The 263901-nt window shown below is 34.8% G+C and overlaps 1 protein-coding gene, 1 non-coding gene and 3 pseudogenes across 6 annotated transcripts; 1 reads left to right on the forward strand and 4 right to left on the reverse strand.

Annotated features, from left to right (window-relative positions):
- Positions 1 to 21312: 21312 nt before the first annotated feature.
- On the reverse strand, positions 21313 to 181517 carry Dmxl1 (Dmx like 1). 5 transcript variants are annotated; one of them, XM_047554852.1, is made up of 45 exons: positions 181001 to 181517; positions 159756 to 159881; positions 157999 to 158070; positions 153735 to 153813; positions 149542 to 149674; positions 144249 to 144315; positions 142864 to 143042; positions 139993 to 140182; positions 138696 to 138864; positions 134514 to 134726; positions 131555 to 131808; positions 130779 to 131460; positions 130568 to 130689; positions 122857 to 122946; positions 122675 to 122777; positions 119358 to 119477; positions 118838 to 119059; positions 116431 to 118113; positions 115408 to 115515; positions 104352 to 104521; positions 103762 to 103859; positions 102587 to 102752; positions 101508 to 101769; positions 98565 to 99646; positions 97891 to 98082; positions 94960 to 95036; positions 82233 to 82360; positions 81446 to 81694; positions 80991 to 81104; positions 72056 to 72234; positions 67431 to 67573; positions 65035 to 65120; positions 63782 to 63983; positions 62219 to 62336; positions 58925 to 58987; positions 52638 to 52724; positions 49917 to 50038; positions 49420 to 49561; positions 45349 to 45409; positions 35265 to 35392; positions 30514 to 30606; positions 28879 to 28970; positions 27910 to 27962; positions 25149 to 25366; positions 21313 to 23474 (listed from the first exon to the last, which is right to left on the reverse strand). In XM_047554852.1, the coding sequence occupies exons 1-45, from the start codon at positions 181085 to 181087 to the stop codon at positions 23250 to 23252; spliced, it is 9249 nt and encodes a 3082-aa protein (XP_047410808.1). In that variant the 5' UTR covers positions 181088 to 181517; the 3' UTR covers positions 21313 to 23249. The 5 variants fall into 5 exon arrangements, with proteins under 5 accessions (XP_047410808.1, XP_047410810.1, XP_047410809.1 ...); XM_047554854.1 differs by lacking the exon at positions 80991 to 81104; XM_047554853.1 differs by lacking the exon at positions 58925 to 58987.
- Positions 88496 to 89402, reverse strand: LOC124986489 (fibronectin type 3 and ankyrin repeat domains 1 protein-like; annotated as a pseudogene).
- LOC124986915 (denticleless protein homolog) lies at positions 146948 to 148414 on the reverse strand (annotated as a pseudogene).
- LOC124986917 (protein zyg-11 homolog A-like) lies at positions 167486 to 180930 on the reverse strand (annotated as a pseudogene).
- A 59372-nt stretch (positions 181518 to 240889) lies between the features above and the next one.
- Trnav-cac (transfer RNA valine (anticodon CAC)) lies at positions 240890 to 240963 on the forward strand. Its single transcript has one exon. It is a non-coding gene; the product is annotated as a tRNA-Val (tRNA).
- Positions 240964 to 263901: the final 22938 nt, after the last annotated feature.

Here is a 263901-nt window from a genome sequence, read left to right on the forward strand (position 1 = left end):
ATATATTAGAATCTAGAGGCTTCTAATAATGAATCCATTATTTGGTGGCAAAATATATTTTAAAATAATTGTAGTTACATCTGGATTGATGAATCCTTTGACCCGGGGTAGAAATAGAGGTCCCATAAATCACATGAAGGAGAAATAGTTGTTACTATGAAAGCATTTCAAAAATAACTCTGGTTGTGCATTCTGTTGTTGTTTCTGCCCAGTTGAGTGTAAAAGAACTCACTCTAGACAAACTCATGAAGTTTTACAAAATCTCTAGTATTACAGTGATGCAGCCACATCAATGTTCATAGCAGCTCAATTCACAATAGCTAGATTGTGGAACCAACCCAGAAGCCCTTCAATTGATGAATGGATCAAGAAACTGTGGTGTATATACACAATGGAATATTGCTCAGCCATAAAGAAGAATAAAATTATGACATTTGTTGGTAAATGGATGAAGTTGAAAAATATCATGCTAAGTGAAATAAGCCAATCCCAAAAAACCAAAGGCCGAATGTTTTCTCTGATAAGTGCATGACATTATATAATGTTGGGGGGGTTGGGGGGAAGAGAAAAATGAAGGAACTCTGGATGATGTAGAGGAAAAAGGGGTGGGAGGGGGTGGGGATGGAAAAACAGTAGAATGAAGCAGACAATATTGCCATATATATATATGTATGATTACATGAATGGCATAAATATACATTGTGTACAACCATAGAAATAAAAAGTTGTACCCCATTTATGTACAATGAATCAAAATGTGTCTGTAAAAATAAAAAATATTTTAATAAAAAAAATCTCTAGTATTCTTTCTTTTCCCACATTTTTATTGGTGTATTACAGTTGAACGTATTGATGGGATTTGGTGTTATATATTCATACATGCACACAATATAACAATATAATTTGACCAATATCACTCCCCAGAAACTTTCCCCCTCCCTCTGCACCTCCCACCACTTGGTCACTTATCTCTCAGTAAGGATCTCCCTTTGATTTTTAGGAGATCTACCCCCACCTTGGTTATCCTTTTTTGTCTCTACCTTCCACATGAGAGAAAACATATGACCCCTTAAACTTATGAATTGGTCTTATTTTACTTAACATGATGGTCTCTAGTTCCATCCATTTTCCTGAAAATGACATGATTTCAATTTTTTATGACTGAATAAAACTCCATTGCATATATACATACATATATATATATATTTATCACTGTTCCTTCATCCATTCATCCACTGATAGACACCTAGGCTGGGTCCATAGTTTAACTATTGTGAACTGTGCTGCTATAAACATGGGTATGTATGTATCATTGCAATATGTGCCTTTAATTCTTCATGATAAATACTGAGGTGAGGTATAACTGGGTCGGATGGTGGTTCCATGCCTAGTCTTTTGAGGCTTATTTGCATAGCAGTTGCACTATATTATAGTCAAATCAACACTGTAAAAGTGTTCCTTTTTCTCCACCTTCTTTCCAGCATTTATTATTATTTGTATTCTTGATGACTGCAATTCTCACTGGTGTGAGATGAACTCACATTTTGAATTAATTTTTGTGCAGGGTGAGAGATAAGAATCTAGTTTCATTCTTCTACATTGTTGTCCCAGCACCACTTGTTTAAAAGGCTGTCTTTTTTCAATGAATGTTTTTGACCCCTTTGTCAAGAATCAGATGGCTCTATCTCTATGGGTTTGTCTAGTGTCTTCTATTCTCTACCACTGCTCTAGGTGTCTGCTTTTATGTCAGCACTATGCAGTTTTTGTTACTATTACTTTATAGTATAATTTGAAGTTAGGTTTTGTGATGCTTCCAACAATGATTTTTTGGCTTAGAATTGCTTTGGCACTTCTGGGTCTTTTATTCTTCCAAATTAATTTTAGGAATGTCTTTTTCTAGTTCAGTTAAGAATATCATTGGTGTTTTGATGGGAATTGTATTGAATTTGTATATTGCTTTTCGTATTAAAGCCATTTTAACAATATTAATTCTGCCTTTCCATGAACACGGGAGGTCTTTCCATCTTCTGAGGCCTTCTTTGATTTCTCTCTTCAATGTTTTATATTTCTAATTGTGGAGGTCTTTTCCTCCTTGGTTAGATTTATTCCTAGAATTATTTCCTGAAAATGGAATGCTGAATGGATTTCTTTCTCAGCTGTTTCATTGTTGGCATACAGAAAAACTAGATTTTTGTATATTGATTTTGTAATCTGCTACTTCGCAAATTTGATTATTAGCTCTAGAAGTCTAGAAGTCTTTTATATCTTCTTAATATAGGATCATATCATCTGCAAACAGTGATGATTTGACTTCCTCTTTTTTTGTTTCCTTCTCTTGCCCAATTGATCTGGCTAGAATTTCTAGCACTATATTAAATAGTGGTGAGAGTGGAAATCCTTGTCTTATTCCAGATTTCAAAGGAAATGCTTCAAGTTTTTCCTCATTTATTATGAGGTTGGCTTTGAGTTTTTCAAGATATATCTTTTATGATGTTGAGGTAAGTTTCTTCTATCCCTAGTTTCTTCAGTGTTTTTAATCATGAATGGGTGCTGAATTTTGTCAAAGACCTTTTGTGCATCTATTGAGATTACTAAGTGATTTTTGTCCTTAGTTCTTTAATGTGATAAATTACATTTATTGATTTGCATATACTAAACCATCCTGCATCTCTGAAATAAAAACAACTTGGTCATGGTGTACAATCTTTGCAATATGCTGTTGAACATGATTTGATAGTATTTTGCAAAGTATTGTCCTATCTAAGTTCATCAGTGATTTTTTTTTTTTTTTTTTTTGTCATTTTCTTTCCTTGAGGTGTCCTTATCTGGTTTTGGTATGAGTGTGATACTGGCTTCATAGAATGAATTTGGAAATGTCCCATCCCTTTCTATTTCATGGAATAATTTGGGGAGTATTGACATTAGTTCTTCTTTAAAGGTTTGGTAGAATTCAGCTAAGAATCCATCTGGTCCTGGGCTTTTCTTTGTTAGAAGGATTTTTATTGAGCTGGGGTTGTGACTCAGTGGCAGAGCACTTGCCTAGCATGTGTGAGGCACTGAGTTCAATTCTCAGCACAAATATAAATAAATAAATAAATATAATAAAGGTCCATCAACGGCTAAAAATTTTTTTTAAAAGAAGGCTTTTATTCTTTTTGTATCTCATCACAAGTTATTGGTCTAGTTAGATATTCTATGTCCTTTTAATTCAGTTTTGGTAGATCATATTTGTCTAGAAATGTATCCATTTCTTCCAGGTTTTCCAATTGATTGGAATATTTGGGTTTTCAAAATAGTTTCTAATTTCTTATTGAAATGTTCCTTTTACCAATATGAAGTGATCTTCTTTGTCTCTTCTGATTAACTTTGGTGTAAAATCTGCTTTATTTTCAGGCTCCATTCACATAGTATATTAATTCCACATAGTATTTTAATTTCCATTCTTTCACGTTCAGTCTGTGGCTCTATTTGCCTGTAAGGTCCATCTCTTGCAAACAACTTTAGTTGGGTCTTGTTTTTTAATTCATTCTGTCAGCCTGTCTTTTAATTGGCCAGTTGAGACCATTTACATTCAATGTTATTATAGACAGATATTTATTAATTCCTGTCATTTTGATATATTTATTGTGTTTAATTTGGTCCTGTTTTTTTATTTGCTTAGCTACTCTTCATATGAGATTTGTTCTTTTGTGAGCTTTGAGATCCGTTTTTTATTTCTTGTCTGTGCAGTTATTTCTTTAAGTTCTATAGTTCCAGTTTAGTAATCATGAATTCTTTTAGTTTCTGCTTATCTTGGAAGGTTTTTATTTCATCTTCAATTTTTGAATGATAACTTTGCTGGATACAACAGTCTTGGTTGATAGTTATTTTCTTCCAGGACTTGGAACACATTGGTCCAAGCCCTCCTGGTTTGTAGAGTTTGTGCCGAGAAATCATAAGTGATTCTGATTGACTTGCCTCTGTGACCTGACCTTTTTCTCTTGAGGCTTTTAAAATTCTATCCTTATTTTGTATGTTAGGCATCTTAATTACAATGTGTCATGGAGCCGTCCCTTTTTGATCTTGTCTACTTGGGGTTCTGAATGCTTACTGCATCTGGATGTCTATCTCATTCTGAAGCTTTGGAAAATTTTCTGTTATTATTTCCCTAAAGAGTTTATCCATTCCATTAGCTCTACTCAATTATAGTGATTCTTATATTTGGCTCTTCATGGTGTCCCTGAGTTCTTGTATATTCTGATCATGGTTATTTTTAAAATTTTTCTTTAATACTGTTGGAATGTTCAAGGCTAACCACTTTATCTTCCAGTTCTGAGATTCGATTTTTAGCATGTTCTACTCTATTAGAGAGACTTTCAACTGGACATTTTATTTGATATGTTGTGTCTTTCATTTCCAAGATTTTTGTTTGGTTCATTTTCAGTATTTCTACCTCCTGATTGAATTTTTCATTCATATTCTGTACTGACTTCCTTAATTCATTCAGTTGTCTTTTCTGTGTTCTCTTGGAATTCATTGATCATTTTTATAAAAATTCTTTGGAATTCCTTATCTGATATTCAATCCACTTCAATATTTTTGGGGTCACTTGATGGTGAATTATGACCTTTAGAAGGTACTACATTTGCTCACTTTTTCATATTTCTTATATTCACTTGTTGGGTTTTATGCATTTGTTGAAAGGAATTTCTCTTCTACTCTTTTGTGTGGACCTTTTTAGAGCACAGTCTTCACTTTGCCAAAGTGTCCTTGAGTAATCTGGATTGGTACTTCCTCATAGGTGTGATATCCACAGGCTCTGTGTTATTTCTCTCTGTTTTTGCTATAGCAATGATTTATGTAGGTGGGACCTGGGGATCCAATCCTAGTTGTTTCCTCTTGGGAGCCTTGTCATTAGTTTGGAGTTTTTTCTCTTTTATTCTTTTAAAGTATAGTTGAAGATTATGTCATTAATTGGTATGTGGTGCAAGATGCACTATCTTTAGTTGAATTTAGTTCAGCAAGAGAGACTGTACCCTGTGAACTTGTAGTGTCCCTGTTGGCACCCAGCACCTCTCTTCTCTAGTTTTCTAGTGTATTTTTTTCTCTTGTTCCAAGCCTATACTTTGCTTCCTCAATGACAGTCTTTTTGAGTGTAAGAAATAATTGCATGGCACTATGATATGAGAGATAAAAATGTATGTACACATTCTCTGAAAAGAGAAAGGAAGTGAATCATGTTCCCTGTGGGAACAGGAAAGATTTCACACAGGAAGTTCCATCCAACTTAATTGAAAAGGATAAACTACAGTTTGCCAGGCAGAGAGAACAGCACTCCAGGTGAATGGAGAAGAGACAAAGATATGGTTTGGCATTTTCTGGCAGGGTGCAAAGTACTGAAACAAGCATATGCAGTATGTGCAGCCCACAGAAATATCTATGTGGCATTTATGCTTTCAACTTTATTTTTGTGGGAGTGTGCTGATGAACACATCTGCTTTAAAACGTGGCTATAACTTTATCTTCTAAAATATTGATCTGATTGTCCAAAGCTCCACTCTTCCTTTCTAGCCTTACTTAGGTTTGAAGCATCATCATAATATAATCTTGCCCCTAAAGTAACCATATGAATTGAGGTAAAGTACAGATATATTTCCTAAGAGAAGTCAAGGTACTAATCAGGTAGGATAGAATTGTTCAATGTCCTGCAAACTAAAAACTCTGTGATAGAGTAAGAGTCAAGGTTTTATGGTCAATGATATTTTCCTATTTAATTGACAGCAACATCTGGGCATGGCTATTGCACATCACTAAGTGACTCTACCTCCATCTTAAGAGTATTTTTCACTTATTATGCAGAGTTACTACTTCCTGTGGTAACATAGTTATTAATACACACCTCTTTCTAAGACAACTTGCTAGAACTATTGTCTGCATCAAAGGGTGACCATAGGCACATTGACCTCAGTTGAGTCAACCACCTTGCCCATGAAACCAAGTTCTCTGTATGGTTCCAGATGGCCAGCCTTTAAGTGATTCTTATGCAGAAACAGAGTTGCCCCAGGTAGAACCCTTGTTTTGTTACTGCACCACTAGATTCTCTATCTACATGGTTCTTCCCTCCCTGAACTAGTTTGTCCTTTTTGACTATCTCAAGCCTCACATAAATCTATTTCAAATACTATAAAGTTCAGATTGGTGTTATCTTTGAATACACAATTTCATCTTCCATCTCCTAGGATTTTTCTGTAAATATGGCCTCAATTCCTGACTCTGTTGATAGACCTCTCTTTTGTATTTTGATGCACAAAAATTCTAGTCCAAATTGGAAATGCTTTACTTGATTTTAAGCCAGCCAGGTTCCCATCTTCATCCTGTGTTGCTCTAAGCTCACCTGGTACGTTCTCTCGGGTTGTTCTCCTTTAACAGACTCACTTCTTTCACTCTGATTGCCAGTCTTCAGAATGAAGTGTTGCTGTACTAGTTACATTCATGTCTGGGGTCTCTCCATAGCAATGGCCTTTGGACTTTTTAAAAAAAATTATTCAATATTTTCATGAACTAAAACTCATTTTGGAATAAAGATACAGTCAATATGGTGGTTATTTAATTCTGTCTCCCTTTTTTAAAGATCTCCAAAAGATTTAAAGTTGTGTCAGGTATATCCTCTTAGTGAGACACTAAAACTTTTCAAGAATATATGTTACATATATTTTTGAGATAGGGGTCTTACTATGTTGACACGGCTGGCCTCAAACTCCTGGACTCAAGTGCTCTTCCTGTCTACACTTCCCAAGTTTCTGGGCCCACACTCAAGTTTAGGATTTCAAAGAATCTTAAGATTGTATACCATAGCCGGTGTACACCATGGAAGGCAGGTCAAAGTAGAGAACAGCTTATCTCAGGGAAAAAATATTGGGTGTGGATTTTATCTACGGAAGTGGATTATAATTTAATATCTAAGAAACCTACCAAGTTTTAGAAGTAATTTTACTAGATTGAACTTTAAGTGATGGGAGTAGCATAAGATGTAAAGAACCTTCAAACTTTAACCAGGAAATAGGTGGAAAAGATTATTCACTTGGGAACGTGGACCACTTTCATGGAGAAGGAGGGATATTTCAGAGGGTGAAGCCAAGAGTTGAGAAGAATTACTTTTAGGGAATAGGATTATTCAAGGAATAGATGACATGTGCCTAAATTATGGAATCTCTATGCACCAGGACTGCTATGTGACTTATTTTCCCTCTTTATCAATGAAAGATAGCTATCCTATCTCTCTCTCACCACTGCATGTTTGGCACATAACTTGTCTCCTTAATATGCAGGTCTTGAGATTGAGAGGTGTCATACTTGAGGAAAAAAAAAAAAAAAGGAGCCTATTTTCTACCTGGACCTGATTTAAATGATGGGATCTTGGTGTTCTGATGCAATAACAGTCTCGAGTTCTGGGGAGGCATTGATCTTGCATGTGGGATAAACAATTGATGAATATAGGTTGGACTATTGTAGATTTTAAGTCTACAAAAGGTCTTTGACATGTTTCCCCTTGATAGGTAGAGTCTATGGTTCCCCTTCATTGAATTTGGATGGACTCTGAATTATATGACCAATAAAATACATGGCACGGTCTACACAAACATTTACATTGGGGTTGGGATTTCAACATAGAAATGTGATGTGGAGGAAGCAAAATTCAGTTCATTACAGTGATCTTTGTGAAGAGTATTAGAAACAATACCCTTTTTATGATTATCATATGCCTTATTTCAATTAACTATCATCTGCCCAAATCAGTTTTTTTTTGCTTTAAACAATTGTCTTTAGGTTTGGGGTTGTGGCTCAGTGGTAGAGTGCTTGCCTAGACTGCCTGAGGCACTGGGTTTGATTCTCAGCACTGCATATAAATAAATAAATAAATAAATAAATAAATAAATAAATCATAAATAATCCATCACCAACTAAAAAATATTTTTAAAAAATCCTATTGTCGCTTTTGGTTCCTGTGATCAAGAAGAGCGTAAGCGTTGTGATTGTCCCCGCGGGCGATGGGCGATCATAAGTGGTGCCGAAACCCGGGAACTCGAGTTACAAAGAAGGAACTGATCAGGTAAATACAGGGAAAGTAAAGTACAGTCTGGCCAGGTTAAAGTTCGCGGGATAAGCAACGAGTTAAAGTTCGCGGGATAAGCGACGGAGATTGTTTGTAAGTGCTTTCACTTTTGTTTTGCTAGTTAAAGTGCTTTGCATTCTGTTAGTTTAATAGAGAAATATGGACACTGAAATGTCACGAATGTGCATGGAAGGTCCCTTAAAGGATTTGCTCCGGGCCAATGGAATTCCTCTTGAAACTAAAACAACCTGAAACTTTTTACGCACAGTGGAAGATATTGTGCCATGGTTCTTGGACGAGAGATTACTGAATATCCCTCAATGGGAGCTTCTAGGGGAGGATTTGAGAGCGACAGACAGAGTAAAACCATTACCCCTGGGAACCATGGCCATATGGATGTTAGTTAGAGGGTGTTTAGATACTCCTAATACCAAATGCAGAGAGGCCATAAAACAAGGGGAAGAGGTTTTGGAGGAAATAAAAGAGGAAAGGTCTAAAGCAGCAGAAAGGGCGTCAATAAGATCAGAGACAGACAAGGAAAATGAAACTGGGTGTGAGGATAGTTCAGATGAAGAGGAGGATTTACTATGTAAAACAAAAAATCTTGCTATTACAGGATCTACTACAGAAAAGATGGGGCAAACACACACCACACATGGTGACCCTGCGCTCTCAGCTCTTAGACTCATGCTGAAGAGTAGCGGCCTTGAGTGGTCTGATACACAGGCGGAAAAAGCCTGGGACACCTTTACTCGGGTGGCTCCTTGGCTTCCTGCCGCTAATCTTTTTGACTGGTCCACATGGGATCGTGTAGAACAACTTGTTAGGAAGAGGGAAATCGGTTTAGGGGAGGGTCCCCCATTGGGAGTCTACCCTACATTATCCGCCCTTAAGACCTGCTTCTCTCCAGGACCTCCCAAAGCGGGCTCCCAGCCAGCTCCTCCTGTTGCATCTCCTTCCAGAAACTTGCCACATAGTAAACAACGTTGGGAGACCTTTAATGAGGAGCCCAATCCATCTCCATCCGCTCCTCCCAAGGTTGAGGAACCACTAGGGCAGCCAGCCTCTACACATAGGGAAGGCCCACTACCGCCCCGGGGAGGCTCATTGCTGCCATCTTGTATTCTGGGACCACATCAGACTCCAATGAAAGCCCTCACCCTCCTCCTTCCGGATGGCGGGAAATCTTCCCGGTGGCCATTTTGTGATACTGGGCAAGAACTCACAGACTCTAACCTCCCCCCTCCCTTTATGGTCCTCCCGGTAAATGTTAAAATGTTAGTTTGGGAAGGAATGACTACTGATAACAAATTGGCCTGTGCAGGGATGAAAGATTGCTCCATGGGAAGGTGGATTGTGGCTACCAAAGATATTGGCACACAGCTTCCACAAGTGAGCGGGCAGATGGAAAGGGATTCCTTATCTTCAAGTCTCTTCTTTCTTGTGCTTCTCTGCTCTTCCTGCAAACTCGAATGCCTCCTTCTTCTCCCCCTCTTAATTCCTTCTCCTCCTCCAACTTCACCCCACCCAGCCCACCTAGTCCTCTTGCCATGAGGTCCCACATATGCCGGTGTGGAGGGAGTAACCAGCCCAACCATCAGTGGCATGTCCTAGTAAGGAGTATGATATAGTAGCCCCAGTCCCCACAAATATTGGGAGATAATTGTTTCACAATTTTCTGCGTCCAAACCTGAATTGATTACTAACCAGGATTAAGGGTTAAAATGCCCTAGGCATCAAGTTTCTGCTGGAACATTTTATCCCCTTTCAGATCCAAATCTCAGTCAAGGCTTACATTGAAATGTAAATAGAGAAAGCCTGAAGGCTCAGTAGGAGACCGGTCTCAAACCCAAGAAAAAGAAAAAAAAAAAAAAAAAAAAGAGCAAAAGTCTTACCTGAACTCCAGCAAAAGTGAATTTTATGGTGCTTTACTAAAGTACTTAATGGCTGCTTCATTTTTCCAGGACTCTTGTTTTTTTTTTGAATTCTACATATTTTTTGAGCTCATGACTTTTTTGATCAGTTCTATTTTTTTTTATTCAACTAGTTTTTGAACATCTGTTACATTGCAATGGAGATTCACCTATAAAGTTTCAAGGCCTTTGATTTTGTGTTATGTGTATGTCGTGCTGTCTGATGTCATGTTTTGTCTGTATCAAAACTGAGCGCTCCTAAAATTAAAATTTTAAAATGGATCCAAATATTTTTAATTCACGTGATTTAAAAAGGTTTGATTTAAATTGGGTAAACTAATAGAAGTAAAATGTCTTGAAAATAACTTGCAAGTCTCTAGGTGGTCAAACTAATATAATGTTGATGTTTATAAAATGTCTAACATCAATTTTTCTAGGACTTTCCTCCAACAAGAAAAAGCTGGCAAATACTGTTCAGGACACTTGTCTAATATCTTGGTTTTTTTTAAGAAATAAGTGAATTAGAATTGACATGCATGGGATTACTCAAATGTGTTTGTACAGAAAATTGTTTTGTGTCATCACTAAACTAAAAACAAGGTTACTAAGAGTTATGTCCTAACAGGTACAATTCTATACACAAAGGGTTCTAAAATTTCAACTGTGTTTCAATTAGAGTACTATAAATAACAAAATATTTAATCTTGTTAAAATAGAGTAATTTATCTAAATTCAGAAATTTCATAAGAGTTGTTTCAGAATGTGAACAAAGAGGTCAACAGATAGGAAAGAAAAAAAATAAAAGGTTCTAGATATGGAAATATATCTAGTGAAAAACAAAATGTTTCTTGGTAAGAAAGTGCTTATGTGATAAAATACATGAGGGTCTAAATAAGTGCTAAGAAAGTCTGTAAATAAACAAAAAGGGGGAATAGGGGAGACCTTCAGGTCCCCTAAAGATAAACTTTCTCTTTACCTCTTTATTTTGAATTTTTTAACTCTGGATAATGAGGGTCGCTCTGCCACTGAGAGACGTGGCAATCATAAACAACATGATAGAGAGACGGTAAAATGGAAGGATGTTCTTACTGAACAATGGAATGGCCCGGACCCGGTGCTTTACTGGAGCCATGGCTCAGTTTGTGTGTTTCCACAGGATAAAACGTCACCTATCTGGGTTCCTGAACGACTAACTCGACCAGTGTTAACGCTACCAACAAGTAACTCAGACCAACAAAATGAAGATGCTGAACATACTCCTGATGACCATGATTCTCATAGCCTTTCCCCCCTTGAACTAACTTACAACCTCTTTTTAGTCTCTTAGGAGGAACAGTTCAATTATGTACCTTTCCACCTATCCCAGTTTGTGTGTTTCCCCTTTTTATGTTTCTGCTAACTAAAGAAACAACTGCTTCTCTCAATTGTACTTCAGATTTTTGCTATCTCTCTCAATGTTGGAATGCTTCTAGGTTCCCGCTGGCAATCTTAATGTGTGTTCCTACCTTCCTACCAGTCCCAGTCTCTGTTACAGATACGGAATTGCCAGTGTTACTATCAAGAAACAGGAGAGATTTTGGCATCACAGCAGCCGTGGTCGCCATGGTAGCAGTCTCTGCAGCGGCAGCTGCAACCACAGCAGCAGCATTGACACAACCATACAGACAGCAACAACAATCACTTGGCCGAAAATACAGCTGCAGCCTTACAGACTAAAGAGACCCTAAACCAACATCTAACAGCAGGCATACTCCTTGTAAATCAAAGAGTGGACTTACTACGAGAATAAGTGGATATCTTGTAAGAACTTTTGGGACTGGGATGTGTTTATCCTTTAAGAGCAGTGTGTGTCACCCCTATTGCTTATAATAACCTTAGCTCTGTGGTTATGTTATCTAAAAATCTCTCTGTCTACCTTACTGATAATTGGTCATCTACGTTTGATAATTTAACCAGTCAGCTATGAGCTGAAATACTCAGAGTCAATGCCACCAGGGTTCAAGTTGCATCGGTATCCGAGATGTTCTCTTTGTTATCTAAAGCCCTGAGATTGACAAAACAGTGGGCTGGAACAATAAAAAAAAAAAAAAAAAAAAAAAAAAAAAAAAAATTCCTATTGTCTTTGGAAGAAATTAAAACATGAAAATATTTTTTATATTTACCCACTTATTTGCTATATTTAGGGTTCACAATTTTTTAGTGCACAACCAAGTTTGCATTGGGTGTTTTTTGCTCTTGTCTGAGGAACTTCATTTAATATTGCTTCTAGTTCAGATCTTCTGGCAACAGAATGTTTAGCTCCTTTTGTCAGAAAAAAAAAGCTCTATTTTGCCCCTTTTTCAAAGACTATTTTTGCAGAATATAGATTTGTTTGTCAGTTTTCCCTTTAGCTGTTTAAGGATATCTTTCCATTGTTTCCTGACTTTTATAGTTTCAGAGAAAACGTTTGGTAGTTTTGTTTTGTTTTGTTTGTTTGTTGCAGGGTGGGCCCCCTCTGGCTGCATTTAGTATTTCTCATTTTTTATCACTGATTTTTCAGCAGTTGATTATGATATGCCTTGGAAGTGGTGTATTAGAGGTTTTGTGCTTCTTGTATTTCCAGGTTTTTAGTTTTTATCAAATTTAAAAAATTTTAAGTTTCACGTGTTTTTTCTTCCCCTTCTTACTCTTCTGCTATTCTAAGTATATGAATCATACCACTAGATGTTATAGCACCATTAACTGATCAATGTTACTTTGTGTTGTATTTTTTTTCTCTAATTTTTGTCTCTTTGCTTATCTTGGATAGCTTCAGTAGCTTGTCTTTACATTCTTTGATCTTTTCTTCCAGAGTGCCTAATTTAGTATTAACCCTATACAGCAAACTTTCATTTCATATATTTTCAGCTTTACAAGTTCAATATACAGTTGCACCTCAACTTGATAAGTTTACATCCCACTATTCCCATCTTAAGCTGAAAATACTGTAAGTCAAAAACACATTAAATACATATACCCTACTGAACATCATAGCTTAACTCAGCCTTCCTGAAACATGCACAGGACACTTTGATTAGCTTACGACTGAGCATCTTGAGGGAGTAATGTGCCACATACCATTAGGCTGGGAAAATATCAAGTCCAAATTTCAAAGCATGGTTTCTACTGAATACATATTATAAAGAAATATTGGAAGTTGAATCATTGTAAGTCTGGGAGTTTCCATAATTTTTTTTTTAGCATCTCCTTTTACTATGTTTTCCCCCTTTAGTTTCTCTACATAATTATTGTTTTAAGCATGACACCCTTTAAAATTAATCTAATTATGCTGGTCATTATTGAGTCTGTTTCTTTTGACAGATAGTCCTCTGAGTATGAGTGACATTTTCTGTGTTCTCATGTCCAGTTATTTTATTGGTGCCAGATATTGCCAAAAGCAATTTCAAAAAATCAGCAGGGCAAATTCCATTCAGTTTCAAGGCCTGAGAATAATCCTGACTCAAAGTTCTGCTCCCTCACTTGCAGCTCCTGGGTTTGCATCTAAGACCTGCCCTTCAATAAACACTTTTCTCTTTTTTCAATACCTGTCACTTTCTTTACAATTTTTTTTCTTCTTTTCTTATTCTCTGTGCGCTTCCAGTATATCTATTCTCCCTTGGGCCTTTTATTATTGTCTTAATTTATGAGGTTTACCTGTTTCAGTGTCATTTCTGAATTCATGCAGGTCTTGTTACCCATCTTCCTACTGTTCATTCCTGTAAGTCTTTAAATTCCAATTCCTGTTTTTATTAATTCATTTTTATTGTAAACAAATGGGATACATCTTGGTTCTCTGTACATTAAGTAGAGGCATACCATTTGTGTAATCATACATTTACCCAGGGTAATAGTTTTTGATTCATTCTGTTATTTTTTTTCCTCCCCGCCACCCCTCCCACCCCTTTTATCCCTCTATTGCTTTTATCCCTCTGTTGCTTTGTAGTATAGTTGAAGGTTTGGTATTGCAATACCCCCTGCTTCACTCTTCTGGTTAAAGATTGCTTTAGCTATTCTGAACTTCTTATTCTTCCAGATGAATTTCATGATTGCTCGCTCTATTTCTGTAAGGTAGGTCATTGGGATTTTAATTGGAATTGCATTGAATCTGTATAGCACTTTTGGTAGTATGGCCATTTTGACAATATTAGTTCTGCCTATCTAAGAACATGGGAGATCTTTCCATCTTCCAAGGTTTTCTTTAATTTCTTTCTTTACTATTCTGTAGTTCTCATTGTAGAGGTCTTTCACCTCTTTTGTTAAATCGATTCCCAAGTATTTTATTTTTTTTGAAGCTATTGTGAATGGGGTAGTTTTCCTAACCTTTCTGAAGATTCATCACTTATGCATAAAAATGCATTGGATTTATGAGCATTAATCTTATATCCTGCTACTTTACTGAATTCACTTATGAGTTCTACAAGTTTTCTGGTGGAATTTTCTGGTTCCTCTAAATATATAATCATAATCATATCAGCAAATAGGGATAGTTTGAGTTCTTCTTTTCCTATTCATATCCCTTTAATTTCCTTGGTCTGTCTAATTGCTCTGGCTAGAGTTTCGAGGACAATGTTGAATAGAAGTGGTAAAAGAGGGCATCCCTGCCTTGTTCCAGTTTTTAGGGGGAATGTTTTCAGTTTTCCACCATTTAGAATGATATTGGCCATGGGCTTAGCATAGATGGCCTTTACAATGTTAAGGAATTTTCCCACTATCCCTATTTTTTCCAGTGTTTTGAGCATGAAGGGATGCTGTATTTTATCAAATGCTTTTTCTGCATCTATCAAAATAATCATGTGATTCTTGACTTTAAGTCTATTGATATGGTGAATTACATTTATTGTTTTCCAGATGTTGAACCAACCTTGCAGCCCTGGGATAACCAATTCCTGTTTTTTATAAATGCATTGCTAGTTTCATTAATATTTAATACAAGTTGAAATGCTTTGAGTTACCATTTTCCTGTTTTATGACTTTATTTGTGGAGTCGTTCTATATGTTTAAAAAAATCATAGTAAACTTGTATAGAGATGCATTTTCCCCTCTGCACAGTGCAAACCCTGCAAATGTAGTCACAGTAGCAAATATTCCTATGGACAAGAAGGTGAGGTGGGGAGATGTTAATGATTTTTAGTTCAGGAGCACAGTGTTTTATTTGTAAAGAGCAATTAATTTTTAAAAAAGTAGCGCTTAGGGAAGCTGAGGCAGGAGGATTGCGAGTTCAAAGCATGTTTCAGCAAAAATGAGGCACTAAGCAACTCAATAAAACACAAAAAGGGCTGGAGATGTGGCTCTGTGGTCCAGTGCCCCTGAATTCTTTTGGATTTGACTTGATATTAGGGTCCTTACTTACATTAACTTTTTCCCCCTTTATCAATAAGCCTCCAAGGGACACTATCTCCTCCCTTGATGCCTCCCTCTCTCCCAGAGTTAATTTCTCAACTTTCATTATCTGGTGATGTACAATTCCTAAGTTCTTATTTTCTATTCCTTAGTAGCCAGAGTTATATCCTCTTCTATTTCACCATTCAAAATGAGACCTTCTGCGGAATTTAAGTTCATATTGTACCACGACCAGTAGAATCCGTCAGCACTCCTGTGTATCCCACTTCCAAAAATCTTTTTCTTTTGTAGTGTGAGGTTGGGGTTATATTTATTTATTTCCTAATATGTACAATTTAAGGTTTATTGCATTCTCTGTCACCTAAGATGCTTAGCAATGGTCTTTGAATAGTTCTTTCTGGGGGGAGTGATGTGTAAAATATCTGAAATTTAGGTGGCTATCTTTATTCTGCAAGAATCTTAAGACTTGATTGTAAGGTTCAGGGCAATGGTAAATGATTGTGCAATTTATGTACAGCACATGGTAAAAGCATGTACCTTGCTAAGCGGGGCTCTGTGGTGGAAATTCATTCTCAAAAGAAGTACCTAATTTGTAGAGCTCTACTGCCTGCACATGAAGTTTTCTTTAGTGTGAATATTGGGGCATTTATTCCCATTAAGGTCTCATTAAGAGGGTCCTTATGGGGTCCTAAAATACATCATAAGTATTGTAATTTTCTAAGTTATCTTCATGTCTGAATGGCCATAGTGACTTGGTGCATTTTCTGGAAAACACAGACTAAAACAAAAATACACAAAACTAGATGCTACTTTAAGAGTTATCTTTCCTAGTTGGGCTTAGTGGTACATGCCTTAATCTCAGAAATTTGGGAAGTTGAGGCAGGAGGATCAAAAGTTTGAGGTCAACCTGGACAACCTAGCAAGATACCTCAAAATATAAAAAGGACTGGAGATGGAGTTCTGTAGTAGAGCATCCATGGGTTCAGTTCCCAGTTCTGAAAAAAAAAAAAAAAAAAAAAACTTTCCTCATGTACAGAATAAATTGAAAATGAGGTATGGCTTCAAAAAGAAAATATCTTTAGAAATAATACTGAGTAGATTCCCAAGAATTAAAAAGAAACAAATTCAGCACACGTCCAGGGACAATATACCACACTGGTTGAGTTCTGTTACGTAGGTCATAGCTAGACAATGAGTAGACAATCATTTCTTCTTTTTTGTACCAGGGATTGAACCCAAGGTGCTTGGCCACTGAGCCACGTCCCCAGCCCATTTTATTTTTTATTTTGAGACAGGGTCTCATTAAGTTGCTAAAGGCCTTGCTAAGTTGCTGAAGTTGGCTTGAACTCCTGATACTCCTGCTTCTGTATCTGGAATCACTGGGATTACAAGCATGTGCCACCACACCCAGCTGACAATCATTTCTATGACTCATTTGTATTTGCAGTGGGAGAACTTAAGAAAGTGTTTTTGTCTGAGTCTTATAAAACCCATGCGATGCTCTAACTCAGCATCCAGCTCCCTGAATTACACATCGTAAACACAGTAGAGAAAATCAAGTAGAAAATAATGTCTCAAAAAGTTCAAAGATAGATTTTGCTTTGAAAATTGTATTGAAATCTATAAGCATTTCTAAAAGACTAAGCAACACATTTACATAATTTATGATCACCTTTTCACATTACTCAAAAGAGCAATATTTTAATCTTTCAACTTAAATTCAAGCATTGAAAACAATTCAAAGAATTGTTTCTGACCCAAGACCATTTTAGTCAACTGAACAACTCCCAAAGTCATTAAATTCTATTTGATATAAAAATTAAGCCCCCTCCGCAACGTATACTGACAAAACTATCTTTGGTGTTACTTTACTGAGAGAGGCTAAAAGGAATTTAGAAATACGTTCCTTCTATCACTTTTTAAACAAAAGTGTATTATTTTTCCAGACATATTTCTCTGTTCAACATAATTATAACACTAAAAATCCCCCAACAATATGGGATATTAATGCTTCTACTTTGTGCTCTATTTTTCTCATCAACCTCTTCTCAGGTTAAAAGATACATATCTAACATTTAGTGTTGAGACAATATTCCATTATGTGGATGTACCACAATTTATTCAATCATTTGCCTACTGATAATCATTTAGATTATCTCTAGCTTTCCTTCAGATGTTTCAATAAATATCTGTGTACATAATTTTATTAATGAGTGCTTTCTTATAGTATAATTTCTCCAAATTAGCTGTTCACTGACAATGTGTATTCAATTTTAATACACACCCAGGTAATTTTGTAGCACTTTGTAGTTCTGCCAGCAGAACTATTTGAGTGTGTGCGTTTCCTTGCATCTTCACCAAAATGGATGCTTTCAGTGTTATGACCTTATATCAATGTTATGAAAAATGATATTATATTATGATATTATGATTATATAAATGATTATGATATTATGGCATATCTTAGAAATACTGTAGATTTGTCTCCAGACCACAATAAAGCCAGTCACATGAATGTTTTGGTTTCTCAGTGCATATATGTTATGTTTATACTATACTGTGGCCTATTAATTGTGCAATAATAGCATTATCTAAAAATGCATACATCTTAAAACATTTTCGTGCTAAACGTGCTAATGATTACCTGTTTCTTCAGTGAGTTTTAATTTTTTCACTGATGAAGAGTCTTGCCTTGAAGTCAGTGGCTGCTTACTGATCACAGTAGTGGGTGTTGAAGGCTAAGGTATCTGTAGGAATTTTGGTCTTGTTGAGTTGCTTAGGGCCTTGCTAGGTTGCTGAGGCTGATTTTGAACTTGCAATACTCCTGCTTCAGCCTCCCAAGTCACTGTAATACTTGCGGGTGAGTACCACTACGCCTGGCAGGAATTTCTTAAGATTAAAATAAAGTTTTCTACGTCAACTAACTCTTCCTATCATGAAAGATTTCTGTTACATGTGATGCTGTTTGATGTTTACCCACAGAACTTGGGAGTCAAAATCAGAGTCAATCCTCTGAGATCCTGCCACTGGCTTCATCAATTAAATTTATGTAATATTCAAAATCCATTGTATTTTCATTGTTCACAGCATTTTCACCAGGAGTGGATTTCACCTCAGGAAACCACTTCGCTCTTCTACAAGAAGCAACTTTTCATGTGTTAAGTTTTACCATAAGATTGCAGCAATTCAGTCACTTTTTTTGGTTCCACTTCTAATTCTCTATTTTTTGCTATACCTGCAGTTATTTCCACCACTGGAGTCTTGAACCACTGTCATTCACGAGGGTTGGAATCCACTTCTAAACTCCTACTGATGTTGACATTTGATCTCTTATCACAAATGTTCTTAATGACATCTAGAATGGTGAAGCCTTTCTAGAAGACTCTCAATTTACTTTGCCCAGTCCAAATCTATCAGACAAATCACTACCTACAGAAGCTATAGGCTTTACAAAATGTGTTTCTTAAATAATAAGTCTTGAGAGTCAAAACTACTCCTTGAGGGCTGCGGTTGTAACTCAGTTTTAAGAGTGCTTGCTTAACATGTGTGAGGCACTGGGTTGGATTCTCAGCACCGCATATAAACAAACAAACAAACAAACAAAAAACAAAAAACTATTCCTTGATTCATGGTTAGCAGAATTAATGTAGTGTTAGCAGGCATGAAAATGACATTAATCTTGCTCTTAAGTGATTAGGTGCATTGTCAATAGTAGCAATATTTTGAAGACTGTTTTTTTTCCAGACCAGCAAATCTCAAAAGTGGGATTAAAATATTCAGTATATCATCTTTTAAGCAGATGTGCTGTAGTCAGTCTTCATTGTTCCATTTTATAGCGCATAGGCAGAGTAGATTTGGTATAATTTTATTATTTTTTGTTGATTTGGTATAATTTTTAAGGGTTTCATCAAGGATTTTCAGAAGAGTAAATGAGCACTGGTTTCAATTTAAAGCTGCCAGTTGCATTATCTTCTAACAAGAAAATCAGCCCGGGCTTTGAGGACAAGCATTGATTTCTCCTCTCTTGCTTTCAAAGTCCTAGATGAAATCTTTTTTCCAATATAAGGCTATTTTATCAACACTGCAAATCTGCCTAGTGAAGCCACCTTCATCAGTCTTGGCAAAATCTTCTGGATAACTCACTGCAGTTTCTATTATCAGCATTTGTTGCTGATGGCTTCCTTCCTTAAAGTTCACAGGGCAACCTCTGCTAGTTTCAAACTTTTCTTTTGCAGCTTTCTCATCTCTCTGAGCCTTCAAGAAAATTGAAGTCTGGGCCTTGTTCCAGATTAGGTTTTGGTTTAAGGAAATGTGGCTGGTTTGATCTTCTACTCAGAATAATAACTTTTTCCGTGTCAGCAAGAAGGTTGTTTTACTTTCTTAAAATTCATGTGTTCACTGGAGTAGCACTTTTTGGTTCGGTGAATAGAGAGCCCTTGAGGAGAGGGAGAGAGACAGGGGAATAGCCTTGGTAGAGCAGTCAGAATAAATGCATTTGTTAAGTTTGCAGTCTTATATGGGTGTAGTTTTAAGTATCCCAAAACAATAACAGTAACATCAAAGACACTAATCACAATGATATAAATTATGATTATGAGAATTGCTAAAATGTGAGATGAAGTGAGCATAAATCATTAGAAAGCAAATACACTTACCACAAAACTTCAGTTTATAAAAAGCACACTATTTGCAAAGTGGTAAAGTGGTATCTGCTTTTTTCCCTTAACATTCTATTAACCACTAATAAGGATGAACATACTTTATGACGGTTAATTTTTTCCAATGTCCTGTTTTGGGAAATACCTATTCAGTTTGACCCTTCTCCAAAAAATTCAAGTTACTTTGTATATAGGAACACTGACATATTTCCTATCACCATAAAGTATTTCTTTTGGTCTACTTTTAACTTTGACTATGATTTCCTGTCATATGACATTCTTTTTTTTGTTTAGTGAAATATGTCTGCCTGGGTTTATAAACCTGTTAAAACATAATTCCTGCCCTAAATTTGTATAAGGCATTTCTTTAAATGTGTATCTTTGTATCATTTCTATTGCTGAGACCAACATGAGAAATTTCTGCAAACTTTTAAGAAACTTAAAAAAAAAAAAAAGTGGGGGACCAAAAATGGAGGATGAAGGTGACTGTCTCAGTGCTAGTTAAGAAAAATTCTACATTTCAGAAAATGAGACTTGCAGTAGTACTGTGAAATCTTACAACCAAATTCTCATAAAACAGAATTAAACAATGTATTTTGAGTTCTCATTTCATATACATATGGATAATGAAATTTTACATAAGCATATTCCTTTATACCTATATATACATTTTGGCTATTTTTTAAAAAATATTTTTTAGTTGTTGATGAACATTTATTTATTATGGTGCCAAGAATCAAACCCAGTGGCCTCACACAAGCCAGGAAAGCGCTCTACAACTGAGCCACAACCTCCGCCCCATTTCAACTATTTTTATTCCCGTCTTTTTTTTCCTTCTTTTTCTTCTTCTTCTTCTTTTTTTTCTTTCTAATATTTAACCCAGAACCTTACACATTCAAGGCAAGTGTTCTACCATTAAGCTACATTCCCAGCCCTCTGGTCTTTTTTTTTTTTTTTTTTAATGTATTTTATTTTAGTTGTAGATGGACACAATACTTTTACTTATTTTTTATGTGTTGCTGAGGATCAAACCCAGTGCCTCACACATGCTAGACAAGCACTTGAGTGCTGAGTCACAACCCCAGGCCCCTCCTATTTTTCTAGATAAATGCTTTCCTATTAGGTGGAAACAACTGTAAGAAAAGAAGAAAAGAGTATCTGAGAAGGTTATTCAATCCTCCCTACATTAACCACATGTAAATACAGAAATTCTCCATTTTAAAATGTCACATATTTAAAGTCAACTAAATTGGCAGAAATATTACTTAAAACAATAGCATGCCAAAATAAGTCACTGCATGATTGTTTATTTAAAATATTATGACTCTGGATGTAAATACATATGGGCTTACATAATTTATGGTTATTCATATAAACCCTCAATTAAAATACTATTAATAGCTCATCCCCAATGCCTTTTGTTCTAATAAGCACAATAGTAAATTTTCTATCTCATTGAAAGTGTTTATAGCCTTTTGAATCTTGATTTGTGAAGAAATTACTGAAAAATAACTTATGCTTAACTACACCAAACAATAATATTGGTTTGCGATGCTGTCACAGATTTCTCCATGACAAAATAGTAATATATTGTTATTGCACAATTTATAGGTACAGGTTTATAAACTCTCACTACATAATGACAGTGTTTTCACTGCAACTTGCTCAATACATTTAAAATTATGAAATACAATTTACAAAATCTTTAACAATATACTTTTATGATAAAAGTATCCTGAGGATATTACAAAATTCATTTTACCAGCCCTTCATTTCTTTGCTTTGACAGTTTAATTTCCAAGATAATAGTTGTCCATATCTCATTACATAAAAATGCTCTTAATTTATAGTTCCTATTGAACAAAATAAATTCAAGCTAAATATTTATTATACAGTTTCTCTTAAACACATAGTCCCCTTTGCATCCAGTCTCATTGGTTAAAATCAAGTATTTATCAAGTTCTCTATAATTCTGAATCAGAAAAGGTATCACATGAAACAGAGAAAGCATACTTAAGTTAAAGTATTGTGCATTTTAAATATTTTGGTCATATTTTATAATAAAATAATATATTTTGGCAAAAATAATAAAATATAATGTTTAGTTTATTTTCTATTAATAATAGGTCTGGAGGGTATTTTACATTTGTAAATACTAATTTGACTCTTTTCACATTTATTTCTAAAAACACTGCTATAACGTTTTCAGAATATTGAGACTAAAAAGCACCTAAAAAATAAGAAATAAAGATAAAATTTAAGTAAAACTTCTGTAGATGCTCAAATATCTTCTGACAAATTGATAAATTTTTAAGTATTTTACATGTGCCAACACAGAATCTTTATTGCCTACTAAGACTTACTTGGCTATGTAATCTTTAAAATAATCTTGGAAGTTATCTGGAAATTTATTTGAAAATTAGAATGGAATTTAAAAAAATTTTTTAAATGAAAAGTTGCAAAAAAAAGTTGTTATTCTGGTGGCAGTTGTTGTTATGGCACAAAACACAGGAAAAGACATGTAGTTTTTGCTTATATATATACAAAGGAAGTTCAAATAAGATGTGTAAGATATATATATATATACACATACACATACACACACATATATATGTACACACAAATACATTTACATACACACAATTTGGGCTTTAGAGGGGTAACTGATGAAAACTTCACATAATGAATCATTTGGCTTATTTATCATTTATGTTCCAATGACAGTTTTAAAGGAATAAAATGTTATTTAGTTGTTAACTCAAATACCAATCTATCACTAAGAAGAAAAGAGTTTGAGATGTACATGTCTGATAAAGGAACTAAGAGTGTGGTTCATTAAGTGATGAGTTATTGTGTGCAACTGCCATTACTTAAAGGGTATTTTTACTCTCAAAGAAATTTATGCAGAGATATCTGCAGAAGAGTCAATCAACAATAAGAAAACAAAACTCCTTTAACACTATGACATATTCACTACACCATACTATAAATATGTATTATGACAGCATTACTTACATATTCTATCTACTTTAGGCAATATAATCTAATTCTGAATGATTCTGTTAATTTTTAAGGCATCAGTGCATCAAGGGCAAAGCTCCATAAAATAAACATGAAAACAATAAAGCATTAGCTTATTTGTGGTATAGAGAATGATTACTGTACATGACATCTATTGGCAACTTCCATCAAATAGGTAATAAATTATACACCTTTTTTTGAAAAATATTACAGCATAAATTTCACATCATTTTTTAACACTTCATTTAAAGGGCTAAACTGATCTGGCAATATCCTCATTTTCATTGTTCCATCAGCGCCACAAGAGAAAATGTGATTTGCTGGTCCTGTCTCAATTTGCATCACTCCGGTTCCAATATTTCTAAAAATGGACTGCCGAGCATGTTCATTGATAAAAGTGTGGAGAAGGCTGAAAGTAGAAAGACTCCAAATCTGTAAAACATTAAGAACAAAATGAAAATTGGGTTGATAATTACCTTAAGAATCCTAATGAAAATTTCAGGTCTGTCTTCCTTTCCAGATAAAGAATTTCTAAAATGAAGGTGGAGAAAATCCATGTAGCCATAAAATCATAGCACTTTGAAAAATTTATTTTTAGTTGTAGACAGACAGAATACCTTTATTTTATTTATTTATTGGTTCTGAGACTTGAACCCAGTGCCTCACACATGCTAGGCAAGTGCTCCACCACTGAGCCACATCCCCAGCTCCAAGATAATAGCACTTTGATTTAGTATAAGACATTACTATTTACCAACTGCTTCATGTTATTAAATACTTAAAAACCCATCCAATAAATAAATATTATTAACTTGCTTTAGAGATGAGAAAACCTAGGTATATGAAGGTTAAGTGTACAAAGCCACAGAAACTTTTAATATTCCAGAGATGCAAATCAGTTTTCTATCCCTCAGCAGAGCTTTTGCTCTGCAGATGTATAGTGGAATAGTTCCATTTTTGTACTACTGAGTACCTTGGGATCACAACAGCTGAAAAGAGGAAAACACCAAAAAGCCATGGCAAGCTATGCTTTAACTACAAGACAAAAATCAGTTCTTAAAACTTTAGAATACTTACTGTGATTTTCTTTTTTTAGCCCATATCAAAATAAATATTTATTTCTAAAGCAAATTATAAGTACCTTCACTTATGTGAAGGACTTACATAGTGTTAGAACTTCTATTTTAGATTTAGGGAAACTAATTTATATCCTGATTTTATTTAGAAAAAAAATTAAAGAAATTGGTTAATTCATACTATTCTATACATGAATTTATTAAATTATGGTTTCTAAATACAATTTACATTTTCAATTTTTTACTCTTCTACAGCTCTAGTTTTTTTTTTTTTAGCAGTTTTAACAAAGAAGTCCATCTTATTGCACTAAATATGCTAATTGCTTAATGAATTCTAAAACACCAGACCCCTCAAGTCTAGGGTTGCTGACCACTAAAATAACATGGAGACTAGTCTACACTGATTTATGCATTTCCAAATGAGGCCACAGGACCCTCCAAAAAAAAAACCAGTTTAAGTATGCACATTCCTGAACCTTGAACTTCACAACTATTTCTGCAATTTGCACTTTTAATAAAGTTCCTTAACATTTTTAACAAGACTGTTTAACATTTTAAACAACATAAGTGTAAACACAACAGAGTTAGAAAAGGACAGGTAGGCACAGGGCTTATCCAGGTACATTCAGAATTCTTCATTCAGGATTGAGTGGTTGGATACTGTTATGTTTAAAAAAATGGGACTAATGTGGTATAAAAGAAAATGTCAGTATATTACTCAGTACCTAAAAATTGAATTAAATTATATAACTCAGAATATGGAGGCAAGACTAGTTCTAATGTCTGAGATATGTTTATCTTCATAGAAAAGTTACTTCATAAGCATGGTTAAGCATATTTTAAGGCAATTAAAAAAAAAGAAAAATTTCAAATGTAATTTCATTTATCAAAGGATTTCTTAAAAAGCAATTAGCATTGTTGAAATACTACTACTATTACTTGAGACAGGTACTGTAAAATGATTAAAGACCTAAGCTTTCTCAAAAATTTTTTTTCATTTTGTAGATTCTGTGGTATCAATCATGTTTACCTTTATATTGCCTTCTGCAGATCCTGTAACGAAGTATTCTTCAGTTGGATCAATAGCAATGGCTTTAACAGGGGAATCATGGCTCTGAAAAAGCTGCCTTTGTTGTCGTTGGTGAAGGTCAAATACACATGTGAAACCTTTTCTGCCACCTGATATTAGTAGCTGATGTTTGGGAGCATATGCTAAAACTGTGGCTCCACTATCATGGCAAGTAAAAGCTGAAAGTTAAAAGAAAAAATGTTAAACCCATTTAGTAATATGGCTAAGTACGGCCAAGATGGAATAATAGACCAGGTTTGTTTTCCTGCCTGAAACAATTTAAAAGCCAAATGAAATATAGGGGAAAAATGATTTGAGAGATTGGACATCACTGGGCATTCCCATTCCTGAATGATGGGAAACAAGTCATAAAACTGCCCCAGCTTATTTCCTAGAAAAAGTTTTCTGGCCATGGCATGATGAGGGGGAACCTAAGTTGAGCTGGGTTTCATACCAGTCATAGTGGATGAATAGTACTCTACCATAAACGTATTAACAGTTTCCTCTCGGACAGCTTTGTTATTTCCAATTTTCATCTATTATAAGTAAAGCTGCTAAGAACGTTAATGTACAAGACTTTTAACAGACATGCATTTTCATTTCTCTTGGGTATATATCTAACAATATACACAGCTGGGACATGCTAGGTGTCTTTAACTTTATTATAAACTGCCTACCAGTTTTCCCAAGTGGTTGTTTCCCATTACATACTTCTATCAGTAACATGAAAGGGTTCCAGTTTCTCTACCTCCTCATCAACACTTAACATTAATTAATTAATTTTGGCCATTTTGGTGTATAGAGCAGCATCTTACAGCAAATTTAGCATGCATTTCCTAGATGATTATTCATGCTGATCATCTTTTCATACGCTTATTTGCCATTCAAATATTGAGAAGAAGGTAATTTGTGTATTTAGTGTTGTATCTAAAAACTCATCATCAAAAAATAAGTTAAAAAATAAATAAAAACTCACCATCAAACTCAAAGTGTTTGCATTTTACATGTAAGTCCTATGATCCACTTTGAACTATTTTGTGAAATGTGAGGTCTCTACCTAGGTTCATTTTTTTTTTTTTAAACACATCAACATTCAATTGTTCTAACACTACTTGTTGAAGGTATTATCCTTTTTTTCATTAAGTTGCCTTCGTGCTTTCATCAAAGGTCTGTCTACTATGTACGTATGAGTGTCTATCTGTTCCATGATCTAAGTAACTATTTTTTAAAAAATACGTATTTTTAATTGTCAATGAACTAATGTGGTGCTGAGAATCGAACCCAGAGACTCATATATGCCAGGTAAGCATTCTACCACTGAGCTACAACCCTAGCCCTAAGTAATTATTTTTAAGCCAATACCACAGTGTCTTGATGATTGTAGCTTTACAGTAAATCTTGAAATCAGGTAGTGTGAGTCCTCCAAGTCTGTTTTTCTTCAGTATTTGGGTGTTTTTTTTTTTTTTTTTTTCATATGAACTTCACAACAGTTAGTTGGTATCTGTAAGAGTCTGCTATCAGTTTCTTGGTATTGATAAAGGAGAATTTGAACATGGTTGTATTGAATTTATAAAGTTGGGAAGAAACAACATCTTAATAATACTGAGTCTTCAAATCTGTAAAACTAAAGTCTCTCTCCATTAATGTAGATCTTTTTTGATTTCCTTTTTTAAAAAATTAAAAAAAATTTTTACAGACTGCATTTTGATACATTATACACAAATGGAGTACATCATTTCGTTTCTATGGTTGTACACGTTGTAGATTCATACCATTTGTGTAATCATACATATACATAAGGTAGTGATGTCTGTCTCATTCCATCATTTTTCGTACCTGCGCCTCTCATTTCCCTCTACGTAATCTAAAGTTCCTCCATTCTTCTCTCATCCCCGCACCCCCATTGTATATCATCATCCACGTATCAGGGAAAATGGTTGGCCTCTGGTTTTTTGGGATTGGCTTATTTCACTTAGCATAATATTCTCCAATTCCATCCATTTATCCGTAAATGTCATAATACTATTATTCTTTATGGTTGAATAATATTCCATTGTGTATATAATCTTTGATTTCTTTAATCATTTTTATAGTTTCTTGTGTACAGACCCTGTATATATTATTAGATTTATGTCTCAGTTCCTCCTTATTTTGGGTGTAATTATGAATGGTAATGTTTTTAAAATTTCACACTGCATTTGTTCATTATTGGTACATAGGAAAGCAACTACCTTTAGTATAGTATATTCATCTTGTATTGTGACCTTGTTATATTCCCACATTAGTTCTAGAAGTTTCTTTTGTAGATTGAGATTTTCTACACAATCATGATGTCTATAAAGTGTTACCTTTCCCTTCCAATCCATATACCTTTTATTTCTCTTGTGTTACTGTTAAGACTTTCCATACAATGCTGAATAGGAGTGGAAAGAGGGGACATAATACTAGGTATAACTGATGTTCAGAATAATGACCTGTGGCTATCAGATTCTAAATAAGGACATACACTTTTTATATTATCTATATCCAACTTTCCTTCAACAAGGTATTAGGTAGATTTAATTAATTATGTGTATCTTTTTGTTTCCAAATCCTGCCATCATGGGCAAAATAAACCTTAAAAGTTGAAAAATACATGTGTTATTAAAAATAAATCTATTAAATCATTTTTAGTTTATAAATTTCTTAAATTCAAAAATTTATGAAAGGTTTTAAAACTTACCATGGACTAAACTATTGGCAGGTGCTACGAGAGTATCCCACAAACATATGTTTCTGGAAAAAAAAGATTACTTTTTGAATGACATAGAAAGTTAACAGAATAAAAAATAAGTATGTCTCATGTAATAAAATAACATCTGACTCCCTCAAAAAAGGTCCTTAAATTTATAAAAGTACCAAACACAAGTAACCAACAAATTTACCTGATGTTTTATAAAACCTCTAAAAACTAACATTTTATAAAACTGTGTAACTTTAGCTTAACATGTCCTTACAATAAATACATATAGAATATAGAATATAGAAACTACTTTAACAGCTGAAATGACATAGACAAATGGAAAAAGACACTGAACTTCCTTGAGCACAAAGAAAAACTTCCTTCTGATATAAAGAGGCACCAATATATGCAAGGAATTTCTATGCAAGATGGGCTGAAGATTGCATAGTTCTAAAATCCAGTTTCTAGTGCAAACTGAGGCCTTACAGATAAATATAAAAAGCTCAGTAACTTCAGCCTTGACCTCAGAATTCAGTTGTTCTAAGTAAGAAGGAGGGAATTTAGTTTTTTGCAGGGGCAGGGTGGAGGGAAGTTGGCTGCTATGAATTAGGATACTGGAAAACTAAGTCTTTTAGAATGTCTTGTTTTCTTGCTGTGAAAGTGATATCTATCTACCTAACAGATCATGTGGATTAACTAAGTTAACTAAATGACATGACCAATAAATAATGACTCCATTTTTGTCTCAAGCTTTTTAAATACATAGGAAATAATGCAAAGAAATGTTCATTTTACTAATAACCAAATGCTTTTCTCCCTAACTTTACAAGTAGGACACTAAAAATATTCTAAGTAATATCTTTTTAATAAAAATACCTAAAGGCATAATTATTTTTGAGATGCAAGGATATAGAACAATAAAAAAATCAGCTATATATATACATTTCAGTTTCAGCTATCAACTCTTACCGATTGTCAGTTGAAAGACCAGCTGTAGCTATCAGAGAGGAGGAACTAACGAAGACAAAATCATTGGCTGTTTTGTTATGACACTGCCAAGTCTGGAATGGTTATAAACAATAAATGTTACTGTTGTCACTAAAAATTTCATAACCAGGTAGATGTATTATTCAATAAGTGATCATGTAGTTTACAGCTTTCTTAAATCTTTTGTGCCTTTTTATCCTCTGAACTTCAGAAAAGTTGTAAAAGTAGCACAAAGAACTTTCATATATCCTTCACCCAGATTCAGCAATTTTAAACATTTTATCACATTTGCTTTACCTTTATTTATTTATTTATTTATTTTTCTCTCTCTCTCTTTTTTTTTTTTTGGGTGCTGGGGATCAAACACTAAGGCCTTATACATGCCAAGCAAGTGCACCACTACTGAGTTACACCCTCTAGCCCTTCTACTCTGAGCTACATCATATGTCCAAGTGCTTCACTTTTGTTTCACCAAAACTTCTAAGTTAAACATAAGGAGATTAAACTTCAAATATTTCCTCTGGTATATTTAGTGAAATTTTCTGTCTTAGGAAAAGACAGAAACCAGGATTTTAGATTAGCTTTGACTTACCTTTGTTAAACTGATATGTTTTTCAGAAATATTTAAACTTAGAAGAAACTGTTCAAATCTATGAATAAAAATGACTAAACCACCAAAATTAGAAAATTTATAGTAGTTCTCAACATTCTATCAAATAGTAACAATAAATTATGGAAGTTAATCAATTAAAAAAAAGGCAGACTCTTTAAGAAGCAAAATTTTTATGTTTAAATTTGTTGGCTTAGTAAAAATATAAAGGAAAAAAAAACCCTAATGTTCTTTTAATGTATCCTAACCAACCCTCACTTGCTTGCTTTCACTTAGTATTATATTACAGCATTTAACTTTGGATCAATTACTGGAATCATAACTATATTCTTAACTTCTTTCAGATAGGTATTGCTTACTTCTGTAAAGGGCTTTACTGAAGAATATAGTAAATATAAACACAGTGTTCTTTGAAGCCACAGAAGGTTAAGTCTACATAGCATTGAATAGAGATATTTTAATATTTTGTTTAAAAAGAGATAGACGAATGGGCTGTGGGTATTGTTCAGTAGCAGAGCACTAGTCTAGTATGTATGAGACCTGTGTTTATTTCCCACGCCACCCGGGGGAAAAAAAAAAAAGGGTGGAGGGGAGATAGAAAAACAAGTAAATAATAAAACAAGTTACAAAATAACCTTTCTACTTTGTTCCTAGAGAAGCTAAATGCAGGAAAAAAATCAGATGCACTGATCTGTCAATCATTCTATGTAGTATGAAACTGCCGCTTAATGAGGTTAGAAAAGGGTTCCAATAATCTATACATTGCATGGGTCTCTGGAGGTATCATGTTGGTTGTATACATATTAACTCAAATTAACAGAGACTAAGGATTTTTATGTTTCACAGAATAATTTTCACAAATAAAAGGTCAGGAGCCTACATAAAGTGACTTGAGGACATAACACTGAACAGATTTTATTTATTCACTTGAATATTTCTTGTCTCAAATATATTCTTGTTTTCTTTAAAATTCAAATTTATTATATAGGTAGGAAGTCTTGGCTTACCAGGTATGGCTTAGGCATGCTTCCAGTAACAGGACAACATTTCCAGTTTGTTTGATACAAACTTAAATATCCGTCAGCATCAACTATTCCAAACTTAGAGAAAAAAATATTTAAATTTTTTAAAATGTTTAGTACAAAAGCACAGATTTATACTTATCTTCATTGTGACAGTCATTTTGCTTAAATAGTAAACTGAAATATTGTTCAAACTTTAACTTCACCTATTCATGGACAAAATGACTCAAAAGTATCATTTTAGCTCCTGTTTAAAACATATGCCAGGGTAGACAGAAAGGAAACAAACATCAGATATCCATTTAATTACAGTAATCTAAAGCATCATCTGTATATTTTCTATAAATACTCCAAAAAAGAGAATATTACATTAATACATTAAACTTATATATGGCCACGTTTTATCACATGTAAGATGGAAAACTTTTCTGAACAGGACCAAATAAGGGCTTTCAGAAACATAAAACAAGAAAGACACGTAAGAGTAGAAAGTAAAATAAGGATTGTCACAGTAATAGAATTCTACTATGGGAGCTTGAGAGTAATTTTAATTGGGAAGACATTAACATAATTCAATAAGGGAGTATGTAAAGATCTTCTAGAATGAGTAAGACAGCTAAAATATTTTTTCTTTTGATTCTAAAAATAGTGTATGCTTACGTGAGGTGTATAAATAAAACAAATGTTTATTTTGGACACTTGTCCTCTCTTTTCTTCCATATCCAATGCCTACTTCAACCATTTGATGCTATTTCCTTTAAGATTTCTTTCTATGAATATTCAAACATTTATATACAGCATTTTTTTAAACAAAAATGGGATTGTAATATATAATTCCATTGTTACATTTTCATTTATTACATTTCCATATCAAGACATAAATCTAGCTGTGTACTTTTCCCTTACAGTTTACAATTTAGTCTATTATAAAAAGTGCTGTTTTAAACATTTTATACATATATGCCTTTTCATAATTATGTAGGACAGTTATTTAGAAATGGGAAAGCTTGGTCAAAGACTGTCATTTAAAATTGATAGATGAAGGCAAAATTAAATTCTAAGTGGAAATATGAATTTACACCTTTTTTTAAAAATTAATGCTGGATTAAAATTTGAAACATTTGTGGGCTGGGGATATAGCTCAGTTGATAGAGTGCTTGCCCTGCAAGCACAAGGCCCTGGGTTCAATCCCGAGCACCGCAAAAAAAAAAAAAAGAAACATTTGTTAATTTTATTTGATTTACTGATTTATTTTGGGGGAACTGGGGATTGAACTCAGGGGCACTTGACCACTGAGACACATCCCCAACCCTATATTTGTATTTTGTTTAGAGACAGGGTCTGAGTTGCTTAGTGCCTCACTTTTGCTGAGGCTGGCTTTGGACTCAAGATCCTCTTGCCTTAACCTCCCAAGACACTGGGATTATAGACCTGTACCACCATGCCTGGCTTGTCCATTTTATCAGGAAAAAAACTTTGATTTTAATTTGCAGTTCAATTATTAGTGAAGGTTATTGACTATGCACAGACTCTTCAAAAATTATTCCTATTCTTAGTCTATTACTCTATTAAATTATTGGTCCATTAAAAATTATTAGGGCTAACATTAGTAATATTAACCCACAGTTTCTACTGGTATTTTTCCAAGATTCATATTTCTTGCTTATTCAGTTTTCTGAAGTAGATCTAGGTATGTTCTTCAGAAAGGGGACACGTGTATTATGTCATTGACTTAATAGTTTGGATGGGTATCAATAATGCTCTACTGTCAAATTAATCTTTGAGTGAGCTGATACCATTAGTTTGAAAGGTGGAGGTTGTAAGTAACCATTTATGTCCCCCACTCCTTCTTATGGAGCTTATAGTATTTTTCTTTATCCTTCAAATAAAAAATACCCAGCAACAAAACAACCAGGATGTATGTGAATATATGTTATTTTTCAATACTTCTACATAGTACTTGGCAGGTTCTTTATCTATTCTTTGGAGAATTATTCTTTATTTCTTTGAATATTGCTTCTCTTTCATTATTTTGTTTTTTTTTCTTCTTTTAGAACGTTTTCTGAGATATTTTTATCATAGAATAATTTCTTACTTTGTGCTTCCCAATCATAACATGATTTTTAACTATTTCTGTTCTGCTATTCAGTACTTCCAATGAACTGCTTTTTTCCTTTTATAAACAGTTTTCAATTTATCCCATTTATCAACGTTTATAGCATCTCAGTTCTCAGTGGCTAAGCTATGAAACCAACTTAGGTAAAGATGAATGGAAAAAGAAAATGTGGTATATATACACAATGGAATATTACTTGGTCATAAAGAATAAAATTATGGCATTTGTGCTGGTAATGGATGGAACTGGAGACTATCATAATAAATGAAATTAGCCAATCCCCAAAAAACCAAAGGCCAAATGTTCTCTCTCATATGTGGATGCTAACACACAATAAGTGGGGGAGTTCCTTGGATTAGACAAAGGGACATGCAGAAAAGGGAGAGGGGAGGGGAATAGGAAACACAGTAGAATGAATGAGACGTTACTTTCCTATGTTCATGTATAAATACACAACCAGTGTAACTCCACATCGTGTACGACCCACAAGAATGGGAAGTTATACTCCATGTATGTATAATATGTCAAAATAAACTCTACTGTCATGTATATCTAAAAAAAATAAAAAAGAAAAGAAAAAAAGTACTGCTTTAAATATTCTTATACATAATACCTTATTAGGTTCAGTTCACTCACTGAACACAATTTTTGGGAATCATGTTTTTAACTTCCAAGAACTCTTTCCTGTTCTCCTACTGTCTTTGTTGACTTTGGTTGTCTATTTCTATTTGCAGTTGATAATCAAATGGGAAGAGGATGCTTAGTTATTGTACTATTGGGATCCATCAGGGAAGTGAATGTACAGTAAATTCTCTGACGGTTGAGCCTTAAAATAGCCCGTGTAGAAGCCTATAATGAGTGTTAAAGATGAAAAATAAAATTTTGGAAGATATTGAATATCATGCTAAAAAATTTGACATGAGGTGCCTTGAAGTGTTCTTGAAAAAATATGATCTTACCTATCCCTTTAGTTAGGTAACTATACTGCTTGTTATATAATTTTGTTGACAAGATGATTCATTAAACAGATAAGTGTTGTGATATAGAGACTATTAGGAACAATGTAGTATTTAAAAATTTTTTTTGTTGTTGTTGTAGATGGACAGAATACCTTTATTTGTTTATTTTTATGTGGTGCTAAGGATCGAACCCAGTGCCTCACACATGCTAGGCAAGTGTTCTGCACCTGAGCTACAGACCCAGCACCAGGAACAATGTAGTATTGACAACAAATTGGAAAATTATGAATATATAAAGGATATTAATAAGGAACACAACTGAGAATACAGATTGAGCGTGCCTTATCAAAAATGCTTGGGACCAGAAGTGTTTCAGATTTTGGAATATTTGCATAGACTATACTGTTTGAGCATCCTTAATTTGAAAATCTGACATCCAAAATGCTCCTAAATCCAAAACTTTACGAGCACCCTAAAGTGCTCAAAAGTACTTTCATAGCATTTCAGATTTTGGATTTTCAGATTAGGAATGCTCATTTGATGCTAAATAAGTTTCAGTGTTAGGAACATTTCAGATTTCAGATTAGCAATGCTTAACTGATACAAATTCTACAGGCTTCTACATTACATCTTAACTTCCCATTAAGGAACAAAGAATGTTGCTAACTGGCATTAAAAAATAAGCTCTTAAAATCTGGTTTCATAACTAAATTAAACAATATTGACTTTTATAAAATGGAAATAAAAGCTGTGTGACAAACAATAGACAAAAAAGGTTGCAGCATATAATTAAACAAGCAACATGTGAGGAGGGTTAAAGATTGAGAGATTGAGGGGAAAGACAAGCAGATATACTATCAGCTAGGGTTTACGTGAATAAATTTCAGTGGTTCATGTCCCACAAGACAAAGAACATTACTTTTTAATGATTGTTTAAAGTGCAAGTGAGATGTGAGGAGCAGAGAAGCAATTTGAAGAAAGTGGAGAATATGGAAAATGAAGGTAAGTGATGTTCTAGAGCAGGCAGGGCCAGCAAACTTTCTTAAATGGTTATACAATAAATATTTTAGCTTGCCCACTATAAGGTTTTTGTCCTCCTGAACTCTGCTGTTATAGTGGAAAATAGCCAAAGAAAACAAACAATGGTTGGATTAACTGTGACAAGACTATTTATTAAACAGATGGCTAGATCAGTTTCCGAGTACCTTGGTTCTAGAGCAGTGTTTCTTAAATCTTTAGTAAGTATACAAATCACAAGAGTATCTAGTTAAAATGCAGATGGTGATTCAGCAGATCTAAAAAGGAGTCCATAAAATTACTTCTACCAAATTCCCAAATGTGACTTGCTACTTGGTGCTAAATCATATTTGGAGTAGATTACAGGGGATAAAGAAATCAACATTTAATAATAAAAAAATGTGTAATATAAGATGGGCCTATAATCATTTGATCCTAAAGCAACTTATAATTTTAGTGGACATGTATATAGTATATATCCAGGAGGAACCAAATAAATTTAAATGCACTCTTTGAGAAGAATTTTAAAAAATTCACATAAGATTAAAGCATCATTACTTAGTTATTCACTTCAGAAACTCAAACTAGTGATATTTATAAACCCCTAACACAATCCTCTTTTCCCATTTCCATTTGCATACTACCTTATTTCCCTGATAGTTAAATCTCATTCTTGTAACTCTTGAGTTGCCACCAGATCGAAAGCAGGTTATTTGTTGAGAATGGCCCCATTCAAACATTCTGACACTCCCATCTTGAGCTCCTGTCAGATCTGCATTATAAGATGACAAAAATTTCACATTTACGTTAAGAATCTTTGGGAAAATTTATTTATTAATCCAGTGCAGGAAATCTTTATCAAAGAAAAACCTGGGAAATAAACCACAGTCAATTTATATGAATTTACCTTCATATGAAATTTCATTTCACACAATTAACAGAACTAGATTATGAGAAGTAAATGAGATCATTTATATAAAGCACTCAGAAATATACCTATCAAACCAAATTTATGTTAATTATAATTATCAGTATTAATGTGGTATGGTATGTGAGAAATTTATGTATATAAAGACATCTGGCACTTTGCTAGACACACTATTAGCTCATTTCCCCTAATTCTTTACCAAGTATTTAAAATAAATAAACTTCAACTATTTTGAAATGTTTTACTATCAGGAAAGGGTGATGGGGTAGAGAGAATTTCTTTCTTTTTATAACAATAGAAATACAAAGGATTATTTTTTTTTTTTAGTTTTTAAAAAATTTTTAAGACTTTTTAGATATATACATGACAGTAGAGTGTATTTTGACATATTATACATATATGGAGTAAAACTTCCCATTCTTGTGGTTATACATGATGTGCAATTTTCACTGGTTGTGTATTTATACATGAACACAGGAAAGTAATGTCTGATTCATTCTACTGTCTTTCCTATTCCCCACCCCTCTCCCTTTCCTTCATGTTCCTTTGTTTACTCCAAGGAACTCCCCCCTTATGGTGTTAGCATCCACATAGTAGAGAGAACATTTGGCCTTTTGTTTTGGGGGATTGGCTTATTTCATTTAGTGTTAGTCTCCAGTTCCATCCATATGGCACAAATGCCATAATTTCATTCTTTATGGCTATTATTCCATTGCATATATATATACCACATTTTCTTTTTCTATTCATCTGTTGAAGGTTACTTAGGTTGGTTTCATAGCTTAGTCATTGTGAATTAGATGCTATAAACATTGATGTGGCTACATCGCTATAGTCTCACTGATTTTAAAGTCCTTTGGGTATATGCCAAGGATAACTGGGTCAAATGGTGGTTCCATTCCAAGTTTTTTGAGGACTCTCCATACTGCTTTCCAGAGTGGTTGTACCAATTTGCAGTCCAACCAGCAAAGTATGAATGTACCTTTCCCTCCACATCCTCATCAACATTTATTGTTACCTGTATTTTTGATAATTGCCATTCTGACTAAAGTGATATGAAATCTTGGTTGTAGTTTTAATTTGCACAGACAATTTCTTGAGACTGGGAATGTTAACTCTTCCCTTGATCCCCTAATAGTCTTGATTAACTTAATTTTAAAAACTGGGTTACCTATGTTTAAAAAGCACTTATATTTTTCTAATATTTACAGTGTTGAAAAAATAAACAACATGTACACTGGGAGACATACAGGTTAAAATGGCGGTAGGGCCTTGAGTTCCTGCATGAGCCAACTGAAACCCAATTCAATATAAACAGTAAAAAAATCCTTAAGCTAAACCAAACAAAACTCACAAATAAATCTCTAACTACAGACTTTACAAATCAAAAACTGCCAACTAACCTCTAATTGAGGACTTTGCATTTTAATCAATCAAATATTTATTTTGCTTTGCTTCCTTGAACACTTTATAAAATTTTCCTCTCATGCCACCTCAGTAAAGCCCCAAACCACTTGTGGTTTGGTTCTGCCTGATTCATGAATTTGAGTTGAAAGCTCAAATAAACTTGTTAACATTTTAATGTGCCCAAGTTTATCTTTTAATAGTTCTGGTGTCAGAAGGGAGAAAAGGAAGACTCCCTGATCACGACCCCCCCAGAGGCAATGAATAACCAGACAGAGATACCCTGCTGAGCCTCTTTTGCTCACTGCTTCTTGTTGCACATTTGTAGGCCTGTGTTATGGTTTAGATGTGGTGTCCCCCAAAAGCTCACATGTGAGACAATGCAAGAAGGTTCAGAGGAGAAATGACTAGGTTATAAAAGCCTTAACCCAATCAGTGAATTAATCCCCTGATAGAGATTAACTGAGTAGTAATTGAAGTGATAGGGTGTGGCTGGAGGAGGTGGGAATTGGGGCATATATTTGTAGATGGCAAGTGGATCTCTCTCTTTCCTGATCAACATGTGAGCTGCTTCCCTCTGCCACACTCTGCTGCCATGAGCCCTGAGGAATGGAGTCTGCTGTCTCTAGATTGAGACCTCTGAAATCCTAAGCCCAAATAAACTCTTCCTTTCCTACAGTTGTTCTGGTCAGGTCCTTTAGTGGCAGTGGTGAAAAAGCTGACTAAAACAGCCATTTGGATTTGAGTTCTTCAACTTTCACCATGGGATCCCAAATTTAAACATTTCTGTTCTAGACAAGGTCTGTAAGGATGAATGGAGTGTGACATAAATTGGATTGGGTCCAATAGGAGGCCTCAGGTTGATAGTTTTAAGACAGAGAATTGGGTGTTCATGTGAATTCAGGAGTCTAGAACGCTGGCCCCAATTTTTATTTTATCTGGGTTAATTAGTCAAATAAGTTCATGTTATCTTTGTTACAAAATTTGTTAGCAAGAAAAGTAACTTGGTTAATAGCTGTCCTTGTCTGGTATTACACCTACCCAAAATAGTTTCCCATAATCCTTTGGCAACTTATGCCCTTTAAGTGAAATTAACTGCTGAATATTTATTGAATACCTGGATCATTTACATCCACAGTGAAATACTGAAACATTAATTGCTCTACCTAGGCTTATATAGTTTTTGGATTATTATTACAGAACTAAAGATATTGAGGTTTTTAAGTAAATATGACCTGTGCCATACTGAAAAACTGTACTACTTATGAACTGTACTATGAGAAAGAACATACCTCTATACATTATGAAAGGGTGGTTTACAGATTTGCCAATCTATAGAATGCTTCTCTGATAGTACAAAATTATGTACTTATAATTTTTACCAGAACTTAAAGTTAGAAAAAGTTAAGAATTCTAGTTTATATTTGTAATTAAAACTACCAAGGAAAAGAAACAATTCTGTGTGTGAGAAAAGTATGACATGTTTTTGGTAGGTGAAGCTATGAGTTATGACAGGTATGTTTTTCTTAAAGGAGAGAGTAACTTTTGTCTTAAAGTTGAGGAAACAATGAAAAAAGAAATAGTATAGGATACATATTCAGATATATATAAGAACTATACGAAGGTCTGTGGAAGAGAAATTTGAAAAGGAATTTTATGTATGGTCAAATTGGCTAAGATATAAATGTATTTATATATTATTATCTTATGAAAGGAATGATGAGATCAAAAAGTATATTGATAAAATGCTTTAAAAATTTTTTTTAGTTGTAGATGGATATAATATTTTTATTTATTTATTTTTATGTGATACTGAGGATTGAACCCACTACCTCACATGTACGAGGCAAGCACTCTACCACTGAGCTATAGCCCCAGGCCCACAATGGTTTCTAAATTATTGGTTTATTCTTGATGTGATATCGTGAAAGATTTTTTTAACTTTTAGAAATCTGACTAAATTAAGATTGTGTTTTATCAAAATAATTTCCTGTGCTTTGGCATGTTGTCTTTAAAATTAGGTCTTTGATTAGTAAAACTGCATCTTCTCAATATTAAAAAGCTGAGGTTACTTTTTTTACATCTATGTAACTTTTTGTATTTGCCCTTGAAGTCTTTTAGTTACTACTCTGTCTAAATGAATATTTGTCTCACAGTGACCTGTGATACTTTTTTAATCTTGTGTTTTATATCGATATTCTTAACAATCTTCTCCAAATCAAACTCCAAGTCTTTTTTACCTCAAACTATCTTTGGGAATTTTGAGGGTCCCTGGAACATCTTGAAAGAATCTGTTCCCCTATCCTATAAAGAGGGATATTAAAATAATTAGGCTGATTTGACATGTTAAACTGCATGAGAAACATTGTCAAATAAAGGTGATGTTTAATCTTCTTAGGTTATGTTTGGAAAGACATTATTAAACTTCTAGAAATCTGGAATGTCATGGTATAATGTTTTCATTCACATTTTCAGTTACATTAAAATGTTTTATGGCTGAATAATATTTCATTGTGTATATATACCAGTTTCTTAGTTTCTTTATCCATTCATCTGTTGAAGGGCATGTAGGTTGGTTCCACAATCCAGTTATTGTGAATTGAGCTACTATAAACATTGATGTGGCTGCGTCACTGTAGTAACACTAATTTTTACTGTCGCTAATTTTTAAGGTCTTTGGGTAAAAAAGGAAGAGTGAAGAATAATAATATTATGGCATTTGCAAATAAATGGATGGAATTGGAGAATATAATGCTAAGTGGAATATGCCAATCTCCAAAAAAACCCAAAGGCCAAATGTTTTCCCTGATAAGTGGATGATGATATATAATGGGGGTGGGTGGGTGGGGAGTGAGAGAAGAATGGAGGAACTTTAGATTATGTAGAAGAAAATGGGGGGGTATGAAAAATGGTGGAATGAGACAGACATCATTACCCTATGTATATGATGATTACACGAATGGTATGAATCTACATTGTGTACAACCATAGAAACAAAATGATGCACCCATTTGTGTACAATGAATCAAAATGCAGTCTGCAAAACATAAAAAAAAATTTAAAAATGTTTTATGCTATAGAAATAATCTCCTTGTCAACTGTGTTATTACTATGATAAATGATTATCAAATTTTTAATAATGGTCATTTTTTTTGTCATTGACAGTTAATCATTTTACCCTGATGCTTTCCTGAAAGCTTTTGCAAATAATTATAACCTTTAAGTGCTCCACCTTCAATGAGATTCATGGAAGTCTCTGAAACATATATACTCCTGATAACTTTAAGATCATACCACTAGAGTGGATGAGAATGTCCGGAACTCTAAAGGAAAAAACTTAGATTCAGGAAACTGTTAATGAAGACTGAGCAGAAAAAGAATTAATTACACAGGACTGAATGACCAAATGAAGAATTTTTTTTTTTATTTTGTCTGATACACTGCTTCTTCTTTAATGTTTTGTTTTCAGGAATAAAGGAAACTTTCTTTTCTTTAGGCTACCTAGAGTTCATAGCAATTTTGTGTAGTATACCTTTGTAAATAAAGATGAAAAGTTATTTTTTTTCTCCCTGCATGATCCTGCCAGAATTTGGAAGGTATTTTTGAGTATTCTCATCTTCATGGCAATATAGATATTTGTACAGGTTCAGTATGAATTTTCTCTCTGTGACTAAGACTGGCTTATTGGTAGAGTACTTGCTTAGTAGGGCCCTGAGTTTTTGATCCCCAGCACTGAGTAAAAAAAAAAATCTGTCTCTTTATGATAGGACATAACTGGAAACATTTGTTATATGACCAAGGCTTTGACTACTGACATTGTAAAGAATCAGATGATTAGACAGTTTTAAAGCAATTTGAAACCACACACACACATGCACACATGCACACACAGGCTTAGTACATAGCTCACTGATACAGTTGCCTTACAGATAACTAAGGACTATCATTTCTGGGTAGGAATCCCAGGATATTTGGGACCTTGAGAAGAGAGGGACTCACCAAAATGTATACAACTGAAGGCTAAGAGCTAAGCAAGGGCTCAACCTTTAAGCTATGCCTCTAGCCCTGAGATTCTGTTAGTTTTCCAGCAAAGTAGACTTTAAATAAAAAAAAGCATATGTGATCAGTCTATTCTTGTTGTACTAACATAAATAAACAGGTCAAGTTTAATGACACTAGGCTTATTTTGCAAATAAATTGGTCTTAATTATCTTTGGTAAAAATGGAGATAGCTGTAGAGTGATAAGCTGTGGTCCTTATATGAAGATTAAACTCTATAAAAACTCCTGAACAAGACCTGATGAGCTACTTGGTTGGTGAATATCCAAATGCAGGGAAGGTGGTACCTTCTACCCCCAACTCCAGAGGAATAGAGGTTCTTCAGGACTCTCCTGTACCTTGCTGTATGTATCTGTTCATTAATAAACTTTATAATAATACCCTTTTAATAATCATTATGATTTAGATAAGAGGTGTCCCCCAAATGATCCTGAGTTAATGTAGGAATATTCAGAAGTGAATAACTAGATTATGAGAGGTATAATATAATCAGTCCATTCTAGTTTGAATGGACAAACTAGGTAGTAACTGTTGGTAGGTGGGACATGGCTGGAGGAGGTGGGTTACTAGGGTTATGCCCTGGAAGGGGTCATCTTTCCAGTGTCCCCTTCCTCCTTCTCTGCCTTCTGGTATCCATGAGCTATATAGGTTTCTTCCACTGTGCCCTTGTGCCATGTCGTCATTACTTACCTTGGGCCTAGAGCAGGGGAGTTGGCCCATTATGGACTAGAACCTCTGAACCTGTGAGCCAAAATAAATTTTTCCTCCTCTAAGTTTTTCTTCTGAGGTATTCTGGTCACAGTGACGAAAACCAAACTAATATAGAAATTAGTATCAAGAGGGGATAGTTGCTGTGCCTAATCTAATCACATGGTTCAGAAAACTTTGGAACTGGTTTGCAGGAGGAGTTTGGATATGTTTGAAGATGCAAGTTGGAGAAACCTTAGACTGTTGTTAACAGCATAATGGGTCATTCTGGTGGAAGCTCAGGAAAGAATGTTGATAAGAATGCAGACAATAAAAATTATACTTCTGAGGTTTCAATGAGTATTCTATTGGGAATTGAATTAGAGGCTGTCTGTGTTATATTCTGGCAAAGAACTTGTCCAGATTTTGCCCTTGTCTTGAGACTTTAGGTGAGGTCAAATTTAAAGGTGATAGTCTGATTTAGTAGAAGAAATTTCAAGGCAGCACAGTATTAAGGCAGTAGCATGGATTTTGCTGCAACTTTCAGCTAGGTTTACTTTGAGAATCAGAAGCAGAAAGAAGAGCCCAAGGATTTTAAAAACTTTCAGTTTGTCCAGAAAAGTGCATGAAAACTTAGGTTAAGAAAGGTGTGAGAGTTGAAGAGATTATAGCGACTACAGAGAAGTTAAGGACTTTATACAGACACAAAAAGAAAAATGGTTTGAGGGCAACTTAGGAATTTGCAAGACCACACCCACTGCAGGCTCAAGGGTGTAAAAGGAAAAACTCCTTTGAGAAGAGATTCAGGGGACAACCTGCTCACACTCAGGGTCCTAGGGAATTGTTTGATGTTTAGCTGCCCATGCTCTGCTTTCCAGAGGACCCAGCTACAGCTTCGCAAGCTGGAGACAGACCTTGGCATCATTTACATGGTGTTGGTTCTGCAGGAATGTAGGATACTAAAGTTAAGGGAACATAGAGGCTTCCATTGGATTTCAAAGGCAGTGGGAAGCCAGGCAAAGTATAGCAGAGTGTGTCCCTGCAGCTTCCCCAAAGAGTGTAATACATGAAGCTGTGAAAGTAAAGCAAAGCTGGAATGGAGACCCCTGAACTAAGAGATGCCAGTAATGTGAACTGTCTAATGAGAAAAGCTGCTGGCTGCACAGACAGCCAGTCTAAAAGACAGTCCATGTGCCCTGCAAATGGCAAGGACAAAAGGGAAGGTCTGTCCAAGCCCTGTGCAGAGAATATGTCACTGCCATGTGTCCTACATGCTATATGCAGAATTGCCAGACCTGTTTGCCTGGGTGGGTTTTGGTCTTGCTTTTGTACCATTCCTTCTGTGTATGTTCCCATGCCTCCCTTTTGGAATGGGTATGTTTACTCTGTGACACTGTATACTGCATATATGTAACTTGCTTGTAATTTTTAAAGGGACTCAGAATTTATCTTGAATCTCAGATGAGAATTTAGACTTAGACTTTTGAGGCAATGTTGGAACTACAGGAACTCCTGGAGATGGACTAAATGCATTTTGCATTGTGAGATGAACATGAGATTTTTGGGGCCAGGGGCCAAATGCTATGGTTTGGATTTGAGGTGTCTACCAAAAGCTCCTGTGTTAATGAAGAAAATTCAGAAGTGAAATGACTAGATTAAGGGAACTATAACATAATCAGTCCATCCTACTTTGACTAACTAGACAATAACTGTAGGCAGGTGGGAGATGGCCTGAGGAGGTAGGTCACTGGAGGCAAGCTCCCTGCAGCCTCTTCCTCTTTTTCTTTCTGTTTCCCAGTTACCAAGAGCTGAGTAGCTTTCACTGTGCCTTCTGCCATAATGTCATGCCTCACCTTGGGCCAGAGTAATGGAATTGGCCCGCCATGGACTGAACCTCTGGAACCATGAGCCAAAATAAAATTTTTCTCCGCTAAGTTGTTCTTGTTAGGTATTTTGGTCACAGCAATAAAAACCTAATTAATACAATAATAAATTAGCAAATGTAAATGAAGTGTTTCTTTGAGATCTATGAATTGTTAAGGCAAATTAATCAAACCCAAGGAAGGAGTCATAGGACCTTCGACTTATAGCCAGTATGTGAAAAATATAGGCAAAACTCCAATACTTATGACTGGTATCTGTAATTGAGGGCAGCCTTGTTGGACTAAGTCCTTCACTGGTGGAATCTGACTCTAACTCCAAGTAAATAGTATCATTAATTGAAATGAATTAAAAGACAACTCACTGGTATTAAAAGAGTTGTATTTATTTCAGGAAACTTAAAACACCCTACTGCAGAGAGTACTTTTAAGAAATGGCAAATATTCCTTGTTGTGGAAATATTATTATTTAAACTCTGTACATAAAATACATTTTGACTCCTCACCCTTTAGGCTTCATGACTGATTTTTAGATCACATTAGTAAACTGTGGATAAAAATATATATAAACTAATGTTGAATAAATGCAATGTAGGAACAACAGACTAATCTTTTAAAGTATATTTCTAGTGTATGTATCAGAAATTATTCTCTTCATTTAAAATATATGATCCTCTTAATCCTTTTTTGGGGGAAAATATAGAATTTTGATAACAGATGTTTATAGCACTTATGGTAATTTATCAGAAAATAACATTGATTTTGCCAATTGTATGTTATTGCAATATCTCCTATAAGAAAAGTTGCTACAAATTTTTATAGGTTATTAAATTGAAGGTACAGGAATACATCTTTTTTTAGAAAAATAAGCATGATAGGCTTTTAGTCAATACGGATTTTAACATTTTTAAAATCTTTATTGTATTTATTTATTTTTATGTGGTGTTAAGGATCGAACCCCAGTAACTCACTTGCTAGGCAAGTGCTTTACCACTGAGCAAAACCCCAGCCCCACATGAATACTTCTTAATTGACATATCCTATTCTTGTTACTATATGGTAGGAGAACTTGATTTATGACATAAAAAATCATACTTTAAAAACTTGGAATACTCCCATAACAATATGAGTATTAATTCCAATCCACCAGTTAATACCTCCAAAAAGTTCCCCATAAATTTACGTTCTTGGCTAATGAAAGAGAAACTCTGGAGATATCTAGGAAGAAAAACTGAAAAAAAAAATGTACATAAACACATACATATATGTATATCCTGCCTTACAGTATGAGTTGACGAATAACCATTTTCTATACTTACCTTAAATGTGTCTGATAAAAGACAAACTGACAAAAATTAATAAATTACAAACTGATTATAATCATGCAATAAATGACCAAGGTCTAGTGAAAGTCCGTGTAATGAAAGATGACACTAATCCTATTAAAACAATAATTATCAGCTATAACACTAATGAACCCAAAAATATTTAAAGAGATAAGATGTCCTAATTTAGAAATATGCAGTCAAAATGTTCCAATTTACTGCACTAAGGTAGCCTTCTCTATTTAATTCAGTAAAATACCTTTTTCTGTTTTTATCCAATTTTGAAGGGAAGATTATATTTACTAGCAAACATTCTCCATCGAAGTAGAATAAAAATGTCTTCCAATTGAAACTTACAAGTTTCCCATGAATTTCTTATAATTAAAAATTGCTAAAACTAGATATAAAAATAAGAACAAATCATTGCTAATTATTGTCAACTTACAGTAAGGAAGAGTTGGATGAGAAGTCATTCTTCTGACATTATTAATGGCTTTCTTAATCATCTGGCAAAAAAGAAGAATTATTTTATAGTTTCAATAGAAAGGATTAAACATTTCAATTATAGAGATGGGAATGAGGCTCAGTGATAGAGCTCTTGCCTAGTAAGTGTGCAGCCCTGGTTTCAATCCCCAACACCGTAAAAGTGAGAATAAATAAAATTTTTAAAAAGTAAAATAATTTACATTGTGACTTGAAATTCAAATAACTTTATTTTTATGTGACTTTATAAGTTCCATTATGAATAAGAAGCATACTAAACAATTAACAATATTAATATTAATATCAAGGGGCTGAGGTTGTGGCTCAGTGGTAGAGAGCTTGCCTCGCATGTGTGAGGCACTGGATTCAATTCTCAACATCACATATAAATAAATGAATAAGGGCTGGGGATACAGCTCAGTGGGTAGAGTGCTTGCCTTGCAAGCACAAGGCCCTGGTTCGATCCCCAATACTGGAAAAAAAAAAAAAAAAAAAAGAATAAAATAAAGGTTCATTAACAAATGAAAAAAAAGATTAATATTAAAAAATTTAACAGTGTTGCTGTCCTGCCTATTCTTGTCTGATTGTACTAAATTTATTGGAATAATCATGAATAGCATAAAGTTAAAAAGACAGAGTATGTGAAAACAAAAAGATAAACAAATTCAATAAAACTCTGATAGTTTGAGACAATTAACTCATTTTATTATTTATTTATTTTTGGTACCAGATATTGAACCCAGAGATGCTTAACTACTGAGCCATATCCCCCCATATCCCCAGCCCTGTTTTAATTTTTATTTTGAGACAGGGTCTCAATAAGTTGCTAAGGCCTAGCGAAGTTGCTGAGGTTAACCTCAAACTTGCAATCCTCCTGCCTCAGCCTTCCTAGATGTTGGGATTAAGGCATGTGCAATCACACTAGCTATGAACTCATTTTAAAATCATGCTTTGGATGATTCAACTAGTCTATCAAATAAGAGTAAAAAATACATACACAATTAAAGGGAAAATTTAAATTTATAGACTCCTTCCTACTTATATAGCATCATAACTATGGTAGTTATATGTTAACCTAAGTTTTAGTATCAGTCTCAGATTTTGTTGCTATTGTGCTCTGGGTTATTAAATTGTTCAGTTAGCTTAAAATTCGTATAGAAGGTGAGGAGCAGGTAGGGAGAAGAGAGACTAGGCCAGCAGAACTGGTGAGGGACAGAAAAACCAGAACATATAGAGGGATGCAGTTATACTCTAAAACAGCAGAAGCTGATCATAACAAGTACACTTTTTGTATTAGTATTTGTCAGTCAATCTCAAATTTAAGTCCCATGCCCTTAAATATGCCTAAAAGTTCCTGTTCTTTTTTTCATCTTTTTGTTTTTGACTAAAGACACAAACACAAATTAAAATTTTTTTTTTCCTGAAAGCATACGTTGAAAATTATAAGACAAAAAAAATCATTAACTACTAAGGAAAATTCATATAAAAGAGAACAACCTTAATTCTATTGGCCTTGCTTTCTTGAAAAGTGGATGGGACAATCCCAATATTTATGTTCACAAATTACAATAACCAAAACTAGAAAGCTGTCTTTCTAAGATGTAGACAGGAAGAAAATTCAATCATAAGAGAAATTTCAAAGATAATTTTTATGTTAAAATGAGTATAAACAAATTTTTCTATTCACTGATGGTATTTCCAACACCATTCTTAGGGATCATCAATCTACAAGGCAGGAAGAATCCAAACTCTAAAAGAGCTCCCATACCAGAGGGTATAAAAAGACACCTAAATAATGATGAATTGCTGATTTCAACAATTAATAAGTACCTTTATAAAGATGATAAAATTAGATAATGTGTAAGATGATTGGGGATACAGTGACAAGGGACAGATATCTTTACTAGGAATGTCAGGTAAATCTCCAGGAAAATGAGTTGAGATCTGAATGGCAGAGGAAAAGAGCATGTTAAGCAGAAGACAAGGGAGAAGTTCTGATGTGGCAGTAAGACTGAGTTTGAAACAGAAGCCAATGTAAACAGAACAAGAAAAATCAAGTGGAGAAGGGAGACAAGGCTGCAGAGACAGGCAGGGGTTAAATCTTATAATGCCTTAGAGACCATGTTAATGATTTGTTCTTTTAAAGTTGTTAAGGAAAATCTGAAATTTTTAGAGGGGAGTAACAATCTGAATGATGTTTTAGAAACATCTGTTGCTCTGTATGGAACAGGGCATAAGAGACCAGTAAGAAAGCTGTTAAAGAAACCATATTGTATTCTCTGAGGCTGGAGTTGGGGAAAACAAACAAACAAACAAAAAACCCCTATCATTTCTATATTTCTACGCATATCTTCTGTATATTCTCTTTAAATTTGCCTTTAAAACACTAAGTAAATTTCACAAATTTAAACATATCTGCTAACTGAAAGAATCTAACTATATTAACCAGGTTATTTCATTTGAATAATTAATAAATTGCCTTTCAAATTCAATTTAATCCATAAAACCTTGACTCCTGAAATCACTAAACTAAGAGGAGTAGAGTTTTAAATCAAGCTCTACCACAAATTTAACAGAGTGACAAACTCAAATACTTGAACTTTTTTTAGAACTCAAATTTTATCTAAAGAATGACTAAGGAGCAAAACAGCTGCAAGAAATAACTCAAAGAATTATATGGTTATGTTAGCTATAAACTGCATTAAGTACCAAATATTACAAAGTATTATTAAAATGATAAGTTTTTCCTTCAATAATTACCCATACTAATTATAAAAAACTTTTTTTGAGGGGGGGTTTAGGGAAAATATTTTACAGGACTTATAAAATTTAAAAACAACAACAAAAAACCCTGCCACTTGGAAAGTCACTGAAATAATATGTGGGTTTCCTTGATTCTGTGGATCAATTCCTACACCTTAAGTATGAATAAATGAAAATCTTGAAGGTATAAATATAGACCACCTCTTAGGTGATCAGGGTTCAATAGATTCTCCCTTCTGTGCAGAAAAAATTTGTGTCCATTCATTTTTATATCACATTTTGGTTAATATTTTTTAAAAAAATTATTGTTTTTGTTTGAGAAAAGATATATTTGTCTCTGAATTAAGAAAAGTCAAAACAAAAAAAAAAGTAAAGTCAAACTATGGACCATTTTTACTTGGTACTATTAAACGATATTTTCTAGATCAGCATTGGCAAACCATTCTTTTATAAAGTACTGGACAATAAATGTATTAAGTTTTATGAGAATTTAGTTTCTGGTGCTGACATTTAGTACTGACACTGTACCATGAAAGGCATTCATAGAAAAAATATATATAAAGGATTCTGGCTGTTTTCCTATAAAATTTTATTTATAAATGCACACTAAAATAGAATTTCAAAAAATTTTTACATACCACACAATGCCATGACTTTTTTTTTAGACCCACTGAAAAATTTAGGGTCGGGAATATAGCCTGGGTTAGAGCACTTGTCTAGCATGTATGAGGCCCAAGCACCTCAAAGAAAAAAACAAAACAAACAAAACAAAAACTGCTCTTAGTGCTGTAGTTATTTAAATATAGGCTATGGGCAGGCTTTAATCTATGCTATGGGCCATACCTTGCTTAAGCCTGCTCTGGAATATTAGGTTTCAAAAAAATATATTGAAATTTACTTCTTTGGTTTTTGAAACAAAGCATACTTTTGAAACAATTTTTGATACATTTTCAAGTGAAAACTTTTTTTTCACCATTAAAATTTACAATTCTAGAGGCTGAGGTTATGGCTCAGTGGATCAGTGCTTGCCTGGCATGTGGAAACACTGAGTCTGATTCTCAGCACCACATAAAAACAAACGAACAAAATAAAGGTATTGTTATTGTGCCCATCTACAACTAAAAAAATATTTTAAAAATTTTACAATTCTTAGCATGTAAGACTTAACTAAAAACTTAAGAAGTTTTTTAATAATCTTTTTTTAATCCATTAACCAAAAGGGAAAAATGGTAGAGCTACACGAAACCTAAATATCTTTAACTTTACATACCACAGATGCTCCTCTGCCAGTCTGTGTACTACCAAGCCATGGCATGTTGATTGGAGTGCCAGGATTGCTATGTGTATATGGCGTCGTACCCTGAACAGCTGTTAAATCATCACGTGCATGTATAACCAAGAAATCTTCTGATCTATAAAGGAATGTCAACCAGAATAAACAACCCATAGTTCCTTATTTCTTTTTTATGCACCTAAGAGCTCTAATATTTTGACTATTTCCCTTTAAAATAAATTTTCTATGACTCTTACTCACAATGACTTTCATACCCAAACAACTTCCATTCCCTTCACTTATTCTTTCTCCTAACTCTTCTTTTTCTTTCTGAAGCTTCTGTCACCCATTATTTACTCTTTACCATAACAGGCTCTACTCTGCTTATACTTTAGTAATATTCCTTTAAAAAAATCTTTTAAAGGTTATAGTTCAGTGCATATAGTCGCTCATATTATATAACATTACTGAATAAAAACAAAGTATAAGGGTACCCTTTGGTTTCCAATTCTACATCATCATCTACCCAAGTATAGATCTGTGTAGCCAGAATTCCAGAAACATCCAGTTCTTGAACATCATGGCTGGAAGCAATTGCTATGCAATTTCTATTTGCCTGAAAAATAAATCATATGGTAATTTTTAAATAAGAAAGCACAATGGGTATATTGGCTACTTCTGAAAATAATCTCTAAAAATAATATTTTAAGCTTATTTAACCAATTAAGCTTTTAGTGAAATAATCATAAGCTTGAACTTGGAGATATGTTTATGTTCTAGGAATCCAGTATATCCCACGGAAAGCCAACTATAAGTCGCAGTACATGTATCACTTTATTTGCTCTCCTGGCACTCTCTCTCTAGTCTGCTACAATGCTTATCTCCTTAAGGTTTGTACAACTCAAAAATATGAAGAGACCAGGTTTAGTGGCATACACTGTAGTCCCAGCTATTTGAGAGGCTGAGGCTAATGTGGGACGATCTCTTGAAGAAGACAGAATCCCTGAAAGCTAGAGAAAAATGGAGGAGATAAGAAACTCTACAGACACAATGGTTAATTAGTCAAATAAAATAATAACAAGGTCTCCTAAAACCTTTCAATCTTAGGTAAGAAAAACAGAAGTAGGAAAGATTATTATAGAGAAAGGTACAGAGGTAAGGAAAGTAGAGGAAAAAGTATTCCAGAAGAAATCACAAATAAAAAGTTGGTTAGGTTAAATTATGTAAAATTTTTAAAGATCTATGAATTAAAAATGCACATTTCAGGTTGGGGACATAGTTCAGTTAGTAGAGCAGTTGCCTAGCATGAGCTCAGCTCTAGGTTTGATCAGCTGCACTACAAAATAAACATATCTCAAAGAGAAAACAGAAAGATACTGACAGCAAAGAGAAAACAATTTCTATTAATATTATGTGAAATGCTAATACTTTAATAAGAAAAAATCCTTAGAAAAAGGATAACTAGACTATTGGAGATGACTCTCCTTGAGTGTCTTGTGAATCACTGACTTGCCCCTTTTTTCTGGCAGGATCATTCCCGGGACGTTTATACAGTGATAGTTTTCTCCTTCCAGAAAAAATGTCAGGTATGCTTACTGTCCATTAGAAAAGACCTGGATTCACTAAACCAAATGATCCTCTTCTGTAACATGACCTATTGCATTTGCAGGTACTGTTTCTATATGGTTCTCTGTTTTGTTTCTTTGTGAAAATTGTAGCTCAGAGAACCAGTGTGAAAATGATTATATTCTGACTACTGTTCCTGTTGTTAGAAATAAACAGTCTTTTGTCTGTGATTCAGGAATCCTGTGTCTTCAAACAGTACAGTATCCATTAAACTGTGAAATTAACTTGTTAGCTTGCATATATGGTCAAATCTCAGAACCTTCACAATTCTTGATAGAGGTCCCAACTAAACAAATGGGAAAAAGTTCAATCTCAATCTCATCTTTTTTAAAAGATGAAATATAAAGCAAAATGTATTATTTCTCAGTTAAAATTTAGCAAGGAGTAAAGTATCAAATCTGGAAAATAATTAAACAAGCATACTCATACAAGTGACTGGCAGACTTTAAATAGGTGAATGACTACTATTCATTACTAGTTATTTATATGCATCCCCCAAAGAGAAAAAAAGCTAGTTAGTTGTATAGGATAGACTATTTAAAATAAAATTTTCTTCAGGGGAAGGAAGATGAGTAGAGTATAGACAAAAATTTTGTATTTGACATATGTATACCATGTGATAAAGATACTATACTACAGTGTAAGAACTGCTTGACAAAGGGTCTAATTCCAAATTTGCCTGCTTCAAACAGAGTTAATCATTGTTCAACTTTGTAAAAAAAATGAGCTGAAAGGTACAGGGAAATAAGAGAATGATAAAGGAATTGTCTAGGAGAAATCAAAGAGAGAGAGACTTAGCACGAGAAGATGAGGAAATTACTGGTGTAAGAATTTCTAAAGGAATAAATCCACAGGACACACATCTAAATTACATAAAATCTTTGCAAATTAGGAATATATGAACACACACACACACGCACTTTTACACACACATATGCCTTCTTTAAGTATCCTTTAGGAATACAAGAAAAAAGATAACATCTATCCTTTAAATGAATGAAAAGAAAACAAAAGAAGTAACTCAAAACTACTCAGTAAGGTAAGAAAGAGAGATAGAAGGGGGAAATAATTAAGACAAACTTAAACACTGGACTCATATCTAAGGCTACCTTTACTACTGGAGCTTAAAAACATCTCTAAGGAGGATGTTAAGTCTAAAGAAAACATACTGAATGGGAAACTATTGGTAGTGTAAATCAAAATGAGAGAATTTATGAGTCACAAATAGGCTAAAATTTAATCAAATATTAAGAATTATATTTAACATACTCTTAAGGAATATAGAAAACATTTTCTTTGGGATAGCTGCTATAATCTCACATAAGTTCTAAAGTTACTGCATATATAAATACTTGGTATCTTTGTATAGTAATGAAAACACTGTATCAGTTATATTTCCCAAATTTACATAATAAAATAACATTACCAAATAATATAATCATTTTATAAAATAAAACTTATTGAGATTATAATTTAAGGAGTGTGAAGTAGTTTTGGAAAAGAGAAATACAAACACTAAACTTACAAAACACAATATTCTTCAACTATGAATTTTAAGTTAAAGAAAAGAAAAAAATTTCCATCCTCACTTTATTAACAGCAAAGGCAGTAATGATATCAGATTCCTTATGAATAATTCTTGCTTTACCTCCAGGATATCCCAAATCTGCTTCTATCTAGAGGGAAGAAAATAAAATATGACTTTAAGAATAGACCAAATAGTATACCAATTAGCACTTGGTACTTGCACAAATTGTTTAGATATTTCAATTCGAAAGGTACTATAATATATGTAAATTACCCCTAAAATAAAATTTATTAGACAAGAGGAATTTAAAGTTTTTCAAACTTGTTTTTTCACATACAAAAAGGTAGTTGATACAACACACAACTTCATTAACTGATATCCTCCCAAGCTACAATGAATTAACTTTAAAGGACCAAACATTTTAATCACTGAATTGAGATTTATTTACCAAGTTTATTAGTACTGTAATTGTTTAATAGTATTTTACATGTATTAAATGGTCAGATGGTAATATTATAGGTTGTGTGGACCACAAATGGTTACTGTTGCATATTTTTCTTTTTGTCCCAAACAATGCTTCAAAAACGTAAAGACCATTCTTAGCTCAGGGTTATACAAAACCATGTTGGGTTTGACCAGGTAACTACTATAGTTTACTGATTTCTGGTCTAAATAATTTTCAATTTATACAGGAAAAAACCCTGAAATCCCAAAGGCATGGTAGCTCCTCCAAGCTAAGTAAATCATAATTCAATGTGGTTTATACAAGGGGCAAATATCTAGAGAAAGTGTATATAACATCTTTAAATTCAGAGAAGAAACTATAAAAAATCAACATTTACTAAAATAAATAGAAGTTGGAATGAGGAAGTAATTATTAAGAGTTTGAAACATTGCTTAATGTAGGGTATTACTTCATTTTATTTTATCTTCACTAACCTTCAAACTTTTTAAATGAATTATAAAATGTTTCACAGCTCACTATAAAATGCAGAAAACATTAATTTGTAATTAGCATATAATAAATTTATTTCCTGCATCATTTAGATAAGAATACCACTAATGCCTACCTGTTGATCACAGAACTCATAGGGTTGGAAATATTTTTTTAAATGGCAACTAAGATGATTGTTCAATTGCAGAGCTAAAAGAGATTTAGACAATAACCAAATCAAAATACCACTATGAAAAGAAAATCATAGTCATTAGTTGTTAATATGTCAAATATAGTTTAATCTAAAATGTAATTTGCTTATAAACAAAAATATTTCAATGTTTGCTGAACATTCTGGCTTGAGAGTCAACTTGTCTTCTAAGGAGTCTTACCTCTGGTCCAGCAGGAATGGACAAGTCAAATTCTATAATTTTTAAACAAAAATCCCAATTTACCCATTCATTTGCTTGGTATCTAAAATACACTAAGTTTGTACTATTAGGTTTTGAAGAAACTGGAGGCAGAGAGATATTTCCACAGCACAAAGGGATCTACTATTTGCTGGCAATTATTGGACTGAGGGGAACATATTGGTTTCACCTGGGGAGCTTTTTCTAAGTGCAGAAGGAAAACTCAAGCAGATATAAATGTCAAAAACTTTCTCAATGTAGAAATACATTCTTGTTCTCTATTATCTAAAAACAATGTTTCTCAGTAAAATGGTGTCTAAATGACCTGCAGAAGAATGAAATGAGGTGATCTTTTAAATACAAAGATTCTAAACCCTATGTCAGATGCCTATTTAGAACCACATAACCATGGGGCAAAACAACGGTGCCTAGCATCTCAAGGGTCTTAGGCACACTAAATTTGAGTGTGACTAAGCAGGGTAGGAGATAAGACTGGAGAAAGAAGAAGGGTTCAGCTCATGCAGGGATTTAAAAACTATAATAAAGAGTTCAGATACTAGAGAGGGATGAGAAACCACTGGAAGAGTTTGAAAATTCTGATTGGTGTGAGCTAAAACATAAAGGATGTGAGAATGGCTGCCAGAAAGTCAATGAAGAAGCTGCTAAGTACAGTGGCTTAAGTTAGTGGGAGTGATGGTGGATTGAATTAGAGGACAGTAGGAATGGTGGCTTATCCCAATAGATAAGAAATAGATAATCTGAATTGCCCTATATCTGTTAAGAGAATTTGAATTTACAATTAAAAAATTCAAAGATTCTACCAAACTCTTCAGAAATAATACTACTGTATCTATATAAATTCTTCCAAAAATTTAGAAGAATCCTTGCCGATCCATTCTATGAAAGGCTAACATAAATCTAATATCAATACAAAGCAAAAAATGTAAAAGAAAACTATAAACCAAAATCCTTCATGAATATAGGTGCAAAAACTCTTAAAATTTGAACAAATAAAAACTGCCAACATATAAATGGGATAACACATAATGGCCAAGTAGGCCAAAGTGGGCCCATGAATGTAGGTTTTTTTTTTTTTTTTTTTTTTTTAGTATCAGGGATTGAACTCAGGGGCACTTGGCCACTGAGCCACATCATCTGCCCTTATTTTGTATTTTATTGAGTCTTACTGAGTTGCTTAGGGACTCACTCTTCCTGAGGCTGGCTTTGAACTCAAGATCCTCCTGCCTCAGCCTCTCAAAGCCTCTGGGTTTACAAGCGTGAGTCACCGTGCCTGGTGCAAGACTAGTTTAACATTAAAAAAAAAAAAATCTCCATAAATTTATTTAGCCACACCAACAGACTAACAAGAAAAATGCCATATGATCATCTCAATAGCAAAACAAGAAAAAATATCCAAAAAAAACAAACCATTTAACAAAATCCACCATCCATTCCTGATTAAATGGGGAGAAAAGACCAGTGGATTGATTTAGAATTTGAAAAGATGCCTGGAAAAAATCATCAAGGAAAGTCAGCATTGGCTGGTAAAACTGCTTCCTGGCATCAAAGCAGAACCAGATAAAAGTAATACCTGTTATTTCCTTGTGGTCACTGCTGGCCTCCAGGATTCCAACTTTGAGGGAGGGACTTTAATTATTCCTTCCAGAAAAATACTCAAAGAAGGAACCTAAAGTACATTTCATGACCAAAGTTTATTTTCTTAATGTAGACAGGTCAGGAAGAATATGTTTATGTATTCTGAAAGTCAAGTGGTCCACAGCACCACAGATTCCCATAATTCTGCTATTGACTCAGCTTTGTTAAGTGTTCCTAATTCAGATAATCCATTAGCAAATGATGTAGCACAGCAGTGAGACCAACCAAGTCCAAGCCACAGAAATACCTAAAGTATGGACTAGGATGTCTGTCACGAATAGTATTTAAATCAATCTGATTATCAAAAGCACACCATCAAATGAGCATCACTCCTGTTCTATAAAGTCACCTTCATTTTTTGTTGCAATTAATAGACATTCAGTCTTAGAAACATTACAGAATAAAAGTTAGGACATCTTCAGTCGTTTGGTGATAAAATATGCATTATCGAATCTATATTTTTTCTCAATTTAGTGTTGTATAAAGCAGAAGCAGATGCTAGAATCTGGATTGTTGGGAAAGGTTTAAAAGCAGTGGACCTCAGCTTTTATTCATTCCCTGGTCATGGGGGAAATGAATAAAGCACAGTGTGTGAAGATAAAGTATAAAGCCCAGTGTATTCAGTATAAAGCATAGTGAACAAAGGTAGTTTTCAGGGTTTGCTGTGGAGTGTTTACTTTAAGATCCTATAGATGAATGAGAATGCTTGTTCAAACTGACACTAAACAAATATCACAACCCTCACTAAAAAGATTGTGACTTTGCTGTCAACTATAGATCTCCCTTCAACAAAAAGTTTGTGACAATTCTGTATGACTTGTCTGGAATCTTCTGTAAATCTTATGTTTTAGTAAAATATTTTTTGTTGTAAATAACTTTCAACAAACTAAGAATACAAAGAAACTTCCCCAAGCTTATAAGGGCAACTACAACAAACCTACAGGTAGTCCACAATGAAAAAGCTAACACTAGCAGGGCATTGTGGTGCATACCTGTAATCCCAGAAGCTCAGGAGGCTGAGGCAGGAGGATTGCAAGTTCAAAGCCAGTCTCAGTAACTTAGCAAGGCCCTACCTAAGCTACTCAGAGAGACCCTGTCTCTAAATAAAATGTTAAAAAAGGGATGGAGATGTGGCTCAGTGGTTAAGCACCCCTGGGTTCAATCCTGGTACTAAGAAAAAAAAAGAAAAACTAAATGCTTTCCTCTAATATATCAGAAACAAGTCTGTTCTCAATATTTTTATTCGGTATTGGACTGGAAGTTCTAGTCAGTGGGATAAAGAAAAAGCAAGCAAATAAGCAAGAAAGCTAGTTACCTTGCTTTGAAGAAGGATATATCCGAAGGGCAATTTTAACATCAAGATTATAAAGCTATAGTAACAAGTAAGTGTGCAAGTAGCATGAAGATGAAAAACAGATAGATGGACCAAAGCAGAGTCCAGAAATAGACCTACACATTCGTGTCACCGATTTTTGAAAAGGCAATTCAGTGGATGAAAGGATAATGTCTTCAACAAAAGACACTGTAAAGAGAATAAAGAGACTACAAATTGAAACCACAATGAACTACCATCACACTAGAATGGATAAAATTAAAAAGTTTACTATACAAAGTATCAATAAGAATGTGAAGTAACTAAAATTTCAAATGCTGATGAGAAGAGTGTAAAATGATACAGCTACACCTACCATATGATCCAGTCATTCTATGTCTAGGCATTTATTTACATAACAGAAACAAAAACCTATGTCATAAAAGAGCCTTAAGCACGAATTTTCAAAGCAGGCTTTAATGAGATAGTCCCAAAATGGAATCAGCTCAACGGTTGAACAGGCAAACAGATAAACTCATGCATGTTCATACAATGTAATGCATGCATATAAAAAAGAATGAACTATTGACACCTACCAAGACATGGAGAAATCTCAAAGTAATTATGTTTATCGAAAGGTAAAAGCAAAAAATGATATATGATTCCATTTACATAAAATCCCAGAAAATGCAAATTAATTTATAATGTCAGGAATCAGATCTCTAGTTGTTTGGGGAGGAAAAGCACGGGGGAGAGGGAAAAAACAGGGAGGGATTAAAGTTGGGGGAGTGGATAAATGCGTCATCTTGATGGTGGTAATAGCTTCACAAATACATACATAATCCAAAATTGAACAAGTTTTACACTTTAAATATATGCAGTTAGTTTAGATCAAACTTACCTAATAAGTATATTTTTTAAAAAGGTATAGCAAAGGGCTTAAAAATGCTGGCTTTCAAAATGATTATGATGTTGACCAAAGAGAATGACTGCATTTAGATGCAGTATGGAGATAACTTTAGAAATGCAACATTTTATGAACAGGATCAAAAGGAAAATCTTTGGATAAGAATTCTTTTTTTTTTTTTGCGGTACTGGGGATCGAACTCAGGGCCTTGTGCTTTCGAGGCAAGCACTCTACCAGCTGAGCTATCTCCCCAGCCCAAGAATTCTTGATAATGTACAGGGAATAGTAACAATTACCCAAGCAAAGAAAAAACATCAGAAAATTTTAAAGTATGAATCACATATATTTATTCTGCTAAAGTTCTAGTTATGATATACACTTATATCAACTAAGTTTTATTAACTGTATAAAAAGATTTCTTCTACTTTAAGAGATTTCTTTGAAAAAGAAAAAAAAAAGGTAGAATTAGTAGTCTTCAAAAAATCTTTTGAGAAATTTTTTTCCCCTAAAAATCACTCTGCTAGGGTTATCTAATTATTAGTAAATCAAACAGAATATGAAAAACAAGTCATATATCAACCTAATGATGTCATATTTGTACATGCAATTCCAGAACATCTGGAAAAATTTCATGATTATATAAATTCTCATCTGTTCTGCTTTGGTTCTTAAGTACTATGAGTACTTACTATATACATAACATATAGCATTGTGCTATATGTTATACCTATCTGTAAAATAAGAGCTATATAATAGTATTTGCTATATTTTTAGAAATTAATATCCTGGGAGAGAAATTTTAATTTCAAAAATAGGTACTTGAAAAATGGTACAATCCTACTATGCTTTTACAACTGCTACAGTAATTTACATTTATTAAGAACTTCATTTGTATGTACTCAGAAAAATCTGTAGCCAAAATAGGATACATTCAACTTCCTTTAAAATTGCATTCTCTTGCTTAACAAAAGAAAAAGCATTTTTATGACTTACTAAAATGAAAGAATAATTTAAGGGAACAATACTTTCATTCCATTGGGAACAAAGTCCAGTTAAAAACTAAAATGCAAATATTTTGTTCTTCTGGTTAAGAATGCAATTTCTAATTTCAGTTGAATGATATTTGTACCTTATTGAAGTTTGGCTCCTCCATCATAGAATTTTTGATGGTTTCATTGTTGTCCTCTAATGACTTCATTAAGAAAGAATAATCACATGACAAAGTAAAGATGAGATGTAACATGCAAAATACTGGGGATATTTTTAAAAATTATATTTTTAACCAATTTACTTAGGAAAGGACACGGATCTGCATTGTTATTCTTAAATTTCATATACCCTTAAAAAAAAGTATGTGTGAATTTGCATTGATAGGAGCAGGAAAACTTAATAGCCACAACTCATTAACCACCACTAAAAATTTTATCCTACTGCATATAAATTTTTACTCACTTTTCAAACGCTGATATCAAAGCAAAATTGATTCTGAAGTACTTTATATTTAAAAATTCTGAACTAGTTCTAGAGTACTATCACCTAAAAATCAAACTGTTTTTTATAGATACTACTATGTCTTATTTCCATAAAATATGACCTCTTGGGAAACCCTTCTGGTTAGGAAATTTTAGTTTTACCTTTCTAATTCTCTTCTACTGATTTCGCCAGAAAGAGTCAGTAAGTTTCTTGAAGGTGCAACCCCCCTTTTAAAAGGGGGTATTAGCATGTTAAAAAAAAAAAAAAGGGTTCAAAATTTTAATTCTTCTCACAAAATGAAAGAAAACAGAAAAAAGGAGTGGAACAAAGATGACAGCTATCAAGTCCCAATTTTTTGTAGGGAATGGCTCAGTCTATTTGCAGTCATCTGTACTTAATTTCCAAATAAGAACAAATAGGGAAGATATTCTATTTTTAAAATGCATGCACTAGTAAACTACATTATATAGGAAAAAGAAAAGATCTCAGGATACATCAGGACTTTAAGGTCAGATGAAGAAATAAGGTCAGATAAAGCAGCACATAAAGGAATAAAAAAAAAAAAAAAAACAGCAGCAGTCTCAAAATATTCCCCATCATCTTGCAACCAAAACATAGGGCCTGTCATATATCTATCTTCTAAGCAGTTGAAAAGTCACAGTAATTTTAATGTAACTACTATTTTACGAAACTAAGAGATGGAGTGTAAATTTGTAAATACCAAAAACAGGCTAGTCAACTTTCCAGAGAAGATTAAATAATTTTATGACAACTCTATAAAGTTAAGTTCCTATTTAACTCCATCCAACCTATGTTTTACTATATAAAATATTTCTTTTCCTATTCCCTTTACCAAAAGTCTCTTCGATTCTAATTAGAATAAGTTATACACCATGTATATGTCAATATATACTCTACTGCCATGTATATCTAAAAAGAACAACAACAACAAAAGTCTTGTCAAGATTATCACAATCAAGAATAAAACAATAAGGCAACAACAAATTTCTTGTAACTACCAATGACTGGGCCAGTTAAATCTATTGATCAAAAATGTTGCAAAGTACAGAGTGAAACAATCATTTTGTAGATAAAAAACCTAAACTTCAGAGAAAATATTTAGCTTACTGACAGTTACAAAGCTGTTAGTTCAACATTATGTTCATGATTTTATTAAAATAATTGCAATAAAAGTAATTTTAAAATTTTCTTAAGGTTATAATGACGCTCCAAAGAAAACTAGAAACAAAATAAGAAAGAAATTTAAAAATGTGCAGCTGTATTCATTACCTGCTATTCTTATGCATTCTGGCTCGGTTATACACTAATCTAGTGTCCCTTAATGATTCTATTCCTGAATCAATTACACAATAGAAATTTACATATTCATATTAAAAAGTGCACTAGAGAAAGTAGTAAGCAAACATGACTTTATACAAAATGATGCACCACATCAGAATGCTGTAATTTGTAGTACATTATTTGAGAAAAAGATAAATTTAAAATAAAATATTATCTTTCCAATAAACATCTTAGTCTTATACTCCTTTCTAGTTAATTTTATTTATCCAAACATTTTCTTGAATTGTCTTAATGGTAACTTACACACTAAACATCTAAGACATATTTCAAATAAGGTTAAATTAACAAAATAAACAAAAATAACAAAATAAAATGTTTCCCTAGATTTCATATTAAAAGTCTTCTAAGTTAGCAAGAACATTATATAATATTCTGTTTCATGGCATGGTCAATTTGAATGTGTTTGCAAAATCGGGCAAATAATAAATAATAGCACCTACAGTTGCCTCCTGTGAATTAGTACTTAAATTGAAAGACAACAAAATATATGTGATTTTCCTCTTATTTAAGGTTTGATGTCATCTTGCTTTTTGCTTACTTGTCTATTATAAAGTCATATTCCATTGCCTAAATTTTTTCCTTCCATTTTAAAAACTGTAAAAGTTTACTTTCAGACTAGTTCAGTGCTACTCAAAATGTGGTCTTATAGACCAGCTGCCAGTTTTAGACTTTTTTTTTTGGACAGTAAGAGTGGAGGGTGGGGGACTAAACCCAGGGGCACTTTACCACTGAGCTACATTCCTGGTCCTTTTTATTTATTTTTTATTTCGAAACAGGGTCTCACTTCGTTGGTTAGGGACTTGCCAAGTTGCTGAGGCTGGTCTTGAACTTGTGATCCTCCTGCCTCAGCCTCCCAAGTAGCTGGGATTACAGGTGTGCACCACCACACCCGGCAGTTTTGAACTCTTTGCTACTGGTTCAGGGGAGATAAAGAATCAACTACATAACTATGTCTACTATTTAGTTCACCTGATATTTTTTAGTAGCGAAACTTTCTCAATGAAGGAAGCAAGATGTTCATTTACATTCAGATGCAAGTTCCCCGTATTATCAGACTGGTACTTTTTAGTAGCACTGAACTAAATGACAAAAAAATAACCATTATGATGATAATATCAAAGTATAATCAACCAATTACAGTATAATTATAAGTTGAGTTTATAAAATTTCATTTAAGCATATCCACAGAATAAGAATAATACATATTTAAAATGTTTTCAGTAGACAAATCAAGTTTCAATTAAACTTGTAACAGAGTCTTAACCACCATATGAAAATCCTAGGAAATTTCTACCATGTTTTTTAATTAAGTGATCATTGTAACAAAATACAGAAAACAAGAGACAACACAATCTTAAATATCCATTAGGAAAAAGAATGTCCCAAATATATCCAAATTAATTACTATAAATTAAAGTGATTGATGAAAATACTGCTCCTCTTCTTTTGAATCCCTTGACTAAGCATTAATTGCACATTTTTAATATAAAAATGGGTTTTAGAAAAACTATAAAATGTGTCTCACTTTTCACGATAATATGAAAGATTTCTGTAATAAAATAGTAAAGAGGTTTTAACTTCTACAGACCTCATTTAGACATCGTTTCTTTGTGAATATATTTCTGATAAAGGTTTCTTGAATTTCTTCTTGCTTCACCAAATACTGCCAAAGCCTCTTCACAGATAATGCCAGATGATGTTTGGATCTACACAGAGACAGTAAATTTAATTAAGGCCTTCAGATATTTCTGAATAATTGACTTCCTTGGTGTTATATGAATGCTTATTATAATAAGTTAACTAGAATCACACCATATGATGTAGGAAGCATTCAGCAAGTTTTTTCTTTTTCTTTTTTCTTTTTTGGTACTGGGGATTGAACCTAGGGTCACTTTGTCACTGAGCTTCAACCCCAGTGTTTTTTATTTTGAGAGAAGGCCTCACTTTATTAGAGCCTCACTAAATTGCTGAGGCTGGCCTAGAACTTGCAATCCTCCTGCCTCAGTCTTCCAAGTTGCTGAGATTACAGGTGTACACCACTGTGACCAACCAGTCAACCATCAGACAGTAAATATTTTAGGCTTTATGTGTCATATGGTTTTATCACAACCACTCAACTCTGTCACTGTAGTGGGAAAGTTGTTCAGGTTGAACAGCTCTAATTTGAAATGCTCCAAAATCCAATATGTTCTGAAACCTGAAACTTTTTAGTTGTTGACATTGTAAGTTTTGAATTTTGAGTTAGGGATATTCAATGGTAAAGTCTATGTAAACATTCCAAATTCCAAAAAATTCTAAAATCGGAAATACTTCTGATCCCAAGCATCTTGGATAAGGAATACTCAACCTACAATACACAAATGACAATGGTATGGCTGTGATCAATAACACTTTATTTTTAAAAAGCAGGAGGGCTAAATTTAGGAAGAGGGGCTGGGCACAGTTTGCTGACCCCAAATCTAGGGACACAAGATATAATAAAAATAGGTAAGATTACTAGAAGAGAACTAGAAGCACAGCTACTGAAAGTGTTATCAGAGGACACATACCCAACCACATACTCTTTTTTATTGATCAATAATAAGAGCTTTTGCAAGAGTATAAACTATCCACAACATTAAACCAGTAAGCGCACCGTTTAGTACAGTGAACTGTACTTTTGTAGTAAGATTTTCTAGATAAAACAGGCACTGAATTGATTTACCTTTTGGTTTAACTTTCTCATCTCATGGACAGTAAAACAGCTGATGACTGGTTCTTTTCAACAGTGCTGCTCTAAAGTAGGTATCAATATACTATGGCTCAAAGGTCAAAACTAGCCTGCCCCATTTAAAAAAAAAAAATTTACTGGACCACAGCCAAACCAATACATATTTATGTATGGTATAAGATGGTTGCTTTTATTCTACAATGGCAGAGGTCAGTAATTGTGACTAGCACATCTCAAAAATCTAAAATATTTACTATCTGGACCTTTGTGAGAAAAGTTTGCAAACCTCTGAACTACCACAGACATTACACAAAGACACTGACATGAGCCTAGAACAGAAAATAAAACACAGCCCTTAAATATTTTTTCTCTAAATACTACCTGACAACATTCTGATTTAGTAAAACTCCTATTTAAAACAATATCTATAGGAAAACTTACTTGAAAGGAGTGTTTGTAGGTTCCAGTAAAGCTTTGTGGCGCAGAATAGCAGGACCAGCAGACAAACTCTCTTCAGAGGTATGACTTGAGATATAGTTTTGAGGAGGTCCACCATGGATTTCAAGCCGTCGAAGAAGAACTTGTTCCCAACATTGAAGAGTTTTTAGAACCGCATGACAAAGAGGTGAACTAACTGGAAGTTCTAAAAAGGGAAAATATAAATGACCCACATTTGCCTTTTGCAATAAAATGTATATTCAATTGTAGGAAAGACTGAATTAAGCTATTAATACACATTTTAGCATGTGATAAGTGGGCATGAAAATGTGGGAGGTTGAGAAAACAACATTATAAATCTGTACAAGTATTTCGATTTTTACTGTCCCTGACTTTTTTACATGAAAAATGTATCTGAAGATTAGGAAAATATGTGTGGGAGAAAAATTAACTGCTTCAAACCTTTGTATCAGTTCTGTATGACATATAACTTCAAGATTTGTTTAGAAAATGAATAATACAAAAATGTTAAATAATACTTGAGAAGAAACTCAGTGCTTTTTTTTACTCTTCCATATTCCTGAATCCTGATCCCATTTTATTTTATAACTATTTCTGTTATTTACCTCCCCATATCTACATAATGAGCATATAAACTGTGTTCATAATTTTTAATTTTGTAAATGATCTACTCATTTATTGCTAAAGATTATGAGAATAAACTTTTCCTCCTTTCATCATAACTATATAGTCACATAAAAATTTGGTTAATTCTGTATTTTAATATTTTCATACATAAATAATATAAAATACATATCTTATAACCACTTGTATTTCATATATATAAAGAGTATATATAAATGAAAATACTTTTCACAGCTGAAACATTTGGTATACTATCATACCCCTTTCTTTCCTATACAAGCATTTCCTCCTTTGTCGTTAACAATTATGAGTTTTGTGTTTGCTTAGTTTCTGTATGTTTACCATTACTAAATCCTCCAACATTCAGATAGCTATAATATAGTCTCATTATAGTTAATCATATCAGGTTCAGTGCTTCTGATTTCTTGGACATTGCCCTCCTCAAGCACCTAATTACATGACAGGTGCATTTATCGAAGGCTGGTTTAGTTAAACAAACAAACAAATTTTTAACAATAGGAAGTCTTTAAGCTTTTCTCCACTATTTAAAACTATACAGAATAGTAAACCAAAGCAATGGCACTATTGGTTTATATTAAGATGTTTATTACCTGCAAGATCATGACCTGCAAAGGGATAGAATGTCTTCAAATTATTAAGCACCAACTGCACCATTGCCAATCGCATCAATGACCAACTAAAAACAAAGCAAAAATGGATCCATTAAGGATTTATGTAAGGATTTAGAGTACAACATTTGACCAGCAACTTCACTATTAGCAATCTACCTTGAAGGTGTACCCCCACAAAAACAAAATAATATAATATATGCAGTTACTTATATCAGGATTATCTACTACAGCAGAGGAGTAAGAATAATCAAATTGTACTGGCTAAATAACTGCAATTTTGAAGTATGGAATTTTAAGTAACCATAAAAAAGAACAAATAGAATCTCTAAGTGTTAATAAGGAGAGAACTCCATGAAGGAACAAGGAAGTTTCAGAACATTAGATATGGTGTGCTACATAATCTGTGTAAGAAAGCAAGGGAGATAAAATTATACAGATTTATTTGTTTATTTTTGCAAATGGAAGGATGAATCAGAAACTTTAAAAACTTGTCAAATGAAAACTAACAAAAGAGGTTATCTGTAGAGGGCAAAAGGAAGAATTTTTTAAATATGAGATTTCTCATTTGTTTTTTTATAAAAGAAATGTTCAGTTTCTCTTTAATTGTAAGTGGAACACACTTATTTCTTAAAGTATTTGCTTTTAAATAATTTTTGTGGTAAATTACATATAATGTAACATTTACCATTTTAACCATCTTTAAGTGTATAGTTCAACAGCAGTAAGTATATTCACATAGTTATTCAACCTCGACCAGCATCCATCTCTAGAACTCTTTTGTTATTGCAAAATTGAAACTTCATAGTTCAACAACTACTTATTGTCCAGGCCTTGACAACCTCCAACTGCCAGTCTCTATGCATTTGACTATTCTAAGAAAATCACACAAGTAGGATCACACACTATTTACCAGTTTTGTGACTGATGTATTTCATTTAGCCTAATGTCCTTAAGATTTATCCATGCTGTAGCATTTGTTAGAATTTCCTTCCTTTACAAGGCTGAATAATTTTCCAATGTATGTACAATATCACATTTTGCTTATTCATTCATCTGCCAAGAGACACTGTTTCTACCCACTGGTTACTATGAATACTACTGCTACAAACATGAACACACAAAAATCTGTTTCAGTGTCTATTTTCAATTCTTTTGAGTATATACTCAGAAACGGAATTGCTGGGTCATGTGGTAATTCTAGTTTTAATTTTTTGAGGAATCATTATACCATTTTCAAAAGTGAATGCAGTATTTTATATTCCCACCAGAAGGGAACAAAGGTTCTAATTTCTCCCCATTTCTGCTATCATTATTTGGATATTTTTTGTATTAGCCATCCTTATGGGTACAAGACGGCATCCCACTACGTGTTTAATTTGCATATTCCTAGTGATTACAGCATCTTTTCATGTGTTTATTGGTCATTCTTCGGAGACATGTTTATTCAAATCCTTTGGCCATTTTTTAATTGGGTTGTTTTTTCTTTTTGAGTTATACTTTGACTTCAGAATCATGCAAATGTTTTCCATATTGAAAAAATAAACTTAACAGAAAAACAAATCCAATATACCAGTTAAGTAATATGTCAAAATAATTTTTCAATAAATATTTCATTGTCCCTAATATACTTACTCCTTTTCAAAAATCAAACATATTTCGTCTTTATAAATTATATATACCTTTAGATGTAAGCAACACATCAACATACAAGATAGTACACTATCTACTCATGAATGTATGAATAATGCACCACTGGAGGTAGGAATGAGTATTTTGAACAGTTATGATTTTTATAATATATGGAAAACTTTTTAAGACAGTATTTTATTGACATAGTACTAACATTTTACTGAAGAGACAATCGATTTTCGAGGCTGAAATTGTGGAATTTAGGAACCAAAAAGCAAAGGATAATGTGAGAAGATTTGTGAGGAATGATAAAAATTATAGATGGTCTACTCATGTAAAATCAAAAGTTAACTGACACTGGGTATGGTGGTGCATGCCTGTAATCCCAGTGGTTTAGGAGGCTGGGTAGAAGGAATGGAAGTTCAAAGCCAGCCTCAGCAACTTAGTGAGGCCCTAAGCAACTTAGCAAGACCCTGATTCAAAATTAAAAAAAAAAAATTTTAAAGGGTGGGGGATGTGGCTCAGTAATAAAGCACCTCTGGGTTCAATTGCTGGTTCAAAAAGAAAAAAAAAAAGTTTAACTGACAAATTCTGATGAAGGAAGGCAATGTAACAATTTCAAGTACAACTATAGAAATGTATGTGTGTACTAATTTATGAAGCTACTAATTGCACATGTATTATTTTCAAAAATATTACACAAGCCAGGATGAATAAAAAAAAGATTAAAATGTAATATTCCATACCTATATGAATTTGAATTAGAATGCTCTTGGAGATGAAAATCTGTAGCTAAAACATCATCATTATCATCATCATCATCATCGTCACTTTCCAGACTTTCCTCTGAATCATATTCAGCTTTACTTTGGGAAGGTGGTAGAAAAGGCTGAAACAAAAATATTACACAATGTGTTATCCAAATATCTTATTTAATACATTCAAACATATAGTTAATAGTAACAACTCATCCCATTTGCAGGTGGTTCATAAGTCACTAGTATTTGCAATATGATGCCTGTGACATCACTTTAACACAATTTCCTTACTTATTCATCCATTCTACAAAAAATTTCTTAAGTATTCATTATGTGCCTATTAAAGATTTATGTAGGGATTTTAAAAAGTACAAGAATAAGAATGGTATAAGAATTTTTGGGATAGATGTTGTAACTGTCTTCACAGAGTTTACTTACATTTTAGAGGTAAAGATAAGGAAATAACAGAAAACTAAGTAAAAATTATATTAAGTCCTACAAAGGGGAAAAAAAAAAAAACCTGGAGAGTGCTTGCCTAGCATGTGCAAGATGTAAGGCCCCAGGTTCAATCCCAGTGCCACACAAAACAAGGAAAAAAAGAATTGAGATGAAGACCATAAGTTGATCATGAAAGACAACGATTTCTTTGAAAAGAGGCATTTAAGTGAGACCTTATGGACAAAAAGGAAAAAATCATATAATAAGAGGGAATGAAAGCATTTTAGGTAGTGGAAATCCCACGTTGAAAGGCTTTAACTTGTTTTCACAAGTTTGGTATGAAAAAAAGCAAGTTTCACCAAAGGTTGCTAAGCAACAGGGAAAGTGTTGGAAGAAAGGTTAAAGAGACTAGCAGGTAACAGTTCTGGCAGGGGCTGGTAGGTCACAATAAAGGAGTATAATGTGCTGCTACTAATGAGTTTTAGGCAGAGAACAGGAATTGAGACTTGATATCACTATGACTACTCTCTTAGAAGAAAAATGATGACAAGAGTAGAAATGGAAACAATAGTAACTAATGCAAGAATTGGCAGCTCACACATAGGTATTAGGAATGGAGCTGGGGAGAAATAACAGACTCAAGGTATATTCAACAGCTTTGTGGACAGATTTGGAAAGTAAGAGAAAGTAAGGAAAAACAATGATTTCTGGGCTTTTAATTTGAGCAACTTTAGAGATGAAGATATAGGAACCCTGGGTATAAGAGGGAAGTATTGGAAAAAATAAATACCCAAAGCATAATTCTTGAAGAAGACCAAGATTTATGGATCAAATAGAAGAAGGATGAAGAGAAAAGACTATGAAGGAAAAAAAAAAAAAAAAAAAAAAAACCAGTAAGATAGGGGAAACAAAGCTAGATGAGACTGACATCACAGCAAGAGGAAAGACAAGAATTCCCGAGGTGCAAGTGATAAGTTGCTTAAATACTGCTAATAAGTCAGATACAATATTAAAAAAAAAGTTTGTCATATTTCACATGGTTATCACCTGACTCTCAACAAGAACTGTTTCAATGTGGTAAATGGGTTAAAAGTATACAATAAGTTAGTACAAAAGGGAAATAATGTAAGGCAGTAGAAAAGAAAATGTATCTATGGTTTTGAAAAGCAGCAGGAAAACATGTTAAGGTAAAAGTAGGTGTTTAGGAGGGAGATACTACAGCCTATTTCCGATGATTAAAGAGCCAATAAACAGGAGTACTGAAGACATAAGTGAGAATAAAGGTAAGGATAGGACTCAAAACAGAACTGGAGGAAATGGTCTTTAATAGGAAGGATTCCACCTCCATCATAATAGGAGAAAAGAATAAGATGTAAACCAATGTAGTCTGGGTTATGGTTTTATGATGGGGATAAAAGACTTTTGATTCTATGGTTCTCAGTGACTTATAAAGTGATGTAAATTATGAGTGAGAGTTAGTTTAGTTGTAGAGCACCTGCCTAACTTGCACTTGTGAGGTCCTGGGTTCAATCCTCAGTACCACCTGAGGTGGGTAGAGGTTAATGAGAACAGGATGGAAAAAATGTGTGAAATTTTAAAAGTTATAAAACACTGGCTCTCGGGAAGTTCAACACAGAATGCAGGGTGGAACTTCTGGAATAGCTCAGTTAAGTAAGGAACTTATTAAATCCTCTCCAACATGACAATAAAGCAGGACAAAGTTTTAAAAAATAAGCATAGCAAGTTGACCAAATGTACACAGCACAGAGAAGATTTAAGAAAATCTACTGAATCTGAATAAACCAAGAGATTCTGGCATGTTGGTCAGGGGCTACTCCCTTTCCATTTCAAGATGGGGCTATCTTTTAAATTCCCTGTCCATGGGCATTATCAAAAACAACAGAGACCTCAGTCTCAAATAATTAGGGACAACTAATATCTCAACTAGCTTGTGGTTGTAATATAGATTGGGACAAGGGCAGACCAGTCAGAAATTTAACAAGGAGATCCAGGTACTTGACAGTTAAAAGTTTTGCTAAACAACAATTCCATATCCAGCAAAAATACCTTTCAAAAATAAAGGTGAAATTAAAGACATTCACAGATAAAATGCTTATTAAACATTTGTTGAATGAATGAATGTCTCTGCAAAAGACAATGAGGAATAAAGAGACAAAAACTCCCTTCATTACCTGAATCATGTTGACCATGAGAGAAATAAAAATTCAAAGGTTTTGTGGCCTGGGCTTAATGTCATCAGAGAATAGATAAATGCAATTAATACAAGCCAATAAAAAGAACATCCAGAAGTTCAGGATGTGAAGAATTTGGCTGATCAGACAAAAGGTAGAAGATAGGCAGTTCTTGCTTTGTATAGTAGTGCAGTACTGTAAAAAACAATCACGTAAGCTGGGTGTGGTAGTGTACAACTGTAATCCCAGTTACTTGGCAGAATGAGGCAGGAAAATCACGAGTATGAGGCCAGCCTCAGAACTTAGTGAGACCTTGTGTCAAACTAAATAATTTTTTAAAAGACTGGGAGTGTGGCTTGGTGGTAGAGGGTCCCTGGGTTCAATCCCCAGTACCCAGGTTTGGGGCAGGAGAGAGCACACAAACAGAAATAAAATACATCTTAATAATCAATGGGAAAAATCACAAATGTTCTGTGACCTTTAAAAATATTTGTCAAAACACTAACAACTCTTACTGTTGGGTATAAATGTATAGAAAACATTTTATAAAATAGTGATGCATTAGGTAAATTGTAACTCATATATTAGAAATACTAAGAAGTGTTTGATTTGTAAAAAGCTTCCCAACCATAGTTTGAATAGTGTTTGCCTTCTAACTATAACTTATAAAGCAACCATCTTTTCTATACCTTAAAGAATTGTCATATTTATAAATTTGTGTCAGCTTCTAGCACTTTACTCTTTGTACTTTTAGTGTTGTAAATCTCTTTAATGTGAAGGTTTTTTTTTTTTTGGTCAATATCACTATCTTTGGAACATCTTCATCTTTTCCTCACAACTTCCTAAATTTAGGTTGATAAGTTGACCTTCACTAAATACCTGTCTGTATATTTAGACTCTTTCAAATGGTAGCAATGTCAACATTCCCAGTAATATTTTCTGTATTCCATTTATGTTGAATTTCATTCTCAGTACTATCACCCCCCCCTTTTTTTTTTTTTTGCTGTTGTTGTACTTTCATTACAGTTGATCAATTCCCTCTTTATTAACTAATTTTGTAAAATATCACAAGTTTATCATGGGAGACAAAAAAGAATAACTACATGCTGTGCTGTGTGTGAACTGAATAACAGGTGCTAAATGATCAATCACTGACAAAATTTGAAAGAACTGATGTGAATGTTCACTGCTCATGAGATTTTTCTGTTATTTATACCCTGTTCTGTGAAATAGAGGGCTAACAGGAGAGTTTATACTTCATGCAATTATTCAAATTTACCATACTATGGTAAATTAAATTTGAATCATGTTATTGAGGGAATGTTATTCAATTCAACACTAGTGATTGAAATTTATATCTATCCAAACACATAGGAATGCCTGTAGTATTAAAAAAGAATGTGGGGCTAGGGATATAGCTCAGTGGTAGAGCACCTGACTAGCATGAAGAAGACCCTGGGTTCTTCTTCATGCAATGGGGGAAAAAAAAAAGAGAAAAGAATGAGCATGATGATAGATGAACAGGACACTTCTGATCTTGGTTCTTAAACCCCTATCAATCACATTATCACTGGAGTGTTAACTAAATTCTTTTTATCCTATTTAATAACTTTATTTTGTTTAAAATACGGAAGTCAAAGTTTACAAAAAGCCACCATCGAATTTATTTATAAACACATACAAAATAAACATTACAAGGGCTGGGGAGATAGCTCAGTTGGTAGAGTGCTTGCCTTGCAAGCACAAGGACCTGGGTTCGATCCCCAGCACCACAAAAGAAAGAAAGAAAGCACTAGAAAAGCAAAATAAACATTACAATAAATATTTTACGTTTTTTTTTTTTTGACTGTAGCCAGACACAAAAGAATATCTTTTAAAAGCAGTGTAGAAAAATATCTGGAAGCACCAACAAGTGCACTTATTTTAAACACCTTTATTTCCATTTTACCATGTAAATATTAATATAGATACTATTTTTATTACCTTGGCTATGAAATAGTCCCAGATACTGAGTTCAGGTGGGATGAACTTCTCTTTGACTGTCAGTGACTCCTGGCTTACCGGTGGTGAGGAGGAGGTCAGTGGAGCAGATTCTCTGCAAGATATTTTTGATGGCCTAAAACGTTTGTTCTGTTTTTCTCCTTCTTCAACTAGTGAAGAAACTAAGAAGAAAAAGTATTATTAAAGTATTATTTTCACTGTAGTTACTTCACCTGTCTTTATATAAGAGCTAAGCATAACTATAATAAGCATATACAAAAAAACAAGATATGATTATGAAAGTGTAGAGCAGGTAAGAAAATAGGTAGGAGAAGGGAGCCCAAAATCCCTTTGTATAGAAACTTCTGCTTTTATCTGAACTCTGTGAATGCTGACTTATCTATTGTATATATAGAATAATAGGATATAATTTCTACCTGTAAGTACTTCCCCAATTTATCTAAAAACATGACAGGAAATTTACTATACCCATCTATTTGGAGGTGTTATTGATGTTGTTTTTGGTGTGTATGTGTTGGTGGGATGAAGTATGCGGCTCTCTGGGGATTGAACCCAGGGTCCCATGCATGCTAAGAACATGCTCTACCATTGAACTATCACCCCTGAGCCACAACTTTGTTTTTTAAAGGATATGATGGAATATCAATATTAATTAAAGATAATTCATTTCTGAGATCTTCAGTAATCATTTGGCATTAAATCTACATATAAAAAACACATTTTTCACCAAAAATACTTAAAAATTCAAGTGTCATAACTACTTATTTAAACTGATTCACACCTTTGGAAATGGTTCAGAGATGGAATTTTTTAGTCAATGGAAACACAAAGAAAAAAAAGAAAATGCAATCTTTACTGTTTTACTTTCTAAACACTCTATAATTAGTATTTTCTTAGTATTTTACTCTGGAATCCTAAAGACATTAGCATTAAAAAAAAGTCTGACAAATTTTTAATCAACAGTAATCACAAGTAGAAAATTCCCCACTCAGGGGTATAGCACAGCGGTAGAACTCTTCCCTAGCATGCAAGAGGCCCTGAGTTCAAGCCCCAGCACAAGCAGCAAATAACCTGTAGAAAATTAAGTATTTTGTAATAGACAGTAAATAATTCACATTAAGGTACACCAATACTCTTCAATAGGTCCAATGAGTTTTACTTACCTCCCAAGGGGATGCAAACATTTGTACTATAATACAACATTTTATTGTTTAAAGCTACTCAGCTTGCAGACACAGCATGCACATGCAAATATATCAAGCTACAGTCAAGCTGAATTTAATATAGTAATTTGGTTATTTCAGAAAACAGGAAAGAAGAAAAAAATGTTAAAATTCTAAGAATATTGTGGTACCATTATTACTTAACCTTTCAAATTATTTTAAAAAGAACTATCATATTAAATGTATAAATTTTTCCTTGTTCTTAATATCTGATATTCAAAATCAAGTTTCCAATATACCTACTGCATACATTAAAATGCATCCTAAAACTAAAGTGAAGTGAACCTGGATGCAGAGTTTATGAATTATAAGGGGGATGGGGAAGCTAAAAAGTGGCTAAAGAAAAATGAGGGCATGCATGGGGAAAATGTCAGACAACCAAGTTAAGTTCTGGCATAAATTTAAAAAATGTAGTTCTTAGTTTGTACATAGAAAGTACTTCCAAAAGAAAGCTTTCATGTCAAGATTGTAGATGGTGGGGACTAACATACCTTCCTTCCCTTAAAAATCTTTTTCTTACCCTCAGTACATTCTGTAATATGTTTTTCTCAGGACTGTAAAAGTAACTCAGAAAAACCTCAAAATGGAAATGGAGAAATGATTAAGACGCTATGTTTAAGGAATGGGAATGAGACGTATTAGGTAAACAAGAATGATAATACTGCTATTTATAATAAGTTCTGCTGTACTACTTGATTTGCTACCACATATACACTACTGTGATTAAAATTCAAAAATAAAAGGTTATTAAGTCAATATTTATATATTCCATTCATTATTATAAAAGATATAATGAAATTAATATTGACTCTGCATTTAAACATCATTTCTTTAAAAATTGAACTTAATCAGCAGGACTATCTCATTCTCCATTTTTTAATCAAAAATACCTTTGTGGGTTTCCTATTCAGTGTGTGAGAAGATATATGAAACTTCAGGGGGCATATCATCCTGGACCTTCAAATATTCCCAATATATAGGGAGAAGGTAAATTATTTAACTGACAGTTTAAAATATTTTATGTTGAAAGAAATACAGACATAGAGAATATAAATGTCATATAAGTTTAATATAAAATAGATCTCATATCCATTTCTTGCTTTCAACTAGACAATTTAGTCCAAATCCTCTATCTCGGGCTGGGGAGATAGCTCAGTCGGTAGAGTGCTTGCCTCTCAAGCACAAGGCCCTGAGTTCGATCCCCAGCACTGACTGCAAAAAACAAACAAACAAAAAAAAACTACCACTCAAATCCTCTATCTCAGGTACATATTCACTTTCCTTTATCATCAGGGGCACTTCAGGTAAAAAGTTCAAGTATAAATGTATATGGACACAAATTAAGGATAAAAACAAATCCTTAAAATGAAATGTATAACACTTTTACAAGTAAACTTCAAAGATTTCAAAGAGTAATGATTAAAGAAGCAATGAATTAAAGGTACTTTTCAATCATCAAAGAATAGGGTAATAACATTTAAAAAATCTGATATATAATACTATTCAGCCATTAGAAAGCTTGTTTGATTCTCTGGGTTTTCCCGGAATCATTACCTGTACAGTACCCTTGTATCTTGAAGTGTTAAAAGGAGGAAGAAAATATATTTGGTCAATGTTTCATATCAGATCAACAGTATGACACATAAATATGTACATATTAGGGGTTTGCTCAAGAATGTTTTGTGGACAGTGTTATGTAATCAGAAGTCCAGAGATCACTGTTCTACAATATTACTTAAAGTTTTCAATTTCTCCAAGGGCCACAATATTGTTCTATCTATAAGATTTCAGCTCAAACTCAACAAATCTTATTAAAAATTGAATGTAACTTATACATATAATGGAATATTACTCAGCCTTAAAAAGGAGAAAAATTCTGTCACATGCTACAAATGGATAAACCTTGAGGATATTATGCTAAATGAAAGACAAATGTTGTGTAATTCTACTTATATGCAGTATCTAAGTCAAATTTCTGTAAACAGAAACTAAAAGGTGGTTACAAAGGTTTAGGAACAGGAGAAAAAGGGGAGTTGCTGAATGAACATAGTTTCAGATTTGTAAGATGAAAACAGTCCTAAAGATCTGTTTCACAACAATGGGAATATACTTAACACTATTGGTTATACATTTAAAAAAGTCAACATGGTAAATTTGATGTTTTTTTTACTCCTAATTTACATCAGACTGGAGAAAAATATATATGTAAAATTAGGTCTAGGGGTATAGTTCAGTAATAGAACACTTGCCTAGCATGTGTAAGGCCTTGGATTTGATTTGTAAGGCCTTGGATCTGATTTCCAGTACCCCTTCCCCTACCTGCCACAATTAGAATGAAGGAAATATATCCAAGTCATTTTCCTGTAGGACTTGGAACTGCCAAAAGTATTAGAAAACAAGGTTGGGAGAGAGCATCATGTTCAGCATCAGAAATATTAAATGAAGTCTAGGTTAGACAGATGAGATGCTCCTTTTTGTATAAAGTTATACAAAAACTTTATCATTTGGTTTTAGGAGTAAAGTATCTGTAAAGGGGTAGACGTGCATTTCTTAGAAAATTTATTTAAACTTTTATGCTTTCTCTACCTTTATTATATAAGAATTTGTCTTCCCTAATTATTTATAAAATTAATGAACAGAATGTGTTTTAAACTTAAATTTATATTATATAGCCCTCACACAAAGTACATCTAAGATACTAAAAATGTATTCCCTTTCCCAGGAAAATTAGATATTCTTTTATTGTGGGTCTTTTAAAAGTTCTTGATAATAAATCACCAATTTAAAAATGTTTGGCGTGTTCACGCATATTTAAAATACCAATTTTAAATATGCTGAAGTTTTACCTTTCTGGTTAAGAAATTTTGCTAAAGGAATGACAGCAATATGTAATAATCACAAAATACTGAATATAATATGTGATAATCACTGAATACTGAACTTTTATTTTTATGCAAGTTTTACAGGAAAAAGAAAAATGTAGATTTTGATATATATTTATCATAAATAATACAATGCCAAAAATATAGATTAAAATGCCTTTAGAATACCTGTCATTAGCAGCCTCATGATTAAAAAAAACTTATGCTATGCTTATTGCAAATAAAATATTCATTTTATTTTTCATTCTTCAATTTGAAGACAAAAATTATTACTATGAATTTATATAGACATTTTATAATTATTTTAATTGCAATCACAAAATGCAATAAATATTGTACAAATAAAAGAAAAATATTTCATTTTGCTTTACAGTGTGCAATAAAAAGCAAAAGGATGGATTTCTAACTGTTACCAGAAAAAGAATACATTTTTTGAAAATTTCTATTTGCTTAGCCAATTCTCTACTTTATAAATTAACCATAGTGACAAACTTACTTAGAACTCCATGAACATACCACCTGAAGTACAGTTTAGTTAGCAAATCTAATTCTTCTTTAATATGTGATTTAGAATTCACAAGATTAAAAATTAAAATGATTTATGTATACTGAATTTTTCATTAAGAATTCCATTCTGCCAAGCTACTTCTTGTAAAATATCATTTATCCTTTTGTTAAATTACAAAGTTTGTGTTTAAATATTATATTTCTAAAATAATCAGTGCATTAAGTCATATGACAGACACATAAAGAAAAAAATAATTCATGAGACCATTATTGCAAAGAAAATAAGAATTTATACTGGAAGGGAAAAACAAATGCTGACTTTCAAATTCTTCTATTAGTAACTAAGTTTTTGAAAACACTTTTAGAAAACAGATGCTTAGGGGTTCTAAACAAGTAGTTCATCTTCAATATACAATACTTTGATACTAACAGGGTTTTAAGGAAAATGAAATATTCCAGATTTGTCAGTTTTCATTTGATAAAATTTAAAAGCTAAAATTTTACATGCTAATTTTGATCAAATTCAGACCACTTTTCTAAATACATTATTTCATTCCCTTGGTCAACAATGTGTATCAATTACTATTTAATGCAATAAGACCCTTAGGATATCATGATTATATTTTGTAGTAATCCAAACATGCAGGGCTGCTTACCTATAATGTAAAGTTTACCAAGCTGCAGGGTTGTGTTGGTGTACTTCCAGAAAGTAATAATGCCTTCAAAAACTGAGATTTCAGAATTTTACTTCATATTGAAAATCACCACTGCTAGTCCTTTATCTTGTTTGATTTTCAGCCATCATATTTTCTTTCTCTGGTTTTTAGTGGATCTGCCTCACAAGACTGCTGCTTCTAATTGCCATTACTACTCTCACTATCTGCTGTCTCCCTTATCACCCTATTCCCTCTCACTCTCTCCCTACCCCTTCTCTCGCTCTTCTAGCTCCTTTTCAAAGTAGATCAGTTTTTGGAAACAACCATCCTTTTAGGCTTCTTTTTTTTTTCTTTTAGCCTTCATCCTTTCGTGGGTATACATGTTATTTTCTGGTAAACAAAAGATGAGGGGCTGGGGAGGTAGCTCAGTTGGTAGAGTGCTTGCCTTGTAAGCACAAGGCCCTGGTTCGATCCCCAGCACCCAAAAAAAAAAAAAAAGATGAATCACATTGTTCATCTTTTCTTTAAGTGTTCCTACATGCATGACGGCTTGTATTTAAAATAGTTTCTGGGTTCTCAAAGACAGATGAACACCATATAACCTGGATATGACTACATTCAGCCTTACCACTAAGTAGACATGTCTCAAATATTCTATATTATTTGGTTATCATGTCCCCAAACAAGATGTTAAACAGATGCAAATATTTTCTGGTCACTTGATATTTTTATTATTTGAGATTCAGTTAATGGTATGATATAACTTATGAAGGTACTTAAAATGGTATTTAAAAAATACCATTTATTAATGATAATTTTGCCTACAATCAACAAATAAATCTGAGTGGTCAAACAAGGACCAACCTGGACTTTAAGTAAGATTTTTCACATATCTCTGTATGGCAGAAATGGGTGAAACTGAGACCTAATGGCTAGTTAATAAGAATGTATTTTTCTTTCTTTTTCTTTTTACACACACGTGGACATTCCTTAGCAAGAATTTATCTCCTTTTAACATTTCACATTAACAAGATTAGAGTCTTAAATGATTTTTTTGGACCTGTAAAAAAAGATCCCCAAATAATTTACCAATTATTTAATACTAAACTCAATAGATCTATGAATCTTAATCCTGTAGAATGTGAAAGTTTTTCTTGAATTCAAACTTTTAAAGTATGTAGTCCAAGGTGAATTACTTATGAAGTTAGTTGTTTTTTTTTTTTTTCCTTCTAATTGATGCAAAAAAAGAAAAGAAAGGGCTGGGGAGATAGCTCAGTTGGTAGAGTGCTTGCCTTGCAAGCACAAGGCCCTGGGTTCTATCCCCAGCACCGCAAAAAAAAAAAAAAAAAAAAAAAAAAAAAAAGAAGAAAAGAAAGCACAGGAAATAACTCTTTTAAAAACTAGAAAAGATATGTAGAAATTAAAAATTTTAATATACAACAGTAAATTTAATAAATGCCTGCATTTGAAAATGCCAAATTTGCATCTGAAATTTTAAAGTTCTTAAGGAGGACAGGTAGAAGAAAATAAGTTTAATTTAGGGTAAAGGGTATGAACCCAAGAGAGAAAACAATGATTAGAGGAGGAAGGAAAGTGAGGTACACAGATAAATACCAGGCAAGATACTATGAAATTTGAGAAGGACTCATTTAACCTTGTATATTTTCAGTAGCTAAGAGGAGTCCAAAGTGAATTAGACCCTGAACTTGTTCAAGGATGTTAGAGGCCATGGCAGTAAAGATTACAAATTATCCTCTGATGCTATTTGTCCTATTGCGCAAGCACTATTTTGTAATTACCTCATATACTTAGAAGAGATCCAATGTGAAGTCCATGCCATGCCTAATAACAATAACTTTAGTTCTTAAACACTAAAGTTCTTTTAACAGAGAAGTCAAGTATTCTATTCCAACGAGGCAATGACAAACTACTTCTACTTCTAAAGCAGGAGCTGTCAAATTACAACCTATTTTTGTAAAATGAGATTTTTTTGGGGTAGGAAGATAGTCATACTCATTTGTTTACATACTTTCTAGGGCTGCTTTTGTGCCGCAAGGGCAGAAAACAATTGGGGACATCAAAGGGTCCATTTACTGAAAAAAAAATGTTGGCTGACCTTTGCTCCAATTTACAAAATAAATTTTCTTTATTTTAAGTATTAACCATAAGGGACAGAATCCTTGCTTGGTTTGGTGGTATGGGGTTGTTTGTTTGTTTATTTACTTTATTTATTTGTTTTTGGTGGGAGAAGAAAAGAAACCTGAATTAGAAAGAAGAAAATGCTAGGTAACTGGGGAGTGGGGGGACCAGTTTCAATTAAGAGGACAAAGTAGAACCCTGGCTACCAGACTTTTTTGTTGTATAATGAGGTGGACCACTGTTTAGTGGAAACCGCTTTTGGAAAGCACAATGAATGCCAACAATGCTATTAATAATTATTTAATATTTTAACAAGATAACTACTTTTCTTTCTTTTAATATACCTTCATTCAAACAATATTTAGCAGCTGGGTTAAGGGGCACACACCTGTAATCCCAGTTCCTTGGGAGACTGATGCATGAAGATCACAAGTTCTAGGTCAGCCTTAGCAACTTAGTGAGACCCTGTCTTAAATTAATAAAAGGGTTGTGGATGTAGCTCAGTGATAGAGTACTTGCCTAGCAAGCATGAGGTGCTAGGTTTAACCCCAAGTACCACCAAATTATGAGGGTGGGAAGGGGGGAGGGAATGAAATAATTTATCAATCATGGTGTAGATTTTGGCAATAATTTATTCTTAAACAATGAAGACAACCAAATTCTCAAATGTCTGGCTTTTGAACACATAAATATCCAAGACCACAAATACACATAGATACATGTATATGTTGAATGTAGATGGTAGAAAAGAAGTATGTTGAAGCTCATAAAGAGATAAATAACCTTTCTGAACTTCTCAAATGTGTGTGTAGGGCTTAGATTTTGAAAAGCATTTAAAACTTTAATTTATTCAATGCTAGTATAGGATGAATCAGGCTTCCAGAACTATGTATGAATCCATACTATTCCCTATAATCTTCATAATTGGAAAATCAAGATTATTACATATGGGTCAATAAATGACAAAAACAAAAAGTCAAAAAGCATTATGAAGATTCTTTTCAAATTGAGAGTTTGTTGTTTTCAATATTTAAATAAATGTAGTATGTACAATTTTAACATTAGAGATGAAAAGGGAATACAATTATTTAAAATATTTACTTTTCATGGTATTATAAACACTTAGAAATCCAAAGCCCTAATGGCAAGAACTATAATATGCAAATCATAAAAGCAGCCTCATTTAGAATGTTTTTCCCAGTCATTTCAAGCCATAGCCTGATTTCCCATGATTAGCACTGACTTTGTTTTATTTTTACACATTTAAAAATGTTAAAATCTAAGGGATAGAAAATATTCAAAATGGAGAATTTGAAAGCAGAATAGCAGTAACAGTTTTGCAAAATGCTAATCATCATTTTAAATCAAAAATATGGCTTGATTAAAGTAAATTTCTCAATTTTCCACAAATGCCAAACAAAATGAAACTGTCCCACTCTACACCAACCCCTCTAAAACAACACAAAGCAAGCTGAATCGTAAAAGCCTATTTCTAAAGCTAATATCTTGCCTGCAAGACTGGGAGGGCTATGAGAACTGATGGCTGAAAGAGCTTTGGAAAAGCCCACACATTCCATGGAGAATACCACTACCTGGTGGGGACTAGGCACAGCAAAGTGCCTTCCTGCCAAAGAAAGAAGAGAGAATCTGTATATAGGATAGAACAAAAATGAAGGTTACAGTATATTTCAAAACAAATCAAGTTTCAATAGTAAAAGACAATAAAATTGCATTTGATAATTCTAATCACTGGTGCAGAAATATCTTGAAGTCTGAAAATGACACCAGAGAGCTTTAATTCATTTTCACCATAAAATTATTTGTTCATGGTTTAAGAAAATGTCATTTAAGAAGAATTGTCTGAGTAAATTAAAATGTAATTACATTTGACACAGTTACCATTTTGATGAATAAATAAAACTTCAGTCTTAAAAAAAAAAAAAGAAAAGAAAGACTAAAACTCACCACGTAAAGCTTTTGAGTGCACCTGTTCTTTGCTGGGAACATGTGCACCTCCACCAAATACAGCAGACCACATTTTTTCATTTAGAGGATGGGCGACAATCCGAAATAGTTCATTACTAGAATGTGTTGCCAGGCCATGAATGAAGAGGCTAAGATACACTGCTGTGAGGATCTCACAGAGCAAGATTGTAAGTCCTGACTGGGCTTCCTCGCCCGAAGAATTCAAAAGTCTAATTAGACAAGTTATTCCTAAAAACAAAAAACAAACATAGCTGCCACTGATGATAAAATTTTAAATTAAAAATTAACTGTATTTTTTCTAATTTTTAAAAAAATGTACCAAAGCAGGATTCAATATTTTGTTCAATAGATTCTTAACCAGTAAAGGTTATTATAGTTAATAAACAAATGTTGGGCTATTCTACTTAAACACCTAAAATCTGCAGTCCTGACTCAAATATAAGAGATAAACTTTCAAAGGCAAAAATGTTTATGAGAAGAGCAAAATTATTTTTAAAATAAAACAAAGTACTTGAGTTATTTCAGTATAATGATCAAGGAAATATTAATGTTAAGTAATATGAGAATATGTAATGAGGGGTGAATGATAAACTGTTGTCAGTTCTAGCAATATTTAACAAAGATTATCATATGGCAAAACAACCCAAATTTTCTCTTTAGTAATCTAAGATTTAAAAAGGCTAAGAAAAAAAAATCCATTGACACTCTTAAAAAAAAAAAAAAAAAAGGCTAAGAAAAAACTCATTTGTATACAAATTATTTATACCTGGCCATTGAGATGGCAATGTATTGGGAGTTACGGCTTCATCTAAGCTTGTTGTTCTCAAAGAATGTCGATGGGGAAGCAGTACTGTCTGATACACCATTCCAGTAAACTGGTTTGTTTGAAATGAACTAAGAAAAGAAAACAACATTTAAATCTATAATGACTTACATATGTAATTTTTCTAGTTTTAGATCTAATTTCTACGTTAACTTATATACAAATATTTGTTCACTTATTATATTCTATACCATATAAGTAGTATACTCTTTTTTAAAAAATATACTTTTTAGTTGTAGTTAGATGCAATACCTTTATTTATTTATTTTTTATGTAGTGCTAAGGATAGAACCCAGGGCCTCACATGTGCTAGGCAAGCACTCAACCACTGAGCTACAACCCCAGCCCCAGTAGTGTACTCTTTAGTATTATATTAAAGAAAGTATTGGGCTGTATTGGCGGGGGGATGTAACGAAGTGGTGGAGTGCTTGTCTTGTTCATGTGAGATCCTATTCAATTCCCAGCACTGCAAAAACAAACAAAAAGATCCTAAAATTAACTATCCTTTCAAGTGTAAATATACATTTTCTAAATCATTTGACAGGTTTAAAGTATATTTATTTAATAAAAAACAAAATAGAAACAAATGAAAAGACTAGATCACAGTGGAACACAAGGAGCAAATCTATCTGCAGAACTTTAAAACAAGGTTTTCTGATTGAAAATAAAATGAATTTAGATTCAATTTCATATTTAATAGTTAGCCTAACCTCCATTAAGCAATGAACCAGGTACTAGGTATACAATGAAAAATAGTTTTTGTCCTCATGAAACATACATTCTTGTGAGGGAAAGAGACACTAATAATTTTGTTATATTGTTCTTAAAGATGAAACAGCATTATGAAGGCAAAAGAGAGGAGTATGTCATATATCTGGGAATGCAGGTGAAGTTTCCTTAAATATGACACTTTAAGAGTAAGCAAATAGATAAATGAACAAAATAACTTCAGTTTGGCATGAACAATGAAATAATTGTGGCAGAAAGTGGCACAAAGAATGTGTAAAAATGTCAGAAACTGGCACTTTAGAAATTCTTATATCATACATTAAATAAATATGACATTTAAACAGCAAGTTATTGGCTAGAATCTGTTCAGATTGACAAATTTCACTAGTCATTATATTTTGATGCATTTGTACATAGTTTCTCTGGCTTTACTTTCCAGTTTCAAGATGACAGTAGGACAACAAAAGTCTGCCATCACCCTGCTATAGTAAGCCCATGGAAACAACAGGATGATTAAAAAATATGTAGATATTCGATATCAAGAAATGAACTTTTAGAGAACCAGGGTCAAAGAAGTTCAGTTGAAGTCATCTTGGGAACCTATAACCAGAGTAGTAAGTGGAACCACATATGTAGAATTCATACACATAATATGAACAGACATAAAACTAAAATCAAGGAAGGCTGTGATATCATGTGAGATATAAACTCACCAAAAAAATCTTCACTTGCAAAAGCCTACTTATCAGAACATTAAGAAAAGTATGTTATACTCAAAGAGGCTTTTAAAAAATTGTATAATTAGAAGCAATTATTAAAATCAGTAAGAAAGTAAAAGGGAACACATACATGGCAGAACAGGAAACTCCTGATTCTCCTTCTACCCATAGAAACACCAAATAAGCACCTATGGATAGAACAATTCTCCTTGAGAGAAAGTCAGAAACCAGTTGAGAAACTTCCAACCACTGGACAACTCAAAAAATCTCCATATCAAATGTGTAGGGAAAGCCAAGGCACACTCATGTATAGAACTTACTCTGGGCACTGCACCATAAATTGGGAAAGGAACTGCCAACACCAACTATTCTCCTGTGGAAAGGAGAGTCTAGACCTCATATACAATGCTTAACCCTATGGATTCCCACAGTTTCTTAATTCATCAACTGTGGGAACAGGAGAGAACTAGACACATAAGATCTCTCTAGACCCCAGAAAAATAATTAGGGCTTTATTCAAGTACAAAAGCCATACCTGGGACTTCACCATCCTAAGAGCAGTGCAGAGAAAGGGATTCTCCCTCTCCACCTTTCTTTCACAAGAATTTACAAAACATCCCTGCAGCATCTACTTATAAACAAAACAAAAACAAAAACAAAAAAACAAAATACAGTATTGGGGATTGGACCCAAGGGCACTCTAGCACTGAGCATAGATATCCCCAGTCCTTTTTATTTTTTATTTTGAGAGGGGATCTCACTAAGTTGCCTAGGCTGGCCTGAAACTTGGAATCCTACTGCTTCAGACACTGGGATTACAGGCATGTGCCACTGTGCCTGACTACTTTCTGCTTTTAATTGACTTGCACTGAGGAGCTGAAGAAACAATTATTAACCCACTGCCAGTCTAGGAGAAGCCTATATACACACCAAGTGCCTCAACTCTCATAATATCCACTTAAAGAACTGCATTCTACATCTCCAGTTCTGGAAGCAGAAGGGAATATAATACACATATCTCTATAGACTACAGGAAAAGTGGTATTTTTTTTTTAATATGGGCATGTAAGCACCTTCAGGAACTTCATGCCCCTGGAGCAATGCAGAGAAGAAGCTTACAACAATGCAACATCTTGTTTCTTTCCCAAAGGAAATTTGGTATACACATTGAAAAAATAAAACAAACAAAAAGACTATGAACCAAAGGACTTCATTCTAAACCTGGTAGATCTGGGATTAGAAGGAACTAGACATATACTAGTATCCCTTGACTGCAGAACAAGGAGCTAGTTTTTAAGAGGAGTCCAAGCACTTCCTGGGGCTACAAGACCTAGGAGCAGAACAGAAAAGGCCAGGAAAAAGAGGCTCTAATTTTCTTTCTGGAAGAGGCATATAGTACACAATTGCGGAGGTTAGTTAATTCATGGCCTGGTTTCTAGCTAACTTTGTATGGGGTACTTAAAAGGCAAACAGACTAGGTAGGCTTCTGGTAGGTAGCACCAAAGCTTAGCCATTACAGAAGACCTCTCCCATGGTTCATGCCAGAGATACATCCAGGCCTACTTGCTTTCTGCAATGAGTATGGTCATGCACCAAGTACTACAACTTTCACACTGCCCACCTAAGGGATTGTCTCTTTAACAACCTAGCTCTTGAAGTCAAGAGGCCTGGCAATACTGAGTGGCTCAAGACCACAGAAAACCAACAGGTAGTCACATAATGGGTCTACTTTCAGCAGTTATACGTCTAGGATCAGAAGGACTAACTAGATCAGAAGGTGAATATAGGCACCTGCCACAGATCTTGTCCCCATCTTAATGCAAAGAAAGAGAGAGACAGATAACCATACCCAGCTTCACTGTGAAGACAGAACTGTCACACAATACTAAACCTTCCTAGACACCAGCTAAAACCTCTGGCAACTATTATATCACTTTCAGAATACCAACAAGACATGGCACGTCCTCAGCTCCAGGATGCCTCCCAAAACCTCTGTTTGGACAAACACAACAACTTGAGCGGGATCTTAAAATCTCTGACCAAGCAGATTGGTAAAATCCTCTCCTGCATGAGGCCAGGATACCAAGATGATATTGCAACATGAAATGCATAGAAAGCATGACAGAGATTCAAGGAAAATGAAAAAAAAAAAAAAAAAACCCAGGAATATATTCCAAACAAAACAACATAAATAAACCCTAAGCAACTAACTGGAATAAAGTAATTTTTTGATTTATGCAATAAAGAATTAAAAATAAATAATTAAAAATAGAGTTAAAAATTTACACTGTAAAGAAAGCAATGCAAAAGGAAACTGAAAACTTAAACAAATAGAAAGTATTAAGAAGCACAAAGAGAAATCACAGACATGAAAAATATTATACCTGAACTGAAAAATTAAAAACAAGGGTTCAACATGAAACTAGGATCAAGCAGAAAGAAGGATTAGTGAACTTGAAAGCAAATCATTGGAAATTATCCAAACTGGGGAACAAAAGAAAAGGGGGGGTGGCAAAAATAGCTTAAGAGACTTCTGGGATACTACCAAGTATAACATTATTAACATTCCAGAAGGAGGAGAAGGAGGAAAGGAGACAGAAACCACTTTTGAAGAAACAGTGGCTGAAAATATAACATATAAAAATCAGAAACATTTCTACATGCCAAGAGGGAATGGAAAAAGAAAACAAGAAAGCAAATCATTTATAATAGCAATAAGTACATAGAAATAAACTTAATCAGAGAGGTGAAAGATCTCTGCAATGAAAACTATAAAACACTGTAGAAATGTGATGAGAACACAAAAAAATGGAAAGACACTCCATTTGTGCACTGAAAGAACTATTAAAATGTCCATAATAATCAAAGGGATCTAAATATTCAATATAATTCATATCAAAATACCAAATGATATTCACCATAGACAAAGAAAACACAGACTATACAGAGTCACAAAAACTTTAAGTAACCAAAGTAATTTTAAGCAAAAAAGAACAAAACCAAACATATTACAATATTTGACTTCAAAATATACCGTAGCCAGGTGAGGTGGTAGGCACTTATAGTACTGACTAAATGGGAAGCTGAAATGGGAGGATGTTTGATTGGGAAAGTGGTAGGGAATACATGTGTGAAAGTATCACAGTGAATCCCATTATTCTATACAATAATGTATTAATAAATTAATACATGGACGGGGGGTATAGCTCAGTGGTAGAGCATATTGACTTAGCATGCACAAAGCCCTGCGTTCAATCTCTAGCATGGCGAATACAAACACATACACACCCCAAAGGTATAATAACCAAAACAGCATGGTAGAGGCATAAGAGTTGACAAGCAGACCAAAGGGAAAAAATGGAGAACTTAGACAAATGCATCAAGTTCATATGCTAGGGAAAGAAGAATCTCTAATAAATTGTAATGGAAAAACTAAATGTATACATGCAGAAGAATGAAACTGGATCCTCCTGTCTCTTGTAATATACAAAAAACCAACTCAAAATGAACTAAAGACTTAAATGTACAAACATACTACTAGGAAACATTAGAATAGGCAGATGTTTCAAGGCATTAGTCTGAGCAAAGATCTTTGGATACAACTGCAAAAGCACAGGCAAGAAAAGCAAAAACAGATGAACACGATTATATCAAACAAAAAAGCTTTGGCACAGCAAAGAATACAATCAATAGGGTAAAGACAAAACCTGAATAATGGAAGAAAATATCTGCAAATTATCCTTCTGACAAAGGACTTATATCCAGAATATGAGGAACTCAGCAGGAAAAGCAAAAAACAAAACAAAACAAAAACAAAATAATCCAATTAAGAAATGGGGAAACGATCTCAACAGACATTTCTCAAAAAAAGACAGATGCCCCAAAAATATGTATTTGAAAATGCTTACTATTGGTCACCAGGGAAATACAAATCAAAACTACAATTAGATATTATGTCACCCCAGTTAGAATGACTATTATCCCAAGACAAAAAAATGACAAATGCTGGTGACAATGTGGATAAAGAACTCTATTCATACATTGTGGTTGTAAACATAAATTTGTACAGTCATTATGGAAAACTGTACTGAGGTTCCTCAAAAAATTAAAAATTAGAACTACTATATAATCCAGCAATCCCATATATACTGGATATATAACCAAAGAAAAAGAAATTCGTACATTAAAGAGAGATCTATACTCTGATGTTTACAGCAGCACCAATCATCACTGCTAAGATGAAATCAAACAAGGTGTCAATCAGTGGATGAATGGATTAAGAAAATGTGGTATGTGCACTTAATTTAACAACTGTTCATTCATAAAAGGAAAGAAATCCTGCCATTTGGGGCACCATGAATGAACCTTGAGGACATTATGTCAAGTGAAATAAAACAGATACACAGAAAGGCAAATATCACTGCATGTTCTCTCTTATATGTTGTAGAAGCAGAGAGTGGAATGGTGGTTACCAGAGGCTAGAAAAGGATAAGGGGAAGTATAGAGAAATGCTGTTTAATGGGTACAAAATTTCAGTTAGGTAGAAGGAATAAGTTCTAGTGTTCCCCCCACTCCCAGGTAAAAAGATGTATTCAATGTGTGAATAGCTAGCTTTCTGTTACCAAAAAAAAAAAAAATTTCTGTGATTCTTCAACTAACTAAATAAATATATAGCCCTCAAGGACGCAGAATATCATGTCCAGTTCAAAAGTCACTTTTTGTTTTATTTTGCTTGAATTTCACAGGCAGGTGCTCTGATCAGTGGACACAGGACTTCTTTGGCAGTTTTTTCCTCTTTCTTCTAATAAGGAGATTACAATTTTGTCTGTCAAACACTCTGGTCATTTCTAGGACCTCTTTACCACACTCGTTTTTTACACTTGTATCTCCCTTTTGTCAAGAAGTAACTCAACCAACTGTTCATGATTATTTAACATGGCCACCACGAGTGGTGTCTTTCCATCTTTGTGCCTCACACGCACATCAGTTCCGGCCTCAATGAGGAGTGAGGCCACCTTCTGGCTGCCTGACACCATGAAGACTCTCATGAGCAGTGTCCACCCTGAACCAGCGTCCACCCTGAACCAGCGTCCACAATGTCCACCTCACAGTCATCCTTTATCATCTAGTTGATCACAGTGCAGTGGCCTCCATCTGCAGCCCACTGCAGAGTTGTACAGCCTCCCAGATCTCCAGCCTCCCAAGAAGTCCCATGTCTACAGAGGTATTTCACAACATCCAGGGGTCTCTGTAGCACACAAGCATGAGGCTCTCCTTGCCATTGCCACTCTTCAGATTCACATCTGTACAATTAGAAACTAAGATTTTCACAAGTCTGGTATGTCCTTTCTGGGGAGCAACCATCAGAGCAGTAAAGCCAAACTTATTGGGAACATCAACTTTGACAAGGCCTCCTTCAAGTACCTGAACAAGCAAATTTTCATCATTCACATTGACAGCTCAATGAGAGTGCTCACTGCTAATGGGTTCTCCTTTAAGTGTGCATTTTGGGATCTTCTTCCTCGATAAAGAATCCAAGTCACTGTTCCTGAGGTCCTTGCCATTTCACCTTCTTTTCCAGATCCCAGTATAACTCAATGCTGTGATGAGTCACTGTGCCCACAACAGGTAGATGAGGCTTTGAGGATGACATGATTTTCTGGTGCTCTAGGCTCAGCTGCAGTTCTAGTGTTCTTTAGCACAGTAGGGTGACTAAAGCCAATAACTTATTATATATTTCAAAATAGTGACAAGCTCTCTTATAGCTTTTGAATCTTCCCCCAAAAAAGAAATGATAAATGATTGAAGTCACAGATATGCCATGTGCTGATTTGATCACTACACACATTGTATAATACCAAAATATCACACTGTACTGCACAAATATGTACAATTATTATATGTAAATTAAAAAAAAAATTTTTGAAACAGTGAGGGGGATCTCACGAAATTATAAGAGATACCTGTGGAAGAAAGGAAAGGGACAAGGAGTGGGAGGAGTGGCGAGAAATGAGAGGTACTGAGGATGTAAATGATCCAATTATATTGTTATATCATGTGCATGTATGAATATGTAACCACCAATCCCATTAGGTATAATTATAATGCACCAATAAATTAAAGATTTTAAAAATCTATGAGAGATCTTATGAATAAAAAAGGAATTTCTAAAATATTAACGTTGCCTAGATAAAAGATAAGACATTGCTGAAAAATGAATCAGTGTCTGGGAAATTAAGCTAAGATTTGCTCTGAAAAATACACAAACAAAGAAAAACACCATGAAAGTTAAAAGAGGAGATCCAAGATGGCAGACTAGAGGGAAGCTACGTTCCTTGTCACTCTGTAACTCTGGTTTCAAGCAGAGGCTATCTGTTTTTTGGTGAGGCAGTTTTTACTGCTTATCAATCTCCTGCTATTTACCCCATTTGTCTACTGTGATCACCTACTGTCTGCCAGCATATCGACGCTTTTGAGTGCAGACTGCTCACTGTCAGGTGCCTATCATCCGCCATTTGCCTGCCTCTTCCTCTCCATTGCCTGCCTTACAACTATCTATCACACACCCCAAGAGGTTCACCACCCGAACATCTGACAACAGTCAGCAAACTGATTGCCGACTGCCAGTGGAGCAACAGCTGCCTGCTGTTGCCTGGAAGATCACTGTTACAAAACCTGCAGGTTTGATTACACATGGCTGCCGCCATTTTGAGACGACAGCCAGGCCCCTTAGGATCCCTGGCTGGACTGACTGAGCCCCATCTCCAAGATCTCTCAGCCCAACTGGTCACTCTCTGCCTCTGGGGCCCTCACATCAACTGACAGTTCCCTGCCGCCAGGATCCCAAGACTAATGATTGCACCCTATCACTGGGACCCCAGACTGACCGACTGCACCCGGCCTCCAGGACCCCGAAACCACACAAGACACACCTGACCTCCAGGACCCCTGCCTGACCAACCATACCCTACCTCCAGGACCTCCAGCTGACCACGTCCACACCCTGAGCTGCAGCTCCCCATTTGCCAACATATTTGGAAGCCAGAGTGGCCATTTGGATAATCCTGGAGGCATAGCTCCGATCTCTAGGTGGGGCAAATCCCATCCTGAGATGCCTGCTGGAGACTTGAAGCTCACTGTCAGGTACCTCTCATGCATCAGGCTACTAAAGATTGGGAGGTTGGAATACTATATAACTGTTATACTGTAGATTTTATTTTTTCTCCTTATTGAACAATTTTAAGTTTTTATTTCTTTACTTTTCTTGCTCTCTTTTCCTTTTGTTTACCTGTTCTCTCAGAGTCTCTTTCTCCCTTTTTGCATGCTAACATCCAATTTCTTTTGATTATACTCTCACCCTTTCTATTATCTAGAACTTCTGTATATTCTTTTCTTATCCCATTAACAGCTACATCCTACATCCCTCTGCATCTTCTTTGTTCTGCAGACCTTATTGCAAATCTATTTGTTATACTGAAGATAATAATTGAACTCATTCTGTTTATTATGACAATATTGTTAATGTCCTCATAGGGGCTATTTGGTCTAGGATTGTATACTGTCTAAATTGGGCTCTGCTAATACTGATCTCCCCTTAAAGAAAAGGTTTTAGAAACCTATAGGACCACTATAAGCCTATAGGGGGGAATCTGTAATACCCTATTTGCAGAATTAAAAAAGTGACTTGTTTAAAAATTATGAAGACTTTCCAGATGGCAGAGCAGTAAACCAAGTGAGGGCCCTTCTAATTTCAAAACTGTGTGTGACTACATAGGCTGCATGTCTGTAAAGTTGGTCCTAAAAGAGACTCAAGTCATTCAGGACCTTTCTTCTCTTTCTCCCTAATGTATCTCACATCAGCTTTTCTCTACTCCTTTCTGTTTACCTATTTATACCCTACTGCAGAGAAGCTTAGTTAGTCTTCTCTGACAACTCATGCAAATAGTTTCAGAGAGGGCTCTGATTGGTCAGGGGCAAGCGAAATGGCTAAGTATGTTGAGAGGAAATGAAGGGATATGTGGAATAACAGGATGGACCTGTATATCCAATCCACAAGGAACTGGAAGGTTTTTCACAAGGGAAATTGTGAAGCTTATGTTAGTCTGTTTGCTCTCACCAATGACACAATACCACAGAGTAGGTGAGTTATAAAAAAAAAAATTATGTATAGTTTAGCTCATGTAAACCAATATCTTTGATGAATATAGATGCAAAGATCCTTAACAAAATACTGGCACATGTATCCAAACACATGTTAAGAAAATCGTGCATCATGATCAAGTGGGGTTCATCCCTGGAATGCAAGGATGGTTTAACATCTGTAAATCAATAAATGTAATCCATCATGTCAAGCGTTCGACAAAATACAACACCCCTCCATGCTCAAAACACTAGAAAAAATAGGGATAGTAGGAACACACTTGAACACTGTAAAGGCTATTTATGCTAAGCCCATGGCCAACATCATTCTTAAGAAGAAAAACTGAAAGTATTCCCTTTAAAGACAGGAACAAGACAGGGATGTCCTCTTTCACCACTTCTATTCAACATTGTTCTTGAAATACTAGCCAGAGCAATTAGACAAACTCAGGAAATTAAAGGGATGTGAATAGAAAAGAGGAACTTAAGTTGTCACTATTTGCTGATGACATGATTCTATATTTAGAGGATCCAAAAAACTCCTCCAGAAAATTTCCAGACCTCATCAATGAATTCAGCAAAATAGCAGGCTATAAAATCAACACACATAACTCTAAAGCGTTTTTATACACAAGCAATGAAACATCTGAAAGGGAAATGAGGAAAACAACTCCATTTGCAATAGCCTCAAAAAAAATAAAATACTTGGGAATCAATCTAACCAAAGAGGTAAAAGATCTCTACAATGAGAACTACAAAACATTGAAGAAAGAAATTGAGGAAGTCCTTAGAAGATGGAAGATCTCCCACGTTCTTGGATAGGCAGAATTAATATTGTCCAAATGGACATACTACCAAAAGTGCTATACAGATTCAATGCAATTCCAATTAAAATCCCAGTGACGTACCTTACAGAAATAGAGCAAGCATTCATGAAATTCACCCAGAAGAATAAGAAACCCAGAATAGCTAAAGAAATCCTTAGCAGGAAGAGTGAAGCAGGGGTATCCCAATACCAGAACTTCAACTATACTACAAAGCAATAATAACAAAAACGGCATGGTATTGGCACCAAAATACACAGGTAGATCAATGGTACAGAATAGAGGACATGGACACAAACCCAAATAAATACAATTTTCTCATACTAGACAAAGGGGCCAAAAATGTGCAATGGAGAAAAGATAACCTCTTCAACAAATGGTGCTGGGAAAACTGGAAATCCATATGCAGCAGAATGAAACTAAACCCATATCTCTCACCATGCACAAAACTCAACTCAAAATGGATCAAGGACCTCGGAATCAGACCAGAGAACCTTCATCTTATAGAAGAAAAAGTAGGTCCAAATCTTCAACATGTCAGCTTAGGATCAGACTTCCTTAACAGGACTTCCATAGCACAAGAAATAAAAGCAAGAATCAAGAACTGAGATAGATTCAAACTAAAAAGCTTTCTCTCAGCAAAGGAAACTATCAGCAAGGTGAAGAGAGAACCTACAGAGTGGGAGAAAATCTTTGCCACTCATACTTCAGATAGAGCACTAATTTCCAGAATATATAAAGAACTCAAAAAACTCTACACCAAGAATACAAATAATTCAATCAACAAATGGGCTAAGGAAATGAACAGACGTTTCACAGAAGAAGATCTATAAGCAATCAATAGATATATGGAAAAATGTTCAACATCTCTAGTAATAAGAGAAATGCAAATCAAAACTACACTAAGATTCCATCTCACCCCAATCAGAATGGCAATTATCAAGAATACAAGCAACAACAGGTGTTGGAGAGGATGTGGGGATAAAGGTACACTCATACATTGCTGGTGGGGTTGCAAATTAGTGCAACCACTCTGGAAAGCAGTGTGAAGATTCCTTAGAAAGCTTGGAATGGAACCACCATTTGACCCAGCTATCCCACTCCTTGGCCTATACCCAAAGGACTTAAAATCAGCATACTACAGAGATACAGCCACAACAATGTTCATAGCTGCTCAATTCTCAATAGCCAGACTGTGGAACCAACCTAGATGTCCTTCAATTGATGAATGGATAAAGAAACTGTGATATATATATACACACAATGGAATATTACTCAGCTATAAAGAATAATAAAATTATGGCATTTGCAGGCAAATGGATGAAACTGGAGAATATCATGCTAAGTGAGATAAGCCAATTTCAAAAAACCAAAGGATGAATGATCTTGCTGATAAGCAGATGATGAAACATAATGGGGGGTGGGAGGGGGCAACAATGGAGGAAGGAGGGACTGTGTAGAGGGAAAAGAGGGGTGGGAGGGGTGGGGAGGAAGGAAAAAATAACAGAATGAATCAAACACCATTACCCTATGTAAATGTATGATTACACAAATGGTATGCCTTTACTTCATGTACAAACAGAAACAACATGTATCCCATTTGTTTACAATAAAAATAAATTAAAAAAAAGAAAGTTAAAAGAAAAACAAGATGAATCCACAAGTTCTACTAACATTAAAAAAAATACAGAAGACAGGTAATACCAGAAAAAATAAAGTCAAAGTATTTCAAAGAATTGAAGATAGACACAGAAAGACCCAACAGAGTGTCAAACACTTTAAAACCTAGATAAATTATGTTGCAATTTTAGAATATGAGAAAAATCCTAAATATCAATTCTCGTGTGTAATATTTATTAATTACAAGTTAATCCCTCCTTTTTCTGTGCTCCTTGGGCTTTTACTATCAAATTGTAGTATTTATCATTCAAGTACCAAGTCATGATACAAATGATTTCTCAGTTTACATATTTGTCTTTGACTAGACTGACCTTAAAGATTTCTTTATCTTTTTTAAATCTACTACAATGTCTAGCATAAGGTAGCGATGATTAATAAGCTGGTTAATAAGTTATATTAACAAGGGTTTACTTGGGATTTATTTGCCATAAAGACAAGCTACATTTTCAAAATGAAAGAAAATACACTCAATGCTTTTTGCATTAAACTGCCACATGTAATTCTAAAGTAATAATGTATAAAATATGAAACCTCATCAGTTACTGAATCCATTCTTAAATTTTACAAAAAGATATTTACCTGTAGTTATGACTACAGCAAAGGCACTGATAAATACAAGCAGAAAGTGAGGCTGCTAAGGTGTGCATTACATATACCTGGGGAAAAAAACAGAAACAAGATAACTAAGTATTAATGTTTTTACGTAAAATTATTTTCAAGATCTAATATGATTAGCATTTTCAAAAAGGTAAAAAACATTTTGCCTCTATAAACTATATGTTTATAACACTCATTTCTAACTAAAGAAATCTCACTACAGAAAATTTACAGAAAAGAGCAAAATTTATAAAACAAAGCAACTGAAAGGCAGTAGAGTCAAAATATTTGTTTCAAGGAAGAGAAGATTCTAAACTCCTTGACAGGAGTTATAATAGTATATTCAAAGATGAAGGAATAGGTAAGAAAATAAACTAGAATATTAAGATTCTCTGATTATGAAAGTCTTTTAAGTACATAAAAATGGGGAGTGAATAAATCTAATTGTTATTTTCTACTTCAACTAAAATAAGACCTACGAAATGAATTTTTAAAATGTCATATAAATGAAGATGTAAGACCAAATATAGGAGACTGCAAAATGATCAAAATATTTTGTAGCTTCTCTAGTAGAGTTGGACTCTTATTTTTGCATTCATTGAATCTGGGCTAGCCTTGTGATTTGCTTTGGCCAAGAAGACCCACTAGAAGTAATATGTGAGTTCTGAACTTGTCTCAAAAGGCCCTGTAAATTCTACTCTTACTACTTTAAAAAGATTTTTTTTGTAGTTGTAATATGAACAAAATGCTTTTATTTGTTTATTTTTATCTGGTGCTGAGGATCGAACCCATACATGCTAGGCAAGCACCCTGCCACCGAGCTACAGCCTCAGTTTTTAAACTACTACAACTCTCATGTGAAAAAAAACTAGGTATGACTGAGCCATAAAGTACACAGACATTTGGTGAAACATTATTTTGGGTGTGTCTGTGTGTTTCCAGATAAGATAAATATCTGTATCAGTAGTCTGGTTAAAGCACAGTGCTCTCTGTAATATGGGTAGACATCATCCTATCAACTAGAAGATCTGAAAAGAACAAAAAGGCTAAATAAGAGGGAATTCCTCCTGCCTAAATGCACTGAGCTGGGACAGCGGAGTTAAACTCAAAACCAAAACATCAGTATTTCTTGGGTCTTGAACCTGTTTGCTTTTAGACTGGCTATTATACCACAGATTTTCCTGGTTCTTAGGCCTTCAAACTGGGACTACAGCTACACTATCAGTTATCCTGACTCTGTCTCTGTCTCTCTGTCTGTCTCTCTCTCTCCACATACTATTGGTTCTGTTTCTCTGAAGAATCCCGGCTAATATACTAGGCTTGCCTGAAGGAAGACGAGACACATAAAACTGACTCCTGTCAGCCCTGCCAACCACAGAAATGTCAATGAAGCCACTTTAGTTCATTCAGAGTTGTCATCCCACCAGCTGACTAGACGAACGAAGAGTCCATGGATCAGCCAACCTGGGTCAAACCAGAAGAACTGACAAGCCAACCCATAGAATCATGAGAAAAAATAAGTAAAAGCTTTTTAAAGCCATTACTATTTCAAAGCGATTCTTGAGCAGCAAAAGCTACTTAAGATAGCAAAAAGTAATGTAGTGATACACCATGGCTATGCTATAAAGTGTGTGTGTGTGTGTGTATGTGTGTGTGTGTGTGTGTGTGTGCGCACGTGTGCGTGCGTGCACGTGTGCACGCATACACGTGTGGTATTGGGGATTGTATCCAAGTGTGCTCTACCACTGAGCCAAATCCCCAGCCCTTTATATTTTCTATTTTGAGACACAGTCTCACTAAGTTGCCAAGGGTGACCTTGAACTTGCAATTTTCCTACCTCAGTTAGCCTTAGTTGCTGAGAGTAAAGTTTGGCTAAAATGAGCAGTTTGAAGGAAATTAAATTCCAAAACATGTAATAAGCACTACAGGGATTTATACTACAAAGCAGTAAAGGAAAAGAGGTGACAAAAATCAAATTGTAAGAATTAAGTTATCCAAGAGGGCAAAACTGGAAAGAGGATCCCTTATCAGGCAGAAAATCAAACTGGTGTGGTATCATAACCTGGAAGATAAGCAAAAACCATATGATAGACTATGAGGGAAAAAAATCCAAGGAATATACAGAGATAGTCAAATTCAGCTCTATGTCAAAGGATTTCATATTTCAAGAGTAAAGATGAAATATATTCAATCCCCACAAAATCTTTTTAGGTAAATACCATTAAAAAAAAGTAAATATGCAACTTGAAGTGTGATATTCACAATGGATAAAGTGGAATAATGATGGATACGAGGATATGATTAGTTATGTATTAGAATTGTTAGAGGAATGTCTTAAAAATATACATATTCCTGGGACTTTTTCACAGACTGACTTAAAAAGTTTGGGGTAAACTTAAGAATCTGAACTTTTAACAAGCACTGCAGGTGATTCAGCTAACCTACAGGAATGATAGGGGGAAAATACAGCACCACATTATCCTCAAAACATGTAATGCTTTAAAATTAACAGAAAAACTTTACTTTCTATTAGTACTTTTACACCAAAATATTAAATTTTTATTCTTCAAAAATAATCAGCATTTTGGATAATGTACTACTTAAAGAATCATGTATCTCTGTATGTACCTATTGCTCTTATCTTAATGAAACTAACTATAACAAAATAAAGGCATTTTGATTTTTTTTTTAATTTAAAAGGAACTGAAATATCCTATAAGGTATGTAATACAATAAGATAAGTCTGCTCTGCAACCAGAAGTTTTCTTTCATGAGAATCAATATAAACTTGGTAACAATTGCTATGTCTAGTGTTATGTTCAAATTTTCTTTTTTAAAAAAGGATTAACATTTATCTTTCAGTTTTAACACCACATATAGGTGAACTAAAAGTTTAAAACCAACCAAACTTACTTTATTGCTTTGGCTATCAGGATGAGGTGGTGAATCAAAGTTTATTATGGCATGTAGAATATCATGTGTTAGATTAGTAAGGTGCAATAATGGATTGGCAACCACTGTTTTGGCACTGGCTGTACAAGCAAAGAGGAGAGGCACTGAGGTTTGCTCTGACAGAGGGCTAGGAAATAGAGGTTCTGAAGTTTCCTTAAAAACAAAGAAGAAAAAAAATGTTAAAATTATTATAAAATTATTTATAGTTTTAATCCATTACTTAGGTAATTCAGGGAATTCTTTGATAAACTTCAAGCAATTGAAAATTAAAATAATAATAGAAAATCACAGAGTTAGAAGGGACCTGAGGTGGTCAACATTCCAACAATCATACTTAAAAACTTATGAAACAATATCTCCTTGTAATAAAGAGGAGTTCATCACCTCACAAGATAGTCATGTAAAGACTATAGAGTGTAAATTAAGCAAGTCATAAATAGCCTGATAGAGAATTTTCCTCCAACTGCAACGCATTTACAGCCCTAAAATTCAAAATATGATGAACTACAAAAAGGAGCATTCTTTAAAGCAACTTTAATTAAGAAAAGCAACAGTTTTAGTATTCAAAACTAAAAAATTCAACACCAAAAACTATTTCAGAGATGTCTATTTTTGACTGATTAGAAGGTACATACCTGCTGGGATTCTTGCAAAAGCAAAATCAGTTCCATTCTCACAGATGCAAGACCACCGCCATGGGAGCCATGAAGTATGCAGTAACTAAGAAACATTCTCAAAAGTGACTGGTATTTCAAAAGCCACTGTCTTTTTTCCTGAAACTTTTCTTTCAGTTGTTTCACTTTTGTTTGGTGATAAAAATCATCAGCACCCTCATTTAATCCAAATTCATCTCCATTTTTGTCAAATGCAGTCTGTAATTCCTTTGCATCTGAACAAAAGTCACAAGTTCTCTGAAGAGCTATCACCTCTTTTTCAAGCCAATGGTATAGCTGGTATCGCAATTTTCCACCATCTATTTCATAGCCAGTAGATAAAGTACGAAGTTCTACTGTGAGGATCTTCAAACATGCTCTAAATTTTAATTGAACAGCAATTATATCTTCTGATGGGTTTAACACATCATTTTCATCTAGTGTACTGAAAGATTCTGTGTAATTACTTATTTCATCTAATTTTTTATCTGTTTTTCTCTGTAGAGGTCTTAGTTCTTTCATTGAAATAGGGAGATCCTCATTTTCTTCATCATTTTCACTATCCCATTTTAATTCTAAAGAGTCATCCTGAAACATGACACTTGGTTGGCTCCAGTCAAAAGAAAGAGTAGAGTTAGATTGTTTCTCTGAGGAACCCTCTGAAGAAGATTCAAAACCATTCATCAGTGATTGTGACCAATCAATAGCTGAAGACTTATCTTCCTTTGTATTCAATTTTAGTGGAGAAGAATCTTTACTAGTATCCAGAAAACTAGATGCTCTACAAAGAGGTTTTGTTTTCTTGATGACTTTGGGCATCTTTGATAATACTTCCAAAGCCAACATGGGACAGCCAGCATTTAGATGAGCACTAGCAGTAGTAAAAAATAATCTTCTTTCACTTAAATTAATTGTTCCTGCCAGTTCACTTTTTCCTGTTAAACCCACATGTGTAGAAAATGTATCAGAAGATCCAAAATGACGTCTCAGCAAAAGAGGATGTGTTCTTAGATAATTGTAGAAATTAAAAACTGCAGGATTACAGGCTGACATCATGACTTGATCTGAAAGTAAATTCATTTCATGAATCAAGAAGAGTTCTTCAAGATCTCAATTGGGTATATCATTGTCCCTTTTCTCTACTATGGAACCTTTACCTAATCTTTAGACCAATTTTTGTTAATTGACCACACTAATCCATGGCATTGAATAAACGAGAACACAAATGTAATGAAAAATGTTCTAAAAACAGTAGGAAAACAAGTTATGCTGATTTCCTACTGAAACAAACCTCTTCAGGTAACACTTTTAATTCTTTTTCTTCTGTTTCCTGGATATACGTCCTTAGTCTGCTTTGCTAGTCTTGTCTACCTTTGAAAGAGTAGAGCACCTTGGGGTTCAGTTCTTGATCTCTTTTCTATTTTACTCTCTGAATTGAACTCACATATTTCCATGGCTTTAAACACTTTCTATATGCTGATAAATGTGCACATCACTATCTCTAGTTCCAATTTCACCCTGAATATCTAAACTCTTATCTAACTCCTAAAGTCTACATTTCATTTTCACTTAGATTTATACCACAGTGCCTCAGAACCTATTTTATTTTAGCATGCCACTGGCACAAGTCACTTTTTTTTTTTTTTTTTTTTGCAAAGATGCCAGACTAGCATTCTACTAATGAACAACCTCCTCAGATCTTTTGATTTTTGAGACAGGGTGTCATTAATCGTCTCACTAAGTTGACAGGGTTTTACCAAGTCACCCAGGCTAGCCTCAAATTTGTGATCCTTCTACCTAAGCCTCCTGAGCAGCTTGGGTTAAAAGTGGGCACCAGCAGGCCCAGGTGGCACAAACCATTCCTTGCCTAGATATCTAAATTGATTAACTTGCTCATTTCAATTAATTCTCTACCCAAAGGTCATCTTATCAGAGAAGGTTTCTTGACCTAAAATACTTCCTAATATCATTTATCTACTGCTCAATCTAAAAAGCTAGAATTTGTTCTTGATTTCTATTTCCTTCGCATTCTATATCCAATCAATTCCTGGCTAGTCAAACTTAAAATATCCAAATCCACATACTTCTCTCAGCCTCTAACCATATCATCCTGGCCCAATTACAGTATTTTCTTCCAGAATAATACAGGCTTAACTGGTTTTAAAAGCATCAAAATATATATACATGCCTGTTTGTATATAATTTATACAAGAATAAAGTTGGGTACAAGAAAATGACTTATTATTTTTTCCCTTCAACACAAAGAGGTCAGTTTGAAAATCTTTAGCTCATGATTCATCTGTTGTTGTATATTCTTTTACATTTAAACTGTATCCTCTGTTCACGTGTTTATTTTCTAATGATACCTCATAGACTGAACTTAAAGGCATTTCCTGGCATGCATACACATTAAAGCTTTGAATTAAAAAAAGGAAAAGAAAAAAAATCTTTAGCTCAAGTGATGGCTAGGAGATTTGAACAACTGAGTCTCAAAGCTTCCTCATAAGTTTAGAAGGTAAGGCACATGATATTTCCTGATTAAATGATGCCACATCAGAAGCTAGGAACTAGAAGTTTTTCTAATTAGTATTCCAAATGACATATCACCTACTGTACCAGCTACCAGACACAATTCAATCCTGGAAAAATATTAAAAGTAAATCCCATCATTTTATATGATTTATATAAAGAATTCCATTTTATTCTAGTTTCTAAGAAAGCTTTAACAAAACAGATTTCTACAAGGAAAGTCTAAAGTAGAGATCCAAAAGATACATTTAAAAAGACCCTCTACATTACTTATCTCATGAAAAAGATAGTCAAGTTTAATTAGCTTAAGATCTTCTAATCACATCACTTAAGTGAACACAGCCAGCAAATACTAATAACACTTGTAATTATTAATGTCTAAAAAGTGTGACTTACCATCATCCTCTCTGGTAGGTTGCTTTATTAATGTTTCCAAAGCACCACTATAATCTTCCAAAATCCAATATGCCATACTCCGCAGAAATGGATCATAATGCATACTTATATGCAGTGAACTGAATTCACTGACAGGAGAATCAATTCCCAAAATATTTTTACGTAAAATAGATTTATATGTTGCAGATATATCAAATTCAGATTCATAGAGTCTTGCTATTACAAGAGCCAACTGAATGTCATTCAGTTTTTCAAGACAAACCTTTAAAAAGAAAAACGACATTCATAAATAAGCAGGGGTAGCTTTCATTTCAGGATAAACTGAACTTTCTAACTAAACTAGAAAAACATAAGGCTTTATTAATCACCCCAAATCACCAACCAACAATAGTAAGAAATAAAACATATATTGCCTGCTTTAACAAATTCATTTAATAATAATTATATTAATATTTGTAAATCTACTGGTCATTACTAAATATATATTTGCAAAAAGATTAAGCCTGAGGAAATAGTAAATAATTCTAAAAAGTCAATTCAAATCATGTATTTTATAAATTTACTCTTAAACGGTATACTTCTCTATTCACCACAGCAGAGTATATAGTATTTTCAAATTAAAAAGCTCTCTTGAATTCCTATATGAAATTTGAGCCAAAGGGTAATCTGAGATGGAAATGGCATATCTAACTGTTCATGATTTTTTAAGGTTTTCTAAGAAATAATCAGTGAAGAACTTTCTAAGGTTCATCAACTAACACAGGGCCAGATAAACATTTAAATATTTTTAAAGTGATAGAAGAGATCTTGTTTACCTGTTCATATTTTAGAAGTCCACATAAACTATCCATCCTACTAACCAACAAATGCAAGCTGTTTACCCTCATTTTATACAAATACCATTCATTCAATTGAAGTGACAAAATTTTTAAAACCACTTTAAAGATTATCAGTTACTTCAGGTACTTAGGCTTGTGTTGTATCTACTAAAGCTGAAATTAAAATATAAAAATTTAAGATCTAGATAAAGAGCTTACAAGGATGATAATGCTATTTTTAAAAAAAGTTTCATTCATTACCTCAATTGCATCTCTGAGGCAACCAGCTAAAAGAAAAAATGCTGCAGAATGCTCAAACCTTTGTTTGCCTAGCAAAGAAAAGGCATTCTTTAAAGCTGCTTTGCGCCACCTCTCCTCTTCAAAATTGTGTCCAAAAAACTCTGTCATCCTGGTGTCTTTTTGAGATCTATAAAGGAAAGGAAAGTAGGCAAATCTTGGAATACAGGTTTCTACAATAGAACTAATCTTCTAAAGTTAGGACTTAAAAGTTAGAACTTGATAGAAACATTTGCCAGTTCATAAGTTACTATGTATCTGCTTTATCTAGTGAAAAAAAAAAATTAAGTAAACATTTACTTTTCCATCCATGTTTTTGAGATTATATAAAATTTTTCTTTCAAACTACAAAGACAATTGCATTAGCAGCCCTGAAAAATTCTTAAATTCATGCAAAATAATAATTATGTATTTATTTAATATAAAATAATTTATATTAAGTTCTGTGCTATTTCATCATTTAAACCTCATCAATAACCTTTTCCTCTTGTCTACCTAAGGATGACTTTGGTGATCAAACTCTAAGGAATTTTCCCCTACTGAAAACAATCCTGAAAGACCTAGATTCTCAGAAACTTTGGTACTCTGGTTTCCCCCCCAAAGGTTTTCATGCAAATCACTTGGAATAAAATCCAAAATAAATGATGAACTATTTATGGTTATTTCCCTCTGCTGAGGAGAAATGAAAGAGAAAAATTCTAAGTGAATTCAGTTCTGAATGAGGTGAGCACCAAAGGAGGGAGGCAGTTTTAATGCATCTACTAGCCCATGAGATCTCAATGGAGCAGACAGCAGATGCTTGTTCCAGGCTCCACCAATTAATTGATCATCTTCCCCAACCAAATATAAGTTGCTGGCTTAGTGACATTTATATCATAGAAATATCTTGAGAAGTTCTTAACATAAGCAAAAAATACATTTCTGTACTGATAAATCCCAAAACAAACTAAAGTGACCTCATCAGGTTTCTTCTATTTGTAGAAAACACCTAAGATTTTTCCTTATGAAGTATCTCCCTAAACACAAAAATAACTAAAAATCTACATGAATCAACATCAAGAAGAATAAATCTTACTTTAGGCATTTACTCCTAATGAAAAGATTTTTTACTTTGAAGCAGTTTTTTTTTTTTTCCTTACCTATATAAGCCCCAAATCACAGCTTTCTTTTTCATTGCAAGGTAAAAAATGGCAGCATCTAAAGGATCATTCTTTCTATAAAAAGCTGCTTTGGCTACCTATAATAAGAAAATATTGGTCAAACTTTTACAGAAATAGGTTGTTAGGTCAACAAATAATTGCCCTCACATATTAGACTGGCATATGTTATCTATCTCAATGTTAAATAAATCTTTAAAAAATATGAATATATGTGTGTACATACTAAGAAATAAAAGTAACTATGGTACCGAAGGATACAAAGAGGAGGTAACAGGATTACTTCTTTCATTACAAGTTCTTCTGTACTATTTTGTTTTTCTAAATGTACTATTTTGTACAAGTCAGGAATACACCGCTAAACAAATGTGTCAACTAGAAGTTTAGGAACTAAAATATAAATTTTTGAAAATTACATTAACATATTTTGAAATATAAAAAGACTATTTAAAAGCATGCTATTGCTCTCAAAACAAAAGGGAATAATTAAGAGCACAGGAGATATGGAATACCACTTAAACAAACATCCAAAATATATCAATTCATTTTTATAACAAAACAAACATGCTTACTTTTTCTATGCATTTGCGTAAGATGCGGGTATTGCGGACCCACCAGCCCACACCCATTGCTCTTAGTTCAGACCAAGTGGGATCATCTTTCTGCATTGCTGGCAACATGTTCAACAGTTCTTCTTCTGCTACTGAGTGAAATGCCCAAGCAAAATGACTAGTAGAGAGGCCTGAAGAAATGTCAAAATGTTTTATAAGAAACATTAAACATGATATAAAATGATTATCAGAAATGCGTATTACATATTTTCAATAAAAATGTGTAAGTTTTTATGAGATTCACAACTACACTTAAATCTTTAAGAGTGCTGGAAGTTGAGTCATTTATTATTTTTGGTTTTCCAAACAATTCTGCCACTCCAATGAGCATATATTTTGTACATATGCTTCTTTGAAAAAATACAAAAGGATGTTTATTGCAAATGCCACTGCCATTGTGTCACAATATTTTTGTTCTCAAGCTATTACCCATGATTCTTTATAGACAATGAGAAAGATTTAAAGCAGTATTCTATATTACTATGCTTCCCTCCTTGAAGCTGCTTCTTAGTTTCCTTAGGTCAACATTTGTTTTATGGATTTAATTCCACAGAATTAAAGATATTATGAAAAGAGTATAGCTTAGTGAACTAAGCATAGACTCCAGAATCAGAATGCAAACATTAAATTCCAGTATTACCACTAACTAAATATATAACCTTGGGCAAGTCATTGAGTTTCTTCCTGTCTCAGTTTCTTTGTTTATTTATAAAATGTGACTAATCATGGCACTATCATATTACACAGTTTTAAAGATTAAATGAAATAATAGAGCTAAAAAACTTAGAACACAATCACATACAGAAAGATATATACTGTATGAGTCCACTTAGATGAGGTATCTGACATAGTCAAATTCATAAAAACAAAGAGTGGAATGATGGTTATCAGGGGCCAGGAAGAGGGAAATGGGCAGTTACTATTCAGCAGTCCTAAAGTTTTGTCAAATAAAATGAATAAATCTAGAGTTCTGCTATACAAAATTGTACCTATAGTCAATGATAATGTATTGTTTGCTTATAAATTTGTAAGAACATGCGTTCTTACCACAATAAAAAAGGGATTACTGCCACAAAATCACTGAAAAACAGATGATAATATAAGCACAGAGAGAGGGAGAGAGAGGGACAGGGAGAGAGAGGGGGAGAGAGAGAGAGAAAGCAAGAGAGAGAAATTCTAACAAAATATCAAAAGGAAAAGTTAAAAAAGAAATTAAGAATGTCTTTGATAATTCATCGACAGACTCAACATGGTCAAGGAAAGAATAAGTAAGCCTGCAGATAGAACAACAGAAATTTTTCAAACTGAAATGGAAGAAAAAATTCAATGAATAAAATGAAAATAGGGCATCAAGAACCATAATGTAACTGCAAAAGACCTACCATAAGTATAATTGGACTACCAGGAGAAATAAGAGAGAAAGGAGATGAAATTTTTCAAGTTATAACTGCTAAGAACATTCCAAAATTAATCACAGATCCAAAGAGTTCAAAAAATGATGAGCAGGATGAATTACTCCAAATACACCTATGCATATTACAGAAAACCAAGACTAAAGAAAAATTTCAGAAAAAGCTAAAAAAATAAAAATAAAAAATAACAACAACTACCTTACCCATAGAGGAACAAAGGTAAGATTTACAGATTTCCCTTGGGAAATGACATAAACAAGAAGAGAACTAAGTGAAATATTTAAAGAACTGAGAAGAAAAACCCATCAAATTAGGATTCTACAGTTGGGTAAATTATCCTTCAAAATTTGATGAGAAATAAAGACTTTCTCAGGGATAACAGCGAGGGTAAATACAATCAAAGCATGTTATGCTGCATATGAAAATGTCATAATAAAACCAATTATTTTGCACAATTTGTAAAATGTACCCTAATAATTATAATAAAAAGGGCTGGGGTTGTGGCTCCATGGTACAGTGCTTGCCTAGCATGTGTGGGGCACTGGGTTCAATCCTTAACACCACATACAAATAAATAAAATAAAGGTTATTGTATCCATCTACACTAAAAAAATTTTTTTTGGAAAAAAGTAATAATTATAATAAAAAAAGACTTTCTTAGACACACACTGTGGAAATCACTGCCACTCTACAAAAAAAAAATCTTACAAGATGTTCATCAGAAGGAAAATGATAAGTCAGAAACTTGCTTCTACATAAAGAAAAGATAAGCAGTAGAGGAAGAGTAAGTAAACATTAAATAAAAACTTGTTTTATTAATTCTTAATTGACCTATTATATGAAAGTTTGTTCACAATTATATCAGGTTAAAAAATTTATGTTAGATTAATTAAGAATATATTTGATTATTTGTACATGTGCATATTTTATGTACATGCATATGATTATGTATGCTTATGTGTAAGTGAAATTAATGGCAGTAATGATACAACTGATGAAAGAAAAAATAACAATTTTGTTGTTACAAGGTACTCATATTATCCATAAAGAAGTACAGTGTTATTTCAAAGTGTGTAATGCAAATTCTAGGGTGACACTAAAAAAAAGTAAGACAATACAACTTACATGGTAAGAGAGGAGAGAAAATGGAATTGTGTAAAATGCTCATTAAAACCACAAGAGTAGAAGAAGAAAATAGGAATAAAGGGTTGACAGCAAGGAATTGATAGTTTGAAAATAGCTAATAAAAAGGATTTGAATGTCCCCAGCACAAAGAAATGACAGGGATCTGGGGTGATATATATGTCAATTATCCTGATATAATCATTAAACATTGCATACATCTATTAAAATCTCACACTATACCCCACAAATATGTATAATTACTATTCATGAATTAAAAAATTTGAAAATAATAACATTAAATAGAAAATATGACAAATATAGCAGATATTAAGCAACTACCTCAATATTCACTTTGAATGGCCAAAGGTTTAAAGACAGAGCCTGAGAGAGAGATCCAAGATAGTGGAATAGAGGTCACTTTCCTGGCTGCTTTGTGGTGGGAAACCAATAAAGTGGTCAGGCAGCTTCTCTGAAAGGTGGATAAAAAAAAAAAAAAAAAAAGGGTGGGGGGAGGACTTCACTGGAATTTAAAACTGGGCATTCAAAGCAGACCAGGGACTCAAGAGGTTGGATATAATAAAATAAGGAAAAAATTCCCAGTGGCCAGCCGCTGCTACAGCCCATCCAGAAGCTCCAGCCAGAGGGAAGTGGAGGGATAAGGGAATTAAAGGAACGTGCAGTTTTGGGAGGTCCAAGGCATGTCTGGGTACATAGCAGAGCATTTAGAGACCAAGAATATTGCCCAAAACACCTGAAGGACTCGCTGCACTTTATCTGTGTGTAGGAAAAGATACTGCCATCTCTCCAGGCAGCATGGGAGGACAAAGGAAGGAACCATTTTGCAGCTTTGACTTGGGGTGGCAATGGGAAAAAGCCGATTCCTGGGAAAAAGCCGATTCCTGGCAAACTCAAATTTGGCCCAACGAATAGGCCCAGTAAACACATGCTGCAAGGGATAGAGTATGCTTAAGAGATCAAAAGGAAATTAAACACGGACAGAGGTTTACACAGGGGACAACTGGTTGAGGAAACACACTGGCTCAACCCCTCCTCCTCCAATTCAACTTCTTGTAGGAATGCTTACAGGATCAGCTGGGAGAGATGCATTGACGCATCTGGGGGATGGAGGTGGGAGAGATTGTTTAGAGACTGACACCAAGACCAGGAAGCATGGGTCCTGCAGGTGATGTAGGGGACTAAGAACTGGCTCTCCCACTACACGAATGGGACCCAGGGGAGATGCCCTGGGGTAAAGTCTTCCAGCGTGGATCAGTACTTACTGGGTGCTGGAGATGCACTGATTTAAAATCTCCAGACCAATTAGCATTCAGCGAAGAGCCTAGAGCCCACCTAAGCCTAAACCCTGCCTCCAGGAAGGAATCCACCTACTGGGATAACCTCTTACTTCAGCAATCCAGAGGGTGGAGCATCACACACCACAAGACCCCGTATAAAACAGCTGAGAAAAGAACCTGAGAATATTTTTAACTCCAATGGAAAGAATTCTTGAACTTTTCATCAAAATTTTCTTTTCATTTTTTTAAAATTCTTTTTCACTGTTTAATTGTGACCTTAATGGTACATGAATGTTTTACACAGCTTCCTATTTTATTTTCTTCTTATCTCTAGCATTTTTTAAGACAATTATTTTACATGGATTAATTTTTTTGAACTAGAATGTTTGATAAGTATATTTTAGTTTTGTTTGGTATTCTTTTATTTTTAATTTTTTAAAAAAATTTGCTCTAGATAGTTTTCGTTTTCTTGATTCTCGCTTTTCTTCTAACAACCAATCTCTATTGTTCTTTCACTCTTCCTTTTATCTTTTACTTCTATCTTCTCTCCTCCTCCCTCATAATCATCACATCCTATATCAATTCTGTTCTCTCCCTGTCCACCATTTGAAAATGTAAACACTTCTGCAAACTTGCTGTTTTTATTATAGGCAATAACTTATTATATTGTTTATTGTGATAATTAACATTGTAGATGTCATAGTAGGAACTATTTGGTTTAATGCTGTAAATTGTTTGCATTGGTCATTGTTACTAAACAGCGAGGTACTGGAAACCTTCAGGGACACTATAAGTCCACAGTGTAGAAAATTTACTGCTACAGATTCATACTGTTAGATGGGCAGAGACACAAACAACATAAAAAAGCAAGGGAACAAATTGCCCCAAGCAAACCAAGATACTCCAATAACAGAATCCATTGACACAATAGTGGAAGAAATGTCAGAGAAGGAATTTAGAATGTACATAAACCAATCTGCAAAGTAAAGGATGTTCGAAGAGAGCAAATATCACTTCAATAAAGAGATAGAGACTCTGGGAATAAAACAAACAGAAATCCTTGAAATGAAGGAAACAATAAACCAAATTAAAAATTCAACAGAAAGCATCACCAACAGACTAGACCACTTGGAAGACAGTTTCAGGCAATGAAGACAAAATATATAATCTTGAAAAGAGAGTTGACTACAGAGAGAAGATGTTAAGAACTTCCAAGAAATATGGGATAACATGAAAAGACCAAATTTAAGATTTATCAGGATAGATGAAGGTGCAAAGATAAAAACCAAAGGAATGCACAATCTTTTAATGAAATAGTATCAGAAAATTTTCCAAATCTATAAAATGAAATGAAAAATGAAATCCAAGAGGCTTATAGGATCCCAAATGTGCAAACTTACAAATGACCCACATCAAGGCACATTATAATGAAAATGCCTAGCATACAGAATAAGGATAGAATTTTAAAAGCTGTGAGAAATAAACATCAGATCACATACAGAGGGAAACAATATGGATCTCAGCTAATTTCTCAACCCAGACCCTCAAAGCTAGGAGGTTCTAGAATAACATATACTAAGCTCTGAAAGAAAAAGGATGGCAACCAAGAATTCTATATTCAGCAAAATTAAGCTTCAAATTTGAAGATGAAATAGAAATCTTCCATGATAAACAAAAATTAAAAGAATTTGCAACAAGCAAGCCTGCACTTCAGAATATTCTCAACAAACTATTCCATGAAGATAAGTGGAAAAAAAGAAGTAAAAACCAGCAAAGAGAGGAACTACACAAAAGGAATAGTTAATCAAAGGGAAAGTAATTCAAATTAAAAACTAGAAATAAACCAAAATGACCAGGTACACAAATCATATCTCAATAATAACCTTGAACATCAATGACCTGAAATCATCAATCAAAAGACACAGACTGGCAGATTGGATTAAAAAACAAGACCCAACAATATACTGTCTCCAAAAGACTCAGCTCATAGGTGAAGACATCCACAGACTGAAGGTGAAAGGATGGGGAAAAAAAATCACTCATGTGGATCACATAAACAAGCAGGGGTTTCTGTCCTCATATCAGATAAAGTGAATTTTAAGTCAAAGTTAATCAGAAGGGACAAAGAAAACCATTTCATACTGCTAAGGGAATTATACATCAACAAGACATAACAATCATGAATATTTATACCCCAAACAATGGAGTATCTATGTATATCAAACAAACCCTTTTCACCTTCCAGAATCAAACAGACCACAACACAATAATACTGGTTTAACATTTTTAACCATACATATGAATAGAAATGTGACTATACATGTAAAAAATACATGAAAATATTTAAATGGATATGGATTTGCATATAGCTATTTTTCTTTTGAGATGGATATTTACAGTTTTTGTAAGATGTAGGATATGATTATGTAATTGAATATATATGAAAATTTATGGGTGGGATTTGGGTTATCATTAGGGTGTGTACACACACACATACACACACACATACACACATATATATGAATGTATATAAACATAATTGGAATATATATGTGAAAATACATATGGATATTCAGTAATATAATTTTGTTAAAAGTCTCATGATTATGGGTAGGGTTAGGTTTAGTTCTGAGTTACGGCTTTGGTTTAGGGGATGGTTTACCTTTGGAACATATATTTAAATATATATAAATATAGAGGTAATATTATATATCAACATTTATATATTCTTATCTATGAATATTTTTAAGGTAAGCAATATTGTTAAATTATGTGTGAAATCTGCATTATGCCTATGGACATGAGCATATATATAAAATATCTGGGACTGGGGTTGTGGCTCAGTGGTAGAACCCTTGCCTAGCAAGCACAAGGCACTGGGTTCGAACCTCAGCACCATATAAAAATTAATAAATAAAATAAAGAGATTGTGTCCATTTATACTAACAAAATTTTTTTTTAAATCTGGGTTTTTATGTGAATTTATGAGCTTATATCCCCATATGCATGGGCACATTCATGTAAAATGTTATGGTTTATATGTATAGAGGTTTCTCTGAGGTGTATTGGTAGGTAGAGGACTAATGTAGAAAATTAGTTACTGTTAGTTTAGGGACTGAACATTTTTATCCATATATAGGAATACAAATATGAAATATATATAAAAATATACATGAAAATATTTAAATGGATATAAATTTGTATATAGTTATTTTTTTGAGATGGGTGTTTACAATTTGTTTTAGTTATAGTTTATGATTATGCAACTGAATATATATGAAAATGTATAAGCAGGAATTTGGTTGCTATTAGAGTATATTCATATATATATATGAATATATATAAACATATATAGAAATATATATGGATACTCAAGCTAAAAATAAGTAAATAAAAAGATTTAAAAAAAAAAAAAAAAGCCTGTTAGGATCAAAAAACAAGGCACAACTACATGTTGGCTACAAGAAATCTACTTTAAATATAAAGACAAATATAGCCTATAAGTAAATGGATAATGATATGCCATACTCACACTAATCAAATCAATCAGGAGTACATATATTCATTTCAATTGGAGCAAACTTGAAAGCGAGGAAAGTTATCAGGGATAAAGGGCATTACATAATAATCCAGAAAGTAATTCTCCAAAAAGACTTAATGGTCTTTTTGCTAACTAAACAAAATGGATTAAAGTCTTAAACATAAGATCTGAAACTATAAAGCTGTCAGAAGAAAATGGGAAACTCTCCATGGCACTCATCTGGATAAGATCCCTAAAGCACAGGCAACCGAAACAAAAACAAACAGGAAGACTACATCAAACTTAAAAAACTTCTGTAAAGCAAAGAATATAACTGAGGTAAAGACAAGCTACAGATTAAGAGAAAACATCTGCAGTCTGCACATCTGATAAGGGGTGAATCTCCAAAATATATAAGAAACACAATAGCAAAAAAATCAAATACCTTATCTAAAGACCTGAACAGACATTTACCAAAGACAGACATATCAATGGCCAACAACAACAAAAAATAGGTTCAACATCTCTAAATGGTAAGGGAAGTAGCAAATTAAAATCACAATAATAAGGCAGGAGAGTTAAAATAGGCAGATAGGAAACTTGGGTTCCTTAAAGATCAGATTTCTCTGTAGCAAGCTGAGAGACTTCAGACACAAAAAGCCAAGTGTCATCAAGGTAGGCAGAAAAACTAAGTGACAGTGAGACAACTGTTGCCTAGTGCCCACACTCCCTCCACATAAAAAAGCACAGGAACTTGATAGGATCAAAGGGAATGTGAAGAGCTTGTGGACCCTGATTCCTTTCCCAAGACTGGGTCAAGAGCTAGCTTCCTCAACCCTACAGATTCATATACATGCTTAGGACAATAGCCGCTCACTGGCAACCCTCTCTTGCGACTTCTACAGGATTTCTGCTTTCTTTATATTACTCTAATAAATCCTGTTACTTTGCTCTCACCCTTTGTGTCTATGGAGTTCATTCTTCATATTCATGAGATAAAGAACCCACCAAACCATGCTCTGTGCTACAGTATCACACCACACCTTTTAGAATGGCTATTATCAAAAAAATAATAAGCACTGGCAAGGATGTGCAGAAAAGGGAAGTCTTATATGTAATACAAAACTGCTCCCTGCCTTTCCGTTGCATCACATCCTAGCTTGTCAGTCTGAAAGCTGCTCTCCCCGCCCTTTCCGGAGCAGCCATTTTCCCCACCTCCCAACTACTTGTCAGTCTGTGAACATGCTAGCTAGCTATTGGCTCATCAGTCAGTTTGCAAGTATCCTTCTTTGTTATTGGTCCCCATTAGTCCTGCGGAATTCAACTGCTTAAGGGTAGCCATCCCGCCATCTTTTCTCTTGCTTTTCTCTCCCCCTGACTCACTTTCTTTTTCCTCCTCACTTTTCACACTCCCTTTCTCTTTCCTTTCTCTTTTCCTCTCATTTTCTCTCTTACCCTGCAGGGAGACACTTTGTTTGCTTAATAAACTCCCTGATGTGATTTCCCGTGTCCAGTGTGGTTTTCATGGGTTTTCTTACATTATACACTATTGGTGGGAATGTAAATTATTATAGCCATTATGGAAAAAGGTATGGAGATCCCTCAAAAAACTAAAAATAGAATTAACATAAGATTTAGCAACCCTACTTCTCTGTATATATTCAAAGGATCTGAAATCAATATGTTGAAGATACCTAAACGCCCATGTTCACCGCAGCATGATTCACAGTAAGTCAGTTATGAAATCAATTTTAGTGTCCATCAATGTATGAATGAAGACAGAAAATGCACAAAGGAATGTTAAACAGTCTTAAAAAAGAAGAAAATTCTGTCATCTGGAATAATCTGGATGAGCCTAGAGGACATTATGCTAAAATAAAAAGCAAATACTACAAATTTTCACTTACATGTGATATCTGAAACAATCAAACTCATAGAAGCAGAAAGTAGAATAGGCTGGAAGATAGGGATTATGGGGAGATACTGGTTAAAGGATACAAAGACAAGAGGAATAAGTTTTTGAGGTCTACTGCACATCATGATGATACTTAATAATAGAATGTGTACTTAATACATTTGCATATTTCAAAATTGCTAAAAGTGAATTTCAAGTGTTTTCACCTTAAAATGTAAGTACTTGAGAGGATGGATGTTAAGTAGCTTGAATTAATAATTCCACTTTGTATACATATATCCTAACATAATTTGTATCCTTAAATATACAAAATTACTTGTCAATTTACAATCAAAAAAAAAAGTTAATCTCAACTAAAGTTTAAACTTTACTTTTCCAAAGCTAAATGAAAATGAGGTGAGAAAGAAGCAGGGGGAGAACAAAAACAAAACAAAAACAAACAAACAAAAAAAAACAGATGAAAAGAAAAAGCAAGAGACAGAGACCAATGAGTAGACAGGCTCATAACAATATTCAAACTTGTAGATTCAATAATGCTGGAACCCAGTTTTTTCTCTTCAAGTTCCTAGGAATTGAACCAATAAATATTCTGTTTTAAGTCAACTTAAGTGAGATTTTTGGTACTTTTAACTGTAAGAATACTGTCTAAACAGTATGTAAGAATATCAGAAATATACTAATGTTATTAAACTAATACCTGTAATACATACTAATTTTATCTGTTTCAGGGTACACGAATTTTTATTTTTTATATTCTGTGTTCCCTTTGTATAAAGCATTTAAATTTGAATGTTATTTTTATAAGAAGTGCTCAAATTTGGGGGGAGCTCAAATTACATGAATATTAAAAAGGCAAAAAAAAAGACAATCTAAAGAAAAAAATTAAAGAGAATGAAACAATACTAATTTACCTTTAATATATTTCACATTTAAAAACATAACACAGAGCTGGGCATGCATACACCTGTAATCCCAGTGACTCAGGAGGCTGAGGCAGGAGGATCACAAGTTCAAGGCCAGCCTCAGCAACTAAGGGAGGCCCGAAGAAGTTTAGCAAGACTCGTTCTCAAAATACAAATAAAAAGGGCTAGGAATCTGGCTCAGTGATTAAGTGTCCCTGTATTCACTCTCTACTAACCAAAAAAATTAATAACACAGAATACCTAACTGTCCAATCCATTTCTTTATTAACTCTTTTCATCTACCATTAAAAAAACACTAGATCTGGGCTGGCATTGTAGCTCAGTGGTAGAGTGCTTGCCTAGCATGTATAAGGCACTGGGTTCAAACATCAGCACCACATAAGAATAAATAAATAAAATAAAGGTATTCAAATGATACACCTCTAATTCATGTACAACCAGAGAAACAAGTTGTACCTCATTTGTTTACAATAAAAAATAAATAAATAAAAGGTACTGTATTCATCTGCAATTAAAACAAATATTTAAAAATAAACCACTAGGTCTTAACAAAGAAGATTAAGAGGAAATAAACTTCTTAAAAATAAACAGAATGTATCAAATGAAGCATCACTATCATACCTAGGCAATAAATAAGTATAAAAGTCACAAGTTTCTCTCTACTTGCCTTTCTCTGTAATGTATTATCACCAAAATCAGCTGGAGGTGTGGCTCAGTGATACAGTATGTGCTTACCTAGCATATGCAAGGCCCTAGGTTCTATCCCAAACAACCCTCTACCCTGCCATGCATGCCCTCTCTCCCCAAAGAGATTACTATCAAATCACCTTGGTGAAGGAGTTGAGCTCTACAGGCTGGAAGGGAAGTTGTAAGAAATGTATGGAGTCGAACAGCCAAAAGAAACTTTAGGCCACATTCATCAAGAGTTTCTCCACCTATAACCAGAAAAAAAAAATCGTTTAAAAAAATTTTTGTGAGCAAAACACTAAAATGTCTGATAATCAGCATGTCACAGCAAAAGAAACAGTGAAAAAACATTCTTAAACTGACAAAAAGGTTATCAGTCTAAAATATTTTCTAAATGCTCTTTTTCTATATAATTTTACATTACAAAAAAACTCATACAGCTAAATAACTAGAAAAATAACAAAGAGAATGAATTGATTCAGGATTTACTATTCTTTATAATTTGACTTATTTGGTTTTAATTTTATTTAAATTAAAATGTGACTGGATTTTTAAATATAATTTCACACCTTATCTGAGATTTGAGGGGAACTGTCCAAATTTGTTCATAAATTCAGGAGATTTTTAAAAAGTGCTCTCTGTGATGAAAAGATCTAATTTTATTATGTTTTTTATGTTACTATAAGAAGTATTTACTTATGCTAGTTTTTTTAAAACTCAATAATAGTGGATTATTATAGCTTGAAAAAAAATCAATAGAAATTACTGTATTTTTAGGTACCTAAAATAATTGTTTAACAAGAATCAGTTGGCTTGGGAGTGTAGCTCAGTGGTAGAATGTTTGCCTATCAAGCATGAGGCCCTAAGTTCGATCCCTAGAACCACAAAAAAAATCTGCTAATTTTCTCTAAACTCACAAAGATTCAGTAAAAATGACTATCATGATGAGCTTTCGTGCCCTTCCTTTATGGCACTATGATTTATGGGATATAAAGTATTTACTGAAGTCAAAACTACTACGAAAATAGCAATAATGTTTTTTAAAGTCTTCATAGTATCATTTTCTAAAAAATGAAATAAAATAAAGATTATTTTTCTGTGAAAACAGGTAAAAATATTATCATCAGTTGTACTTTCAAATGCTCTATGGAATTTGGTGTTACCTTGGTTTCTGTCTCTGCTTTCACCAATATCAGTGCTTGTAGTTGCAATAGTATCTGCTAAGGCCATCAGAGACATCTGTTCCATCCGACTGAGTCCTGGTAAACTAGAATGAAGTAAGTGGCCAGAAAGAACTTGAGCATGTTCAGGACCAAAATAAGTTGGACTATACTGTGAAAGGTCAATAACTCTAGGCTTTGTATTTTCTTCATCTGTCTCTAACATATGAATATCAGGCATTACAGTTGAAGTCTGAAAAAGCTCATCATAACTTTCTTTTGACAATTGGTTTGATTTACTTGATGAACTCTCATTTTTAGATTTCTCCAAAGATGAACAACAGCTATCATCATCAGCTGCAAGTAAAGCATATAATGGAAGTGGAGGGACAGAATCTATTTCTGTGTAATCTGTATTTTCAGCTTTGTTGAATGCCTGGGGGTCTCTGGTAGTACTTCCACTAGCACTGATGGTGAGAGACCTAAGGCGGCGTTCATGATTGGTTTCAGTTTCATTCAGAGCCACAACTTCCCCAGCAATGCACTTGACAAGATGTGACAAGATGGCCTTTGCTCTCCGAACTTTGCCAAGATCCATGAGTTCCAAAAGTTGTAAGGGATGATACTGAGGTAAAGTCGGGGACAGTACATGAGCTGCTTCAAAAAGACCTGAATCTTCCATATCCACTGAAGGATCAAACACAGTTTTCTTTCCACAAATTTTCTGTGCAAGACTGGTCATAGATCGAGTCAGAGTTTTCTTTGGAGGATGTAACCCAGAACTTGATGAGTTACTTTGTTTTATTAAACTTAGTATAGACGGAGTACTTCCATTGTATGAATCTGTTATAACGGATTCTTGTTTAGAAGAAGGCTGCCATTGGGAATATACATGCATTTCACAATCCATTCCTACCACAAGAATGCCATCCCGGACCCATGATAAAGAAACAGGAAAAGGTGGGGAGCCTTCTACAGAAGAAACCAAGTCCACACTTCGCAACAGTACAAATTTAGAAAGAGGCACAACTTTAGTACTCTCCCAGAGAGGAAATGTCAGGTTTTCCTTACCAGTTTGTTCTTGTACCTTGCCAGACAGTGGTCCATACATAAAAAGTTTTGATCCAATTCCTACAGTCAGGATATGAGAACCATCTTCTCTAGACATCCAATCTAAGTGAACTAAATGCTTTGTGTTTGATGTGATACTTTCCTTATTGAATAAACACCCCTCTTGCTTATTATAGGCCACTAAATTGCTATCAATACTAATGCCAGAATCCAACACTGTGCTTAACTCATCTAAATGAACTGTCTGTTCAAGGACCCAACATGAACCTCCTGTTGACTCACATTCAAAAATACTTACATGCATCAGAAAGTCCTGAGAAGATCTATTAGATGCAGGCTGCTTATAAGCTACAGCTAAACGATTTGTATGTGCACAGCTAACTTCTATAGGCCTACCAGGTACCGTTATACTACTATTGCTCTGAAGTCCATCTTCTATAAGTAATGGCCATTCTTCCCAAATGTATGCAAGATCCATTTTTCCATCCTTTGATGTGGCAGATTCTCCATCTGTTACTCTGCATCTCCAAAATCTTACTTTCTCATCTGAGCATGAAGTTGCCAATAAATAAGGAGCACTGCATACAGGATATATGGAAGAAGAACTCAGATGTCCTACAATAAAAATAATCCATCAAAATATATCAAATTTAGTTATACTTATGGACTCATGAACTGAAGGTTTTAGTCCTTTTCTATGAATTACTGTTAGGAACGTGGTAGTTTATATTCAGTTTAAGGTTAAACAAGATCAGTAGGAGGCATTTACTGACATCACAAAGATATATTAAAAATAAATCATCAAACCCTAGAGCAGAAAGGGAACACTGGGAAAATTTACTTCAATTCCTGCATTTTATAGATAAGGACCCAACTTGATAAAACACATTAAATAATCTGTGTTTGAATTAAACGACTAGACTAAGGCAGAATTAGAAACCTGAATTCTTATCCTGATTCTAAATCTAGCACCCATTTTACAGCTCTTTGCTAGTTTTAGAAATCATTACAAATCTTATTTTAAAGGTATCAACATTTTAGAAGTTTTTTTCAACAGTCCCTGGCTCCTCCTTCATATTTTTCTATACAAATGTGAATGGCCCATTCTTACCTAAATAAATTAAAGGGTCACTTTATAAGACCCTTCATGATTGGGGTGTATTTAATATAACCAATGCTGAGTAGATTCCTAGATGGAACTTAACATTTTCTCAGGCTATACTGTTAGTTTCCTAAAGCAGGGTTCAGCAAACTTAAAGGACCAGAGAGTAAAAAAAATTTTAGGTTTTGCCAGCAATAGGGTGTCTGTTGCAGCTAGTCTTTCCATAAATTCACAAACCTGCTGATGGCTTAACACTTATTATCTCCACTCCTTCTGGCAAATGCAACTCTTGGCTATACACCATTTCTGAAGACAAAGACAACTTGCTGGTACTCTGAAGATTTGCTCTGCAAGCCTGATACTTCTGTGAAAAAGGAGACAGGATCTTCTCTGGAGAAGAAGAATAATGTTCTTCTGGTTGCCAGATTGCTTCCGATATTTTCGTATCTACTTTTTCATCTATAAAACATTAAGAAAAGAACCAAGAAGTTAAAAGGGGACTTTATAAATACTGTAACTACTACATTTTATAATTCAAAATTGCCTTATAGATGATAAAACAGTATACATATTAATGTTACTCTGCAGAAAGAAAACAAGAAACTCATTTTGCTTTTCTATTCTAACTAAACTATAATTACCATCACAACATAAGAATGACTTTAAGAAGCATGTCCTGAACTATCTAATCATGTATAATTTGTTAATATTTATGCCTAAATCTATTTTTAAAAAAGGAAAAAAAAGAGAGACTCACCCAATGAGACAGGAATTGACTTTAAATGTAAATTCCACATGTGTAGCAGTGAACGGCTGTCTTGTGTGTACTCTATCACAACTAGGTAGAACTTTTCAGAAAATCTATTAGGTGAGCTGCCTGTTGGTATCAGTAATTATTTTTCATTATTAACACAGATAAATGAGACATCACACCAAATGTAACAACTTAAAATAACTATTTTTAAAAGAAAGAAAATCGAAAAATTTTACCTAGGGTTTCAAATACAAAGTGGCATTGTAAAATATACTCAACTTCTTTACCACATAAATTTACGTTATTTAAAATTTTAATAATTATATGCATGTTATGCTTAAATTTCATTTTTAATTGACAAGCTTAAAAAGTCATGCATTCACAGTCATCATGTTCATAAAGAGTAGATCTTATTAAAAGGAAAATTTCTAAACAGGAACTACGTAACATATATTTTAAGACAATATATCACGATGAAATTTGTGTTGCCAAAATCTTTCAAAGTAAATTTCATATGCCTTATTTGGATGCATATCTAATGACCAGAATATAAGTATTCATCACCTAATACATTATTTAAGAAAATTTTTCTTAGTCCACACTCTATAGTTTAAACAGCATGCAAAGTTGCTCAAAACAAGTATAGGGACTGGGGTTGTAACTAAGTGGTGGAGCATATGTGAAGTAGTGGGTTTGATTCTCAGCACTGCAAATAAAATTAAATAAAGGTTCATCAACTAAGAAAATAAAAATTAAAAAACCTACATTATAAAATCCAAGTAAATCACAGAACATGTAAAAAAACAGAAAGCAACTATTATTGAGACACAAAGGTTTTGTCCTTTTAAATTTGTATAGGAAAAAAGTTTTCAAAAGAACACATTAGGGCCTGGGGTTTGTGACTCAGTAGAACATTCGCCTCGCACGTGTGAGGCACTGGGTTTGATTCTCAACACCCATAAAAATAAATTAATTAATTAAAATTAAAAAAAGAACACATTAGAAAAGATGACCATAAATATCTTAAATCATCTTGTGTTAGGAAACTAAATGTAAAGGTAACTTTGATAATATGTTGAGTTAGGTATTTAACTTCAGACTTAATAGGAAGAAATATAAAGGAATGATCACAAAAAAGAACAAATCAGTCCTACTACTAATAATTTCAGTATCAAGAAAGAATGCCCCAAAAATGAAAATATCCATAAAACACTTTTCTTCTGGACAATAGAGAAAGATGATGAAAACAACTCCTTGGTATATTCTGGGAAGCTCTAATAATAAAGATAATTTCTGAGTAAAAGAATTCCCTGAATGTTTTAAGAAAAACTAAAAAATTACTTAGTCTTTTAAAGAGAAAAAATTAGAAGTTGAAGATTCTTAGAGAAGAAAATGCTAGAAAGATGGAAGACATAGCCTTAAGCACAGGGAAGTAATCATTCTTTAAAAAAATTTAATGTAAAGAGATTTGAAATTAACATTACCATTTTAATATAAAAAGATAAAAAACTTTTATTTAAATAAATACTTTATTCTATACCTGCCATCTTCATTCCCCATTTTTAGCATATTTCCATCATGTTCAAAATTATAAAACATAAATAAAGTGTATTTGCAGAGCTCATGAAATCTCAGGGAAAATGATACAAGACTAAGTGAAAAATTAATAAAGAAAAAGGGGGAAAAAAAGGCCAAAAACCAAAAAAAAAAGACTAAGTGTAAGTAGGGATAAGAAATTAAATGTTCAACATAAAAGTGGAAAACTCAAAGAATACTTCTCAAAACAGAAGAAAAATGAAAATGGTATTAGAAACAATATCTAAGAGGCTGAAGAAATAAACAATGTACAAGAGAAGTCAGAAAAAATATCTGGAACAGAGAGAATGTAATTAATATTATTTCAGATTTGATAATTCACTTGATAAGTGATAAACCTATAAATCTTTTAAGATTTTAATTTTAAGGAACATCCTTTTTGAGTTTAGTTTGCTTCTGTAATTGAGATTGAAGACCAATACAATTTTGGCTTTATTTTTCTCATTTTCCTTCATGTAAATTAACAGTTAATGTTGAACAGTGAGTTTAATAAAGAATTTTAAACTTTTAGTATAAAAAGTAATAATTAAGATACTTGGTCATCAGGCATGGTGGCAAATGTCCATAATTCCAACTACTAGGCAGGTTAAGGAAGGAAGATGGCAAATTTGAAGCCAGCCTGAGCAACCATGGCTCAAAATAAAAATACAAAAGGGGATGTAGCTCAGTGGTAGATTACTGACATGTGCATGGCTCCAGGTTCAATTTCCAGTACCAACAAAAAAACTAAAACAAAAGCCCTTAAGTCTTTAAAGACCCCATAGCTTGAATTTTTAAACTATTTCTTTAAATTATAGGTTTCTAAAAGGTAAGGGATCCATCTCATTCATTGTAGGGTAAGATTCTATCTATGTGAAGATATGCAACTATCAATTATAAAATTTTCTATTATGCTTTTTAAAAAATATGTAACTGAGAAATTTCTTTAAAATTATTAGCCTACTACAGTAATGCAGCCACATCAATGTTTACAGCAGCTCAATTCACAACAGCAAGGTTAGGGAACCAACCTAGAATGAAGATGAATGGATAAAGAAACTGTGGTATATATACAGAATGGAATATTATTCAGTCATAAAGAAGAATAATATTATGGAATATGTAGATAAATGGATGGAATTGGAGAATTTCATGCTAAGTGAAATAAGCCAATCCTAAAAAACAAAGGCCAAATGTTTTTCCTGATAAGTGGATGATGATATATAATGGGCATGGGGGAGTTGGGGGTGAGAGAATGGAGGAACTTTAGATTATGTAGAGGGAAATGAGAGGAGGAGGGTATGAAAAATGGTGGAATGAGACAGACATCATTACCCTATATACATGTATGATTACACGAATGGTATAAATCTATATCGTGTACAACCCTGAAATGAAAAGATGTAACCCATTTGTGTACAATGAATCAAAATGCAGACTGTAAAATAAAAAAAATAATTTAAAAAATAGGAATAAAAAAATAAGCCAGGATAAGTGACATGAGCCTGTAGTCCCGGTAATTCAGGATGCTGAGGCAGGATTGCTAGAACCCAGGAGTTCAAGGGCAGCATGGACAAAATAGTGAGATCATCTCAAAATAAATATATAGTTATCAATATTTATAAGAACATCAGAAATGTACACAGGACAATTTTAACTTGAGACAGACAATGAAAAATTTCAATTTATTAACTACCTAACATATTCTACATTAATATTTGTCATTACATATAAAAATTCTTTACCTGAATCAGTTAAAATGCTTTCTTTTCCCAGACTTTCCTTCTCAAGATTATTCAAAATGAAATCTTCTTGAAAAACATGAAGCAGTTGGGTTTTTTTGCCATGCTAAATATAAACAAATATCAACATAAGTTGGCATATATATCACATACCTAACACTAAGTAACAGAAAAATAATACTTACAAGTTTGGTAATAGGATCTAATGCAATGATGCATCCTGGCCTTGCTGTTGATTGTTGACTGACGATATTAAACACTTCACCAACGTATTTCTGTTTTTTAAAAAATTGATATCTCCTTTACTAAACAATAAATTCAAAAGTAATTAAAAGCAAATAACATGAATTATCAGATATAACAGATAAATAACAAGTTCAAGTGGGGCTAAATATAGTTCAATTATCAACATTCTAGGATTTTACCTTAATAGGAATTACATAGAAACAAATAAGAGTGACAGCTCAACTGATACAGACAAAAAGGAAAACATTGTATAATTTTTAGGGTGAAAATATCTTATATCCATGAATGTGAAAAACTAAATTAAATGTCCTGGATATGCTCTAAGAAGCAGTGCTTTTTAAGCATTAATTTTGAGGTGGGAAAGACAGAGCTAAAGAAATAAGCTGACATACTATCTATATATGCTGATTTCTTGAGCCACTTAAATCCTGACTGCTCTAGTCAGGTTCACTCTGCTAATTGTGGTCCATCTTCCTCATATTTGATCTATCAGTAAAAGCATTGGATCCTGGTGTTCATTTCTTCTTTGAAATACTTTCTTCATTCACATTCACACTATTTTTAACAATGGAATGCTCCTGCATTCAGTACTTTTATCACTTGCCTCTTCCCTCCACAATTTCATCAGCCTCGATGACTTTAAATTTACTACCAACAACTTCTTATTTTATATCTTTAGGCCTCATCTCCCTCTATACTCCAGACACTGATCTACTGGGTATCTTGGATGCTAAACGGGCTTCTCAAAATTAACATGCACAAGGTAAGGCTCTTCACTCTCCTTGCCCCTAAAAATCTGCTAATTTAAAATTTTTCCTCATTTCAACTCATGATAAGAACCGAGTATTTCTTTATCCTCTATTCTTTCTCCTATGTTTTTATTTATGCATTATAATTATACACGACAGTGGGATTATTATAGATACATGCATGGGGACGCACTATAATAATGGAATTTGGTCAATATTGATCCCTATAATTTCCCCTTTCCCGCCCAACCTTCCACCATTCTACTGGTCTTCCTTCTATTTTCTTGAGATCTCTACTGCCCCACTATTTTTTAAATTTTCCTCTCTAGATTCCACATGTGAAAGACCCTCGATTTTATGAGTCTGACTTATTTAAGAAAATTTTTAGATGTTAATAGACCTTTATTTTATTCATTTATTTATATGTGGTGCCAAGACTCAAACCCAATGTCTCACACAAGCTAGGCAAGCACTCTACCACTGAGCCACAACCCCAAACCCTGAGTCTGACTTATTTAATATGATTCTCTCCAGTTCCACCCATATTTTCCTGCAAATGACATTTTTTTCTTCTTTATGACTGAATAAAACTCCATTGTGTGTTTTTGTTTGGTACTGGGGGCATTTAACCACTGAGCCACATCCCCAGCTCATTTTTGTATTTTATTTAGAATCTGAGTTTTGCTGAGTTGCCTAGAGCCTCACTAAGTTGCTGAGGCTGGCTTGGAACTCATGATCATCCTGCCTCGGCTGCTTGAGCTGCTGGGATTACAGGTACGTAGCCCGCTCTATTGTTTTTCTTTCTTTTTTTTTTATTGTAAACATATGGGATACATGTTGTTTCTCTGTTTGTATATGGCATAAAGGCATACCATTTGTGTAATTATAAATTTACATAGGGTAATGTTGTTTGATTCATTTGTTATTTTTTCCCTTCCTCCCCACCCCTCCCACCCCTCTTTTCCCTCTATACAGTCCTTCCTCCATTCTTGCCCCCCTCCCTAACCCTAACTCTAACCCTAACACTAACCCCTCTATTGTTTTTCTTTATCCACTGACAGTCACACTGGCTGGTTCCATAGTTTGGCTATTATGAATTGTGCTGCTATGAACATGGGTACACATGCATCACTATAGTATGATAACTTTAATTCTTTAGGATAAAAATAGAGGAGTGGTGTAAATGGGTCATATGATAGTACTATTCCTAGTGTTTTAAGGAACCTCCATACTGACTTCCACAGTCATGTACTAATTCAGAATTCCACCAACAGTGTAGAAGTGTTCATTTTGCCCACGTTCTCTCCAGCATTTTTTACTGTTTGTATTCTTGATGACTTCCATTCTAATGGAGGGAGATGAAATTTCGGTGTAGTGTTGATTTGTATTTCCCTAATTGTTAAAGATGCTCAACATTTTTTCATATATTTATTGTTCATTTGTATTTTGTCTTTTGAGAAATATCTATGTAGTTCATTTGCCCATTTATTGATTGGGGTTTTTTTTGAGGGGGTGTTAAGTTTTTTGAGTTCTTTATATATTATGGATATTAATCCTCCATCAGAAGACAGCAAAGATTTTCTTCCATTCTGTATGTTCTCTCTTCACATCAATTGTTTTATTTACTGTGCAGAAATTTTTTAATTCTATACCACACCATTTATGAATTCTTGATATTATTTATTGAGCTTTAGGAGTCTGATAGAGGAAGTTGTAGCCTGCACCTATATGTTGGAGTGTTGATCTACATTTTCTTCTAAGAATTCCATAGTTTCTAATCTAATTCCTAGGTCTTTGACCACTGAACTACTTTTGTGCAGTATGAATGATAAAGATCTAGTCTTGTTCTTCTACGTAGGTAACTAGTGTTTTTCAGTACCATCAAACTATTTTTTCTCTAACATATGTTTTTGGCACTTAGTCAAAGATCAGATGACTATAGATCTGTGGGTTTGCCTCTGTGTATTCTACTCTGTTCCACTGGTCTGTATGTCTGTTTTCATGTCACTACCATGCACTGTCTGTTACTATAGTTATGTAGTGTAATTTGAAGTCAGGTATTGTGATACCTCCAACACTGCTTTTCTGGTTTAGAATTGCTTTGGCTATTCTGGGTCTTTTTATCTTCCATATGAATTTTAGGACTTACATGGGTGGTCTTTTTTTTTTAAATTGGTTCCTTTTAGTAATATATGACAGTAGAATTCATTATGATATAATTATATAGGCATGGAATATATCTTATTTTAATTAGGACTCCATTCTTATGGATCTACAGGATGACAGGATTCACTGTGGTGTATTCATATATGTACACAGAATAATTATTTTAAATTCATTCCACCGTCTTTCCTTTTCTTATCCCCTTTCCCTACCATTCATTCCTTTTGTCTAATCTACTGACTGTCTATTCTTCCCCTCTCCCCCTTTATTGTGGATTAGCTTTCACATGTCAGTAAAAATATTTGAACTCTGGCTTTTTAGGACTGGTTTACTTCACTTAGCATGATAATCTCCAGATCTGTTCATCTACTTGCAAATGTCATAAAGTCATTCTTATTTTTGGCTAATATTCCATTTTGTATATATGCCACATTTTCTTTATCCATTCATCTCTTGAAGGGCACTTAGGTTGGTTCCATGGCTTAGTGACTGTGAACTGAGCTGCTATAAACATTGATGTGGCTACATCACTGTAGTATGCTGATTTTAAAGCCTTTGGATATATACCAAGGAACAAGATAGCAGGGAAAAATGCTGGTTTCATTTCTAGTTTTCTGAGGAATCTCTATACTGCTTTCCAGAGTGGTTGTACCAAGTTACAGTCCCATCAGCAATGTATGAGTGTTCCTTTTTCCCTAAACACAGGGTGGGGGTGTCTTTCCATCTTTTAGTGTCTTCAATTTCTTTCTTCAATGTTCTATAATTTTCTATGTAGAGGGATTTTACCTCCTTGGTTAGATTTATTTCTAGGATTCCCCTGCTCCCCAGTCTGAGACTATGGTGAATGGAATTGTTTTCCTGATTTCTTTTTCAGTGAATTCATACCGGGAAATAGAAAAACTACTGATTTTTTAAAATATATTTTTTTGTTGTAGGTGGACACATACCTTTATTTAATTTATTTATATATGATGCTGAGGATCGAACCTAGTGCCTCAACACATACTAGGTGAACACTCTACCACTGAGCCACAACCCCAGCCCCAAAACTACTGATTTTTTAAAAAATTTATTTTATTGTAAACAAATGGGATATCTGTTGTTTCTATTTGTACATGGAGTAACAGCATACTATTTGTGTAATCACACATTTACATAGGGTAATGATGTTTGATTCATTCTGTTATTTTTCCCTTCCCCCGCCCCTCCCACCCTTCTTTTCCCTCTGTACAGTCCCTCCTTCCTCCATTCTTGCCCACCTCCCACCCCCCCCATTGTGTGTCATCATCCACTTATCAGTGAGATCATTCACCTTTCAGATTTTTGACACTGGCTTATCTCACTTAGCATAATATTCTCCAATTTCATCCATTTGCCTGCAAATGCCATAATTTTATTATTCTTTATAGCTGAGTAATATTCCATTGTATATATATACCACAGTTTCTTTATCCATTCATCAATTGAAGGACATCTAGGTTGGTTCCACAGTCTGGCTATTGTGAATTGAGCAGCTATGAACATTGATGTGGCTTTATCTCTGTAGTATGCTGATTTTAAGTCCTTTGGGTATAGGCCGAGGAGTGGGATAGCTGGGTCAAATGGTGGATCCATTCCAAGATTTCTTAGGAATCTCCACACTAATTTCCAGAGTGGCTGCACTAATTTGCAGCCCCACTAGCAATGTATGAATGTACCTTTTTCCCCACATCCTTTCCAACACCTATTGTTGCTTGTATTCTTGATAATCACCATTCTAATTGGGGTGAGATGGAATCTTAGGGTAGTTTTGATTTGCATTTCTCTTATTACTAAAGATGGTGAACATTTTTTCATATGTTTGTTGATTGTTTGTAGATCTTCTTTTGTGAAGTGTCTATTCATACCCTTAGCCCATTTGTTGATTGGGTTATTTGTGGTTCTTGGTGTAGAGTTTTTTGAGTTCTTTATATATTCTGGAAATTAGTGCTCTATCTGAAGTATAAGTGGCAAAGATATTCTCCCACTCTGTAGGCTCTCTCTTTGCATGGCTGATAGTTTCCTTTGCTGAGAGAAAGCTATTTAGTTTGAATCTAACCCAGTTCTTGATTCTTGCTTTTGTTTCTTGTGCTATGGGAGTCCTGTTAAGGAAGTCTGATCCTAAGCCAACGAGTTAAAGATTTGGACCTACTTTTCCTTCTATAAGATGAAGGGTCTCTGGTTTGATTTCAAGGTCCTTGATCCATTGTGAGTTGATTTTTGTGCATGGTGAGAGATAGGGGTTTAGTTTCATTCTGTTGCATATGGATTTCCAGTTTTCCCAGCACCATTTGTTGAAGAGGCTATCTTTCCTCCATTGCATATTTTTGGCCCCTTTGTCTAGCATGAGAAAACTGTATTTATTTGGGTTTGTGTCCATGTCCTCTATTCTGTACCATTGATCTACCTGTGTATTTTGGTGCCAATACCATGCCGTTTTTGTTATTATTGCTTTGTAGTATAGTTGAAGTTCTGGTATTGGGATACCCCTGCTTCACTCTTCCTGCTAAGGACTGCTTTAGCTATTCTGGGTTTCTTATTCTTCCAGATGAATTTCACGGTTGCTTGCTCTATTTCTGTAAGGTACGTCACTGGGATTTTAATTGGAATTGCATTGAATCTGTGTAGCATTTTTGGTAGTATGGCCATTTTGATAATATTAATTCTGCCTATCCAAGAACATGGGAGATCTTTCCATTTTCTAAGGTCTTCCTCAATTTCTTTCTTCAATGTTTTGCAGTTTTCATTGTGGAGATCTTTTACCTCTGTGGTTAGACTGATTCCCAAGTATTTTATTTTTTTTGAGGCTATTGCAAATGGAGTTGTTTTCCTCATTTCCCTTTCAGCTGTTTCATCGCTTGCGTATAAAAATGCTTTAGATTTATGCGTGTTGATTTTATAGTCTGCTATTTTGCTGAATTCATTGATGAGGTCTAGAAGTTTTCTGGAGGAGGTTTTCAGAACCTCTAAATATAGAATCATGTCATCAGCAAATAGTGACAGCTTAAGTTCCTCTTTTCCTATTCGTATCCCTTTAATTTCTTTGGTCTGCCTAATTGCTCTGGCTAGAAAAATTACTGATTTTTGTATGCTGACTTTGTACCCTGTTAAAGAACTTAATATTAAGGATAAAATACTTTACCTAATGCTGAACCACAATCCTTGGGAGTCACCCTCTTTTACTCACACACATCCATATCCAGTTCAATTTTGACCATTCAATGTTCAAAATATATTCAGAATTTGACCAATTCTTATCATTTCTATCATTACTACTTGCTACAATTCTAAGTCCCTTTTCTCCCTTCTGGAGCAATTTCCTAAATTGGTTTCCTAAACCAGCTTCCTAAATTTGTTTTCTCTGATTTCACTTCTGTTTCACACATCTTATCTATACAGTTACCAGAATTTCCCATTTAAAATGTAATTCAAGGGCTGGGGTCATGGTTCAGTAGAAGTGTGCTCGCAGGCGCTGAGTTTGATCCTAAGTACCACATGAAAATAAAATAAAGGTATTGTTTCCATCTACAACTAAAAATATATATATATATATAATGTAAGTCAAATCATATCACACTATCATTTTCTTCAATGGTTTCTACATTATTTAGAGTAAAAGCCAAAGTTTCCACAACGGACTGCAAGGGCTTATGTGGTTCGGCCAGGCTATCTTCCTGAATTTACACCTGACTATTCTCCACTTCACTTTCTCTACTCTAGGCACAATGATCTACTTGCTGTTCCTTTACATAACCAAGATACTCTATATATAGTTTCTGGGTTTTTAGGCTGGTGATCCCTCTTCCTGGATCACTCTTTCTTTATCTACATATCCAGCTCCCTCATCTCCTGCAGATCTTTTCTCAAATGATATCTTTACTGTATACATTTTTATCTGACTGCCCCCTCACTCCTGCACCGCCATCTCCCTTCCCTATAAGCACTATGGTAAGGATATCTATCTGTTTTGTTCACGACTAAATTCCCAGTACTTAAAACAATGCATGACAAATAGAAGATCCTTAATAAATATATGTATCTACTAAAACACTATATATTTGTTTTGGAAAACTTTGTGTTTTGCAGAATCAGGCATTAAGAATAATCTGTGGAAGAAACAGAATTGGAGCAGACCATTGACTCTGCAACTTTGTAACTCAAGCATTAATAAACACATTAATTGGTAGCTGAGAAGATGAAGTGGATCTCCTAAACAGGAAACTTAAGTAGAACTGAAGGTTGCCTCAGGGAATTTTTAAAAAACACCAAACTAAAAAAGTAGAAATGCCTGCGTACTAGAGACAAGTTAGGCATAGGAAAAAGTGTGGCCTCTCATAAGGCAAAAGCTGCTTGCAATGGTATTGAAAGAACCCCTGCCTAAACAGTAAGTATGCTTTTTATTTTTGTGTTTAGCAACTAAAGTGTTAACCTTTTTATCCAGACTAGAAAAGTGTTTGCTGAACTGTCACAAAGAAATATTGTGCATCAATTTAGATTATCAATTTTAATATATATTCCATGCATCCTAATCAAAGACAGTCTGGTAATAAATGATTTTAAGTAATTCTGGCAGAATTTTTATTTTTAAAAGAGCCTTCCATAATGGTCACTCTCTACTTTTTTGCAAAATACACTGGTATAAAATCTGCAACAATTATAAAGCAAAATATGGCACAAATCATATTAAATATTTAAACTATTTTAAAAAGACAGTACTCACAGAAATTTCAGGGTTGGAAAGCTCATATAAAAGTTTCTTGGCATCAATAACTGCTTCATATAACCTCAGATATTGTCCATCACTAGCTACAAAGCATGCACTAGGAGAGTTGCAGTATGCACCTAGAAAGTATTAACAAACATTTAAAATTTACCCTTTGGTCATAATATTAAAAAGTCTAAATTACTGAAATAAAAATCAGAATGCTTACCTAGACAGTAACTGGGTATAAGAGTAGGAAGCCATGCCACATTGGAAAAGGCAGAAACATGAAGAGAATTAATCCGGGCAAGCTCAGACACTCCTCCAGAAAAAGACAATGGCCCAACCGGATCAACCCTCCAAAGAATAAGCTCACTATAAACTGCATTGGGATCCTGAAATGCCACATCAACGGTGCTTTTATTTTGTTGTGTCAAAGAACATTCTTCAATATTTACAGAATCATGAGGTTGCTTTTGGTTATCAACATCTGGAGTCCTTAATGCATTATGGTGTGACGTTGTCAGTAACAATGGTAATACTGAGTGGCAAGCTAAATCATTAAGATGAAAACGATGACCACAATATCTGGATTTGTGAGAAATACTAAGAACTGTAGAAAATGCAGATTCCTCAGCAAAACTGACCAGCCACTGATTCAGAGAACCATCAGCATGCTTTGAAATCATCATAACATTAGGGGTAAAAATACTTAATTTTAAACTATTAGATGATTTATTGTGACCAGAAGAGATAAGCATTGATGTGGAACGAGTGAGGCCAGGTTTTTGTTTCCCCTGCTGAATAGCCAAGTCAACATTCTTGGTACAGGCATACATTACTATGCTTTTACAGAGAGAGTTCGCATCACCTGTGGGGAAAGCTACAGGAATTCTGGAAACAAAGGACACCTAGAATTAAGAAAGCAAGTATTAGAACATATAAAATTATCTAGAGAGATATTATAAAACAAGAATAACTCCACAGATGATATAGTAATAGTACCTGTACTTGACGAAACATACCAGGCTGGTATTCATCCAGCCAATCTACATGCCAAACTAGTAAAGAACCATCCATGGGATGAATACTGAAAAGCATGTCTGCATTTTTATTCCATTCAGACAGAAGTACTTCAATCTGATGATCAATGGCAGTTGATGATAATGGTATAAAACTTGAGTTTGGTACTACTTTATCACCACCCAATTCCTTCTTGTCATGAGTTATTTTCAGATCATCAATACCATCATCCAACTCTATAAGCAAAAGAGTTCATGAAACAAGTAAAGAAATTGCTTTATAAATGTATTCAAGATGAAAAACATAGTTTTATATTAACAAATATAGGCTGCCTTTTTAACAACAAATTTGCTCCAGGAATATAAAGTCACTGAAGATGACTGAGTAATCAGAGGGCCTACAGAACTGAGTCAAGTACTGAGCAAAAGGAATAATATTGAACTAGAAGAGGCAAATTAGTTTCTAAAGAGATATTCCATAATTAACCACTCAGCTAAATTTCACTAAGATATACTACTACTTTGGATCTCAGTTTTGCTCATGATAAAATGAAAGTTAGAAATGGAACTGTAATTCTGGGGCTAAATTTTTAAATATACTATTTAATTTTTACTTTCTTCACTATCAGATTTATACAAACCTAAGTATGCCGCACTAGTCCTCTAGGTACATATACTTATAATTGACATGATATCTTAAACTATTTTAAAGGAATACATTTATAAGGCCCAATTCCCAGATTTCCTTCAAAATGTCAGTAATTAAAAATAAATTTGTTATTCTCATCTCTTTCGAAAATCTCAGGCCTTAAACACTCCCCTTAATTCTTAGTTAGAAATACAGAGTCTTTCTTGACAGAATTCCTTAAAAAATTTTTTAACTATTTATCAGATTTTAAAAGATATGACATATAGTTGGGCCTGGTGGTGCACACCTGTAATCCCAGTGGCTAGGGAGGCTGAGGCAGGAGGATCACGAGTTCAAAGTCAGCCTTAGCAAAAACGAGGCACTAAGCAACTCAGTGAGACCCTGTCTCTAAATAAAATACAAGATAGGGCTGGCTCAGTGGTTGAGTATCCCTGAGTTCAATCACTAGTACCCACTACCTCAAAAAGATAAGATATATGAATCAATTAGAAAATGAAAACTTACACCTATGAGGCAAAGGGCATGAAAAATCAGGTATAGAAGGATTAAAACATAAAATATATTCACTCATTCTGTTCAATTTGCATCAAGAAAATACAAAGTTAAAACAAGATGCCATTTTCCCTTTTCAACTGGCAAAAAAACATAATGAAAAGATACAGTGTTAAAAGGATGCACCAAAGGATATTTGGATATGGTTAGAGAAAGTGTAAACTGATAAACATTACTGGCAGACAACTTGGCAGATCTTATTGGTATTTAAACTCTATATACTCCCTGGTAATTCCACATCTAGGAATTTATGTTATAGGAAAATTCACACAAACAAGAAATGATGTATCACTGTACTACAATTAATAAAGTATCAAATAATTTAAATCAATTTAAATGTCTTTCAGTAGAGGAATCAAAGTTTTTTTTTTAGATACAAAAAACAAACAATAGAGAAAATTGCCTATTAAATAACACAATATTTCTGTTTAAAAATCAATAACCATAGTACAACTAAAAAAAAAAAAAAAAAAAAAGTCAACCAACCAAAAACAAAAAACCAAAAACAACAAAAAAAGAGATAACTAGGCAGGCGTGATGGTGCACACCTAAATCCCAGCAACTACCGAGGCTGAGACAAGAGAATCACAAGTTCAAGGATAGCCTCAGCAACTCAGTGAGGCTCTAAGCAACTTAGTGAGATGCTGTCTCAAAATAAAAAATAAAAAGGGTCGGGGATGTAGCTCAGTGGTAAAGTTCCAAGGTTGAAATCCCAGTAATTCCCCTTCAAAAAAAACAAAAACACAAAACAAAACAAAACAAAAAAAAAAACCCAACTGCTTATATAAGCATAGAAAAGAATCAAGCTGGATTGGAAGTGCTCAATGATAGAGCACTATTCTAACATGTGCAAGACTCTAGGTTTGATAACCAATGTGCAGGTGGGGAGAGAAAAGAATCAATCTGGAAGGCCACCCATGAACTTCATAATGTAGAAACTGTAACTATGTGTACTATTCTATTTTTTTCTTATGATCATGTAAATAAAACTTGTTTAAAAACAATCACATTTATGAATCATAGCTTATAGCAGAGATGGATGGCTAGATACACACTGCAATTTAATATTTAGTATTATATTCTTTTTCTTTTCTTGGTACTGGGGATTGAACCCAAGGCCTTACAAATACTAGGTAAGTGCTCTACCACTGAGCTACATCCAAAGCTCTAATATTTAGCATTAAACAGCGTATAATGGCTATTCAGTCAGGGACTACATGGAACCCTCTGACTATTTCTGTTCAATGGAATGAGAGTGAAGTAATATTTGTCAATTCTAAGTTAAGACTGAAAAACAGTTATACCTTTCTCTCTCTACACCAACTGCAGGCTGAATACAAAGGAATTTAAGATACTAGCACTCCTCAACATCAACGTACGTATAAATCATACAAATCACCTGGAAATCTTATTAAATTGTAGATCCTGGCTTAGTAGGTCTATGTAGAGCTGAGATTTCTAGGAAGCTCCCAAATAATGCCAATACTGTTAGTCCACAAATAGTCCTTTAAGGAGTAAAGTCCTAGGGGGGCTGACTAAGCCATAAGAGCAGAAAACCCTAAGTTCTTAAATCACCATGTGGAAAAAAGCTACTATCTACACCATATTATTAAATGAGCTAGTCCATATTTGCATTATACCATTGCAATTTTGTTGTTTATTTCTGACAATAGCTAGTTTAACCCTAATTTTAAAAAATGTTATCTTCAACAAATTAAAACTTTTCAGTCTTAAAGTTTACCTTCATCAGATTTTATATCTGCTTGATTGGCATCTTCTACACTGGCCTCAGAAGATGGGTGTTCAAAACTTTTTCTAAGTTGCTGTAAAAAAACTTCCATGGACAAAGTAAACTGCAGCTCTTTATTATTTAACCAGTGTACCACAAAAGGTCCACTCTTCTCTTCATTTTCACTTAAACTCAGAGATGTAATAGATGGAAGAAGAGGAATGTCTATAAAAAAAAATCATGAAATTAAAATTTTTACCATCTGGCATACAAAACATTCATAATTCTTTGATTATTATATATCTTTTGTTTGAAAAAGTATTTCTCCAGTTTTAATTTAACTTAATTTTATTTTGAGTTTTTTTTAAAATATCTTTTTTAGAGCAATTTTAGGTTCACAGAAAATGGAAAGGTACAGAAAGAGTACCGTCAATTCCCATACACGCCTAGTCTCTTCTACTATCAACATCCACCACCAAAAGTGTTAAATTTATTTAAACTGATGAACCTACCCTGAAACATCACTGTCATCCAGAGTTCACAGTTCAAATCCATTCTATAAATAAGATTTCCAATATAATGTGTGCCATTATTATTATTAGCAACAGAATTTAATGATAAATTGAACACACTTATTATAAAGGAGACAAATTATATATTGTAGGTTATAAAATTTATTTGTTTACATATTTTCTTCAATCCTAAAATATTCTCAGAAACAAGTCTATAATTTGTAAACATATTGAAAGGAACATTCTCTTAATTTATCACAAATTTTAGTGAAAAGATTCCTTTAACCTGATTTACAGTAGAAAATGCCATCATTTGACACATAATGGGGGGAGGAGGGGGGTAAGAATGGAGGAAGGAGAGACTGTATAGAGAGAAAAGAGGGATGGGAGGGGTGGGGAGAAGGGAAAAAATAACAGAATGAATCAAACACCATTACCCTATGTAAATGCATGATTACACAAAGAGTATGCCTTCACTTCATGTACAAACAGAAACAACATGTATCCCATTTGTTTACAATAAAAATAAATTTAAAAAAAAGAAAATGCCATCATTGTTAATGAAGCAGGAATTAGTGATATGTGCATCTCAACAGCAACTTTCTTTTTTTTTTTGGTATTGCAGATTAAACCCAGGGACATTTTACTATTGAGCAACATCCCAGTCCCTTTTATTTTTCATTTTGAGACAGAATCTCGCTAAATTTCTGAGGGACTTGCTTACTTGCTGAGGCTGGCCTTGAACTGGTATTCCAAGTTACTGGGTCTCAGGAGTGTGCCACTGAACACAGCTAGCACCATTTTAACTTAATATACTGATACATTAACTTCTGATTTTTGCGGGGAGAGGGATTGAACTCAGGTGCACTTGACCACTGAGCCACATCCCCAGCTCTGTTTTGTATTTTATTTAGAGACAGGGTCTCATTGAGTTGTTTAGTGCCTCACTAAATTGCTGAGGCTGGTTCTGAACCCTCAATTCTCCTGCCTCAGTCTCCCAAGACAATGGGATTACAGGTACGAGCCACTGTGCCCAGTACATTAACTTCTTTAGTGACCTAACCATCTAAACCTATGACTGATATTATTTATTAGCATCAAGACTGAAGTTAGAAGGTACAAAATTGAGGTCCCTTCTCATGCACAAGGAAAGCATTCAAAACACACCATCTCAGCTTAAAAAAAGTTTCTTGAAATCACTTTTGATATGTTTGCTATTAAGCATACTGAGGAATAAATACAGTTGGTTATGACAAGTTATCCCTAATTAATAAAAAAGAAAAATTCAAGTCTGGGTCATGCTGGTACCTGCTAAATGGTAAAGGCTGGAATGGATTCAAGGAATATAACAATTTTCTCCAAAATATATCTATTTTTTTAAAGAAATGATAAACAATTTTAATTAATTATCTGTTCAAACAATATGTCTACTACTGTTAGACACCAATAGAAAGAATACTACAGAAGACAAATAGTAAAAGAAAAAGAACTCCTGACTGTTCCGGGGCAAATTCTAACATTCAGTTCAAGAGTTTCTGTTTATTACTATACATTCCTTAATATAATTACTTGATTAATATTTATCACCTGATTATATACTTCATGACAAAAGTATGATACCTATTTTGATTGACACTGTATCTATCTCCAGTTCCTATCACTATTTCTACTTTCTACAGTGGCATAAGTACTCAATAAAAGTCTAGAGGAGCTGCCAATCCCATTGTTTCTGGTCTGAGAGGGTATTCCCAAGAAGCCCTTGTATCTGATTTACAATCAACCCAAATGAGATCAGCAATGGCTTTTGTGGACTACAGGCCTAGCTATAAATACTTAAGGAGGGGGAAAAGCTGGGTTTTAGCAGAAACATTCTAACTAAAAGAAAACTCAAACCTCATATATACTCTGACTTCATATAAACAGATTTTCATTTTTATACGAAATCTTCATCAAAAGGACATAAGATCTAGCACTGACAGAACATGTTCTGTCAAGACCCTCCCTTATGGCTATTTTCTTTTCTTTTTAAAAAAAATTTTTTAGATGTTAATAGACCTTTATTTTATTCATTTATTTATATATGGTGCTGAGAATCAAACCCAGTGCCTCACACATGCTAGGCAAGTGCTCTACCACTGAACCACAACCCCAGCCCTCTTACGGCTATTTCTATTGATGGGCAAATAAGTGAATCTATAATCTAAGAGTTATGCTTTAAGCAAGAAATATTCCATCCGGAAAGGTCATTTTAACAGACTGAATTGAGGAAAATTTCAATCGAGTTCCTAATGATATTACAATAGTTTGATCTACTGTACACTTTCCTTAACAACCTAGTATCTAAGGAAAGGTTTCAGAGCATCCCTTATTAGAAACTAGTCAAGATGTTACTCTGGAACTTAGGGTTCCAATCTGTTATCTCCCAGCCTTTTCCTTTATTTTGAGAATTCAAGCTTTCTTTAGTCTCATAATATTGCCCTTTTTAAAAAATACATATATATTTTGTTTTATTTGCAGTGCTGGGAACTGAATCTGAGGTCTTGTGCTTGATAAGTAAGTACTCTACCACTGAGCTATACCCCAGCTCAAATATTGCCCTTTATTCAGCAAAGACCTTCCAAGTTATTCCACTGACCTTAGAGGTAACTTTGTATTATATCTACTGTCAATATATTTTTGATAAAAGTAATGATCTTTCCCAAGGCTATGTAATTTTTTAATGAAGAAAATTCAAGTCTTTCATTTTCTTCACTTATGGATTCCTTTAGCACTCCACTGTTGCTAACCAAATAAAAGTTAAGAATATTGCGGGGGGGGGGGGGGACTTTTTCATTCCTACAAGTATTTCTATACTTTGACACAGCACAGCACTTCTCGCTTTGCTGGACAAAATTCTAATCAAGTAACTAATGAATCATACTTATTGATATGTTTCCTTGAAAAATGCCATATTGCAATTTCCAACTACTTAGGCTTAACTAATACTTAAGAATATTGCATGATATACAAAATTAGTGGTTATGTTCTAGGGGGAGAGATGAAGCTGGGATAGAGGTGAAAAGAGGCATTTTCACTTTTGTACAAATGATATTAATTATGTGCAAATATTTGTCTTTTAATTCTTTTTCTAGTAATATTACAAGGTTCCACTTTAAATTCTCCAATTGTGATCAATGGATTTTATACATGACAATGGTATTTACTAAAAAGTGCTAAACATTTAATTTCCAAATTCATTGGCAGACCCAGATATTCTAGATCTTTCAGTCTGCCTATTAATACATATTTAACTATTGAGATAAAGTTTTATAATTCTTCCAATTATATCTTTTACACTACTTCTTACTTCTGAAATGACTCCAAAGATAAAGCATCAAACACAACAGTTTTAACAACAATAAGATAATTATAAAATATTATTTTTGTGGCATTAACATCTATTAGGTAATAGCTCAAATCACAACTTTCAAAAAACTAATAATGAATCAAGATTTTATATCATAAAACAAATCATGGTCTTAAAAAGCAAATAAATAGAAACCAGTGGACTGGCTACAATGAAAAACTGGCAAAGCCAGTTACCTCCAATGTTTTACATATGCAGAAACCTTAGGTATAGCTTATCTGTTATAAAATCAATCTACTCAATTTCAAAAACATGTTTTGAGTTATGCTTTATTACCTGTAGCTGGGTTGATGCTAGCTGCAATATGAAAGTGGCAAAGTGCATTGGCATGCAGTGGAGTGTTCCTGTGGACACGATGAGGATCTTGCTGATGGGGAAGATAGCCAGTATGTGCTACAAGTGCAAGTGATCTCCTCCGACCTCTACGAAAATGTCTTAGATTTACCTGTGTGAATAAAAGCAAAGTAAAACTAATGTCTATATTGTATGTTTAGTCTACATAATTGTTATTTGAAGTTACATATATCCTATTTCCAACAACTTTATTTGTGAAAACATTTCAATTTTTTTATATCAAAATTTGAATCCTAAAGAATGATGTTAAAATTTAAAGTATGTGGGTTCCTCTCTTAAACTTTACACAGTACTTTGCAATTTTTATTTGGTTTATTTTCTTAAAATTAATTTCCTGAGCTTAAAACTTAAATGATTTTTCCACTAATGTGCCAGTGAACAATGACATCTTTATGTATACTGTTCTCTTTGTCTACAGCTTACTCCCTGTGACCAGGAAGCTTTGAATATTAACATAATACATTAAGATATTTAATAATTTACAGAGTATTTTCATCATCTCTCATTTGATCCCATGAGCCATTCTCATCTTTCATAAGATAAAATAGTTTATATAGAATCTAAGCTCATCTAGCTAATAAGAGGCAGAGCTGAAAGTAGAAAAAAACTTCAGATTCCTACTCTAGGACTTCTTTGAGCTATTATTATACACAATGATTCTATACATTGTTGAGTATACAATGAAATATACATTTAATTATATTCTGAAACATTAGAATACTATTCAGATTTGAAAAATAGTTGTTCCATAATCAAAGAATCCAAAGATAAATCATTTGTTTTCAATAAGAGTCTGTCTTATTATTCTATCTTTAATCAGACCAAACATCAAAAGTCGATATTTACTTTCAAAACTAATTCAAGACTCTAACTTTTTGTGGTTCTAAAGACAACAAGTGAGAGTAAGATAGACTAGTCTACCCCAAGTTCTAAGAAAGAGGAAATAAATTATTGTTAGTTAAATCTCAGCATTCTCCTATTTTACTTTGTTACTTTAGCTAAGTCAAATATCAACTTTTTGTTATCAGTTACACAATAATTAACTTTATAATTAGTTTTATGCTGTATATAAAGTCCTTAAGTATATTTCTGAATAAGATAAAAATAAAAAGTTTGTGAGAATTATTTCCCTAAGACATAGATTTCTTATTTTATTACAAAATTGGCAATGTACAAGTTTTAAAACTTGTAGGAAATAATATATAATAAAAATACTCACTTCTAGAGCAGTTTGAACTCGTTCTTTACTGGAAGTATTTCTCTTGAAGTTATTTGTTAAATTAATTGGTTCAGACCAATGATTGCAGTCACCTCCATACAGCAAACAATCATTTGGTAAGAATGTTTCTACCCAAAGACGACATACATTATCTTTGCAACAAGTCAATAGTACATTACATACAGAAGCCCTAAGGAATAAAAAGGTATGAATCTCCATCATGTACAACCACAGAAATGAAAGCATGTACCCCATTTGTATACAATGAATCAAAACGCAGTCTGTAAAAATAAAAAATAGTAAAAATTAAAAAAAATTTAGAGGCAAGAATACAAACTTCACACAGTAGTATCATAGATACGCTACAAAGTTCTATAAGTAAATGTACACAACTAATATAACTATGAAAAATGTCAACATATACGTAGGTTTTATCACCATAAATGCTTGCCAGCTTATTTCTTTTCTGCCTGGAATTCAGTAGTTCTTGTTTTAATAATCTATAAGTCTTCTTGCAATTAAAGAACAAAGACTAAGATCAAGCCATAATTCATTAGTTGATAATTAAAAAAAAAAAACTACATCATCTAATAAAATTTTCCAATTTATTCAGTGGACGGTTAATATTTTAATTATTTAAAAATGCTTCAGTTTTACTTTCTGTAATGGGATCTATGCATTGGTCATTAACATACTACAACAACTATTTAGCATATTTATTCTCTCCTTGCCTTACCTATGCCTAAAGTATTGAGAACAAGAAAATCCATGATAAAATCAACACTAACCACCTCCCTTCCTTTTTCTTGACTTTTAGTTCATTCCTTCCTGTGACCTCTTCGAAATTACAAAAAAAAAAAAATTCACATATATTTTAAAAACCCTAAACATTAAGACCCAGAAGGCTGAAATCCTATCAATAAAGACTTCCTTCTACCAGGTTAATTCAGCAAATTTAGAAAAAGGGAAGAAAAAGGCACAATATCATGTAGAAGGTACTTGTTCCAAAATATCTATCTGGCTAAAACCAACAATCAATAGAAGGCTTTATCAGGTAACTCAGTGGGGTTGTAGTTCAGTGGTAGAACATTTGCTCAGCAAGTGCAAGGCCTTGCTTCTCCTTCCTTCTTCCCTCAACCCTCTTACACTTTCTCCCTCTTTTTTCTTTATCCCTCTCCTAGCCTCCCTTCCTATTTATTTCTAATATATTCACATACACACAGACTATGCAATGAAATTAAAAGTCCAAGGTTTATACTGTCAATAAGTAACTGGTAGAATGAAAAGGCTTATAAAGGAACAGCAGAAGGTAATGATTAGAAGTAGTGAAAAGAGGCATAAGAACTTAGAAGCAAAACAGCAAGGAACAAAGATCACAACTTGGAAGCATAGAGAGGGCTAAGAAGCTGAAGTGTAGTCAGCCCCAAGTGAATACCCTCAAAATATCTTATAGATATTCAATGTGAAGGGGTATAAAAAAAGGCATTGTGGGACTACTCTGATCTGTTTGAGACATTACTCAAATGACTATGTGATGGGTAGGGGTCCCTAACACCTGTTCTACCTTAATGTAATAACAGTTGAAGATGGTTTTGAAACTTGATACCTGCAACCAATTTTTGGAGGTTCTTGCAGGATATCACTAAAACTTTCAACCTATCCTACGTTTACCAATTTTTAATTAGTAAAAAGTAAATGCTCATCATAAAAACCTGCGCATTCTACTTTCTCAATCCATCAGTCCCTTTACATAGTCAGTTGTGAGAGCATCTTTATTTTATTTTATGTGGAAAAACAAAACAACTGAAGCCAGGTGTGGTAATGTGAACCTATAGTCCCAGTTACTCAGTAGGCTGAGGCAGGGCCAGCCTGGTCAACACACACAGTCTACAAAACCAAAAAACCAAAAACAAACCCCACTATATTATCCAGTGAAAATGACATGTGAGAAAAAGTAACAGTCTTTGATGGGATCACATTTATTCTCTTGAGAAAAGGTCAGCCTTGCCACTATACACACAAAGGCAGCAGGTAAACAAAAATGAAAACTAAAAACCTCAGGGAGCCTCAAAAAGATATAACAGGGCTGGTGATGACAGCTGGGGTCATTCCAAATTTTAAAATTAAGTTAACATTTGTTAACACATCTTCCTAAGAAACTATTGTTTCCCCTAGAGTATCCCTCCTACACCTATACTTTCTCAGACCAGAAGGAAGGACAAGAACAACCAGTATCTACTGTATGTAGCCTAAAAGTCTAGGTATATTCTATTGGCCCAGAAATAAAGTTAATGAATGATTTAATTACAATAACACAGATAGCTTAGGATGTGTCAAAATTCATAGAACACAGAAGACAAAATTCACAAAATGGTGAAAAGGTAAGAGACAAAGTGAAATGTATAGCCAAACTGAAAATTGCCATGTTGTGCTAAAAAGGATTTTCTACCTATATTTCAACAAATTATTTAAGTACAGGCAAAAATTCAGCAATGATATCAAGTCTTCCAAAGAACAGGAAAGAGAGGAAGTACTATTAGGTATGTATGTAGGTGTTAGGGTATGTTTGTGTGGCTAAACCTATACCTCATTCAAGGAAGGATAAGAAAATATGCACAACCCCGACTTAAATACATCTGATATGGAAGCCAATTATGATAGCTTAAACTCCTTTCACATGGCTCTTATACTAAGCATCAATCATAACTGACTCATAGCCATAGGTATAAATACCATGGGGTAAGTAATATTACTCTCATCTTCACAGGCTCCTAAGTCCTATAGCTATGGACTCTGAAAGTGAGAAAGGCAACTCAAATCACAATGACAAAGTTCGCTTAACACACAGGAAAAAATGAACAATCCACTGACCTAGGCATATATTTGCTTGTTTTACGCCAGGAAAATCCATTTATAGCTCGAGGATGGGCCAAATATACAAAAGAAAAGTCAATTTCTCCTTGAGATTGTTTTTCTGAACTTTCATCTGGAGAGTTAACAGAGGTCCGCCAGTTTTCTACATTATACCACACCTTCAAAAGGCAGTCATCCTAAGGGAAAAGAACAAAACAAAAAAACAATCTAGATTAGAATTAAATTGAAAGTTAAGACAAATAGCAAAAGTAGGATTTTCCTTCCCAATGTCAGGAACTTAGAGATGGGAAGAAGTATCAAGCATAGAGGAAGGAAATTTTTTATTAGCATCCTTTAAGAATTGAATTGTGTCAATTTGTGTATTTTATGTTCAAGAAAATGTTTGCTAATTACCACACACTATGGAAAATGGAATCATTAGGGAAAGTCTGAAAGATGAAATTAGATGCTTTTTCCCTCCTTAAGCCAAGTATCATATAAGAAAGCAGTACCACCAGCAGCATTACAAAGATTGCTGATTAATGAAAAAAGAATACTTTTCACTTCATTTTCTAAGACTATGCTGACAATAATAACTAGTTAATAAATGATATTACATAAAGTATTCTATGTACAATGAAATTTGTACCTCATTTGGGAAAATAAGAACAAGGTAAACTAAAAACTACTAGGTGCTGCTTTTAATTGGTAATTGAGTTTCCATCTATAAATCCAATTAAAATGAACAGTTCTAATGTTCTCCTCTTTAAAAAAAACCACACACACACACACACACCACACACACACACACATTTTGCTATGATTTTTGAGTGTCTCACAATGTGTAGAAGGCTTTGTGCCATGGAAACAATAATTTCAGACCACTAGTGGTTCATGAATTGCTCTGTGAACCAATGATTAAAAATAGAACAGTTTCAAGAAAAACACACTGCTCTGAAATCAACAGGTAACAACAAAGTATGTGTACTACTGAAAAAGCTATAGCTTACTGATTGTATACCACGTGGAAGGTACTATGCCAGTCACTTTATAATTTGTCTAAATTAATTCTATGATTAAATGATCTATGTCTATGAAATAGATGTTGTTATACTATTTTACACATGAGAAAATAAAGGCTCAAAGAGACTAACTTGCCCTAGATGATAAAGTTGGTAAAGGGAGATTTATATCTAGATCTATCTCTAAGTCTAAGGTGTTTCAATTATACCATACTGCCTTTAAACACCATAATATTTAACCAATTTTTGCTATTTAGTTTTTAATAGAAAATAATGTTTCAAATTAAGTAAATAAAAAAAAAAAACAAAGCTGGCTAACATTCTTAAAGTTTCAAATTAAAGTATAAACACACAATTTGACAACAGCATTTCACAATTTACCTTTCCAGCAGTGGCAAAAAATTCTCCATCTGGTGAAAATTTCATTAAATGAACTTGGGAAGCAGTTCTGTAAATTAAAGATAATGAATAATTTACAAGGAAAATTAAACAAGAAAAATGATACTTTTGCAAATACTTAAATAAAAATTTTGTGATAATATAGTTTCACACTCATAATTATTCTATTGTTGTTGTTTTCTTTTAAGGCACTGGATCTTGCTGTGTTTCCCAGGGTGGTTCAGAACTTTCAGGCTCAAATGATCTTCCTGCCTCAGTTTCCCATGTAACCTGGACTACAGGCACACAGCTGTGCCCAGCTGCAAAGGTACAGTTATCCTTTTTCAGTGCTGGGACTGAACCCAGGGCCCCACACATGCTAAGCACGTGCTCTACTACTGGGTTACATACACTAGGCCCCTTAATTTTTATGTTTAACTAAAAATGAACTAGTTACTAAGATAAATTTTAACAACAAAAGTACATTCCCTAAAAATCACATGATAAATGATTTGTCAACATCTTCAAAGCCTAAAACAGAAGTCACAGCTTTTATGCCCTTAGAATTCTCTTAGAGAATGATTTCAATTTTTAATCTGGAAATGTAATTTCTAAAGTCATGGATCACTATATTCTTATAAATATTTTCAAACAATAAACCAGTGTTCTAAAATGAATTTGGCCTTCTTTGTGGTAACATTTACTTAATTAATTATGTGTGGGTTAATAGGAGACTTGAAGTAACCATGAATTCAACTGGCCCACTTCATCTATCTACTTGTTATATACTTACCTTTTCTTCTGAAAGGAACTTTGGTTCATTTCCTTATACTGCCTTCCCTTCTCACCCGTATACTGGCCTTAAAAAACCTGTCACTATCATTGCTTTCCAATTTTCTTTGTTCAAAGTCATGCTTAGATAGATCTGTACTAAACATATTTACAAAGCAGGTCAAGGAGAAAATGTCACATTTCATTTCAAATACGAATAATTTTTTCTAAGTGTAATAGGTGGATAAAAGGAAAAAAATAAAATCTTCTATAATTTCACCAACACCACCACAACCTCTCAGGCAAAACCAGGGTTAACATTTTATTTTATTTTTTAGTTTTTGGTTCCGGGGATTGAACGCAAGGGTACTTAATGACTGAACCATATCCCCAGTCCTTTTTATTATTTTGAGACAGCTTCTCACTAAGTTGCTTAGGGTCTCACTAAATAGCTGAGGCCAGCTTTGACCTTGCAATCCTTCTTCCTTAGCCTCTCAAGCAGCTGGGACTACAGGCATCTACCAAAGTGCCTGGCCAGTGTTAACATTTTAATACTTGGACTTCCAGATCCTTCTTTCCACTCTCCTCTATCAACTTTCTATAGGACAGAATAGAAGAGGATGCATTGGAAACTGAGGTCATAATTACAGCTTGCTTTGTAATATCACATAATCACTTTAAAATGTCACAAACATCTTCATATCTAAATGTAAAGATATGTTTATGTGTATAAATATAAAAATCTACATCATTATTTTACTGGCTTATGGTTTTCTATGAAACATTATACAATGATGTTAAATATTAAATAATTAGTATTTATTAATATATATGAATATATTTTTCTATATTTTAATTTAGAATTAAATTAAATTCTGGGCTGGGGCTAGGGCTCAGCTGGCAGAGTGCTTGCCTAGCACATGTGAGGCACTGGGTTCAATCCTTAGAACTGCATACAAAAATAAAGTCATGCTAAAAAAATTAATAATAGTTTACTAGTACTTTGTATTTCTGCTGCAATAACAACAAAAAAGTGGTATAATGAACATCACTGCACATTTTTATGCATCTAATTTGTCCTAAGGACACCCTAAGACAAATTAATAAAATTGCCTGGTATCCATGATTATGAACTTGTTTCTTCTGCTATTTCCCAAACAGTAGCCAGAACAGACCCTCTAAAAGGAAATCAGATCTCAGTATTCCTTCTATTCAAAACTCTCACTAGCTTCCCAATTCCTTCATGAAACAAGGCAAAGGTAGCTGCTTATAGTGACCCATGCCTATAGGCCAAGCTACTAGGAAGGATGAAGTGAGAGCATTATGTGAGACCATCAATTTGAGACCAACCTGGACAAAAATAAATAAGAAAATAAAAAATTGTTTTAAAGGCAAAGACCTTACAATGGCCTCTAAACTGTCTCCTAACTCTGAACACATCCCTGCGCCACTCTTCACCTGTTCCCTTCACTCCTCTGGGTCTTTCAACTCTTTGACATTCACTCATGGCCTTCTTAACTCCATTTTTTGCTTTTTTTAAGCTAAATGTTCAAATGTGACTTCTACATCACTTTCCCTTCACCTACTTACTTTATTCTCTAATATTGTGAGCACTTGTCTAATCTAATGCGAGCACTCATCTTCATCTAATACGTAACTTAAAACTTCCTACTACCCATATTAAAAAATGTTTTTAAAAAAAGGTAAAATTGTTACTTAGCATAATGTGGAAAAATATTATTTCAACATGTAATCAAAGTTTACATTTTTTCTTCGATGCTAAATTTTTGAAACCCAACATATTTTATACTGTAATGAATGTAATGGGATGTTTTATATTTTTTAACCAATATAAATGTATTTATCTGAATATCACGCTTTTACACATATTTAAAGAAAACCACAAAAGCATAGTGAAAAGATTATATATTTCAAATAAAAGTATACTTTTTTGAGGCAGGACAGATCCAGGGATATTCCATAGAGTTCTTTTTGGCAGGAGGGGTTTTAACAGAGAATGTGGGTGTATTTGAAGGAAGAGGAGGGTCTCCAGAGCAACTTGGAGCACAAGCTGCAGATGATGGGGAGGAAACAGACGAACTGCTCTTTACTCTGGGGACTTTGGCAGGAGTACTCTGGCTACTCGTTACTGTTACTAGGTCGGCTCTTCCCTCTTTCTTCTTCTGAGAGGCCCAACCCCCTAGTATGTTTATCTCCTCCTGGTTTCTCCTCTAAGCCTCTGTTCAAGCACCAGATTTTTAGTGTACTGTCATCATAGCAGGTAGCAATCTTTGTAAAGTCAGATGGACACCAGCACACAGATGTGACCTCCTGAGAAATGACCCAGTAGTACAGTAGGAGGATGCCAGGGTGTGGATACCTTCCAGATATAGGCAGCTTCATTACTTGAGCCACTGACTAAGAACTGGTCATCAGGACTGAGACTTGATTTTACATAAAAGGTAGAGTTCTGGTGTCCATTGAAGATAGCCACTGGAGAAGTCTTTAATCCAGTCATATTGAATATGTAGATATTGTCATCTGTGCAATTAGCAAATAAAGTAGAGCCAGTAGAATCCAAAATCAGACTCAAATATCCTCATTTTCTAGTGCTGCTACATGGGTACAGGAAAGACTTGGATGCTATGGGTTCTTGTAGATAAGCAGTATAATTTTTGCGTAAATACCATACTTTGATTATCCCATCCACAGCTCCTCATGAGACTAATGTATTCTCACCTAGAAAGAAGACTACAGTAACACTCTGCTGGAAATCCACAGGAGGGGCAAGTCCTTTTGAATTCTGTTTCTTCTTGGGTTTTGAAGGTGTTTGCTTGTCTGAGGTATTGTGAGCACCACTGATTTGATTCACTTGCCTATAGAACCCATCTTTTTTGCACCTGGTCTCCCAGACCATAATGTTGCCATCTCTTCCTCCTGTACAGAATACAGCTTTCTCAAACTTGGAAAAGGCAACTGACTTGAGGCTGCACTGATGACCTTTGCACATTCCAATCAGGTCACCGGCTTTTACGTCCCAAAATTTGGCTGTTTGATCACCTGCTGCTATAACAAGTTTAAATTCACCTGTCAAAGACAGCATTCCAGTGAGCCATACATTCTTTGAAGCACTTCTTTCTGCTAGTTTGTGATTCTGTGTTATATAATCTAAGAAAGCCTTCCTCATTGGCAACTGCTAATATATGTTCCATATTGGGAGCAGAAGAGAAGGTGCATCCAAAAGGAGGAACTGGGACTCCTGTTTCTCCATAAGAAGTGTGTTCATCATGACAGCTACATTGATAACCAGTTAGAAGGGACTGCAGAGGGTAGTGTGAAGACCAGGCATTTCTCAGGACACCAAGCTGGGGCTGGGGGAGCACCGAATTGAAGAACATCTGGACCAGAGGAACAACTCAGCTGAGGAAGAAGCCATGAAAATGCCCTCGAGTTCACCAGAAATTGCAACTTGGGCCCCTCACACCTGATATTTTACATTTTGTGTGTGTGTTAAGTTTTTTCAATACTCAGTGTATCTTTTGGTATATCCCGATTGGGATTAACTACATTTCAAGTGCTCAACAGCAAGTGATAACTACCACATTGGCACTGGCACTCTAAAACGTGGAAATTCATCCTCCCCCCCAATCTTTTTGTTTCATTATATAGAAATTCAATTTTTCCCGCCATCTGAAACTTATTTGGTGCCAGCTATGAAAGAGATTGTAACTTCACTTTTCCCTCTACCGAGCTAGCTAATTTGCCCCAATTTGCTAATTAATATACTGAATAGGCATTCATAGTTGAGTCAATTCCTGGAACCTAATGTCTGTTCCTATATTAACAACAAACTCAAAAAACTAGAGCTTTAGAATTGACTTTACTACAATGTATACTCTCATTACTCTTTCTTTTCATAATGTCCTTGATTTTCCCATTTTGTTCTTTCAAATGAAGTTTAGAACTATACTCAAACGTAGAAATTCCAATGGGATTTTGACAAGGTTTATGGCCAGTATATGGATTTTTGTTTTAAAGTTTCATTACAGACACTTATTTTAGTTTGGTTCATTTCAAATACTCATTGACCTCTTGTATACAATTTAAGTGTCAGAGAACAAAAGATACATGTCCTTGGACCACAGGCCAGACTGCTAACTGAACTGGGATCATGATAATGTAATCTCTCCTCAGCAATATATAGATTAATATTAAAAAAAAAGACTTCCTCACAATAGGAGGCTTTCCATTCAAAAAGCAAGAAAAGTGTCTTTCTTTGCATAATTTAGCAAATTTCCCATTAATGATCTTCATACAGGCCTTACACATTTGTTATGTTTCTTTCTAGTTATTTTTACTTTTTCTTTTAAATGGATATTTGGAACAAAGGATACAGTGTACAAGAAAAAGCATGTCACAGACTTATCAATGCTAGTGTGGTTTTACACAAACTAAAATGCGCTTGTAATATAATAAAACCACACAAAACAGGCTTATCAGTTTAATCCCCTAGTTAATTGCTTACTTGCAATGCCAAATGCATCTCCAATCCCCAAAGTTAAGATCTGTCTTATCTGGATTTTCACCTTCAGCTGCCTTCTGCAAGTTAGTATTGGACCAGAGTTGCAAACAGCTGGAACCAGTCAAAAGACGACTACCTAGAAAAAATATTATTCATCATTTATTATTTAGGTATTAGTAGTGAGTTCAGTACATGCTCAAGAGATTTACATAATACTATAAAGATAATGCAACTTCTAAAAATAAAAAGATAACTTGTGGGAAAGAGAAGGTGGTTCTATTTTAATTTTGTTCAAACAGCTTGCCAAAAAAAAAGGCAGAGATCTTACTCTCTCTCAATTCATCACTCATTTAAAAAGAATCTTACTTGTACCATGAACTGTGTAAGGCAATCAGAATACAATGACAAAACACTATCCCTTTACATGATAAGTTCACATTCAAGTAGGAAGACATGGAAATATTATGATCAAAGTATTATTAAATTTTAGGGAGAAATTATATATACCTATAGTGAAAATATCAGGGAAACTGATGAAATGCAACCTGATCCTTAGTTAACTAATGAGCAGTAAAGAAGACAGGCATTTCGGAAAGGAAACCTAAGGTGAACAAAGGGATGAAGGCACACAGCTCAATATATTTTCCTAAAAGTGCCTCAATCTCGTATGGTCAAGGAATAAGATACATACTAAGGCTAGAAAAAGACACGAAGTTTTAACAAGAATTTTCAGAGAAAGACTATAAAGCATTTTTCAAGTTCATAAGGAGTTTTGACTTTGTTAAAGGTAGTTGGGAACAAAAGGTTCTGAAGGAAGAGGGGCAAGGTTTACATAATTGAACCTATACCTTAGAATAAGGGGTCATAACTGAAGGGGCAAACAGATGAGCTTAATGAGGCCTGTGTATCTCCCTTCACTGAGATAATACACAAAAGGAGCTCCAAACTAGTCTAATGTGACCCCCATCTCAAAAAAAATTAATACAGAGTACAAAATAATTAAGGTTGGACATGGTGGCACATGTCTGTAATTCTAGCTACTCAGGAAGTTGAGGCTGGAGGGAGGATTAAAAGTTTGAGTCTAGCCTGGGCAACATAACAAGATCCTATCTCAAAAATAATCATCATCATCATCACCACCACCACCACCACCACCATCATAGAATGGAACAAAGTTCCAAGTTTCCTGAGGAATCTCTATACTGTTTTCCAGAGTGGCTGTACCAATTTGCAGTCCCACTAGTAATGTATGAGTGTACCTTTCTCCCCACATCTTCGCCAACACTTATTGTTGCTTATATTCTCAATAACTGCCATTCTGACTAAAGTGAGATAAAATCTCAGAGTAGTTTTAATTTGCATTTCTCTAACTGCTAGAGATAGTGAACATTTTTTCATATATCTGTTGAGTAATAATAGTTCTTTTTCTGTGAAGTGCCTGTATAGTTTCTTTGCCCATTTATTAATTGGGTTATTTGCTTTTCTGGAGTTAAGTTTTTTTCTTTATGTATCCTGGAGATTAATGCTGTAACTGAGATGCAGATGGCAAAGATTTTCTCTCATTTTGGAGTCTCTCTCTTCAAATTTTTTATTATTTCCTTTGCTGTGAAGAAGTTTTATAGTTTGATTCCATCCCATTTTTTTTTAACCACTAAACTAACTTTATTATATTTTTTCCTGAGATCTGAAAGACAGAATCATATTTCCCAGCCTCCCACAGCAGAGGAGTAAGTGAGGGAGAAAAGCTTGGCCATCCCATTTGTTGATTCTTGATTTTACTTCTTATGCTTTAGGAGTATTGTTAATGAAGTTGACTCCTAAACCGACGTGATGTACATCTGGGTCTACTTTTTCTTCTATTAGGTGCAGGGTCTCTGATATAAGCCTAAGTCCTTGATGAGGTGGTCAGAACTCTAAGAGGAAAAGTCCAGTGGAAGGTCACTGGAATGCTGCCCTCAAAAGGGATTAAGAGAGTTCTCATGAGACCCCTTAGTTGGTTTACATAAGAAGGTTGTTATAAAAGGAGTAAGCCTGGTCCCTACCCACTGCTCTGGCTTCTTGTCTTGTGATCTCTCACTTCTATAGGGGCTCTAGCCATGATGCCATTAGGCTTTTAGCAAAGCTAAACCATGAACTTTTGTCCTCCAAAACTGTGAGCTAAATAAGTCTCTTTTTATAATTATCCAGGTTCAGGTATTTTGTTACATAACAATAAAAAAGGATTAACAGGTGGGTTACCAGCTAGTAAGGCTCAATCCTACAAACTCATGCAAAGAAGTGTTTTAAAATGATGTGTGACCTAAAAATTCCCAGAGTATATGTACATCTTTTATCTCCTAAAATAATTCTAAAGGTTCTGAATCAACATTTTTCTCAGCTACTTCATTGACTATATTGTAAAAACTAAAATTATCTCTTCTATTTAAATTTGTGGCTTCTATGTTCCAAAGATAACTATGGTCTAGATTTCAGTTTCTATCTTATTATTATATTGATATGCAAGCATATCAAATTGTACATGCCCAAACAACACCTATGCTTCACTACTTCTGATACCTATATATCATTCTTCTAGTAGTCACAGGTGTTTTCAAAGTAATTTCAAATCCAGTTGTCAAGTAGTATCAGTTCAGCTGACTAAATGCATTTCAAATCCATGTGCTCCTTCCATTATTCCTTAATTCATTTAATATTGAGTACCTACTATGGTAAGGCACTGAAACAAATCATCTCCCATTCATTTAGACAACTGTGAGTGCATCCTGCCCCAAGGTCACTCTGCCTCCTATAATTCCTCCTGCCTTTGGTCTAACACACTTCTAGTAGACCAATCTTAAAAAACAATAATTTTAGCACAGCATTTGTCTCTTCTGAAATCTGTAACAGTTTTAAAGGTTGCGGGTATAGTGGTAGAGTGTGTGTCTAGCATGCATGAGGCCCTGGGTTTAATTCCTAGAACTACAAAAAACCAAACAAACAAACAAGCAGTGAAAACAACCAGTACTACCACTACCACCACCACAACAAAAAATCATTGTAATAGTTTTTAGAAAATTAAAAAGAAATAGGGCTGGGGGCGTAGCTCAAAGATACAGAATGGATTAGCATGCACAAGGCCCAGGGCTCAATTCCCTGCACAGGTGCATGCACATGTGCACACACAAGCACACACAAATAATTAATTAAATAGAAATTCTTCATCATGACTTTAAAGGTCTTTCATCAAATGCTATAGTTTCACTATCATTCACTGGGGCTCACTTCAGCTCCAATGAAGTGCTAATACTTACTAAAATATATCTATGCTTCCTTTGTGTGCTCTGCTCACTGTGATAGAATGATAACAACCATTTCCAAAAATCATGTCTCCCTATGTCCATGCCCCTTGCAACATGATTTTCCTCACCTTTCATCAAGAGATGGATTTTATTCCTCTCATCTCTTGAATATGGACTGGACTTATAACTTACATATAATGTGACCAGAATGACATTTTGAAACTTCCAAGCCCAGGCTTTAGGAACCTTTGCGGCTTGTGTTCTCACATTCTAACTCCAGCCACCATGTGAAATTTAGCCAAATTTGCTAGAGAAGTCTCACAAAAGAAAAAGGCCACATGAAAAACAAAGTATTCCAGAAGACAGCAAGCACCAAGGCCCACAAGCCTTTTTAATACTCCAGCCACAGAGAAACTACTTCAAATAACACGACATGGAATAAGAGATAAGTCACTCCCACAGAACCCTGCAGTAATTCCTGACCCATAGAATCATAGGTAATAAAATGACTGATGTTTTAAGCCACTAAATTTTTGGATGATTCTTTAATGCAGAAATAACTGAACATATGCCTCATAGTTTCATCTTAAAATTTACTTCTTTCTCCTACTCCATCTACCCTATTCTCATTATTAAAATCTGATTAGGTTAGAAAGCTCCTCCTCTCAATGAAACCTTGATTTCCCAGATAGAAATAATGTTTCTTTCCAAAACCAGTATTACAGTATTTATTATAGTATTTATCATATCCTATAATTTATTACAGTGCATATTTATCTTCATGTCAAGGGCACAAACTGTTATTAAACTTAATTTAGTATTCACCATAATCTCACAACATGAAATACATAAGAATAATGAAAGCAACACTATAGGCAAACAATATTTCATTTCAGTTAATCCTCCTTATTTTCTTACCTGTAGGATCCCAAGTTATATTGTGTGCTATTGATTCCAGAAAAAATTGGCCACTCTTCTGCCACTGTCTATATATTTCCTAAAATTAGAAGAAAAAAAAGTCATTTAGATAATTATGATAAGAATCTTTTCTATTAAATGTGTATGTTCAGGCTTATTATTAAAATACATGCAGTCATTTTTAAGAACAAGTGTTCAATTCATTCAGAATAATATATGATGGAGGAGATTACTGAGAGAATACCCAAAATTCTTTCTTTAGTATCAGCAACTAATAAAGCACATTTCACCTTATATATCTTATTAACGAAATTATTTTTTTTATAGTTATGGTCAAAAGTTTAATTTTAAATATTTGACTGTGGTTCTGCTATTTAAACTTTTCTTCTTTTAATGTTTCATCACTATCTGAGATCATGATGGTATGTGGGAAAATTGAGAAGAGATATAGCATTTCCTTAAGAACTTCCTATATAATGTAAGGCCACCTTTTTTTTTGGTACCAGGGATTTAACCTAGGAATGCTTAACCACTGAGCCACATCCTCAGTCATTATTTTATTTTATTTTTTTACTTTGAGCTTGCAATCCTCCTACCTCAGCCTCTTGAGTCACTGGGATTGCAGGCATGCACCATCACACCTGGCAAGGCCTTTCTACTTCTTAAAACAGTTCGCTTCAAACTGTTTTTGTCTATAAATCAGTAAGAAAATACATGTTGCACCATGAACCAGAACACATATACAAATACACATACATACACACATATACATACCTATATGTGTGTGTGTGTATACGTATATATACACATGAAACCTGGGGTTACCCTTACTACATATGATATACATTTTAACATTTTCTATTCATTTTCTTTTAAAATTCAAGTTGTGGCCTACTAAATTGATTTCACTGCTTACTAATGGATTGAGATCCATAAAAACTCAATGTAATTGTTCTCAAACTTCAGAATAACAAAGAATAGCCTAAGATATTTATTAAAAGATCAAATTTCCAAGAACCATGCCCAAAAATTTAGGCTTAAAGGGTCCAGTTTGGGTCACAGGAACATACACTTTAAACCAGCACTGGGTTATTTTGAATACGAGGTGGTACACAGAATATACTTTTATGAAGCATGACATTTTAAGGATGGCTCTTGATCACTCTGAACATCAGAACCCTTTCTACAACTAGATGCATGTATATAGAAAGACCTCCATGCCTACAGATGTAAAAATTCCCAGGGCAGAATCTATACACCTGTCTACCAACATTTCTGAAGTACACCTCTCATGATGAACCAGCACCTCAAAAGAATTTTACAGACTATATAGAGAACATGGAATAATCTTTTTAATGAGGATGTATAGTCTCTGAAATCATATTCTAAAATTATATGTAGACTTGGTGTATCTTCCAAACAAATGGTGATTTTTCCATTTGATCCAGTTTTCCTTCTCAAGTTTTTGTTTCCTTCTCTGCAAAGTCAGTACTGCCTACAAATAAACTAGTCTTTTGTTGAGTATTTTACACAGTTCAACTCTTATTAATATAGACATTTTAAAATAAAATACTGATTGTTTTTCAGTTGATTTTTACATTCAACATATAGTTACTGAAATACTTTGTTCTGGGTAGGGTAAAAAACTTCCAAAATTTATTTTTAGTATTGCCAATTTGTTAATTCATAAGCTCTAAGAGCCTCTAATATTGGATTCACTGGTAATCTATAAACACGTAGAAATCACTACTGTCATGTATAACTAATAGGAACAAATTTTTTAAAAATGCACAGAAATCAGGAGAACTATGGACACTTCTTCCAAATTTAAAGATACCTATCAATTAACTCAGAGAAAATATTTTTCATTAACACAATGAAGTAATCACACCTGTACAGGTAGTTTTTAAAAAATTATTTATTCATTTATTTATTTGTTATGGTACTGGGAATCGAACCCAGGAATATTCTGCCTCTAAGCTCTATCCCCAGACATTTTAAAAATTTTTATTTTGAGACAACTATTTTGAACCTAAGTAAGCTGGCTTAAGAAGTTTTTTGTTCAACACTGAAATTAACTAATACCTATTCAGTCTTTTTTTGTTTGCTTTGTTTTTTGGTACTGGGGACTGAACCCAGAGGTGCTTTACCACTGAGCTACATCTCCAACCCTTTTTATTTTTTATTTTGAGCCAGGGACTCACTAAGTTGCTTACAATTTTGCTAAATTGCTAAGGTTGGCTTTGAACTTGTGATCTTACTGCCTCAGCATCCTGAACCACTGCAATTACACGCACATGCTATTGGCCCCAGCTAATGTTTGTTTTTTTCTCCCTTTTAGTAATTTTATTTTCATAGAACTACTTATGAATTATTTCTAATGTTTTTGAATTAGTTTATGAAACAAGAAATAAACTGGTTTCAGAATGACCAAGCCTATGAACATTTTCTCTTTAAGTGTTCCATTATTTTACATGACCACTGGGGATCTCAGACCTGACCCACAGAAAAAGTCACTGGTGCTGCTGACACAGGAAAGGGTCAGTTAGTTGATCTGTCTCTCCTCTCAAGCAATTAAAAATACTTGTTTAAGAAAACTCTTTAGAAGTCTTGAACACTTCTTGTTTTCACGTTTATACCTATGAACATGGGCATTTGACCTCACACCCTCAGAACAAGACAAATATTAATTATCAACTACTGACATGAGGAGTCTGACTGCAGTGCTGACTAAGTAAAGACAAATACTAGTCAATCCTGATGGGGTTATTTTAAGGATGACATATTAAAGACTATGAAGAAATGGGAAGAATTGGACAGGGTTTTATAGTAGACTAAAAATGCTGAGGCTGGTTCAAACTTGCAACCTTCCCGCCTCAAGTCTCCTGAGTAGCTGGGATTATAGGCGTGTGCCACCAGACCTGATTATTCAATCAGGTAGTTTTACTCTTAGGTATATTGCTCAACAGTTGTTTTGTTGGTCAAATCACTTATTTTCTTTGGGTCTCCACTGTCTTATTTTTAAAAAGGAAGGAAAAGAATAATAGGTGTTCAAACTAGGTTAATTTGTGAGATGAGTTAAGTGAAAATGCCAAGAAAATGATCAAAAAGATATTTGAAGGTATTTCTACTATAAAACATATTTGAATTCTTTCCATTTCTACAACAGTTTTTAATATGTCATCCTTACAAAAACCACATCAAGAATGAGGGCTGTGGCTGTAGCTCAGTGGTAAAGCACTTGCCTAGCATGTATGAGGCACTGGGTTCAATCCTCGGCACCACATAAAAAAATAGTTATTATGTCTCTCTACAACTAAAAATATTTTTTAAAAAAAGAATGAATAGGTTATTCATCAACTTCAGAGAACAAAAAACTTAAGCTGACTTGTTTAGATTTAAAGAGCTAGAAAGCATCAGAGATAGAAACCAGTCCTAGGAGTGTGAACACACTGCTCTTTCAACTACACTGTACCTATCTTCTTTCATATGGTTTAAATTACTAATCTTCACTGGAAGAAGGGAAAATAATGTGGTTTATCTGTTATATTTAAAAGCACTGAAGCACCTATACAATCTACTATATATTACCAATATTTGTTAGCTATTGATAAACCAGATTTCGTTAAGTATTTCTGAATATCATTTCCTTATGAAGAAAAAAATCATTGACATTACATTATGTATACATGAATATAATAAGAGCAAGAAACTAGGTTCTAGAAGTATGTTAAGAACCTGAAAATATTCTCCAACTCCATCCATTTACCTGCAAATGCCATAATTTTATTCTTCTTTGTTGTACCTCATTTGTGTGCAATGAATCAAAAAATAATAAAAATAATAAAAATAAAAATAAAAAAAGAACCTGAAAATAAAACATGTAACTTTAAAAACAAAATACATATGAACACAGATCTAAACCAAGAATACAGTCCCACACAAGGCTACATAATGGTATTTGACACTAGCAATAAAATGAACTGTCAAACTTTGTTATTGACCTTTTAAAACACATATTATAAAATAAAAAATATTAGAAGAAAAAGAAGTAAAGCATTTCAAGACAATTCATTGGCATGATTTAGTATAACTATATAATAATAAAAGATGTAAATATACTTTAATAGAAAAATGAGATTTAACATGTATCTTAAATTACAGTGTATAATTTATACCGTTATTTGATGGTTGCTCTAATTTTATACACTTTTAATATTAAAGACATTTCAAATCCTGAAGGAAAAAACGATAAATTACTTACCAAATTTTTCTTTTTTTTTGGTAGATTAACTGGTTCAAAAATGGAGATAACGTTTCCATAGGATGCTGCAATCTTTTGAAAGATAAAAGAAAAAAAATTACTTATGGATCAAAGAGCAAAAGAAATGAATAATATAATTTTAAATATGTCCATACACTCAATTTCATTCACTAATACTTAAGAACATCAGTTTTGAGGACCATCCCATCTGGGTTGGAATTCTAGCACTGAACATTAGTATTATAGATATTATAAAAATACAGATGGAAACTATCTTCCTAACAGTTCTATTTTTTTTTTTTTTTTCGGTACCAGGGATTGAACTCAGGGGTGCTTAACCACTGAGCCACATACCCCAGTTCCTTTTTATATTTTATTTAGAGAAAAGGTCTCACTGAGCTGCTAAATGCCTCATTAATCTGCTAAACCTGGCTTTGAACTCTGACATGTAGTTTAGTTCATCATAAAATGTACTTTCATTGAACATTACTAAATTAGATTTCAAACATTAACCAGTTCTGAGTCTGGATAATATAAACAAGTTTTTATATAACAATAAAAAGTAAAGTACAGAATTACAAAGCTAGGCAATCGAGCATGAAGAGAATGAAAAAAATTCAAGAATTTTAGCATTCCATAACAAAGATCATATTTGTACTATAGTAATAAATAATAAATGATAAAATGCCTAAACAAGAGAAAGATGAGAGATACTTGTGAAGAGACACAGGTAACAAAAAGAACAGTAGTAAAACAAATAGGTAAAGACTGTAACAACACAAACTCCTTTTACCAAGAGTATCTTTAGGTCCCCAATACTAACTTTTTATACTGCCAGATTTATCAGAAATTAGGATACATTTTTTAAAGGCGGCGGGGGGGGGGGGGGTTGTGGATTCTTATATGATAATTTTTATTCCTCACAGGAAATGTTACAGTGAGGTTAGGAGCATAACTTGGTGACAGAATGCATGATTAGCATGCATGAGGCCCTAGGACAAAAAAAAAAAAATTTTACTGGAATGGTCAAACAATGTAGCTAAATATCAGTGGGAAAGGGAAAATGAATTGGCAAAGTTCAGCCCAGTTATAAACAGGCCTGGTATCTATGACATAATGCTTTTTAAAGTTTATACATACTGCCTACTAGTAGGATGCCCATACTGGTACTATACAGAACTGTATTTAACCTGACCTAGAAAAACTGTATGCCATTTCTTTTATTTTTGCTGTTGCTATTTTACTTTTAAGGGCTGCCTTTTGAACTTTTCATATGCAAAAGAAGTCCAGGCAAAGTTTTTCATTTTTCTCATGTACTTGGAAATTAATATTATAGATTTTAGAAGAGTTAATTGTCCATTCAATACAAAGTTTATCCAGAAGTTATAAGGAGATAACTGTCTGCTAGCACAGACTTTACCAAAAGATTTTTCTTCAAAAAAAAATTGTAAATATATAAACAAACTGAATATTTGTCATTACTTTCCCTCAATCCAATTAATTTTTAAATAAGTTTTAGACCAATTCTAAAGGTAATAAGTATTACGCTTCTCGACTCAAAGAAGATTATATCGTATTTTTAAATTATATAATAACAGAATTTCTGAGACTCTCTAAAATGCCTCTTAGCAAAAAAAATTTGCAGATACCTTGTACCTGAAACAAGGCAAGTCTTATGAGGAAATTCATACTCCATAGATTATCCTGACAAAAACCATACTCAAAACAAATCTGCGTATTACCATAAGATTACAAACCTTGCCTTGTTGCATTGAACAGTCTACACAACCCACTTGAATATTTCCATGTTTAGCTCCTGGTATTATCTGTAATCTTTCGAAGTCACTTCCCAGTATTACAATGTCACATCCAGATGCGTATGCCTAATTAAAATAGAACAAAAATAATAAAAGTGTCAAGAAAACATTTGTCATGTTGAATATAGGCATTAAATACTATATTTCAAACAAACTAAACAAATAAACAAAAACCCTTTACTTGGAATTATTTCCCCCTTTTCCTATGTATAGTCCAATAGCAAATCCTGTCAGCCCTATCTGTAAAACTGTTCTACTCTCTTATTACCACTGTATGCTGTCAATCTTGTCTAAGCCACCATCACCTTGCTCCTGCACTGCTACTGTTAATTGCCTGCTTCCATTCTTGTTTCTATTTCATTTTCACAGGATGATTTCTTTAAATGTTTATTTAAGTAATTTTCCCTGGTTAAATGCCTTGAACAGTTTTCCACTTGCACTGTGAATAAAATCCAAACTCCTTATCATACTCAATACCCTAAATTATAGTCCTACAAATCCATCTCCAGGCTAATCTTTCCTTTCTCAATTGGTTCCTGTCCCTACACTGCCCTTCCTTCTGTTCTTTTTGCCATCTCAAGGTGCTTTACCTGAGTTTTATCTGCCTGGTCTTTGTCTAGCTGGCTTCTACATTCAGGTCTCTATTTTTCTTTATGGTATACATCATAATTTGTAAATGTCTTGTTTGCTTGTTTAGGTAGGATTCAAGTTTATTTTGTTCTCTGCTCTAGTTCCAAATTCTAACAGAAAGGCCTAAAACGCAGCTAGTGTTTTATAAATAGCTATGGAATAAGTGAAGTATTTAATTTCACAAAAGCAAAAAACATAACCAAATCAACAAAAGGGTACATAGTTCAAGGACTGTTGGTAAGCATTTGAATTTTACAATAATTGGTAGAACAGAATTCTTTTTGTGTCTTTTTCTTTCCCTTCTTCTTTGATCATAGAAACTTCTTTCATTCAGGACACAATTGTCCTAAGATTCACATATTATAGGCAGGCTCACAAAATAACATGATGACAATAATACATCCATCACAAACTGTTTTCCATCTAAGTTCTTAATGTTTTAGCAATTGCTTACTTTCTCATCACTCTTGCACATACAATGTTAAAATTTTAAAAGTTACATTTTTGTATATCATTTACCTCCTTCTTTCCTACCAAAATGGCTCTGTATAAGCTATCAAAAAACATTAGAAAGGGGACTTGTGATAACATACAAATAAATATGCTCATATTACTAAGAAAAAAAAGCAAGGCCAAAATAAACTGGTTACTTCCTGGCAGTGTTCTTAAGAACCCTAAACTCTTTTTTTCCCCCAACATTTTTTAATTGGGGCATTAAAGTTGTACATAATGGTGGGATGTGTTGTTACATATTCATACATGCACAATGTAACAATATAATTTAGCCAATATTATTCACCAGTATTTCCCCTTGGCCTAATGCTATTTTCATGCCTTTCCTAGTTCAACATGCTTGCCTGAAATTAATTCTAAAACGAATCAAAAATAACGTAGTAGGGTTCCACTAGTATAACACAGTAGAAAAATTCCTCAGTTAACAAAAAAATTTGTATAATTTCTTCTTTTTAAGATTTTTTTAGTTGTTGATGGACCTTCATTTACTTATATGTGGTGCTAAGAATTGAACACAGTGCCTCACACATGGCAAGGCAAGCACTCTACCACTGAGCCACAACCCCAGTCCCAAAATTTGTTTAATTTCTGCCTTCAAATATAAATAGTCACAATAGGATCAAAAGGCTTGTCACAAGTCCATTAACAAGAATAAACATGTTCAGAAACATGAATTTGAGTTGTTTTATACTCATAATACTCAAATATCTCAAAACCGATTTTCTCCTTGGTATTAAATAGACAAAATACTGATTGTCACAGCTTCTCAAAATACTGTTTAAATTTTGCATGTTCACAATTTACAACTGCTCACTTTTAAACGTTTCAGTTTCTAGTAACTGGATTAAAAACATGCATTTTAACTTCATCTTTCATTATACCTAAAATTCTTTACCTAATTTCAGATAATACATTGCAAATACTTTTGTTAAAGGTGTCTCCAAACCGACCCATATTGTGTATGTTAATCTTGAAGGAGCTCATGAATAAATATTAAATGCAAGTATCACATTTGCAGAGTTGAAAAATACCAAGTTGTCCCAGCAATAAACACTTGATCCTATAGAGGGAAAGGATAAATTCATAACACAATTAACGCTTCATAGTTCAAAGATTTATACAGTTTGGAACTGCCCTAGCTCTTTTGCTGCAGCTACATTATACTAACAATGTTGTCATAAGACTATTCTTAGTGACAGTATTAGAAGTTGCAAAGCTGCCTATTTCTAGCTTTGGTAAAATTTTAAATTGAATGAGATTATTAATCTTAATGTGGATTATAAAAGATGGAGATAAAAATGAGGAAATACATTTTTTTCCTCATTCAGTCCTCACTTTCTTCTCTGTTATAATTAATGGATGGCAACAAACTACCAGGTGGCAAAAAAAAAAAAAAAAAAAAAAAAAAAACCAACAAACAACAAAAAAAACTTCACTATACACTTCATGAGTTGATACTATGCCAGTGATTTATAATAAAAAATCCTCTATTTCCTCAGCTACAGAATTTTAAGATTTACAGTTTGATGATGTAATTAAAAGATGCACTAATGATAAATCATACTTGTATTTTGTTCAATTTCTTAATCATTTTCAATGTTTCCTTAAAAATTCTGCTACACAGATTATTCATTGAAAAACCATGATATATAGCCACAATGGAGTATACATAGGTGTAAAAAGAATTAGAAGGTTATCTATGAACTAACAGGTAGTGATCAAAGGAAAAGAGCAAAATAAAAACAGGCATATACAGCTGGGTAGAGTGGCACACACCTGTCAGATAATCAGGAGGCTGAGGCAGAAGGATTATAAATTCAAGGCCAGCCTGAGCAATTTAACAAGACCTTTCTCAAATAAACCTTTGAAAATGGGCTGGTATTGTAGCTCTGTTGTAGAGCACTTGCCTGGCAATATTTGAGTCCCTATTTCAATCCCCAGTATCATACAGACAAAAAAAAGGTATATATGGTTATCTTACTTTTGTTTATGGAACAAGAAAAATATAAAAAATATATTTATTATTACATAAAGAAATAAAAGAAGGAAAAAACAGGAAACAATAAAATTGGTTACCTACCAAGGGAGGAAGAACAGAATGGAAAAAGCAAAACGAACATGCTATACTTTGAATGACCCCAAAACTCACATGCTGGAAACTGAATCTCTAATCCAACAGGATTGAAAGGTGGAACCTTCAAAACACAATTAGGCTATGAGGACTAAGCCCTCACATATGGATTAATGTTGTCATCACTAGAGTAGATTCCTCATAAAAAGATTAGTTCAGTTTTCTTCCCTCTTACATGCATATATATTCTCTTTTTCTTCTGCTTTCTGCCAGGGAATGATACAGTGGAAGGCCGGCACCAGAAACAGCTCTTCAGTTTTGAATTTCCTAGTCTCTAGAACTACAGGCTAAATTTCTGTTCCTTATAAATTGCCCTGTTTGTTATAAAAGCACAAAACTATGACAAAGTGAGACTTCTAAGTATGATTTTTTTTGTATAGTCATGGCTTTTAAAAGCATGTTAATATCATGGATATTAAAAAATTAAAACAATAAAAATGAAGAATAGGAAAAATTGAAAACTAAAAGCAAAGTGAAACAAATGAACTAATTCCCCTTCAAATGAATACTATATTCATATGCAAAGAAGGCTGGCAGGAAGGACAGAGTAACTTATGAACACAGAATTTGACCAGAGCCGAGGTTTGCACTGTGTTAGAAGGTACAAAGATATGAAAGGGGAAAAAGCACAATAGTGTCAGTAGACTTAAATTACAATTAGAAATATGGGCATAAGCTTATGCTTTCTAAAATATAGACAGTTTCATGTTGATGTGGATATGGGCTGGTTCTATCTACTGAAAGAACCAAGAAGCAAAGACATTCTGCTAGAAATGAGCACATCCAGCATCTTGAACATGTTCTCTAATATTATTCTCTAGTAAAAGGAACTAGAAACATCTTGTTATGCCATAAAGAAAGGAGGTGCTTTAGCTAGGTGCAGTGGTGCCTCTCTGTAATCCCAGGTACTTGCAAGGCTGAGGCAGGAAGCACAAGGCCAACTTAAACAACTTAGTAAGATGCTGTTTCAAAATAAAATTTTAAAAAGAGATAGGGATGTAGCTCAGGGGGCAGAGTGCTTATCTAATATGCATAAGGTGCTGGGAAGGAGATTCTTTTTAAAAAAAGGTACCAGGAAACATTCATCAATGGATACTCAATTTTGAGGAAAAGTTTGATAAGAATAAGGATGGTATATAATCCTAAAAAGTGTTTCTTCACAAATCATTTATTACTTGCAAGAAAGAAAAACTCCAAATTAGTTATACAATACAGAAATTGGGCAACACCTTGATGGGTCATCATAATTAATATCACTGATGAGGAACAAGTACACATTATATGCCTCCAAATATGATATTCACTTGGTGCTTTCTTTTATCTTTTCACTGACTATAGTTTTCTGAGACCCATTTTCCCTTTTATTAGCATTATACTGCAGGGCCAATATTCAGGGCTTTTCACTAGTGTCCCATTTAAACCTCACAACAAATCCTAAGACGTACATATTATAATCACACCATCTAACCAATAATGAAGGTCAATCTTAGACTGAGCTATTGGCTCAATGTCTCAGTATGATGCATGAGTGAGGGTGAACTAAGTATAAGCAAAGTCATTGAACATACTCTTACTCCCTCTACTATGCCACCACATAATGTCTTATAAAGATACACTGGTATAAATTAAACCATTTTCTTCCAATTCTTCCCATAATTAAAAATGCCTTATTTGGATGTAAAGTAACCAGGAACTCCATAAATGCTGATAGGAATGTAAAATGGTACTACTACTATGGAAAACTAAACATATACTTAACCTATGATCCAGTAATTTTGCCCCTAAAACCTCAACAGAATGTGTCCATGTATACTCCAGAGAATGTACAAGAATATTCACTGCTCTATTCATAATAGTGCCAAATTAGAACCAATTCAAATACTACCAACAATGAAATGGGCACATAAATTGTAGCATAATCACAAAATGGAATACTCTAAATCAATGGTTCTCAAACTTTCTGGTCTCAAGAATCCTTTATACTTGAGGTTGGTGTTATAGCTCAGTGGTAGAATGCTTGCTTAGTACTTGTGAGGCACTGGGTTTGATCCTCAGCACCACATAAAAATAAATAAATAAAACAAAGGTATTATGTCCATCTACAACTAAAAAAAAATTTTTTTTAAAGTTTCAGTAGGTGGAGGATGGGCTCTTTAAAAAAGAGGAATCCTTTATACTTAAAAATGTACTAAGATCAGTCACTTCACCCATTAGCTTTAGTTTTTGTGAATTATCTCTATCAATATTTACTCTCAGAAACTAAAACTAAAAAAACATAATACATAGATATTCCATTAGTCTCCAGGTTGTGCCTTTGGAAAACTCCACACATACATGTAAGAGAAGAAATAAATAATCTTGGTATTATTATGAAAATAACTTGGCCACTCGGATCATCCAAAAGGGTTTTACCCTAGACTGCTGTTTGCCACTGCTATGTAGTGATTAAAAAAAAAAAAATTTTTTTTAAATGAGAAGAACATAGATGAATTTTATAATACTGCATTAAAAAAATCATGACATAAAACTTATGTTTTCATTTACTCAGAGTCAAAAAACAAGTGAGATTAATCTAGGGTGATAGAAATCAGGACAGTAGTTATTACTTGGGAAATAATGATTAGGAGGGAGCATAAATGGGTACTCTTAGAAATTATAATATTTTATTTATCAAGTTAGTCATTTTCATAGCTAGGTCCACTTTGTGGATATTTAATAAGATAGGTCCTTATTATTAGTACTCTGTACTGTAAAAAAAAAAAAATAAGTCTTCAGTAAAAATCATAAGAAAGAAATCTCATTCTCAAAATCAAAGTCATTTTTATTTAACCTTTCACTGCCTCAACTCTCACTTTTTCCAAAATGGAAAGTATAGTTGTTCACTAAGTTTTAAAATGGTTCATTCATGTAGACTGAGAAATGAAATTTCATTTCAATTCAGTCATACCACTGTACTAACACTGACCCCAAGGCACAATACCCACATCATACTGAAAAAGGCAATTTTATTTTTTGTTTTTAAACTGTTTTAAATAATTAGGCAAGGAAGGAATTCATATTTTATTCCTCAGAGTGCAGATAATACAAACTTCTAATAAAGAGTTTATGCTGTAATTGAAGCTAGATCTCAGAAAAGCCATTCCTTTTTTGTTTTCATGCTGGATAAAAGCACCCACTAAAATGTACAGCAGTCTTTCTGGCCCTTCCTCTTCCTCCCAGTTTTAGTCACAATACCACCGAATTAAATTTTAAAGGACAGATTTACAATTCCTATATAATCTTTCTTCTAAACACTCTCATTTTCAGGCCCCAAACTTACTATGTCCCCATGCACCCAAGTATGCACACTGGGTCTAATTTGTCAAGTTGCAGGGGAAAAGATCAAAGAGAAAATACTAAAAACTACTTAAAAATATGTGTGCGTGTGTGTGTGGTCTGCATGTGTGTGTGTGGTGTGTATGTGTTTCTCTTCCTTCTGTCTCTCAAATGGAAAGTACTCAGGGATCTGTGGGAAAATAAAAGAAAGCAAATCTTTTCTCCCCACTCCAACAGAGGTTCTGTTTTCCAGAAAACATCCCCTCCCACTAGGTACTAAGGATTGAAGCCAGGAGTGCTTGCTCTAACACTGGACTACATCTCCTGCTCTTTTTTTTTTTTTTTTTTTTTTTTAATTCTGAAAAAAGGTCTCATTAAGTTGCACAGGCTATCTTTTAAACTTGTGATCCTCCTTCCTTAGCCTCCCAAGTAGCTGGGATTACTGGGGTACATCACTGTACAAAAAACATTTTTTTAAAAATTTTTGTAGTCATACATAGACAGAATGCCTCTATTTTATTTATTTATTTTTATGTGGTGCTATGGATCAAACCCAGTACTTCACACACGCTAGGCAAGTGCTCTGCAACAGAGCTACAGCCTCAGCCCAAGAACATTTTAAAATATATTATTTCTCATCTTTTGTTTGTGTGCTTCTTTTCTGGTAGATTCACATACCAAACATAACAACTGAGAAATTTTAACATAAATACCAAGTCTCCCTGTAGGTCTGTCCTTCCTCTTCCCAGTAAAGAGGTTTCAGTTCCCTGACAAACTCCCAAAGTGAGGGCCAGGGATAAATGGCATAGCTATTACAACACAAGCTCCCAGGTCTTCCCACAGAGTCCACTGTATTTGATTTTTTTCCAAATTGCTGCTGAAGGGGTTTTCCAAAATGATTCCAATGTGATTAGGGATTAGGTCTTTCTGTAACTTATAGAAAATCAACAAGAAAAGGACAATGAGACAGCCAATACACAAACGCCAACAACTGTTTTCAATATTCAATTACTGACAGGGAAGACGACCTGATGTCCAGAACAGAGATCACCCTTAGAAACCCTCAAGTTAAGAAAGGTGTTCAACACAAAATGAGATTCTGACAATTCATGAAACACATCCTGCAATCCTCTAGAATGGAAATTACAATCTGCTGTGCTTGGGGGTTTGCCTGACTGTGGTCCTGGACATCATTCGAAAACTGCAATCTTTCTTCTTCAACTAACATTTTGAAGTATTTGCTTGGGTTTTTAATTGCAGACAAGATACGTAACCCATGGTGCCTAGAACTGAACTGTTGGTTGAAATAAATTGCCAAGGAGTGTGAAAAATGATTTGTAAGATCTGTAGGTCAAAAATGCTGACATCTTCCAACTTGAACTTGGCTAATTCTGCATAATTGCAAGAAAATCCTGAAAAAGAACACTCCTCTGCAATAGCCAGGGCTGTTGGTCAGGAGGTCTACAGCAGAAAAGCTCACTCCAATTCCTTGCTATGAAGTAAACTGCTGATATGCTTCACCACATTTTTTGTCACCATTGGAAAAGAACTCTCTGACTTCAGCTATGTTGTTTAAAAGACCAAGTACTTTGCTTTATACTGAAGACTGAAAAAGTCACTAAAACTTGCATAAAGCTCATTTTCAATGAATCATTACAGTAACCTGGAGACGCATCTGTAAGATTCTCAAGTGCCTTCAAAGTAACAAGTAAGTGACATCATCTAAATTCTTGGTGATCTTTGATTACTCCTAGAAGTTCCTTAACTGCCATGAAGAGCTCTTCTTGAAGTTGTACAGTTTGCTCAGGTGATAGCTGCAGTCTGAAATCAAGGTGATGCTCACTGCCACTGTTTATGTAACAAACTTGGCAGCATCAAACAAATATCCAGTATCAAATAGAATATCTATAAGAATCCTGCAATTGGTTCAGAAAAGAAGATAATTCTTCTCTAACTTTTGGGAAAATTTTTCAGAGTCTTGAAAAGTAGACAGGTGACCTGAAAACAGGTGAACAGGCATCCCAGAGCCAGGCCCTGCCATGCTGAGAGCACAACCACTGGCTGTGAATTGCCCTAGCAAATCCCTGATGAGTTTTCATTCCTAACAAACTTTGAAATGGCAGGCATGATTACATGCATTAAAAATGTATCTGTGGGGTTGGGGATATAGCTTAGTTGGTAGAGAGCTTGCCTCACAAGCACAAGTCCCTGGGTTCAATTCCAGCAAAAAAAGTATCTGTGAAGAGCCTATAAAGAGATTCCTTCATAAAACATGACCGGTTCCTGTATCTGCTCCGTGCTCTGGAAATCTAACTCATACTGGCTTCCCCAAAAACCCTCAAACCTTGTAAGTAAAGAAGTCAGAATAACCAATGTTTCTAGCCAAGAGTTCCACAAATTGCATTCCAGGCTGCTGGGGTATAAACAGCTCTACAGCCCCATTAGTGATGAAACTGCCTCCAGAAATATCCAGGGACAAAATATTTGGCAGGATATCCTTCTGCACTACCAAATAAAAAGCTAGCTCTGATTTGACTTGCTTTTGATAAAAAATATCCAGGTGAAGCAGACACTGAAGTTCTCTGATGACTGCAAGAATTTGTGATTTGGTCATGGTATGTGAGACTTGAGTCAATCCCTATAGGTAAGAAATGCAGACATGTTCATAACTAGAGTATTAGAGATATCCAAATTTTCCAGGTTTGGTAACTAAGACACATTAGCCATGTCTTTGCTGTAAAAGTGAACACTGAAAACACCTAAAATGGGAAGACCAGTAAGATGACCAAAGGACAGTAGTCTTAAATCTTAAAGAATGCTTATTGAATCTAATAGGAGACACTGGAGGTTTCGTGAGATCCAGCTACTGCTGCAGAGTTTACTTACGATGTCTGGGATTGGAATGTCAGAGTGCACTGCAATGGTGTCTACTTTAATGAATGTGACAGCAGAAGACTATTATGAAAGTGGCTGCAGAGATTTTAGCTTTTGGGATATTGACCATCTTTGGATTCATTTGGTTGCATTGGAAAATACGTACTGTTCTATCAGTCAACTTCGTTGTGCCACACAGCAGCCTAGGTTATCTTTCTGGGTTTCAGGAAGGATTAAGGGAAGGTTCAGGGTCACAGGCCCAGATGCAAGAAGTGAACCATGGTGTCCCACCCATAGGGCACTGAAAAGAAGCTACATGCAGGGGCTAGGATCCCATGGAGGTATCAGTCCACAGCAGGCAACTGCTGGACAGCACTGATTAAGGCAATTTTAAATTAGTGAACAATTTGTATGACATAAAACAGATAAGGCAAAATGAATATCCACTTTGTTATACTAATAGATACATAAACTCCAGGCCACTCAATGCCTTCAGACGTGGAAATAAGATAGTACAGATAGAGGGTCCTTTGTAACTATCAAGAATCCACAGAACAGATTAAAAACAGCTGACAGCATTATGAGAGTAATTAACCTGTTCTCCAGTTTTGTTTTATTTTATTATCAACAACTAACAAAATCTTAGAAGATTCCTTAAGTAGTTATTTTATTCTTGGCAGTTTATCTCTACAGAAACCTGGAATGTTACAGACATAATCATTGTCACAAACAAGTAGATGTTTATAGCCAGGCTATAGACATGTTGGATAAACTTTCATTAATTCACTAATCAGGCTGAAACCAATTACACAAAAATTTTTTAAATTTGTGTGTGTGTGGTAATGGTGATTGAACCCAGGAGTATCTGCCTCTGGGCTATACACCCAGCCCTTTTTAAACTTTTTTCTTACTTGTTCTTTTTCGATATATATGACAGTAGAATGTATTTTAACATATCATGCATACATGGAGTATAACTTATTCTAATTAGGATCCCATTCTTGTGGTTGTGTATAATATGGAGTTTCACCAGTTGTGTATTCATATACAAACATAGGAAAGTTATGTCTGATTCATTCTACTGTCTCTCCTATTCCCATCCCCCATTCCTTCCCTTCATTCCCCTTTGTCTAATCCCATGAACTTCTATTATTCCCTCCTCCAACTCCTTATTTTGTGTTAGCATTCACATATCAGAGAGAACATTCAGCCTTTGTTTTTTGGGGACTGGTTTATTTCATTTAGCACGATAGTCTCCAGTTCCATCCATTTACCTGCAAATGCCATAATTTCATTCTTCTTTATGACAGTAATATTCCACTGCGTATATACCACATTTTCTTTATCCATTTAGCTGTTGAAGGACACCTAGGCTTGTTCCATAGCTTAGCTATTGTGAATTAAGCTGCTATAAACATTGATGTGCCTGTGTCACTGTAGTATGCTAATTTTAAGTCCTTTGGGTATATATTGAGGAATGGGATAACTGGGTCAAATGGTGGTCCATTTTAAATTTTAAGACAGAGTATCACTAAGTTGCTAAGGCTGACCTCAAACTTGCAATCCTCCTGTCTCAGCCTCCTTAGTAGTTGGCCTTAGAGGCATGTGCCACCATGTCCAGCATAATTACACAAAATTTTAATAATACAAAATGAAATGCAGTTCAAAAAGAGTCTGTCAAACTTCAGCAAAAAAAGATAATCCTTTGTTTACCCTTTTATTAAAACTTATGATTAACACTAAACTGCTACTCAACATCATTATTCATTAGGGGAATGCAAATAAAAACCACAATGATAGCACTACATAACTAATAGGATAGTTTGTTTTTTTAAAGAGAAAATAATCAGGCACAGGGTGCATGCCTGTAATTCCAGCGACTCAGGAGGCTGAGGCAGGAGAATCACAAATTCAAGGCCAGCCTCAGCAACTTAGTGAGACCATGTATCAAAAATAAAAAGACTGAAGATGTAGCTCAGTGGTAAATGTCCCTGGGTTCAATTCCCAATACTCTCTCTCCCCAAAAAAGGAAAATAACAAGTGTTGGTGAGGATGTAGAGTAACCGAAACCCTCACACACTGCTGGTGGGAATATAAGATAATGGAATGTAAAGTGATGAAAACTGTGAAACAATTTGGCAGTTCCCCAAAAATTTAAGCACAGTTACCATATGCATAGCTTTTTCACACCTAGATATATACCAAGAGAATTAAAAACATATGTCCACATAAAAACTTGTATATAAATGCTCATATCAGCATTATTTATCATAAACATGGAGGGGAAACAACTCAAATGTCCATCAACTGATGAACAAACAAGATATGTATCTATACAATGGAATATTATTCATCCATAAAAAAAGAATGAAGTACTGATACACGCTACAAAATGGATCTTAAAAACATTACACAAAGTGAACAGTCAAATATAAAAGGAAAAGGTAAGCAAGAGGTATTGTGGAGAAAATTGTAAGATCTAAGTTGGTACTCTACTCTGCAGATCTTTATCTCCTTCAAATTAACTACTCATCCATACTTCATGCGTTCAGTACTGATAGGTTCTTATTCCTTCTATAAAACCAAATTTGGGTCTGGGGATATAGCTCAGTGGTAGGGTGCTTGCCTACCATGCACAAGGTCCTGGGTTGAATCCCTAACAACATCAAGAAAAATAAAGGCAAAACTAAACCAGAAGCCCACTGATCACAGAAACTTAAGTGTGAAGATGTGTGGTTCAAAGTATTACCTCAATCATGCTGGGGGAGGTAGCCCAAGCCTGTAATCCCAGCAGCTCAGGAGGTTAAAGCAAGAGGATCGTGAGTTCAAAGCCAGCCTCAGCAACTTAGCAAGGCCCTAAGCAACTTGGTGAGACCCTGTCTCTAAATTAAAAAAAATACAAAAAGGGCTGGGGATGTGGCTCAGTGGTTAAGCACCATTCAGTTCAATCCTGGTACCAAAAAAAAAAAAAAAAAAGTAGCACCTTAACCAGCTTTTTTCCTTTAAGATATCAATTTATTTATTTATTTATCTATCTATCTATTTATTTAGATTCATTGTACACAAATGAGGTACAACTTTTGTTTCTCTGGTTTTACACGAAGTAGAGTTGCACCATTTGTGTAATCATACATGCACACAGGGCAGTGATGTTTGTCTCATTCTGCTATTTTTCCTTCCCCCCACCTCCTACCCACCTCTCTTTTTCCTTTATACAACCTTTCCTTCCTTCATTCTTGCCTTCCTCCCAACTCCCATTACGTATCATCATCCCCTTATCAGAGAGATCATTTGGTCTTTGGTATTTGGGAACTGGCTTATCTCACTTAGCATGATATTCTCCAACTACATCTATTTATTTGCTAAGATATCATTTTTAATTTTAAAAAAGTTTGACCCAAGTTAAAGAAATTCTGACTACCAATAAACAATGACTTCCACAGATATGGCATCAATAAATTTTAAAGGAATGAAATAATGAATAAAGGAGAGCGCTATTTTTGAGGAAAGTTAACCAGAATCTGAAAATCCCACTTTCCTACCCTAAAGTCTTTTAAGTAACCAAGATTTTACATTTTGAAGATCCTAAACTGGGATTATGGGGAAGGGGAGGCAGCCCAAAAGAAGTTGTCTAGGCTTTGCCTATAGTGAGCTTAATCTTTGGAGCAGCTCTTTTGATTCCACCACAGGTTCTTTTTTCCTATTGTTCTCACAGTATGTACAAGGCCCTATTTGACAACTGTTTGAAATGCAATGACAAAAAAAGATATCATTGTAGCTAGAGACACTGCAGTCTAGTAGCTGACAAGTAAACAAGGAATTATAGGACAGGCTTTTGGTTTGGTATAACTAAGCCAAAGAAATAGGAGAGAATGCTCAACATGACAAATGACAAAGAGAAAGCAATATGTGGAGGAGACCTGTTGATTCAAGTTAACATCGATGTGGTTGCTGGTAATAGAGGACAAGCACTGCCAGAACTTAGAGAGTTAAGAAGTACGTGGAATGTAAAATTGTAATAAATATAGACATCTCAAGGACTATAGCTATGAAGTCAGAAACAACTTGTCAAGGATTTTCTGGTTGGTTATTTTTTTAGGATGAGAATTTTAAGCATGTTTTAGAACTTCTGGGATAGAGTGGATATACCATAACAGAAGGACTAAAGTACTAGAGACAGACTGAAAAGATAAGATCCAGAGCAAAGGAAAAGGAATAAGTCTGGACATGCAGCAAACAACCCTTTTATTGTACCAGGAGGAGAGGAAGAAAGAATAGATGTTGATATAAGTGGATTTTTCAGCTTAAAACTGAAAATGAGTTAGGATCTGACAGATTCCAGGTAGCAAATTATATAAATAAGAGAATGTTGGGGTGGGAGGTTTCAGAAGAAACTCAAGTTAAAATGAATGGGCAGATTCCTGTGCTTTGAGGTCCCATCTGAAGTTGGCAAACATGACTTTATTTTCCACACAATTTTATTACATAGTCTAGGAGTGCTTACAAATCAGGGAAGTGGGGCTGGGGTTATGGCTCAGTGATAAGAGTGATTGCCTAGTACATGTGAGGCACTGGGTTCAATCCTCAGCACCACATAAAAAATAAAGTTATTAAAAAATTGATGAAAAATATTTTTAAAAAAGAATCAGGGTCCGTTCACAATAGCCTCAAAAAAAAAAAAAAATACTTGGGAATTAATATAACCAAAGAGGTGAAAGATCTCTACAATGAAAACTACAAAACACTGAAGAAAGAAACTGAAGAAGACTTTAGAAGATGGAAAGATCTCCCATGTTCTTGGATAGGCAGAATTAATATTATCAAAATGGTCATACTTCCAAAGGCACTATACAGATTTAATGCAATTCCAATTAAAATATGACATTTCTCATAGAAACAGAAAAAGCAATTATGAAATTCATCTGGAAGAACAAAAGATCCAGAATAGCCAAAGCAATTCTGGGCAAGAAAGTGATGCAGAAGGTATCACAATACCAGACCTTAAACTCTACTATAGAGCAATAGGAACAAAAATGGCATGGTATTGGCACCAAAATAGACAGGTAGACCAACGGTACAGGATAGAAGACACGGAGACATACCCACATAAGTACAACAATCTCATACTAGAAAAAGATGCCAAAAACTTACAATGGAGAAAAGACAGCCATTTCAACAAATGGTGCTGGGAAAACTGGAAATCCACACACATTAAAATGAAATTAAACCCCTATCTCTCACCCTGTACAAAACTCAACTCCGAAATGGATCAAGGATCTAGGAATTAGACCTGAGACCCTTCACCAAATAGATGAAAAAGTAGGCCCAAATCTCCATCACGTTGGCTTAGGACCAGACTTCCTTAACAAGACCCCCATAACGCAAGAAGTAAAAGCAAGAATCAAATGGGATAGATTTAAACTAAAAAGTTTTTTCTCAGCACAGGAAACAATCAATAATGTGAAAAGAGAGCCTACAGAGTGGGAGAAAATCTTTTCCACACACGCTTCAGACAGAGCACTCATCTCCAAAGAACTTAAAAAACTTTACACCCAAAATACAAAGAACCCAATCAGTAAATGGGCTAAGGAAATGGGCAGACACTTCACAGAAGAAGATATACAGGTGATCAACAAATATATGAAATAGTGTTCATCATCCCTGGTAATTAGAGAAATGCAAATTAAAACCACCCTAAGATTTCATCTAACTCCAATTAGAATGGCTATTATCAAGAACACAAGCAATAATAAGTGTTGGTGTGGATGTGGGGAAAAAGGCACACTCATACATTGCTGGTGGAGTTGCAAATTGGTGTAGCCACTCTGGAAAGCAATATGGAGATTCCTCAGAAAGCTTGGAATGGACCCACCATTTGACACAGTTATCCCACTTCTCAGTTTATACCCAAAGAACTTAATATCAGTATACCAGTGATGCAACCACATCAATGTTCATAGCAGCTCAATTCACAATAGCTAGACTGTGGAACCAACCAAGATGCCCTTCAATTGACAAATGGATAAAGAAACTGTGGTATATATACACAATGGACTATTACTCAGCCATAAAGAATAATAAAACTATGGCATTTGCTGGTAAATGGATAAAACTGGAAAATATCATGCTAAGTGAAGTAGGCCAAGCCCAAAAAACTGAAGGCCAAATGTTTCCTCTTGATAAGTGCATGACAATATATAATGAGGCGGGGGGGGGGGGGTGATGTGGGGAAGAGAAGAAAGAAGGAACTTTGGATGGTGTAGAGGAAAATGGGGTGGAAGGGGGTGGGGGGATGGAAAGACAGTAGAATGAGACAGACAGTATTACCCTATGTATATGTATAATTACATGAATGGTGTGAATCTACATTGTGTACAACCATAGAAATGAAGAAAAGTTGTACCCCATTTGTGTACAATGAATCAAAATGCAGTCTGTAAAAATAAAAAAGATTTTAATAAAAAAAAAAAAGAATCAGGGAGGTAAGAACAAGAATGAACCACAGAAGTGATCAAGTATGTGAGATTTGGTCAGATTCAACACAAAGAAAAGAAGTCAAGAAAGTTAAAGGATATTGGCAACAAAGGCTTGCTAAACTAACTCATGCTAAATTATCTTAATTACAAAATCTACATGTTTAACAATAACTATACTAAACACTAACTAAAAAGGACAAGATATGAGGTCGGATTTCCATACAGTTATTTTCATTCTGTAACACAGATATGATATGAATTGATGTGATCTAAATACCTCACAAATCTGTAGTAAGAAGAAAAGAATCAACTACTAGAAAAGGAATTCAACAGCTGGGAGAAAAATTCGGTGGTAGAGCATTCATGAAGCATGAATGAGGCCTTGAGTTCCATCCCCAGCAACACAGAAAACAAAAAACAAAACAAACAAAAAAAGACACACGGCACTGTCTTATCAAATAAACAGTCAGGTAATATTGCCTATATTACAATTGGTATACCAAAAGCTTATGTCAAAACATCTATAATCAAAACATTCTATTAGTAATCAATGAAAATCTTTCTATTAGGCACATATGACTTTAGGTTTGCTAACTTGAGACTAAACAGGATGCACAGGAAAAACTGGGACAAATTATTCTATCAAGCACATAATCAAAACATGATTTTTAGCTTAAATTTTGACAGAGAATCTTCTCGAATACTCTAAATTTCAAAAACTATTCAAGACTACAATCGATGTTCTAATAAGGAAACCCTAGATTTCTATAAGATACTTGGATTTTCTTTTCATTGACATTTTGATTTAACCAATCATATCAGGTGAATATCCTAAAGAATTTCTTTCTAGTATATGTCCTTGTTAAACGACTAGAACATAGTTCGGTATCTTGTAACCAATGTTTATTATCTTTAAAAACTATATATATTATTATTGAGAATTAGTACCAGTATTAAAGGTAATTTTATAATATGTTTTGTAAAACAAGTCAAATTTTTTTAAAAAGGCCAATTTAATACTTGGAATGGCCTTATAAGCACCACAAACATATTTATTTCTCAGATATGAACTGCAGCAAACTTTTCCCTTCTGCATTCTCCCCACTCACAAAGATTCTCATGGTTCCTTCCAAAAAATAAATAAAAATTATTTCCCATCCTCCCAATATAGCAATTATACCCAATCAGGCTTCCCTACAGTGAACAAAGGAGTTAAACTAAATCCTGCTTACTATCACAGAGAGTTGAGAAAGAAGAATACTTTTTCAGTCCCCACTTATCTACCAGCACCAAACAGCTGCAAGTCTTCTGATTTCTAATCTGGGTCGCTTTAGCTAGGAACACTTAGTTGCCTAACACTAAGTGGAACCTTTCCCTACTATAGCTAAGGTGTTAAAATTCCAATCAGAAAAAGGAAGCTCTAAGTATTAGCACAATTTTTCCGTCTCTTGGAAATTAACTCCCTTTCCATTTCACTCACAACAGTTTCAACACTAAGTATATATAAAAATATTAGGTTCTAATTAATGGTGCCTCTCTTATTGCCTTTTATAAACAAAATATTTTTTCCTAAAAACACATGTCAACAAATCAAGATCAGATAGCTACATATTTTCACTCTAAAATCGGAAGTAAATTAACAAAGAAATAGGTGTAAAGGAAGCATTCCAATAACTAAAGGAAAAATGGAAGAATTTTGATTTAGTGTACTGAAGTCTTTCCTAGTTGCTTATGTTGATGATAAAATGCATAACAACTGACTTTGAAAAAAAAAAAACTTTAACAGAAATATTTTATTTCGGTTCAAATAAAGCTATTTTAAATCACACTAATTATTAATTACATTGCAGAAAGGCTTCTTTAGCCATAATTAATCAACTCAACCAGTATTTACCAAGCACTTTCTAATGACAGACATTATAATGAATATAGCTTTAATTTCATAAAAGTTGACATTTTAAAGAGTTTTACATATTCTAAACCATGAACTTAGAGCTATGCGCTTTTTCATGTAACATCCCTATGAGTTACTACAATAGTAGTCTCATTGTACCAATGAGAAAAAAAGAAATTTAAAGATTGCAAAAGAACGTGCTCATAAATAACTATAAGGAACTATGCTGGAAATTAAATCCATGTAATGACTCAACTATTAGGTATCACCACTCCCTCAATCACTGTTCTAGGCACTCACAATGAAGCCATGGCAAATATACAAGGGAAGACTGGTTAACAATATAATAAAAGTACAAATAAAGTGCTTTGAAAGTGTGAGACATGGTCACTGCCTACTATAAGCTTTCTAACTAAGGGCAAAGTCAAAATAGTTTGAAGCCTGTTTAAGTATTTTTAAAAATCTAATACTTAGGTATACTAACCTGTATTAGTAACTGCATGTTTTAGAATCTAGAAAACATGATAACTGGAATTCAATTTCATTTCAATTTAAAACCTCTCAGATTTTATTCAGAAAACAGGATCTCACTTCCTATAATCTTCCAAAACCAAAAAAGGTGAGTTATTTGAAAATATGCAAAGTGAGGAATTACAACTGCAAGAATGTCTTAAGGTATAAAGCACCAGAGGGATAAAAGCATTCTTCTAGGGGTACTGTAAGAAGATGTCACATCCCTGAGTTAAACTGCAAATGAGAGCAATTTTTAATCTTCACATATCATCTACCATTAATTTTTGCTATCTGGAAAGAAAGAGAAATAAAGATCAATTGATCTGGGCTAGTGGAAGAGTGCCTACCTAGCTAGCATGATTCAGGCCCTGGTTTGATCCCCTCCCACCATTAAAAAAAAAAAAAAAAAAAAGGTTAAAAACAATAGTCAAGGAGTAAACCACAGAGTCTGTATTTTAACATGAGAAACAGAGAAAAGGGCAAATTAAAGAAAGATAAATTTGAGATGTATGCAAGTATTCAGGAAATTGAGGGCAAGAACCTTAGCGTCTAACAGAACCATCAATACAATGTTAAAGAGTGAGGGATGGACTGGCTGCACTAGAGAAAACATGACTGATAATTCTTCAACTATCACCAAAATTAAAGAGAGCTGGGATTTCCTTATAATAAATACACACATACACATGCACACACTTATTATTTACTAAGTCAGGCACAATGGCTCATACCTACGATTCAGTAACTCATGAGGCTGAGGTAGAAGGATTACAAGTTTGAGGCCAGCCTCAGCAATTTAGTAAACCCTGTTTCAAATATAAAAAATAAAAAGGGCTGGGGAGGTAGTTCAGTGGTGGAGCGCTCTAAGTTCCATCTCCAATACAGCAATAAAACAAAAACAAAAACAAAAAATTATTTACTCTTTCATTTCCAGAAATCTGAGAGAAAGCTACAGTAAGCTTTCAGGGAGATGATTATAGTCTGCTTTAGGGAAATAGACTTTTAAAAACAGAACTGAGGAACAAGCCACATGATGGTGTATGATGACCATATAATTCTTGGCACATTAACTGACCTCTCCTTAAAAATAACATAGAGGCAATTCACAAAGGTTTTAAAGAATGCATCCTTTAATAGACCATCTATTGTATATATAATTTGAAACTACTTACATAGATTCTGAATGCCTTCTTTAAAATTTTTTTTAAAACTAGCCAGCATACCTGTAATTCCAATGGATCAGGAGGCTGAGGCAGGAGGATGAGAATTCAAAGCCAGCCTCAGCAACAATGAGGCACTAAGTAACTCAGCGAGACTCTGTCTCTAAATAAAATACAAAAAAGGGCTGGGGATGTGGCTCAGTGGTTGAGGGCCCTGAGTTCAATCCCTGATACCAAAAAAAGAAAACAAAAAACTTAAAACTTACACTGGAGAAAGTACTCATACAACTCCAGGAGATGGTACAAAATGCAACATTTCTATCCTATAATCTTCCACTAGGAAAACCCCTAAGGATGAGGCTTATTTTCTTCCTTTAAGTATAGAGAGCAATGTACAACTATAGGGAGAACACAGTTCCTGAGACCCTCAGAGTTCATTCTCTCCCAGAATATTCTGCCTAGGTAAATATCTAGAATTAGAATTTCAACAATTACTACTGTCAAGTGCAAACTAAGGTGTTCATGAGTCACTCCACAGGGAAGGCATAGTCTTTATTTGAAAGCAAAATGCTAGGTTAGCATAACTCTAAAAGTAGAGCTTAGGCATTAAATGCCTCAACTATGTTAAATGTTGGGTATTTATTCTAACAAAAGACAGAAAAAGTCAAAGTTAGGCAGTAAGATTAGAAATTTTTAAGACTCCTAAACCTGGCGCATCTGTTACGCTACTTACTTTGTTTCACTTATAAGAAACTGAGGTTTACTTTTAATCACAACTAACGACATAATCTACACAAGTTGTAGCAAAAATCACCATTACAAATATGTAGACAAAAAGCATCACCTATAATACTGATTTATAGTTTGAAATTATAGCAAAAATCATACTTTGGCAGATAAACTGTACTGATAAAACAGCAAATGTGGGGTGATCCTCCTCCTAATTACATGGGAAGACCAATGAAAACCAAGTTACTCTGAGTAAACCTTAACCTGGAAATACAACTCCATAGCAAAAAGGAGTTATACTGAAAAACAGGGTGCAACTTTCAGTAATTAATTGAAACAATATTTAAGGTTTTCAAAGACTACTTGACTCTTATATGTCAAATTCAAATAATGGTAGCAAAGAGTTATTTTTAAAATACTTTTCTTGTTTCCAAAGTTGTTCCTTAGTGATTTTGAAAAAAATAAATGTAAAGCAGTTTTCACTGAGTGATGGCGTTGATAGAAAACAATTAGTAATTGTTTTAGGACACCCACTCTTTTTAACTACAGATATTTTAACAGAATAAAAACCAAAACCAATCTCAAATATTTCTAAATTTGACAATTTAGGACTATGGAAAGGGAAAATAAAAAGTCCTCAACTCATTATTCAACAAATAATTTTGGACAAACGACTTTGGCAAACCACTTCGGCCCTAGGAAATCTGACAAAAAATATTTTAAATCCTAACACATTCTAACTTGTGATTTCAGACTGTACACAGTACCCCAAAGAACGAAATGATTTTGCCACCTTCGTTCTCAAGGGCCAGGTCCGCCTTGCCCTAGGTGACCGGGACCCGGAGGGAGCGACCAGGCGCTCCCGGCCTCTGTCCTTCATTCCCGGACAAGCCCCGCTGGCTCGGGGGCGCGGACCAGTCCAGGGCGACTCGGGAGCCTCTCTCACTCACCGTGAAGCGCTGGTCGCCGACGCTGCCCACGGAGAAGCAGTGGTCGCCAGGATTCACTGCCCCGGTCAACACCTGGTGCAGGTTCATGACGGCGCCTTAGTCGAGCTGTAGACGCCGCGTCCGGCTCATGCCCGGGATGAGCGGCCGCTTCCCTCCTGCTTCCCTCAGGGGCGGCGGCCGCTCTTCCGCGGCGACGCCGACAGTGATAGGCGCCAAAAGCCCGAGCCGCTCAGCTGGGGTCCGCGGCTCATCCCTAGCCCTGGCGGGCAAGGCCCGGAGGGGGCGGGTCGGCGAGCGGTGGAGCGCCGCGCTCCTCCGCGCACCTGTCACTGCGCGCGAAGGCCCAGGTGAAGCTCCGGCTCCACACACAAGCCGCGACCCGGGCCGACTCACCAGCCACAAGGGCCGCGCTGTACGCGCACTTCCTCTGTGCTGGGGTCAGCCGGCCCTGACCGAGCCCAAGTGGCGCAGGCAGCACGCACTCCCCTCCCCGCCTGACCTGTCCCCTCCCGGCTTCTGTGCCCGCCACCCCCACAGTCCTCGGCTGCTCACGACGCGTCTTTGGGTCCCTTCAGTCGAAATATCGCGAGAGTTCATTCAGCGGAAAAAAAAAAAAAAAAAAAAAAAGCGTACAATCAGGAGAAAAAGACTCTTTTCGCATGTAGATACCAAAACGCCTCTTCTGGTCACAAGCTGGCCCAATCATGAGCTCGATTCCACCTGGAGCTCCGCCCAATAGAGAAAACGGGCCAATCTCTTTGAGGCTTGTGAAAGAGATCACTGTCCGTTTAAGCGTTGAAAGTATGAGCCTAACAGAAGCATAACGAGTCTAGGAAGGTAAGATTTGTGAAGTTATGCTTTAGTTTAGGATTTAATCTATCTGTTGAGACAGAAAGTTTCAAGGGGAGAAGTGCCTTATAATGGAATTGCAGTGTTCTCGCTCTTGTTAGGACTACAAGTCCCAAGATGCACTGCTCCCCAGGCTCCTCGCGAGAATCTTTAAGTAAAAGTGATCCTCTAAACATCTGTTAGCAGTGTGGGGTTATTCCTGGCGTGTGCGCGCGTTTCCATCTCGCGAAGCGGGATAATTTGATGATTTTGAAAGACGTAGACATTTGACAAGTGATAACGTGGTATTTTTAAGTTTATCTTAACATATGTTTTGAAATGGTATTGTTCTAATACCGCGCCAGCCCTGCTTTGAGCATTTGTATTGGGAGAACGTAAGAATTCCAAAATAAAAAGTGTCAATATATATTGACACAAATTTCGTATTATCGTTGACACATTCGTATATACATCTTCCCCTCTGTAATCCAAGCCTCTTAAGGACAGATTGTATCCTGTTCCTCTCTCTACCTCAAACGTTTAACTGTCAGTTCCAATTTAGGTCTTCAGTAAATGTTAAATGAATAAATATAACTGGAAACACTCCATCACACCAAAAGACTTCAAACTACTACTGGAGGCAGCAGAGAGTGGGGCAGAGATGCATACTAGTAATTTTATTTCCTTTTCCTAAGGCTTTTGCAGTATGTTTACTGTGTCTTGCAATTTAAAGTTACTTAAAGAACAAGTTTAAGAGCTATCTCCCCTTTTTTAACTTGAAAGATGAAAGTAATTCCATGATTCCAGTGTCTTCATAAAGATGAAGGCCAAAACTTTGTCTTTTTAAAAAACATACCTTAGACCTCAATAAAAATGGAAATTATTGAGGTCTAACATACCTATAGATGATTTTTTTTTTTTTTTTTTTTAAGACATCATCTTCCCAAATTGCCAAACTGGCCTTGAATTTTGATCCTCCTGCCTCAGGTTCCCAATGAGTGGGATTACTGGTGTGCACCACTGTGCCCAGCCCTGAATTTGTTTTATAATTATCATTTCAAATTTACTTAAAGTGGCTTTAAGTTAACTGAATTTATTTTATTTTATTTTATTTTCGGGTGCTAGAGATTGAACCCAAGGCCTTGTCCATGCTAAGCATGCACGCTACCACCAAGCTACACCTCCAGCTACACCTGTATTTCAGACCCTAAATCAGTATTTAGGTATTTGCTTGTTTATATATATATTTTACCACGTAAGTTCCATGGCTGGTTTATAGTTTAAATGTTTACTCATTCTTTTCTGACCACTTTTTGGTTTTGAAAAACATTCAGTTTAGCAGAATAAAAGAAACTTAAGTGATATGACAGAAAATTGGAGATCTATTCCTGATTCAAACTTTAATTAGCTGGGTGACCTTGGAAAAGTCCATTAGTTCGTTCGTTCGTTCGTTCGTTCTTTCCTTCCTTCCTTCCTTCCTTCCTTCCTTCCTTCCTTTCTTTTCTTTGCTTTTCTTTTTGTGTGTGTATACACGGAGGAGGGATACTGAGTATAAAATCCAGGAGTCTTTTTACTACTGAATTATCCCCCAGCCCTTTGTTTTTATTTTGAGACAGGGTCTCACTAAGTTGCCAAGGCTGGTCTTCAATTTGCAATTCTCCTGCCTCAGCCTCCCAAGTTGTTGGAATTACAGGCTTTCTTTAAAGACTCATTTTTCTTGATCTGTAAAATTAGAAAATTAATTTGGTCATCAACAACATTTTGCTTGGCAACGTGATTTCTACCACTCTGTGCATCTGTTAGTGTTTATTTAATATCCTTAACCTATGAATAAAAACCTATGAAATAGACTACCTGAATTTGAATGTTGCCCTTACCACTTACTTGGAAAGGTAACTTTTTTTAAAAGAAAGGTAACTCTTTTTACTTTCCTTATATGGAGATAATAGTAAACTTTCCTCATATTATTATCATAATAATTAAATAAGAACAATGTTTTGAACATAGAAAACATTCAATAAATGTCACCAGTTGTGATTATTCCTAAACAAACCTAACCTTTTGACGTGCTCTTTCTAAGGTTTTCTGGTGTCAAGTCTCAGTACAAATCAAACTTCCCAATGATGTTTGAGACTGCCACAAAAGTTGTGAGACTATCCAAGTCTGTATCCCAAAACTAAAATAGCTAATAAAAAGCAAAGGCAGCAGGGTACTGTGGCCCACACCTGTAATCCCAGTGATTTAGGAGGCTGATGCAGGAGGATTGGGAGTTCAAAGCCAGCACTCAGCAATAGGGAACCACTAAGCAACTAAGTGAGAACCTGTATCTAAATAAAATACAAAATAGGGCTGGAGATGTAGCTTAGTGGTCAAGTGCCCTGAGTTCAATCCCTGGTACCCCCCAACAACAAAAAAAGGCATTCTTTTGCTTCTTACTCGTTCCAAATACTCACAGTACCTTATGTTAAAGTACATTTGGTCTGAGGATGCCTCTGTTCCTTGATTCTGTAGTTAAGAACCTATAATACAACTTAGCATTAAACAAACTGGAAGTCTAACTAAGGAGCTTCTTCTTCTTCTTCTTCTTCTTCTTTCTTCTTTCTTCTTCTTTCTTTCTTTTCACTAAGTTGCTGTGGCACGATCCTCCTGCTTCAGCCTCCCAAGCCACTGAGTGTACTACTGCACCAGCCTAAGGCTCGTATTCTTTGCTCAATTAAACTCTGTTAAATTTAATACACCTAAATGCTTTCTTTTAACATTTATTAAATTGCCCATTAAATGGCCTTTGATTAACAGTCGATGAATTATTTCAATGAAATCACTAAACAAATATAATTTATTTGTTTCTTCAATAGCAATGAAAAGTCCTTCAGTTATGATTCTGGAAGTCTATTGGGGAAAGATGCAAACAAAAAACTGACATAGCCAGACACAGAGGCTCATACCTATAATCCCAGCAGCTTGGGAAGCTGAGTCAGGAGGATCAAAAGTTCAAGGCCATACAAGAAGATAGAGACACTACCTTGTATTCTATCAGATCATAATGGATTGAAGTTACAAATTAATGAAAGAGTAAAAAACAGAAACTACTCCAACACCTGGAGATTAAACAATATGCTACTATATGATGAATGGATAACAGAAGATATTAGGAAGGAAATTAAAAAATTCTTAGAGGTAAACGAGAACAAAGAAACAACATATCAAAATCTCTGGGACACTATGAAAGCGGTACTTAGAGGAAGATTTATTTCATGGAGCGCATTTAATAAAAGAAGTAAAACTCAAAAAATAAATGACCTAACACTACAACTCAAAGCCCTAGAAAAAGAAGAACAGACCAACACCAAAAGTAGTAGAAGACAGGAAATAGTTAAACTGAGAGCTGAAATCAACGAAATTGAAACGAAAGAAACAGTACAAAAAATTGACAAAATAAATAGTTGGTTCTTCGAAAAAATAAACAAAATTGATAAACCTTTAGCCACACTAACAAAGAGAAGACGAGAGAAAACCCAAATCACTAAAATTTGGAATGAACAAGGAAATATCACAACAGACACAAATGAAATACAAAACATAATTAGAAGCTATTTTGAAAATCTATACTCCAACAAAATAGAAAATTTCGAAGACATCAACAGGTTTCTAGAGACATATGAATTGCCTAAACTGAACGAGGAGGACATACACAATTTAAATAGACAAATTTCAAGTAATGAAATAGAAGAAGTCATCAAAAGTCTACCAACAAAGAAAAGTCCAGGACCAGATGGGTTCTCAGCCGAGTTCTACAAAACTTTTAAAGAAGAACTCATTCCAATACTTCTCAAAGTATTCCAGAAAATAGAAGAGGAGGGAACTCTCCCAAACTCATTCTATGAAGCCAATATTACCCTGATTCCTAAACCAGACAGAGACACATCGAGGAAAGAAAATTTCAGACCAATATCCTTAATGAACATCGACGCAAAAATTCTAAACAAAATTTTAGCAAATCGCATACAAAAACATATTAAAAAGATAGTGCACCATGATCAAGTGGGTTTCATCCCAGGGATGCAAGGTTGGTTCAACATCAGAAAATCAATAAATGTCATTCACCATATCAATAGACTTAAAGTCAAGAATCACATGATTATTTCAATAGATGCAGAAAAAGCATTTGATAAAATACAGCACCCCTTCATGCTCAAAACACTAGAAAAAATAGGGATAGTGGGAACATTCCTTAACATTGTAAAGGCCATCTACACTAAACCCATTGCTAATATCATTCTAAATGGTGAAAAACTGAAAGCATTCCCTCTAAAAACTGGAACAAGGCAGGGATGCCCTCTTTCACCACTTCTATTCAATATCGTCCTTGAAACTCTAGCCAGAGCAATTAGACAGACCAAAGAAATTAAAGGGATACGAATAGGAAAAGAAGAACTCAAACTATCCCTATTTGCTGATGATATGATGGTATACTTAGAGGAACCAGGAAATTCCACCAGAAAACTTTTAGATATCATAAGTGAATTCAGTAAAGTAGCGGGATATAAGATCAATGCACATAAATCGAAGGCATTTTTATATATAAGCAATGAATCTTCAGAAAGAGAAATTAGGAAAACTACCCCATTCACAATAGCTTCGAAAAAAATAAAGTATTTGGGAATCAATGCAATCTCACAAAAGAGGTGAAAGACCTCTACAATGAGAACTACAGAACACTAAAGAAAGAAATTCAAGAAAACCTTAGAAGATGGAAAGATCTCCCATGTTCTTGGATAGGAAGAATTAATATTGTCCAAATGGCCATACTACCAAAAGTGCTATACAGATTCAATGCAATTCCAATTAAAATCCCAATGATGTACTTTACAGAAATAGAGCAAGCAATTATGAAATTCATCTGGAAGAATAAAAAACCCAGAATAGCTAAAGCAATCCTTGGCAGAAAGAGTGAAGCAGGGGGTATCGCAATACCAGATCTTCAACTCTACTACAAAGCAATAGTAACAAAAACGGCATGGTATTGGTACCAAAATAGAAAGGTGGATCAATGGTACAGAATAGAGGACACGGACACAAACCCAAATAAATACAATTTTCTCATACTAGACAAAGGTTCCAACAATATGCAATGGAGAAAAGATAGCCTCTTCAACAAATGGTGCTGGGAGAATTGGAAATCCATATGCAACAGAATGAAACTAAACCCATATCTCTCACCATGCACGAAACTAAACTCAAAATGGATTAAGGATCTCGGAATCAGACCAGAGACCTTGCATCTTATAGAAGAAAAAGTAGGTCCAGAGCTTCAACATGTCGGCTTAGGACCAGACTTCCTCAACAGGACTCCCATAGCACAAGAAATAAAAGCAAGAATTAATAACTGGGATAGATTCAAACTAAAAAGCTTTCTCTCAGCAAAGGAAACTATCAGCAATGCAAAGAAAGAGCCTACAGAGTGGGAGAAAATCTTTGCCAATCATACTTCAGATAGAGCGCTAATCTCCAGAATCTATAAAGAACTCAAAAAACTCTACACCAAGAATGTAAATAATCCAATTGACAAATGGGCTAAGGAAATGAATAGACACTTCACAGAAGAAGATATACAAGCAATCAACAAACATATGGAAAAATGTTCAACATCTCTAGTAATAAGAGAAATGCAAATCAAAACCATCCTAAGATTCCATCTCACCCCAATTAGAATGGCAATTATCAAGAATACAACCAACAACAGGTGTTGGCGAGGATGTGGGGAGAAAGGTACACTCTTACATTGCTGGTGGGGCTGCAAATTAGTGCAGCCACTCTGGAAAGCAGTGTGGAGATCCCTTAGAAAACTTGGAATGGAAACACCATTTGACCCAGCTATCCCACTCCTTGGCCTATACCCAAAGGACTTAAAATCAGCATATTACAGAGATACAGCCACATCAATGTTCATAGCTGCTCAGTTCACAATAGCCAGATTGTGGAACCAACCTAGATGTCCTTCAATTGATGAATGGATAAAGAAAATGTGGTATATATATACAATGGAATATTACTCAGCCATAAAGAATGATAAAATTATGGCATTTGCAGGCAAATGGATGAAACTGGAGAATATCATGCTAAGTGAGATAAGCCAATCTCAAAAAACCAAAGGACGAATGATATCGCTAATAAGTGGATGATGACACATAATGGGGGGTGGGAAGGGTTAGTGTTGGGGTTGGAGTTGGGTTTAGGGAGGGGGGCAGGAATGGAGGAAGGAAGGACTGTATAGAGGGAGGGGAAGGGTGGGAGGGGAGGGGGGAAGGGAAAAAATGACAGAATGAATCAAACAACATTACCCTATGTAGATTTATGATTACACAAATGGTATGCCTTTATGCCATGTACAGACAGAGAAACAACATGTATCCCATTTGTTTATAATAAAAAAAAAAAAAAGAAAAAAAAGAAGGAAAGAAAAAAAAAAAAGTTCAAGGCCAGCCTCAGCAATTTAGTAAGCAATTTAGTGAGATCCTGTCTCAAAATAAAAAAATAAAAAAGGGCCAAGAGTCCCTGGGTTCAATCCCTGTTATAAAAACAAACAAACAAAAAACCTTTCGTATATAAATAATACTCTATGCACACTCACCTTATGCAGTCATCATCATACAGTATCCTAACCAAACTACACTCAACAATTTAAGCTGAGGGGCAATATGGTGAAGTGACTGGAATGAGAATTGAGAAGTCAAAATGAAATGATAATCTCATTTTTTTAATAAGCAATGTTGGAAAAAACATCTTAAATCCTTAGGCACTTAGTTTTACTATATTTATACTGAGGAATTTGGGCCAAAACTGTGACCTCGTGGGTCAAATCTAGTTTGCCTTTTGGTTTTATACAGCCCTCAAGCTAAGAATAGATTTTCACACTTTTAAATAATCAAAAAGAACCAATAGAAGAAATTATGGTTTGTATCTGTAATGTCCCCAAAGTCTCATACATTGAAGGCTTAGTCCCCAGTGCAGTAATGTTCAGAAGCGTTTTGAGAAGTGATTAAATCATGAGAGCTCTACCCTGGTCAATGAACTAATCCATTGATGGAGTCATAAGTCAATGGACTACTGGGAGGTGGTGGAACCTGCAGGTTATAGAACCTAGTTGAAGGGAGTGAGTCCTTGGGGTCATGCCCAAGTGGATCATACCTTGTTCCTGGTCCCTTTCTCCCTGCACCTTTTGCTTCCTGGCCACCAGGAGGTGAGCAACTCTGTTCTACCACACCCCCTACCATGTTGCTCTGCCTCACCACAGGCACGAAACAATGGAACCATATGACCATGGACTAAAACCATAAATGAAAATAAATCTTGCCTCCTTTAATTGTTTTCCTCAGGTATTTTGTTACAGTAATAAAGCTGACTAATCAAAAAAGTAATAAGATTTCATTACATAAAAATATATGAAATTCATATGCCCATAAATCAATTTTATTGGAACAAAGCCACGTATAGCCATTTGTGTATTGTCTATTAACTTTCACACTACAACTACAGAGTTGAGTGGCTTTAACAGAGACTGTATGACTGAAAAGCCAAAAAATATTTACTATCTGACCCTTTAGAGAAAAAAGATTGCTGACACTGACCTACAGGAAGGATACTCCACTGCTTCATGATCTAAGAAATAATTTCTGGTGTATATAATTGTTATTAGAACACATGACAACTTAAAGAGCAAAACACTCAGGCTGGGGCTGTAGCTCCATGGTAGAGTGCTTGCCTAGGAAGAGTGAAGCACTGAGTTTCATCCCTAGCACTACATAAAAATAAACAAATAAAATAAAGGCATGCTGTCCATCTACAACTACAAAAAAAAAAAAAAAAAAAAAAAGAAAAAAAAAAGAAAGAAAGAAAAAGAAAAAGAAAAGAGAAAGAAAAAGAGCAAAACACTCAGTGTTACCCAAGAATCTTTTAATATATATCGTACCCACGATTCCCCAACATTTGTTATGGCGCAGAGTAGATGCTAATAGTTCAGAGCAAGGTTGAATACAGGTAAGTTCTGGTTTACATACATATAAACAGTTTCCTAAAATATCAGAGAGAGATGGGTGACCATAGAAAATTTATTTACCTCTGCCAATGGATGAAAATTACCACAATCTAGTTTAAAGATCTTAATTGACTTTGACTTTATTTTCAATTCCAGAGTAGAATAACAATTTTATAAAATAAATGTTTCGATCACTTAAAAAAAAAAAAAAAAAGTTGACCTGAGCATAGAAAAGTAATTACTAGGCATTGGGAAGGGTGAGGTTGATAAAGGGAGGGTAGATAATGGCTATAAAGCAAAGTTAGAAGGAATAAGTTCTGGTGTTCTACAGCATAGTGGGATAAATATAGGTAATAATACTCTATTGTAGGGGAGATCCAAGATGGCAGACTAGAGGGAGGATGCGTTTCTTGTCGCTCTGTAACTCCAGTTTCAAGCACAGGATATCTGTCTCTTGATTGCTCACTGTCAGGTGTCTATCATCCGCCATTTGCCTGCCTCTCGCCTGTCCATCACCTGCCTTACACCTATCCATCACCCAACACACGAGGTTCACCTCCCGATCCTCCTACAACAGTCAGCAAACTGATCACCGACTGCCAGTGGAGCACCAGCTACCTGCTGTTGCCTGGAAGTTCACTGTTACAGTACCTGCAAGTTTGATTACTCGTGGCTGCCTGCCGCCATTTTGAGACAAGAGCCAGACCCCGTAGGGCCCCTGGCCGGACTGACTGAGCCCCGTCTCCAGGATCCCTCAGCCTGACCAATCACTCCCTGCCTCTGGGGCCCTCATGTCGACTGACTGCTCCCTACCAACAGAACCCCCAGACCAACTGACTGCGCCCTATCACCGGGACCACAGACCGACTGATTGCACCCAGCCTCCAGGATCCCACAACCAAACCAACTCACCCAACCTCCAGGACCCCTGCCGGACCAACCACATCCTGCCTCCAGGACCTCCACACCCTGAGCTGCAGCTCCCCATTTGCCAACACATTTTGAAGCCAGAGTGGCCATCTTGGATAATCCTGGAAGCCATAGCTCCAAAAACAAAACAAACGGAAATCCTTGAAAAGAAGGAAACGATAAACCAAATAAAAAACTCAATGGAAAGCATCACCAAAAGACTAGACCACTTAGAAGACAGAACCTCAGACAATGAATACAAAATATTTAATTTTGAAAATAAAGTTGCCCAAACACAGAAGATGGGAAGAAATCATGAACAGAATCTCCAAGAACTATGGGACATCATGAAAAGACCTAATTTAAGAATTATTGGGATTGAGGAAGGCACAGAGATACAAACCAAAGGAATGAACAACCTACTCAATGAAATAATATCAGAATATTTCCCAAACCTGAAGAATGAAATGGAAAATCAAATACAAGAGGATTACAGAACACCAAATGCACAAAATCACAACAGATCCACATTAAGGTACATTATAATGAAAATGCCTAACATCCAAAATAAAGATAGGATTTTGAAGGCCGAGAGAGAAAAGCATCAGATTACATATAGGGGAGACCAATAGGGATAGCAGCCAACTTCTCAACCCAGACTCTAAAAGCTAGAAGAGCCTGGAACAACATATTTCAAGCTCTGAAAGAACATGGTTGCCAACCAAGAATCCTATACCCACCAAAACTAACCTTCAGATTTGAAGATGAAATAAAATCCTTCCATGATAAACAAAAGTTAAAAGAATTTACAAATAGCCTGCACTACAGAATGTGCTCAACAAAATATTCCATGAGGAGGAAATGAAAAACAACAATGGAGGTCAGCAAAGGGAGGAACTAACTTAGAGAAAAACCACTCAAAGGAGAAACCAAGCCAACTTAAAAACCAAAAATAAGACAAATGACTGGGAATACAAATCATATCTCAATAATAACCCTGAATGTTAATGGCCTAAACTCATCAATCAAAAGACATAGACTGGCAGAATGGATTAAAAAGAAAGATCCAATAATATGCTGCCTGCAAGAGACTCATCTCATAGAAAAATACATCCACAGACTAAAGGTGAAAGGATGAGAAAAAACCTACCACGCACATGGACTCAGTAAAAAAGCGGGGGTTTCCATCCTTATATCAGATAAAGTGGACTTCAAGCCAAAGATAGTCAAAAGGGATACTGCTTAGGGAACAATAAATCAGGAAGACATAATGATAGTAAATATTTATGCCCCAAACAATGGTGCATCCCTGTACATCAAACAAATTGTTCTCAATTTCAGGAATCACATAGACCACAACACAGTAATTCTGGGTGACTTTAACACACCGCTGTCACCACTAGATAGATCTTCCAAACAAAAAAAAACAAAGAAACCATAGAACTCAATAACACAATCAATAACCTAGACTTAATAGACATATATAGAATATTCCATCCATCAACGAGTGGATTCACTTTCTTCTCAGCAGCACATGGAACCTTCTCAAAAATTGGCCATATGTTATGCCACAAAGTAGCCCTTAGGAAATGCGAAAAAATTGAGATACTGCCTTATGTTCTATCAGATCATAATGGACTGAGAATAGAAATCAATGACAAAATAAAAAACAGAAATTACTCCAACACCTGGAGACTAAATAATATGCTATTGAATAAAACATGGATAATAGAAAATATCAGGGAGGAGATAAAAAAATTCTTAGAGGTCAATGAGAATGACAATACAATCTATCAAAATCTCTGGGACACTATGAAAGCAGTACTAAGAGAAAAATTCATTGCATGGAGCGCATTCCAGAAAAGAATGAAAAGTCAACAACTAAATGACCTAACATTACAGCTCAACGCCCTAGGAAAAGAAGAACAGAATAACAGCAAAAGTAGTAGAAGGCAGGAAATAATTAAAATTAGAGCTAAAATCAATGAAATTGAAACAAAAGAAACAATTCAAAAAATTGACAAAATGAAAAGTTTGTTCTTTGAGAAAGTAAACAAAATAGACAAACCCTTAGCCACACTAACAAAGAGAAGGAGAGAGAAGACTCAAATTACTAAAATTCATAATGAAAAAGGAAATATCACGACAGACACCACTGAGATACATAACATAATGAGAAGCTACTTTGAAAATCTGTATTCCAACAAAATAGAAACTACCGAAGACATTGACAAATTTCTAGAGACATATGTTCCTCCCAAACTGAACCAGGAGGACATACACAATTTAAACAGATCAATGTCAAGCAATGAAATAGAAGAAACCATTAAAAACCTACCATCCAAGAAAAGCCCAGGACCAGACGGATTCTCAGCCTAGTTCTACAAGACCTTCAAAGAAGAACTTATTCCAATACTCTCAAAATATTCCAGGACTAGAAAAGGAGGGTACCCTGCCAAACTCATTCTATGAAGCTAATATCACCCTCATACCCAAACCAGGCAAAGACACATCAAGCAAAGAAAATTTTACACCAATATCCTTGATGAATATAGATGCAAATATCCTTAACAAAATATTGGCATACCGTATCCAAAAACGTATTAAGAAAATTGTGCACCACAATCAAGTGGGGTTTATCCCTGGAATGCAAGGATGGCTTAACATCCGTAAATCAATAAATGTAATCCATCATGTCAATAGACTTAAGGATAAGAATCATACGGTTATTTCAATTGATGCAGAAAAAGCGTTCGACAAAATACAACACCCCTTTATGCTCAAAACACTAGAAAAAATAGGGATAGTAGGAAAATTCCTGAACATTGTAAAAGCTATTTATGCTAAGCCCATGGCCAACATCATTCTTAATGGAGAAAAACTGAAACCATTCCCTTTAAAAATGGGAACAAGACAGGGATGTCCTCTTTCACCACTTCTATTCAACATTGTCCTCAAAACTGTAGCCAGAGCAATTAGGCAGACTAAGGAAATTAAAGGGATACAAATAGGAAAGGAGAAACTTAAGCTGTCACTATTTGCTGATTACATGATTCTATATTTAGAGGATCCAGAAAACTCCTCCAGAAAACTTCCAGACCTCATCAATGAACTCAGCAAAATAGCAGGCTATAAAATCAACATGTATAAATCTAAAACATTTTTATACTCAAGCGATGATACAGCTGAAAGGGAAATGAGGAAAACAACTCCATTTGCAATAGCCTCGAAAAAAATAAAATACTTGGGAATCAATCTAACCAAGGAGGTAAAAGATCTCTACAATGAAAACTTCAAAATATTGAAGAAAGAAATTGCAGAAGACCTTAGAAGATGGAAAGATCTCCCATGTTCTTGGATAGGCAGAGTTAATATTGTCAAAATGGCCATACTACCAAAAGTGCTATACAGATTCAATGCAATTCCAATTAAAATCTCAATGACGTGCCTTACAGAAATAGACCAAGCAATCATGAAATTCATCTGGAAGAATAAGAAACCCAGAATAGCTAAAGCAATCCTTAGCAGGAAGAATGAAACGGGGGGTTTCGCAATACCAGAGCTTCAACTATACTACAAAGCTATAGTAACAAAAATGGCATGGTATTGGCACCAAAATAGACAGGTAGATCAATGGTACAGAATAGAGGACACAGAGACAAACCCAAATAAATACAATTTTCTCATACTAGACAAAGGTGCCAAAAATATGCAATGGAGAAAAGATAGCCTCTTCAACAAATGGTGCTGGGAAAACTGGAAATCCATATGCAACAGAATGAAACTAAACCCCTATCTCTCACCCTTCACAAAACTGAACTCAAAATGGATCAAAGACCTCGAAATCGGACCAGAGACCTTGCATCTTTTAGAAGGAAAAGTAGGTCCGAATCTTCAACATGTTGGCTTAGGATCAGACTTCCTTAACAGGACTCCCATAGCACAAGAAACAAAAGCAAGAATCAAGAACTGGGATAGATTCAAACTGAAAAGCTTTCTCTCAGCAAAGGAAACTATCAGCAATGTGAAGAGAGAACCTACAAAAGTGGGAGAATATCTTTGCCACTCATACTTCAGATAGAGCACTGATTTCCAGAATATATAAAGAACTCAGAAAACTCTACACCAAGAATACAAATAACCCAATCTACAAATGGGCTAAGGATATGAACAGACACTTCACAGAAGATCCACAAGCAATCAACAAAGATATGAAAAAATGTTCACCATCTTTAGTAATAAGCGAAATGCAAATCAAAACTACCCTAAGATTCCATCTCACCCCAATTAGAATGGCAATTATCAAGAATACAAGCAACAATAAGTGTTGAAGAGGATGTGGGAAAAAGGTACATTCATATGTTGCTGGTGGGGTTGCAAATTAGTGCAGCCACTCTGGAAATTAGTGTGGAGATTCCTTAGAAAACTTGGAATGGAACCACCATTTGACCCAGCCTTCCACTCCTGGGCCTATACCCAAAGGACTTAAAATCAGCATACTACAGAGATACAGCCACATCAATGTTCATATCTGCTCCATTCATAATAGCCAGATTGTGGAACCAACCTAGATGTCCTTCAATTGATGAATGGATAAAGAAACTGTGATATATATATACAATGGAATATTACTCAGCTATAAAGAATAATAAAATCATGTATTTGCAGGCAAATGGATGAAACTGGAGAATATCATGCTAAGTGAGATAAGCCAATCTCAAAAAACTAAAGGATGAATGATCTCGCTGATAAGCGGATGATGACACATAATGGGGAGTCAGAGGGGGGCAAGAATGGAGGAAGGAGGGACTGTATAGAGGGAAAAGAGGGGTGGGAGGGGTGGGGGGAAAGGAAAAAAATAACAGAATGAATCAAACATCATTACCCTATGTAAATGTATGATTACACAAATGATATGCTGTTACTCCATGTACAAACGGAAACATGTATCCCATTTGTTTACAATAAAAATAAATTAAAAAAAGAAATTAAAAAATAATACTCTATTATGTATTTTATTAAGATAAAGAAGAGAAGCTTGAAGACTTCAAACATAAAGAAATGATGAGAGGTAAATGTTAAATCATCCTGATTTGATCTGTGTATGCTCTGTGCATATATAGAAACATCACACTGAACTCACTAATATGTACACTAATATGTACAATTTATATATGTCACGGAAAAAAATAAAATGAAGAATAAGTGTTCCAATAGTCCAAACAAAGGAGTTTGGCTTTCTGTAAAGCCAGATGTGTTTGAAGAGTTTAGTTATTTCAAAATTACTTTCCTGGGGCTGGGGTTGTGGCTCAGTGGTAGAGCACTTGCCTAGCACGTGGGAGGCACTGGGTTCGCTCCTAAGCACCACATATGAATAAATGAATAAAATAAAGGTCTATCAACATCTAAAAAATATTTTTAAAAAATTACTTTTCCTTATAAAGTAGGAACGGGGTGCCAGGACAATAGGAAAATACCTGATCAATTAACATCAACTTACATTGTTTGTGTAAGTTTAAAGCAGAGGGAATTCATTTTCTTGCCAATTGAAACTGGCCTGTTTGGGAAATCTGGTTATCTTAGTTTCTCACAAGGTCAGCTTCGTTTCTGCTTGGTGACATGCATCTTTTTCATGACTCCATTTTGATTTTAAACTGGTCTGTGTAGAAGCATAATTGAAAACACTGGTCTTTCTGTACATTTTATTTAACACTTTCATGCTGTTGCTCCTGTACATCATTCCCTAATGTCGCACAACTCCCCTTAGGAAAGCTCTGGTCAATCCCAAATTCGCTCCTGACTTCTTGTACAACTTCCCATAACTCTGACCTTGTGGGAAGATTAGTAAAATGAGAAGAGGGAGCGGATAAAGGTAATTTGTACATGTTTGCTCCTCACCCTCCCCTTCCCGACCCTTTCTTGTAGGTTTAGAAGGCAGCACTGCCTGCCTCCATCCTGTTTCCTTACAGTTCTTCCTCCCTTCAACACTAAAGTAAAAAAAATCCACCTGCAAATACACCAAGTCCAAGAAAATTGTTAAATCTAATTATTTCCTGAACTGCAATTGAATTGTATCATTCTATCATTTGAATCCTCAAAAACTGTTTCAGTTGTAAGTGGAAGCAATACCTTTATTTTTTATTTATGTGGTTCTGAGGATGGAACCTAGGGCCTCACACATGCTAGACAAGCACTCTACCACTGAGCCACTACCTCAGCCCAGACTGTGTGATTTTTATGGTGTTGCTTTTTTATTTCTTTAGTTTCCAAGTAAGAAAAGAGGAAGAATAGCTCTGAAAAAAGTAATTTTTTTCTTTAAAAATAAAATTCTATGTATTTCATATTACTGGCAGCAAAATCTATTAGAAAACCAAACTACTAAGTGGTTTCTAGCATTGGCAGACCAATAAGAAGTTATGTTGTTCTCAATGCTAGACTTCAAGAGGAGGTGGATTTTATAAGAGTAAATGGGTGATGATAGTGTAAAGAAAAGCAAACAAGCTAAATTCGGAGGTGCTTGGAATGAAAAGAGCATACAAGTCAGCTTAGATTGAGAAGTAATTATACTCTTCCTCATGATCTGATTTCTAGAAATCTTTGTCATTTCGCTCCTCCCCACTGCAAGCTCTTAATCTCAATCTGTCTCTGTCACTCCAGGGCCTCTGCCATGGAAGTCACCATAGGGGCTTTCCCCCTCACTGTCAGCATCCAATAGATAGATGGGGAAGTTAAAAATCAGAGAAATCCCTAAATACCATAGCTAAAGCCAAAACAGCTGGAATGTGTTGCTGGATTTTCACATATGCATTCTGAACTCATTATCTCATAAAAATAATAAAAGTTTGTCTACGTAACTGTTACCAACCTTGGGTTCTTGGATCCAGAGTTGTAGAAACAAACAATGAACCTGGAAAGAATTTAAACTCAAGCAAGGCTTTCCAAAAGGGAGACAGTACTTGGAGTGTAACAGTGATAGTACTTGGGGTGTAACAGTGGTCTTCTTTATGCTTTGTATATATCCCTTGCTGCTCTGCCACTGTAACTTAACTTTAAAATGGACATGTTTCTTTCTCTTCCTCTCTCCCTGCTCCTCCCTAATCTCTCCCCCTCCCTAATCTCAGGGAAAACAGGATTACCTTTCTTCCCCAGCCTGGACAGTGTTATCTGTCCCTGAGTACACACCCACCATAGGAATGAAATAATTCAAACTTTGGGGATGGTACCAGAAGATCTCAGAAATGACTATCTCCCAAATTAACAAGTGAATTACAACTCCAACAGAGAGCACATGGAAGGTGGCCTGTGAATCACCTGTTTCTGCTAAAGGGCAGAATCACAGCCTCTGGGAAAGGAGTCCCCTGTGTTGCTCTTTTGCTAGCAAAGCGATAAACCTTCCTTTACCTTATTCTCAAAACTGTGTCCTCGTTATTGGATTGGCACTGGGGACAAGGACTGAGTTTTCGGTAACAGGGGAAAGGAAAAGGGGCATGGGCTTCCACTATAGGGGAAAGGGAAAGGGGTGTGGGCTTCCACTATAGGGGAAAGGGAAAGGGGCGTGGGTTTCCACTGAAGACAGAAGGAAAGCAGCACAGGGGGGACAGAAATCCCAGCAAAGAACAACAGGGAATAGCTTTTATGGCATCTATGAAACAGGCGGGAACTTGGTCTCTTATGTCATCAGGGGTAGAACTGGGACTTCAGTTGCACCTGCACCCTTTTTCATCACACTTCTTTATGTGTTACATGGCTCATTACTATCTTAAGTCCCCACCTTGGCATATGCAGGGTTTTTGTTTGTTTGTTTGTTGTTTTGTTTGTTTGTTTGATACTGAGAAGGTAAGGTAACTGTGGATTACTTTAGTGACTATTCTACACATGTATTTGCCCCTCAGCACCTGGAGTTGACTTTACTGTCTGGGAAAGTCTCTAATACTATTATTTTCAGAGCTGGCATTTCTGTTGACCACATAATCTCTGAAGGCTGAGCTGACTTTCCCAGCCTTCTATCTACTGCTGCATTATCTCACCCTCATAGCCTTGATGACCGGTTCACATTTTAACCAGTAATTCTATCATATGGTTCTTAACCCCATAAGCCTGAGTGCTAGCTTGGCTGTCTTATTTCCCTGAGAGGTTTTATCCCTTAGTCTTAAAAGGGGTCCAGTTTTTCAGGGGTGTCCCTGACTGCATCAAAACTAAAACTGGTTGCTCTGGAAACCTGCCTATACTGCCAACCTTGCCTATAAAATTCATCAGGAATAGGTTAGTTTAAATGGGTATTTGAGCAATGAGTTGGGATCCTGGCCATCATTTATAACATTATAAAGTTATTATAAGGTTAACTCGAACACCTATAAAACTTAAACATTGCCACTAAATATATTTGGTTCGTACTTACCTGTTTAGTTGGATGATTCTTCATCCATTAGCGCTTACAGGAGAATTACTTATAAAAAGACCAAAGATCCCTGAATCCAAAGGGAGTACAATCACAGCCTACCACATGCCTTCTAGCTGGAAAGGTGAGACAAGACAGAGGAAGTGAGTTTACCTCTCTAATTTGAGTCTCAGTGATTCTCTGGTAGAAAGAACCATCTTTCCAAAAATGGTAGTTCCCATGGAAGGGGATTATGTTTTTTGTTCTTCCTCACAGTACAAAGAAAGTTCATTTTTCCTTGCCCCAGGCTACCTTTTGTTGAAAGGTGAAATAAACATCTCAACCAAAAAGATAGGTAGATATTCACTTGATTAAAAGCAAATATTTGTAGGACAATTTTAGAACTACAATTAAGCCACATAGACTTTGTGACTTTAATCAGATTGTGTTTCTTCTCATACCTATTGGTATCAGAAAAAGTGAAAGTCATGAGAAATAATTTTGAAAGGGAAAGGAGCAGTCACATGGAGGGAATTTTGTCCAGCCGGGAGCAAACTGAGGTCAATCGGTTTTGGAACAAGAAAGTTGAAGACTAGAAGCCTATGATTTGGGAGATCACTGGAGCCTACCACTTCCTCCTAGCTGAAAAGGTGAAAAGAGATAGGGAAGATAAGTTGAACAGAAACTCAGGGAATGTCTCTTGAGCACAGGAAGAAAAACTAAAATGATATATTCTGCCTGCAAAGAAAACAGAAGGTGTGTGTGTGTGTAGGGGGGGTATTTTTGAATTCAGTTAGATTACTATAAACAAAGCTAACTGGAACTATGCCTGCACTCACTCAAGTATGTATTAAGCAGTGCCAATGAGGCAGAATATAAAATTTTCTAGCAAAAGAAATAGTCTCTTCTCTGCCAAAACACTGCAAGTGCTCTTGCAGCAATTTTCATTTAGGTAAAAGTCACTTGAGTGGCTCCTTTAGTCAGATGACTATACATCAAGGCTGCTTTTGCATAATGATGGAAAGTAAAAGTGGACCACAAACACTTCATCTGCTAATATTTAATTAAATAACAATTTAAGGGACGGGGCAAAGTGGTTTCCTAGCATGCACGAGCCCCTAGGTTTGATTTCCATCACCACAACAAAACAAAACAAACCCACCATTTTAAAAAATATTTATTTAAAAAAAAAAATAAAAACAGCATACATTTTGTTAGTAATAATCAAGTTAGGGAAGGAAGACAACTTCATGAAATAAACTAGAGAAAGTAATGGCCAACGACCCAATGATTCTGGTGAGGCTTATTTTGGCTATGCCTGTATTTTCCAGAAGTAATAACTGAAAGTTAAAAACAAATCATAAGAATATTCATAAATATCCCCAATTTAGAAAGGTGTAAACAGAAAATATGTCTTATTTGCCTCTCTTCTGCCTGAGGGAAGTGGAAATATTTCTAGAGAGAGAGGATGAAAAGAGAAATGAACAACCAGAAGCTGTGCTGCCATTCACTGGTAGATGTGTAGGCCCTGGGGCCCTACACTGAGCTGGGGAACTGCTCCAAATTCTAGTGGTAGTTCCCACGGAAGGGGATTATAAGCCTGGCAAAGATCAGAGAGCACATTGACTGTAGATTATACAAATCCCACAAAATCCCCAAACTGGTATCTGTGCACCAGTTAGAAATCATGGACACGTTGAAATGAAATGTCAGAGATGCTGTCATTATGATTATTAACATAAATATTTAGTAAACCAAATATTATTCTAAACATTGTAAACTACTTTTTAAAATTCTCAAACTAACCCTAAGAAATGGAAACTATTCTTTTCCCCCATTGCATGTAGTAAGGAAAATGAGATATGGAATAGTGAATTAACTTGCCCAAGAACACTAAGTAAGGGATAGGGGTGTAAGTCCTTAAACTTAGGTCATAATGCTTCTGAACAGGAGAAATAAAGAAAGGGAGGCAACATAAAAAGTGGGAGGGAAGGAAAAGTAAAGAAATCTAGCATGCAAAATCCAGAAAAGAGGAAAACTTAACTCCCCCCAAAAAGAAAATGTCCTCTGCAATAACACAAATTCAATTAAACAAATCCTCAAAGATGAGATGATAAAATAATGAAAAGAGAAGAAAAGGAAAATTTCAAACTAAGGAAACATAAATATCATTCTATGTCATTAATGAATTAGAGCAAGAAATAGGATAGGCATGGCCAAAAATAAATTTTCTGAGGTAAAAGAAAAGCATAATAATCATAAAACTGCAAGATAACCAAGACAGAAGCAAATGAAGATGATAAAATAGTTTCAAAGAATGATAAACATAAGTTGTACATTTTAAAAACAAAAGTGTTACCTGCTTTACAAATGGGAAGTGGGAGTATAATTCTCAGAAAAAAAAAAGACAATGGCTTGAAAATGGTAGATAATATATACTAATTTTAATTTTTAAAAATGAAAATATGGAGCTGGGGTTGTAACTCAGTGGCAGAGCGCTTTGCCTAGCATGTGTGAAGCACTGGGTTCAATCCTTAGCACTACATAAAAATAAATAAAATAAAGGCACTATGTCAATCTACAACTAGAGAAAAAAAATTTTTAAATAAAAATTAAAATGCAAATATGTTCATTGTTATAAATCAGAATATATAGAAGACAAAAAGCAGATAAAAATAATACAAATCTTATCACTAAGTTAATCATTAATATTAGTTTTTTAATGTATGTCCAGTATACATGCTAAGCAACTAGTCTTTAGTGGTATGCACATTATGAATTTGATAAAGATTTTCAAATCTCCTTTCAAAAAGGTAGTAATCTATTTTGGCTGCCCAGCACAGTTTACATCATCCTCCATCTCTACTATTACCTTCTTCTCATAATATCACCCACTCTCATTCAAACTGCAGGGATGATGAGCAAATGACCAATAATAAGAATCGGAAAGGCAGAATTTATGCAATAATTTTTGTATCTTCACATAGAATGTAAAGGCTTGTTCTATGTATTTTTTTATATTTTGTTTTAGTTGTAGGTGGACACAATATCTTTATTTTATTTTTATATGGTGCTGAGGATTGAACCCATGGGGTTCAATGCAAGGTAGGTGGGTGCTCTACCACTGAGCCACAACCCCAGCCCTGTTCTATGTATTTTTATAGAATGAAGTCCACACAATGTAATTCCTAGATTACAGGTAAGGAAACTGAAACCATAAAGGTCAGTAATTTCCCAAGATTACATAGTTTGTTGGGATTTCCGTCCAGGATATCTAACAACAGAGCACATGTCATTAACTGCTAGGCTATCCTGCCTCCTGCCTCACTTCAAGTTGCTTGATTGCTATGTAACTGACCCAGGGATGGACCCCAGCTAGATCAATCAGAATCCTCCAGAATTTTCTGCAGCAGCTAGCAAGGATCTCTCCTATTTCTAAAGAATGGACCATTGTCCCAGAAAGAACACAGTTCCTAAACTATGTGTGTAGGGTGGTAGGAGAACTGGGGATTAAATTCAGGGTCTCATGTTTGCTAAGCAAGCAATCTACCTCTGAAAACCTCCCCAGGACTTTTTAAATTTTTATTTTAGAATAGGGTCTCAATGTATTGCTCAGATTGACCTGGGACTTTCAAGCCTCCTGCCCTAGTCTCCTGAGGAGCTGGGATTGTAGGAGTGTGTCACTGTGCCCTGCCACCCTCTGTTTCTGATAGGAAGTAAGAGGAAGTCATGACAACCTCACTTGAATTCTTGATCAAGTCTTGCTTAATGTACATCCTATCCAACTTTTTTCATAAGTTGATTTGAATTCTGTTTCTCTCAATCTGGATCATGAGATTAGTACATGGTAACTATTATTCCAACCGGCATTAGAGTTTCAGTTTTCCTGCATCTTTGGAAAATATCAGCGTGTGAATTAGCAGAGAGAAGAATATCAGATATTAGAGAAAGGCAAAAGCAATACCACTCCTAAAAAGTGCTTCATACATAACGACATAATTTGGTTCAATTGCCATCAGTAGGAGTTTTCCAATGAAAGTATAAACATGAGCTAAAAAATAATTCCATAGAAAAACATCTAATGGGGGGTTGAACAAATGGAAGAAAGAACAGAGTTGAAAGGATGAATTGCTTAATTTTTCACTTAATGAGTTTTTATTCTCTGTATCCTAAAAGAAATCGGAACTTTTTGTAAGAAGGAAATTCAGTTAAGTAGCTTTCTAAATATCCTTATTCCTGTAGCTGAAATTGCCAAAAATTCAAATGACTGCAATACCTTTTTTTCTGTGTTCTAGAAAAACATTTCCATATTTTCAGTGCAGAGATTTTAAAAATTATATTTCTTAATCAAAAGCATCATACAAAACTCCAAGTTGTAGATAGTGCTTTAATTAAAGCACATTTGAAATGATCAAGGGTTTTCAATAGTGTCTTTTGCTTTCTGAATCTTAAGAACTAGAGGTAAAAAAAACAAACATCTTTTTGCTATATGCAAAAAAAGTCACTTCTGCTATATATACTTATGGGGGAAAATCTCATCCTAAAGGTTTCATTATTAAAAATGAAATTTTAGAGTAGCAATTTTACATGTTTCTAATTTTACATTAGAAATAATAAAGTTTGATGTCTAACATGGTATATGTGTTTGTTTAATTCCTTTCTTAGAGAAATTTTTATCCTGGAAAAGAAGAGAAGACCATTTTAAAAGTTAATCTGTAAGAATTGAGACAAGCCACTGATGAGCAGGATTAGATGTCTAAGGAAACAGTGTCTTCCTAATGTAGAAAAACAGGGAGCGAATAGTATATTCAGTCATTTGGGTTAGGTAAGGCTAAGACTAATTTTAATGTCTGAATTTCAAGTAATTATAGTATATCCATGGTAGAAGATGATTGGACAAATGGAACTAGAGCTTAGGAACAATATTAGAACTAGTAATAAAAAACCGAGAGATGCTCATTAAGTGTCAAGAACTCAACCTCCAGAAAGGGGGTGACTTCTAAAGGGGAGAGGGTTTAGAAAGCTAAGAGTGGAGAACCAAAACTAAAAAGCTTAGTGACTACCCAATATTAGTAGTCAGGGGTCAACTTCTCTAATGTAGTCAGGTGAATGTGAGGGATTTTATTTTAATAATTAACTAATAATTATTTTTTCTGTGATATAAGTATTGAACACAGGGGCACTCTACCACTGAGGTACATCCCCAGAAATTTTTTTTCTCCCTAATTGCTGAGATTGGCCTCAAACTTGAAATCCTCCTACCTCAGCCTCCCAGGTTGCTGGAATTATAAGCATGTGCCTAACTGTTGAGGGGTTTTAAGAAATATGTTGCTTGTATGCTCAAGGGAAAATAAGATACTGTTCAGGGAGGAAAAAAAATAAAATCCAAGAAGAGAGCATTGAATTTAAGATTTTAGAAAGTCATCAGTGACTTTGAAGGGTGTACTTTCGGTAAAGTGGAGGGTATCAATGTTATATTTGATGATAAGGACATAAGAAAGCAGCACCATACTTATCGGGAACAATAACTATAAATTGTCTTTACCCTTGTACTTAATCATTGCCCTTTTCTCAAGCTGGATCTTCTTTTATGATGGTATCTCACTGTTTCCCATGCTGGTCTCCAATTCCTAGACTCACATAATCCTCCTGCCTCAGCCTCCCAAGTAACTGGTGTTACAGATCCATGACACCACATCCAGCTATAGGCTGGCTCCTGAAAGAGGAAAACTATGAAGAAATTATAGGGCTCTGAAGAATCTGCCCAAAAATAAGGCACTCGATGCTCCAGTCAAGCCTTGAAGATGACCTGGACACTGAGAGCCCTTGAGGAGATGAAGATCCATTCTCATTCTCTTTCTCTTTCTTTCCTTCAATCTTTCTTTTAAAAATATTCTTGTTTGGTTTTTAGGAATTAGAACATTTTAAAATTGTTCTAGTTTAAATGTCTAAAATTTTAAACATTTTAAATTTATTTTGAAGGTTATGACAGGGAGAGGTGCAAACTAGAGAATACTTAGACTATAGTACGTAAAAAGACAATGGTCCCCTAGGCTTCAATCAGAGAACAAGTCCTTTCGAGCAGTGGCTCTGGACCACTGTCCTGAAGAGTCTAATTAGTTTGCTTCTCTGGTCCTGATTGCTACTTTTAAGGGATGCTTTAAAGCCCTCTGGGTTTCCTAAACTTGCCAAGTCCTGCTGCCTCTGTCTAGTCAACAATTTTGCTTTGCCCAGACCTCTTGCCGTCTGACCACACTGCTTATCTAGACCCACTTACATCACACTCTGTCACCCATACCTCCTTTGGAAGGGCTCATTTAAGAACTAGCTCCTGGGCTAGCTCAGTAGAGAGTGCTTGCCTACCACATGGGGGGCCCTGGGTTTCATAACCAACACCAAATAAAAACCCAAGATTCTTGGTGGTGTAAATATGGAGGAGAAAAGGAATCAAGGATGGAGGAGTTGGACTTGGCAATGGTAAACGTAGAAATAGAGACTTTTGGCTAGAGAGGATGGAAGTGGGGTAAGAAATGTTAACTTTGACAGTCTTCACCCTTCCTGCAAAGTAGAATGCAAATTCTTTTCAAGGAGAGAATGTGAATTATATAATATGTTAGTTATGTCACAACAAATGTTTTCCCCAAAGGAGTGAATGCAGTGAGTGAGATGGAATAGGGTTACAAAAGTAGTGAGTTTAAAAGTCATGTTCAGGGCTGGGGTCGTAGCTCAGTGGCAGAGCCCTTGCCTAGCATGTGTTTAATTCTCAGCACCACATATAAATAAATAAAATTAAAGATCCATTGACAACTAAAAAAAAAAAAGATCATGTTGTTCTTATTAGCATGGCAATTCTTAGTTATGGATCCCTTTAGTGTTTCTGTATAGATGATTTTAATAGCCTATATATCTGCCTCTTTCTTTCTCATGGAATATCAGATTGTTCCACAGCTTTCCTCGGAATCTATTCAATTTCCCAGCAGTCATTCCATTACAGCAACAACAAAAAATGAAGCATATGTTTATTAATCAATAAATGCAAATGATGGATATGCTAAGTATTTTAATCTATTAATAATGTTTTTATAGAATATGTTTGGTGGTACATAAGAGATTATGCAACCAGCAATGGCTTAAACAGTAAGGACACACAATTATGTCACACAACAAAGATAGTTCCAGGGTGGTTAAGCAGGAAAGCATGGACTTTCCCCTGATGAACACATTTTGGCTATCAAAGCACCAAATATTTTGTCCTTGCCAGACAAAGAAGTGTAGAAAAGGTGGGAAGCCATCTATCTTTTATCAGGAAGTAAAATCTTTGTAGCTATCAAATAAATTCCTATTAAATCCCAATGGCCAGAAGTGGACTGCATTGAAAACTCCTAGCTTCAAAGGAGGTTGGGGAATAACTGACTTTTTTAACCTTAGAAAAATAAGGGCAGGAAAGGAGGTGACTGGAAATGGCTGTTGGGTAGGCACCCAAATCTTCTGCTATATTATTCACTGGGAAAAAAGAATAACATGAACTAACAGCTGGGTACAGAGGCACAGACCTGTAGTACCAGCTACTTGGGAGGCTAAGGTGAGAGAATCACTTGAGATCGGAGGTTTAAGGCCAGTCTGAGTAACATAATGAGTTCTCTTCTCAAAACAAAACTAAACAATTCAAAACAAAAACAAAAGGAAAAGAAAACAATTTTCTTGAGGAATCGCAGATATGATGAGATTTCAGATTAAAAAAATGAGGACTAGTCAGGGCACAGTGATGTACTTAATCACAGTTATTTGGGAAGCTGAGGCAGTAAGATTACAAGTAGGAGGCCAGCCTTGACAACTTAAGGAGTCCTTTTCTCAAAATAAGAAGAAAAGAGGTGGTGTGGTAGGGCAGCCACTGGGGATGTAGCTCGGTGGTAGAGTGCTTTCCTAGCAAGCACAAGGCTCTGGGTTCAATCCCCAATGCAATAAAACAAAAATAAAAAACTGAGAACTAAGATTTGAGATGCGAAGAGTATACTTGAATAGCAAAAAAGCCTTCAAAACCAAAACATGAGCAGAGTTATGAATTTAAATCTGATAAACATAGCTTTGTGCAGGGCATGGTGGAGCATGCCTGTAGTCCCAACTACTCAGGAGGCTGAGGCAGGAAGATTGCAAGTTTAAGGCCAAGATGGGCAACATGAGACTCTGTCTCAAAGTAAAACTTTAAAAATACTGGGGATGTAAATTGCTTGATTAGCATATGCCAGGCCCTGGGTATAACCCCCAATATCACCAGAGGGGAAAAAATCAAAAACAAAAATATAGCTTTTGTTTTAGAGGTCACTAAGTTTGGGAGGACTGCAAATTCCTTGTAGCACTGGCTAACTCTCCTAGCATTTTCCCATTTCAACTCCAGGGTAGATGCTTAGCAGGGTAAGAACCTGAGTGCATCTCAGCAAGTTAGCTTAGTGTTTCTAACAGTGTTTCTAATAATTTTGTTTCCCCATCTGAAATTTTGCTTTGAGTCACATTTAGCACTTCCAAACTTCTCAGAGGGATTATAAGTCAAGTACTTCATATCCTTAAGATAATATTAAGAGGATAAAGAAAGATAATATTTGGAGAAGTATGGCCTAATTAGATGTTGGATCCCTTGCAGAAGCAAAAAACTTAGACTATGACCAGCTCATAGGTTGTAAACTCAAAGAATCTCTTTTATACATTCTTTATTATTCAAAATGAGAAAAGAAACTACACTGGTGTGTTTTTCAACATTAATAATAAATAAAACCACTGTTCACAGTCTGATTTTGAAAACTTTGACAATATTGGTCATTGTATTTTTTTTAATAAGTTTTTGGGCTTTTGTTGTTGTTTTGCTGAACCCAGGACTTTATTTATGCTAGGCATGCACTCCACCACTGCAGTACTGATCTATGTTTTCAGCCTGATTTTTATTTTCAAAAACAGAAATATAGGATTATTGAATTGATTAAAAGAAGCATGGCCTTCACTATTATGAGTCAGTAGTATAAAGAAGAGAAGTTGTTTAGACACATTCAATTCTTAGTCTCTAATTTCCACTGTATCATAACCAATTTCCCCAACTATAAGTAGGAAATACACACACACACAGACACACACACACACACACACACACACACACACACTCAGCAAGAAATCAGATTAACAAGGGTCTCTAGCGACCTATTCACAATCCCTGAATTGATATGAAGATGATTTTTAAGTTGAGGATTTTCAAATTCAACACATGCAGAAAGAGACCTCCTTAGTTTCCTTGACTAAAAGCCGAAACTTTGGCGAAATGAGGTTGCCAGAACTTCCCTATTCAAAATCACTTTTAATCCTGGAAAGGAAGCCAAGAGTAAACCTACCATAAATCCCAAAACCAAAAAACTACTCTACAGGAACTACCACAAACTCTTTATCTTTCCTTTGTTCTCCTAAAACCCAAAGGTGCCTTCCCTAAGGAACCCTCTTTGTTCTTTCATAGAAGTTTTTCTCCCTGCTTCCTCTTCCTTATGAAGTTAGCTATACAATCCTCTAACCAGCTAATGAGCTAGGTGCTTCTCCTGTTAGCTTCCTGTGTGTGTGAACAAATTTTATGTTCCCTGTTAATATGTCTTTTGTCAATTTAATTAGAATGCCCCCATAGCTATACCTAAGAGGGCAGGGGAATTGTTGGTTTGTTTTCCCTCCCCAATAAGTCTGTCAGTTTTCACAAGTGCTTCTATTAGTATTTTTGGTGGCACGATTTTTCATTGTGTGGGGATTTTCCCATCATTTCAGGACATTAAGTAACCCTGTCCCCTGCCAAAAGTACACACACATACCACTCCTCCACTCACCCATCTCACATCGTGCCAACTAGAAATACCCACATATATCCTGAGCAGAGTTGCCAGATAAAATACAGGAAGCCCAGTTAAATTTGAATTTCAGATGATTGCAGCATAATTTTAGTTTAAGTATGTTCTGAATATTGCATGAGACAAAATTCTACTAAATTATTATTTGTCATTTATCTGAATTTCAAAGTCAATTGAGCTTACCATATATTTATGGACTATATATATGTATATTTATATATATTCCCCTCCCCAACCCCAGTACTGAGGATTGAACCCAGGGGCACTTTAATATTGAGCTACACTCCTAGTGCTTTTTATATTTTGAGACAGGGTCCTGCTAATTTGCTGAGGCTGGCCTTGAATTTGAAATCCTCCTGTCTCAGTCTCCCAAGAAGCTGGGATTACAGGTATATGCCACTGCACCCAGTCCATATTTTCAGGATTTCTTTTTTTTTTATTAATTTTTTTATTTTTAAAATTTATTCTAATTAATTATACATGAGAGTAGAATGTATTTAGACACATTGTTTGCAAATGGAGCACAACTTCTTCCTGTGGCTGAACATGGTGCTGAATCACACCAGTGGTGTAATCGTATATGTATATAGGGTAATAATATCCATCTCATTCCACCATCCTTCCCATCCCCACACCCCCTCTGCACAATCTAAAGTTCCTTCATTCTCCCACAGCCTCACCCCGCATTATGGATCAGCATCTGCTTATCAGAGAAAACATTTGACCTTTGGTTTTTGAGGTTTGGCTTATTTCACTTAACATGATATTCTCCAGGTCCATCCATTTACCTGCAAATGCCATAATTTCATTCTTCTTTAAGGCTGAGTAATATTCCATTGTGTATATGTACCACATTTTCTTTGTCCATTCATCTGTTGAAGGGCACCTAGGTTGGTTCCATAGTTTAGCTATTGTGAATTGAGCTGCTACAAACATTGATGTGGTTGCATCACTATAGTTTGCTGATTTTAAGTCCTTTGGGTATAAACTGAGGAGTGGGATGACTGGGTCAAATGGTGGTTCCATTCCAAGTTTTCTAAGGAATCTTCCATATTGTTTTCTATAGTGGTTTTACCAATCTGCAGTCCCACCAACAATGTATATGAATGTACCTTTTCCCCCACATCTTCGCCAACACTTATTGTTGCTTATATTCTTGATAATTACCATTTTGACTGGAGTGAGGTGAAATCTTAGTTTTGATTTGCATTTTTCTAATTGCTAGAGATTATGAACATTATTTCATATGTTTGTCAATTGTATTTCTTCTGGGAGTGTCTGTTCAGTTTCTTAGGCCATTTATTGATTGGGTTACTTGTTTTTTGATGTTAAGTGTTTTGAGTTCTTTATAAATTCTGGAGATTAGTACTTTTATCTGTGATGCGTGTGGCAAAAATTTTCTCCCATTCTGTAGGCTCTCTCTTCATGTTATTGATTGTTTCCTTTGCTGAGAAGAGGCTTTTTAATATGACACCATCCCATTTATTGGTTTTTAAAAATTTTTTTTAGTTGTTTATGGACCTTTTATTTTATTTATTTGTTTGTTTGTTTATATGTGGTGCTGAGGATTGAACCTAGGGCCTCACACATGCCAGGCAAGTGCTCTATAACTCCAGCCCTTATTGATTCTTGATTTTGCTTCTTGATCTTTAGGAGTCTGGTTAAAGAAGTCAATTCCTAAGCCAACATTGTGGAGACTTGGTCCCACTTTTTCTTCTATTAAGTGCAGGGTCTCTGTTCTAGTGCCTAAGTTTTTTTTTTTTTTTTAATTTTTAGTTGTAGGTGGACATATCTTTATTTTATTTGTATGTGGTGTTGAGAATCAAACCCAGTGCCTCACATGTGCTGGGCAAGCATTCTACCACTGAGCCACAATGCCAGCCCAGTGCCTAAGTCTTAATCCATTCTGAGTTGATTTTTGTACAGGGTGAAAGATAGAGGTTTAATTTCATTTTGCTACATATGGATTTCCAGTTTTCCCAGCATCATCTGTTGAATAGGCTATCTTTTCTCCAGTGTATGTTTTTGGTGCCTTTGCCTAGAATGAGATAACTGTATTTATGTGGGTTTGTCTCTTTGTCTTCTATTCTGTACCATTGGTCTACGGGTCTATTTTGGTGCTAATACCATGCCGTTTTTGTTATTATTGCTCTGTAGTATAGTTTAAGGTCTGGTATTGTGATGCCTTCTGCTTCACTTTTCTTGTTAAGGATTGCTTTGACTGTGCTTTGACTATTCAGGGTCTCTTGTTTTTCCAAATGAAGTTCATGATTGCTTTCTCTAGTTCTATGAGGAATGTCATTGGGATTTTAATAGGAATTGCATTAAATCTATATAATGGTTTTGGTAGTATGACCATTTTGACAATATTAATTCTGCCTATCCAAGAACATGGGAAGTTTTTCCATTTTCTAAGATCTTCCTCAATTTCCTTCTTTAGTGTTCTGTAGTTTTCATTTTAGGGGTCTTTCACCTCTTTTGTTAGATTGATTCCAAGTATTTTTTTTTTTTTGAGGCTATTGTGAATGGGGTAGTTTTTCTAATTTCTCTTCCAGTTGATTCATCATTGATGTATAGAAATGCATTTGATTTATGGGTATTGATTTTATATCCTACTTTGCTGAATTCATTTATGAGTTCTAGAAGTTTTCTGGTGGAATTTTTGGATCTTCTAGATATAGAATCTTGTCATCAGCAAATAGTGATAGTTTGAGTTCTTCTTTTATTACTCATATCCCTTTAATTTCTTTCGTCTGTCTGATTGCTCTGGCTAGAATTTCAAGGACTATGTTGAACAGAAGTGGAGAAAGAGGGCACCTGTGCCTTGTTCCAGTTTTTAGGGAAAATGCTTTCTGTTTTTCTCCATTTAGAATGATGTTGGCCTTGGGCTTAGCACAGATAGCTTTTACAATGTTGATTTATGTTCCTACTAGTTCCTATTTCTATCCCTAGTTTTTCTAGTGTTTTGAACATAAAGAGGTTCTGTGTTTTGGCAAATGCCTTTTCTGTATCTATTGAGATGATTATATTATTCTTTTTTATGTCTATTGATATATGAATTATGTCTAGTGTTTCCTTATGCATCCCTGAAATGAACCCCACTTGATCATGATGACTGTCTTTTTAATATGTTTTTGTATGTGACTTGCCAGAATTTTATTGAGAATTTTTGCATCTATGTTCATCAGAGATATTGGTCTGAAGTTTTCTTTCTTTGTTATGTCTTTTCTGGTTTTGGTGTAAGGGTGATACTAGCCACATAGAATGAGTTTGTCAGGGTTCCCTCCTTTGCCATTTTGTGGAATACTTTGAGAGTATTGGTGTTAATCCTTCTTTGAAGGTCTTGTAGAACGTGGTTGAGAATCTGTCTGGTCCTGGGTTTTTCTTGGTTTGTAGGCTTTTGGTGGTATCTTCTATTTCATTGCTTGAAATTGGTCTGTTTTAATTGTGTATGTCCTCTTGATTCAGCTTGGGTAGTTCATATGTCTCCAGAAATTTGTCCATGTCTTTGAGATTTTCCATTTTATTGGTGTATAAATTTTCAAAATAGTTTCTTATTATCTTCTATTTTCTTCTGTATTTCAATAGTGTCCATCGTGATATTTCCTTTTTCATCATGAATTTTAGTAATTCCAGTTTTCTCTCTCTCTTTTTTTTAAATTTATTTTTATTGTAAACAAGTTGGATACATGTTGTTTCTGTTTGTACATGGAGTAAAAACATACCATTTGTGTAATCATACATTTACATAGGGCAATGGTGTTTGATTCATTCTGTTATTTTTTCCTTCCTCCCCACCCCTCCCACCCCTCTTTTCCTCCATACAGTCCCTCCTTCCTCCATTCTTGCCCCCCTCCCACCCCTCATTATGTGTCATCATCCGCTTATCAGCGAGATCATTTGTCCTTTGGTTTTTTGACATTGGCTTATCTCACTTAGCATGATATTCTCCAATTTCATCCATTTGCCTGCAAATGTCATGATTTTATTATTCTTTATAGCTGAGTAGTATTCCATTGTGTGTATATGTATATGTATATACACATTGTGTGTATATGTATATACATACATATATCAACAGTTTCTTTATCCATTAATCAATTGAAGGACATCTAGGTTGGTTCCACAATCTGGCTATTGTGAATTGAGCAGATATGAACATTGATGTGGCTGTATCTCTGTAGTATGCTAATTTTAAGTCCTTTGGGTATAGGCCGAGGAGCGGGATAGCTGGGTCAAATGGTGGTTCCATTCCAAGTTTTCTAAGGAATCTCCACACTGATTTTCAGAGTGGCTGCACTAATTTGCAGCCCCACCAGCAATGTATGAGTGTACCTTTTTCCCCACATCCTCTTCAACACCTATTGTTGCTTGTATTCTTGATAATTGCCATTCTAATTGGGGTGAGATGGAATCTTAGGGTAGTTTTGATTTGCATTTCTCTTATGACTAGAGATGTTGAACATTTTTTCATATATCTGTTGATTGCTTGTAGATCTTCTGTGAAATGTCTGTTCATTTCCTTAGCCTATTTGTTGATTGGGTTATTTATATTCTTGGTGTAGAGTTTTTTGAGTTCTTTATATATTCTGGAAATTAGTGCTCTATCTGATGTATGAGTGGCAAAGATTTTCTCCCACTCTGTAGGTTCTCTCTTCACATTGCTGATAGTTTCCTTTGCTGAGAGAAAGCTTTTCAGTTTGAATCTATCCCAGTTCTTGATTCTTGCTTTTGTTTCTTGTGCTATGGGAGTCCTGTTAAGGAAGTCTGATCCTAAGCCGACATGTTGAAGATTTGGACCTACTTTTTCTTCTATAAGATGCAGGGTCTCTGGTCCGATTCCGAGGTCCTTGATCCATTTTGAGTTGAGTTTTGTGCAGGGTGGGAGATAGGGGTTTAGCTTCATTCTGTTGCATATGGATTTCCAGTTTTCCCAGCACCATTTGTTGAAGAGGCTAGCTTTTCTCCATTGCATATTTTTGACACCTTTGTCTAGCATGAGAAAACTGTATTTATTTGGGTTTGTCTCTGTGTCCTATATTCTGTACCATTGATCTACCTGTCTATTTTGGTATAGTACCATGCCATTTTTGTTACTATAGCTTTGTAGTATAGTTGAAGTTCTGGTATTGTGATACCCCCTGTTTCATTCTTCCTGCTAAGGATTGCTTTAGCTATTCTGGGTTTCTTATTCTTCCAGATGAATTTCATGATTGCTTGGTCTATTTCTGTAAGGTACGTCCTTGAGATTTTAATTGGAATTACATTGAATCTGTATAGAACTTTTGGTAGTATGGCCATTTTGACAATATTAATTCTGCCTATCCAAGAACATGGGAGATCTTTCCATCTTCTAAGGTCTCTTTCTCTTTTTTAGTGTAGCTAAGGGTTTGTCAATTTTATTTATTTTTTTCAAAGAACCAACTTTTTGTTTTGTCAATTTTTTGAATTTTTCTCTTATTTCAATTTCATGGATTTCAGCTCTGATTTTAATTATTTCCTGTATTCTACTGTTTTTGGTGTTGATTTGTTCTTCTTTTTCTAGGGCTTTGATATGTAATGTTAGGTCATTTATTTGTTGATTTTTTATTCTTTTAATGAATGAGCTCAAAGAACTTTCCTTTTAGCACTGCCTTCATAGTGTCCCAGAGATTTTGATATGTTCTCATTTACCTCTAAGTTTTTTTTTTATTTCCTCCTTGATTTCTATCTATTAATAATTCAGTAGCATTTTGTTAATCTCCAGGTGTTGGAGTAGCTTCTATTTTTTATTTTATTGTTCATTTCTAGTTTCATTCCATTATGATCTGATAGAATGCAGGGTAGTATTTCTATTTTTTTGTATTTGCTAAGAGTTGCTTTGTGGCATAACATATGATCTATTTTAGAGAAGGATCCATGTGCTGCTGAGAAAAAAGTGTATTCATTTGTTGATGGATGAAATATTCTATATATGTCTGTTAGGTATAAATTATTGATTGTGTTATTGAGTTCTATAGTTTCTTTGTTTAGTTTTTGTTTGGAAGATCTATCCAGTGATGAGAGAGGTGTGTTAAAGTCACCCACTATTATTGTGTTGTGGTCTATTTGATTCTTGAAATTGAGAAGAGTTTGTTTGATGTATGTAGATGCTCCATTGTTCGGTACATAAATATTTATGATTGCTATGTATTGTTGATGTATGATTCCCCCAAGCAGTATGAAATGTCCTTCTTTATCCCTTCTGACTAACTTTGGCTTGAAGTCCACTTTATCTGACATGAGGATGGAAAACCTCTCCATGTTTATGCAGTCATGGTGAGTGATGTTTTTTTCCCAACCTTTCATGTTTCTGTGGATGTCTTTTCCTAGGAGGTGAGTACTTTGAAGACAGCATATTGTTGGGTCTTTTTTTTAAAAAATCCAATCTGCCAGTCTATGTCTTTTGATTGATGAGTCTAGGTCATTAACATTCAGGGTTATTATTGAGATATGAGTTGTATTCCCAGTCATTTGGGCTTATTTTTGGTTTTTAACTTGATTTGGTTTCTCCTTTGATTGACTTTTCCTTTAGTGTAGCTCTTCCTTTTGCTGATTTTCACTGTCGTTTTTCATTCCTCCTCATGGAATATTTTGCTGAGAATGTTCTGTAGTGCATGCTTTCTAGTTGTAAATTCTTTTATTTCTTGTTCTAATTAGTTATACATGAAAGTAGAATGCATTTATACATTTTGATAGGTCATACATAAATGAAGTGTAATCTCTCATTTTTCTGATTATACAAATTTTAGCATCACATCGGTCATGTAGTCATATATGTACATGAGGTAATAATGACTGTTTCACTATACTATCATTCCTACCCCCATACCCCTTCCCCACCCTTCACTTGCCTCTACCTAACATAAAGTAACTCTATTCTTCCCAAAACCCCTGCTCCTTATTGTGAATTAGCATCCACATATCAGAGAAAACATTCAGCCTTTGGTTTTTGGATTTGTCTTATTTCACTTAGCATGATATTCTTTAACTCCATCCATTTTAGTTATAAATTCTTTTAACTTTCTTTTTACATGGAAGGTTTTAATTTTATCATTAAATCTGAAGCTTAATTTTTCTGAATATAAGCTTCTTGGTTGGCATCCATTTTCTTTCAGAGCTTGGTATGTGTTGTTCCAGGACCTCCTAGCTTTGAAGGTCTGAGGTGAGAATTCTGCTGAAATTCAAACTGGTGTCCTCCTGTTTGTAATCTGATACTTTTTTTCTTGTGGCCACTCAAATTCTATCCTTATTCTGTATGCTAGGCATTTTCTTATTATAATGTGCTTAGGTGTGGATCTGCTGTAATTTTATACATTTGGGGTTCTGTAAGTCTTTTGTATTTGATTTTCCATTTCATTCTTCAGATTTTGGAAATTTTCTGATATTATTTCATTGGAAAGATGATGCATTCCTTTGGTTTGTATCTCTATGCTTTCCTCTATCCTGATAAATCTTAAATTTGGTCTTTTTATGTTATCTCATAATTCTTGGAGGTACTGTTCATGGTTTCTTACCATATTCTCTGTGTGGTGACTTTATTTTCAAGAGTATATATTTTGTCTTCATTGTCTGAGGTTCTGTCTTCCAAGTGATCTAGTCTGTTGGTGATGCTTTCTATTGAATTTATAATTTGGTTTTTTGATTCCTTCATTTCGAGTATTTCTGCTTGTGTTTTTTTTTTCTCACAATCTCTAACTCTTTATTGAAGAGATGTGCTGTATTTTCTCTTTAATTTCACTCCTTATACTATGCTTTACTTTGCAAAGCAGCCTAACTTTGTACATTCTAAATTCCTTCCCTGATGTTTCTTCTACTATGTTGTCTATGGATTCTATTGTATCATCTTGGTTTGTTTGAGGCACTTTGTCCCCTTGTTTTTTCATGTCGTTCATATGTCTTTCCATCTAGTGGTATGGATTTGAAGCAGTATGGGTTCTATCCTGTAATCTATAGTGTCCCCGAAGACTTCTAGTACCTCACCTTTAAGGGGGAGACCAATATTGACAGTACCCAATGCAAACAATATAAACTTAAACGTATTAACTCCTATTAAGGCATCTATAGTTTTGTCTTGATAAACAGAAATGATGTGTTCAATTATTGTCTACAATATAAACAGTAAGTTTGCCAAAAGGTTTTACCATTTCAAATAACGGACAAAGAAGGAACAGAAGTAGTGTAGGATGTAATGTTTATGAGAGAGAAGGAGAGAAGATAGAGGTAAAAATTTATAATAGGAGCAAGGGAGGAATTAATAGAGGTTGTTTATAAGCATGAGAGAAATGAGAAAGAGAATCCAGGGAGATAGATAAGTGAGAGAAAAAATATATACAGGTTTTTTAAAAAGGTAAAAATATGATAATACACAACCATACTGTAATATACTATTCATATTTTCCATTCTTCAATAAATTGATGCATGAAAAATATTGGGATTCAAAGATGGTAGAAATGTGAGGGGGTGAAAGGGAAGACTCTATGGAAAAATTGCCTATTGCTTCCCCCTTGGCTTTCAAAATTTTTCTCAGCTTCCCTTCCCTTTTCCACAGATAAGTAGGGTTGTCTGAAGTTTGATAGTAGCTCCAGTCCAGTGGGTGCCGGACTGGTTGGCAGGGCAAGTGGTTAGCAAACTGCCCTCATGCTCTCTTCCAGTCTTTTCCTCTTTTGTAGCCAGCCCCTTCCATCCCCACACCCTTCACGACTCACTGAACTGAAGAGAGTCCGATTTTCTCCAGTTTTTTAAACCTGTGCTCCTTCCACCCAGAACTGCCCCAGTCTCCAGCTTTCCACATGCTTGCCAGACCCTGACAGGCCCATGCAAACCCAGCTGCAATGTGATGGGCCTGGGCTTCAGATTTCCCAGCCTCTGCTTTGCTGTAGTCCTATTATCTCTATGCCATTCAAACTTGCAGAGAGAGAAGCCACCAAGGATGCACTTACACAAAGGAGTGACCCTGTGAAGAGGTCACCAGATGGCAGCCACTAGCACACTCAGCAGGAAGACCTCAGGTACAACAAGACCTGCAGGTACTCTGATAATATTTTTCTAGGCCCTGACCATTGTCCCCAGACTGAGGCAGCCATATGCACCCAAACCTGCAGGTACCCTGACAATGGACTTCCAGGCAGTAACAGGCAGCGGGTGCCCTGGAGATAGTCTGGGGTTGGTCCGCAGGCAAACAGCAAGCACTCAACGGGTGGATGTCAGGTGACAGGCAATGTGCAGGCAAAAGGCAGGCAAATGGGCACCCCACAGGTGCCGGGGCAGGCAGTATGCAATCTGTACGTGAAAGGTGAGCAATATACTGGCAAAGGGCTGGTAATCATAGCAGACAAATGGGGGCAAAGAATAGGAGATCAGAGGGCAGCAAGGGATGTCTCTCAGAGAAATGGTATTTCCTCTGCTTGAGTCCCAGGTCACAGAGTGAAGAGGAATGCAACCTCCTCCAAGTTCACCATCTTGGATCCTCCCAAGACTTCTTCTTCTTTTTTATTTTTTAAATCAGGGTTTTGTTTTGAGTACTGGGAATTGAACTCAGAGGAACTTATTTTGTATTATATTTAGAGACAGGGTCTCAATGGATTGCTTCACTTCCTACTTATGCTGAGGCTGGCTTTGAACACATGATCCTCCTGCCTCAGCCTCCTGAGCCACTGGGATTACAGGTGTGCACTGCCAGACCCAACTTAAAGCAGTTTTATTGAGACAATGATACAGAGATTTTTCCATTTACACCCTTCTCCGTCACACAGGCATAGCCTCCTGCATTAGCAACATCTCCCCCCAGAACGGTACATTAGTTATAACTGATGCACCTACAATGACACATCATTATCATCCAAAGATAACAGTTTTACATCAGGTTCACTCTTGGAATTGTACATACTGAGTTTAGATAAATGTTTAATGGCATATATTGACCATTACAACATCATACAGAGTTTCCCTGTCATAAAGACTCTACTTAAGTGCCCTATATTTTTACATATGAAATCTGGCAACCTAAATCCTAAGGCTCCTGTAGAGGATACCAGCCCTCATGAGAATCATCTCTTTTCAAAAAGATCCTTGATAATTTGCTGAACATCTTAGAGTTTGAAATACCACAATCAATCACTGGTGGAACAAATATTGAATTGCAACATTTTAAAGTATTTACTATATATACATGCTTCACTATGTGTTATTAAAAAGAGAAATTAGGTATAACCCCAGGAACCATTGAATACTAGCTTCCCTAATGCACCTAAATTATTTGTCAATTTAAAAATTTTTCTTATTACTTACTGTAGTGCTGTGGTTTAAATGTAGTCTAAGTATGTTCCCCAAGGATTTTTGTTTTAGGAGCTTAGTCCTCAAGGCACTAATATAAGAGGTGGTATTACCTATTTGAGGGGATGTTAGTAGAAAGTAGTTAGATTATTAGTAGTGCTACCCTTGGAAGGGATAAACATAGTTTTAATGGGAACCCCCATTTAGATCCTACAAGACTAAGTTGTTAGTGAGACTGACCCCTGAATCTTTCTTTGACTTTCTGTCTTGCCATGTGATCTCTTCCTCTAATGCTTGTACCATGCCCTTGAACTTCTGAAATTGTGAGCTAAATAAGCTAGCTTTTATACCTCCCTTCCTCATCTTCTCCCTCTTTCTTTTTTCTTTTTCTTCTCCTTCACTAGGGCTTTCCACATCAAACTGTTTTTCTTTATGAAATACCAGCCCCAGGTATTTCATTGTAGTAATGGAAAATGGACTAATATACATAGTAAAAGAGAACATCACCTCTACAAAGTCTTACTAGTGTGTCAGAGAGGAAGGGGCAAAATTGGGATATTTTCTGAGATTTTTGAGGTTTAAGGAAGTCTTTATTTGTTTATCTGTTATTTGAGATGGGGTCTATATTGCCTGTGCTGGTGTCAAAATCCTAGATTTAAGTGATCCTTTTGCCTCAGCCTCCCAAGTAGCTGAGACTACAGGTATACACTCCTAGGTCAGGCAAGGCAGATCTTTCAATTCCAGTGGATAGTAGAAATACCATTTCTAAGGAAAAACAAAAATATCCCTGGCAATTATGCTCAGAATTTCACTCAGGAACACCCCTAGTTTTTAGTATCTTAACTAAGATCCCAAAAAAGGTAAATTTCTTAGCAATTCTACCTATACCTAAAATGTGGATCATATTTTGTTGTGTTTTAAAGGTTAGGTAAGCCCTAAAACTGATTCTCTCTATTTTCTGTTTTAACTCAAAAAGACTGTAAGGTTACCCAGGAGAAGTTATAATTATCAAAGTAGTTTTGAATATCAAAAAATTAGGTATGATATGATTTATCCTGAGTCTGTTTCAACTAAGACTTTTTGGAAAAACTTGGGGAGAATAAGCTAAGGTCAGCAGGCCAAACTGCTGATTCTTTTTTTGGCTTACAAAAGATAACATAATACATTTTATTTACTTTTTGTTCTTTTTAGATATACATGACAGTAGACTGTATTTTGACATACTATACATATGTGGAGTATAACTTCCCATTCTTGTGGTTGTACACGATATGGGGTTACACTGGCCATGTATTCATATAAGAACATAAGAGAGTTACGTCTCACTCATTCTGTCTTTCCTATTCCCATTCCTCCTCCCTTCCCTTCATTCTCCTTTGTCTAATCCCACGAACTTCTATTCTTCCTCTCTCCCCTTATTGTGTGTTAGCATCCATACATCAAGACAGAACATTTGGCCTTTGGTTTTGGGGGATTAGCTTATTTCAATGAGCATGATAGTCTCCAGTTCCATCCATTATGGCAAATGCCATAATTTCATTCTTCTTTTTGACTGAGTAATAATCCATTGTGTATCTATACCACATGTTCTTTATCCATTCATCTGTTGAAGGACGCCCAGGTTGGTTTCATTGCTATAGCTTAGCTATTATGAGTTGAGCTGCTGTAAACATTGATATGGCTGTGTGACCATAGTATGCTGATTTTAAGTCCTTTGGGTATAAACAAAGGAGAGGGATAGCTGGGTCAAATGGTGGTTCCATTCCAAGTTTTCTGAGGAATCTCCACATTGCTTTCCAGAGTGGTGGTACCAATTTGTAGTCCCACCAGGAATGTATGAGTGTACCTTTTTCCCCACATTCTCACCAACATTTATTATTACTTGTATTTCTGATAATTGCCATTCAACTGGAGATGAAACCTCAGTGTAGTTTTAATTTGCATTTCTATAACTGCTAGAGATGTTGAACATTTTTTCATATATTTGTTGACCGGTTGTATTTCTTTCTGTGAGGTGTCTGCTCAGTTCCTTTGCCCATTTATTGACTGGGTTATTTGTGTTTTTTTGTGCCAAGTTTTTGTGTTCTTTATATATCCTTTTTTATCTGAGGTGCAGGTTGCAAAGATTTTCTCCCATTCTGTAGGCTCTCTTTTCACATTTGCTGTCAAGAAGCTTTTTAATATGATACCATCCCATTTATTGATTCTTGATTTTAATTCTTGTGTTTTAGTAGCCTTGTTGGTTCCTAAGCCAACATAATGGAGAATTGGGCCTACTTTTTCTTCTATTAGTTACAGAGTTTCTGGTCTAATGCCTAGGTCCTTGATCCACTTTGAGTTGAGTTTTGTGAGACATAGGGGTTAATTTCATTTTGCTCCATATGAATTTCCAATTTTCCCAGCACCATTTGTTCAAGAGGCTATCTTTTCTCTAATGTATATTTACAGCACCTTTGTCTAGTATGAAATAACTGTATTTATGTGGGTTTGTCTCTGTTCCCTACCATAGTCATTCTTTAAGGATACCTAGAGTAATCTTGGATCATTATGATATTGAAGTGAGCATGCCCAAAGCATTCATGCCATCTTTATGACCCTGAATGAGCATGCCCAGAAATGATTCTATGACCTTAAACTGAGCATACTCAGGAATGTGATCATCCCTAATGTGTTTTCCTATATTGATAGGTACAGGCTACCCAAATAAAATCCGCATGTGTCGTTTTTGGGGGAGGGTATTGCTTTTGAAACAACTCCAGTGTTCTCCTTACCTGCTGCAGGTAACATATCTTTCTCTACTCTTACCTCTTGGTTGTGCTTTTTGACTTTGTGTTCACCAAGATGCAAACCCATTGTGTTTGGTTACACAGTCTTTGGTTCCCACTGAATATATACCACATTTCTTAGTAAAGAAACTTATCTCTTATGAAATTCTATTATTTTCCTCACTATATATTTCTATAACACTTTAAGTCATTCTATATTACTTCCATTACCTGAAAAAGAGGAAACTCATAACTGTCTAATCTCTGTGAAATAAACTATGCCTAAGATTTGTTAGAAAGTCATTTACAAAACATATACTTAAACTTGTTTGTTGATAGGTTGTATTTCAAAACCAAAATAGAAAAATATTAGGTAGAAGACAGTGTTAAAAATAAAGCAAAACAAATAAACAAACCTCCTATTTTACCCCTAGAATACAACCCTTTGACAGAAGGAAATTTTTTCCCAAATGGTAGAACTCCCTGTTGTCACAAAAACTTACTTTTTCTAATATATTTTTTTTAGTTGTGGATGGACACACTGACTTTATTTTATTTATTTATTTTTATGTGGTGCTGAGAATTGAACCCAGTGCTTTACATGTGCTGGACAAGTGCTTTTTCACTGAACTACAACCCCAGACCCTGTCACTGGAACTTTTTTAGATAAAAATCATTAACACTTAACAGAGATAGAACATACGTTTTGGGGGTAGTCAGTGAAGTTAAAATGCTCTGGAGGCAGATGGTTCTTGAACTCAGAAGAGCTCAATTAAGAATGGTGAACTATTCAAAAAGAAGAAGAAGAAGAAGAAAAATAAAAATAAAAGAAAAAAAGGCTATGGATATAGCTCAGTTGTAGAGTGCTTGCCTAGCATGGCACAAGGCACTGGGTTCGGTCTACAGCATGTGTGTGTGTGTGTGTGTGTGTGTGTGTGTGTGTGTGTGTTTATGCATGAACAGATAAGTCAACTCATCTAACTAAAGAATTCTCAGTGTTCTAAAGTTTCCTAAGAAGGTGGCAATTATAGAAGTTGGGGTGCAGGAGTTGAAGGTATAGCTCCTGGGTTGATCTCCAGGACCAAGAAAATGTTTTTTATTTAATTAAAAGTAAGAGTGCATACGAGATGCTAAAGGAAATGCTCTGGCACGCAGTGAAGATCCTAGCCCTCATGATACCTCAAAAAACTACCTATTGGAGAGTTTCAAATACTCTATTATCTATTCACAATACCAAGCCTGTATTCATAGACTTTACAGTCTAGTTGGGAGGGAGGTACATGAAGCAAAAAAATACAATTAGTGATACAAGTACTCTTACAGAAGTAAGCTAGGAGGTAAATGGGAGACACTATATGGAGAAAATGGTCAGTTCTTAGGGAAAAGGAGATTAATGAATCTGTTTCTTACAAAATTGTTCCCTTAGCTGGGTGTGGGGTATGTACCTATAATCCCAGCAGTTTAGGAGGCTGAGGCAGGAGGATTACAAGTTCAAAGCCAGCAACTTGGAAAGGACTTAGGTGACTTAGTGAGATGTGGCTTAGTGGGTAAGCAGCCCTGGGTTCAATTCCTGGTACAAAAAAAAAAAGAAAAAAAAAGTTTCCCTTGAGGGTTCCTTTGAGGTAAGTCTTTGGAAGATGAGGTAAGAAGGGAAAAGGGAGGGCTTTCCAGGCAAAACAGGCCAGCATAAACAAAGACAGCTCAAGCAAGATTATAAAGTAGCCTAGCTAGTTCATGGACCTGCAAACATTTAGTGTGGCTAGAGTGGTTGGGTGACAGTAGGAGTTAATGTTCATTGTGGAAAATGTGTATACCTTGATCCCTGTATCAAATGAAGAAATTTAAAGGAAGAGATTTGGTAAAAATAAAATTTTTTATTAATAAATAGAATGTCTCATGTGTAAATTTTCAGTTCTTACTATTATAAATTTATTTTAATCCTGACAGTCTTATTTATTAGTGGCACTAAGACTTAGCTTTAAAAAAAGAACTATGTTGCATATTCATTTATAGTGATATACTTTCTCACTCCATAATCTAGTTGCTGGAAATTTTTAAAAACTTCATTGTGGATATACATTAATTCATGTAAATATGTCTACTCTATCTGATGTTATTTAAGTGGAAAAGCAGTAATGTTCTGATATTCAAAATATTTGCTGGCCATATTCTTATACCTGAATAACATATACATTTATGTGTATGTCTGTATATGTATGAATATTTATGTATTTGTCCCCAAGTCTTTTTCTATTTTCATAGTATCTTTTTATAATCCAAAATTAACATTCTGTGTTATCATCTAATGACTTTTTTGGGTGGGGGTACCGGAGATTGAACTCAGGGACACTCAACCACTGAGCCACATCCCCAGCCCTATCCTGTATTTTATTTTAGAGACAGGGTCTCACTGAGTTGCTTAACACCTTGCTTTTTGCTGAGGCTGGCTTTGAACTCTTGATCCTCCTACCTCAGCCTCCCTAGTCTCTGGGATTACAGGTGTGTGCCACCACACCTGGCTATCATCTGATGACTTTTAAATTATTGTTATTTAGCATTATTGTAGTAAACACTGTATATGGTGAGAAGGATTACAGTAAACCAGTTGAACAATGCTCTTAGTATTACTATTGAGTAATATAAATACAAAATCATATTTATATATATATATTAGTATAAATATATTATTTTTAGAACATAATCAACAGAGAACCTAATGATAGAAATATTATCTTTTTTTCCCCCTTTGGACCTCAGGTTTAAAGGGTTATGCTGATAGTCTACATCCTTGTTCATGTACATTGCCATCATTTATTTTATTATTTATTTAGGGTACTGGGGATTTAACTCAGGGGTACTAGATCACTGAACCACATCCCCAGCCCTATTATTGTATTTATTTAGAGACAGGGTCTCATTGAGTTTCTTAGCAGCTCACCATTGCTGAGGCTGCCTTTGAACTCGAGATCCTCCTGCCTCAGCCTCCTGAGCTGCTTGGAATTACAGGTGAGTGCCACCCTGCCTGGCACCATCATTTATTTTATCTTTTAGGTAAGAGGACACTTTTACATGTATACTCCCCTTCCAGAGTTTAGATGGAAATGAAGTCAAAGAAAAGCTTTGGAGTCAGAGAGACCAAGGTTTGGATCCTGGTTATGGACATGTGAAAAAAAAAATAAACATGCAATTTAGGGCGCAGCTTAACCTCTGTGAAAGGTCCTTTTACTCACTAGTAAAATGGGAATAACAATAACAACCTCATAGCATTGTTGTTAGCACTGAAGTATGATTCTTGGTGGTCAGCACATCTAGTATGTTGTGACTACTCAATACACTTAGTTATTGTTAAGAGCATTTCAATGGCATAACAACTTTGAATTTGGACATGTGTAGTCTGGATTTCAAATTCCCACTTTTAGTATACTATGTAACTTTTTAAAAGTCACTTTGCTGTACTGAAATTCTGTTTTTGCAACTGAGGAATGGATGTGATATTGCAAATAAGATTGTAAAAATATGAAACACTAAACAAATGCTAATTTATGTAACCTCATTAAAATCTCTAGTTATGTTTATAGTCCCAAAGGTAAGTGTAGTTAATATTTTGTATTTATAGTGTTCCTTCCACTGAGGCATTAATAAGATATTTCAAAGGTGAACAAGCCTACAGCATTGATCCTGCCCAAGATTATGGACTTGGTAAGACAGTGAAAAGAGGAGCAGGTGTTCTATAACTGATCGACAAGTAAAGAGGAAATTCATCTTTCTGAAGAATTTCCTACTTATTCCTAAAGAGTAAATAACAAGTTCTAGTGAACCTTACCAGCTGCTCCACCATAAAAGAGGAAGCACTAATAACCTCATGTGTGGGGTGGTTGATATTAAGGTCTCTAGGCCACTTAAATAATTACAGTCATTCCTCTCCCCTTCAATGTCTGGTTATGACATAAGATTGGCTCTTCCATAGGGTCAGCAGCATAGGAGGAGGAATGGTTATGCATGAAAGTGATGAAATCTTGGCTGCTTTAAGGCAACTTGCTTTGACTTAAATTTCTTAAGGCAAGAGATTAGTTGTTGTAATTGACTCCTTAGCTTCTTTTAATTGAGGGGCTATATAGAGCAGTGGTTAGGACTTTGAATTACACTACCTGTGTTTGAGTTCTGGTTCTGGAACTCTCCAGCAATGAAACTTTAATTCCTCAGGGTCTTAGAAGGGTTGATAAAAATAGCACCTAGCTCATGAATTAGATCAACTCCTGGACCATACTGAAGGCTCAATGTTAGCAATTAGATCTCCAGCCAAAACTATATGCCTCATTGGTATGTGGCTTAGCTGAACCATAAAAGTAGGTGGATAAAGTCGGCTTGAACTTAATTTATAAGAGGAGTCACCCTTAAGCTATCAATGAACTAATGTGTATCACTTCATACTCCCATAAATGTCATCAATTCTTCCCTCCTCATCCCTAAAATCCTGTAAGTTAGTACAGCACAGAGGACAATTGCGTGGATTTTAAAAATTTATTTATTTGTTTGTTTGTTTATTTTTGCAGCAGGGTCTTGTTATGTTGCCCAGACTGGTCTTGAACTCCTGGACTCAAGCAATCCTCCTGCTTGAGTATCCCAGGTACAAGTGCATGTATTTTTAAATCAATCATGACACTTAGTATGTATGCTTGCCTTGTTTTCCCCATTTGTAAAACGATTTAAAATAGTAACTTCTTCATGTAGTTGTTTAGATGAGACATGTTTATATAAGATAAATGCAAGTGAAATGCTTAGCTCAGTTTCTGACAAACAGTAAATTCTTACTAATGTTATTTATAAGGGTCAGTGGTTATAATTGCTATTTTAAATAAAATAACAAGGCATATAAGACCCTTCTAATATTCTTCGGCTTAACTATCATTATTGTACATTTAAATGTGGTCAGCTTTTTATTGTAGACTTAAACAGAGGAAAACAACCCTAGAACAGACCTGTGTCTGGTCCAGAATAGACAGTCCTATATATATTGTTTAAGTGTATGCCTCTATGGGAGCACCAAATGTTCACTTTCCTCTGTGAACCTCACAGCTCAACTTCCAAGATTTTTTGCTTTGTTTACCTGTTTCATGTTTCAGGACCATTTAGCAGAGGGAGATTGTTTATGCCATCACAAGTTCCTGCTATATCTAATCTAGTCTTGATCTGAATCTGTTAGAAGCTGCTGAAAGAAGCCAGAGCCAGCTAGCATTAGAGAAGAAAAAAAGTATGGAGAGTTTGTAGAAACATTTTTAAGCATAATAGGGAAAGAAGAGAATGTTATTTTCTGAGATTTAAATGTCTTATATGTGTGTTGGAATTTGGGTTACCTTCTCTATGGGTTAACTCTTGCAAAATTTCAGTTAGCATTTTCCCTCATCCAATTTGTTCTGCTTAAAGCTCATTATTGTCTTAATAGATTAAAATTAATTTTGGTATTAGTTCAAACAAAATGTAATAAGGAAGACAAATGATTTGCTCCAGTCTTCTTCAAAGGCATTACAAAGTAAAATGGTTTCACATTATGAATTACTCTCATATCTCCAAATCACTGCCACCTATCACTTAAAGAGATAAATGCTTTTTGAAGTATTGTATTAATATGTTAGCAAAATATTTTAGCAAAAAATTTTTCATTAATTTTCAAAGAGAAATAGAGTTGTATCTATCCATTTATAGACCTACAACACACTGTTTATTGAATTCCCTTTCCCTTACCACAACCCTTAATCCAAACTTTATCTTTATGCAGTGGGTGAAGGATGTTGCTGCAGCAACATTGGGACTCGGCACACTAGAATGTGACCAGGTCAGAATACAGTCATCCACATTTCTGTGTGTGTTCATAGCACTTTGTTTATGGCATTTACCACTTATTAGCTATGTGCTATTTGTTTGGTTATTTGTGTACCTGTCCAGAAGATAGCCTCTAGAAGTCCTGCTGCCTGGATGTCTCACTGGGAAGAAGGAAGGGAGGAATGAATGAATGAATGAATGAATGAATGAATGAATGTTGGTTCTAGAGATAGGATTAGAGAAGTGGTCTTTGGAAAACACTATTCTCTTTATACTCTTCAATCTTTTGTGTACCCCGGGCCCCAGCATCACAGCTTACAGTTTTGTCTTTATCAACAAATTTTTAATGATATTTGTCTTAAATAGAAGTCATTTCAAGACATTTTCCTTATTGTCATGAGTGGATTCAGTAATTTAAATCCCTAAAAGTAGTAAAAATATGATCAGTTATACACATGCATACACAGGGGATTGAACCTATAGGCTAGGCAAGCACTCTGTCATTGAGCTACATCCCCAAACGCTGCTTTTTTTCCCCAAGACAGGGTGTCACTAAGTTGTCCAGGTTGGCCTTGAACATGCAATCCTCCTGCCACAGCATCCCAGTAGCTAGGATTACAGTATGTCATGAAGCCTGGCTTGGAAATGTTCTTTTAATATAGGTTTTAAAATAGGCTATGCTGAATAATTCATATGTCTATTGTACATGGTCTTGCCCATTCTCGTTTGTTTCTTTGTCCTCACTGGGATGAGTTAAAGTTTCTAAGACTTGAAAAGGACAGAACATTATCTTACCTCTCTACTCTAATTTACCCCTTTATCAGAAGAGCTGAAAGTTTTAATTTTACACATCTATTTTTTGCTCTAAGGACTATGTTAAATAATATATGATGATGCACAGTGAAATATAATTGTTGATATACTTCATTCTTTGTCTGCAAAAAACATTTGCATTCTTTCTGATTGTAAGATAGCATAGTTTATTAACCCAAGGGGTAGGATGACATTTGTCATGTCATGTACCATTTTAAGAATAGGGTTTTCTCAGTGATTACATTGTTGTTGATCTTCATAATACTTCAAGGGAAATATGTTGATGTGATTTTTTAAAAATTGCATTTCCTGGACTGGGTATGTAGCAGTGGTGCAACAAGGCACAAGGGCCTGGATTCAATGCCCAGCATGAACAAACAAACAAAAAACATGTTTTCTTCTTTGAATAGATAGGATAGTCATATGGTTTAAAATCCAAAGGGTAGTAACACACACCTGTAGTCCCAGCTACTTGGAAGGATCGCTTGAGCCCAGGAATGGTGAGACCAAGGGCAATATAGTGAGACCCCACCTCAACACAGTAGCAAATAAAATAAAAGTTATAAAAGAGTATAGCAAGGTGTCTCTCTCCTGCCCTTAGCTCCCAGCCACACAGTTCCTGGAGGTAGCTACTGTGTTACCTCAGAAATATTCTCATTCTCACCAATTAAAAATATATGTATATATTATTCTCACTCTGATTTTTGACACATCTCATTAAACTAAGCAGACATTTGGCTCATTCCCTAGATGTCAGATTTAGTTATTTTCTAAAAGAGTTGTTTCTCTCCACTGGACGTTTTCAATAAATTGATTTACAAAATGGAAAAATCAATATAATTAAACTCACATTTTGACAAATTTGATAGAATGCTAAAAATTGTTTGACTTAAATAAGCTTTAAAAGAAAACCAATTGCTAGAGAGTGTAGGTGACTGCTCAAAAAAATAAAAATGCAGATTTTCTTCTTGGGTTTGCCAGTGAAGAGAATGACTTGGAAATTCTTCATTGTTTTTAATATTGTCAGGTGGGAGAATGTCCGGCTTCAATCTATCCCATGGAACCCCTTCTTTTATCTCTACATCTTCTTCTACTTTTTTGTTTTCAGCGATAACCTCTTCCTCAGCACAGATCCTTTTGTCCTGCCACTGCTGAGTTTTCCACCTTTTGAGAGTTGCCCAGTGGGTCTGTCCATGTTTGCTTCACTTCTCTGTCCTCTCGTGCTCTGCTGCTCACAAAGTTCCGTGTAAAAACAGTTACAATAGAAAGAATTGATTCTAGTATGATTGCACTGGATATAACAATTGGGAACATAACTTTTGTGTTATGCTTTCCATTTGCTGAATGATATCACCCACCTTACTGTTGAATGCATTTGCTTGGATATAAGAATTTGTTCATTAAACAGAAACTTGAATAAACAAGTACTTGGTGAAATTGGGCTTTCCTTGATGAAGAAAATCTATCTTAGACTCCACTGTGGAAAATCTTTTTGAGGTGATCATGAAGAAAGTTTCCACCCATGATGAGACCTCTACTGGGGCCTCCTGAAGCATGTGATAATGAAGTTATGCGGTAAGAATATCTTGATACATAAGATATTCTCCATACATGCTGTGAGTCCACAATAAGACACCATTCTAATGAGGGCCTTTGGGTATTTTTGGAATTAATCCTACTTTGCTGGATACAATAAGTTTTACCTTATACAAAGGTCTCGGGGTGCTATTAGTTCTGTCACTATGAATTTATACTAATAACATGTACCAACTAATACAAACAGTGTTTTATTTTTCACTATCAAGTACTGTAACCAGGCAACCAGGAATTTGATTAGAATCATTGTTTGCTTGATACACAATTCTTACTGCCCTCAAGGACTCAACCAACAAGGTTAGAGGATTGTGTGACAATATCAAGCATTTATAGAATTAATGGATAATCTTTGTCAATGTGCTTTACTCAAGTATATTTCATATCAAGTATTTTTCTACTTATTACTCATTTTTTAAAATTTTTTTAAGTTTTCAATGGATCTTTATTTTATTTATTTATATGTGGTGCTGAGGATTGAACCCAGGGCCTTACACATGCCAGGCAAGTGCTCTACCACTGAGCCACAACCCCAGCCCCTTATTACTCATTTTTAAAACCACACTGCTTTAAATAGATTTCCTGGTATACAGTCTCTTGATAGCACAATTTTGTATTTCTTCTCTTTTTTTTACTTTTTAAAAATATATATATTTCAGATGTTGATAGGCCTTTATTTTATTCATTTATTTATATGTGGTGCCGAGAATCAAACCTCATGCCTCACACATACTGGGCAAGCGTTCTACCACCGAGCTACAACCCCAGCTCACAATTTTGTATTTCTTAAGTACCAAATTATCTGGGCCAACCTATTTTGAGGTATACATAAGAACTAATTTTTATAAAAAAATTAGAATCATATACAAAATATTGATACTCTATTTCTGGTATGTGTTCTTATAAGAAACTTCATTACTAAAAGAGCAGTGAAAACTCTTTGGTCAGATATTCTTGGCCTATGGCATAGAATAATTTCATAATTATGTTTTATGCCACAGTGTTATTTATTAGATTACTTATAAGGTGGTTATCTCAGAAGCCAGGATGCTGAGATAGTAATGATGGAATTAATAAAATGCTATTGACTTGTTTAATATGCTTCCTACATAGACACAAAAACAGAAAGGAAGGATCTTAGTATAGTTATCTTTAGTTGATGGCTTAGGCTACTACTCTGTCTTGAAGATGATCATAAAGGCAACAGATATTAGAATTATTTAACGTAACAACTCCTCTTTGCATTGCATTTTAGAAGTGTCTTTAGTATTTGAATCCTCAAATTTGGTTTCAAACCTACTAGGTTGAAAGCTAGTCGGAAAATGACTATCTTATTTCCTTACTATGATTTCAGAGACTTATGTTTAAATAATTCTCCTGACAATTTCCCACTGGTAGGTAATGACTCCCTCTGACTCATGGAGAATCTGGTATAAGTCACTTGACTCATCTGCTTCTTGCTTTTAGAAAATGTCACTATAAATGTACCATAAGGTACTTGTGAAATGCTTAAATGCATAGAAAAAAATGCTAGAAATTTACAAGATTATCATCTTATTTTAACCTACATACTTTAATTTCAAATCAATTCTGGAATAACCTATTTACATTTTACCCCCATACTGGGGATTGAACAGAGGGCCCATAGCTGCTAGGCAAGTGCTTGATCACTGAAGTATACCCTCAGCCTTTACAAATGTTTTTAATTTTGAGACAAGGTCTCACAAGTTTGCCCAGGTTGGCCTTGAACTTGAGATCCTCCTGCTTTAGCCTCCTGAATAGCTGGGTTTACAATTGTGTATCACCGAGTTAGGTATTGGAATAATTTATGTATATTGGAATAATTTATGGATGAAAATCCCACCTCCCTTCCAAATGAAATATTTGTTGTTGTGGTGGTGATGGTACTGGGACTTGAACACTGGGCCATGCCTACGCCAAGCAAGCACTCTACAATCAAACTACATTTGTAGCCCTCATTTCTTTTCTTAAAAATGAAATATCTCAATAAAAAGTTAACAAATACATAAAAATGTTCAAAATCTTCAGACACTAGGGAAATGCAAATCAAAACCACACTGAGATTTTATTTTACTCTGGTTAGAAAGAATACAAATAACAATAAATACTGACAACAATGTTGGGGAAAAGGAGCTCTTATACACTGTCTGTGGGAAAGTAAAATTAGTACAGCCAGTAAAGAAGTCAGTATGGAAGTTCCTCAAAAGACTAGGAACATTTTAGATTCCTAGGAACTATCATCTGGCTATACCACTCCTGGATATTTACCGAAAAGAACTAAAGTCAGCATACCTTAGAGATATGTGTATAGCTGTACAATTCACAATAGCCAAATTATGAAACTAACTTAGGTGTTCATCAACAGATGAATAAATAAAGAAAATGTGATTTGTATGTATACACAATGGTGTTTTTTTCCAGCATAAAGAATGAATTTGCAGGAAAATGTATGCAATTATAGAGCATCATGTTAAATGAAATAAGTCAGAACTCAGAAAGTCAAGGGTTGTATGTTTTCTCTTATATGTGAAAGCTAAAGAGAAAAAAGGAAAAAAAGAGATCTTATGAACATAGAAAGAAACCAGTAGCAAGGGGATCAGAAGGAGCAAGGAAAAAAAAAAGCAAAGGAAGGTACTGGGGAATAACATTGATCAAATTATGTTATGTTCATGTACAAATTTGATGCAATGAAACCTACTATTTTGTACAACTATTATGCACCAATAAAAACATTTTAGAGAGTTTTATGGCTTTTGTATGCTTCCAATAATTAGGTTAAATAAAACAAACTGAAAGAAACATTTGGTATTGGATTTAATTTAAAATTCTTTCCTAATTAAAAAATCCAAACAATATCCAGAGCCTGCAATAAATTAAATTAATTAAATAAGTTGCTTATTCCACTTTGGTTAAGTAGAATTGAATCTGTCTGCAGCATAAATTCTTTAAGATCAAAAAATGTTCAATTCCTAAAACTACAATGAAAAAACAGAAGGCATAATAGAATGTATAAATGATATGATTTTAGTAGAATAACTAAAAAAATTAATAATTAACTCGGATTTTTGGAACAATTTCAGATTTACAGATAAAGTAAGAAGAATGTACAGTTTCTATATATTCCATATCTAGGTTCTCTTTTATTAACTTATGTAAATGTGAATTATTTGTTAAAATTATTGAAGCAATATGGATACTTTGGGGGCTGGAATTGTAACTCAGTAGTAGAGAGCTTGCCTAGCACATGTGAGGCACTGGGCTCTATCCTTAGGACCACATAAAAATAAATGAATGAAATAAAGGCATTGTGTCCATCTACAACTAAGAATATTTTTTAGAATATTGATACTTTGTTAACTAAAGGCCAAGATTTATTCAGATTTCTTAGTTTTACCTAATGTCCCTTTTATGTCCCAAGATTTCATTAAACATTTCCTATTACCTTTAGTATTATGTGTTTCTAATCTCTTGGCTGTGACACCTTCTCAGCTATTTCCTTGTTTGGGATGACCTTGACAGTTTTGAGGTGTACTGGCCAAGTAGTTTGTAAAATGGCCCTCTACTGAGATTTGTTTGATTCTGTTTTTCTTATATTACATAGAAGCTACAGGATTTGAGAAGAATACCATAGAGTTAGAGCACCAATCTTGTTATATCAATGCTACATTTAATCAATGATTTATCATTGTTCACATATATATTTTTATTATCACTGTTCATATTGACTTTGATTGCCTGGCTGACAGTATTTATCAGGTTTCTCCATTGAGAAGTTGCTGGTTTTCCTTTTTTTCTTATTCTTTGGAAAGAAGTCACTATGCACAGACATCTCAGTGCAGGAAGTTAAATTTCCCCACTTTAAGGATGGAGTATCAACCTAAGCTATCTGAAATTCTTTTTGCATGAGAGATTCATCTCTTTTTGCTCAATTATTTAATTATTCAATAATTTGTTTACATCAGTACAGGCTCATAGATTCTTTTATTTTCTTTGACAGTATTAGGAATTGAATTCAGGGCCTGGCACATACTACACAAGTGCTCTGCCACTAAGCTATGACCCCAGCTCTTTTCATTTGATTTTGAAACTAGGTCTCACAACCATGTTCCTCCTGATTTTTACTTTATGCAAAGGTTTGTAACTCAATATTACTTCATTTTGTGCTTCACATTTTTATAGATTTGGACATTGGGAGTTCTATCAGTTGACTCCAAGGTTGCTTTGACATACTTGATTCCTTGTTTTGTGTTCATTGGTTGGTTTGTTTTTAGCATTTCCTTGGTTTATGATACCACAAAATGCTCCAGGCTCATCTGGGCATGGCTGGCAACTTTAAAATATATATACTCTAATTTCATTCGCAATTGTAATAAACTCTTATCTCCCATGCAAACTACTGAATAATCCAAATAATTATTTTAATTATAATAGAATTTATAATAACAACTAAGAGGGCAAAAACCTAAGGAATTTTCTGAATCAAATAAAGATTTAACTATATTGAATATAATTTTAACACTATAGACTATATTTACTTTTAAAAAATTAAAATTTAAAAATCAACAACTCAAATATAGCATGTAAAATGCTCAAATGTCCAAGCATCACAGATAATTAGATTTTATCTGAGAAAGCTAATAATTTGTTTATGAGAATGTAGGTAAATCTGAAAGTTTTTGATATAAGGCACAATCATAACTTAGAACCAGATAATATTAGGATTCTCACAAATAGCAAGAATGATATTAAATGTGTTAATATAAGCAAAAGTATGTATCTTAGTACCTACCACCTTTGTTTGAACCTTAATGTTCAGGTTAAAGATGGTCAGAGAGAAACATGAATGTGGTACATGTTGGGGATAGATGTGTTTCTCTGGTATACCTACCACTACTTTAAAAGGCTGAATGTGTGCAAGAAAGGCCCCTTTGATGTTCAGATTCCAAGAGGCTGCTGAGTACCTGGGTGAGCCTAGATTAAGCCTGAGCACAGTTCTACTGCTGTTTCCTGATAGAAAAACAATGTAAGGCCCGGTGAGATGGTACACATAATGGGAATGTGCTCAGTGGTACAGTGCCCCTGGGTTCAATCCTCACTACCAAAGAAACAAACAATGAAACAAACAAAAAAGTATAAGAATTCACTGTTTAAGCTTTAATGGCTTATAAGGATCTGCAGTACCCATTCAAATCAATCTGTATGAAAAAAAAATCAAACTGTATGTGTTGCATTTCTGAGAAGGGCAAGAGTTTTCTTTATTTCCCCTTACATGTTTTTCAGTTACAAAGTATTAAGGCTATTTTGCAATTTAAATTTCACAATAATCCAGAAAAGGAAGCACAACAGGTATTTGCCCTCATTTTACAGATTAGGAGACAGAGGTTCACAGTAGTAAAGAAAACATCAGGACTAGATTTCGAAGTCCTGTTTTTTTGGTTTCAAGTTCAGTGCTCTTGCTATTAACTATGCCAGTGTTTCCCAAAGTGAGGTGATTTTAGGTAGAAAACAGTGAATATTTCATAGTTGTTATATAATTAGCTCATCAAGTCTATGCATGGGTATTATTTTAGACTGAGAGTCTATTAGTAATTGCATATAAATTGAGTCAAAATAAATAAAATTATTAATTGAATAATGAAATGAATGGTGTGTGGATATGGAAGGAATCATGAATGTGAATGACCAAAGTTTAGGAAACATTGAATTACTTGTCTGCCCAGATTATAAAAGAAATTAGATCATTTCTAAAAAAAATCAAGAAGTTAAAACAAAGAAAAAAAGAAATGTAATAAATTAAAAATTGATTTACATTTTAGAATGATCAGAAGAACTATATTTGTCTAGCCAAGTTATGTATGGTACATAATAATTATAAACATTCTAATAGCAAAAATGTTATATAGGTGATGATGATTTAAAAATAATCTATCTTCTGGAATTTTTGGTACTTTTAAGTGTAATAACAATTTGTATTTTCCTTTATACTTTTATTATAATTAATCAGTATCATGTGAAATCATCAGTCAGCAAATTTAATGCTCCTAAACTAGAAGTAAGAGATTGTTTTTCTTTTGGTATGAGAACTTGATTTCTAATATGGAGAATATAAATTTATAGGCAAGCAGAATTAATATATGAAGATTTTAATTTTCTGAACTGCAGGGACAGTAAAATCATACACAAAATTCATTGAATGAGTAATTACCAGTCATGGGGTTTAGTCAGATTGGTGACTGTGATATTAAGCAAATGAGTTTTTTAAAGAAAATCTTTATGTAAATAAAGAAGATCAAGGCTTCTTAGCATCCCTCCAGTTCTAATTCTCTCTAGTTGAAAATTATTTATTACCATTTTTTCACCCTATGAAACAGTTTTAAAAAGAATGTGATTCTATTGAATCTTGAGGGCATTTCAGAGTGGGGCTATCTCTCCAGAAGTTCTACCAGATCCAAACCCTTTGGGGGTGTTTCTTCTTTGTCTGGTAATTTACAGGAAGGGATGTACTGTAGATATTTTCCTATTATCTCCAGGTTCACTTTTCTGTTTTTATGTTTCTTATGTTATTTTTTTATAACTATGATCTTGAAAACTAACATGAATATCCAGTTTTATTTCACACCCCAAATTTCCAGTTTGTCTGTAACATTTCTAATCAGGATTTACTAAAGATCTGTATAAATTACAAGTCAAATAATGATTATGAAGTATATTTTCTACACAGTTTTTTTGGGCTCTGGGCAATTACTTCCATATTCACTTGCTAAAACTATGGTTCTTCATCTCCTTTTATGTTTCCCTAAAAGCCCTGATTTATCCTCTTCAGTAGCTAAGGAGAGGAAAGCAAAAGTGGCTCCTTTTTTCATTCTTCAAATGTCACAGCTGCAACTCTTCAACTTGTAATCCAAGGGTTGGGGCTCATGAGAGCCAGGGTTACTGTTTGCACCTGAGTTCTTGAAACTCCCAGCCTGATGTCGAATCAGCCAATACAATTGATAATATCCCTGAAGGCATAGGCCAATCCAGATTTTATGAGACATGAGTTGCATACATTTCGGGGGGGATGTCCTCTTAAAAATAATGGACAAAATTAGGTTTATTTTTTAGAAGGGGCCCAAGTTAATGATTTTGGGTATAAACTGAGGAGTGGGATGACTGGGTCAAATGGTAGTCTTGCATATTGTCTTACTGTTCTTGAGTCCAAGAAGCTTTAAATTTCTCCCTTGATTTCTTCTATCACTACTTCATCACCCCAAAGAGTATTGTTCAATCTCCATATTTTAAAATAATTTCTGCCGGGTTTCGTCATGTTTATTTCTAATTTTACTCTATTATGATCTGATAAGATGCAAAAGGAATTGTATCCTTTTTTTTTTTTTTTGTATATGCTAAAATTGCTTTGTGGCTTAAGTGCTGTAGATTTAAACCAGGTCCTTGTGCAATAGGCAAGTGTTCTACCTCTGAGCCACATACAGTCCTTGTAATTCCTTTAGAAAATGAGGTTGGGAGCAGTGAAATGTGCTAGAATGTGAAAGAACTAGTCTCGGTACTCTTACCTAGACTTGTGATGTACTGCATTACTAATCCAAACTCCTTCTCTGAGTTGGGATTAGGTTTGTTCATCTAAATTTTCTTCTTATAAGAGAGGACACTGAAGGAGAGATTATTCCTGGAGTTCTACTTACATTCGACAATATCTTCCTAATACATTCTAGATCCTCCTTCTTCTTGTGCAAAAGGTTAGGCAAGATCCCTCCTCGTGGCAGGGCTATGCAGCAGCGTAAGGGAAGTCAGTTGGGTGGAAAACGATATGGTGTTGACAGCAGACACCTGTCTTCCCATCTCTGTCCTGTAAAGTAGTTCCTCCAAGTATTCAATAATACTCTCCTAAAATTTAGAAACTATTACTATTTATTTGAATTTGTTGGCCCTAATTGATTCAGATGTTCAATTCATCTGCTATTTACATAGCATTTGTTTCAAAAACCAAAAATTCACTCTTAAAAGAGGGGGCTAAACAAAGTTTTGGATTTAGAGCTGGAACTACAGCTCTGTTTCTATCTCATAGATCATGCTTTTCACTTCCCCTGTGTTCATCACTGGCCTGGTGACTGACTTCTGTTTACAGTTACTGCTCCCGTTTGACTTCTGGTTGCACATGACTTGGGTTTGTTACAGGACTATTCTTATTCCTGGAAATGTAAGTAAGGTAGCGCTGACTCCTCATCCCCTCATGGCACTCACAGTACGACAGGGAATAAAAAAATACACACACGCTCATGTTATGCTACGAAACAAATGTGTAGGATTCAATGAAAGCATTCATTAAAACAGTGTAACTTAAACTGTGGATCATAACCATGAGTGGGTCATATGATCAATCTCCTGGCTTAAGGTCAGCATTTTACTTGCACTTCCTGTCCCCGCCCCCACCCCCACTGCAGTACCAGGGATTGAACTCTACCACTGAGCTACATCCCTAGCCCTTTTTTATTTTTCATTCTGAGACAACATCTTGTTAAGTTGCCCAGGCAGCTGCAAATTTGTCATCTTCCTGCCTTAGCCTCCCAAGTAGCTGGGATTAGGCTTAGGCCATCTTGCCTAGCTAAAAATCAGCATTTTTAACAAAAGAAAGAATAGAAAATAACCAAATAAGAATTCTTTTGTGAGCGCTTTATATCTGTTTGTTATCAGTGAATAAACAAATGCAAATCCAGATCAGAATGAAGTGGACTTTCTAAAGGAAAGATAGATAATAAATAAGATAAATTAATAAAATGTAGAACATATTAGAAGATAACAAGAAACTGGAAAAAAAAAAGCAAAGAGAAATGTATAAAATGTCAGGGATGGATGTTAAAATTTTACAAAGGTTGGCCTCTATGGCAAGGTGACTTTTAAAGAACTCAAAGAGATAAGGGAATGAGTCATAGAGATCTTGGCAGAAGACATATTCCAGGCAGGAATATCCAGTGCAAAGTACGTGAGTGTGCCTGGCCTGTTTGAAGAAAAGGAAGGCCAGTATGACTGAAGGGAAGAGACTTAGGACAACAGTAAGTAATGAGGAAAGAAAGCTAATTGTGGGGAGTAGATCACATAAAGCCTTATAGTTCAGGGTAGGGCCTTTGGTTTTCACTGAATGAAATGGGAGGTTGTTAGATAGTACTGAGCAAAAGAATGACATGGTCTGACTTAGGATCAGTCTGGCTGGCTGCCTGATTGAGTATAGTTTTAAGGGAGGCAAAGGCAGAAAAAGGATCACTAAAATGTAAGCTCCATCAGGGCAAAAGTTTTAAATCTATTTTATTCACTTAGTATACCTAGTGCTTTATTAGAGTGACTGGCTGCATAGAATATCTTAGGGAAAGGGATTCTCTGGGGAATCGACATTGAGTCTGAAATTTGAAAAAGAAATAGAAAGCAGGGGAAAAAGAGAAAAGACATTTTCAGTACTTGTAAATTTGGGAATTATTAGCCCATGTATAGTATTTGAAACTCTGCAGGTGTTTGTGTGAAGTAAGGAGTAAAATTAAATCATTGTTAACCAACCATACTTCCTGTTTCTTATTTTGTATACTCATTTCCTGCAATATTTATTCTACCAAAAAAATAGCACATAGTAGCCATTTATTTTAAAAGAGTATAAATCTGCAAGGAAGTTTCCTGTATTATATCATAATAATGGGAAAATTCAGTGAATTTAAAATTCATGTTTAGTTTCTTATATTTAAATGAGGATATTCATTAATATTTAAGTATTCCTTTTTTTTTTCTTTCTTTTTTTTTGGTACCGGGGAATGAATCCAGGGGTACTTAACCACTGAGGCACATCACCAGCCCTTTTTATTTTTACTTATTTATTTTTAAATTTACTTATTTTGATTCATTGTACACAAATGGGGTACAACTGTTGTTTCTCTGGTTGTACATGGAGTTGCACCATTTGTGTAATCATACATGTACATAGGGCCTTTTTATTTTTTATTTTAAGACAGGGTTTCACTAGATTGCTTAGGTCCTTACTAGGTTCCTGAGACAGATCTGGAACTTGTGATCCTCCTGTATCAGCCTCCTGAATTTCTGGGATTACAGGTGTATACACCACATCTGGCTAAGTGTTCCACATTTTTTGAGGCTATATTGTTTGTCTCCATGTCCATGATTCAAATCTGAATAAGTAGAAAGTGACTTTTCTTTTTAAGTGTAGCTGTTAGTTACATCTGTTCAAGGGCCTAGCAATTTTTTTCTCCCACATCTTTACCCCATATTAACAACACTGATTTTATTTTATAGTAAGCCAAATTCTGCTGATACAACCATAATTCCCCAATGAACACAGACACATACACACAAACACACCTAATAATCTCAGCAAATTTAAATTTAAAACTATTCATTTAAAGAAGGACTTCATATCCAAGGATATGTTAATATATTTTATTTTCTAATGGTAGTTCCGTGTCCTTTGTGATGTTTTAATATTTGTTAATTTCTGAAATAGGATTAAATATGTGAGGCAGTTAAATAGCACAATAATTCAAGCTACAATAAAACCTATTTCTAGGGGCTGGGGATATAGCTCAGTTGGTAGAGTGTTTGCCTCACATGCACAAGGCCCTGGGTTCAATTCCCAGCACCACAAAAAAAAAAAAAAAAAAGAAAAGAAAAAAAAATCTATTTCTAATTTTATTAATTAAAATGTGTTACAATTGACTTTTTTAAAAAAGCAAACTTGAAAATAACCTGTTTTAATGAACTCCAGCAATTGTTTCAAGTGATTTTTCTTTTCCTTTTTAAGGATAAAGCATTGTAGAAAATACATAAAGGGTAAGAAAGATAATAAAAGTTACCCATCACTATTTACTATTTACATTTTCCTTTTAGTGTCTATGTATAAACTTAATGCATATCTTTATTTTGTTAGTATCCCATAACTCACTCACGCTGGGTAGCTGTTATTGACTACTTACAATGAGCTGGCATCATACCACATATTTTGCACTAATCTTCTCATTTACTTATCTCCAGGACCCCATGAAAGTAGCTACTAATATTACCCCCATCTTACAGATAAGGAAACTGAATCTCAGAAAGATTTAGTAATTTGCTCAAGGTCATACATTTAGAAAGTGTGTTGACAGTTCTACAATCAAGTTTGATTTGACTAAAGGCATAAGGAACATTTTCTCTATCAATATCCAGAATAACTTTTTGTCATTAGGTTGTGTGAATTTCCCCATATTATTCAGGCATTCTTGGTAAGATGATTTTAAAGGGCTATGGAAATCTCTTTTTTAGACATACCATAATTACTTTAACCATGTCTCCACTGTTGGACTTTAGGTTGTTTTCAGCTTTGAAGGAAAGAATCAAGTATGAATCATCTCCGTATCTCCAGAATCTAGCAAAGTGTCTAGCACTTTGTTCAGATCCAAAATATTAGTTTAACGACTAACTGGAGAGAAGAAAGGAAATTTCATCTAAGGTCAATGGCATATGAGATAGAACAGAGGCAGAGCATGTATGAGAGAAAAAAGAGAAGAATTCTACTCGACAGGATCAGAGAGAATGCATGTTGGAAGAGCTGGTCTTCACCAAACTTTTTGAGTTGTGAAGAACAGATTAATTCAGATCAACTATATAAGAAGATAATTATCAATAAGGAAAGTAGTGATTTAGATAGGAATTCAAGTCTAAAACTGTTACAGGCTTCCTCTTAATACACCTCTACTATTTTAAATGTGTTTCAGGTTGTCCATTTTCTTTCCCTCCAACTACCAACTGACTCTCATAATCTTAACTCTTTAATGCTTCTGTGTTTTCTTTACCCCATGGATTACCTCAATATTTCAACTTGTTGTTGGCTCATTATTGCCCACTTGTCTTCTTTCTACCCTGTAACCATTCCAATTTTGCTTCCAGAGTTAAACTGCCAATGTAGACTTAAATGATTGACATAACCAGTACAGTGGTTCTGGGAAATAATGTTGAAAGGAGAGGGGCAGTGTGACTGAATAGGCCAGCCTAGGATCTTTGGTCTACCCACAATAGTTGATACACAATTCCCTGTTCCTTTGAAAATGTTGAAATATACAGTTTAAAAAAATCACTCTTCTGTTCTTCCACAATAACTTGGGTATACCTCTAGCACCACACCTATAATTTTTTATTGTAATTGTCTATTTACTTTTTTATAACTATTTACTTTTTAATAAAGAATTTTTCAGTGGCAATGAAAAATAAATAAATGAATATGTCAATAACATTTATTTGGATCATAATAGCATCAATTTATTCATTGACACAATATTTTGTACCCACTATTTTTTCAACTTATTAGGGAGGCACAGATAATGTAACAGATGGTAAGAATGGACAGGTCCTTCTACTTTATCCATGGATAGATTCCAAAATACTATAGCAAGGAGAGAAATTCTCATGTTAATATATTTTTAGGCAAAAGAACTCTTCAAGTCTCCAAGGGATAGGGAAAAAAGGTAAAGCAAAAATAATATGACCACGAATGCTAGAGTTACCCTGCACCCAAAATACCCAAAATACCTAAAACAAATTTACTACTACACTTGGTCAAGGTGAATCTCTGGTGGTACCATATCAGCTGTCCTGAAGGGGAAATTCAGAAGCAAGATAAACATTTTTACCACCTGCTTCCTGAGTGACATACCTTTTAAAGAACAAAAGAATGTTTTTCAGTGTTCTGAAAAATTGGCATACTAATAAACACCAGGTATTTTATCTGATTCTTTTTTCTTTTTTGTCTTGAGATAGGACTGTATCTAAATAACTTTACAGGGCAAAAACAAAGGAAAAATAATAAGGTTCTCTCAATTATTTTGTAATTTGCTGAATTTTTTTTTCATATGTTTACCATCTGTTAAAAGGCATGTAAAATATTACATGGTGTCAAACACGTTATCTGGAGTATGAGAGACCAAAACAAAATAAAACAAAAGCACCATCTCTGTGACTAGACTGTACCTTGGTACAGTGTATTCATTTCAATGATTTCATTAGGAGTTTAAGCTTTTTCTATTTTACACTGTTATCTTCTGCCTGTTGGTTCTTGCTTTGAGGCTTATTTCTCATGACCATAAGATGATATAAGATGATGTGTCATCAGTTTGAAGAAAAGGAGTCATTTCTTCTTTGGATCTATTTTTATCAGCGAAGAGGAATTTCTGACAGATGCCTCCAAGCAGGTTTCCTGTCATGTCACATTGACCAAAATTGTCTCACATGTTCATGCCCAAACCACTCACTGGCAAGGAGAATGGAATGATCATAATTGACACCCTTCAAGATCACTAGGGCTGGGAGAGGTTATGCATCTCTTAAACCACAAGGCTACCCAAGACCTGAGCAAAGAGATTCTCTGGGCAGGGACCAAGCTGGGGGATGGGCTACAGAGCAAAGTGGCTGCTACTGAGGAAATGAGTGATATGCCATATAAGTCCTCAGCACAGCATAACCAGACCGAGAAGCACAAAAAGCACAGTAGTTTGGGCCATTTAATGTAGGGCAAATAGCCCTACATAAATTATTTATTCTGAGTGATATATTATGTAGCTGCCTGGGTTGGCAAATAGGACATGTGCTTTGGAATCAGCCAGCCAGTCTTAGCAGTGAGCAGTGGCTTAACCTTAGAAAAATTCTCTACAATTCAACTTGGTCCCTTAAAAGACGGGGATAAGAGAGTATCTACCTGAAATAACTATTATCAGGATTTAGTTCCATGATGATATAAATTGCCTAGAATACTGCAGGCATGCGGGGGTGTATCATTCTTTTCCGCTTTTATCAAAGTTGCAATAATTCATAATGATAATTTCAAGTCATCAATAAGATGGTAAATTTTATTCTGCATTTTATTCTTGGAAGCTGCTATTCAAATGCATGAGAACATTTTTTTCAAGTCTGATTAAAATAATAGATTCTAGGTTTGCAAAATACAAAAATCCAGTTATCCAGATGCCCAGATGGCTCATTAATAACTGCCAATATTTAAGGATTTGAGGACTTACTGTTTTATGCATGTTATATACATTTTCTCATTCAATTTTTAAAAATTGGGAGTGGGCATTTTGGCTACCTATCAGTTTAAAGGTGATGACATTGATGGTTCTCAATTCTGTCTGTATACTTGAATCCATGGAGAATTTTCAAAAACCTGACACTGCTGGTTCTGTTTGCAGGCCAGCTGAATCGAAAATTTAAGGGACAAGGTGTCATTGACAGTTCTAGAATGTCGCTGGGTGGTTCTAACCTTGAGTGAGGATGAAAATCTGTGCTGTATCTCAGTATAATCATCCTTCAGAAATTACTTAAAATGGAAATACATTTAATAGAATCTGTATGTTTGGTAGTTTTAAGGGTAACTTGGAACACTAAAGGAAAAAAAGTCATATAATTTCCTTGTTTTTCTGGATAAGTAAATAGTTTAAAAACTGTTTGCTACTTTTTTCTACCTCAGATGAGGTCTTTGAGGTTTTTTTGTTTATTGTTTTTAAAATGACTTTATTGAGATATAATTGCACAACATCAAATTTGGTCATGTGCCCCCATGTCCAACTCAGTGTTTTCAATATATTCACAAAATTGTGCAGCCATAGCAATAATCTAATTTTAGAATGCTTTTATTACCCCCCAAAGAACCCTTGTACCTCTTGGCAGTTGACCACATTTCTCCCGCTTCTTGGCTCCCAGAAACCACAAATCTACTTTCTGTCTCATACTATAGATTCGCCCATTCTAGACATTTTATATAAATCAAGCTATTCAGTATGTGACTCTTTGTGATTGGCTTCCTTTACCTAGCATAGTGTTTTCCAGGTCCTTCCATATGGTAGCATGTGTCCTTATGACATTACTTATTGTTGAATATTATCTCATTGTATGAATACATACAATAGTTTATCTGTTCATCCATTGAACATTTGGGTTGTCCCCACTATTTTGCTATTATAAATGCTGCTGCTATGAACACTGGTGACCAAGTTTTGTGCAGATGTGTGTTTTCATATCTCTTGGGTATGCACCTATGAATGGAATTGTTAGATCATAAGATAACTCAATGTTTAACATTTTGAGTTAACTACTAACTTTTCTAAAGGAGCTGACCATTTTATATCCCACCAGTAATGAATAAGAATTATGATTTTTCCATATCCCCACCAACATTTGTTGTTCATTTTTTAAAATTATAGCCATTCTTATGAGTGTGAAGTGGTATCTCATTGTGATTTTAATTTATATTTTCCTGATGACTAATGATTTTAAGCATCTTTTCTTGTGCTTGTCATTTGTGTACTTTTTAAAAAAAATAATTTATTTATTTTGATTCATTTTAAACAAATGGGGTACAGCTGTTGTTTCTCTGGTTGCAAATGAAGTAGAGTCACACCATTTGTGTAATCATACATGTACATAGCGTAATGATGTTTGTCTCATTCTATTGTTTTTCCTGCCCCCCAACCCACATTTTCCTCAATACAATCCATATTTCCTCCATTCTTAACTCCCTCCTACCCCCTGTTATGTATCATCATTTACTTATCAGAGAGATCATTCGTCCTTTGGTTTTTTGGGATTGGTTTATCTCACTTAGCATGATATTTTCCACTTCATCCATTTAACTGCAAATGCCATAATTTTTACTCTTCTTTATGGCTGAGTAATATTCCATTGTGTATATATACCAGTTTCCTTATCCATTCATTAATTGAAGGGCATCTAGGTTGGTTCCACAATCTAGCTATTGTGAATTGAGCAGCTATGAACACTGATGTGGGTGCATCACTGTAGTATGCTGATTTTAAGTCCTTTGGGTAAATAGGCCAAGGAGTGGGATAGCTGGTCAAATAGTGGTTCCATTCCAAGTTTTCTAAGGAATCTCCACACTGATTTTCAGAGTGGCTGCACTAATTTGCAACCCCACCAGCAATGTATAAGTATACCTTTTTCCCCACATCCTCTCCAACACCTATTGTTGCTTGTATTCTTGATAATTGCCATTCTAATTGGGGTGAGATGGAATCTTAGGGTGGTTTTGATTTGCATTTCTCTTATTACTAGAGATGTTGAACGTTTTTTCATATATCTGTTGATTGCTTGTAGATCTTCTGTGAAATGTCTGTTCATTTCCTTAGCCCATTTGTTGATTGGGTTATTTGTATTCTTGGTGTAAAGTTTTTTGAGTTCTTTATATATTCTGGAAATTAGTGCTCTATCTGAAGTATGAGTGGCAAAGATTTTCTCCCACTCTGTAGGCTCTCTCTTCACCTTGTTGATAGTTTCCTTTGCTGAGAAAAAGCTTTTTAGTTTGAATCTATCCCAATTATTGATTTCTGCTTTTATTTCTTCTGCTATGGGAGTCCTGTTAAGGAAGTCTGGTCCTAAGCCAACAAGTTGAAGATTTGGACCTACTTTTTCTTCTATAAGGTACAGGGTCTCTGGTCTGATTCCAAGGTCCTTGATCCATTTTGAGTTGAGTTTTGTGCAGGGTGAGATATAGGGGTTTAGTTTCATTCTGTTGCATATGGATTTCCAGTTTTCCCAGCACCATTTGTTGAAGAGGCTATCTTTTCTCCATTGTATGTTTTTGACACCTTTGTCTAGTATGAGAAAATTGTATTTATGTAGGCTTGTCTCTGTGTCCTCCATTCTGTAGCATTGATCTACCTGTCTATTTTGGTTTCAATACCATGCCGTTTTTGTTACTATTGCTCTGTAGTATAGTTGGAGTTCTGTTATTGCGATACCCCCTGCTTCACTCTCTGGCTAAGGATTGCTTTAGCTATTTTGGGTTTATTATTCTTTTTTTTTTTTTTTTTTTTTAATGTTTGTTTATTTATTTATTTATTTATTTATTTATTTTTCAGTGCTGGGGAATGAACCCAGGGCCTTGTGCTTGTGAGGCAGGTGGGTTTCTTATTCTTCCAAATGAATTTCATGATTGCTTGCTCTGTTTCTATGAGGTACATCATTGGTATTTTAATTGGAATTACATTGAATCTGTATAGCACTTTTGGTAGTATGGCCATTTTGACAATATTAATTCTGCCTATCCAAGAACATGGGAGATCTTTCCATCTTCTAAGGTTTTCTTTAATTTCTTTCTTTAGTATTCTGTAGTTCTCATTGTAGAGGTCTTTCACCTCCTTTGTTAGATTGATTCCCAAGTATTTTATTTTTTTCAAGGCTATTGTGAATGGGGTAGTTTTCCTAAATTCTCTTTCTGAAGATTCATCACTTTTGAAAAAAAATACATTGTATTTATGAGCATTAATTTTATATCCTGCTACTTTACTGAATTCACTTATGAGTTCTAGAAGTTTTCTGGTGGAATTTTTTGGCTCCTCTAAATATAGAATCATGTCATCGGCAAAAAGAGATAGTTTGAGTTCTTCTTTTTCTATTCATATCCCTTTAACTTCTTTGGTCTGTCTAATTGCTCTGACTAGAGTTTCAAGGACATTGCAGAATAGAAGTGGTGAAAGAGGGCATCCCTGCCTTGTTCCAGCTTTTAGGGGGAATGTTTTCAGTTTTTCTCCATTTAGAATGATGTTGGCTGTGGGCTTAGCATAGATAGCCTTTACAATGTTGAGGGATGGTCCTACTATCCCTATTTTTTTCTAATGAAGGGTTGCTGTATTTTATCAAATACTTTTTTGGCATCTATTGAAATAATCATGTGATTCTTAACTTTAAGTCTGTTGATATGGTGAATTACATTAATTGATTCCCGGATGTTGAACGAATCTTGCATTCCTGGGATAAAACCCACTTGATTGTGGTACACTATCCTTTTAATATGTTTTTGTATGGAATTTGCTAAAATTGTTTAAAGAATTTTTGCATCTATGATCATTAAAGATATTGGTCTGAAATTTTCTTTTCTTGATATATCTTTGTCTGGTTTTGGTATCAGGGTGATATTAGCTTCACAGAAGTAGTTTGGAAGGTTCCCCTCCTTTTCTATTTTATGAAATAGTTTGAGGAGTATTGGAATGAGCTCTTCCTTGAAGGTCTTATAGAACTCAGCTGGGAATCCATCTGGTACTGGACTTTTCTTTGTTGGTAGGCTTTTGATAACTTCCTCTATTTCATTGCTTGAAATTGATCTATTTAAATTGTGTATGTCCTCCTGGTTCAGTTTAGGTAATTCATATGTCTCTAGAAACCTGTTGATGTCTTCAAGATTTTCTATTTTGTTGGAGTATAGATTTTCTCAAAATAGCTTTTAATTATGTTTTGTATTTCACTCGTGTCTGTCGTGATATTTCCTTGTTCATTCCGAATTTTAGTAATTTGAGTTTTCTCTCTCCTCTTTGTTAGTGTTGCTAAGGGTTTATCAATTTTGTTTATTTTTTCAAAGAACAAATTTTATTTTGTTAATTTTTTGTATTGTTTCTTTTGTTTCAATTTCATTGATTTCAACTCTGATTTTAACTATTTCCTGTCTTCTACTACTTTTGGTGTTGATCTGTTCTTCTTTTTCTAGGGCTTTGAGCTGTAGTGTTAGGTTGTTTATTTGTTGACTTTTCTTCTTTTATTGAATGCAGTCCATGAAATAAATTTTCCTCTAAGTACTGCTTTTATAATGTCCCAGAGATTTTGATATGATGTATCGTCATTCTCATTTACCTCTAAGAATTTTTTTTACTTCCCTCCTTATATCTTCTGTTATCCATCATCATTCAATAGCATATTATTTAATCTCCAGGTGTTGGAGTAGTTTCTGTTTTTTATTTTGTCATTGATTTCTAATTTCATTCCATTATGATCTGATAGAATCCAATATAGTATCTCTATCTTTTTGTATTTGCTGAGAGTAGCTTTGTGGCATAACATATGGTCTATTTTAGAGAAGGACCCATGTGCTGCTGAGAAGAAAGTGTATTTGCTCATTGATGGATGGAATATTGTATATATGTCTGTTAAGTCTAAATTATCAATTGTGTTATTGAGATCTATGGTATCTTTGTTCAATTTTTGTTATTATTTTGTATTATTGTGTTGTGGTCTATTTGATTTCTGGAATTGAGAAGGATTTGTTTGATGTACATGGATGAGCCACTGTTAGGGGCATAAATATTTATGATTGTTGTCTTGCTGATTTATGCTTCCCTTAAAAAGTATGAAATGTCCTTCTTTATCCCTTCTGACTAATTTTGGCTTGAAGTCTGCTTTATCTGATATGAGGATGGATACCCCCGCTTTTTTGCTGAGTCCATGTGCATGGTATGTTTTGTCCCATCCTTTCTCTTTTAGTCTGTGGGTATCTTTTTCTGTGAGATGAGTCTCTTGAAGGTAGCATATTGTTGAATCTTTCTTTTTAATTCAATCTGTCAGTCTGTGTCTTTTGAGTGATGAGTTCAGGCCATTAACGTTCAGGGTTATTATTGAGATATGATTTGTATTCCCAGTCATTTGGGCTTATTTTTGGTTTTTAACTTGGCTTGCTTTCTCTTTTGAATGGATTTTTCTTTAAGGTAGTTCCTCCTTTTGCTGACCTACATTGTTGTTTTTCATTTCCTCCTCATGGAATATTTTGTTGAGAATATTCTGTAGTGCAGGCTTTTTATTTGTAAATTCTTTTAACTTTTGTTTATCATGGAAAGATTTTATTTCATCTTCTGAATCTGAAGGTTAATACTAATCTGAAGGTTAGTTTTGCTGCATATAGGATTCTTGGTTGGCAACCATGTTTTTTTCAGAGCTTGAAATATGTTCCAAGCTGTGAATGGGATAAGAAAAGAATATATAGAAGTTCTAGATCATAGAAAGAGTGAGAGTGTAATCAAAAGAAGTTAGTTGTTAGCATGTGAAAAGGGAGAAAGAGACTCTGAGGGAACAGGCAAACAAAGGGAAAAGAGAGCAAGAAAAGTAAAGAGATAAAAAGTTAAAGTTTTTCAATAAGGAGATAAAAGAAAATCTACACTATAACAGTCATATAGTATTCAAACCTCCCAGTCTTCAGTAGTCTTTTGTGTGAGAGGTACCTTACAATGAGCTTCCAATTTCCAGCAGGCCATCTCAGGATGGGATTTGTCCCAACTAAAGATGGGAGATATAGCTTCCAGGATTATCCAAGATGGGCACACTGGCTTCCAAATGTGTTGGCAAATGGGGAGCTGCATCTTCGGGGTGTGGACATGGTTGGCTGGAGGTCCTGGGGGCAGTGTGGGGTTGATCTTGTGGGGGTCCTGGAAGTGGGGTGTGGTCGGTCTGGTTGTGGGATCCTGGAAGCGGGGTACAGTCAGACGGTCTCGGGGTCCTGGTAGTGGGAATTGGTGGGGCTGAGGGATCCTGGAGATGAGGCTCAGTCAGTTCGGCCAGGGGTCCTACGGGACCTGGCTGTTATCTCAAAATGGCGGCAGCCAAGTGTAACCAAACCTGCAGGTACTGTGACAGTGAACTTCAGTAAGTAGCAGGCAGCTGGTACTCCACTGGCTGTCTGTGGTCAGTTTGCTAACTGTTGTCTGACGATTGGGAGGTGAACCTCGGGCGGTGGGTGATGGATAGGTGAAAGGTAGGCGATGGACAGGCAAGAGGCATGCAAATGGCAGATGATAGGTGCCTGACAGTGAGCAAACTGCACTCAAAAAGTTGTCAATATGCTGGCAGACTGCAGGTGATCGCAGTAGACAAATGGGGTAAACAGCGGAGGATCGATAAGCAGCAAAAACTGCCTCACAAGAAACAGATATCTTTGCTTGAAACATGAGTTTACCCAGCGACAAGGAACATAGCCTCCCTCTAGTCCCCTACCTTGGATGTCCACCATTTCATTTTGTAATATTACTACTAATAAAAAAAAAAAACAATCTACGATAAAACTATACAGTTCTGTTCAAACCTCCCAGTCTTCAGTGGCCTGATGTTTTGGAGGAACTTGATAATGCAGTGACCCAAAAAGGATGCTGCCCCTCTAGGAATGGTGCCCTCCAGGTGGGGTATAATTCCTGCTAGTGGACAGAGGCACCTCCTCGTGTTGATAGATGGTCAACTGCAGCACAGATGCTAGACTACAGGCTGGGACCCCGGCTGGTCTGGGCCTGGGTCTCTGGACCTGCCTCCCCAGAGTGGAAGTCTTGCCCGGCTGTGATGTGCTGGGACTGGTTCTCTCCAGTTGTGCATCTTTAGTAACATGTCTATTCATATCTTTTGCCCATTTTATATTGTTATTTGCATTTTTATAGAATTGTATGAGTTCTTTATGTCTTCTGGATACAAGTCCATTGTCAGGCATATGATTTGCAAAACCCTTTTCCCAGTTTGTGCTTTGTCTTTTTACTTCCTTAATGGTATCTTTTGAAGCATATCAGTTTTACATAAACGTATGTATCTTCATTTTTCTAAAGTAATGCAAGTACTATACATTTTTTTTTAACAGGTCAGGTGTTATTAGTCTTATTCTGTAAGAGAGAAAGTTAACCTTCAGAGAGGTTGAAAAGTTCATGATTACATAGCTAATAAGTAGAATACCTGGGTTTATCTGACTCTAATGGTCATGCTCTCATCTATGATGCATTACCTAACTAGGGTGAGAGAATGATAGTAAAGTGTTATTAAAATGTATAAGATAGGGAAGAACAGAGTTACCTTATAATAGGTAGAGGGAAGTGAAGGTAGGGGAAGGGGTATGGGGGGAGGAATGATTACAGAGTGAAACAGACATTATTACCTTATGTACATATATGACTGCATTACCAATGTAATCCTACAGTATGTATAATCAGGAAAATAAGAGATTACACTCCATTTATACATGATCTATCAAAATGTATAAATGCATTCTACTGTCATGTACAACTAGTTAGAAGAAATAAAATGAAAAAATAAAAAAATTTAAAAAGATGTATATGATCTATTTACATTATGAACAAGACTTATGATACTTGGAAATAAGTGGTTATGAAACGATGTATGGGGGGAAGAGAAGAATGGAACTTTGGATTGTGTAGAGAAAAATGGGCCGGGAGGGGGTGGGGGAAAGAAAGATAGTAGACCGAGACAGACAGTATCACCCTATTATGTGTATGATTACATGAGTGGTGTGAATCTACATTGTGTACAACCATAGAAATGAAAAGTCGTACCTTATTTGTGTACAATGAATCAAAATGCAGTCTGTAAAAAATAAAAATTTAAAAAAAGAAATGATGTATGAACTCTTTAAGGAGAAAATTTATTTTAAGATATTAAACAGGATTTAAATAAATTAAAATAAAAGAAGAAAAATATAATGTTCTTGAATAGTGTAATGTGGATTGGTTTTATTGTTTCAGAGTATTCACTTCTGCTATAAAAGAAAACAAATTGAGCGGCCGCCAACCCCCATGCCGAGGTTGGATGCCATCGCTGAGCCTGCCCGCCTGCGCCCTACTGCTGAGGGACCCAGTGCCTGCCTCTGTGCTGATTCAGTGCACCCTCGCTGGTGCTCACCAGCTTATTTTGGAGGCTCGTGTAGGCATTTTGAATTTTTCCTGAGGGTGTGGCCATCATCATTGGAAGGGCAGCTCCCTTCCTGAGACACCTACAGGATACTGGAGGCCCTTTGACAGGACTCAGGATTCAAGAAGTGGAGGTATTGAGAGACTCGGGACCAATTCAGAGGAGCTGGGTGAGTCTCTCCCACTGGGTGAGGCTCCCTGGACAGGGCAGTAGTTCTGGAATGCAGAGAACTTTGTGGAGTAGAGATGCCCAGTGAGACTCCCCCCTCTGGAGCCATGAATCCAGACAACCAGGAGCATTGTAGAGGAGGACCGCCCACAAAAATTTTCAGTGCAGAGCGAGTGTCCCAGGCCTGGGCAGTAGGTCCAGTCCCCAGGGAATGTCGTAGAGGAGGGCTGCTCAGATAGAGAGTCCATTGAAGGGCCAGGCCCCCTAGACCAGGTGGTAGTTCAGGGCCCCAGGGAACATCACAGAGGAGGGCTGCCCAGAGAGAGTCTCAATCGCAGGGTGAGGCTCCCTAACCCAGGAGGTAGGTCCAGACCCCTGGGAACGTTGCAGAGATGGACTGCCAAGCCCAGGTGGTATTTCTGGACTGAAGAGAACTTCTCAGAGGAGAGCAACCCAGTGAGACATCCCTACCAGGTGAGTCTTCCCTGCTGGGTGAGATTTCCCACCAGGGTGGTAGAACCAGAGACACAGGCCCAGACCAACCATGCCCCAATCCACAGTCTAGTCCCCCTTTTGACTGAACATCAGTCAACAAGTGGGAGCGCCTCTTCCCACCAGCAGGAAATATACCCCACCTAAAGGCCACCACCCCTAGAGGGGCAGCTTCCTTGTGGATCACAGCATTTTCAAGTTCCTCCAAGACTTCTGTCTACTGAAGGCTAAGAGCTGAGTTATTGGGAATCTACAGGGACACTAAGTCAATAGAGGAAATCTGCAATATCTCAGAGTTTCACTACTAGAGGGATAGATACCTGACCAATATGAGAAAACAAGGGAAGAAAATGTCCCAAACAAACCTAGATGCTACATCAATAAAATCCAATGACAGCATGGCAGAAGAAATGTCAGAGAGGGAGTTCAGAATGTACATAATTAAAATGATTAGAGAAGCAAATGATGAGATGAAAGAGCAAATGAAGGCTTTGCATGATTGCACCAATCGACAGTTAACAGAGCAAATTCAGGAAGCAAAAGATCATTTCAATAAAGAGTTAGAGATATTGAAAAAAAACCAAACAGAAATCCTTGAAATGAAGGAAAAAATAAACCAAATTAAGAACTCCATAGAAAGCATAACCAATAGGATACAACACCTGGAAGACAGAACTTCAGATATTGAAGACAAAATATTTAACCTCGAAAACAAAGTTGAACAAACAGAGAAGATGGTAAGAAATCATGAACATAATCTGCAAGAACTATGGGATATCATGAAAAGGCCAAATTTGAGAATTATTGGGATTGAGGAAGGCTTAGAGAAACAAACCAAAGGAATGAACAATCTATTCAATGAAATAATAACAGAAAATTTCCCAAATCTGAAGAATGAAATGGAAAATCAAGTACAAGAGGCTTATAGGACTCCAAATATACAAAATTACAATAGACCCACACCAACCACATTATAATGAAAATACCTAACATACAAAATAAAGAAGAATTTTAAAGGCTGCAAGAGAAAAGAATCAAATTACATTCAGGGGGAAACCAATACGGATAGCAGCATATTTCTCAATCCAGACCCTAAAAGTTACAAGGGCCTGGAACAGCATTTTTCAAGCTCTGTAAAAAAAAAAAAAAAAAAAAAAAAAAAAAAGGATGCCAACCAAGAATCTTATATCCAGCAAAACTTACCTTCAGATCTGACAACAAAATAAATTCCTTCCATGATAAACAAAGTTAAAAGAATTTACAAAAAGAAAGCTGGCATTACAGAACATTCTCAGCAAAATATTCCATGAGGAAGAGATGAAAAACAATGATGCAAATCAGCAACGGGAGGAACTACCCTAAAGGAATTGTCAAGTAAAGGAGGAACCAAGTCGTGTCAAAAAAAAAAAAAAAAAAAAAAAAGAGCCAAATGACTAGGAATACAAATCATATCTCAATAATAACCCTGAATGTTAATGGCCTGAACTCATCAATCAAAAGACAGACTGACAGATTGGATTAAAAAGAAAGATCCAACAATTTGCTGCCTGCAAGAGACTCATCTCATAGAAAGAGATACCCACAGACTAAAGGTGAAAGGATGGGACAAAACATACCATACACATGGACTCAGCAAAACAGTCGGCATATCCATCCTCATTCCAATACTTCTCAAAGTATTCCATGAAATAGAAGAGGGAACCCTCCAAAATTCATTCTATGAAGCCAATATCGCCCTGATACTTAAACCAGACAGAGACACATCGAGGAAAGAAAATTTCAGACCAATATCTTTAATGAACATTGATGCAAAAATTCTCAACAAAATCTTAGCAAATCACATAAAAATATATTAAAAAGATAGTGCGCCATGATCAAGTGGGTTTTATCCCAGGGATGCAAGGTTGGTTCAACATTCGGAAATCAATAAATGTAATTCACCATATCAACAGACTTAAAGTCAAGAATCACATGATTATTTCAATAGTGCAGAAAAAGCATTTAATAAAATACAGTATCTCTTCATGCTCAAAACAGTAGAAAAAACAGCGATAGTGGGAACATTCCTTAACATTGTAAAAGCCATCTATGCTAAGCCCATGGCCGATATCATTCTAAATGGTGAAAAACTGAAAACATTCCCCCTAAAAGCTGGAACAAGGCAGGGATGCCCTCTTTCACCACTTCTATTCAACATTGTCCTCGAAACTCTAGCCGGAGCAATTAGACAGATCAAAGAAATTAAAGGGATACGAATAGGAAAAGAAGTACTCAAGCTATCCCTATTTGCTGATGACATGATTCTATATTTAGAGGAACCAAGAAATTTCACCATAAAACTTCTAGAACTCATAAATGAATTCAGTAAAGTAGCAGGATGTAATATCAATGCTCATAAATCTAATGCATTTTTATACATAAGTTATGAATCTTTAGAAAGAGAAGTTAGGAAAACTACCTCATTTACATTTGCCTCGAAAAAAATAAAATACTTGGGAATCAATCTAACAAAAGAGGTGAAAGACCTCTACAATGAGAACTACAGAACACTAAAGAAAGAAATTAAAGAAAACCTTAGAAGATGGAAAGATCTCCCATGTTCTTGGATAGACAGAATTAATATTGTCAAAATGGCCATACTACCAAAAGTGCTATACACATTCAATGTAATTCCAATTAAAATCCCAAAGATGTACCTCACAGAAATAGAGCAAGCACTCATGAAATTCATCTGGAAGAATAAGAAACCCAGAATAGCTAAAGCAATCCTTAGCAGGAAGAGTGAAGCAGGGGGTATCGCAATACCAGATCTTCAATTATACTGCAAAGCAATAGTATCAAAAACGGCATGGTATTGGTACCAAAATAGACAGGTAGATCAATGGTACAGAATAGAGGACACGGCACAAACCCAAAAAAATACAATTTTCTCGTACTAGACAAAGGTTCCAAAAATATGCAATGAAGAAAAGATAGCCTGTTCCAGAAATGGTGCTGGGAAAACTGGAAATCCAGATGCAGCAGAATGAAACTAAACCCATATCTCTCACCCTGCACAAAACTGAACTTAAAATGGATCAAGGACCTCGGAATCAGACCAGAGACCCTGCATCTTATAGAAGAAAAAGTAGGTCCAAATCTTCAACATGTCGGCTTAGGACCAGACTTCCTCAACAGGACTCTCATAGCATAAGAAATAAAAGCAAGAATCAAGAACTGGGACAGATTCAAACTAAAAAGCTTTCTCTCAGCAAAGGAAACTATCAGCAATGTGAAGAGAGAGCCTACAGAGTGGGAGAAAATCTTTGCCACTCATACTTCAGATAGAGCGCTAATTTCCAGAATCTATAAAGAACTCAAAAAACTCTACACCAAGAATACAAATAACCCAATCAACAAATGGGTTAAGGAAATGAACAGATGCTTCACAGAAGAAGATATACAAGCAATCAACAGATATATGAAAAAATGTTCAACATCTCTAGTAATAAGAGAAATGAAAATCAAAACTACCCTAAGATTTCATCTCGTCCCAATTAGAATGGCAATTTTCAAGAATACAAGCAACATAGGTGTTGGTGAGGATTGGGGAAAAAGGTACACTCATACATTGCTGGTGAGGCTGCAAATTAGTGCAGCCACTCTGGAAAGCAGTGTGGCGATTACCTAGAAAACTTGGAATGAAACCACCATTTGACCCAGCTATCCCACTCCTTGGCCTATACCCAAAGGACTTAAAATCAGCATACTACAGAGATACAGCCACATCAATGTTCTTAGCTGCTCAATTCACAATAGCTAGATTGTGGAACCAACCTAGATACCCTTCAATTGATGAATGGATAAAGAAACTGTGGGATATATATATATATATATATATATATATATATATATATATATATATATATATACATTTCGCTGATAAGTGAATGATGACCGATAATGGGGGAGTGGGAGGGGGGCAAGAATGGAGGAAAGAGGGACTGTATAGAGGGAAAAGAGGGGTGGGAGGGGTGGGAGGGGTGGGAGGAAGGAAAACAAATAACAGAATGAATCAAAAACTATTACCCTAGGTAAATGTATATTTACACAAATGATATGCCTCTACTTCATGTACAGAGAAACAAGATGTATCCCATTTGTTTATAATAAAAATAAATAAATAAAAAACGGGTATAGATGAATAAAAATGTAATTTTCAAAAAAAATTTTTCTTTAAAAAAAAAAAAACTGCCATGTGCTGGGTAGAATAGAAGAGAAAATGGCTATAGCACTGCTGCCCTTTGGCTACCCAGAAGCCTCTATTTCTGAGCCCCACTTAAAATGCAAAACAAACCCAACCAGGACCAATACCCTGCCCTCCCCCCAGGAATCCTGCGGTGTTGGCGTTTTAAAATTATGTATTCTTGAATTACATATTCTTGTTAAGTTCTTAATTGCCAAAAATAGATTCCTTATTGAGTTTCTCTTTCCAAGTAGACATGTGAATTTTGAAAAGATGGGGGCTTTAATATCGTAAGTCAAAGACATTTCTAATGGCAATGTCCTCTCAGACAGGTCTGTGGTGGGGCAAATCATTGGAGCAGAGTTTGGGGATGGATCCTTGTTATTGCAAATTCTTGAAACTCCTGAATTAAAAAATAGTTTTTACAGCAAAATTACACACCAGTGTGAAAATGAAATACCTTTTTGGAGGGTTAATAGGAAATATAATTTTCTACAAGGAGGAAGTAGCCAGTAGAAGTTCTTTTCCAAAGAGGCTACTTAGACTTCAGGGTCTAGAGTAACAAATGTGGTTCTAATCCTGACGGTGCATTTTACTAACTCAGTGAGGATTGGGGAACTTTGGTCCTCCTTAAAAAGTGTTTCCACCCAAGTACAGTGCAGATCTCCTTTTGTGGCACTGAGTTTTGAATATCTTGGGTGAAAGCATGATAATATTAATACTGAATCTCAAGTTTGGAAAAATTTCTCAAATTTCTGAACCTAGTTTTTTTCATCTGTAAAATAATAATACCTACCTCTTAAAAAAAAAAGAAAGAAAGAAAACAAATTGAATTGATAAAACTCTTTAGATGTGTTAAGTATGGATATGCAATTATGCATACATATGTATGTATAAACAAATACAAAGGTTTGGAAGGACCCAGAGATAACTACTATTCATGAGGCAATAAATACATCTAAATATTCATGATACACTAAGTATACAAGAGGCACTTAATATTTAAGATGCACTAAATACATGTTGTATATAAAAGAGCTCAGTATTCATGGTGCCATAGTTCAACTATTCATTGGTGGCATCCATTCTGACTCCATGTGTTCTCTATCCAATAAGCATGAATTAAACCCAAGATGTTCAATATGCTAATTGGAAAGCTACAGTTGTGGTTAGGTATACTTGCCCAAGTCTCTCCAATAGTTGTATGTATTATTGGTCCACAGTACCTTCTGTGAGGCCTCCTTGTTCAACTTTGTATCTCGAAGCTACATTATTAGTGGGCAAAGCTCATGTGGTAGAAAGAGAGAACAGGAGGCAGGTAATGTGGCCCTTCCCCCTCTCTTTCCATTTGTTTCTCACTGTGTGTTTTAAAGGGATTTAATAAACCATGTGATTTGAACGTTTTAATTAATTTTAAATCTTGTTGTCCTATGACCTCTGAGATAGCTTTCCTCGTAGCATATCTTTAGGCTAACTATACATCAAGGTAATTTCCCACACAGCAAGACAATTAAATTTCTGCAAAGTTAATAGATTCAATGACATTTTAATCAAAAGCTTAATAAAACCTTTTTTTTTTATAACTGATCAGTTGAATCTAACATGTAACTAACAGCCAACATGCTCCTGAGGAAAAAAGAGAAAAAAAAGGGCGATGAAGAGGATCATGATGGTGGAAACTCTTGTCCTAATATATAATAAGATTTATTTAAAAGTATATTCAGATCATGTAGTATTGGCATATGGTTAAATATATATATCAGTGGAACACAAGGGTAATATATGAGAATTATGTTGTAACAACATGCTGTGCCAAAAGATGGATTCAGTATTCACTAGGAGTGGAGACACTTTGAGGAGAAAGTGGCAGTAGCTTTGGATGTCAGCAAGGACAGACGGCATTGTCACAAGCAGCTGAAGCTGTTGTACCGAAAACTGAGAACACTGTTTTGCAAATAAGAGAAAATGCAGTCCAGAGTACAAAAAAAAAAAAAAAAGAAAAGAAAAGAAAAAAAAGACATCTGAAAGACCCCAAACAGCTTAGGTACACCTTGAAGAGCTGAAGGTCTTGCAAAGTTTCTAGAGAAAGACTGTTGTTGGATTGCGACTCTTTCATACCCATTGTTAATGAGAATGAGAATACATGGACATGTAAATTTTTGTGTTTTAAAAAGGCCCACTGATATAAATATAATGCTTTACACAAATCACTTGTAATCACATATGAGCATGGGTTGAATTGTGCCCCTCCAGAAGATGTTGAAGTCCTAACCCCTACTACCTGTGAACAGGTGTGTGTGTGTGTGTGTGTGTGTGTGTGTGTGTGTTTGAAATAGGGTCTTTGCAGACGTTCAAGTTAAGATGAGGACATTAGTGCAGGTCCTAATCCAATATGACCATGTCCATATAAACAGGGGAAACATGGACACAAATAAAGAGAGAATACCCCAAGAAGATTGGAGTTATGGTGTCATAAGCCAAGGAATTACCAGAATCCAGGGGAGGAACGTAGAACAGATCTTTCCCTAGTGCCTTCAGAGGAAACCTAATCTTACTGGCACTTCCTCTACTTCTAGAATTGTGAGAGAATACATTTCTGCTGTTTAATGCTCAGTAATATAATATTTTGTTATGGTAGCAAAACACACAACAGGTAGTTGGGAGAAAATGAGTATCTTGGTCCTTAAGGGAGAGCTGGGCAATACACCAAAGCATTATGTGAATCTTTTTTTCTTAATAAAGTAAAATCATTAACAATGTACATGTCAAAATCATTTAGTTTACTTTAAGTGTTTGCAATAAATTGAAATAGCAAATTACTCTTTAAATAAAGTAGTATGATATTTATAAAGCCTATTAGGCTATGATATGTATGTCCCAAGTCCCATGAGTTTTCAGTTCATGTACAAAAGGAGAATGCTACTAAGGGAGAGTAGTATAAATAGAGGGAAAGGTGCTGCAGGTGCTGGCCAGTTGGTAGTATTACTGAAGGGGGAAGGAGGGTGGTGCCCAGAAACAGTACAGTGATCTGAGGAGCTCCAAGTGCAGCACCAGGAAAACAGAAGAAGGAAGCAGATTTTGTTTATTTGGTGGTTCATAGGCCCTAATTCATGGACGAAATACTCATTCTACTAAAAACGATATGGACAAAATTGACTAGTGGCATTTTGAAGTCAGGGAGAAGGCTGTGAGAATGGTTAGGGAAGTCTTTCAGAGGAAGTTGAATTTAAGCTGAACTTTGAAGGTCAGGCATTTTTCCAGAGGCAAAAGAAACATGTCCCAGATTTCTTCAGGGAATTTGGATGTTTTATTTTGAATTTTGAGACAGGGTCTCACTAAGTTGCCCAGGCAGACCTTGAACTAGAGAACTTCTTGCTTTAGTCTCCTGAGTAGCTGAGATTATAGCCGTTGAATGAGTTTGAGAACCAGTTTGAATAAAGGTGAAAAAAAATTAAATAAAACCGGTTGAGCATAGGATTTGATGATCTAGGTGCACTCCATAACATTATTATTTGCTTGTTTTAAAGTCTATTTTATCTGATATTAGTAATAGTTCCTCTTGGTTTCTTGTAGTTACTATTTGCATGATTTTTCTTTTTATTTCCTTTTACTTTTTTCTTATTTGTGTATGTGAATCTAAAGTATTTCACCTGTAAATATCATACAATTGGTTTTCATTTTTATTTATTTATTTTTGAGAACTCTGCACATTAGGCAAGATCACTGAGCTATGTTCCCAGTCCCTCCATTCACATATAATGTCACTATTGATGTAGTTGGATCTGTAATTTTACTTTTTGTTTTCTATGTGTCTCTTGCTGTTTTGTTCTTCTTTATTGCTTTCATTTGCATTATGTGAATAATTTCTGCCTTTGCTTGTGCTGCTAGAACCAATTACTATAGACTGGTGACCTGTAAGTAACAGAAATGCATTTCTCACAGTTCTGAAGTCTGAAAAGTTCAAGATAAAGACACTCTGCTTCCAAGATGGTGCCTTGTTGCTCCTTCCAGCAGACACACTGTGGTAGAAACCAGAAGGGAAAAAAGGCCTAATGTTGTTCCTTCTAGCCCTTTCTGGGACCCACTCTATTCCCTAAAGGCCCTACTTCTTTGGATCGCCACAATGGGAATTAAGATTCATCATGAATTTCAAAGGGGGCATTCAAACATAACATTTTCTAATTTAGATTTCAATTTTATTAATATTTTTTCCCACTCTTGTTGTTACTTCCTCAATGGTTACTTTGGGCTTACCATATATATATATATATCTTAATTTATCAGCATCAGCATTTATGTCTTTTAAAGAAGTTAAGAAAAGAAAGGACAGAAAGTGTATATTTATGGTTGTTGTTATATTAACTTTATTACTTGTTATTTCTAGTTTTCTTCATTTGTCCCTATGGATTCAAATTACTACCTGGAATCATTTCCTTAGTCCAATACAGTTTTTTTCTACCCACTTCCTTTGTACCCTTATTGGCAAATGTATTACATTTCTATGTGTTATAGGTTCAACAATGTATTATTTCTCTATTTTTATTTTTTTTGCAGTGCTGGGGACTGAACCCAGGGCCTTGTGCTTGTGAGACAAGCACTCTACCAACTGAGCTATCTCCCCAGCCCTTTTTTTTTTTTTACTTAATTGCTTATATGTCTTAAAATATTTATTGTGTATATTTAAGGTAGCTAACATTTTGATTACATATATTAATTTAAATTAATTTTAATATAAATTTAAAGCTAATTAACATATCCATGTCCTCTCCCCTCTCAGTGGGAGTATTCAACAAGTTTTACCTATCTACCAGAGTTATCTAGCAGGATTGATGCTTAACTGCCTCTGGCTGGAATCTCCTTGATTACCACTTTTTGGTTTCCATTTTTTCCTTCCCTGTATCATTTCTCCAGTTTTTTATTATGCTTCTGAGACTTACCTTCCAAGTAAACTCTCTATACCTAAATTCTTGTTTCAAGATGTACTTCTGGGTAAACCCTGTGTAAGTCACACCTCCAACTCAGCTGCCCTCTGATCCCAGCTACCAAGAAATGCTCTTTAGAAACTATCAATATACAGGTTCAAAGCATAATGTTACATTAACAATAGTAAACTACATGTAGAAAGTGAATACACTACATATCCAGTAAGATAAAAATTACTATCACATAGTGTAACATTTCATTCTTCCATTTATTATAAAATAGAACTTTATTATTAATGCTAATTTTATTTACCAGCTGAATTATAAGGTAAAGGAAGAAAGAAAGGGAAAGAGACAAGGAAGGGAGAAGGAAGGAAATAAAAGAGGAAGGGAAAGAAAAAATAAATCTCTCTGCAGGATGAATGCTTTGTCTTTAAATGACCTTTGTGAATCATGAACATTAGCAATGTGTCACTTGACCCACAGATCCATGCCTAAGGAATCAAACATAGGAATAAATAAACACTGAAGCCTTGATTTTGATCTCAGGCAAAAAGGAGGAATTATCGTTTCATCAAATGAACTATATGTGCAAAAAAATTGATTAAAAAATCCCTCTTATTTTTTTCCTGTCATCTTTGGTTCAGTTTTAGGATACAAAGGAATAAAAACAGGAACATTCTCATATCAGTACCAGTTTAATAAAAACTGGTTCTTCACATGATATGACAAAACATTTCTTTAAAGAATGAGGAAAAATAAAAGTCTTTGTTTTAGATCTATAACAGAGATAAAATGCAAACATAATAGTGGAGAAGTCTGTAAACCTGGTATAAAGCAACCTGCATTTAAAAGATGATTTATACTTTGGAGGCTGATGCAGACTTGAGTCCATGAGTTTGAGACCAGCATGGGCAACATAGTGTGACTCCCATTTCAAAAAAACAAGACAAAACAAAACAACAACAACAACAACAACAAAAATCTAAACATAAGAAAATGAATTATAGTCTAAAAATTAATTGGAATGTGAAAAACTTATGGAGTAATTATTCACAAAATATTCACAATAGGACTCCTTACATATAGTTAACTTCATTTTATAAATAAAAATAACATCATAAATTAGTAAGAGAGATCTAAGTCTCTTAAGAGTGGAAATACTCTTTGATCTCTTGTATTTGTTTAAACAGAATGTTCTTCATAAAGATTCTTTTTGATGAAGAACAGTGAGTACTGTTATTTATGGAGTTGTGCTTTAATTCAAACAATGAATTTAATTGGAAAGTTTCCCTAG

Source organism: Sciurus carolinensis, chromosome 6 (assembly GCF_902686445.1).
Source record: "Sciurus carolinensis chromosome 6, mSciCar1.2, whole genome shotgun sequence".
Taxonomy (NCBI): domain Eukaryota; kingdom Metazoa; phylum Chordata; class Mammalia; order Rodentia; family Sciuridae; genus Sciurus; species Sciurus carolinensis.

What these genes read in the sequence shown, in the direction of transcription:
- Dmxl1 (XM_047554852.1), bottom strand. Translation starts at nt 181,087, where the DNA reads ATGAACCTGCACCAGGTGTTGACCGGGGCAGTGAATCCTGGCGACCAC. An exon ending in AAGCAGAGACAGAAACCAAG is followed by an intron (nt 115,516 to 116,430) that starts GTAACACCAAAT and finishes TTCTGGTTATAG; the next exon opens with GTGGAGAAACTCTTGATGAA. An exon ending in CTGGCAGAGGAGCATCTGTG is followed by an intron (nt 45,410 to 49,419) that starts GTATGTAAAGTT and finishes CTTTTTTGCCAG; the next exon opens with ATGATTAAGAAAGCCATTAA.